The 243,793-nt window shown below is 41.1% G+C and overlaps 3 protein-coding genes and 1 non-coding gene across 11 annotated transcripts; 1 reads left to right on the top strand and 3 right to left on the bottom strand.

Moving 5' to 3' along the window:
• Positions 1–3,440: 3,440 nt before the first annotated feature.
• On the bottom strand, positions 3,441–3,547 carry LOC136171244 (U6 spliceosomal RNA). Its single transcript, XR_010663795.1, has one exon. It is a non-coding gene; the product is annotated as a U6 spliceosomal RNA (small nuclear RNA).
• An 18,556-nt stretch (positions 3,548–22,103) lies between these two features.
• BLVRA (biliverdin reductase A) lies at positions 22,104–71,652 on the bottom strand. Of its 2 annotated transcripts, none has more exons than XM_065938745.1 (8): positions 71,539–71,652; positions 56,420–56,452; positions 42,119–42,240; positions 39,031–39,150; positions 35,676–35,773; positions 30,339–30,446; positions 27,793–27,964; positions 22,104–22,469 (listed from the first exon to the last, which is right to left on the bottom strand). In XM_065938745.1, exons 2-8 carry the CDS (start codon positions 56,429–56,431, stop codon positions 22,211–22,213), a joined length of 891 nt encoding a protein of 296 aa, XP_065794817.1. In that variant the 5' UTR covers positions 56,432–56,452; positions 71,539–71,652; the 3' UTR covers positions 22,104–22,210. The 2 variants fall into 2 exon arrangements, with proteins under 2 accessions (XP_065794817.1, XP_065794818.1); XM_065938746.1 differs by lacking the exon at positions 71,539–71,652 and adding an exon at positions 71,107–71,204.
• Positions 71,653–105,447: 33,795 nt separating this feature from the next.
• Positions 105,448–195,149, top strand: COA1 (cytochrome c oxidase assembly factor 1). Of its 7 annotated transcripts, XM_065938801.1 has the most exons (8): positions 105,463–105,524; positions 150,286–150,338; positions 188,409–188,460; positions 189,341–189,469; positions 190,032–190,131; positions 192,162–192,310; positions 193,974–194,050; positions 194,839–195,149. In XM_065938801.1, exons 5-8 carry the CDS (start codon positions 190,047–190,049, stop codon positions 194,933–194,935), a joined length of 408 nt encoding a protein of 135 aa, XP_065794873.1. In that variant the 5' UTR covers positions 105,463–105,524; positions 150,286–150,338; positions 188,409–188,460; positions 189,341–189,469; positions 190,032–190,046; the 3' UTR covers positions 194,936–195,149. The 7 variants fall into 7 exon arrangements, with proteins under 7 accessions (XP_065794872.1, XP_065794871.1, XP_065794876.1 ...); XM_065938799.1 differs by lacking the exon at positions 189,341–189,469 and having other exon boundaries at positions 105,462–105,554; XM_065938798.1 differs by lacking the exon at positions 189,341–189,469.
• Positions 195,150–207,958: 12,809 nt separating this feature from the next.
• Positions 207,959–243,416, bottom strand: STK17A (serine/threonine kinase 17a). The gene is made up of 7 exons (XM_065939092.1): positions 243,074–243,416; positions 232,903–233,115; positions 222,381–222,525; positions 212,457–212,583; positions 209,347–209,395; positions 209,080–209,259; positions 207,959–208,625 (listed from the first exon to the last, which is right to left on the bottom strand). The coding sequence occupies exons 1-7, from the start codon at positions 243,277–243,279 to the stop codon at positions 208,301–208,303; spliced, it is 1,245 nt and encodes a 414-aa protein (XP_065795164.1). The 5' UTR covers positions 243,280–243,416; the 3' UTR covers positions 207,959–208,300.
• Between the last annotated feature and the right edge of the window lie 377 nt (positions 243,417–243,793).

The raw sequence follows: 243,793 nt of genomic DNA on the forward strand, positions 1-243,793 counted from the left end.
GGAAACAGCAACCCACTCCAGTATTCTTGCCTAGAGAATCCTGTGGACAGAGGAGCCTGGTGGGCTACATCTATGGGGTCGCACAGAGTCTGACACGACTGAAGCAACTTAGCATGCATGCATGCATTGGAGAAGGAAATGGCAGCCCACTCCAGTATTCTTGCTTGGAGAATCCCAGGGACAGGGGAGCCTGGTGGGCTGCCATCTATGGGGTCGCACAGAGTCGGACACAACTGAAGTGACTTAGCAGCAGCAGCCAGGTAACTCTTGACTTCCTACTTTTGCTTTCCAGTCCCCTATAATGAAAAGGGCATCTTTTTTGAGTGTTAGTTCTAAAAGGTCTTGTAGGTCTACATAGAACCATTCAACTTCAGCTTCTTCAGCATTACTGGTCAGGGCATAGACTTGGATTACCATGATATTGAATGGTTTCCCTTGGAAATGAACAGAGATCATTCTCTCACTTTTGAGATTGCATCTAAGTACTGCATTTCAGACTCTTGTTGACTATGATGGCTCCTCCATTTCTTCAAAGGAATTCTTGATCACAGTAGTAGAGATAATGGTCATCTGAGTTAAATTCACCCATTCCAGTCCATTTTAGTTTGCTGATTCCCATCTGGTCCCATCACCTCATGGGAAGTAGATGGGGAGACAGTTGAAACAGTGTCAGACTTTATTTTTTTGGGCTCCAAAATCTCTGTGGATGGTGGCTGCAGCCATGAAATTAAAAGACACTTACTCCTTGGAAGGAAAGTTATGACCAACCTAGACAGCATATTAAAAAGCAGAGATATTACTTTGCCAACAAAGCTCCATCTAGTCAAGGCTATGGTTTTTCCAGTGGTCATGTATGGATGTGAGAGTTGGACTGTGAAGAAAGCTGAGTGCCAAAGAATTGATGCTTTTGAACTGTGTTGTTGGAGAAGACTCTTGAGAGTCCCTTGGACTGCAAGGAGATCCAACCAGTCCATCCTAAGGGAGATCAGTCCTGGGTGTTCATTGGAAGGACTGATGATGAAGGTGAAACTCCAATACTTTGGCCACCTGATGTGAAGAGTTGACTCATTGGAAAAGATCCTGATGCTGGGAGGGATTGGGGGCAGGAGGAGAAGGAGACGACAGAGGATGAGATGGCTGGATGGCATCACTGACTCGATGCGCATGAGTTTGAGTAAACTCCGGGAGTTGCTAATGGACAGGGAGGCCTGGTGTGCTGCAATTCATGGGGTCACAAAGAGTCAGACACGACTGAGCAACTGAACTGAACTGAATTGAAAATGTCAATGTTCACTCTTGCCATTTCCTGTTTGACCACTTCCAATTTGCCTTGATTCATGGACCTAACATTCCAGGTTCCTATGCAGTATGGTTCTTTTACAGCATCGGACCTTGCTTCCATCACCAGTCACATCCACTACTGGGTATTGTTTTTTCTTTGGCTTCATCTCTTCATTCTTTCTGGAGTTATTTCTCCACTGATCTCCATTAGCATATTGGTCACCTACCGACCTGGAGAGTTCATCTTTCAGTGTTCTATCTTTTTGCCTTTTCATACTGTTCATGGGGGTCTCAAGGCAAGAATACTGAAGTGGTTTGTCATTGCCTTCTCCAGTGGACCACATTTTGTCAGAATTCTCCACCATGACCTGTCCATCTTGGGTGGCCCTACAGGGCATGGCTCATAGTTTCATTGAGTTAGACAAGACTGTGTTCCATGTGATTTAGATTGGTTAATTTTCTGTGATTGTAGTTTTCAGTTTGTCTGCCCTCTGATGGAGAAGGATAAGAGGCTTATGGAAGCTTCCTGATGGGAGAGACTGACTGAGGGGGAAATTGGGTCTTGTTCTGATGGGCAGGGCCATGCTCAGTAAATCTTTAATACAATTTTCTGTCGATGGTTGGAGCTGTGTTCCCTCCCTGCTATTTAGTAGTAGTAGTTTAGTCGCTCAGTTGTGTCCTACTCTTTATGACCCCATTAACTGCAGCACGCCGGGCTTCTGTCAATCACCAACTGCCAGAGTTTACCCAAACCCATGTCCATTGAGTCAGCGTTGCCATCCAACCATCTCATCCTCTGTTGTCCCCTTCTCCTCCTGCCTGCAATCTTTCCCAGCATCAGGGTCTTTTCCAATGAGTCAGCTCTTCGCATCAGGTGGTCAAAGTATTGGAGTTTCAGCTTCAACGTCAGTCCTACCAATGAACACCCAGGACTGATCTCATTTAGGATGGACTGGTTGGATCTCCTTGCAGTCCAAGGGACTCTCAAGAGTCTTCTCCAACAACACAGTTCAAAAGCATCAATTCTTCAGTGCTCAGCTTTCTTTATAGTCCAACTCTCACATCCATACATGACCACTGGAAAAACCATAGCCTTGACTAGATGGAGCTTTGTTGACAAAGTAATATCTCTGCTTTTTAATATGCTGTCTAGGTTGGTCATAACTTTCCTTCCAAGGAGTAAGTGTCTTTTAATTTCATGGCTGCAATCACCATCTGCAGTGATTTTGGAGCCCAGAAAAATAAGGCCAGCCACTTTTTCCACTATTTACCTGGGGCCAAACTATGGTGAAGGCAATGAAGATAATGATGACCTCCTTCAAAAGATCCCATGCATGTACTGGTACACTCAGGGCCCCCAACCCTGCAGCAGGCCACCACCGACCCACACCTCCGCTGGAGACTCCTGGACACTCACGGGCAAGTCTAGGTCAGTGTCTTTTGGGGTCCCTGCTTCTTTCTCCTGGGTCCTGATGCACAAGGTCCTGTTGTGCCCTCCACGAGTCTATTTGCCAGTCCTGTGTAAGTTCTGGTAGCTCTATGGTGGGGTTAATCGTGACCTCCCCCAAGAGGGCTTATGCCATACCCAGGTCTACTGCACCCAGAGCCCTTGTCCGTGTGGCAGTCCTCTGCTGACCCGTACCTCCACAGGGGATGCTCAAATACAGTTCTGTCTCAGTCTGTGTGGGGTCCCTGAGTCCTGGTGCACACAGGTTTGTTTGAGCCCTCTGAGTGTCTCTGGCGGGAATGGGGTTTGATTCTAAACACAAATTTGCCCCTCCTACCGTCTTGCTGGGGTTTCTCTGACCTTGGTCATGCGGTATCTCCTCACAGCTGCTCCAGCAAAGCGCAGCCACCGCTCCTGACTTTGAACGTGGGTTATCTCCTCACAGCTGCTTGCTCCAGCAAAGCGCAGTCACTGCTTCTGACCTTGGACGTAGGGTATCTCCTCATGGCTGCTTGCTCCAGCGCCGTGCAGCTGCCATGTTCTAGCTATTGTAAATAGTGCTGCAATGAACAATGGGATACATGTGTCTTTTTCAGTTTTGGTTTCCTCAGGGTATATGCCTAGGAGTGGGATTGCTGGGTCATATGGTAGTTTTATTCCTGGTTTTTAAAGGAATCTCCATACCATCTTTCAGAGTGGCTCTATCAACTTTAAAAATATGGAATGCTTCACGAATTTACGTATCATCCTTGCACAGGGGCCATGCTAATCTTCTCTGTATCATTCCAGTTTTAGTATATGTGTTGCTGAAGCGAGCACTAGAAACATGTTTATTATGTGTTCTTAATTGGGAAAGATTAAAGGCAGGAGGAGAAGGGGACGACAGAGGATGAGATGGTTAGATGGCATCACCAACTCAATGGGCATGAGTTTGGGTAAACTCTGGGAGTTGGTGATGGGCAGGGAGGCCTGGCATACTGCAGTTCATGGGGTTGCAAAGAGTTGGACACGATTGAGCAACTGAACTGAACTGAACTGAAACAGGTCTGTACATTCTTTGCAGAATGAGTATAACTTTCATTAAATGACTATCACTTTTCTCATTGCAGCAGTAAGTAGCATTCTTAGAAACAGCTAGATTACAAGTTTTCTTAAACACTTCTCTACATGAATTACAGATGGTTATAACTTTCAGTCAATGATATAACACTGTTCTTAATGCAGGAAATAAGTAGTTCTCTGAAGCATCTTTATAACAAGTGTTTTTTAAACATTTCTCTAAATGCATTGCAGATGGGTGCCACTTCCATTCACTTGGAAAATCAGAGTGTTTTCACTAACCACTAAATTCGATTAGGATTAATTATAACTGGCTGCAGTTGCTGACTGACAGTGCACTCTGGGAGAAAATTAAGACCATCACAAGCTTCTCTGTGCTTTGGGCAAGCAGCTCTCCTAGATAGTTAGATCTCAGGAAGAATTTGAAGGAACCCAGATTTTTGCATCTGTCCATACATAGAAAAGCACTAAAGTCATTCACTTGAGATGTCTGTTCTTTGTGACTAGCAGTAATCTTTTAGCAAGATGTGTGCTAGACTCTGGGCTTCCCAGGCGGCACTAGTGGTAGAACCCGCCTGCCAATGCAGGAGACGTAAGAGATGGGGGTTCAATCCCTGGGTCAGGAAGATCCCCTAGAAGAGGGCATGGGAACCCACTCCAGTATTCTTCCCTGGAAAATCCCATGGACGGAAGAGCCTGGTGGGCTAAAATCCATAGGGTCACAAAGAGTCAGACACGACTGAAGCGTCTTAACATGCACATGCATGCTAGACTCTAAGTGTCCCATCGCCAAAAATCACATATAAGCTAGTTTCCCTCCATAGCTCTTCAGAGCAGTTCCCCCAGAACTGCTGGGAGGCTGTCTCCTGGGCTATCATCCCCAGTAAGTTCCCTGAATAAAACTTAAAATCACAACTCTTTTCTTTTTCTTGGCAGCCCAGCATGTGGGATCTTACTTCTCTGACCAGGGATCGAACTTGTACCCTTTGAACTGCAAGTGCAGAGTTTTAACCACTGGACTGCCAGGGGATTCCCTTAAACTCACAACTCTTATGTTGTGCATTTTTTCTTTAAGTTGATGTACTGATAAAACAGTGTTGTAAGGCAGCATGCAAGTAGGATTCTTAGAAACATCTTTTTAACTCGTGTTCAGAAAGACTCCTGGACTGCGTTTGAGAATGCGTATGTCTTTTCATCGGCAGTGCGCTGTTTTCAATACAGCATGCAGTAGTGTTGCTGGAAACATCTTTATGACAAGTGTCCCTAAAAAGTTCTATTCATACAGTGTGGAATGTGTATAACATTTGTTTTCTGTTTTTAGTTGTAATTAATTATTTTATTAAAAAAATTGAAGTATAGTTGACTTACAGTGTTGTACTAATTTCTGCTGTATAGAAGTGATTCACTTATATACATATATACATTCTTTTTTATAACATTCACTTCCTGATATGACTTTTGCCAATGCAGAAAGCAAATTGTGTGCTTAGAACAATCTTTCCAAAATTGTTCTTAATTCCATCCATGCCTTAATGAATGGGCATAATGTCAATCACTGATGTAGTATTGCTCTCAAGTCACCTACCAAGCATTGTTTTTAGGCATATCTTTATTTCATGTAGTTTTAAACACTTCTGGACATGCATTGCAGAATAGTGCCGTCCATTCACCCAGGAAACACTGTTAACTTGGCAAGCAAGTAGCATCCTTATAAGCACCTTTATTACAAGGGTTCTCAAAACCTCTCTACATGCCTTGCAAAAGGAGTGCCCCTCCTTCCGTGGATATATTACTTTTCTCCACACAGAATGTGTTAATAAGTGGTGTTTCAGAAATGATCTTATTACAGTGTTTAAAACACTTTTGTGCATGCTTTATAGAACTGGTATAACCTTCTTTGACTGATATAAAACTGTTCTACACACAGCAAACAAGTGTTTCTAGAAATCGTTTTTATTACAATTGGCCTTAAACACTTCTCTACATGAATTGCAGAATGGGCGACAGGTCCTTTCTTTCATATAAACAATGTTTTCAATACAGCATCAGGTAGCATTATTAGAAATGTCTTCTCATTAGTGTTCTTTCACTTGTCAACATGTACTGCGGAGTGGGTGCGTCTTCCATTCACTGATACATAATACAGGTCTCTCTGCAGCCAGCAAACAGCATTCACAGTAACACCTACTTACTTTATTATAGCTATTAAACATTTTTTACATGATTTGCTGAATAGGTATAAATTCCATTAAATGATATAATACTGTTCTCAACACAGCAAATAAGGATTGTTACTAGACACAGCTTTATTACAAACATGCTTTTAAATTTCTCTACTTGCATTGCCACATGGGTATGACTACCATTCACTGTTTTAACACTGTCCTCAATGTAGCCGCAAGTAGCACTCTTAGACACATCTTTATTACAAGTGTTCTTTTTTTTTTTTGGATAGCTATTATTGCCTTAGATGCTTCTTTAAAAATTGAAGTATAGTTGATTTATAATGTTGTATGTTTCAGGTGTACAACAAAGTGATTCACTCATACATACACATACATCTATTTTTTCCGACTTGTTTTCCCTTATAGGTTATTACAAAATGCTGAGTGTAGTTCCCTGTGCTCTACAGCAAGCCCTTGTTGTTTATCCATTAAATGTTAAATGTTTATCCACATTATGCAGTGTGTGTGTGAATGTTAACCCTCAGCTCCCCCTACTTTGGTCATCACAAGTTTGTTTTCCGTGACTATGAGTGGATCTATTTCTGTTTTATATGTAAGTTTCACTTGCATAATTTTTTTAGATTCTACATGTGTGTTATCCTATGATATTTGTTTTTGTCTGGCTTACTTCACTTAGTATGATCATCTCTAGGTCCATCCATGTGGTTGCAAATGGCATTATTTCATTCTTCCTTATGGCTGAGTAATGCTCCATTGTATATAGGTACCACATCTTTATCCATCTGTTGATGGATACGTAGGTTACTTCCATGTTTTGGCTGTTGTAAATAGTGCTGCTATGAACAAATAGGGCACATATATATTTTCGAATTATGGTTTTCTCTGGATACATGCCCAGGAGTGGGATTGCTGGTTCATATAATAGTTCTGTTTTTAGTTTTTAAAGGAACCTCCATACTGTTCTCCATAGTGGTATCAATGTTCTTAAACACACCTCTTCATGCCTTGTAGATGGTGCCCACTCCCATTCACCAGTGTACACTGTTCTCAATAAAGAAAGCAAGTACCGTTCTTGAGAAACATCTTTTTTTTTTTTCAAATGTTCTCAAATACTTCTCTCAATGCATTGAGAAATGTGCGCCACTTCCATTTACTGTTACAACTCTGTGGTCAAAGCAGCCAGAAAAAAATGTACTTAGGAACATCTGTGTTACAGGTATTCTTAGCACTTCACATGCATCGCAAAACCTGTTCCATTCTCACATATAACTCTGTACTCAATGCAGCAGCAAGTAGTTTCTTAGAAAAATCTTTATTATAAGCATTCCCAAACATTTCTGTACATGCAGTGCAGAATGGGCATAACCTCCATTCACTGATTTAACACTGTTCTCAATGCAGCAAGTGTTAGTGTTCTGAAAAACTGGTTTAAGACAAGTGTATTTAAACACTTCTGTATATGCACTGTTGATGCCTAGAACTGCCACTCACTGATAGAAACTGTTCTCAACTCAGCAAGTAAATTGCAGTTTTAGAAACATCTGTATTATTATAATTGTTCTTAATCTCATCTCTCTATGCATTGGAGAAAGGTTATAAGCTTCATTCACTCATATAACACTGTTCTCAATGCTGCAAGCAAGCAGTTCTCATAGAGGTTTTTATTACAAGTGTTTTAGGTGGTGTGGAGCTTTTTCTCTCCCTTTTAATTAACAACTATTTGGATACCCTTAACCAAACAGAAGTGCCTCTGCACATCACATTGTACCTGGACATCTAGGAAGTTCTTACATATCAGATCTCAGTCATGGAATCCAAGGAGTTGGCAAGCCACCCCTACCCCTATGCCCTGGGATTGGGTAAGAGGGGAGCTGGTTAGTACAGAACTAGGTGGTTACTCATGGGCAATAAAGAATTTGAGGAGGGCCAGGGTGGCTCAGTCAGTAAAGAATCCGCCTGCAAGGCAGGAGACCCAGGTTTGATCCCTGCGTTGGGAAGATCCCTGGAGAAAGGAATGGCAACCCACTCCAGTATTCTTGCCTGGAGAATTCCATGGACAGAGGAGCCTGGTGGGCTTCAGTCCATGGGGTTGCAAAAAGTCAGACATGACTGAGCAACTAAAAAAAGTCTGTGTAAGGGGAGAACTGTGTCATGCCATCAGCGTGAGGTAGAGTTTGGATGCAGAGGAAAGGATAGCACTTGCCAAGGGAGCCTCCTTCCCTGCGGCAAAGATGTAACAGGCTGGGCTTCCCGCAGCAGAAGTAGTTTGTCTCAGGCAGAGTAGTTTGAAAGCAGTCTCTTGATGGAGGACAGGTAAAGTGGAACCAGTGAGTGACTGCCTGGCTCCTCCTGCTGGGCAGGTTCTGCTTGGAGGACCTTATTTCTCTCCAGCAGCACTGGCTTTTCTGAGGTGGGACCTCCATGATGGGGAAGGAAGAAGAAAGGAAGCACGTGATAACATCTGTGGGTCCTGTGCTGGCTGCTTCAGGACTCCAGCAGGACCACCCACAAGCCTCTGGGGAGTATCCACTGGAAGATCTCCCCCGGCCCCACTGGCGTCTCAAAGCTCCAAGTGCTAAACCCACACGTCTCTCCCCCTAGTCCCTGCCCTCAACCCTGCAGCCAGCTCCTCCCGTGTGCTCCCAAGTGTGGCAGTGAGAATAGGTTAGGTAATCTGAATACTCAGAAAGATGGACCAGGGTCCACGGACAAGTGAGAATCAACAAACTGAGGCTACAGTGCCACCTTCTGGAAGACAAAAGAGAGGTTTCCTGCAGCCAGCATGCTGAGTTATGAGAACAAGAGGAAACAGAACTAAGAATTCTACCCCAGGAGAGGACGAGAGTGGAGCAAGTCTACCCCTTAGAAACCTGGGATCCCTGGAGAAGCAACACAGAAGAACAGTACCTCATCAAAGATAACCAGTAAAGAGACTTCAAACACTAACGCGGCAATACAGAAACACAAAGAATTTTAAAAGTCGAGGAAATACGCCATCACCAAAAGGTATCAACAATTCTCCAAAAGCTAAGCCCAAAGTCCCAGCACACTGCAATCTATCTGATACAGAATTCAAAATAGTGGTACTGAAGAAATTCAATAAGCTACAAAAAGAATTAAAACAGCTCAGTAGGACTTCCCTGGTGGTACAGTGGATGGGAACCTGCCAATGCAGGGAACATGAGTTTGATCCCTGGTCCAGGAAGATTCTACATGCTGCGGAGTAACTAAGCCTATATGCCACAACTACTGAGCTTGCACTCTAGAGCCCACAAGCCGCAACTACTGAAGCCCATGTGCCTAAAGTCTGTGCTCCACAGGAGAAGCCACCACAATGAGAAGTCCACACACTGCAATGAAGAGTAGCCCTTGCTCGCTAAAACAGAGAAAGCCTGTGCAAAAGCAACAGACCCAGCACAGCCAAAAAAAAAAGCTCAATGATATTAGGGAAAAGATACGTGAACAAAATGAGTTACTTATGAAAGACATTGAAAATATAAAAAAGGCCAAACAAAAATTCTGGAGTTGAAGAATTCAGTGAATGAGTTGAAGAATGAAATAGCATCTGTAGTAAAGCAGAGGGAAGATAGAATAATTAGAAGAAAGGAATTTTGAAATAAAGAGTTATACCAGAACAAAGATAAAGAATAAAAATGAGGGGAGGGGGCTTCCCTGGTGGATCGGTGGTTAAGAATCCATCTGCCAGTGCAGGAGACACAGGTTCAATCCCTGGACCAGGAAGATCCCACATGCCTCGGAGCCACTAAGCCCATGCACGACGACTATTGAGACGGTGCCCCAGATCCTAGGATCTGCAGCTACTGAGCCCATGTACTGCAACTACTGAAGCCCTCACAGCCTGGAGCTTGTGCTCCACAATTAGAGAAAGCCCATGCAGCAACAAAGACCCAGCACAGTCAAAATTAAATAATTTTTTTTATATGAGGGGAGAGAACCTATATGTTCTATGGGATTCAATCAATAGGGAATACATTTGAATAATCGTGAATCTAGAAATTTGTAGTTTGTGGGTTCTTTTATTGTTTTAAATAAATATTCACTTACACACCTAATTTCTATATTCCTTTCTTTAAAGGACCACCTTCCACAAAATGGATAAATTGGAGGTCCCTGCAAATGCTAGATTCAAATCTTGGGCTTCAAAGTTAACCACCCTTTATAAATACAACCCTTCCTCAGTTTAAATACAACCCTTCCTCTGACACTCCTACAAAAACATCTTGGCAATACCAATCAATCATCATTGAGAAAATACAATCTTATATTATTTTTATTTATGCTCTGTGTTTTCCATCTTGCTAGCTAGTCTGCACACCCCATTATGAACCTGTTCATCCAGTCACTTGTGCATTGAAGAAACAAGCCTTGGATTTGTCACTCCTTCACTGTTCTTCCATAGACCCAGATTTCCTAAGCCCAAGGTTACCAGTTGCCTAGGAGATGCCTGCTATTTGATAATGATTGTGACGATACTCATCCTGGGCTATAAAAAAGCCCCCCTCCCAAATTCACTTCTGATGTCTCAAACCCCTCCTCTCTCGGGCCTCTATCCAGAACTAGGAGTGACTGTCTCTCCCCACACCTGCTGGGTGTTTTAAAGATCAGTGAAATTGGTCTGTCAAACATGTTGGAATCCAGAAACTGTAGCCAAGGAAATGTGAGTCAGAGCCCCCCAAACTGTTTTTTCACTTGGAATTTCCTACCACTCTAAAGTAACCATTCTTTCAACAAAGGAACCAATCCAAGTGTTTTCCCACTATTGTTTGAGTCTTGGGAGGTCAGGCCAGGTGTGTAGGAGCCTCTATGACACACCTTGAGGTAGGGGGCGGGCTTGGGCTGCAGTTTTGCTGCCTCATTGGGCAGTGGGACAATCAATCCCAGCAGCCTGACCCAATCAGAGAGCAGGCAGGGTGCTCTGAGCAAGCAGCCAAGGGCTGATTCAACAAAGATGCTTAGAATCTTTAGATGAAAGTCCTTGCCATTCTGAAAACACAAAGCCACCACAGGATTCTGAAGTAGGAGAACCAGCCACTGTCACAAAGAACCCAACAGTAATTTCCCAGTGTAAATAACATGCTACCGTTTCTGTGTATTTTTTTTTAAAGGGACAGAATAACATGTGGCAGAATTCATTTTTGTTTGGCTGTGGTTGGACACAGAAGACACTAATTTAAACATTATGCCAAGTGAAAAAAGCCAGGCACATTGACCACTGTGTGCTGTGCTTAGTCACTCAGTCGTGTCCGACTCTCTGCGACCCCATGGGCCGTAGCCCACCAGGCGGCTCTGTCCATGGGGATTTTCCAGGCAAGAATACAGGAGTGAGTTGCTATGCCCTCCTCCAGGGATTTTCCCAACCCAGGGATCAAACCCAGGTCTCCCGCATTGCAGGCGGATTCTTTACCAGCTGAGCTACCAGGGAAGCCCCACAATAGGCCATACATTGTATGATTCCATTTATATGCAATGTTAAGAGTAGGCAATGTTAACTTATATGCTTACATTGCATGTAAGTTATATGCAATGTTAACTTATATGCTTATAATATGTTAATTTATATGCAATGGTAAGAACCGTGAACTGCCAGATGTTCAAACTGGATGTAGAAAAGGCAGAGGAAGCAGAGGTCAAATTGCCAACATCCATTGGGTCATTGAAAAAGCAAGAGACTTCCAGAAAAACCATCTATTTCTGCTTTATTGATTACACCAAAGACTTTGACTGTATGGATCACAACAAACTGTGGAAAATCCTGAAAGAGATGGGAATGCCAGACCACCTGACCTGCCTCCTGAGAAATCTGTATGCAGGTCAAGAAGCAACAGTTAGAACTGGACATGGAACAACGGACTGATTCCAAATTGGGAAAGGAGTATGTCAAGGTTGTATAATGTCACCCTGCTTATTTAACTTCTATGCAGAGTACATCATGCGAAATGCTGAGCTGGATGAAGCACAAGCTGGAATCAAGATTACCGGTATGGAGAAGGAAATGGCAACCCACTCCAGTATTCTTGCCTGGAAAAGTCCATGGACAGAGGAGTCTGGCAGGCTGAAGTCCATGGGATTACATGACTGAGCATGTGTGCACGAGGGTGGAGGGAAATGGGTTGGTAGCAATAAAGTGGTAGAACTAAAAAAAAAAAAAAAGATTACCGGGAGAAACATCAATAACCTCAGATATGCAGATAACACCACCCTTATTGCAGAAAGTGCAGAACTAAAGAGCCTCTTGATGAAGGTGAAAGAGGAGAGTGAAAAAGTTGGCTTAAAACTCAACATTCACAAAACTAAGATCATGGCATCTGGTCCCATCACTTCATGGCAAATAGATGGGGAAACAGTGAAAACAGTGGCTGACTATTTTGGGGGACTCCAAAATCACTGCAGATGGTGACTGCAGCCATGAAATTAAAAGACACTTACTCCTTGGAAGGAAAGTTATGACCAACCTAGATAGCATATTAAAAAGCAGAGACATTACTTTGCCAAAAAAGCTCCATCTAGTCAAGGCTATGGTTTTTCCAGTGGTCATGTATGGATATGAGAGTTGGACTATAAAGAAAGCTGAGTGCTGAAGAATTGATGCTTTTGAACTGTGTTGTTGGAGAAGACTCTTGAGAGTCCCTTGGACTGCAAGGAGATCCAACCAGTCCATCCTAAAGGAGATCAATCCTGAGTGTTCACTGGAAGTTGAAGCTGAAACTCCAATACTTTGGCCATCTGATGTGAAGATCTGACTCATTGGAAAAGACCCCAATGCTGGGAAAGATTGAGGGCAGGAGGAGAAGGGGACGACAGAGGATGAGATGGTTGGATGGCATTATTGACTCAATGGACATGGGTTTGGGTGGACTCCGGAAGTTGGTGATGCACAGGGAGGCCTGGCGTGCTGTGGTTCATGGGGTGGCAAAGAGTCAGACACGACTGAGCAGCTGAACTGACTGATGCGAAGAACTGACCTGTTGGAAAAGACCCTGATGCTGGGAAAGATTGAAGGTGGGAGGAAAGGGGGACGACAGAGGATGAGATGGTTGGATAGCATCACTGACTGGATGAACATGAGTTTGAGTAAGCTCCATGAGTCAGTAATGGACAGGGAGGCCTGGCGTGCTGCATTCTTTGGGGTTGCAAAGAGTCAGACACGACTGAGCAACTGAACTGAACTGAACTGAAGAGTATGCAAATCTATAGAGAAAGAAAGGAGGTTAGTGGTTGCCAGTATAACGTTCAGGCCACTGAAAATGGCTATTTTCTTGCTCCCTGTACATCCCCTGCTTGACTGGGCCCTGCTGCACTCACAGGACTATACAATCCTCTTAATTATAGGGCTTAATTAGTAACTGCCTATGTGCTTGCCCCCTGCCTGGCCCTGGTTTCCCTGGTAACTGATAAGCCACCCTGACGTCAATTCCCCTATAAATGGCAGCCTCTTCCGAGTAGCGAAGATGGCTGCCGTGTCCTTCCTGTCGTCTGCTGCACATGGTCGGATATCGCTCCAGGACACTTTGATTTGGTCATGTAAGACCCCTGTACAGTAGGCTGTTGATGTCTCTGTCACTTGTTCCTGGGCTCTTGCTATGGTCTTGAGGTTAGGCCAATACAAGACTTGGAGGCCTGCAGGGTGCCACCAGCCAGGAAGCTAAGGAAACCCCCGTGAGTGCCAAGATGTCAGTAAATAAGGATGGGAAACAGGGGACTGTGGGGGAAATCCTGAGGTGACCATCCACTAACATGTGAGACCTGTAAGTCCAAGTCTCTTTCCAGCCTAAAAGTAACAGCCCTCAGCTCACGGATCCTCTGACTGCCTGGGATGGCTGGTGGATATAGACAAAACATGAGGACCTGGATTATCTATCAGCTACTTGGGTGTTATCTGTTTGGGTAAGACAAGCCTACCCACGACCCACCACCCCTAAGCAATTACAGACACATGGTTTAGGCATATTAACTCAGGGACAGGCTTGTGAACTGGACATGGCCAGTCACCCAGAAGTGTTTGGTTGGGGCCTGAGGCAACGGCAAAATAATAAGAGTATTGTTTGACTTCTGGTCCCAGGTATGGAAGGGGGCAGGGCAATGATATGGCAGGATGGGCCAGCTATATGCGTCTACTGTGCCTTACGACAGGTGCAAGACATTACAGAAGGTCTACACAAGACTGCACAATGCAAAAAGCCACTGTTCGGGGCCTAGAACAGCTGTGCATGATGTACAGGACCCCTGTGGACATCCATAGTGACCACGGAACCCAGTTTTCTGACCACGAAGCTCAGGAATGTGTTGATAAAAATAATATACGCTGGTATTTCCACCTGCCTTATGACCCCACTGCTGCCAGACTAATGAAAGGATGAATAGACTATTTAATAGAGAACAAAACCCTCTTTCAATGTGTGGCCGAGGAGGTTAACTCAAGGCTGGCTCAGACACTAAAGACTCTGCCTGTAATGCAGGAGACCCAGGTTTGACCCTGGGTTGGGAATATCCCCTGGAGAGGAGAATGGCTGCCTACCTCTCAGTATTCTTGCCTGGTGAATTCCATGGACAGAGGAGCCTGGTGAGCTACAGTCCATGGGGTCACAAAGAGTTGGACATGACTGAGTGGCTAACACTACGATCTCGAACACTCCAGGAACAGTTGTCCCTGTGGCTCGGCCATGTTAACCCAGAGGCAACTAGTCAACACCATCCAAGTTCAACTGTTGCCCACAGAAGGACCATTGCCAATCATGGATCAGGAGAGTACCTTGCTTTTGCCTTGGCCACAGGACCTACCCCCAGGGGAACACCTTGTGAAATGGCCTGGAACTGACAGGTAAGTCCCCCGCGATTTGGGTTTGCTGCCTGGTAGGGAATAGGGCTCACAAGGGGCTTACAGATCTCACCTGTCTTCTACCCGGCCCTACCTGAACACTCTTACATCACCCTTGTGATCTGTGGTTATACCAGCTGTCCTGCATTAAGCACTAGCTATAGGGACTGGGGGTGGGTGGGCAGTGTGGTACTGCAGGCTGAGACAAAAGCCACAGGCAGGGTGGTGTTATCTCAGGATGCTGTCACTGCTTGTATTTTGCTCAATGGTCGTGATCGCCCCTGTACTGTGCCTATTAAATGTCTTACATCTCATCCCTAGTCTGAGCAGAGGGATCTGTTTGCAGACTGGGTGAGAGGGGTGACCTTGCTGTGAACTAGGTCTCATTGCTGGGTCAATAGTGAGATGCTGTTGTCATCCTCCTCTGGACTTCCGTGCAAAATTGACCCGATAAGCGCCTGCTTCCAAAGTTTGCTCACATCTTCGCGAATCACTATTAATATTTTTAGTATACTAGGTCTCTTTCTCTTGATACTCTCTAGCTGCTGTTGTCTGTATTGCATTTTGGTATTTGGGTGCAGTGACCCTCTGCCTACCTGACCTCAGAGATATTACGGGAGAGGGATGGGCCAAGACTGTAAGGGTCAGGCAAAGGGTATAGTGGTGGAGTGTGTGGTCAAGTCACTCAGGATGGCTGTTCCCTTGCTCCCTGTGCACTCCCTGATTGACCAGGCCCACCTTCACTCACAGGACTATCCAATCCTCCTAATTATAGGGCGTAATCAGTAACTTTTATGTGCTTGCCCCTTGCCCCAGCCGATGGTTTCCATGGTAACTGATGAGCCAACCTGATGTCCATTCCCCCTATAAATGGCAGCCTCCTCTAAGTAGTGAAAATTATTGCCATGTCTGACCCGCCACTGGCTGTGCATGATGGGGAGTTCCTTTAGGACCCTTTGCTTCAGATGAGTGAGGTCCCCTGTCCCATAAGGCACTGAGGTCTGTTGCTGTCTCTGGGCTCTTTTTTCAGTCTTGTGGTTGGGCAATTATGAGGCTTGCAGGCCTCTGGAGTGCAGCCCAACACCCGGAAACAGGGAAGGGAGGACTGGAGCATGACTCCTTAATGGGTACAGAGTCACTTTTTCAGATGGTTTGGAACTGGATACAGGTGATGGTTGCACAACAATGCAAATGTACTTCATCCCATGGAACCATACACTTTTAGGTGGTCAAAATGATAGTGGCTAATTTCAACATCTGTCACCTTCATGACGGCAGACGGGAGAAAATGGGTAGATGCAGACAGGAATGAAGGGAAGTTTTCATCAGGTAACTGCTTATACTTTTGATTTCTGGAACTTAAAAACCAATTCATCCTTCTCAGCCTGCACGGATGTCACATCGATTTCAATATTTTGACAAGCTATTCAAATATGAGCACCACTTCCCACTCCAGTATTCTTGCCTGGAGAATTCCATGGTCAGAGGAACCTGGCGGGCTACAGTCCATGAGGTTGCAAAGAGTTGGACATGACCGAGCACACGTGCACAAGGCAGAAGAAGGCCTGCCAAGCGGGACTGCCCTGCAGTGTTCCTTCCCCGCCTCTCTCCCTGGGACACAGAAAAACAGAGAGTGGGTTCAGCACTCTCTTTCTGTAAATGCAGATTTCGCCATTGGAGTCCCATGGCTTTCTCTTTTTTTCCCCAACTGTCAAACTGAAGCGAGGCCAGCCTTCCCTGCCTCATTCTTCCTGGGCATCATTCTCTCACCAGGCCACCTACCCATCCCCACTCCTTGCCAAGCATTTTGTTAATTACTTGTGATGGATTCCAGCTTCTCCCACATCCAAAGTAGCTAGCCCAAGAAGTCTGCTCTTGAGTGGCTGACAAACCCGTCCCCTCCCTCCAACCCTGATAGCCTCCTTCTGAAGGCACTTTTATGGTGGGGGCAGCACATGTATACAGCTGGTCCTTTGCTCCCCCTGGGCTTTCAGCTCAGCTCAGCCTGGTCCTTCTTTTGAAACTATAGCTTCTTCATAGAACTGTTTTGTACTCCCTTTTTTCAAGGATGAGGTTACCCACTCTGTAATCCAGGCAAGCTCTCAGTTGTAAGTTTTAGTTTCTCCTGGAAATCTGAGTCGAGTTCCCTGATGTGAACAGGAGTCCAAGGTCCCTGGAGATCTTCAACACCTGTAACATCCTGCCTTGCTCTGTGAGCTGCTGAAAACATGTCCTCCACCCTAGGGCAGCATAGTAACAAGGCTAGCTAGGCAGGCTGCAGACTAGAGGTGGGTTAGCGTTGGTTGGATAAGTCTCTCACGCCCCCAAGTGGAAAGAATGAGATATGAACTGACCACCTCGCAAAAGAAAGTAACAGTAAGAGGGTTCTTGATTGGCTGCAGTTCCCATACAGGGTACAGGTGACCACTGCCATGGGAGCTTTTTATCCACGTGAAGAAATCTGCCACAGGTTCAGGAAGGAGGTACAAGGATTAGGCAGTGAACACACTTCCTGACATACTTTTCTGTAGCTGTGCCCTCTTCTCAGCGACTCTGCCTTCTTGCCCGTTTCTCTCCTACCTCATGCTGAGCCTAAACTTTCTAGATCCTAAGATAAAGAAAAAAGGCCTTTAATTCCTGGGCCCAAGTTGCAGCCTCTGACATCTGATCTCCAGTTTCTTGTTCAGTTCAGTCACTCAGTCGTGTCTGACTCTTTGTGACCCCATGGACTGCAACACACCAGGCTTCCTTATCCATCACCAACTCCTGGAGCTTGCTCAAACTCATGTCCATCGAGTCGGTGATGTTCTCATTCTTTCAGAGGCCCCTCTAATCTCCATAGAAATGTCCCAAATTACCTTTCTGTGAAGGTTAGTTCTGTTGATCAAGATTCAGCAAAGAGTTTTTGGGGTTTACTTCTTTTTTATGGAAGATACTTCAGTTATGGTTCAGTGTATTGCTTCTGTTTCTTTACTATAACTCAGCTGTCATCATGTAGAAGCTTCTTTCTCTCCCAGGCGAGAGACCCTCTTTCAGTCCCCTGCCTGGGGAGAACACATGGGTCCCAACCCCCTTCTCAGGTTTCATCAGCCTGAGATGCAGCTTGACTCATGTTACTTTCTTGCTCATAGTCCTCCTGCAAGGAATGAAGATGATCTGGTTTCCTATCCCTTCTCTTAAGATGTGGAAACAGAACCCCAGAGACGTTGACTTTTTTTTAAACCAAGGTTTCAGCTCCCTTTAGTGAAGTACCTGGGGCTGCAGCCAGCCTTCTGCCACTCTCCTGAGCGTCTACCTTCTCTCACCCTGGAGTCTTCCAGGTTCAGCCCCTTCCTGCCTCTTGGCCTGGTCTCCCATCATGCTCTTCTGCGCTATCAAATTGCATGGCTAACTTTCCCCTAACATTCCTTGTTCTCCTACTTTGTTATTGGGCTCAACCCCAATGCTGCTTCCTCCCAGAATTCTCACACACAAGTGCTCCCTCCTCTGTGGTCCCTTGGCTTCAGGCTGCCTGTCCTAGGACATGAAACTCTCAAGTTGACGTGATCCCTTCCTTTGTAAGCTGTCAGCATCCAGAGGCCGAGTCTTCATCACTGCAGTCTTCCTGGAGCCCGGAACCAGCAGTGTTCACACAGTGCAGATCTCTCAAACATTGCTGTTGTTCGGTCACCAGGTTGTGTCCAACTCTTCATGACCCCATGGAGTTCAGCAGGCTTCCCTGTCCCTCACCATCCCCCGGAGTCTGCCCAAGTTCATGTCCATTGAGTCAATAATGCCATCTCAAATGCAGCTAAGTACAAATGAATGCATCTTGGATGCATACTGGAACCAGGAATAGTTACAGTGAACTTTGGGAAGTGTATTCTAATTGCCCACTGTGATTTCCAGACTGTAGTTTGGACTTTATGACAGTGGCTTCACCTTCTACCTTGACATGATGGGGTATGTGGGGACTGATCAGAAAAGTGCAGCCAGAGGAACCTAGAGCTCAACACTGGCTCTCTTACCCAGAACAGGGGTCGGCAAACCTTTGCCATAAAGGGTCAGATGGCAAATCTTTTCAACTTCATGGGTCACACAACTACTGTCACAATGACTCAACTCCGTTGTTGCAGCATGAAAGCAGCTGTGCCCACTACCAATGTGACTGTATTCTAATCAGTCTTTACACAGTCAGTGAGCCCCAGATGTGGCTTGCAGGCTGTACATTGCTGACTTAGATGAGGGAACCTGGCCATGTGGCTTAAATTCTGAGTCTGTTTCATCATTTGTTTAAAAAAAAAAAAAAGTTGAATGAAAAGTCCTTGTGTGGAAATGACAAGAGTAAGTGAACTGGGGAGGTAAAACTCTGAGCACCAGGCCTGCAGCATCTTGCTTGCTTAGTCAATAATAGTTCATATTGTTAGATGTCAGCCAAAGAGACTTTCCAATGTTAGTAGATCATTCTCATCCCACAACTTAAAAAAAAAAAAAAAAAAAAAAAAAGCTAGGGTTAAAGACACTTGGAATTCACAAAAAGAACTTCAGATACCTGAATCTATTCCATCCAGGGCAGGGCGGGCCTCAGGCCTGGCTGGACACAGGTTTTGTACATGTTTTTCCTTCTGCCTGGAATGCCCTGCCCTCCCTCGGTTCCCTGCGCCTGCGGCGAATCCTTCTCAACCTCCATAGGCTTCAGCATATTCATTTGGGAAGCCTTCCCTGACTTCTCACTTAGAAAATCTTCTCCCTACACAAGCTTTTATTATATATTTTTAAATATTTATTTGGCTGTGCCAGATCCTACTTGTGGCACGCAAGACCTTTCAGTTATGGCATGTGGGATCTAGTTCCCTGATCAGGGATCGAACCCAGGCCCCCTGCCTTGGAAGCATGAAGTCCTAGCCACTGGGCCACCAAGGAAGTCCCTGTCCTATTTTTCAGATTCTACTTGTGGCTTCTTCTGTGAGGAGCTGTGATTGGAGGGTGGAGTGCAGCCTTCGGAGAAAATATTTGGGAAAGGCGTCAGTGGGGAGCAGCCGTGGTGGGGTGGGAAACCAGGATGGTTCCAGATGCCCCAGAAGGCAAGGGCAGCTGTAAACAGAAGAGTGAGACCGCTGCTCTCTCTTCTCTCTTGCCTCTTTCTTCTCCTCTCTTCTTCCTTCTCCCTCTGCAGTTCCTTCCAGTTAGTACAATTAATGAATATTTTCATTTCGAATCTCTTGACCAAACACAAAACAAGCTGGAGTTGAGTGGTTATCAATATCAATTAATAATCACATAGCCCACGACAAAGACTGTTTCCTGGACCAGGTTTAGTCAGGCTGCTCTGAACCCTCTGCTCAACTAGACCTCAACCCTCTGGCTTCCCATCTGTCTTTCCATTGCCCGGTTTTAGCAAGAATCCTAATAAATTCCTCAACAGCTGATCAGATTCCTCATCCCTCACCCTTCATATCTGATCTTGCCAGCCTGCCTTTGGCAAGAATCATCTCAAGTCAGTGTAGTCGAAAACCCCCTCACACCTGATGTTTCCTCTCGGTGATTTTTCATCCACTGACCTGCTCATGGCTATAAATCCCCACTTGCCCATGGTCTGTGCAGAATCGAGTCCTGTTCTGTACTGAGGTCTCTCTTCCCCTTTTGCAACTGTCCTGAAAAAAATCTGCTTATACCACTTTACTGTCCAGCTCTGGTTTTCTTTGATACCCACCCTACTTCCAATATCAAACAGGGCCAATATTTTGAAACAGTCGAGTTAAGAAGCCCAAATGGGAGAGACCACAGCACTGTATTTGTCATCGAATCTGTAACACTTACCTCATGCTAGATGCAGCTGAGCATACAAAAACAGATACCATATTTCCTGGCCTTGAGCAACATTTGATGTGGATAATAAAACAAGAGAACCAGTGGGCTAATGTTTATTACAAATTATTTCATGTGGCAAATGAAAGAATAAGGATTTTTTTTTTCAGATTTAATGTATTTGCCTGCTTTACCAACTAAGGAGATGGAGTGATAGAAACAGAGGTAGAAAATGGAGTTTGCCTCCATCTCACAGATTCCAAAACAGTTAAATCTCACAAAGGCAAGTAGGGAGCAGGAACAAACCGAGAGAGACATTGACAGAAGCAAGACGCTAACATCAGCTTAGAAGATGCAACAGGGCCACCAGTGAAACCAAAGAGCAGTTTCCTGGGACTCCACTCTGCCTCAAGGTCAGCAGACGGAACTGGACGTGAGTCCAGAGGAGCCAAGGGCTGCAGCTACAAACAGGTGGCTCCCCTGGCCACCTCCTCCTGGGTCTCCATTCTCCTCTCCAGGCAGCCTTCCTAATTCTCTACCTAAACCAGAAACCTAACCATGCACACCCTCGCCCCCCTGCTTTAAGTAACACCTTTTGGTGCCTCTGCACAGCCCAATAACCCCCCAGCCCTTCACCTGGTCTACAGGGCCCCACCATCAGATCTGCCTCCCTGGGACTCCCACTTTCAGACCCAGTACCCCAGGGCTGGCCAGGCTGCTCCTCACTCCCTTCTGTTCACCCTGCTCCCAGCCAGCATTGCCCTCCTCTGACCTTCACACGGTTGACCTCTTCATCATCAGGACCTGGTATGCACATCTTCCCCGAACCCTTCTCCAGATGGCCAGGAGCACTCTGGACCACCTGCAATGACCAGTTTATGTGACCTATTTCCCTCTGGACATTGAGTTTTTGAAGGCAATGGCTACATCTTACTCATTTTTAGGATCCCCAGCACTAGGCATGACCATCCAGTTTGGCAGGGCAGGGGTGGGGGGTGCGTGGGTAGAAAGAAGGCTTTCCTGGTGGCCCAGATGGTAAAGAATCTGCCTGCAATGAGGGAGACCTGGGTTCAATCCCTGGGTCAGGAAGATCCCCTGGAGGATGGCAACCCACTCCAGTTATCTTGCCTGGAAAATTCCATGAATAGAGGAGCCTGGTGGGCTACAGTCTATGGGGTCTCAAAGAGTCAGACACGACTGAGTGACTAAGACTTTTCCAAGGCAGGGAAGAGGGTTCAAGGCACTGTTTCTTGGTGATTTAGTGTGTGAGTGGGGTTTAAAGGCTGGTTCTGCTGTTTACTATCTGGGTGACTTCAAATAAGGTTTTCAAAGATACTAAGGAAAACATATCTGGTAACACTCATCTGGCAGGGCCATTGGGAAGCGTGAGTGAAACCAGGCATCTTAAAGCATTTAGCGCCGCTCAACCAAAGTTGGCTGTTTGTTTCTTTCACTCCCACAGGGGCCCCCACTGGAGGTCCCAACATAGCTGGTGACAATAAGCAAATCCTGTTTACCCAAGACACATTTAATGGTAAGAATAGAGATAAAGGCCAACTCTCGATAAAGATCAGGCTCCGGTTTTGCTGAGCAGAGCAGCACTGCCCCTTCACCTCACTGCTTTGAGCAGCAGTGTTTCTGGATCTCTCCTGCAAGCCACAGACAGTGCAGAATGCGTTTCTTCTCAGCAGCCAGCTCCTCTTCCGAGAACTGGCCCAGGAGTTTCTGGACAAATATATTCTGATCTTTCAGGAAGATATTCTTATTGATGCCTACATTGGGCATATTCTCCAGGGACCCAGACCTGAAATGGAAGCTTAAACGTCTGTTTCGCTTTAGGCCGGGTGCTTTCTCTTCAATCCAGGTCAGCGGGCTGTGGAGGTAAGAGGCACAGTGTTAATTTCACTGAGGGGACCTGAGCACCCCCTGCTAGATCCTCATCGTGAGCCCATCTCTCCTGCAGCTGCTGCATCCCGACCTCCACCAGCTTCCCAGAGGTGACTGCTGGCAACTGACCGATGGTCCTTTTATTCAGTTTTGCCACCAGGCAGGGGAATCTGTGCAATGATTTTGGTGTGAATATCAGTTCATTATTTAGGACTTTCTACCCTGAGCCCTGGAGGGATTGGGGGCAGGAGGAGAAGGGGATGACAGAGGATGAGATGGCTGGATGGCCATCACCGACTCGATGGGCATGAGTTTGAGTAAACTCTGGGAGTTGGTGATGGACAGGGAGGCCTGGCGTGCTGCGATTCATGGGGTCGCAAAGAGTCGGACACGACTGAGCAACTGGACTGAACTGAACTGAATGAACCCTGAGTCCTGAGGATGCAGACCTGAGATTCTGGAGCAAACTGTTGTTTCCAAGTATATGTGCATTTTTATGGGTAAGAATTCTTAGAGTGCTCTCATCCCATTTTCAAAGAGATCTGTGATCCCCGCACATGCCAGAAAAGACTAGACACTCCCTGCCTGCTCTCAAAGCATCTGCTTCCATTTCACTTGTTCCCCCCAGGTCAAGGCCAAGGTCAGCACTCACAAAAATCTCTAGTCCTAATGGGACAGACCCCCACTTCCCTAAAGTTTCCCCTTTCTCTAGGTTTATCTTTTCTGTCTTTAAAGTAGATAATAACTGTTTTACCTTCTTAATCAGAAACAGAGAAGCCTAATTAGGCCTTTGATCTAAAGAAGCTTCACTGAATAATATGACAGCAAAAATACAAAATCTGCTTTAAAAAGTATTCTAAAAGCAATACAGCATTGACTTAAAGACTTTTACAATGGAAAAAGAAAAAAATCCATAATTCTTTCACCTAAATAAAAACCTCTTCAGTTTGAGACAGTCCTTTCAAGTATTTGTCTATATGTATGTGGCATATTAACCCTAAGGTATAACTAATTTTTGACTATGTTTATTTAAAAATATCATCCTACAGATACTGCTTATGATGATTACTTTTGTCTGCACATCATGGACAACTGATTATACAATTCATTTACTATTATTGCCAAATATTCAAGCTCTTTCCAATTTTAATTTAATATGGATAGCCTGCATTCAAACTCTTCACACATATATGCATAATACAGTTTTCCTTCCTTCTTCTGGGAACAAAGTTTCAGGAAGTCGGAAGAGGACTTGCTCTGGCTACTTCTCTTTGCCTCCCCGTCCTTACTTCTCCTACAGGGCTGAGTCAGGGCCAAGGACAAGGCAATCTGGTTGGACGGCTGTGATATGAACTGGGGAAGGCTTTAATCCTGAGCAGGCACCAGGGTCTTGTCTCCCATTACCATTCCTCGGATTCTTTCCCCCTTCCCCCCAGGCTGCAGTCAGGCAGGCCCAGGATGGGCAGTTTAGACCAGTGTTGCTAATGGACAAAGCGGAACTACCTTTTGTTTGTTCTCTGCCTCTAGAGGGATGGCACATAATAAAGCTAAATATATAGGTATGGGGGGACTTCCCTGGTGGCCCAGCTTGGTTAAGACTCTGTACTTCCAATGCAGGGCGCACGGGTTCGACCCCTGGTTGGGAAATTCAGGGAACTAAAATTCTACATGCTGTGTGGCATGGCCAAAAAACAAAACAAAACCAAAAAAAATATATAAGGTGTAAGGTTGCAAGAAAGGGGCCCAAACTGATCATTTAAGATTGTTTTGAGGGCTGCAGGAAGCTCAGGGGTAAGGAACCCTCCCTCAGCTTACCGAGACCTACACTAGAGAGTGGGTAAAATGTTTAAGAGAAAAAGATGTGAAGTACATAAAGGGGGAAGCATGCCAACACCCACACACGCAGGGAAACATCGAGAGAGATGTGGACAGAGAAACTTCCTCCTTTTGTGGTCCCATCTGCTCAAAACTTGGTATGGTGTGTGTGTGTGTGTGTGTGTGTGTGTGTGTGTGTGTGTGTGTGTGTGTGTGTGTGTGTGTGTGTGTGTGTGTGTGTGTGTGTGTGTGTGTGTGTGTGTGTGTGTGTGTGTGTGTGTGTGTGTGTGAAACTTCCTCCTTTTGTGGTCCCATCTGCTCAAAACTTGGTATGGTGTGTGTGTGTGTGTGTGTGTGTGTGTGTGTGTGTGTGTGTGTGTGTGTGTGTGTGTGTGTGTGTGTGTGTGTGTGTGTGTGTGTGTGTGTGTGTGAAACTTCCTCCTTTTGTGGTCCCATCTGCTCAAAACTTGGTATGGTGTGTGTGTGTGTGTGTGTGTGTGTGTGTGTGTGTGTGTGTGTGTGTGTGTGTGTGTGTGTGTGTGTGTGTGTGTGTGTGTGTGTGTGTGTGTGTGTGTTATTTTTGGCTGCACCATGCAGCATATGGATCTTAGTTCCCTGACCAGGGCTTGAACCTCTGCCCCCTGCATTGGAAGTGGGGAGTCTTAACCACGGACGATCAGGGGAGTCTCCCTGTTCACATATTTAAGTGAGGACATCAGTTGTTAGGACTTTACTGTCAGAGTGAAGCTAAAGGTGGCCCCGGTTCCACCCATGTTCTAGGCTTGGACAGCTCTTAGCTCCAGGCATCCCAACCCAAACCACAAGCTTGGACTCAGACAGCTCCTCTGGTCCTCTCTGGAAAACTCCACTTACAAATATCTGCATTCACCAGCCTAAGCTCTGACTACCTGCAAAAATGCTTCTTACTTCTCACCTTCCATAGGAAGGTATACACCCAAAGCCACATTCCTCTAGTTAGCACGTGTCTCAAGCACAGCAGAGGTGGCAATTTCTAACACTGTTCTTCTAACTTCTGATAAGACGAGAGGGTGGGGGATGCCCCTGGCTCTGGTCCCAGTCCTACCAGCCAGCTTCAACAAGAGGACGGAAATGTGCACCTCTTGTATATACGACTGGGTTGAAAAAGTGTCTGAATGCTTATTTTTACAAAGTTTGAAAACTGCTAGTAAAATGGAAAGAACACAGGTTAGGAAGTGAGCTGCACTGGGTTTTCCTGGATGATCTGGGGCCTGAGGCGAACGATACCTACCTCACTGATAGGTAAGGATGAGGGAAAGACAAGGCCTGAATGGTATTGCTTTCTCGTGCCCTTCCTCTGCATTGTGGAGGAGAAGGCGTGATCATTGGGGGACTGCAGACAGGCTGCTTGAGCATGATTCTCACATAACCATTTATTAGCTGTGTGCCCTTGGTGAGTTTCTTAACCTCTCTGAGCCTCGGGTGATCATAATTCCCAGGTGATCATAATAGTGCCCATTCCAACAGCTGGTATAAAGATTATATGAGAAAATTCTTGTAAAAGCGCTAGGCCCTGGCACATTGGCGAGAACTCAGTGAACATCAGCAAATACTAGCACTTTGTACAACAAGGCTTCAGGCAACGATCCTGGTCTCACTGGTCCTTTCACTGTGACCTTTTGAGGCCATGCCTCCCCACCTCCTCATCCCCTGCTGCGGTTCTGCTCTGTCCCACTATGTTGTTGGAAGGCGGCTCTAACTTAAGGAATTGTGTCTGCAAACAACTCGCAGAGACTCCTAATGTTTTAAAAAGACTTGTTATGAAGCTTTTTATCTTGAAGGGCGTTTGCTGGCGAAAGAGTTGCATTTCAAACCAGATGGGACCCATCATGATGTTGGTTTCCCAAATGGACCAAGAGGACTTGGTTTCGAAAAACAACACATCAAGGATATTCAAGTAAAATATGCAAACATTTAGTGATTATTTCTGGCATTGTGTTTTCTGTCATTTATGGACTGACGGCTGTTTATGGAAGATGCTGGGAATCAAAGAGTATCACTACTACCCAACTGGAAGAATTATCAGGGTGTGTAATAAACCAGGATCAAATGGAAGCTTTAGCAATGGAGCAACCAACAGACACCACCTCAGTATGACCTTATATTCAACCTGAACATCTTTGTACTATTTTAGTCTCTTAAACATTTTTAAATGAAAAAAAAAAAAAAAGACAGTAAAGAATCAGTATTTGGGGAACATTACAACAGTATGATGTGATAAAGCTGATAAAGAGCTGGGCATGATACAGGCAAGCTGAGTACAATGTTAATGGCAAGATCTAGGTGGTAGCTGTACAGATGCTCACAGCAGAGTTCTTTCAACTTCACCAGTGCTACTCAGCCATTAAAAAGAATTCATTTGAATCAGTTCTAATGAGATGGATGAAACTGGAGCCCATTATACAGAGTGAAGAAAGCCAGAAAGATAAACACCAATACAGTATACTAACACATATATATGGAATTTTAAAAAATGGTAACGATAACCCTATATGCAAAACAGAGAAAGAGACACAGATGTACAGAACAGACTTTTAGACTCTGTGGGAGAAGGCAAGGATGGGATGTTCTGAGAGAACAGCATTGAAACAAGTATACTATCAAGGGTGAAACAGCCCAGGCTGGATGCATGAGACAAGTGCTCAGGGCTGGTGCACTGGGAAGACCCAGAGGGATGGGATGGATAGGGAGGCGGGAGGGGGGATCGGGATGGGGAACACATGTAAATCCATGGCTGATTCATGTCAATGTAAGGCAAAAACTACTACAATATTGTAAAGTAATTAGCCTCCAACTAATAAAAATAAATGGAAAAAAAAAAAAAACTTCACCAATGCCTGCAACTTTCACAATAAAATGTTGGAATGAATGCAGGCCACAGATGTAACTGGACTTTTGCTCCTGTATCTGATACTGCTTACTGTGTGGCTTAGATATTGCTATCTGTGTGTTGTGTCTGAGTTGCTCAGTCATGTCTGACTCTTTGCAACCCCAGGGACTGTAGCCCACCAGGCTCCTCTGTCCATGAAATTCTCCAGGCGAGAATACTGGAGTAGGTTACCATTTCCTTCTCCAGGGCTCCCATAGGGAAAATTAGAATTGGATGCCGCAATTCCAAGGGAGCTCCCTGGGGCATCTTCATTATTAGAGTGTTCCTCCTTTGTAAAGCGCTTCTGACTGCCAGATTGTTGAATTGTGAGCCATTTGGGGGCTCTTCTGATCTAAATATATCTAACATATCAGATCTGTATGCTTCTCTTAACCTTATGGGACAACTAGGAGGATGGTGTGAAGCAGCGTAAGTGAAATTTCAGCACCTGTCCCACTGCAGAAGCAGATGGCTCTTCTGGAGTCGGGGGTGGAGGTCCAGGTCCCTGGGTGTCCCCAAATTCTCCCTCATGAACCCACAAGGATGTCCTTATATTGCCCCCTCCTCACAGCTCTTCCCGACCTACCTTTTGTTCTCTGTCTCCAGGCACACAGTCATCTTCATGTATTGGTCTTCCTTTCGCTCTTCCAAAGTGGCAGACACGAGAGAAAGCTCCCCGAAGAGGGAGACCAGCCAGGTCAGGCGAGAGATGCCGCTGAATGCAGGGAAGCCAAACCGCTCTTCTTCCAACGGGGCAGCTGTGGGGAATCACAGACAAGGCGGAGATTGGAGGGGAAAGGCTGACAACTAGGGGGTGACAGGGAGCCAGCAGACGTGGCTGGGGATCAGGACACACACCTGGCCTCATAGCGGGGTACCTGAGATGATTCTCATGGAGACTTTCAGAAAAATGTCTCCCTCTGCTCCTGCTTTTGAAATTCAGTTTGTTGGCAAAATAACATATTTCATTGGAAACTGCAGGTTATCTGGTCCACAGGGAAAGAAAAATGTTTCAGGCTTCTAACGTGTATATGTTGTGTGTGTATGTGTGTGTGTGTATATATATACACAAATATATATATGGTACACACATATACATATATATTCCCTTAGTAACTTGAAGTAAAAGAAGAATTAACATATTTTAGTCCTGCAAGCCTATATTCCTATAAATATATAACTGTGTAAATTATAGGAGGGCAAAGGAATCATGATAGCTGTGAAGAAAACAGTAATACCTATAGACTACACCAATATCAAGAAAATTGATACAGTGGTGTTTTCTTAGACTTCAATATCTATCATCTCAGGTACAACAGTACATTCCGAAGAGGATCTGGGTGAGAAACCTGGTCAAGATGCTGCTCCCCTCTGTTCCCAGTCTAAATTTTAAACATAACTTGAATTTATAAGATTTTATATCTGTTTCACTGATCTTTAAACCACATGCTGCTCCCCTCTGTTCCCAGCCTAAATTTTAAACATAACTTGAATTTATAAGATTTCATATCTGTTTCACTGATCTTTAAACCACAGATTTTTTTGTAACTTGATACTGACTTAAAACAACTCAAAATTATGAGTATGTTCTAAAGAAAATCACAAGCAAATTAAAAAAAAGGTAAATAATAGCAAACCAAGACTGTAAGTTTCATAGACAACGTGGTTTGAAATCACTAGGACCTAAGTGTCAAACTTACACAGGAAACGCAGCTCCCTCTGGGCTGGTTACCGTCTGCTCCTGCTGTTGGCAGAGGACTGAGCAGCCGTCACAAATCTGAGCCCCAGAGTCATAAATGTTGAGTCAACTTTGTGAAGCTACCCACCTCTGAGCTTCATTAAAAAAAAATCTGTAAGACAGGGGTAATGAATACCCACTTTATGGGATTATCCTATGACTTAACATGAAATAATGCGTGTCACATACTTAGCACAATTCCTTGTGCACATTAATGGTTATTATTATTTGATGCCACAACGCTCATTAGGTGGTCATTTTAAAGGATGAAGATGGATCACAGCCTTAGAGAATGAACTTCTACAGTGGGGAAGAGAGCAGGGATGAGACAGTTAGGGAGTTTGGGATCGACATGTACACTCTGCTATATTTAAAATGAATAACCAACAAAGTCCTACTGTAAGCGCAGGGAACTCTGCTGAATGTTATGGCAGCCTGGATGGGAGGGGAGTTTGGGTGAGAATGGATACATGTATCTGTATGACTAAGTCCCTTTGCTGTCCACCTGAAACTATCACACATTGTTTAATGGCTATAATCTGATATAAAATAAAGAGTTTAAAACATACAAAAAGGAATACAATAAAGGATGAAGATGGATTCTGAAATGAGATTCCACTGTATTTTCTGGAAATTCGTGAAGAGATGAATGATTTTCCGACTTGACAATGTCCGACTTTCCTTCCTGTGATACAAGTCCTCGGGAAAAGGTAGCCCAGATGCTTTAGGGTGCAGAGCTGGAGGCTCCAGCTTGTTTATTTCCTACTGCTAACGCCTTAGGGTACAGACAAATCTAAGGAGTCCGCCCAAAGGAGATTGCAGAGCTGGAAGCTCCAGGTTGTTCATTTCCTACTGCTAATGGAGGTGCTCCCAGAAAGACCAAATAAATGGCTGAATATATAGTAGATCGGATATTTTGGCTGCAGCTAATGTTCTGATAACTTGTTGGAGGAAGGAAGGGGCTATGCATATTCTATTTGCTGCATAGAGAAGTATAAAAATATTCTCTTCTCCAAAGGAACCTTTTTCTCAGTCCTTTTTAAAAGAGAGCTTTCATTTTTAACCTGTGGAATATAATCTCCAATTTGTCAGGATTTCACGAGAGAAGCTTCTGCCTAATCAACTGGGCCAAAAGTATAAATGCACTTCAGATTTCTAACACATATTTTACCCAAGGCCTACCAAGGAATCAAATCTCATTTGAGGAAAGAAGCAAAATAGATACTTTTATTGTCTGTGGCAATTTGGGAAAATTAAATCGGCCCGCAGAGACTCTTTGGTAGAAATGAATCCAAGCTCACATCCTAGAGAGCTAGGAAAGAACTCAGCCTCCCCACCTCACCCCAGCCCGCCTTACCAGTTACACATGACCTGTGATCCCACCAAGGACTGACCTGTGAAGAGGAGAGACCCTTTCAGCAGGTCCTTCCCCACCACTTCTTTCTTCAGGAATGCAAACTCCTCCATCAAGAGTTCAACATGCTCCTCATGCAAGACTTTCCCTGTCATGACAAGGATGGAGTGAAAAAGGCAGTTATCATCAACTGTGTTATTTGCAGGATACACACATGAAATTATTAGGGAATCAGTTGGGCAACTTACTCTTATATGATTCAAGAAAAAATAGTTCTCTGTACTGTATTATATTTACTACTCTTCTGTAAGTCTGTTATTATTTCAAATAAATAATCTTCAACAAAACAAATAGTTATAGCAACAAAAATATGAGAGCAAGCCAGAAACAATCATGGATTATGAAATAAGAACTTCTTAGGAGAAAATGAAAGGGCAGCTTGCAATTAATGGACCTGAAGTCTCAACTCATTCATTTTCTCACACATATTTCAGCAGCTTTCTAAAATAACTAGTAATTTATGAAATTCTCAAGAACCATTTTGGCCTCATCTTCCAAAATAGGGTGTTTTGTCTATCTTAGAAATAATAAGTGTTTTTAAATTCAGGAGGAAAACGAGAAGTAAAAATACCATGATCATATTTACCAGAAAGAACCACTACTAAGATATTGGTTTATTTCCCTTTTGTCATTCTGCTGTGAATTATTTTTCATGATTGTGATCATACGGTAGAAACAAAATTATTTTTAGTTTTAAAGTATAAATGTAAATTCACATCATTGTAGAAAATTGAGAAAATGTGAAAGAGCATAAAGAAAAAAATGAAACCACTCAGAATGCTACCAGTTCACTGTTGCCATTTTGTTTCCTTTGCTTTTTTTTTCCCTCCGGTATATGTGACATGATGTTGACACTGATGTTTAAGCAATACAGGAAAGGTCTCAGATCCCAGCTGAGGGATAATCGGAAAGGAAGTTTGGTAGTAGACAATCAATGTCACCGTGGGTATAAATGACTGACAGGACATGGGCACTGGGGAACTTTCTGGAATAATAAAAATGTTATGTATCTTGACTGGAGTAATCATTACATGGGTATATACTCTGTCCAAACTCATTTAACTCTGCACCTAAAATCTCTGAATTTATCACAAGGAAATTCTATCTCAAATTACAAAAACTCAGATAATCAGATGAACACCAGAATTATTATTCAATTTCTTCAGTGGCTTTGGTGTTAGCCTGTTCAGAGCTATTTTTGTAGAAGAAATAAAACGTACTTCTCAGAAATTCTTCTGTCATAGGGTTCGTGATTTGTAACTAGTTTAACCACGGACACAAGTGCTAGAAAAGCTTATCTCACTTGTTACTTAAATAAGTCAGACTTGGCAAGCTATCCCATCTGATTGGTGGGGTAACAGAAGGGGCTAGAGATTCATTTTATGTGTGCCCATGAAAACAAAAATATGATTTTTCATTCTATTTGTGATATTTAAAATGCAAAGAGTACCCTTAACCAAGTAGTAGTCAGCTATATGATACCCAATACTGAAACTATTTCCTATGGCGTCCTGGGTAAATATGTTGGAACAGTTATGATTCTTAGAAAACTCTTTCTTGTATGAAGATAAGTTCTCCATCTCTATAATTCTACCCCCTACCAGCAGAAGCAATATGACATAAATTTATTTTCTCTTTCTATGGAGAGCTTTTAATATATCTTAATTTTTCTCTCCTTTACATTAAATATTTAAATTTCTCTAGTGATTTGTCCAAATTATGTGTAACTTTTTAAAATTTGTTTTTGTTTTGGGGGGCTACACTGTATATACGATTTAGTACCTTCTTAACAATTTTTAAAAATGTGTTATTTCATATTATTAAAGCAAATTATGTTCATTATAGGAAACATGAAAAATAAAGAAAAATAGAAAGTAAATAAAATAATCCAAAATACCACTACCAAGAAATAACCACTATTAAAACAAATTGTCCACACATCTATATTTGTTTTAAAAGTGAAACTACATGTAGTTCTGTAACCTGTTTTGTATTTAGTCATGTATCATGTACCTTTTTTATGACAGTAAGAATCTATGACTTTTAGAGCCTGAATAGTATTCATCAGATGAAAATACCATAATTAACCATTAACCATTCTCTTTTGAATACTGAATTTGTGTGCCAATTTTTGCTCTTAAAATGTTGGCATGAACACTTCTGTACAAAATAATTTTTTAATGTATTTCTGTAAAATTAGGTTTACAAAAGATCTGAGCTTTTTACTATTCTTTGATACGTATTTTGACTTGCCCAAATTGTTAAATTAATGATGTTGCATTTGGAGCTTTCAATTATTGTGCATCAACATTCCACTTGAGGTTAAATCCTCTCTTCAATTTTGATTGATCTGATTCTTCTAAATTTATTTAGCTTTTTAAAAAATTATAGTAAAACACATAATATAAAATTTACCATATTAACCATTTTTCAGTATACAGTCCAGTAGTATTAACTATAAGGACACTGTTGTACAAAAGATCTTTAGAACTTGTTCACTTTGCAAAACTGAAATTTTATACCTAACTAAAATAACTCCCTCTATTCCTCCACACCAAGCAGTCATTCTTCTATTTTCTGACTCTACGAATTTCACTATTCTAGATGTTCATATAATCTCTTTGTGACTAGCTTATGTTACTAACCATAATATTCTTAAGATTCTTCCATGTTGTAGCTTGTGACAAGATTCACTTCTTTCTTTTTTTTTTTCCACTTTTTTTTCTTTTTTTTCACTTCTTTCTTAAGGCTGAATAATATTCCACTGTATATATTCACCACATTTTTTTTATTCATTCATTCATCAATGGACATCTGAGTTGTTTCCACTTCTTGGTTACTGTGAATAATGTGCTATGAACCAGAGTGTGCAAATATCTCTTCCAAATCCTTTAAAGTCTTTTCAGTATATACCCAGAACTGGGATTGCTGGATTATATGGTAATTCTATTTATAAATTTTTCAGAAACCTCCATACAGTTTTCCAGAGTGGCTGAACCATATTATATTCCCACCAATAGGGCACAAGGCTCTAATTAATTTCTCCACACTCTAACCAGCATTTGTTGTTTTGTTCTGTTTTTTGGTTTTGTTTTGGCCATACTGTATGGCATATGGGATCTTAGTTCCCTTGCCAGGGACCAAACCTGTGCCCCTTGCATAGAAGCTTGGAGTCTTAACTACTGGACCAAAAGGGAAGTCCTAGTTGCGTTTTGTGTTTTTTTTAATAGTGGCTATCTTCATGGGTTTGAGGAGATATTTCAATGCACTTTTGATTTGCACTCCTTTAATCATTAGTGATGTGTGCTCAGTTGCTCAGTCGTGTCTGACTCTCTGTGGCCCCATGGACTGTAGCCCACCAGGCTCCTCTGTCCATGGAATTTTCCAGGCAAGAATACTGGAGCGAGTTGCCATTTCCTTCTCCAGGAGATCTTCCCAACCCAGGGATCAAACTCGCATCTTGCGTCTCCTGCACTGGCAGGTGGATTCTTTACCAGCTGCCATGCAAGTTTCTGTACCAATTATGGTTTCCCTGGACCCAACGGTCTTACAAACAGCAACCTTAGCTCAAAGAACTGTGGACATCACGAAATATGGTTCTTTTAGACTTGAGAAGAACACGCCCTTCAATAGTGCCTCAATACCCTATAATCTCTAATTTGAGTAAGGGAAAAATTCAGGCTGCTCTCAGAGGCACTTGGAAATGAGATCCAATTCAGACTGATGGCCGCTCAGTTTCCTCCAGTGACCCTATACTGAACAAGGAAATTGAAAATCCCCTGTACATCTATGCCTTTCTCTAGTGTGAATTCTCCAGTGTTCAAACAGATTTGCTCGTAAAATATTTCCCACATGTAGTGGACTCTTGAGGCCTTTCTCCAGTGTGATAATCATTAGTGACAATGAGCATCTTTTTGTATGCTTGTTTTGACCATTTGTAAATCTTCTTTGGAGAAGTACCTATTCAGGTTCTTTGTGCATTTTAAAATCAGGTTTTTTATTGTTGTTGTTGAGTGTTAAAAGCTCTTTATATAATCTGGATATTAACCCCTATCAGGTACCTGATTTGCAAATACATTCTCCCATTCTGCAGGTTGCCTTGCCACTCTGTTGACTGTCTCCTTTGTTGTGCAGAAGCTTTTTTTAGTTTAGTGCAAAATCCCATGTCTACTTTTGCTTTTGTACTTTGGGTGTCACATCCAGAAAAAAATCACTGCCATGGCCAAAGTCCAAAAGCTTTTCCCTACATTTTCTTCCAGGAGTTTTATAGTTTTACATCTTAAATTTAGGGCTGTATGAGTTAAAAAGGTAAAGGTACAACTTCATTCTTTTGCGTGTGGCTATCCATCTCTCCCAACACTTTCTGTTAAAGAGACTGTCCATTCCCCCATTGTGTGATCTCAAGACCCTTGTCAAAGATCACTTGACCATCTGTATACACAAGGGTTTGCTTCTGGACTCTCTATTCTATTCCATTGGACTATATGTCTTCTAAAAAATATTTCTTTATATTTGACTGCATCAGGTCTTAGTGGTGGCGTGTGGGTTTCTCTCTAGTTGTGGTGTTCAGCAAGGCTCAGAGGGAAAAATGTGGACTTCAGAGCCCAAAAGGATTGAAATAAAATCTCCACCTCTCATTTAGTGGTCATATTACTAGCTTTGTGACCTGGTATAAAACTTTTTTAAAAAGTATAGTAGGTGTACAATATTATATAAGTTACAGGCATACAATTTTTGAAGGTTATGCTCCATTTCTGGTAGAAAAATTTTTGACTTCTCTGAGCCATGGATTCCTATACATAAGCTAGAGAAAATACCTACCTCCAAGGATTTCTAAGAGAACTAAGCAAAATAACATATGCTTAGAAGAGTTTCCAAGTTCCCAGTATTAATAAATGGTGCTCCTCTTGAGAAACAACAAAAACTATAAACTGTGCACATCAGACAATCAATTACCCTACTAGGCATTTTTCCATTAGCAATACAAGTATCACATGAATAAAAGCAAGATAATATAATATTAGTATAAGTGGAAGCTAATTAATATTTTTCATTAGAGTAAAAGAAGCTGGTAAGTCTTGAACAAAAGTCTGCAAATTCTCACCCATCCCTCTGCCCTGTTGTTCCTCCACAAACACACCCCCACCCCGGCTCTTTATATGCCTACAGTATGGGGGCTGGGCTGGGGGCCCAAAGGACCAGCAACATATCTGACACAGGGTTGTTTATAAGGCATAAAGATGGTACCACAGAAGTCTTAGAGGCAGGAATTCTTAGTAAGAGGGTGTGTGCTCCAGATGCACAGAGCATACATCACCTTTCTGCTCAGCCAACTCCCACAGGTCCTTAGCTGCCACCCAAGACAGTGTCATGGGGTATTCCACAAGGACATGTTTTCCAGCATTCAGGAATTGCCTTTGGAAAAGAGGAATAAATACAGATAAAATGCACCTCAATTAAGTTTTGCTTAAGTACCCTGCATGACAGACTGTGAAAAATGCACACAAGTATTCGTGTAAATGTCATGACAGAATGCAGATGAGAGTCAGGGCCAGGGGATGGGGAGGACAAACTGCATCTCATGCTATTTTCTACTAAGCAGTAAGAGAAAGGTTTTCTAGTTATGTGCTCACTTGAACACTCACCCATTCATCCACTGACATATCCAACCAGGTACTATTTACCAGTTATTCTGGAGGAGAAATACAGCCATGTCAACAGGTAAATTGTCTATTACCACAGTCAGTTCCCAACTCTGGGAGTTGGTGATGGACAGGGAGGCCTGGTGTGCTGCAGTCCTTGGGCAGTGACTGAAAGTCACTCAGTCATGTCTGACTCTTTGCAACCCCATGGACTGTAGCACGCCAGGCCTCCCTGTCCATCACCAACTCCTGGAGCTTACTCAAACTCAAGTCCATCAAGTTGGTGATGCCATCCAACCATCTCATCCTCTGTCGTCCCCTTCTCCTCCTGCCTTCAATCTTTCCCAGCATCAGGGTTTTTTCCAATAAGTCAGTTCTTTGCATCAGGTGGCCAAAGTATTGGAGTTTCAGCTTCAGCATCAGTCCTTCCAATGAACACCCAGGATTGATCTCCTTTAGGATGGACTGGTTGGATCTCCTTGTAGTCCAAGGGACTCTCAAGAGTCTTCTCCAACAACACAGTTCAAAAGCATCAATTCTTCGGCATTCAGCTTTCTTTATAGTCCAACTCTCACATCCATACATGACCACTGGAAAAACCATAGCTTTGACTAGATGGACTTTCGTTGGCACAGTAATGTCTCTGCTTTTTAATATGCTGTCTAGGTCAGTCATAACTTTTCTTCCAAGGAGCATGCGTCTTTTAATTTCATGGCTGCAGTTACTGTCTGCAGTGATTTTGGAGCCCCCCAAAAATAAAGTCTGTTACTGTTTCCACTGTTTCCCCATCTATTTGCTATGAAGTAATGGGACCAGATGCCATGATCTTAGTTTTCTGAATGTTGAGCTTTAAGCCAGCTTCTTCACTCTCCTCTTATATTTTCATCAAGAGGCTCTTTAGTTCTTCTTCGCTTTCTGCCATAATGGTGGTGTCATCTGCATGAGGTTATTGATATTTCTTCTAGCAATCTTGATTCCAGCTTGTGCTTCATCCAGCCCAGCATTTCTCATGATGTACTCTGCATTTAAGTTAAATAAGCAGGGTGATATTATACAGCCTTGATGTACTCCTTCCCCGATTTGGAACCAGTCTGTTGTTCCATGTCCAGTTCTCACTGTTGCTTCTTGACCTGCATATAGATTTCTCAGGAGGTAGATCAGGTGGTCTGGTATTCCCATCTCATTAAGAATTTCCCACAGTTTGCTGTGGATCCACACAGTCAAAGGCTTTGGGGTAGTCAATAATGCAGAAGTAGATGTTCTTCTGGAACTTTCTTGCTTTTTTGATGATCCAACGGATATTGGCAATTTGATCTCTGGTTCCTCTGCCTTTTCTAAATCTAGCTTGAACATCTGGAAGTTCACAGTTCACATACTGTTGAAGCCTGGCTTGGAGAATTTTGAGCACTACTTTACTAGCTTTTGAGATGAGCGCAATTGTGTGGTAGTCTGAACATTCTTCAGCATTGCCTTTCTTTGAGGTTGGAATGAAAACTCACCTTTTCTAGTCCTGTGGCTACTGCTGCGTTTTCCAAATTTGCTGGCATATTGAGTGCAGCACTTTCACGGCATCATGTTTTAGGATTTGAAATAGCTCAACTGGAATCCTATCACCTCTACTAGCTCCATTACCACATGAGAGCTATAAATAAAGACTACAAAACTATGGCAGCCCGCTCTGTCTGAGGCAATTGGAAAACATTTCACTAAGGCTCTGAACTGGGTCTTGAAGTGTAAACAGGCATTTTCCAGGTGCCAGGGGATGAGGGTGTTTCACGATGAGCAGCACAGGCAGGGGCTTGGGCATTTATGGGGCTTTGTCCATTGAGACATGGTGTGAATTTCAGCATTTCTGTGTGGCAGGGGAGGGGAGGGAGAGAGAAACGAGGTCCTAAGAGGAGCTGGGAGTCTGATGTAAAGGAAGGACCCAGAGTGCTATGCTCAGAAGTCTGGCTTTTATGCTCCAGATATTCTAGGGGACAAACATTGATAAGTATGGGAATTATATGATTACTTCGTTCAGGTCTTCTCTGGTGCCAGAAAGGGGATCCACATAAAGGTGCTCTGTCCACATTTAGAGTGAGTGTGATAAAGAGAGAGCAGCTGACTTCTGGGCAACCACACTGTGGAAGTAGCTGTAGTTTAATGTCAGGACCTAAACAGAAAGCTGAGCTCCAGGGGCAGGTGGCAATGCCTTGTCAGCTGCCAGGTCTTCCATGGGGCTCTTCCTTCCAGGCTCCATTCCACCAAATGCCTGGAGAGCTCTAAGTTTTGCATTCAAAGGTGGAGCAGGGGGTAGGGTATGTGTGGGGGAAACATTTCATTTCTCTCTATGAATATAATGCGACCTCCCCAATCTTAGGCCACCACTATTTCCTTAATCATCTCATGGCAAAAAACACTTCCTATTAAAGAAGTCCTAGAGATATTCTCAGAGAGATTTCACGTTGTCTAAAGTGCAAAGGATAAAATGTTGGAAGCTGAAAGAACTATGGCATTTCTCCAAGACACAAAAAAGACACTGGCTGCATATCCTAAGTTATACACTGAGAAGAAGGCAAATGTTGGTCGCTCAGTCATGTCTGACTCTGCGGCTGGTGGACTATAGCCTGCCAGGCTCCTCTGTCCATGGAATTCTCCAGGCCAGAATACTGGAGTGGGTACCCTTTCCCTTCTCCAGATCTTCCCAATCAGGGATCGAACCCAGGTCTCCCACATTGTAGGCAGATTCTAAGAAGGCAGATTCAAAGAAGAGTAGTCAAACTACTCTCAATAAATTTTTTACAATGAAATAAAGCACTTTAATTCTTAATGTGTCTAATGTTTTAAATTATGGTGAATTAAATATTAGTTCTACTATATTTTTCATGTCCTTATACCTTTATAACCCATAGTGAGAGTTAACATTTTGATGACAATTTTTTAAAGTCCTGGATCCATCCCCCTGATTATTAAGATCCCTGTGTAAGATGTCAGCCCAGGTATTTTCACTGTCCTGTACTACTGTGCAAGGTGAGGACTTCAACTCACCTGATGTAGTGTTCGTGGCTGGAGCTCTCACTGCAGATAAAAGCAACCTCGACCTCTTGACTGGAAAGAGCATCTTCCAGAGAAATTTGCGGCACCTCATCAATGCTCCCCAGCTCTCGTCTGTTTGAGAAGGACAGACAAGTGGGACTCAAAGCAGGCAGAACATCGGCTGACAATAAATGAGTGCCATCCTGCTCCCCAGCTCCCAACAATGTCCTGGTGATCAGTTTTTGGAAATGAAGAAAGCAGTTTCTCCCATCTCATTTCCAGGGCACTTCCAGCACAGAGTAAGAAACAGAACCTCCAGCACAGAGTGAGGAATCGGGGAACTGGCATTGAGTCCTGCTACCACTGCTAACAGCCTGTACGACCTGGGAGCCTTTGAATTTATGTCATCTCTAAAATAAAAAGAACAGATCTCCTGTTATCTCATAAGAAGTAATCTCTACAGTCACTGCCAGCTCCAAGCACTTGGCCACACACTAGGACTACCAAACCTAGTAGTAGTAGGTCCAGATCCAAGACTCTAACACCTCTGAGGGGCGCAGTGCTATGGGGCTTTGAGCTCCTCCACGGACATCACGGCCTTGTGTCCGTCAAGCAGAAGGCGGGCGTCACTGCCTCCTTTATAGCAGAGCTGACGAAGCCCAGAGAGGCAGGGCCTCCACAGCTAACTGGTAGTAGGGGAAGGACAGGAGCCTGAACCTTCTGACTCCCACACAGTAAGAAGGACCCCGGCTTTAGAACAGCTGAGAGTCCTGGCTGCCCTGGGGCTGAGGCTGGAGTAGAGGAGCAGTCCTCCAACAAAGGTTGTCACAGAGGAAACGGGGCAGCTGGCAGGAGGCTTGGGGCAGCGCAGAGCCCCCTTAAGTGGCAGCAGCCAGAGGGCAGCTGGGGGAGTTTGGCTGCTGAAGAACATCCTGGTAGGTTCTTTCCTGTGGGGGCCACCCATCTGCACTGCTTGGTCTGACCAATGCCTCCCGCTTGCCTCCCTGTGCCTTTCCAGTAGGGAAGATGTGGTGAAGAGGAAAAGTTAAAATTTTACATAACCTCCGGCTTGTTCTGCCCCTGTAACTCAGCTTGCTCCTTGCAAAGTCTGGATCACGTAGGTCACGTAGTCTCAGAAAGACAACACCAGGACCTGGAGCTTATCTCACTCACCCTTGTCCTGCTCTTTGCAACTGCCCAGCCCTGCCAACCTGCTTAATCATGCCTGTCCATGTAAAGGTCTGGCATCCCCCTCCCCATCTTGACTGCTGTTCCCATGCTAATGAAACCCCTTAAACCAGCCAAGTAGCAGCCAGAATTGCCCACTATAGTCTGTCTATAAAAACTCTGTAACCCCTTTGCTCAGGGCTCAGAGCTTAGAGTGTTAACTCCTCTGGGCCCACCAGCATAATAAACTTGAGTTCTCCAATTCTCCAAGTATGGTGCTGGGTTTCTCGATTACTGGATTCTGCAACAGTGGGGCATGAACTAAAGTCTTCAGCTTCTAGCAAGCTCGGTCTGACAGAGGGAGGAAGAGACTACATAACCACAACACAAGACTAACAGGAGGTGGGGTCTTCCCTGGTGGTTCAGTGGTTAAACCTCCGTGTTTCCAATGCAGGGGGCACGGGTTTGATGCCTGGTTGGGGAACTAAGATCCCACATGCCGTGCAACATGGCCAAATAAAAATAACCGGAGGGATGCTGTGCCAGGGTGCAAGTGGGAGATTCCAGGAAGGCAAGGAACACCCAATTCAGGGTTTCAGAAGAGGGTTCCTGGGGAGGTGACAGGTCTCAGCAGGTAGGTTGTGAGGAACAGAGCATGTGGCAAGGGGACAGTGTGGTAACAGCAGGCGGCTGGTAAAACGAGAGGAAGGGAGGGTGAGCTGGCCATCCTATGGGACCTGGGTAGGTTAGGCATAGCACCAGCTGGCAGAGGAAGGCTGATGGGGAAGCAGAAGCCCCCCCTGCAGCCCGGAGCCCTTGTACATGAGACTCCAGATGCAGGCAGGGGAGCAGGAGAAGGAACAGTACTGCTAATCGTGACATCAAGTCTCCCATCTGTGCTGCTCCCTTAGAATCCTCCTGGGAGGGGAAGACTGACCAAGGGCAGGTGGCCAGCACTTCTGGGTTGCCTCTGTGCCCCCAAATTCACTTTAAGTCCTTAAGGAAGGGCTAGGTTCTGAGACAGGCAAACGAGAAGAAAGCAGGTCCCATAAATTAAAATATGAAAGAACCTCTACATGGACCATCATGATGGTCACTTATGCTCATCTAAGTACTGACATTTAGGTGATTTCTCTAAAACACTAAGAAGCAGAGACCTGCCTGACTTGCTCTCTGCCTCAATGCCTGGGCTGATACAGGGCCCACCTCCGGTTCACAATGACTGCTGATAACTGACGTTACATGGTGTGAGTTTTGTAAGTAGTGTGTGTGGAAGTGGTGGGAGTCAAGGAGGAGCTGAGGGTGAGTAAGGGAAGAAGAAAAGCAGTCAAAGTTAGGTTTTGGCTGAGTTACAGGAGATAAATGATAATCTCTACAAGCAGGGTTCAGAATTATCATAGGGGAAATGAATACATGGTGTTTAAAAGCCGGGCTTTGGAATCAGATAGACGTGCGCTATTGTTCAGTTCTTCAATTTTTCCAGCTGTGTGACATCAGGCAAATTACTTAACCTCTCTGTGGTTCAGCTTCTGTATCTGTCAAGTAGGTTGATATTGGCATTGAGGTCAAATAACTGGTCAGGCTTACAAAGCCCAGGGCCCTGGGAAGGCTGTCATGGTTAACTGATGGAACACACCTCAAGCCTTCTTTCAGGCCAACCCACGTGTGTTCACTGTGCCCCTCCTGTCACCGTCAGGCCCGGTGCTCGCCTCCCCCGCCTCAGCCTTTGCAGTCCCCTATAGGATGACTCACTGCACATCCCGGTTGCAGGGCCAGCACTCTTTAGTTCCCAGACCTGTCTGAGATCTTGTGGGGCTGCCCCTGCACAGTTCCCTGGAATGACCCCTGAGCTGGCTTGCTCTCTCTGGGGTCTGGAGAACCCTAATCCATGCACCCAGCTCCTGGGGAATTACAGGGCATAAAGCAAAGCCACCTGGACACGAAGCCAATCAGGTTCAGGAATGCCGAGGAAGCATGTGGATTCCGCAGGTCCCGGATCCGTACAGAGCCGGCTCTGCCGACGCCGACCACCACCACCCCAAACTTCCTCTCGGGCTGAAACACACAGGATCAAGGTGGGGCTTAAAAATGGTCCAGGGTCATACTTACAATGTTTAACTTGAGTATTTGTGTCCCCCCCCACCCCTGCCGTGTATAGATACTGAGCTTGTTTGGCTTGAGTACAATATCAACTGAAAAGACCAAATATTTTTCATTCTGACAAAATTTAAAATCCAACAAACATTTATCAAAATCTAAAAGAACACCCCCCAAACAAAACAGTCTGCGTAGATAGCATAGAACAGCAAAACAGACACGTGGGCAAGACCAGTGAGGGACCAGACAAGCCAGCCAGGAGCCAACACGGATCACAGAAGCCACAGCAGGGGAAGGAGAATGAGACTCCCTGAAATGCAGGGATGGAGAGAAGTCAGCTCCCCCCAAAATATTTCTATGGCTGCTCTGACCTGTGTTATCCATGGAAAAGGCTCTTTGCACACTTGGCCCTCCACCCACTTCTACTGCCTCCTCCCCGCTAATGAGAGATCTTCATCTTGAAGCTGCACCCAGCCCTAGTCTGGTACCTCTGTCCTCCCTCTCTCTCTCCTCCAGTGGACGTGCAAATCTGATGCAGCGGAGAGTCATACAGAAGTGACAGTGCTCAGTGAGATTCAGGGGAGAGGGCACATGGACACATGGTGACCTTATTCAGACCCCTCACCACCCTGGCTTTCTGGGTTCCAACTAATGTCACTCTCACCCTACTGTAAGAGCTTACTCATTATTTGGGTACAATGCATATAGTATTAGAATAAAAAATCAACTCAAGTTTTCCAAGTTATATAACAACTTACTATAATCTAAACTGATAAAAATTCTCTCTATATATAAACCTCAAACCCAGTTCTTCTTGGATGCCTCCATGCACAGAAATTCGAATGTCCCCCTTAGATTCCCCTCTCCTTCACCTTTGTCATCTGGTGTCACCATTTCCTACAGTTTGCCCCCCTTCCTGCATCCACTGCTCTAGTCTTAGCTCAGGACTTCTTTGCCTCCTGCCTAATGATCTGATAAATCCCTCCCCCCCTCCCCGGTCTCACCCTTCCCATGGGTGTTACCCCAGCCTGCCAGAGCAGATGCTTCAGATGAAAACTAAGTCCTTCCCCTGATGAAAGCTCTTCATTTTCCCAACTGTTACAGACTGAATGACTGCTTCCCTCAAAAGGCATATTGGGATCCCTGTCCCCCAATATGATGGCAGTAGGGGGTGGAGCCTCTGGGTAATCAGGGTGAGATGAAGTCATGAGGGAAGAGCCCCCATGAATGGGGTTGGTACTTTTCTAAGAGTCACAAGACAGCTTGACTCCTCTCCCTGCTCTCTGCCCACGTGAGGACACGATGAGGAGTCAGCAGTCTGCAGCCCATAAAGGGGGCCCCCCCATATCTCAGCCGATCTCAGACTTCTAGACTCCGAACTTCATGAGAATTTCTGTGGCACTGTTCAGCAGCCCAAACCGTGAGACAGTTTGTAAGAAAACAGTTGAAGGGGAAAAAAAATCCAAGTCCATGTTTTCTACCAAACACGAGTCCTTCCACAACCCAGCACCGGCCTGCTTCTCCAGCACCGCCTTTCAGTCACCTCCTCCACGTGTAACTTTAGGTTTCCGACCTTCCAACACAGGACTCTTTCTTCCCTCTGAGTCTTTGCAAATTCTGTTCTCTTTGCCTGGAAGGAGCTTCTCCCTACCGTCCACAGGGGGATGCCTTCAAAGCTTTTAAGACTTGGGCATCTTAAACCTTATGAAGCCTTTCCTGATGCTATCAGCTAGATTTTTTTTTTTTTTGCATATAATAAAGATCACCCATTTTGTGTACAGTTCTATGGGTTCTGACCAACATACACTTACATTACCACAATCAAGATAGAGAATAGTTCTATCACCTCCTCCAAAATTACCTGTACCCCTTTGCAGTCAACTGTTTCCCCTGCCAGGCAACCATCAATCAACTTGTCTACCATCCCAGTAGTTTTGCCTTTTCTAGAATATCATAAAAATGAAATCACAATATGCAGTCTTTTGGGTCTGGTTTTCACTTAAAACAATGTGTTCTTTATCTATTTTGTTACATGTATCAATCATTTCTTTTTATTACTGAGTACTAGTCATAATAGCTTGTTTATCCATTTGGTACCTGAAGAATATGCTGCTGCTGGTTCAGATGAATTCATAATTTATTCAATTATGAATAAAGCTGCTATAGACAGTCATGTCCTGCTTTGAGTTCTCATTTAGCTTGGGTAAATACCTGGGTATGAGTCTGCTGTGTCATAGGGCAAGTATAGGCTTAACTTTATGAGAAACTGCCAAACTGTTTTTTTCCAAAGTGTACCTTTATACCTATACTGTTTTGCATTCTTGTCACTGATGTCTGAAAGGTCCAGTGGTTCTGCATTCTCGCCAGCACCTGGTATCATCAGGTCTTCTCCTTTTTTTATTTTAGCCATTATAATAGGTGTGTTGTGGTCTCTCACTGAGGTTTCTATTTGCAGTTCAATAATGACTAATGATGTTGAGCACTGTTTCACGTGTTTATTTGCCGTCTATAAATCTTCACTGGTAAGGTGTCTGATCATTTCACAGGCTGTATCAACTATGTACAACTAGGCAGGGGTATGCCAGGCCTGTCTTTAAATATACTGGGTCCTTAAACCCAGCTCACGGGTCATCTTCTCTGGAAGCCATCAAGCTTTTTTGTTTTGTTTTATTTGCATACAATATCCAATTGTCCTAATATCATTTATTGAGAAAGACCAACCTTTTTTTATTGAAATGCCTTTGTACCTTGGTGGAAGCTGTCTTGATTACTATAGTTTTTTTTTTTTTTTTTCATTTATTTTTATTAGTTGGAGGCTAATTACTTTACAATATTGTAGTGGTTTTTGTCATGAATTGACATGAATCAGCCATAGTTTTATGGTAAGTATGGAAGTCCATCACTGTGAATTGTCTTTTTCAAAATTCTAGTTCTCCTGCCTTTACATATAAATTTTAGAATCAATTACTAGATAAACAAAACGAAATAAAATAAAAATTCCTGCCAGAATTTTGAGTGGGATTATATTGAATTTATGGATAAGTTTGAGGAAAAAACCCAACATCTTCAGTAAAATGAATCTTCTAATCCATGAATATGGCATAAATATACATTTATTTAGGTCCTTGATTTCTTTCATTCTGTCATTTTCAGTGGATAGATTCTGCACCCATTTTGTTAAGTTTATATTTAAATTTTTATGATTTTTAGTGCTGTTATAAATTTTATTTATAAATGAAAATACTCTTTACCTTCCATTTCCAATTTCATTGTGAGAATATAGACATACAACTGATTTCTGTATGCTGACTTGGCATCTTGCAATCTTGCTGAACTCACTTATTACTTCTAGCAGTTTTTTTGTAATTCTACTAGATTTTCCACATAGATCATAGAGTCAGATGTAACTAGAGATGATTTTACTTCCAATCTGTATGTGCTTTGCTCATTTTTCTTGCCTGACTGCACTGGGTGGGTATGATTTTGAACAGGAGCAGTAAGAGAGGACAATCTTGCTTACCTTTTAATCTTCAGGGACATAATTTGTTCTTTCACCATGGGGAATGATCTTGGCTATAGATTTTTATGTAGATATCCTTTTTCAGGATGTGGATATTTCCATTTATTCATATTTTGCTTACATTTTAAAACCATAAATGGTCTAACTTTGTCAAGTGTTTTTTCTGTGTCTGTTGAGATGATCATGTGATATTTTTCTTCTTAAGGTCTGTTGATACAATGACACCTTTCATTCCTAGGATAAACCTCACTTGGTCATAATGTATTATCCTTTACATATACTGTTGATTCTATTTGCTAAAATCTTATTTTAAATGTTTGCATCTGTGTTCATGAGAGTTGTTGTTCAGTCGCTGAGTCATGACTGAGATAACATTATGCCATTTCAAACTAAGAACCTTACAACAGTATACTTCCACTTCCTCTCTCCTTGACTTTGTACTACTGTTGTTACATAACTTATAAACTGCTCAAGGTACCAGTCAGGATTCAGTAATGTGTTCTAAGCACAGAGTTTTAACATGGGGAATCAGAGGTTTACATCACCATTTCAACCACTGGGGAGCTAAATCCAGAGAAGCCATCACTGACCATCTCCTACTGCAATCAACCAAGTGATTCTCAAGAGTTTGCCTGGAAGCCAAGACCTCAGGAGAGCATCTGCAGCCTAAAGCTTGGAAGAGCAACTGTGCCCTCTGAATAAATTTCTTTCTTCAGCCTCCAAATCTCCCGAGAGCGCCTCTTACTGGCCAAATTCACACATGAAATGGAACTTTGGGAAATGTAGTTCTAAGCTTGTGGCCACAATGCCCAACTGACAACAGGCCGTTTAGCCCAGTTAGTGCCTTCTGGGTTACAAGTCTAGCTTTTAATTTTTATTTTTGATAGTCTCATACACAAAAAGCAGAAGGGCAGTCTTTAGAGAAATCTGTACTGAGTAGCCAAAATACACATCTGATCAAATATTTGCTTTTTCTTTTACTCAGAAAAGGAAACAAGCAATTTCCTTATGAGGCTGATCAAATATTTGTTTCTTCTTTCACTCAGAAAAGGAAACAAGCAATCTCCTTATGAGGCTGAATATTTATGGCATTCCTAAGATTAACTACTAAATTACTACATTACAGAAAATAATGAGGATCATAGGTTTCTATTAGCTTTAAGAGAGGAATGAGGATAAGAAACAGCTTCCTTATTTTAAGAAGCCAAGTCACTTTTTCCATTTTAATAATTAATGATATGTACACACTTGTAAACCTGGCTTGCATAGTGTCTGGCTGAAAGTGCTTTCAAATTTGGTTTAGACAACATTCCCTTGCAAAACTGATAACAAGGGACAAGATACGTGTGAAAATGCTGACATATTAACAACTGAGTTCCTCGTTGGGAAAGAACTTCATTTTTGAGAAAAATGACTTTGCTAGACCATTTCACCTATGTCTGTTCATTTTACATGAGGCATCAAGGCATATTCTGAAAGGAAACTGCAAATTAAACAGATGAAGGCTTCTGGTTTCCCACTTCACACGTAAGGAGCTTGAAAGTTGCCGCTCTACCCTGACAAATAAACAGCTAAACAGCCTGAAAAACGGACTAAAACTAACTCCTCTAGAATCCTTAAGAGAGGTGAGAACATGAGGCAAACTGCTGCCCCCACGACTGGAGAAACAGAGGGACTAATGCAGAGAATAACTTGGCGGAGAAGAGACTCAAGAGTGGAAACCACAGCAGGAACCAGTAGGAAAGCCTGAACGGTGACAGATGAGTGACCGGGGGCTCAGTGTGGACAACTCTGAGACCTAAAAACTCCAGAGGAACCCAGTCACAGGACGACCCTCTCAATTTCGTGACATTTACCTCCAGGAGCTTGACCAGGTTCTCACAGTAAATACTGGAGACATTTCCTCTCAGGTTTCCAACAAGACTGGGTAAAAGCATCACTCTTGAAATATACCAGGGCTTAGTACTTCCTAAGGAGACTGTCCTCACAGGAAACTAGTTAACCAGACCCTAACCTGCTGGGGTATTATTAGACCCTAACTGACTGGAGGGTAGGGAAAAACAGCTGACCCTTGAACAACATGGGTTTGAACAGTGCTTGTATGTAGACTTTTTTCAATACTAAATTATCACTGTACTAGATCATCTGGTTGAATCTGTGGATGCAGAATTCTGGATATGGAGGAATTGTGTGTATGGAGGGTGGACTATGAGTTATAGGCAGATTTTCAACTATACAGATAGTCAGCATCTCTAACCCTGCTACTGTTCAAGGGTCAACCGTACAAAACTCCAGGCTACTCTAGAATTCCATGTGGGAGAAGGGAGACCCCCAACTCTAGCCCACTCTAGCCATATTCCCCTACCTAAGAGGGGAAGAAAAATAAACTGAAAAATACGTCTATGGTTCACAGTACAGAGCCACAGGCTCACCAGAAGACTGAGACTCCATCATGGGACTGTAGAATGTGTCCCCTCCCCCTACACCTCCCCACCATGTGAGGCCCATTTAAAGCAGTTCCTTTCATATGATACATCATGTCTGGAGATCAAGAAAAAACGACAAGCCATAACAAGACAAAAAACACAATCTGAACAAAGACAGAAGCATCAAAACCAGACATAACAGGAGTGTTGAAATTACTGAGACTGGGAATTTAAAACAACTGTGATTACTATGATAAGGATCTAATGGATAAAATAGAAAACATCTAAGAACAGATGAGCAATGTAAGAAATTGAGAGGAATCCTGAGAAAGAATGAAAAAGAAATGCTAGAGATCAAACACAATGTAACAGAAATGAAGAATGCCTTTTATGGGCTTATTAGTAGACTAGACACGGCACCAGAAAGAATCCCTAAAACTGAGGATATCTCAATAGTAAGCCCCCAAAACTTGAAAAGCAAAGAGAACAGAGACTTAAAAAAGAAGAGAATGTCCAAGGACTGTGGGTCAACTACAAATGGTGTAACACACATGCCATGAGAACACCAGAAAGAGAGAAAAGGACACAGGATATATTTGAAATAATAATGACTAAGAATTTCCTTAAACTAATGTCAGATACCAAACCACAGATCTAGGAAGTTCAGAGAACACCAAACAGGATAAATGCCCTGTCCCCAAAAAATGATGTTTAGGCATATCATTTTCAAATTACAGAAGAGCAAAGATAAAGAAAAAAAAATCCTGAAAGAAGCCAGAGGGGGTAATAAAAAAACCTTGCCTACAGAACAAAGATAAAAATTATATCCAACTTCTCCTCAACAACCATACAAGCAAGGAGAGTGGACTGAAAGATTTCATGCATCAAGAAGAAAAAACTTACCAACCTAGAAATCTGTACCCTGTGAAGTTACCCTTCCAAAGTGAAGAAGAAATAAAGACTTTCTCAGACAAATGAAAATTTGAGGGAATTTGTTGTAGTAGACCTACCTTGCAGGAAATATTAAAAGAATTTCTTTAGAGAGAAGAAAAATATTACAGGTGAGAAACTCAGATCTACCTAAAGAAAGGAAGATGGACTAAGTGAAGGTAAAATACAAACTTTACTTTTCTTATTCTTAATTGATCTAGATAAAATAATAACAGCAACAAAGTACTGAATTATTTATGCTTATGTATATATTTATGTTTATGTAAATGCATATACATAAGTGAAATAAAAGACAACACTGATCCACAGGACAAGAAGAAGGGACGGGATTATTGTTATTTTACAGTACTCACACTACCTGTGAAGTGGTACAGTTATTATTGGAAAGTGGATTTGAATTAGTTGTAAATGTATATCGCACGCTCTGGTACAACCAACAAAAAAAGTTTAAAAAGTGAAGTATAACCAATATGCTAAGAAAAAAGAGAATATGGAGCCATATAAAATACTCAGTTTAAATCACAAGAGGCAGAAGAAGAGTGGAAGGCAAAAATAGGACCAAAGAACAAAGTCAATGAATAGAACACAATAACAAATATTAATCCACCTGTATCAGCAATCACTTTGAATGTTAATGGTCTAAATGCATCAGTTAAAAGATAAAGACTGTTGGAGGGGACCAAAAATCAAGACTCAACTTTATGTTGCCTATAAGAATCCACTTTAAATATAAAGACACATATGGATTAAAAGTAAATGGATGGAGACAAATATACCATGCTAACATTATAAACAAAAGAAAGCAGAAGTATCTATGTTAACTGCAAGGGCATTCCATAACAAGGTCCAACATGTGTGCACCTAACAACAGGGTTCCAAACTACATTAGATAAAATCTGAACGAACTGTGAAGAGAAATAGATGAATCCAAAATCACAGCTGCATCACACTCCAACACCCCTCTAACATAAACGGACAGACTGAACAGGCAGAAAAATCAGGAAGGACACGTTCGCACTCAACACTACCCATCAACTGGACAGAACTGACATCGGCAGTCCGCTTTGCCCAGCAGCAGCAGGATGCACATTCTTCTCAGGCATACACGAAACATTCACCAAGACAGGCCACATTCTGGGTTATAAAATACACCTCCGCAAGTTTAAAAAAACATAAATCATACAGTGTCCGATCTGAGACCACAAAGGAATTAAAACTAGAAATCAGTAACAGAACGATAACTGGAAAATCTCCAAATATAAGGAGACTAAACCTTGTGGCTCAGCTGGTAAAGAATCCACCTGCAATGCGGGAGACCTGGGTTCAATCCCTGGGTTGGGAAGATCCCCTGGAGAAGGGAAAGGCTACCCACTCCAGTATTCTGGTGTGGAGAATTCCATGGACTGTAGAGTCCATGGGGTCACAAAGAGTGGGACAATGCTAAAAAAAAAACAAAAAAACAAGTCAAAGAGATGGCTAAACTCTTCTGCAATTTAGTAGCTAAAACTTTCAGGGTGAGAACCTGCAGAAAGCAGAGAAAATGGGAGGAAAGAGTAGAAAGGGGAATGTGTATGTAGATTATGAGGAGGCTGAAGTATGGAGAGAAAGGAAATGGTGAGATATGCCCAGCGGAGGGGTGGGCAACAGGTTTCTAGAATGTCTAAAATTCCATTTCAGTTGTCTCACTGTGCCCGGCTGTCTTGAACTTCTGATAAAATGCACTATATATCCAGCCCTGTAGAGGTGCCATTTTAACGAACAAAGGAACAGGAATAGCTTCAAGACAGCAGAACAGGGACAGACAGAACAGCAAAGTGACTCAAAAACTTAATTGGGGACCAACTTATCGTCACAAAGTGAGCCTGCTCTCCCTGTCTTGGATGCAGAGAAGCTAAGTGTTTGGAGCTAGAGATCAGATGATGGGATTCTGAGATTAAGAACATATGCTCTGCCAACTCAGAAAAAAAAATTTTTGTTTTGAGATAAGGAGGGTAGAAGAAAATGTAAAATCACCATGGAACTTCAAGGTGGGAGGTATGAGGGCAAGTGCTGGGTTCCCACTCGAGGAACGGGCATGATGATTGCAAACCAATCAGGAAGGACAATCTAATGTTTTTCACTCATTTACAAGAATCAGTAAGTTTGACCTCACATTGGCTGGCATGGGAAAACAGGCATATTCATATGTTGCGGGAGGATGAGGAGAACAGGCAACCTTTATGGAGAGCAGCTTGGAAATATTTAACATGCAAATATTCTTTGTTGGGGATGGGGGGGAATTCATTTTCAAAGCACATAAATAAGTGAAATGACTCAGGTTTATTGCAGCCTTGCTTGTAACAGAAAAAGACTGAATATAAAGTACATGTTGTTAATAGCAGGCTGGTTAGATAATTATGGAATACTTTGAAAATGGAATGCTACATAACTGTAAAAAAAAGAACAAGGAAGTTTTTTATGTATTGGAAGGGACTGATCTCCAAGACACAGTGTTGGGTGAGAAAAGAAAAATACAGACCAGTGTAAGATGTGTGCTCTAGTTTATGTTAAAAAACAACAACAAAAAAAGGAGGGTGGGGCAATGGCTGAAGGAAAAAAAATAGTTGTATATGTTTTGACTCTCTCTGGAAGAACAGACAAGAAACCAGCAAGGGTGGCTGCCTTGGGGCATGAGAATAGAGTATCTGGGAGAGAAGAGGACTTCTCAGGATAAAGTGTTTGTATGAAATTCTTTAAAATTTTGAATCATGTGAATGTATGCTATCCAAAATACAAACACTTAAGATAGATGTAAAAATCTGAGGAATGCTCTGAGTAGACGAGAACGCTACAGTTTGTACAGAGTTGGACTTACACCCTGCTCCCTGCTGTGCCCCCACTACAGAGCTGGGTGTCCTCTGCTGTCTGCCCTCCAGGACACTCTGCTCCTGATGGTGCCCACTGCCCCCAAATCAGCCGACACCCCACAACTCCAAGCTGCGTCTGCTCTCCCCACTCACCCTTCCAGCTCAGCTGTAATCTGGGTTTCCCTACCAAACCTCTCTGCCTCATTACAGGTCATCTCAGATCTTCGCCAAATTCAAGGGCTTTCCCTAGGCTGCATTCTCCTGGACCTCACTCCTGTTTGATACTTGAGGGGACCTTCTTAAAATTCACTCCTTCCCTGTCTTCCCTCACCTCCCAGCAAGATTGCCTTTTCACCCTTCACCGCTTTCCCTCTTCATCCTGCACCCTGGCAGTGCACATTCCCCCATGCTCAACCCTGTCCCCCTGGTCTTCTCTCCTCCCTGTATTCCCCGAGTAGGGGAGGGGTGCCTCTCATTCTTAAGGTTTCCAAGACCACCGTTGTGCTGAAGGCTCCAACATCGTGCACGGTGAGCTGTCCTCTCCTCCAAGCTCCAGACCCAGGAAGGAATGCCAACTGGGCACTTCCACCTGGCCATCCCACCCTGACCTGGATCCTCATGTTCTGTGCTAGACTCCAACCACCAGCCTCACTTGACAGACTGTGCTCTGAACTTCCGGGCAAAGGCCAGGGGCTCCGCAAATTCTATCAGGCACCCAGCATGATGTGCTTGAAATCCTGGGAGTCTTTGCTGCCTCGGACAAATCCTCCGAGACCAAAGGGCTGACTGCAGCTGAGAACCTGCTCCTCCCTCCCCGCTCCAGCCAGCCTCAAGTCACTGCAGGTTTCTCTTCCTCTGCATTTTCACTGATCCACCCAAGCTCTGGATTGCTGTACACGATGACCAGACAGTCTCTGAATCATCCCATCATTGAGTCAACTGCCACTCAGCGAGAACACATGGTGCATGGTGTTTAAGGCACCAGGTCAGATGCTGTGGGGATGCTAAGATGAAGGAGGCACGCGGACAGCTCTACCCAAGTCAGAGAATGGAAGGTCACAAAAAAAATGATCATTAAAGGGCTATGGAAATTCACACAAGGGAGGTATCACTTCCAGAGAGAGAGAGAGAGAGAGAGCTCTGAGACGTTTTACCGGAGCAGTGAGGGCCATGTCAGGCTGCCCAGGGATTAGACAGGAAATGGAAGTGAGAAGGGGGTCACAGGGTCATAGTAAAGGCAGAAGAGAAGGCAGGCTAGTTAAAGGGGGTCCCATGGTCTGGGAATATTTTTAAAAGGTTGAGAGAGAAAAGCCACCAAAGAAGGAAAGTCAAAATTATAGAACAGAAGGGGTGGTTGATGATTGACAGAGCTATTACTGAGCCAGGCTCTATGAGCTTAATATGAGTGCAAAGTTTCTACTCTTTCTGCACAATTTCCAAGACCATGAGCATTAGAGCAAGTCATGGGGCCTTCGGATAAGAGGGCAGAGGCACCAGAAAATGGTTAACAGAGGTCAACCCTGGGGTAGGGGAGGCTGGGGTGATGAGGTAGTGAGGAGACTCACTTTTTGACTATTTAACATTTTGTAGCTTTTGAGTTTTGTTCTAGGTCTGTGTATTGACACTACTACCAAAATAAATTTTTTTGAAAAAACTTGTTTTTTGTTTTACACGTATATACATTCTTTTTTTATATTCTTTTCTATTATGGTTTACCACAGGAGATTGGATGTAGTTCCCTGTGCTATACATTAGGACCTTGTTGTTTATCCATTCTAAATGTAATAGTTTGCCTCTACCAACCCCAAACTCCCAGTCCCTCTCTCCCTCCCCACTGCCCCCTTGGCAACCAGAAGTATGTTCTCCATGTCAGTGAGTCTCTTTTTGTTTTGTAGATAGGCTCATTTCTGCCATATTTTAGATTTCACATACAAGTGATATCATATGTGTCTTTCTCTTTCTGATTTACTTCACTTTAGTATGACAATCTCTAGTTGTGTCTATGTTGCGGCAATGGCGTTATTTCCTCCTCCTTCTGGCTGAGTAGTATTCCACTGTATGCATGTACCACGTCTTCTTTATCCATTCATCTGTCAATGGACATTTAGGCTGCTTCCATGTTGTGGCTATTGTGAACAGTGCTGCTATGATCATAGAGGTACCTGTTTCTTTTAGAATTATATTTGAAAACTACTTTTTAAAGATGAATTTCAGTATAATGCTAGGAAGACTACAGCAGTTCAACAACCCCCCCCTCTGAAGGGGATGAGAAAATAGGATTACAGTAGCTTGAGAAGACCTCAGGCGTTGTTTCGTTCTGAAAAAGTAAAAACTAAAGCAGTTGGAAATGCTGATGGGAAAGAACTAGTAGAAACAAGCTGAACAATGCAGCTGGTCAAAGAGGAATTCAGACAGGTGGTACGGAACCTGCACAGGCAGCAGAGTCTTCAGTTCTGAGTGTGGACAAACAGTGTTCCTTGTCATGCCAGTAGACAAAGGATGTTGAGGCCACCAAGCCAGCAGCCTCTGAAGCTACCCACAATGGTGCCCCCGCAGGACGGGAAGGAGTAGGATACTGGTCTGGGATAGCTAAGGTGCATATCAAAAGAATGATTTCAATAATCCTAGACTCTTGCATCATCTCATACACACAAAAGTGATAAATTCATTAATTTGAGATAATTGTTTTCCTTTAATTAATAGTAATCTTTTGATTACTTTCCAACTACCTGTTTTTTTGTTTTTTGTGTTTGTTTGCAAAAACTTCTATATATCCTTGGCACATCCCTTACCTCTTTAGAGCAGTCCCTCAGAGCTATAACAGAAGCTGTAGCCCAGGCTTAAGTTCTCAGTAAGTTTTCCCATAAAACATAATTCTCGACTTTGCATTTTTTTCAATTGACCCACATTCACAAGAAATATCTGGGATGCGATGTAGTAGGTCCTTTCCTGAAGTTTCATCCCCCTTTCTTCTTCCCAGATCCAGCTCTGGGATAGAGGAGAAGATGCTCTAGCTGAGCCTGATTAGTCTAAGCTAGGTGGCAAAATCCTGGCTCCTCTGACACAGTAATTGGTCCAGGAATGGGCATGTGACCCAGATCTGGCCAATGAGGCCTAAAAAGGCACTTGGTGGAACTTCAAGAAAGGAGGCTCCCACTCTTCTGGGAGAGCTGCAGGAATCCATCTTTCTCCCACTCAGAGTGAATGAGGATGCATGTAGCCCCAACCGCTGCTGGCAGCCATCCTATAACCATGAGGGCCACTATCTCCCAGATGAAGCCAACACCTGGATGAGAGCAAAGAGATGAAAAGATCTTGGATCTTTGTTGAGATGGCTGAGCCACTGGATCAACCTGCTCTGGAGCCTGCCCTCCATCTGGACTTCCAGCACAGAAACCACATTGAATTGGGATTTTCTTTACTCGCAGTCTGGAACTCTCTCACTGATAAACAAACCTTCCTCTAGGAAGAAAAACAAGACAGATGGGGAGGCAGAAATTGACAGAGATGATGTCTGATGGTTCCAATTTTTCTCCACAAAGTAAAAGGTGATCAGAAGCTAAGAGTAAAGTAAAAGGTGATCAGAAACTAAGAGTAAAGTAAAAGGTGATCAGAAGCTAAGAGTGAAGAAGGAGCTGGGAGGAGTGAGGAAGCCCAGACCTGGCTATTCAGGGCAGAGGGAAAGAGAGCTGTCTGGGGGCCAAGGAGGGGGCCTGGTGGGCATGCTGAGTACCCAGATGAGGGTTTTGAGAAGTTTGTCAGCTGCAAACTGTGCATGAAACTGTGCCACTCACCCAAGACCACCATCCTCTGGGCATGGCCTCTAGGCTGGCCATGCAGGATCAGGAGGACAAGCGGAAAGGAGCTGGGAGCATGAGCACAGTCACAGTGGAAGAGAGGACTCCAGGGCCTAGGCTGGACCTGAAGGAAGTGAAAGCAGAAGGCGCTGATTGGCCAGGAAAAAAACAAAGGTACAAAGAAACAAGGCAGCTCGCTGGATTGCAGAACAGGTTCAGTGGAAGTGAGAATCCAAGGAGCTGATGCAGAGGAAGATCCTCATAAGCAGAGTTAATTGTCCCCAGAATGACATTAGGGCCCAGCAGCTGCCACGCTCCATTGTAGCCCGCTCCACCCCAGCCCACGAGTGTTGTTTCAGGATTAACTGAGGTAGATAAATTCTAATCTAACTGAAGCTGGACAGGCACAGATAAGAGCTCAGAGGGGCCGAATTCTTCCCGTATCACCGGAGCCGTGTGCGTGGCAGGATGCAGGGGACATGTTTTCAAGTTTGTGCTGATGTTTCCAAAGCTCTGGAGGGGAAGACGCTCTGTGAAGGAGAAGTGAAGCATTCTGCAAGAAAAGCACCCTTAAATCGGTCCTCTTAGAGAACTCACCTCTGTGTTCATCTTGGTCTCTTTCTGTAGAAGCTGTGAAAACAAAAGCAGAGTTTCAGGACCTTGGTGGCACTCGCCCCCAGCTCTGTGCAGACACCCTCCTTGATCACCTCCCTTCTCCCCCACTTCCAGTCCAATTGGCTCCATCTCCCTCAATGCCTTCGTCACCTGTGCCATCCAGTGAGGGGACCCAGGTGTCTGATCTGAGGCAGGTACTCACTGGCTCCCCTGGGACATCACACCAGTACTGTTTCTCTAAAGGATACTGCCAACCTCTAAGGTTTTCTCCTATACTGCAAGGGATGCCTCTGTGTACTTTAAAGAATGATGCATTTCCCAAAGGTGGGGCTTGGAGAAGGTAGCTTCATGTCTACCCTTCTTTTATGAGGACAAACAAGGCAGTAAGGAATATATACCTTCTTTTTTCCCTCCTCGCTGAGTTTCTCAGGGACTTGAATATGTTAAAGAATCAGGACTGATGCATACACACTACTATGTATAAGACAGATAACTACTAAGGACCTATTGTATAGCCCAGGAAACTCTACTCAACATTCTGTAGTGACTTATATGAGAAAAGAATCTAAAAAAGAGTGGATATATGTGTACATATATTAATAGATTCACTTTGCTGTACACTTGAAACTAATACAATATTGTAAATGAACTATACTCCAATAAAAGTTAAAAAAAAATAGTTTAGTGGGCTACTCTGAAGCCTTGACATTAAGGAGGAGGAAGAAGGGAGGAGACAGGTGAGCAAGAGTCACAGGGAATAAGGAAAGAAAAAGAGAAGATGAGGGGAAACAAGAGAGAGAAGGGAAAGAAATAAGGAACTTGTGCAGAATAACGGGGTTCCAAAGTTTGGGGGTTCGAAACTTTGTTGCGTGTTTAATGGACTCCTGGGGCTGCCTGTTGGAAATGTGCTTTTCTGGGTTGCACCCCCAGAGTTTCTACAGGGGAGGGAGGCTAAGAGTGCATTTTCGATAGGCATCTAGGAGACTATGCTCAGATGGTCAGAGAACCACTCTTGGAGAATCACTAGAATTGAGAGTAGAACAGATGGGTCCCAAAGAGTGAACTTTCTCATTCATTTTCAGAGCAGTTAGAATTTTCACTTTTAACTAAGATGGTGAGTGAGGGTGGGGGGACAGAAGTGATGGAGAAGGGACTTAGGAAGCTTCTCTAGCCCTTCCACCTGGGGTGAGGGGTTGTCCGGGATGCCAACAAAAAGGATGCTCCTGAGGAGCTGAGAAGGGGAAGGGGAAGGAGAGCCCTCCAGGGCCTCCAGAAAGGAAAGCTGAGGTAGCCACTGTCCTTGGACCAGTCCTGCATTTGATTTTATTCTCTTTCAGAATATAAGAAGGGTTATGCATAGTGAAATGAACTGACTAGCAACAGCAAAAATAATACCCGTCTTTAAAGCCTTGACTCCTGGCAATCCTCAGATCACCTAGGCTGTGTGTTGAAAATAACTGGTTTTCAGTAATTCCCTTCTGAAAATAACAAGTTTTCAGTAATTCCCTTCCCTCCTCCCTTCCTCTTCCTCCTTCCTGCTTTGACAGTGGGTCTCAAGCTAGTCAGCACACATGTTGTCTCTCCTTTGGCCATACGGAAGCTTTTCAAGTTTCCTGGAAAATTTGAACAGAGGAACTTCTTAGAAATCAGACCCTAAAAAGCAGAGAGTGAGTGATAAAGAGGGTGAGCTTTCTTCTCAGGTCCTCGGGATTCAGTATGGGTGTGATGTCTTCTTGTTCATAAAATACCTCCAAAGAATAACCAAGACACTGATGGCAAAGCCAGAAAAAGCCATAACTAACTCAAGGACGTGTGCAGGGCAATGGTCTAGACTACAGGGGCTCCCGGAGGAGCCCGCCCCACACAGAGCCCTCTCCATCACGCTATGGCAAGTTACTTATACTGTTGAGAATGTTAGTGTGAGTGTCCCTTGGGGCTTACATGTGGGTGGGGAAGTCAGATAACAAAACACGAGGAGGTGGATAACAGTTGTGAGACGACTGGGTCAGCTACTTTATCTACATGAACCTAATCTTTGAAAACTGACAAAAAGACCAATAATATTAACTCCATTTTACATATGAGGGACCTGAAGTTCAGGGTAGGTTAAAGCACTTGGCCTCACGGTCATCGTGTTGTGATTCTGAGCTGTAACTTTCAGCTTCCTGGCTCTGGAGCCAAACACAGAATGCTCCAGAGACCTTTCCAGGGCTGTCTGACACTCAGCCAGAGAGCTGTTATGATAAACAAGAGATATAGGGTTTGACCTGGCTTCAGTCATGGACTACTCAAGTGACCGGGGTCAAACAGGTTCCCCATATGTAGGCTGAATGGCTGGACTTCATCTCTAAGGTCTCTTCTAGCTCTGCGATGCTCTGATTCCCCAAAAAGGAAAATCTGGTGACTCCTGAAACAGTGCTCAACCTCAGTTGTGAAATGACTTTACCCAGATGTTTTATCAGACTGACAAAGATCAGAATGTTTGCCACAGAGGGTTAGTCAAATATCTTTGATTTTTTTTTTTTTTTGCCATGCCTTGCAGCTTGCAGGATCTTAGTTCCCCAACCAGAGATTGAACCCAGGGCCCCAGCAGTGAAAGTGCGGAGTCCTAACCACTAGATCACCAGCAAATTCCTTAACATCACTAGGGAACTATAGATAGGTATCTCCACAGACAGCAGTTTAGCAACATCTATTAACATTCCAAATGTGAGCAAATGAACTCTGACCTAGCAATTCTACTGCTCCCTCCTTTTTTTTAATTACAATTTTTTTTTCAAGATTTAATAGTTAACTTACAATGTTGTGTTAGTTTAAGATGCACAGCAAAGTGATTCATTATATATATATATCACACACACACATACATAATTTATATGTAATAGCCAAAACATGAAGGAACCTAAATGTTCATCAACAGAGGAATGGATAAAGAAGATGAGGACATATACAATGGAATAGTACTCAGCCATAACAAGAATTGAAATAATGCCATTTGCAGCAACATGAATGGACCCAGAGATTTTCATATTAAGTGAAGTAAGTCAAACAGAGAAAAATAAATACCATATAATATCATTTATATGTGGAATCTAAAAAATGATATGTGAACTTATTTACAAAACAGAAAAAAAAAACCTCAGAAATAGATTCACAGACACAGGAAACAAGCTTACAGTTACCAAAGGGGAAAGAGGGTGAGGGATAAATCGGCAGTTTGGGATTAACACATACACACTCCTATATATGAAACAGATAAATAAAGACTTACCGTATAGCATGGAGAACTATATTCCATATTTTGTAATAACTATTGCTTTCTATTTCTGTCTCTTGACCCCAAACCACCATTTCAGGAGAAATCATTAAATTGCCCCGAGTCCTTTGTCCTTTTTTTTCTTGAACTCTTTATTTTATATTGAAATATAGCTGATTAACAATGTTGTGATGGTTTCAGGTGGACACCAAAGGGTGAATCCTTTGTTCTTGTAGAAATACTACTATTGCTTGCCTTCCCTTTCTAGTAAGAACTTCCAGAAAAGCTTTCCTACAAAAAGCCTATTTTCCTATTAAAAGTCTAAAACATTACTTACGAACTTTACTGCCTTCCCACAGGATCTGGGCAAAGCAAAACAAAATAGAAACAATTTGCAGAGCTACACATGCATGAGAAAGAACCCCCCCTGGAAATCCCACCACCCTAGGCACCAGGGGTCTACTACCAAGGATGAATTGTATTATCAATTACAAAGCACAGGCAGCAGGAGTATCCTGGACAGATTCTTTCCATTCTCCTCCTCCAAGTCTCAACTTCCTTTGTAATAAGATGGCACAGTTGGGGGAAGCGCAGCCCCAGGCCACTTTTTAACATCTGCCCTGCCCATTTTCCCCACTGTCCTGCCAAGACCATTACAGTCTGAACAGAACCCAAGGAGGACTTTATCCTATATTTTAACATATTCTAAAAGTTCTAAGACCTAACCCTATAACAAGCAGATTTACTTTTTTTTGTACTCTTTTATTTTTATTGGAGTGTAGTTGATCTACACTGTTGTGTTAGTTTCAGGGGTACAGTAAAGTGTATCAGTTATAGACATACAGATATGCATTCTTTTTCAGATTCTTTACCTGTGTACATTATTACAGAATATTATTACTCTACAGAGTAGAGTTCCCTGTGCTATACAGTAGGTCCTTGTTGGTTAGCTATCTTATAGTAGTAGTGTGTGTATTTCATGTATGTTAATCCCAGGCTCCTAATTTATCCCTTCCCCCCAACATTTTCCCTTTGGTAACTCTAAGTTTGTTCTAGAAATTTGTGAGTCTGTTTCTGTTTTATAAATAAGTTTATTTGTATCCTTTTTAATATGAGAGATGAGATGGTTCTATGGTATCACTGACTCAAGTCAACATAAGTTTTGAGCAAACTCCAGGAGATGGTGAAAAACAGGTAAGCCTGGTGTGCTGCAGTCCATGGGGTCGCAGAGTCAGACCACTTAGTGACTGAACAGCAACATCCTTTTTAAAATTAGATTACACATGAGTGATACCATATTATATTTGTCTTTCTCTGACTTACTTCACTTAGTATCATAATCTCTAGGGCCACTCATGTTGCTGCAAATGGCACTATTTTATTCTTTTTTATGGTTGAATAATATTACATTGGCTATATGTACCACATCTTTTTTATCCTTTCCCCTGTTTAGATTGCTTCTATGTCTTAGCTATTGTAAATAGTGCTGCAAAAATCATTGGGGTGCAAGATTTACTTTTGTTTGATTTGTATTTCAAGGGTTTAATATTTTAAGAATATTTAAAACATTTTAATATTTAAAAACTTAAAGGTTTTAAGTTTCTGACTTTTAGCATTATGTTTAGAAAGACTTACATATACATTTTTTCTTTTGGATTTTTAACTTCCCCCCCTTTATTTACATGTTTCGTTTTAATCAATCTAAGTAGTTTGGTATATGGCATAAGAGAACACTACTGTAATCTCCCCAGATAGGTAAATTGTTCTCATATCATTTATTCTCATAAGTTTATTTATTCTCATAGAGATTCATTCTTTCCCCAGTGGCTTATATTTAAATTCTTATGGATATGGTTATTCTTTCTTTCATATTATTGACCCCGATTTCCATACCTAATAATATATTATTTACAGGACTGTGGCTTTACAACATATTCTGCTTTCTGGTAGCTCAAGTTCTCCCATTAAATTGTTCCATATTCTTATCTATTCTTGCTCACTCAGACTTCTAGATTAAATTTAGAACAGCTTTGTCAAGTTAAGAAAAAAAATTCCACAGGAACTGTGCTTGTGATTGCATCAAATTGATAAATTAGCGTTAATCATTCAGCCTTCCCACCCAGAAATATATGGTATGCCTCTGTAGGAGAAGCCACTTAAAGAAAACAGAAAAAGAATCTCAAGTTAGTTTTGAATTACTGCATAACTACAAATGACAGTTCAGGCTGCAGTCGCTCACTAGAAAGTTAATGGAAAAAAGTCAACACTTTGGCATAAATAACCTGCTTAAAGCATTTTCAGGTAGGTAAGCCTCTCCTCAGATGTCCTGCAGCAGACAAGCTATCCTCTGGGAAATGGGGTTACAGATCTTCATACTAAGTGAAGTGAGTCAGAAAGAGAAAGACAAATACCATATGACATCACTTATATGTGGAGCCTAAAATATGACACAACATATGAACTTATCAATTAAACAGAAACAGACTCACAGACACAGAAAACAGACTTATGGTTGCCATGAGGGAGAGGGGGCAGGGAGAGATGGATTCGGAGTTTGGAATGAGCAGATGCAAGGTATTATATATAATGGATAAACAACAAGGTCCTACTGTATAGCACAGGGAACTATATTCAACATCCTGTGATAAACCATAAAGGAAAAGAATATGAAATAGAATGTATATGTATGTATAACTAAATTACTTTGCCATAGAGTAGAAATTAGCAAAATATTGTAAATCAACTATATTTCAAAAAAATAGATTTTTTAAAACAAAGGCCAGTTCGAGACCTGGCTTGGGTATCCACTAGTTGTGTGACTAAGGCCAGGGCACATGGTCTCTGAGCACCTTGAAAAAGGGGGGCAGATGAGTGTAAATGAACTTAGATGACCCCTAACACACTCTTTCAGTGCTGACATGCCATAAATTCTAACTCACTTCTATTTTTTGTTTCTTCTTTGGTTTAGCTTTCTTCATGTTTGGCTTGGTTACCTGGAGGTTATTAGCTTCTCTTGGGTTCACTTAGGGCTTCCCTTGTGGCTCAGCTGGTAAAGAATCCACTTGCAATGCAGGAGACCTGGGTTTGATCCCTGAGTTGGGAAGATCCCCTGGAGAAGGGGAAGGCTACTCCAGTATTCTGGCCTGGAGAATTCCATGGACTGTATAGTCCATGGGATCGCAAAGAGTCGGACACGACTCAGTAGGTTCACTTAGGGGCAGACAGACACAAGTAATGGAGGACAAGGCTCAGGTTATCAGATCTAGGGAAGCTGCTGCCCAGCTGTCCCGAGTCCCCGTCACCCAGCAGGTAAAGCATTCCTCAGCACTCTGTCTGAACATATGTCACTGTCCTTCCCCTCCCACTTGCTCCATGACCCTCCTATTACTCCTAGTGGCCATTTCAAAACCTTCTGCCTTTCACCGAGAGTGATCTTGATATTCAGTTCAGTTCAGTTCAGTCACTCAGTCAAGTCTGACTCTTTGCGACCCCATGGACTGCAGTACGCCAGGCCTCCTTGTCCATCGCCAACTCCCGGCGTTTACTCAAACTCATGTCCATTGAGTCAGTGATGCCATCCAGCCATCCCATCCTCTGTTGCCCCCTTCTCCTCCTGCCTTCAATCTTTCCCAGCATCAGTGTCTTTTCAAATGAGTCAGCTCTTCGCATCAGGTGGCCAAAGTATTGGAGTTTCAGCTTCAGCATCAGTCCTTCCAATAAATACTCAGGACTGATTTCCTTTAGGATGGACTGGTTGGATCTCCTTGCAGTCCAAGGGACTCTCAAGAGTCTTCTCCAAAACCACAGTTCAAAAGCGTCAATTCTTCGGCACTCAGCTTTCTTTATATTTATAGTCCAACTCTCACATCCATACATGACCACTGGAAAAACCATAGCTTTGACTAGACGGACCTTGATATAATAGGAAAGAAATGTTGTATCAGGAGTCAAAGCACTCTTACTAAGAATGAACAGCTGGTATCCTGTATTTAAACTTACAAGGGTGTGTCCATCCTTTAAAAGAGCAGCTTATTCACTCAAATAATTGCAAACAATACAATCTGAATGTAACTCAATTTTAAAGGTGGGTTGAGAGCAGGGTATTCCGGGGCCCATACATGCTGTTAGGCACTGATACCCAAGAAAAGTCCAGGTCAAAACCTTGGTCCCCTATTGCTGAGATTCTCAGATTTCAGATGAGAGAATTTAAGGCCCCCTTTCAAACTCTAAAGTATTAGGATGTGGTTTCTATGATGATAAAGAAGTAAACAGTTAAGCTATAAGAACAATCATTCTGTACAAGACATATAGAAAATATCAAACTGTTCAGGAACAAGCAAAGATATGTTTTAGTATACCAAACAACACAACTGAGTTGGAATATGGAAGATTAAAAAGCTTAAAGAAATCCTGCAATAAAGTTGACCAAGATGACGACATAGAAGGCTCCTGGCTCCCCTCCTGCTATGGATACACTGAGTATACAGCTGCAGTGGGAGCAGTCCCCTCTGAAAGAGACCCAGAAACTAGCTCAGTGACTCCTACACATCTGGTGAATAAGCAAATATTCACATCAAAACAGGTGAGAAAGGCAGAGTCAAATGACAAGGTCCTACTGTATAGCACAGGGAATTATATTCAATATCCTGTGATAAACCATAATGGAAAAGAACATATAAAAAAGGAATGTATATATATGCATGATTGAGTCACTTTGCTGTATAGCAGAAATGAACACAATTAACACAATATTGTAAACCAACAAAATTTCAATTTAAAAAAAGATCTTTACAATGAACACTACAAGATTCCCTGGCGGTCCAATGGTTAGGACTCTATGCTTTCACTGCCAATGGCCCAGATTTAATTCCTAGTCAGGGAACTAAGATCCCACAAGTCACATGGCATGGCCAGAAAAAAAAAGAAAAAAAAACTATAAGATATTAATGAAAAGAATGGAAAAAGACACCAAAAAATGAAAAAAGATATTCTGTGCTCATGGATTGAAAGAATTAAAATTATTTATGTCCATACTACCCAAAGTGATCTACAGATTCAATGCAATCCTTATTAAAACTCCAATGGTATTCTTCACAGAAATAGAAAAGCAACCCTAAATATAGTATGGAACCACCTAAGATCGGAAACTGTAAATCTCCTGGAAGAATACATAAGGGGTAAGTAAACTCCTTAACTTTGGTCTTGGCAATGATTTTTTGGATTTGATACCAAAAACAAAGACAACAAAAGCAAAAATAAACAAGTCAGACTACAGGAAACTAAACACCTTCTGCAGGGCAAAGGAGGCCATGGAATGGGAGAATATCTGCAAATCACATTATCTAATAAGGGGTCAATAACCAAAATATATGAGGAACTCCTACAACTCAATGGCAAAAAACCCCAAATGGGCCAATTTAAAATTGGGCAGAGAAACTTAATAAGCATTCTTCAAAAGACATACAAATGGTCAACAGGTGCACAAAAGGCTTTCAGCATTCAACATCATTGATCATCAGGGAAATCAAAAAGAGAAATTATCTTACTAGTTAGTTTGGCCATCATCAGAAAAGAGAGAATGAATACTGGTTAGGATGTAGAAAAAAGTGAAAGTCTATGTACTGTTAATGAGAATGTAAACTGGTACAGCCACTATGGAAAACAATATGGAGATTCCTCAAGAAATTAAGAATAGAACCACTGTATGATCCAGCAATCCCACTTCTGGGTATACATCTAAAGGAAACAAAATAACCAAATAATTATCTCAAAGAGATATATATGTACTCCCATGTTCACTGCAGCATTATTTACAATAGCTAAGACCCAGAAACAACCTAAGTGTAGACAGATGAAAGGATAAAATGTGATTCATATAGTCAGCCCTGCATACCTAAGGATGTGTAATGCACAGATAAGGAAACTGACTATCTTCATTGTATTGCACCATTTTATACAAGGGACTTGAGGACCCAAAGATTTTGGTATCCATAGGCGCTCCTGGAGCCAATGCCCTACAGATAGTGAGGGACAACTCTATATGGAATATTATTCAGCCTTAAAAAGGAAAGAAAATATTGTCATTTGTGACAACATAGGTGACTTCAGACAGCATTATGTTAAGTGAAATAAGCCAGGCAGAGAAAGACAACTAATGCATGGTATCACTTATATGTGGAATCTAAAAGAAATAACTCACAGAAAAATGGATTAGAAAACTGGTACCCAGTGTAGGGGAAATAGGGAGAGATAGGTTAAAAGGTACAAATTTTTAGGTACAACATGAATAAAGTCTGAGGATCTAATGTAAAACATAGTAACTACAGTTGATAGCGGTCATGTATGATTGAAATTTGCTAAGAGCAGAACCTAAATGTTCTCATCAAAACCAGTAAACGTGTACTAGTTTACTCTATGGAGAGAATACTTTCATAATGTTATCTGTATATCAAATCATCATCCTATATACACTTTAAGTATCTTAGAATGTTTTTGTCAATTAAACCTCAATAAAGCTGGAAAAAAAAATCCTGCCTTAGCTAAAACAACATGACTTGACATTACCACTTAAAAAAGCCAGAGGTCAAAAGCAGCAGTGGCTACAAGTGTATGTGTTTTCTTTTTCAAAAACATTTTTGCCTATCGCCATTTACTCCCACAGCAACCCTTAAGAAGTTACAGCCCTCAAACTTTCATTCTGCAGAGACAGGAAAACTTTAAATCACTTGCTGCTGGTGATTCTCCATCTGCCCTCCTCCTCCCCACTCAGGAACTGCTGACCTCCCTGTGTAGCGTCTCCTGGCCTGCTTCACCCTCCAGCTTCCACTTGACACTGGCCAGAGAAGGAGATCAGAGGAGCGGAAAGGTGTAACACAGAACAAACCTGACTCCCTGCTCAGTCACTCTGGATCTTACCTCTTTGCCAAACAATGTTGCCTCTAGCCTGAAATATGCAAGGCAGCACATTCTCAAGGCTCTGCCTCCCAGGCTTGTTCTTTCAAGACCTAACAGTTTTCATTTACATAAAGATAAAAAGTTGCACAACAGAGGACCACAATGGTCCTGTTGGAGGTGGACAGCAGACCTACAAGGACAGCTGCAAGAGCAAACATTTAACACATTCCCCTCCCTGGTCTGGTCCACACCAAGATTTCTGCAACAACCAGCTACAACCCTGCCCCCTTTGAAGCCTGAATTCTAACTCAGGGGTAAGATGGTTCCTTGGGACACTAGATTACCATCTTCTCTGTCTGCTGGGTTTCCAAAAAACGTCACTGTATTTTGCCCCAACACCTCGTCTCTCGATTGAGTAGCCAGTCATGCAGCTGAGCAGTACAGGGTTTGGATAAAAGGAGAGGCTGGTGAACTTATCCCCAGCATGTCCTGTCCCACCAGGCTGCTAATCTGGCAGTGGCTGACTTCTGCCAAGGCCCCCTGCGGCCCTGGAGGGCGAGCCCTCCTTGGGAGCTCCATCCCCACTCTCACCTCCAAGCTCTGGAACCACAGTCCCTTCCCTGCCCCTTCAGACCAGGGTGGGGATGGCACCCCACCAACCCTCTTACCTGGGTGCCTCATTGTCATTTGTTGGTTCTGCAAAACCTACCCCCTCTTCTATACCGGCCCTTCAAAAATGTCTTGCATTTTTGTGTTTTTTTCTTTTTTCCATTCTAACCAATATACTTGCCCACCAAAATCTCACTGTAAATGAATGGTACAGCCAGGACTAAACAGCTTCCTTGGCTTAAACTGCCTCTCTTTCTATCTTAGTCTTTCTCCTAAGCGCAAACTGGAATATGAACCTCTCTAGAGCATACCACAGAGAAGGCAATGGCACCCCACTCCAGTACTCTTGCCTGGAAAATCCCATGGACGGAGGAGCCTGGTAGGCTGCAGTCCATGGGGTCGCGAAGAGTCGGACACAACTGAGCGACTTCCCTTTCACTTTTCACTTTCATGCATTGGAGAAGGAAATGGCAACCCACTCCAGTGTTCTTGCCTGGAGAATCCCAGGGACAGGGGAGCCTGGTGGGCTTCTGTCTATGGGGTCGCACAGAGTCGGACGCGACTGCAGTGACTTAGCAGCAGCAGCAGCAGCAGAGCATACCATGAATAATATGGCAATTTCCATTAACCCAATGGTCTCAATCAACATTTCTGATTGTTAGAATTAGAAGGGAGGAGTGAGCCAGCATGCTGCTAACCACATTCTAACGCATGGACAGCCTCGCACAACAAAGAGTTCAGTTCAGTTGCTCAGTCCTGTCCGACTCTTTGCGACCCCATGAATCACAGCACACCAGGCCTCCCTGTCCATCACCGACTCCCGGAGTTTACTCAAACTCATGCCTATCGAGTCGGTGATGCCACCCAGCCATCTCATCCTGTCATCCCTTTCTCCTCCTGCCCTCAATCCCTCCCAGCATCAGGGTCTTTTCCAGTGAGTCAACTCTTCTCATGAGGTGGCCAAAGTATTGAAGTTTCAGCTTCAGCATCAGTCCTTCCAATGAACACCCAGGACTTATCTCCTTCAGGATTGTTATCCAGCCCCAAACATCAACAGTTCCGAGACTGATTACTCCTCCTGCAGAATGACCTGACCCACAGCTGTGACTTTCCTCCTCTCTGAAATGCTCTCTGATGCCTATACCCACTGCTCTTAAGCCAGGCCACTGGCAGAATTATGTTGAGTCCTGCCCCAGGCCACAGGTGTCTTGCACCAAGGCCTCAGAAGTGGAGCCCAGAACCCAGGTCACCTGCAAAGCTGATTGAGCCCCTTTGTAACTGTTGCCCAAAGCCCCTGATATCACTGACAAGCTTCCTGACTCCCAATTAGGCAAAGATGCCCACTCCTGTAAACACACTATAGTGCCCCAACCAATTACCTACTGCCAACCTTTCAGCAGGAATTTTCTTTTGTCTTGAGGTTAGAAAAATTGGCTATTAACTCATGAAAACTGTTCGCTTTCCCTGGTCTGTCAGGAGGTTGGCCCACTGTGCTCACATTATCTCTGCCCACATTATCTCTGCTCTTTGTTCTTAATAAACTTATTCCCTTCTGAAACGCTCTATGTCTGGAAATTCTTTTCCAACCTGTGCTCAGACTGACTCAACAAAGAATGGGGGAAGGATTAGCGAGATGGTGACCTTCTCAGACAGGGCCTGGTGCCCTGTCTTGGACCTCAGAGAGGTCCAAGAGTTAAGGTAAAAGTGACCTTTCCCCCTAGGCTAAATTTTCCTTTCTTGAAGGGAGCTGATACTTTGGGGCCTACCAAGGAAAATAAAATGACTACATGGGGCAAGTCTGGAAAAATACACATCAAAATATTAGTTGTTAATATGTCTCTGAGTGGTAGAATTTTTAATGATTTCTTTGTGGTTATGTATATATTTTAAATTTTGTGGGACTTCCCTGATGGTCCAGTGGTTAAGAATCCACCTTTCAATGCATGGGATGTAGGTTCGATCCCTGGTCAGGAAACAAGATTCCACATGCCACGTGGCAACTAAGCAATGAAGACCCAGTGCAGCCCAAAAAAGTTAATAAAATTTGCTATAAAGGTTAACATTTATATAATTATTTAAAACTCTAAAAAGAAGGTATTATGCCATATTCACTGACTCCATCCCTCCCAGTCCCAGTTCCTCAAGTGCACAGACTTTCACATGGCAATATATCAGGGTGCTTTAATAATGAAACCCAGAAAATTGTCTTTACAGTCAATTATAAGGAATGACTCTACCTCCTTCAAGGTCATTCATATTTGAGGAATAAATGAATGAATGAAGTATTCTTTACTTTCAAATGACATGTATTTATGCAACTGACCAAGGTTACTTCCCTAGAGGCAAATTTGAGACTCGGCACAAAGGCAATATAGACGTGCACTGTCCTATATGGTAGCCACTGTAGGCTAATTTGTTTCCGACGTGTCTCTCTGCAACCCCATGGACTAAAGCCCACCAAGTTCCTCTGTCCATAAGATTCCCCAGGCAAGAATACTGGAGTGGGTTGCCATTTCCTTCTCCAGGGGATCTTCCTGACTCAGGGATCAAACATGCATCTCCTGAGGCTCCTGCATTGCAGGCAGATTCTTTACTGCTTGAGCCATCAAGGAAGCCCCAAGGTAGCCATTCAGTTCAGTTCAGTTCAGTTCAGTCGCTCAGTCGTGTCCAACTCTTTGTGACCCCATAAATTGCAGGCCAGACCTCCCTGTCCATTACCAACTCCTGGAGTTTACTCAAACTCATGTCCATCGAGTCGGTGACGCCATCCAGCCATCTCATCCTCTGCCGTCCCCTTCTCCTCCTGCCCCCAACCCCTCCCAGCATCAGGGTCTTTTTCAATGAGTCAACTCTTCGCTAGACACACACTATTTTTTTAATTGAAGTATAGTAGATTTACAATGTGCCAATCTCTGCTATATAGCAAAGTGACTCAGTTACACACATATTAAATATTCTTTTTAAAACATTCTTTTCCATTACAGCTTATCCAGGAGATTGGATATAGTTACCTGTGCTATACATTAGGACCTTGCTGTTTATCCATTCTAAATGTACTATTTTGCATCTACCAACCCCAAACTCCCAGTCCATCCCTATCCCTTCCCTCTCTCCCCCCTGGCCACCACAAGACTGTCCTCTACATCTGTGAGTCTATTTCTGTTTTGTAGATAGGTTCATTTGTGCTATATTTTAGATTCCACATATTAGTCATATCATATGGTATTTCTCATCCTGACTTACTTAGTATGATAATCTCTAGTTGCATCTGTGTTTCCTTTTTTGTGGCTGAGTTAATACTCCACTGTTTATAAGTATCTCATCTTATTTATCCATCTGTCACTGGACATTTATGTTGTTTCCATGTTTGGCTGTTGTGAATAGTGCTGTTATGAACAGCCGGGTGCATGTTTCTTTTAGAATTATAGTTTTCTCGGGGTATAGGTCCAGGAGTGGGATGGCTGGATCCTTTGGTAATTTTTAGTTTTCTGAGGAACCTCCATACTGTTTAACAAACAGACATACACTATTTAAATGTAAATTAATTAAATATAGAACATATCCATTTTCACAGCAAGTTCACACTTTATTTTTTCCCCCTGGACTTAACTTTCTTATATTATCTTTGCTCCCATATCTGGTTACTTTTATTTTCCGCTGACTTGCTTCGTCTCTACATGATTTTGTTGCAAACCATCCTAGCCCCTTTGTGGGACAATTCAGGATATCAGTACTTTTAAATATTTGTGTCGAGAGAACCTTGTTGTTGCTGGGAGCTCAGCCTTAGTTTTTCTAGCGTGCACTTAAATCATGTAACTCTCAGAACAACGTCTGAAATGCTAAGAGTTTCCAGTTTCCAAAGAGGAAAGCGCAGTCAGGAGAGGCTAAGTGACCTGCGGAGGATACATACCAAGGAGCAGAAGCCCAGGCCGGCGGGTCCCTGCAGTCCCAGCCGGCCGAGTTCTCACCCCCGCTGGAGATGCCGAGCAGAGCCGCTCGCTCACCCTGCCGCCCCACTACGCCGCATCGCCCGAAACACTAGCTGAATACCTCTACATAAAAACCGAAACCATCACCATTTTACCAATGAAATAGGGATGAAATGTTCTTAATACTCGGCCTTTGTTTATTTGACTCGGGCCCTCCCCAAGGAGCCCGTAGCGATCGCCCGCCAGCCGAGTCTCGCTTGCGCCGGTTCCCCGCCGGTCGGGGCGAGGTGGGCGGCGCCGAGAGCTCGGGGCCGGAGGCCGGTCAGGCGCTGGGTCTCCCGCGCGCCTCGGTTTTCAAGCTCCTTCTGGAGGGTTTCAGAAAAGCTTGATCCCGATCCCCCCGCGCGCCTTACCTGCCGCTGGGCACAAAGCTGAAGCTCTCGGAGCCACCTCCCAGCTCCGAGCCACCACCCGCCCTACGAACCCCAGGAGCGCGGCTGGGATTGGCTGCCGAGTCGGAGGGAGGGGAGAGGCCCGCGGAGGAAGGAGGAGGAGAGCCCGGGCGGGGTGGGCAGTGTGTGGGGAAGGGGTCCCGCTTACGCCTCCTCCCGCGAGGGCGCAGCCCCAGCACTCTGCTAGATTAGCCGAGCCGCGGGACTGGCTGTGAACTTGTCCAGGCGGCAGTCTTCAGCCCAGCTCCTGCCCTGTCCCTTGCGCCTTGCTTGGCGGCGCCAGTGGGCCGAGGGCGTGCGTCCGCAGGGGAGCGGGGAGCCCTAGGCTCATGCTCCGGGCCCGCAGTGTCTGGGGCTGTGCACCGTGTACCCCATCTCTAGTGGGGGGCATCGGAGCCCCTTCCTCTGCCCCACTCCCTCCACGGGAACCCTCTGGATCCTTTTTGGGTTAGTAGCTCCGGCCCTGGTGGAACAACCAGGGGAGGCATTTTTTTTTTTTCCTCCTCTGCGTGTATGTTGAAATACCTGTAACATAAAATTTCCATCTTAACCATTTTTAAGTGTATACAGTTCAGTGGTATCAAATACATTTACTTAGTTGTGCAAAAACACCACTATCCATATCTATAACTGTTTTCATCTTGTGAAACTGACGCTCTAGACCCATAAAACAATGACTCCTTGGTTATTTCTTTCCCCCAAACCCTGGTAAACACCATTCTACTTTCTTTGTTTATGATTTTGACTGCTGTATCTCGTATGAAGAAAGCTGAGCCCGGAAGAATTGATGCTTTTGAACTGTGGTGTTGGAGAAGACTCTTGAGAGTTCCTTGGACTGCAAGGAGATCCAACCAGTCCATCCTAAAGGAGATCAGTCCTGGGTATTCATTGGTAGGACTGAATTTGAAGTTGAATACTTCAAATATTCTTTTGAATATTTTGGCCACAGGTGCCAATACTGAGGCCACCTGATGCGAAGAGTTGACTCGTTTGAAAAGACCCTGATGATGGGAAAGATCAAGGGCAGGAGGAGAAGGGGACGACAGAGGATGAGATGGTTGGATGGCACCACCGACTCAATGGACATGGGTTTGGGTGGACTCCGGGAGCTGGTGATGGACAGGGAGGCCTGGCGTGCTGCGGTTCATGGGGTCTCAAAAAGTCTGACACGACTGAGCGACTGAATTGAACTGAACTGATCCCGAATTTGTGGAATCATAAATTATGTATCTTTTTCTGACTGGCTTATTTCATTTAGCGTAATGACCCCAAGTCATCCATGTTGTAACATATTGCACAATGTGCTTCCTTTTTAAGACTGAACAATATTCCATTGAATGTATAATATATTTACATTTTGCTTATCTGTTCATCCACTGATGCACACGACTTACTTTGTTGGGTTAGTTATTACAAATAATGCTGCTATGAACATGGGTGTACAAATATCTTTTGAGACCCTGCTTTCAATTCTTTGGGGTATATGCCCAGAAATGGAATTGCTGGATCATATAGTAATTCTATCTTTAAATACTTGAGGAAACACCAGTTTTCCATAGTGACTATACCATTTGACATTTTCACCAATAGTGCACAAAGTCCTAATTTCTCCGTGTTGTTGCAAACACTCATATTCTGTTTGTTTGTTTGTTTGAGTAGTAGCTAGCCTAATGGATGTGAGGTGTTATCTCAGTTCAGTTTTGATTTGCATTTCCCTAATGATTGGTGATGTTTGACATCTTTTCACGTGCTTTTTGGCCATTTGGATCTCTTCTTTGGAGAAAAATCTATTTTGTTCATTTTGAATCAGGTTGTTTGGTTTTTGTTGTTGAGTTTTAGGAGTTCTCCATATATTCTGGGTATTAATGTTTTATCAGATATATGATTTGCAAATATTTTCTCCCATTCTGTAGTTGCCTTTTTACTTTTTACTTTTGATGCAGAATTTTTCTTAATTTAATGAAGTCCAATTTGTCTATTTTCCTTTTGTTACTTGTGCCTTTGGTGTCATATCCAAGAAATCACTGCTAAATCCAATGTCATGAAATGTTTTCTCCTGGGAATTTTATATCTTACATTTAGGTCCTTCATCCATTTTTGAGTTAATTTTGTATATGGTCAGATAGGGGTTCAACTTTATTCTTTTTCATTGTGGATATCCAGGTTTCCAGCAACATTTACTGAACAGATTGTACTTTCCCCCATTGAATGATGTTGGCTTCCTTGTCAGAAATAATTTGATCACATTTGGGGTTTATTTTTGGATGCCCTATCCTATTCCATTGGTCAATTTCTCTGTGTTTATGCTAACACCACACTTTTTTGATTAGTGCAGTTTTATGATAAGTTTTAAAATCAGTAAGTCAGTGGTGAAGTACTCCACTTTAGCTCTTTTTCAAGACTGTTTTGGCAATTTGGGGTCCTTTGAAATTCCACATGAATTTCAGGGTGGTTTTTTCTATTTCTGCAAAAAAAAAAATTGTTGAAATGTTCATATAGATTGCTTTGAATCTAGATTAGTTGAATTTTATTGACATTTTGACAATGTTGTCTTTTACTTCATGAACATGGAATGTTAATCCATTTATTTATGTCTTCTTTAATTTCTTTCAGCATTGTTTTATAATTTTCATTGTACGAGTCTTTCACCTCCTTAGTTAATTCCTAAGTATTTTATTATGTTTGATGCTTTTTGTTTGTTTGTTTGTTTGATGCTGTTATATATAGAATTGTTTTTGTAATTTCTTTTCAGGTAGTTCATTGTCAGTGTACAAAAATGCAACTAATTTTTGTGTGTTGGCTTTATAACTTGCTACCTTGATGAAAATTTATTAGTTCTAGTGGTTTTTTTCCCTTGATGAATTGGGGTTTTCTATATATTAGATCATATCATCCATGAACAGATGCACTTCTTTTTTTCCAATTTGAATGACTTTTTTTTTTTCTTACTTAATTACACTGGCTAGAATTTTAGTATAGTATCCAATAAAAGTGGCAAAAGTGGGTATTCTTGCCTTGTTCCTTGTCTTATGGGAAAACCTTTTAGTCTTTCACCATTGACTATGACGTTCACTGAGAGTTTTTCATAAACGGCTTTTACTATGGTGAGGTAGTTTCATTTTACTCTAGTGTATTGAGTGTTTTTTTTTCATGAAAAGGTGTTGAATTTTGTCAAATGCTTTTTCTGCATCAACTGGAGCGATCATGTGTTTTTTCCACTTGATTCTATTGGTATGACTCATTATATTGATTGATTTTCATATGTTGAACTGTCCTTAGTTATGGTGAATAATTCTAATATGCTGCTGAATTATATTTCCTAGTATTTTGGTGAGCATTCCTCATCAATGTTTATAAGGGATATTGATCTGTAGTTTTCCTTTTTTAGGATGTTTTTGTCTATCTTTGGTGTCAGGGTAATGCTGGCCTCATAGAATGAGTTAGGGAGTATTTCCTCCTCTTCATTTCTTTTTTTTTTTTTCCTGGAAAGTTTGAGAAGGATTAGTAGTGTTCTTTAAATGATAGCTTCACTGTGAAGCCATCAGGTCCAGGACTTTTATTTGTGGAAAGTTTTTATTACTGATTCAATCTCCTTACCTGTTGTAGCTATATTTCAAAATTTCTATTTCTTCTTGAGTTAGTCGTGGTAGGTTCTGTGTGTCTAGAATTGATCATTTCATGTAGGTTCTCCAGTTTACTGTTGTGCAGTTGTTTATGCTATTCTCCTATAATCCTTTTTATTTCTGTAGCGTCACTAGTGTTGTCTCTACTTTCTTTTCTGATTTTAGTCATTTTAGTCTTCTTTGAGTCTTCTTCTTTGAGTCTCTGCTTTGAGTCCATGTAGCTAAAGGTTTGTCAGTTTTGCTGATCTCAAAGAACCAACTTTTGGTATTACTGATTTTCTCTATTGTTTTTATATTCTCATTTTCATTTATCTGTGTTCTAATCTTCATTGTCTCCTCTCTTCCAGCTTTGAGTTTGTTCTTCTTTTTCAAGTCCCTTAGGTTGTTGATTTGAAATCTTTCTTATTTTTTAATGTAAGCATTTATAGCTATAAATTTTCCCCTTAGCACTGCTTTTGATAAGTCCCATAAATTACGGTATGCCATGTTTTCATTTTTATTTGTCTCTGAGTATTTGCTAATTTCTCTTATATTTTCTTCTTTGATCCATTGGGTGTTTGTATGTATATTGTTTCATTTCTACAACTTTGTGAATTTTCCAGTTTTCTTTTTGTTACTGATTTCTAATTCCATCAGTTGTGATCAGAGAAGATACTTTGTATGATATCTATGTTTTCAAACCTATTGAGACTTAATTTGCAGCCTAACATGTGATCTATCCTGAAAAATGTCGAATGTGCACTTGAAAAGAAGGTGTAGTCTGTTGTAGAGTGCTCTGTGTATGTCTGCTAGATCATTTGGTTTACTGTATTAAGTCCTCTATTTCCTTTCTTATGTTCTTTTTCTTTTAAAGCCATTATTATGAGTGGGGCATTGAAGTCTTCAACTATTATTGTAGAACTGTCTGTTTCTCCTTTCAATTTTGTCAGTTTTTGCCTCATATATTTTGATGTCCTATATTAAAGTGTGTATATATCTATAACTGTTAAATTTTCTTTCTTGATTAAATCTTTTATGAATATAGAATGTGCTTGTCACATAAACTTTTTGGATTTAAAGTTGATTTTGTCTGGTATTACTATAGCCATATCTGTCTCTTTTGGTTACTGTTTTCATGGATTATCTTTTCCCATCCTGTCTCTTTCAACATGTTTGTGTCTTTGGATCTCAAGTGCATCTCTTATAGACAGAATAGAGTTGCATCATGTTTTTTATTTATTCTGCCAATATGAGTCTTTTGATTGGAGAGTTTAATCTATTTACATTTAAAGTAATTACTGATAACAAAGCTCCTCTGTCACATGCTAATTGTTTTCTATATACCTTTTTTGTCTCTCATTTCCTGCATTACTATCTTCTTATGTGTTTAGATGATAGTAAAATGTTTAAATTTCTCTCATTTCCTTTTGTGCATATTCTATAACTATTTTCTTTGTGGCCACCAAAGAAGATTATATTTAACATCCTAAAGTTATAACATAATAATTTTAATTTACTCTAGCTTCACTTCAATAACCTGCAAAAACTCTGTTCCTTTATAGCTCTTTCCCCACCTCCTTTAGCTGTTGATGTTGCACATTTACATCTTACACATTGTGTGCCCCAAAACATAGACGAATAATTATTTTAAATCATGTAGAAAACAAAAAGTGCAGTTACAAACCATTGTTGCAATAATATAGCTTTTATAATTGCCCATGCACCTTTACTGAAACCATTATTTCTCCATACAGTTTTGAGTTACTATTGAGTGACTTCATTTCACTTTGCAGCATTTCTTGCAGGGCAGATCTAATGGTTACAAACTCCCTCAATTTTTGTTTATCTGGGATTATCTTAATTTTCCCCTCAACTTTGAAGGACAGTTTTGCCACATTTAGGATTCTTATTGATATGTTTTCCTTTTAGCACTTTCGATATATCAGTCCACTTCTGGCTTCCAAGTTTTCTGAAGAGAAATTTGCTGATAATCTTTTTGAGTATACTTTTTTTTTCATTTATTTTTATTAGTTGGAGGCTAATTACTTTACAATATTGTAGTGGTTTTGCCATACATTGACATGAATCAGCCATGGATTTACATGTGTTCCCCATCCCGATCCCCCCTCCCACCTCCCTCTCCACTTGATTCCTCTGGGTCTTCCCAGTGCACCAGGCCCGAGCACTTGTCTCATGCATCCAACCTGGGCTGGTGATCTGTTTCACCCTAGATAGTATACTTGTTTCAATGCTATTCTCTCAGAACATCCCACCCTTGCCTTCTCCCATAGAGTCCAAAAGTCTGTTCTGTACATCTGTGTCTCTTTTTCTGTTTTGCATATAGGGTTATCATTACCATTTTTTAAAATTCCATATATATGCGTTATTGAGTATACTTGTATGTGATGATTTTCTTCTCTCTTTGCTTCTTTTAAGATAATTTCTTTGGCTTTTTAAAGTTTGATTATATGTATCTTGGTATGGATATCTGAGTTCATCTTATTCGGAGTTGGTCAAATTTATTGGATGTTTATGTTCATGTGTTTGACCACGTTTGAGCGTTTTTCAGTCACTGTTTCTGCAAATATTCTCTTTGCCCCCTTCTGTTCTTCTTGGTCTCTCACATGCACATATTGTTCTGCCTGATGTCCTGTAGGTCCCTTAGGCTGTGTTCATTTTTCATTTATTTTCTTTCTGTTCCTCATAGTTGATAACTTTAATTGTCCTATTAAGTTACTGATTGTTTCTTCAGTCTGCTCAAATCTGCCTTTGAATCCGTCTTGTTAACTTTTCATTTCAGTTACTGTACTTCTCAATTCCAAAATTTCTTTTTTATTTCATCTTAGGCTTTCCATGTATTGGTATTTCCATTTTGCTTGCACATTGTTTTCTTGACATTTCCCACATGTCTCTCTAGTTCTTTGAGCATCTGTCAGACAGTTGTTTTAAAGATTTGTCTAGTATATCAGCCATTAGATCTTTCTCAGGGACAATTTCTGTTAATTTTTTTCCTTTGAATGGGCTATACTTTCTCTGTAGGCCTTGTGATTTTGTGTGTGTGTGTGTGTGTGTGTGTGTGTGTGTGTGTGTGTGTGTAAAACACTGATCATTTGAATCTAATAATGTGGTAATGCTGGAAATCAGATCTTTCCCTTTCCCCAGGGTTTACTGATTTCTGTTGTTTTTGTTTTTATTGATTGTTGTAAGTTACTTGTGTGATGAGGATCAGCCTGATGTGTAAATTTAAGATTTTTCTCTGGTCTTTTGTGAAAACTTTCCTGGGTATGTGTGGTCACTTTCCAATTCCCCCTTTATATACAGTTGTTTTTTATATCCTAGTCTTTAATGTCTGGCCCCCAAAGGGGGAAAAAGCAAAAGAGGAAGGGGAGGTGGGAAAGGAAGGGCCCTTTTAGTCCTCTGTAGTTCATTTCAGTTGGGGAGGAAGGACTTGCACCAATGAAGGGAGGTGCAACTGTGGCTGCCCCCCTCTTTCATTGCACCTCTGTGATCATAAGTAGTAATCTGTGCTCAGAGACAGATATTCAGAGGACAGGCTCCTGCCTCCTGCAAGCTCTGTATAAGCCATTCCAGGAACATGTACACAGCTGTCTGCCATACAGCTGGGGATGGAGGATGGGTAGCTGCTACTGTGCTAACAGTTGAAATTGACTGAAATTAACCACGATTTACTGTCCAAATCTTCCCCTGGAAGTTGAAAGCCTTCAGCAGACTCCAGAGTTCCAAAATAATTACCTCTGACAGATTCTGACAGTGCAGTTGTTGTCTAGATAGGGAGACAGATTCTTGATGTGTCCTGTTCTATCCATAATCAGGACTGTGACCTGTTAGGTTGACTGGCATTTCCCTCAACAAAGAGTTTTCACACTTTATCCTGTGTTGTGTCCGACTCTTTGCAACCCTATGACCTGTAGCCCACCAGGCTTCTCTGTCCATGGGATTATCGAGGCAAGAATACTGGAGTGGGTTGCCATGCCCTCCTCCAGGGCATCTTCCAGACCCAGAGATCAAAGTTGCCCATGCTTTATCCTTTGACCTGACAAACCTGCTTAACCAAGTGAGAAGAGAGAAAACAAGTCTTTGTCTTGCCTTTAAATTCCCCTGTCTCCTAAGCACCATACTCTTCTCTTTCACAGTCTACTTAATATTTCTCCTTGGATGTCTGAAATACATTTCCATCTTTTTTTTTTTTTTTTAATATTATTTTATTAGTTGGAGGCCAATCACTTCACAACATTTCAGTGGGTTTTGTCATACATTGACATGAATCAGCCATATAGTTACACGTATTCCCCATCCCGATCCCCCCTCCCACCTCCCTCTCCACCCAACTCCTCAGGGTCCTCCCAGTGCACCAGGCCCGAGCACTTGACTCATGCATCCCACCTGGGCTGGTGGTCTGTTTCACCATAGATAATATACATGCTGTTCTTTCAAAACATCCCACCCTCACGTTCTCCCCCAAAGAACTAAACAGACATTTCTCCAAAGAAGACATACAGATGGCTAACATTTCCATCTTAACATGCACAGATCTGTGCCCCTGATTTTTCCTCACAAATTTCCTCTTCCCATACTTTACAGCTCCATCCTTCCAGCTGTTCGGGCCAAAAACTTAATGTTACCTTTGACTTATCTTTCTCTCACATCCCACATCTGTGGGCCAGGAAATTCTGTTGGGTGGACCCTCCTAGCATATACAGTCTGACTACTTCTTACCATACCTCCTTCAGCTCCCACCTGAGTCATTGAAGTCTTCTTCCTGTCCTTCCTGCAGTTTATCCTCACACGGTAGCCAGAGTGACCTTGAAAAAAATAAAAGATTACTTACCTCCTCTTCCCAAACCTTCCAGTGGTTTCTCATTTAATTTCAGAGTAAAAGTCAAACCCCTCAAGGCCCTAGATGATCTTTTCCTGGTACTTCAGTGACCTCAAACACTACAACCCTCTTTGGCTAATTCAGTTACTCTGGTCTTCTTTCCACTTTTTGAAAAGGCAGGCAGGCTTCTGCCATAGGGCCTTTACATTGGGTTGTCCCTCTCTGGAATGCATGACTAATTCCCATTTCCTGATCTTTGCTTAAATTCTATCTCAGTGAGAACTATCCCTACCACCTTACTCAAAATTATCATCTCCCTGCTCCTAATTCCTTCATTTGCTTATTTCTTCTCATAGCATTTATCACCTTCTAATATACTCTATTATTTATTTATTTACTCTGCTTATTGTTTATTATCTGTCTCTTCCATTCACCTACTCCTACTCTTGCTTCTTGGGCCATGATATGCCCTTTCTTGAAAAAAAAAAAAAATTAACTGCCATGAGAAGGACGCTGTCATTTCACAGGCAAGGCCTAGATCATAAGCCAAAACTCTGGGGTCTGAATGTGAGATAATTTTAAACAAACTGCATGGAGAAGAGGTAGTTCCCCATAAGGAAATGCTGTGTTCTGCTATCAGGAGAAGAGATGCTGGCTAGGCTAAAGCCACAAGATGTTCACTTGCTGAGTCAGACTAGCTCACCCGGAGAAACTGTGGGAAAGTCTGTGAAAGGGGCCACGCATGTCCTCAAGTGTAGGGTGTAAGGATGAGGCTGCTGCCGACTAAAAAAATGCAAAATGTGCGAGTTGCAAGTCAAATTTTATTTGAGGCAATATGAGGACTGCCGCCTGGGAGACAGTACCTCAGATAGCTCTGGGCAGGGAGGACAGTGTATATGTGATTTTGGTAAAGGGGGAGTACATTTGCAATCAAGCACATATTTTTTTGTAGACAATTTCTGCTGATCTCGTGAAATTTCTTCTAGTCACAAGAAACAATTGTTACACATGAAGGATTTTAGTGCTTTTCTAGATATGAGGAGATATAAGAATTGGGCTCATAAAATCAGCTCCCACGAATATCTAACTATATTAGGACCTGCCCTGCCAGTTTTCCCAGAACACAGAGGCCTCATTTCTGCTCTCCATTCTGGACTCCTTCAGGGGTTGTTGGAGGTTAGCAGCTACAGCAGTACATGATTTAATCCTTGTAGAGGTAGATGGCAATTGCCTGAGGCAAGTGCCAATTTGTAGTTGACACTGCCAAAGCCCTTTCTTGTAGTAATGTGTCATGAATCTGTTGTTCGTCTTAATCCTTGTGTAGTTTGATATTATGTCCATTTTCTACTCTTTTTATGAGTAAGAACTTCCCCATTATGAAAAGTAACCTTCTCCAACCTGAAGGAGTTTGTGGAGGTTGGGGGTGGGGAACAGTAACAGGCTGCCTTGAGCTACAAGTGGCAGGAAGCCCCCATTCAGCCAGCATTAAACAAGGGGCTGTGTTAGGGCCCCAACTCCATTTCCCTGTCCTTCTGTTTGCTCTTTCCCCCTCCCCCCATGAGTGACAGATTTTGTATAGATTTTGATTTAGAAATCAAGATACACTAGATGTGAAACTCTAGGACCAGATCTCCAAGGATATAAGAAAGAATCAAAGGGGAGGGATGGTTTGGTAATGAAATTTCTGATAGGTTCTTGCTGTGCTGTGAATTCCCCTTCTCCCCATTTGAGGGAAACTGTAGCCAGCATCATTCCTCCAGGCTTCCAGAAAGCCACTTCGAGAACTTGATAAGTGTGTCAGTATACTTGAAGAACCCTCTGGACTGTCATCTACTCTCAGCTGGGAAAGACAGGCTGCAGCCAGCTGGGGAAGCAGAGCCAGCAGCGTGCTGCTTGGCTGGCACTGGTCAGCATGCACAGAGGGTCCATTTATAGGATGCATTCATGTTTCCCATGGTCAGGTGGAAGTCATGCAGAAGAGACAGTCCTTTTGGGTCCAGTCCAGTAAAGTCACCTAGAGGGACAGAGGGATCCTCTGAAGAAGGATCCTATCCCACTAGGGAAAGACAGAGACTTCAGGAGAATACCATCAGCTAGACACCAACCAGAAAATGTCCAGAATATCTGGCAGCTAAGCAACAAACAACATTTTGAAACTAAACAGACTTACTTAGGTCACTGCCACAGAAAAATGGATACAAGACCTGCATTTGACCTTGTGAGGCCTATAAGAAAGATACTGGGCCCTGAGAAAAACTGCATTCCTATATGTGGCCAAGCCAAGAATGTAGATGAAAGGGGAAAGAAACTAAGCAAAAGGGGCATTACACCAAAACCTGAGATGAATTACCATATTTTAATATATGTTACCACTCTTGCTAATAAATACATGATTTAAATAGCACCATGACAGTTCTGTTTAGACCATATAGGGTTAAAGGAGGAACTAATGATGTAAGCCTTGACATCTACCCAGGAATGAAAAAGAAGGTGGTTTTTCTTCCCTCCCCACTTTTTCCTTGATTATAAAAATGTAGCCCTAGTTGTTCTCAGGGCTGTTGGTCCTTTAATGGACCGGAACCTGGTGGTCTGGAGTCGACGATGAGAGAGTGAAAGAAGGAAAGAGGCTAACATTCCCTGGGTTATGCAGCCGGCTTCCGCGCTCCAGGGAATCAGCCAGAAATAGAGAGAGAGAGAGAGAGAAAAAAAAAGAAAGACCCGGGGACCCAAGCTCTGATGGAGCAAAGATGTTTTAATCAACAGGGCGTGGGCATATATACTGTTTTACAAGGTAGTTGTTCTCAGCAAAGATAGAGATTAAAATTCCAAACTTACAAAACACAAGGCAATCCCTATTAAAGAGAGAAGAGGGTACTTATCACCATAATGAGAAACTAACAAAGGAAATGCCTGGATTCCTCAGCCCCGGGAAAGGCGTGCCTCTCCTCTTAATTCCTGAATATTCAGGAATTAATAAGGGCCAGAGGATTCCTGACACAGGATTGAGCTCCCTTGCCTGCTTATTGTATCTCTCACAAACGTCCTATGCTAATGAACTCACTCTTTCCTGTCACTTAGCCCCACATTGAATTCTTTTTGGTCTCAGGTTCGAGACCAAAGGACCTGACTATCAGCAAGTCCTTACACCAGGTGAGCAGTTTTAATTAAAAGACAGTGTGTTCAAGTCCCCTTCTAAGTCAGGGATTGTGGATTCAAGTCCCAATCTGCAGTGCAGCTGTGTCTGAGTCCCATCCTGTGGGTTCAAATCCCAGCCTGAGGTTTGGCTGGGTTCAAGTACCATCTGAGGAGGAGTATGGTTTCAACAGTACATCTGCTTAGGGCAGGAGAATTGCTGGAGAGAAGTCCTTGGTGACAGTCACCTCCAAAGAGTTTGTAAAAATCCCAGTCCAAAATTAAGATCACATATGTATTTCTCAGGGCTTCCCAGGAGGCACTAGTGGTAAAGAACCCATCTACAATGCAGGAGACTTATATAAGAGATGCACGTTTGATCCTTGATTCAGGAAGATCCCCTGGAGGAGGGCATGGCAACCCACTCTAGTATTCTTGCCTGGAGAATTCCATGGATGGAGGAACCTGGTAGGCTATAGTCCATAGGGTCGCACAGAGTCAGACTCGACTGAAGCAACTTAGCATGCACACGTGCATGTTTATCTCAAAATCTTATAATAGGAACTGTTCACCTAGGTTCTACTTATTATTCCTTGCTTGTCAGAACCATTTCAGGATCTCCCTCACAGAATCAGCGAGTTGCTTATAAATTCATTTGGCTTTTATTGCAGAAAGTCTGCAAGTGAGAGGTATCTTTCTCACTGTGTTTTGTTCCATCCAAATCTCAAGCCCTATTTGATCTTAAGACCCAAGAGGTTCTGATTTCTACTTATGGTCTCTTAACAGAAATGCAGAATCAAGCTCCAGTTCCCTTGCCCCAAGCCATCTGAATGCAATTTTAAGACTTTATATCGCTCCTTGGTTAGAATTAGTCCAATGGCTCCATCTAACTCCATAACTGGCTTGAATCTATGGGGCACTAAATGGAATGGCTGGAGGGTCTCACTGTCTCTGCCACTTAAGGGCTTAGAGGGGTTCATCATTCTGTAATTATTTATTGAGCACATGCTATATGAGCACTGGTATAAGGTACTGGGGAAACACGTTAAAGAAACATTACTTGGAGGACATTGTACTTTTAGAAGAATCTCAGGCAGAAACAGGAGAGTGCAGTGTCCCGCATGCCTTGGCCTCTTTTTGAAATCCTCTGAGATACCACCTGAAGACGGGGTCTTGCGTGTGTAGATAAGAATGGTCAACTAGAAAAAAATGGAGAGTAAATGCAAATGTGGCCTTATTTATACACAGGCAGGGGAAGTTTCAGAACACCAGAAATATATCTACATATTCTAAAATTTTGAATGTAAAATTTGAATATGTAGAAATATATCTATATATTCTAAATTTTTGAAGGGATTACTGTATTTTCTACTATACCAGAAAAAATCCTCATGTCCATCTGGATTGCCTTTAAGATCTAGAGGGACTCCTCCCTTCCCAGGAGATATTGCTTAGGAAAACCTACCTCCAGTTTATAAAAGGAAGCAGTGGCTAAAGTGGCCTACCCAGAAAAATGGTTCAACTTCTGCCCTATCAATTTACCTCTCCATCCCCCGCATCTTCCTCCATAACCTACACTGGGATTTCTTTATTGACTCCTTTTGCCAACCCACATTTTCTTTTCTCCCTGCAAAATGTACTCACCAATACTAAATACTCACAGTTGTGGTATGGCACCCCCACTTTTGTTCCCCCTAGTGGAACAGTAAATTTACCAAGCATCAGTGTAATGGGTGGACTTTTAAGGGTTGAATTGTGTCCCCCTAAAAATGATCTGCTGATGTCCTAACTCCTAGTACCTCAGGATGTGACCTTATTTGGAGATAGAGTCTCGACCACAGAGTCCTCAGAGTAGACTCTAAGTCAATATCATTGATGTTCTTATGAAAGGGGGAAATTTGGACAAACATACACGGAAAAAAGATGGCCATGTAAAGACAGAGAACTGGAGTATTATATCTACAAGTCGGGAACACCAAAGATTTCCAGAAAATTATTTGAAAGTAGAGATAGGCAAGGAACAATATTTCCTCTTCAAGTTTCATAGGAAATGTGGGCCTGCTGATACCTTGATTTCAGACTCTAGCTTCCATATCTGTGAGACAACAAATCTGTGTGGTTCTCAACCACTCAGTTTGTGATACTTAGTTATGGCAGCCACACAAAGCTACCACAGTGTGTATATACCAATGCCAGTTATATTAGTCATTGTAATTTAAGTAAATATGTCAACCAAGGAATTAATGCAAAAAGGAGCTGTTAAGAGAGACTGAAGACTTAGAGAATGAACTTATGGTTGCCAGGGTGAAGGATAGGGGAAGGAAGAGTAAGGGAGTTTGGGATGGACACATACACACTGCTATACTAAAAATGGATAACCAGTGAGGACATAGTATATAGCATATGGGGCTCTGCTCATTGTTCCACGGCAGCCTGGATGGGAGGGGAGTTGGGGAGAGAATGGATACATGTATATATGTATGGTTGAATCTCTTCACTGTTCACCTGAAGTTATCACACTATTGTTATATTGGCTATACTCCAATAGAATATTGGAGAAGGAAATGGCAACCCACTCCAGTATTCTTGCTTGGGAAATCACATGGAAAGGGGAGCCTGGCAGGCTACAGTCCATGGAGTCACAAAGAGTTGGACATGATTGAGCATGCATGCATATACACATAATAGAAAATAAAAAGTTTAAAAAAATTTTAAAAAGGGAGCTGTTATTTCTTAGATTTAAGTTGAATGCTTTGAAAGACATGATAGAAGTGAGTCTTTGAAATACCTGCTGTTGAATTACACATAGGCAAGCAATTGTAGTCTATTGGAAGGAAAAAAGGTAGGGTTCTGCACTCAAATTGCTAAAAGCAAATTTTTCACAATGCCTAGTGTGGTTCATGTAAGAAAGATGTTACAAAACTCTAGTCATCAGCCATACACTCAAACAAATGTCTTGAACCTATAGAAAAAATTGGCAAACAAATATACACTTATGTGTCTTAAAATATATGAGATATGTGCATGCTATCCATGCTAAATTACTTCAGTCGTGTCTGACTCTGTGCAACCCCATAGACAGCAGCCCATCAGGCTCCTCCGTCCACAGGATTCTCCAGGCAAGAATACTGGAGTGGGTTGCCATTTCCTTCTCCAAATCTTGATATGAAAACCATACAAATATGAGAAAGAAAAATTGTAAGCCCATTTCTTAAATATAGATGCAGAAATCCAACTAAAATACCAGCAAACTGAATTATGCAGTGAATTAAGATAGTGAAATAAGATCAAGAACGTAAAGGTGATTTAACACTAGAAAGTCATAACTAAACTAAAGCAAGATCTCTGAAGTCTTCCAGAAATTGGTCACCGAGTATGTCCATGTTACTTAAAGCTAATTCTCTGCCTTTACTCTTTTGGTTAATTCATCATTTATGTGCTGATCACATGAGTAAGAGGGACTCTACTGTATTGTTATGGAAAGTTTAGAACTAGATATGAGTTTGAAACTTGGTTCAATGAACTATGCATCTTGTGCAAGTTTCCAAATTTTTCTAAGTTTTAGTTACCTCATTTGTATAGAATGGGAATAATAACACCTGCAAACCACATTGTGAAATTAAATGAAACAATGTATTTAAATTATCTAGTAGTATTAGATGTGCTTCTGTTGAAAGTGGGAGAAAACTGAATCTACTGTGACTTAAACAAAAAGAGCATGTACTGGCTCATGACAGTAACAAAATTCTGAGGCTAGCATTGGCTCCAGGCACAGATGGACTCAATTCTGTAAGTAACATTCCAGAACCTGGTTTCTCTGTCTACATCAGTCAACTACTCCTTGTTCGCTCAGATGTTAGACAGAATCTCCCTGAGGGCCACAGAAGGCATTTTTTCCATATCCTCCCAAGTTCAAGATTGGGGCAAAGAGTCCCTGCTTTACTTTCAGAGCCCCATCAGGTCCTTGGCTGGGAGACGACTCCATGCCTATCTCTGTATCAGTCACTATCCCAGAGGAAAACAGTGATTTGATTTGGGAGGATGAGGTCCTATGTTCTACACAAAGAATGTGGTTTGAGTAAGGGCAGGGGGCTCTATCAAAAAACAGCAACAGTATCAAAAGTACGGGGGATGAGTTTGGGGCAGGTAGAAACACTAAATGTACATACACTAGCTTTGAGATGATGCCTCTTAGACAAATCAGCATTAGCTATCTCTGTTGTGTCTCACACATCCAGCCCCTAACTCTGACTCCCCCTTTGGGTCTAGCGAGGGTGCTGACTTCATTAGAGGAGATGCCCTGATCTTCCCTCTGCTTTCAAATCCTTGACTGTGTACCCCAAATCTGCCAGACCAGATTTGGCAAATCTGGCAAATTTGACCAGATGTGGCAAATCTCCTCTGGTCCTGTTCTTCCTGCTGCCTTACCCTTCACCCTCACTCACTACTCTTAATTCCAACCTCCTTTAAGTTTCAAGGTTGCTCTTCAATTCTAGGCTATCAGGATGCAGTAAAGTATTAAATTCTTCACAAGTTTCATGACTTTGTTTACTTCTTATCTTTACTCTTTACTTTAGTCTTTCCAAACTCAGATTTTGATTTAAGCCACACATAGAAACGCATCTATCTCCTATCACTTGCACTGGGAAACTGGACTTCTCTACCACTTTTTCTTTAATTGTTTGGAGTAGATGTCCACCCAGTAATCATAATTGGCTGTAAATTGAATACTGTGGTACAAACTACTCATCAACCTCAATATCCATTCTCCTGCTTTTGGTGCCCCAGATTTTAGCTGGGCACACTCTGCCCAGAACAGACCATGTTACCTAGTCTTCTTGGCAGCCAGATGTAGTCATGAGATTAAGTTTTAGTTGGGTATAGGTGACTCATACAATTTTCAAATCATTTCCTTAAAAGGAAAGGGTTTTTCCTTCCCACTTGACTTTCATATCACTAGTTTGTTCTTTCGTGTTTCTCTTCATACATCCTTGACTAATTCAACTCGGTTATTCTCACTAGTTATTCTTCCTCCAGAGGATTCTTCCACCCATTCCTTCATACAGGTAATTACACTCTTGGTTCTCTTTCAGTCTATCCTGGAGTCCCATAGATTCCCAAGGGTTTTGTCATACATCATATCCTAATGACTTCCAAGGGTGTACCTCCAGGGATCATTGCTCTCTTGAGCTCTGACCCTGTATGCCCAACTGCTTATCTTGTTCCAGGTGATTTTATAAACCTATCATTCTCCTTGTGTTCATTAGTTGGAATTCTACTCAGAAGTTCTTCTCTTCAGCTGAAATATATGTCGAGAAAATGCAGGTGAATGCTTATTTGTTACTAATCTATTTTCTGAATACTATATTGGTGCCCTAACAGCCACCAAAAGGATCAGCGAATTTGTTTTCTTAAGTACCACTTGCGCAGCAAAAGAAACAATCAACTAATGAAAAGGCAACTTCAGAATGGGAGAAAAGAAAAAAAAAAAGAAAAGAAAAAAAGAATGGGAGAAAATATTTAAAAACAGTATATCTGATAAGAAGTTAATATCCAAAATATATAAGAAACTATACAATGCAATAGCAAAATAATAATAATAATAATAATAATAATAATAATAATAATAATCCAATCCAAAAATGGGCAAAGGACTTGAATAGACATGTTTCTGGAGAAGACACAGAAATGGCCAGAAAGTACACAAAAAGCTATTCAGGGTCACTAATCATCAGGAAATGGAAATTGAAACCACAGTGAGAAATCAGTCACTCCTGCTAAACTGCTGTTATCAAAAAGAGATAACAAGTGGACTTCCCCCGTGGTACAGTGGATAAGAATCCGCCTGTAATGCAGGGGACACGGGTTCACGGGTCTGAGAAGATTCCACACGCCTCAGAGAAACGAGGCCCATGTGCCACAACTACTGAATCCACGCTCTAGAGCCCGCAAGCCGCAGCTACTGAAGCCTGTGTGCCTTGGATCTGTTCTCCGCAATGAGAGAGGCCGCTGCAACGAGAAGCCGGTGCTACAGCGAAGGAGCCCCTGCTCGCCGCAACTAGGGAAAGACGGTGCAGAACAAGGAAGACCCAGTGCGGTAAAAACAAAAGTAAGGTTAGAAAAAGAGAGAGGTAACAGGTGTTGGTGAACATGTGGAGAAAAGAGAGCCCTTGTGAATTGTTGATAGAAATGTAAATTGGTGCGGTATTATGGAAAATAGTATGGAAGTTCCTCAAAAAAGTAAACATGGGCCTATCATATAATTCATTGTAGCCAAGACATGGAAACAGTCCAAGTGTCCATTGATGGATAAAAGAATAAAGAAAAAACACGTACATAGTTATTATATATACAAAATTTGTTCAGTCACAAAAAATAAGTGTATCTTGCCATTTGCAACTAAATAGGTAGATCTTAGAGGCATCATGATAAGTGAAACAGGTCAGTCACAGAAAGACAAATACTGCCTAGTATCACTTTATGGAATCTAAGAAAAGCTGAACTCATAGAAACAGAGTGGAATGGTGGTCGCCAGGGCCTGGAGTTGAGGAAATGAGGTGATGCTGGTCAAAGGGAACAAATTTCTAGTTGTGAGTTCAAGTTCTAACAGGACTCCAGTAGTTTCTGATAGCTCCCCTGCTTTCATACATCATGAAACAGCCCAAGGACAGTTTTCATATTTTCTGTTCCATAGCTGGTGTCAGGTGTTTCTTCAAAATGTCTGGTTTCTTTTAAGATGGAATAATATTATACAGCCCCAATGCAAGCACTGAAGGGGTTCGTTGCTAGTGGATTGTCGTTATTTCTAGGACTTTTTAGCGGTCAGGGTTAGGGAATACGCATTTGTTTAGGAAAAGGAAAATGAATAAATCCTGCACTTACAGCAGTATTTTTAATTCAAATAAAGGGTATCAAATTTTTCATTCTTTGATTTTGTTTTTGCATCTCATTTTCTTATTGTGAAAAAATTGGTTTCCAACAACACGAATGTCATTACATACTTGATTTTTTACGCAACAAACACAGACATTAAATATTATATAGAAACCATTGTAATAGCTTCAAAGTAATAATATTAGTACAAAAACAAACCAATTGAATTCAATTTAAGATATCTTTTCAGGTTTTTTTGTGGTTTTTTTTAGGTGTACAGTCAAAACTGTTATTGTTGTTTAGTCACTAAGTCATGTTCGACTCTTTTGGGATCTCATGGTCTATATCCCATGAGGCTCCTCTGTCCATAGGATTTCCCAGCAAGAATACTAGAGTGGGTTGCTATTTGCTTCTCCAGGGGATCTTCCTGATCCAGGGATTGAGCCCAAGTCTCCTGCACTGGCAGGCCGATTCTCTACTACTGAGTCCATACAGGGCTTTAAAGTCATAATAATTTTTCTAAAAGTGGTTATACCAATAACTTTATCCACAGTTAAGTTCCTTTGTTTAATTTCTGCTTTGAACAGGCTTTATAAATATAATTAAAAACCAAAATTAAATTTTAAAATATTTATAAAACCTGTTCAAAGCAAAAATAAAAATTATAAAATCTAATGTGGTCTGGCTCCCATCCCTGTTTCCTTTCCTCCATTCCTCACTCACTTCCTATAAAATGATTAGATTTTATTTATCTATTTTTTTCTAAAACATTACCAAAAGCATATTAATCTTTCTCCCCTCCCCTATTTTCTATACAAAATACAGCATATTATCCATATCCTTCTAACTCATAGATTTTTTTTTTTTTTGACACTATATACTGGAAATCACTCCATGGCCCTGTGAAGAGATATTCATTATTTCTTTTTAGAGATTCACAGAACTCCATTGAATATCAAAATTTGTCTGACTATTCTCCAATTAATAGGATATTCAGTAAAACTCAGCCTTTACTAATACACATAGTGCCAAAATAAGTGGCTTTGTGCATTTTTCATTTCATATTTATAACATTTTTAAATGGCAGTGTAAATATTCTATCTTAAGGGTTTGCTAGGTCAACTTAATTATTTTCTTACTGTTAGACATTTTGGCAATTTTCTAATTTTTATTATAAAGAATGTAATTAATGCAGTTAACATCCATATACATAATTTTATTTCTGCCTCTGAGTATTTCTCTTTTAATCTATAGAGCATATAAACCATTTTATTTTAACAATGAACACTGAAAATATTCTGCTAAGTGAAAGAAGCCAGTCACCAAGGCAGCATTTTGTATGATTCTATTATGACATGGCACAAATAGGCATATCTACAGATACAGCTGCTGAAGCTTCAGCTTCAATACTTTGGCTACCTGATGTGAAGAGCTGACTGATTGGAAAAAATCCTAATGCTGTGAAAGATTGAAGGCAAAAGAAGAAGGAGGTGGCAGAGGATGAGATGTTTAGGTAGCATCACCAACTCAACAGGTATGAATTGGAGCAAACTTCAGGAGATAGTGAAGGACAGGGAAGCCTGGCGTGCTGCAGTCCGGGGGAGCACAGAGTTGGATAGGACTCAGGGACTGAACAGAAACAGCAGTAGAGACAGAAGTTGATTGCTGGTTGCCTGGGGCTGTGAGGGGACATTGGGGAAATGACAGTTAAGGGATGTGAGGTTTCTTTTTGAGGTGATGAAATGTTCTAAAACTGATTGTGGTCATGGTTGCACAACTCTGTGAGTATTCAAAAGCCGTTGAAGAGTACACTTTAAATGAGTGAATTATAGTTAATACATTTCAATAAAGCTATTAAAAATAGGATTTAGATTTATGCCTGCTGCTTTACTATTTTCTTCTCACTCATTTCTGCTTTTATCTTCATTATTCCTCCTGTTGCTTTTTTTTGTTTATTATATTTTCCTTGTTTTTGACCTGGAAGTTTAATTAAAATGTTTGATTAACAGTGTTTAGTACAAAGAATTTTTCTCTGATCACTGCTTTACATGCATCTCATAGATTTCAATATGTAGTGATTTCATTGTCATTCTTTTTAATTTTATAAATTCAGTTTGTATTTCCTTTCACCAAGAGTGTAGGAAGTTTTAAAATACAAATCGAGAATTCTAGGTTGACAATTTCTCCCCTTTCACCACACTAGGACTATTTCATTTCCTTCTTGCCTCCATTGTTTCTGAAGAGAAACCAGCCATATTTCTTATGCATGTGTCCTTTTTCTGCTCTCCTTGTTTTTGAGATTTTCTCTTCTCTTCTGGTTTTTAGTAATTTAGTAATATGGCATGTCTAGATGTGGTTTCCTGAAAGTCTTGGGAGACTGGTTGAGGTTCCTGAATCTCAGCTTATTGCTGTTGCCACTGTTTTAAATCAGATCCAGAAAACTTTGGTGAATATTTCATTTTTTGGCTTACTGTGGAATATAAGATTAGTTGTCATCTGTTTGTGGGCATTTTTTTAGTGTGCCTTATTGTCTGTAGGGATGTTATTCTGCTTATTCCTTTTTTTCTCATAGTAACTTTTATGAGTTTCAGTTATGTGGTCTGCTTTGCTCATGTTTAGGTGAAATGAACACTTGGCTTCCCTAGTGGCTTAGACGGTAAGGAATCTGCCTGCATTGTGGGAGACCTCGGTTCGATCCCTGGGTTGGGAAGATCCTCGGGAGAAGGAACCAGCTACCCACTCCAGTATTCTGGCCTGGAGAATTCCATGGACTGTATATAGTCCATCGGGTTGCAAAGAGTAGGACACGACTGAGCGACTTTCGGTGAAGGTTAAAAGCTTTTTATAAACCTCTCAGTTCTAGAGCGCCCTCTTCTGTTGTTGTTGTAAAGTACTCCTCCGTCTGCTTCCTTTTCTCTTTCTGTTTCTGACCCGATCAATTTGCGTGCCAAGTCGCTTCAGTGGCGTTTGACTCTCTCTGACCCCATGGAATGTAGCCTGCCAGCCTCCCCTGTCCATGGGATTTTCCACGCAAGGATACTGGAGTGGGTTGCCGCGACCTCCGCCCGGGGATCTTCCCCACGCAGGGATCGAACCTTCATCTCTTACGTCTCATTCATTGTGGCAGGCGGGTTCACTAGCGCCATCTGAGAAGCCAACCTGATGGGTTTGCTCTGCTCAATTCCACTTCCGCAGTCTCTCCTTAAGGTGGGCTTTGCCCTGGAAGAAAGCTTTGGTCACTTAGAGTTGAGGGTTCATGGGGCTCAAGCTACTCCAGCCCTCCTGCTCTTACTTGGGGCTTGGAGTCTGCAAAGCTCCGCTGAGTTTTGGCAGTTCTCAGACTGGCCCTGTGAGCATTTCTAAGAATTTCTGTGGTCATTTGGGGGCTCTCCAGCTCTCAGAAGACCTCCCTGCGTTGCTGCTGACACCATTGTGAGCTTTGCCTCCATTGGAGTTTGACTCCTACCTACTCAAATTTGAGAGTTTGTGAGAATACCCAGCCACCTGGTTCGTTGTTGAGTTTTGGCTTTCCTGCCCTATTTTTTCTGTTTTTATGGGAAGCTTTAGGGAGATTAAAAACATATAGCATCACTGTCATTTTCCCAGAAGATACAAAGAAAGGAAACATATTATTGGGTTGGGCCAAAAGTTCTTTCAAGTTTTATTGTACCCATAGGGAAAACCTGAACGAATTTTTGGACCAACCCAAGTTTTTATTATGTTTATGTTATAAAGTATATTATATTAATATATGTTATATCAATTTATTAAGCATATTATTATACTATGAATGTTTTTTAAAAGCTGTATTCATGAACTTAGAGTTCCTCAGTCTTGGATTGAAACTCCAGTTCTGCTAATTATTATGTAATCTTGTGCAGCTGGTTTATCCTCAGGGTCAATTTTCTTATTTGTAGGGGTGATATTCAAAAATCTTAGTAACTGATAGAGTCCAAGTGCTGACAGATCACAACAAACACTGTGACCCATCAAAACAGGTGCCTTTGAATGACTGGTTCAGCTGTATCACTGTGAACTGACTGAAGATCAATACTGCTCATCTGTCAAGTGGAACTGTAATTTTATATGTCCTATGGTTGTATGAGGAATAAATGAAGTAAATATTTGTTAAAGGTATTTGGCACTGGGCCTATTTTATAGTAAACACTTAATAAATGGTATTTATTATTACTATATTTTAAATGAATGAATGAATGAATTTTTTTTTTTTTAGTTTTTGGCTGTGATGCAAAGCATGAGGGATCTTGTTCCCCAACCAGGGATTCAACCCGAATACCTTGCAGTGGAAGCACAGAGTCTTAACCACTGGATTGCCAGGGAAGTTCATGTTATTATTACTATTAATTGAGAGTTTGGAAGTCTGTAAACTTTTCCTGGATGCTCTCTTGTCTTTCTTAGTCCCATCCCAATATGTACTCCATTCTCTGAGGTTTTTTTTTAAACACTTCACTTAAATCATCAAATATAATAGCATTTTATCATACTTTATTGTATTTAGTGGTAGAGGGCGGAGCAATATTCAAAATATCATTGCAGAGCTGTCTAAAATGTCAGATCTTTGCCTGCTGGATCATAGGGGTATCTGGTGGGTCTCAGAGGTAGGACCTGGTTGTGCCAAAGGTTGTTGTTTTGGGGTGACAAGGCATGGGGTCTATAGCATCAGCTTTTCAGCGATTAGAACAGAAGTATTTTAATATCTGGCAATGAGTAGGGTTGCACTGGTGTGCGCTGGCTGAATTCCAGCTCTTAGCATAGGTTGTCTCTCCCTTGCTAGGCTGCAATTCCTTTGTGGCTGGGAACTTATTCTGACTTGGATACTCAATCTTGATTTGTAATAGGATTAAAAACATTCATGCACATAAAAGAAGCAGTTAGAGAGGGCAAGGTGTGTGTGGATAACTATCTTAGAGAAGGAGGAAATACTTTCAGAGAAAGTCTCCACAATGGACAGAGATGAGTAAAAACACCTGCTCTATAGAAGGAAAGAAAGGCTCAATGAAGATGTACTGAAGAAAGTTTTTAAAATAAAGCTGGAAACCATTCACAGCTAATGAGTAAAGTCATTCACACCTGATGGTCACAGGTATTTTTGTAGAGTATTTGATAAAACCATCTTTCAGAGTAAAAGGGAAGAAGAACTGAAGGATAGAAATTTAAAGACAGCTCATTTGCAATAACCTTAGTATAAATTGACTGGCTATAAACTGACTGACTTAGTATAAAATCTGACTCCTAAATGAAAAGATTACTGATGAAGTTTTAAGTTCAAGGTGAAGATGCTACTAAGTTTGTTGCAAAATAACATCGGGTGTGATTAAAGCTATATTTTGGGCTTCCCAGGTGGCTCCGTGGTAAAGACTCCACCTGCCAAACAGGAGACGCGAGTTCAGTCCCTGGTTTGGGAAGAACTTCTCCAATCCCTAGATAATGAAATGGCAACCCACTCCAGTATCCTTTCCTGGAAAATCCCAGGGACAGAGAAGCCTGGTGGGCTACAGTCTATGGGGTAGTAAAAAGTCAGACATCACTTAGCTACTAAACAGCAGCAACAGCAAAGCTATATTTTAATGGAAAAGACAGCATGCTTGCCACAAAGTTATAGAGATAGAGAACAGGTTAGTGATTGCTAGAGGTTACAGAGTGTGGAGCAGGAAAAACAGGAATTGACTGTGGGTATGAAAAGCAGGAAAGCTATTCTTGGCAAGAAAGCGATGACAAACCTAGACAGTGTGTTGAAAGGCAGAGACATTACTCTGCTAACAAAGGTTCATATAGTCAAGGCTATGGTCTTCCCAGTGGTCATGTACAGTTGTGAGAGCTGGACTGTAAAGGAGGCAGAATGCCAAAGGATTGATGCCTTCAAACTGCGGTGCTGGAGAAGACTCCTGAAAGTCCCTTGGACAGCAAGGAGATCAACGTAGTCAATCTTAGGGAGATCAACCCTGAATATTTACTGGAAGGACTGATGCTGAAGCTGAAGCTCCAGTATTTTGGTAACCTGATGTGAACAGACAACTAATTGGAAAGGTCCCCGGTGCTGGGAAAGGTTTACCTGGTGTCTCAGATGGTAAAGCATCTGCCCGCAATGCGGGAGACCTGGGTTTGATCCCTGGCTTCAGAAGATCCCCTGGAGAAGGAAACGGCAACCCACTCCAGTACTCTTGCCTGGAAAATCCCATGGACAGAGGAGCCTGGTGGGCTACAGTCCAAAGGGTCACAAAGAATCAGACATGACTGAATGACTTCACTTTCTTTTTTTTTCTGATGCTGGGAAAGATTGAGGGCAGACGTAGAAGAGAGCGTCAGAGGATGAGATGGCTTGATGACATCACCAATGCAATGGACATAAACTTGGGCAAACCCTGGGAGATGGTGAGGGACAGGGAGGCCTGGTATGCTGCAGTCCATGGGGTTGCAAAGAGTGTGACACGACTGGGCGACTGAACAAAAACACCCTGAAAAAGTAGCACCAGGAACCGTTGTCATGCAACTGTTCTGTGTCTTGACTGGGGTAGTGGTAACATCAGTCTAAATATGTGATAAAATTGCTGCAAAGTACAAACATGCACACACAGCTACACACACAAACGAGTGTGTATAAGGCTGCTATAATCTGAATAAACTGTGGATCACGACAATGTCAGTTTCCTGGATTTGCTATTGCACAACAGCAGATGTTACCGCCGGCGAAAATTGGGTGAAGGGTGCATAGGCCCTCCCTTTACATTTGTTTTCAAACTTTCTGTGAATCTATAGTTGTTGCAAAATAAAAGTTTGTAAAACTTCAGCATGCATTATTTGCCAATCCATATAATGTTTATATAGTTTCAGAAATTAGGTGTTCCTTTTCTTATCTCTGTGCTTTGTCTCACAATATTTCCTGTTCAGGTAGAAACATTCTACCCTTCCTTTGCCTAAATTCTACCTTCCTTTTTTGGCCATGCTGTGTGCTAGGTGGGATCTTAGTTCCTCCACCAGGAATTGAACCCTCCTATTGAGCAACTGAACTGAACTGAACCCTGTAATTGGGTATTAACCCCTTATCAGATACATGATTTGCAAATAGCTTCTTCCATTGGTTGTTTCTTCCTCTTGTTCATGGTTTCCTTTGCTGTACAAAAGCTTTTTAGTTTGATGTAGTCCCATTTGTTTATTTTTGCTATTATTTCCCTTGCCTGAGGGGACATACCTAGAAAAATATTCCTAAGACCTAAGTCAAAGTGTTTACTGCCTATGTTTTCATCTAGGAGTTTTATGGTTTTCGTTCTTACACTCAAGTCTTTTTTCCATTTTGAGTTGATTTTTTGTATGGTATGAGATAGTGGTCTAGTTTCATTCTTCTCCCATCTTCCCAGCACCATTTATGAAAGAGACTATTCTTTCTCCCTTGTATGTTCTTTGCTCCTTTCTTACAAATGAATTGACCAAATACATGTGGGTTTATTTCTGGGCTCTCAATTCTGTTCCACTGATCTGTGTTTTTCTGATAATACGGTACTGTTTTGATTATTATAGATTCGTTGTTGTTCAGTTGCTCAGTCGTGTCCAGCTCTTTGCAACCCCATGGACTGCAGCATGCCAGCCTTCCCTGTCCTTCACCATCTCCCGGAGCTAGCTAAAACTCAAGTCGATTGAGTTGGTGATGCCATCTAACCATCTAGTCCTCTGTCGTCCCCTTCTCCTCCTGCCTTCAATCTTTCAAGCATCGGGGTCTTTTCTAATGAGTCAGCTCTTCTCATCAGGTGGTCAAAGTATTGGGGCTTTGACTTCAGCACCGGTCCTTCTAATGGATATTCACGATTGATCTCCTTTAAGACTGACTGGTTGGATCTCCTTGCAGTCCAAGGGACTCTCAAGAGTCTTCTCCAACACCACAGTTCAAAAGCATCAATTCTTCGGCTCTCAGCTTTCTTTATGATCCAACTCTTATATCCATACATGGAAAAAGCACAGCTTTGACGAGACAGACCTTTGGTGGCAAAGTAGTGTCTCTGCTTTTTAATATGCTGTGTAGATTTGTCATAGCTTGTCTTCTAAGGAGAAAGCATCTTTTAGTTTCATGGCGGCAGTCACCATCTGCAGTGATTTTGGAGCCCAAGAAAATAAAGTCTGTCACTGTTTCCATTGTTTCCCCATCTATTTGCCATGAAGTGATGGGACCGTATGCCATGATCTTAGTCTTCTGAATGTTAAGTTTTAAGCCAGCTTTTTCACTCTCCTCTTTCACCTTCATCAAGAGGATCTTTAGCTCTTCACTTTCTGCCATAAGAATAGTGTCATCTGCATATCTGAGGTTATTGATATTTCTCCTGGCAATCTTGATTCCAGCTTGTGCTTCATCCAGCTTGGCATTTCACATGACGTACCCTGCATAGAAATTCAATAAGCAGGGTGACAGTATACAGCATTGACATACTCCTTTCCCAATCTTCAACCAGTCTGTTGTTCCATGTCTGGTTCTAACTGTTGCTTCTTGATCTGCATACAGGTTTCTCAGGAGGCAGGTAAGGTACTGTTTTGATTACTATAGCTTTGTAGCAAAATTCAAAAGCAGAGAGCATGATACCTCCAGCTTTGTTCTTTTTCATCAGTATTGCTTTAGCTATTCAGGGTCTTTCATGGTTCCATATACCTTTTAGGATATTTTGGTTCTATTTCTGTGAAAAATGTCTTTGGGATTTTGATAGTGATTACACTTAAGTAGATTGCTTTAGGTAATGTGGATATTTTTTTTTTTTTTTTTTTAATGTGGATATTTTAACAATGTTAATTCTTTCAATCCATGAACACAGAATATATTTCCGTTTCTTTGTATCTTTTTCAATTTCTTTCAGCAATAACTGATATTTTCAGTGTATAGGTCCTTCACCTCCTTAGCTAAATGTATTCCTAGATATTTTATTCTTTTTGTTGAGATTGTAAATGGGATTGTTTTCTTTATTTCCCTTTCTGCTAGCTTGTTGTAGTGTATATAAATACAAAAGATTTTTGTATATTCATTCTGTACTCTGTAAATATACTATTTATGATTTCTTTAAGAGAGTTCCATGTGCACCTGAGGAGTGTGTATTCTGTTACAATCAGATAAAAGGTTCTAAATAAATCTGTCAAGCTTATTTGGCCTATTATTTAATTAAAGTTGGTATTTCCTTACTGATTTTCTGTCTGGATGACCCATCCACTGGTGTAAGGGGGACATTAAAGTTCCCTACTATTACTGTGTTACTATCAATTTCTCCCTTTTGATGTATATATTGGTACTCTTATGATTGTTGTTGTTGTTTAGTTGCTGAGTCATGTCTGACTCTTTTGTGACCCCACAGACTGTAGCCCGCCAGGCTCCTCTGTCCCTGGGATTTCCCAGGCAAGAATACTGGAGGGGGTTGCCATTTCTTTCTCCAGGGGATCTTCCCGATCCAAGGATTGAACCTGTGCCTCCTGCACTGGCAGGTGGAGTCTTTACCATTGATCCACCTGCGAAGCCTATACTTTTATGTTAGGTGCATATACATTAATAACTGCTATGTCTTCCTGAGGAATTGTTCTGTTTGTTGTTATAAAGTGCCCATCTCTGTCTCTTGTTACCTGTTCTAGCTTGAAGTCTACTTTGTTTGCTATAAGTATGGCTATACCAGTTTTCTTTTGACTGCTCTTTACTTGGAGTATCATCTTTCATTTCTTCACTTTGAGCTTATGTTTGTCTTTAGAACTAGGATGAGCCTCCTGGAGGCAGCACATCACTTGGTTTCATTTTTTAATCCATCTGTTTCTTTTGCTTGGTATATTCAACCATTTGCATTTAGGTGATCATAGATACATGAGGATTTAGGACAGTCAGTTTATCTTTGCTCGCTTTTTGCTCTGTATATCTCCAGTGTTTCTTTTTCCTTGTGTTTCTGTCTTTCATTTTAGTTGGTGGTTCTTCTGTGATGCTTTTCCCAATTTTCTATTTTTTAAAAAAAAATTAATTTTCCCATCCTGATCGGGATGGGGAATACATGTAAATCCATGGCTGATTCATGTCAATGTATGACAAAAGCCACTATCATATTGTAAAGTAATTAGCCTCCAACTAATAAAAATAAATGAAAAAAAGTTAATTTTATGTATTTTTGGCTGTGGTGGGTCTTCATTGCTGTGTGGGCTTTTCTTACTGGGGCAGGCGGGGCCTAGGCTCTGGCTGCAGTGCCTGGGGCTCTTGCTGCAGTGGCTTCTCTCTTTATGGAGCATGGGCTCTAGGGTGCACAGGCATCAGTAGTCTCAGTTCCCAGGCTCCAGAGCACAGGCTCAATAGCTGTGGTGTATGGGCTTGATTGTCCCGCGGACGTGGGATCCTCCCAGATCAGGGATCAAACCCATGTCTACTGCATTGGCAGGAGGATTCCTTACCACCGAGCCATCAGTTGTTGTATTGTTCAGTTGCTAAGTCATGTCTGACTCTTTGTGACCCCATGAACCGCAGCACTCCAGGCTTCTCTGTCCTTCACCATCTCCCTGAGTTTGTCCATTGCATCAGTGATGTCATCCAGCCATCTCATCCTCTATCGCCCCCTTCTCTGCTGGCTCTCAATCTTTCCCAGCATCACAGTCTTTCCCAGTAAGTCAGTTCTTCACATCAGGTAGCCAAAGTATTGGAGCTTCAGCATCAGTCCTTCCAAAGAATATTAAGGGTTGATTTCCTTTAGGATTGACTGGTTCAATCTCTGTGCTGTCCACGGGACTCTCAAAAGTCTTCTCCAGCACCACAGTTTGAAAGCATCAATTCTTCGGTGCTCGGACTTCTTTATGGTCCAACTCTCACATCTGTATGTGAGAAAAACTGGAAAAACCATAGCTTTGACTATATGGACCTTTGTTAGCAAAATGATGTCTCTGCTTTTTAATATGTTGTCTAGGTTTGTCATAGCTTTTCTTCCAAGAATCAAGTGTCTTTTATTTCATGGTTGTAGTCACTGTCTGCAGTGATTTTGGAGCCCAAGAATATAAAATCTGTCACTGTTTCCACTTTTCCCCCATCTCTTTGCCATGAAGTGATGGGACTGGATGCTATGATCTTAGTTTTTTGAATACTGAGTTTTAAGCCAGATTTTCCAGTCTCGTTTTTCACTCTCATCATAAGTCTCCTTAGTTCCTCTTCCCTTTCTGCCATTAGTCGTATCATCTGCATAAATGAGGCTGTTGATATTTCTCCTGGGAAGCCCTTCATTTTCTCTTTATTTAGTGCATCATGCCTCTGCTCCAGATTTATGTTTTGTGGTTGTCATGAAGTTTATATGAAACGTCTTACAAATAAAACAGCTTTTTTTTTCTGTTGATGGTACCTTATCTTCACTTTCCTATATGACTTCCGTCCATTTTCTCTTCCCCTTTTATGTTTTTGTTGTCTCATTTTTTCCTTTTCTAAAGTGTGAGTTCATTACCAAGATGAAGTAACTATAGATTTTTTACTCCTTTTTCTCTTTTAACCTTTGTGCTATAACTGTTTAACAAACTATTCTGAAATAGAGCTGCAATTTTCTGATTCTTTCTGTGTGTTTTCCACCTTACTCAAAATTTTGTGTATTTTTGCCTTTTTGTTTCAGGTGGAAGAGCTCCTTTCAACATTTCTTTTAAGGCAAATTTAGTGTTGATAAATTTAGTGTTCCCTTGGCCTTTGTTGGGCGGGGAAAGCCTTTATCCTTCATATCTTTAATGATAACTTTGCTGGATAGAATATTTTGGGCTGAAAGTTTTATTTTTTGATATTTTCAGCGTGTTATTCCACTCTCTTCTGTCCTGTAGAATTTCTGCTGAGAAATCTGCTGATAGCCTAATGGGACTCATTTGTAGGTTGTCATCCTTTTTCTCTGGGTGCCTTTAAAATTCTTTATTTATCATTAACTTTTAGCAGTTTTAATATAATGTATATTGGAGAAGTTCTTTTTGCACTGGAGATAATTATATGTTCTATTAGTTTCATAGATTGGTATATCCAGTTCCTCCCCTATGTTTGAGATGTTGTCAGCTGTTATTTCTTTAAACTCTCTATTCTCTTCTCCCTCTCTTCTCCTTCTGGGATGCCCATTACCTAATATTTCCATTCCTAATAGAGTTGGATAGTTCCATAGAATTTCTCTTTTTTATCTTAATTTTCTCTTCCCTTCTACCTGCATCATTTCTAGGTTTCTATCTTTGAGCTGGCTAATTCTCTTTTCCATATGTTCTGTTCTATTTCCAGTGCTTTCTACTGTGTTCTTAATCTTACTTATTCAATTATTTGGCTCCAGAATTATTTCTGTTTGGTGCATTTTAGAGTTTCAAGTTATCGGTAAAGCATGCCTTATGAGCATTGATTGTTTCATGAGTTCACTGAACTGCATTTCTAAGTTTTCTTACAGCTTGGATTTCTACATAACAACTATTTTGAATTCTCTATGAGGTAGTTCACAATATCCCATGTTAGCGCGGTTTTTCATGGTGCTTGATGAGTTGTTCCTCAGCCAGTTTATTTTTACATGATCCTAATGTGTTAAAGAATCCAAGAGCTAATGCAGGAGACGCAGGTTCCATCCCTGGGTCAGAAAGATTCCCTGGAGAAGGATATGGCAACCCACTCCAGTATTCTTGCCTGGAAAATCCCAGGGACAGAGGAGCGTGGTGGACTACAGTCCATGGGGTTGCAAAAGAGTGGAACATGATCTAAGGACTGAAACAGATTAATAATTAGGGGCTATTCTCTTGGTTCCCAGTAGGTGGCGCTATAGCACAAGTTTTTGGTTTCTCTTACCTAAGCTGCATTATTTGACAATCCGCACTTTTTCCTCCTTTACCCAATCTGTCCCGCTTCCCAGGTGGTTCAGTGGTAAAGAAACCATCTGCCTATGCAGGAGACATCGGTTTGATCCCTGAGTTGGGAAGATCTCTGGAGAAGGAAGTGGCAACCCACTCCAGAATTCTTGCCTTTTTGTTTCCCCGGTTCCACCTCTTCCATGTGTTCCATCCACCCACCTTTAAGTGTACAAGTGTGTGGCATTCTCTGGCCAGCCTGATGTGTTGGGCAGAGGCACCTTTTTGAGTTATGGCTGTCTTCTGGTTGTAGATCAAAGGAGAGGCATCTCATAATGCCATGATGCTGACCACTTTTTCTAGCTTAAGGTGGAAACTCAAGACTTTCACCTTTCTTTGAAAACAAGTATTTAAAGTTCTAAATTGTCCCGTAAATATCTCCAACTCTTTTGGGATTTTTCAAATATTTTCCTGTTATTTATTTCTAACTTAATTTATTATTAGAAAGTATAAAGCCTGATTTCAGTCTTTTAAAATTTATTGAGATTCGTTTCAAAAACTAGCATATGGTTTATCTTGGTGAACAAAGCATAGACATTTAAAAAACTATGTATTCTATAGTTATTGAGTGCAGTGTTCTAGGAGATATTAGGTCAAGGTGGTTGATAAATAGGTCAAGTGTTCTATAAATTGGGCAAGTTGGTTGATAATCTTTTTCTAGTCTTCTGTATACTTTTTTTAAATGGGAAATTGCATGGATCTATTATCAAGGTTTTTATATAATTCTGATTACTGAGAGATGAATGTTATAATCACTCACCATAGTTGTTGATTTTTCTAATTCTTCTTGGAGTTTTTATTTCACATATATCAAACCTCTGATATACGTTGCATACACGTTTCAGTTCAGTTCAGTTCAGTTGCTCAGTCGTGTCTGACTCTTTGCGACCCCATGGACTGCAGCACTCCAGGCCTCACTGTCCATCACCAACTCCCGGAGCCTACTCAAACTCATGTCCATTGAGTCAGTGATGCCATCCTGCCATTTCATCCTCTGTCATCCCCTTCTCCTCCTGCCTTCAATCTTTCCCAGCATAAGGGTCTTTTCCAATGAGTCAGCTCTTCGCATCAGGTGGCCAAAGTATTGGAGTTTCAGCTTCAGCATCAGTCCTTCCAATGAATATTCAGGACTGATTTCCTTCAGGATGGACTGGTTAAATCTCCTTGCAGTCCAAGGGACTCTCGAGAGTCTTCTCCAACACCACAGTTCAAAAGCATACAAGTTTAGAATTGTTAAATTTTCTTGATGATCTAACCTCATTATCATTATAAAATATCCCCATTTTCAACAACCAATATATTTGAGCAGGTACAATTTAAAAAAAAATTTTTTTTTGAGCAGGTACGATTTTTTTATAACGGATACAAGTTTTATATGAAAAATTATAGTAGATCCATGCACTTTCCCATTAAAAAACATATAGAGGAAGCATAGACTTTGGATTAAAGATAACATTTTGGTAAAGATTATAAAGAACTTTTCCAGGTTAAAACTGAAAGTTTTACTGTAAAATTTCTTGTAAACAAACTAGTTAGGACTCAATTTCATGATGACAGTATGTAAGATAAGTAAGAAAAGACATTCATTCCAACCTACCTAATGCAAATTTTATTAGTCTTTGAGGTAAATATTGTCTAGTTTACACTTAACTTTTATGATAAGATCTAATGACCTACTCAGTTGTTTTCTCAAAGTAGCTGTGTCAAAATGTCCCCATTTTCTTTTTTTCCTTCCTTCTTTTTAATATTAATTTTCTTTTCTACTTGTATCATTCCTAGGTTTCTTTTCCGTATGGTCTGCTCTGTTTCTCTCTGGCCTCTATCAGTTTCTTTTGATTAAAGAATCCAAGGGCCTGGGTGGTAGGTAACTCTCGAACTTCTAACTTGTCATTAAAGCAAAGGGTGACGTTATAGCGATGATGACAATGGAATAATCAAGATGAAAACAATAACTAGCGCTTATTGAACACTTAAGTACTGCCAGACGAATCTGATCGCTTTACATCCTCATGACAAATCTATTAAGCAACCACTACTACTAATGCATTTTGCTACTAAACGCCATAAGAACCGAGACTGTTACATTTTTCTTAACAATCCATTCCATGGAGCACAGTAAGAATTTAATAAATATTTAATGAATAAAAAGAGTTAGCGTTGTTAAGTTTCTCAGTCGAACTGGCAAGATGGACTTCAGTGCCAGAGCGGGGCTCAGATGGCCCGTGGTTTCGCATCCTTGGAGGTGAATCGAAGCGCCAGATCCCTGCGAGGAGCAACAGGAACCAGTGGTTTTAAATTTCCTAGGCAACCGCTGATGGACTGACAGTATGTTGGGGGCTAGTGGGGGGCACAAGACAAAAAGCCGAGATTTGGGAAGACAAATGCCTTTCTCGCGCTCGACAAGCTTCTGAGAAGCCAGGCAGCAGAACCAATTTCAGCCTCAGAAGCCGCCGCTCTGGCGCCGGGATTTTGCAATCATTCAACTGCTCTAGTGCGTCCTGACTGCTCTAGCCCCGAGAGGAGGTGACGTCGGAAGTCTCGACTGCTCTTCGCGGGGCGTGTCCACCCGCCGGCGTTTGCCCCACCCACTCCCACACGCTCCACTTCCGGAAGGGGCCGTCACGCTCTCTGTGGCGTGGTGTTTCTACGCCTGACAGGTTAGCGTCCACGCGGGAGAAAAGAGTCGGGTCAGTCCTACTCCAAAAGCATTTGTTCTCGCCGTTCTGGAGACGGCTTTTGCGCGAGGGGCGGACTGTTGCTAGGGCAGCACGTCAGGGGCCACCTCCTTGTTGCTGGGTCGTGACCTCCTGGAGCTGCGTGACTGGGGGGACCCGTGGTGGGCTAATCGTGACCTTGTCCCGTGGTCCTTGGTGAGCGTTTCCAGGAGCACATTTGTGAAGAGGTGGAACTGTGCACTCTGTCGGTGGTCCCAGGTTACAACAGTCTGAGAGAGGCCCTGCCTAGATGATTGTATAAAAGAATACTCTGGCTCGGTGGTCATGATCGTTCATCTCCATCACAGCTGAGCTGGTGCTGACCATGGAAATGATTTTCAGCGTTTAAGTGATTTTTCGGGTGTTTGTATAAGCGTGCGTATGCATGTTTGTCAGTCTGTGCGTGTGTGGAAAGGGCTGTAATTTAAAAATCCACAAGTAGTATATTTTGCTACTTTCCTGGTCTCTTCCCCTCATTCCTCTTTATTCTCACCTGAGGGGCATTGCTGTCCTTCACCTTTGGATATAAGCAGCAACTCTCTACTTGAACTTACACATTTAAAACACAGATCTGACTGTTAATCCTCTACTTAAAACCTTACTGACTTTCCCATTGATTCAGGATAGTACAAATTCCTTTGGCTGGATTGAAGACACTTCAGAGTCTTGTTTCTGCTGAATTTTTCAGTCTCATCTCCTTTCATGGGAAACACACGTACACATACATGCTGTATGCCCCTGTCATGCCATCCTGCAGTAATTTCATCTCTTTGACTGTGATAATGTTTCATAATGGTTTACCCACGTTTGGAAATTTACTTTTCCATTCAGTCAGAATTTTGTGAATTCGTGGTATTGCCAGACACTGTTTTAGGAGCTGGGGGAAAATGGAGTTAAAACTGGGGAGAAAAAGTCCAACCTGCAGTCCTTTTGAAAAATAGCAGCTTGATTGAGATATAGTTCACACACCATGGAATTTTAAAATACACACTGCTTTTTAGTACATTCACAAAGTTGTACAACCGACAACCATGATTTTAAAACATTTTCATCACCTCTGAAAGAATCCCTGTACCCACTAGCAATCTCCCTTGAGTTCCTCTTTACCCTACCCCACTTTTATCTCTAAGGAACTACTATATCTGCTGAATATATAAATATATTTGTCTATTCTGGACAATTCTAGAATAGGCTGATAAATAAAATTATAAACCATGTGGTCTTCTTTCGCTTAACATGTTGAAGTGTATCAGCATGTCATTTCTTTTTATTGCTAAATATTATTTCACTGTGTGGATATACCACCAGTTATTTATCCATCGGTCCTGTTGATGGGTATTTCAGTTGTTTTGGTTACCCTAAATAGTGCTGATATGAACATTGGTGTACACCTTTTTTGTGTGTGAGCATAATGATTTCTCTTGGCTATGTGCATAAGAGTAAGATTCCTGGGTCATATGGTAATTCTACATTTAACATTTTTTTTTTTCTTTTTACTTTTTTTTTTGCATTTAACATTTTGAAGAACTACCAGACTTTTTTTTTTTTTTTTTTAAAGCAGCTGCACCATTTTATATTCCTATAAGCAGTGTATAAAGGTTCACATCCTTGCCAACGCTTATTATCTTTTTTTTTTTTTTTTTTAAATTCTAGCTGTCCTAGTGGGTGTGAAGCATTGTCTCATTGTGGTTTTGATTTGTATTTCCCTGATGGCTAATGTTGAGCATCTTTTCATGTGCTATTGGCCACTGTGTGTGTCGTCTTTGGAGAAATGTCTATTCATTCCTTTGCCCATTTAAAAACTAAGCTGTTGTTTACCATTGAGTTGTAAGAGTGCTTTATATATTCTAGGTCAAGTCTTTCATCAGGTGTATGACAGTCTTCGGAATTATGCAGTAGTTCCTTTAAATGGGAAGCACATGAGCTTAATTTTGACTTTTCCTGGAGACCATGTTATACAGATATGTGGGAGTAATTCAGAGTGAATTACTAAGTGTGAAAGACCAGGCTCAGGAAAATTGATGCGAAGAACCTGTGAGCAGCATTTTAAGATTTGAGAAATGAAGCAGTGGAAAACAGTTTATATAATTTTTCCGGTTCTTACTGGTTTTGCCTTTTCCTTGTTGATTTGTAGGAGTTCTTTCTGTGAAGATATTAGCCCCTTAGCTGTTAGATATGGGACAGATATTTTCAGATTATTTGTTAACTTTCCTACGTTTTACTATGCTGATGCTTTACGTTTTTATGTGGTCAGTACTGTGAATGTTTTCCTTAAAAGGCTTCTGGGTGGTCCTTTGGGATACTGTTCTTAAATGATAGGAATTACAGAAACTGACATGGCAGTTCCCTGGTTAGTCTGAGCTCTGGTACTATGTTTAGCTTTGCTGGCAAGGCTTATTTTATTATGCTTTGATTATTGTGTTTTTTACAAATTGAAGGGCTCTGATGCAAACCTGCATCAAACAACTCTGTTGGCGCCATTTTCTCACAACATTTGCTCACTTTGTGTCTCTGTGTTACATTGTGGTAATTCTCACAATATTTCAAACTTTGTCATTATTTTTAATTTGTTATGATGATCTGTCAACCGTGATCCTTGATGTTGCCATCGTAATTGTTTTTGGGTGCCATGAACTGTGCCCATATAAGACAGTGAAATTAATTGAGAAACGTATGTGTTCTGACTGCTCCACCAACTCACTGTTACCCCATTTCTCCCCCTCTCCTTGGGGTTCCATAGTCCCTGAAATGTAATATTGAAATTAGACTAATTGATAACCCTGCACAGGCCTTTAAGTGTTCAAGTGAAAGCAGGTATTACCTTGTTAGGCTTCCTGAGTAGCTCAGCTGGTAAAGAATCTGCCTGCAATGTGGGAGACCTGGGTTCGATCCCTGGGTTGAGAAGACCCCCTGGAGGAGGGCATGGCAACCCACTACAGTATTCTTGCCTGGAGACTCCCCAGGGACAGAGGAGCCTGGCGGGCTACAGTCCATGGGGTCACAAAGAGTTGGACACGACCGAGCGACTTTCACTTTCACTTTGGAAAAAGTTGATTCCAACCCTCATGGAGGGTTTGAGGAGTTCAAGACTTGGTGGAGGACATAATTGCAGATGTGGTAGGAACAGCAAGAGAGCCAGAATTAGTAGTGGTCTAAAGATGTGACTGAATTGCTGTGATCTCATGATATAACTTTCATGGATGAGGAATTGCTTCTTATGGATGAGCAAAGAAAGTGGTTTCTTGAGATGATACCTTCTCCCAGTGAAGATGCTGTGAAGATTGTTGAAATGACAACAAAGTATTTAGAATATTACATCAACTTGTTTGATACAATGGCAACAGTGTTTGAGAGGTTAACTCCAATTTTGAAAGAAGTTCTCCTGTGGGTAACATGCTGTGTAACAGCATTACTTGCTACAGAGAAACCATTTGGGAAAGGAAAAGTCAGTTGATGCAGCAAACTTCACTGTTGTCTTACTTTAAGAAATTGCTGCATCCACCTCAACCTTCAGCAGTCATACCCTGATCAGTCAGAGTGTGTGTGTCGCTTCAGTCATGTCCAGCTCTTTGTGATCTATGAACTGTAGCCTGCCAGGCTCCTCTGTCCGTGGGATTCTCCCGGCAAAATACTGGAGTGGGTTGCCACACCCTCCTCCCGGGAATCTTCTTGACCCAGGGATCGAACCTATGCCTCTTACATGTCTGCTGCATTGACAGGCAGGCTGTTTACCACTAGCACCATCTGATCAGTCAGTAGCCACCAACATCAGCGAAAGACCCTCCACCAGCATAAAGATATGACTCTGAAAGCCCACATGATGGTTAGCTTATTTTTAGCAGTAAACTATTTTTAAATTATATATTATTGGTTTTAGATATAATGCGTTGCACACTTAATAGACTGTGGTATAGTGTAAACATAACTATCACATGCCCTGGGAAAAACAGAAAATTCATGTGACTCGCTTTATTGCAATATTCACTTAATTGTGACGGTCTGAAGCTGAACCCACAGTATCTCAGAAGTGTGCCTGTAGTGTGTTAATTGTTTCAGACTCTTGTGCCTCCCTGTCTTTCTGTCTTGAAAAACATGCTAAAATCTGCTTCAGCTTTGTTCTCTAAACTTTCTATAACACTTAGAAGTTATTGTCTTATTCTCATCTTCATGTTTAGTATAGTGCATTAGATTTGTGAGAGCTGTGCTGGACAGTTGTTTATCAAATAGAAGTACTTAATACATGCCTGTAGAAGTTTACTTGAAGATTTTATGTGTGCAGAGCTTGAGTGTAACTATGCTGGTTCTGGACTGTGACATGCTGGGAATAGTAGTTTTATAAAATTCTATTAACATTATTTGGTGTTTGTTTTTCTCATTTCATGGGTAGTGGTAATTCAGATATTTTTAGGGTCTCTGAACATTTTGAGTAATTGAGGAAAACTATCCACCATAGCTCCCTAGAGAAATAGCTCCCATGTAAAATTCTATTTTACATGCAATACCTGAGGCTTGATTATTTCCATATGGCCTGATTTGTCGGGAGGACTGTGTGTTTCTTGCTCTAGTATTTGCTTTTTCTTTAAATTGTGGTAAAATGTCCATAACATGAAATTTCACATTCTGACCATTTAAGTGTACTATTCAGTGACATTAAGTGCACTCATTTTGTTGTGCAACTGTCACCACCATCCTCTCCAGAACCTTTATCTTCTTGAAGTTCTGTATAACCTGTTACATAATGACTCCCCAGTTCCCCCTCTCCAGCCCCTGGTAGCCACCTTTCCACTTTGTCTCTGGAATATAGTATTTCTCTTTGTGTCTGATTTTTTTTTGCTTTGTATCATGTCTTTCAGGTTCATCCTTGTGGCATATTGCAGAATTGTCTTCCTCTTTAAGGCTAAATAATATTCCGTTATATGCATATATCACATTTTGTTTATCCATTCATTAGTTCATAGATATGTGGGTTGTTTCCATCTTTTGGCTGTTATGAAGAGTGTTTCTATGAACATTGGTACACAGTTACTGTTTGAGTTCTTTTGAGTGTATACCGTAAGTGGAATTGCTGGGTCATAGGATAATTTGCGGGCTTCCCCAACAGCGTAGCTGGTAAGTAATCCACCTGCAATGGAGGAGACCCTGGTTTGATTCTTGGGTCAGGAAGACCCCCTGGAAAAGGGATTGGCTACCTACTCTAGTATTCTTGGGCTTCCCTGGTGGCTCAGATGGTAAAGAATCCACCTGCAATGCAGAAGAGTTCAATCCCTGGGTTGGGAAGACCCCCTGGAGGAGGGCATGGCAACCCACTCTAGTATTCTTGCCTGGAGAATCCCTATGGACAGAGGAGCCTGGTGGGCTACAGTCCATAGGGTCGCAGAGTTGGACATGACCAAATGACTAAGCACAGCACAGGGTAATTCTTGGTTTGATTTTTTGAGGAACCATCAGTTTCCTTCAGTATTTTTGTCATTCACATAAAATATGAGGCTTAAAAGAATTGTGTAATTTAGGCATATATTAATGATCACATTTACCTTTCTAAAAATATGAATTCAAAGAGCCATCTACTGGTTGAAGGTATGTGGGAGTTTTTGTCTTAGGTTTTGGAAATCTTGGAGTTTTAAAATTATCTGCTAGAATTCAGATTAAAGAAGTTTACCTGGATAGGTTCCCAGATCCCAAACTTGTTTATGATCTAATCTCCTGCTTTATTTTCTTTTTGCTGTTATTTGGTTTCAGTGTTTGTTTTCTGTGTTTTCAATCTTTGGGGGGAAATTACTTGTCATGGCAGATGGCAAGATGGGGGTGATTTTGCAGACTTGCATCATTGCAGAGGTCTGGATTGTTCTGTTATTCTGCTGAGTATCTTGTTGGATACTTTGGCAATTACTCTGGTATGCTGTGAATACTGCTGCTTCTGACAAGCAAGTTTAGTGCAAAGATATCCATGTCATTAATTAGTGAAGAGTGGGAAATGACTAATAGTATTCTCTTATTACTGTACCATTATTTTTTCAACTACTCCCCTGAAGTTGGAAGTGTTATGTTGTGGGTACTGGGATCCCTCTCAGTAACTGGCCTCTCTGCGATTACTGGGGAAGTGTAGACATACGGAAAGCAGTATGACTCAACCAAATCTTAGAAAACTAAGATCTCATGCTTGTCAGACTCTCTCTCTTCCCCTTCCCCTCCAATTCTAACATCTTTCGTAAACTCCCTGCTTAATATTTCCTCGTCAGTGTTACAGCCCATACCCCATGGTAAACAGCAAGCATATTATCAGGAGAGATGGAAGGAACAAAGGTGTTAATTGGCTTTTGCTCTCAGTTTGGGTCAGTTGGTCATCTGGGTTCTCTCACCTGGTCATCCATTGTGTGGGTTCTTGGTACCTTATTTCATTTGGCAACTACAGATGCACTTGAATGGTCCCCAGATGGGTTTGGGTGCACCAGACTCTTGGAACTTGAATATAACTTAAATTTGTATGGGATTTCCCTGGCATCCAAAATACCAAGATTACATAGATGCTGAGTATCCAGCTTGGACTATTTATGCTCCAGTGTCGGGAAGATCCCCTGGAGAAGGAAGTGGCAACCCACTCCAGTACTCTTGCCTAGAAAATTCCATAAACTGAGAAGCCTGGTAGGCTACATACAGTTCATGGGGTCGCAAAGAGTCAGACGCGACTGAGCGACTTCACTCACTCTGAGTAAGACTAAACACACTCATAAAATGCTTTTTATAATTCTTCTTTTGAGGTTACCAGAGAAAGGTGAATATTAACTCCTAGTTTTTGGTAATAGATTGTTACCTTTCATCAGACTTGTCTCTGCTAGGGACAACGTGATTTTACTGCTGGTGTACATCATTAACCTTTAGAAATGCTTCCAAGTCCATATTAAATATTTCAACATGCTTGTGTCAGATCAGGACCTTTCTATAGCTCAAATTGAGGTATAAACAGCAAAACTTGAATTTTATGTGAATGTTTCTGCATTCTAACTTTAGGATTTTTCTTCCTTTCTATAAACATGTGGCACTGAGTTTTTTTATCCTCTTATTCTGTATCTGTCTTTTAAAAAATTATCATGCAGTACAATTGACTATTTTACCTTTTGGTTTAGTTCTGTAAATTGTGATACACATATAGATTTGTGTGACTGCTACTATACAGTCAGGGTCCACCTCACTTCAAAAACTCCCTCCTGCTCTCTTCAGGGTCACCTTTCCATTACCCAGGTAACCAAAAAGTAAATGTCATTTTGTGCTTTTTACTGTGGGAAGCGGTAAGGTGGTTTTCCTTCCTTTTCTCTTTACCAGTGATTTTTACTCAAATGCGATGGACTAAGAAGGATAAAATAAACATAATCCCTTTTCATTTTCTTTCAGAAACTCAAAACTTTTTCACAAACTTGATTAGGAATAAGATCATTTTGCCTGTGATGCCTTCCAACAGGGGGCAGTGTTGGGCCATAACAGGACACAGATTGTTGCAAAATAACTAACGAAGTTTTTACTTCAGGAAAACAGGAAAAAATTAAGAATTGACATTTAACTCTAGAATCTACTTTCTTTGGATCTATTTCAAAAGCTATCTTACTCCTAGCAAAGCAGTCTATGGATGAAAGTCTATGGATTAATTCTTTTGTATTTGTTTTCAGATGGTTTTAAATGTTTGTAGAATTAGAAGTTAACTCTTTAAGGTTAACTTTTGTGGAAGGAATACCTGGAGTATTATGGGTGAATCTGTGAATCCTCCCTTCCAGCCCCTTCCTGTGATCTGGTAGAATTTTATCAGAGGCATATGTCAAGTGTTTTATATTCCAGTATTCTTTATTGCGGGCAGGAGCCCCATCTATAGCATCCCTCACAATTGATAGCATTAATTAGGTCAGCATATGGAGCAGATGCAGAAGAAAGATGCAGATTTTGATCGCTAGGATCCTGAGTTTGAAGCTTTAATGGAGATGTGTAGTGAGAAATCATGAAGTGGAGCCTGTGAGACACTCACAGTTAGGTGATTCAGGTTTTCAAACCTAACTCACTCAAAAAGGGATTCCTAACTTTTATCTGGTAGTGTATACTTCCCTGGGAATTGGCACCACCATTTATCCGGATGCTCATGTAGGATACTGGGGATCATCTTTAAGACCTCTCAATATTCTTTCTTTTTTAAAAATTTTTTTATTTTATTTTTTAATTTTTTTCATTTATTTTTATTAACTAGAGGCTAATTACTTTACAGTATTGTAGTGGTTTTTGTCATACATTGACATGAATCAGCCATGGATTTACATGTATTCCCCATCCCGATCCCCCCTCCCACCTGATTCCTCTGGGTCTTCCCAGTGCACCAGGCCTGAGCACTTGTCTCATGCATCCAGCCTGGGCTGGCGATCTGTTTCACTCTCAATATTCTCTTAATTCTACCTTTTAGGTAGACTTTGTCAAACCTGGTTACTTCATCTCTCCTTCTGTCATCCAAGTCCAAACTACCTTTATCTTTCACCTGGATTTCACTTCCTAACTGGTCTGCCTAAATGTGATAAAGAATCCGCCTGCCAATGCAGGAGATGCAAAAAGTTTGATTCCTGGGTTGGAAAAATCCTCTGGAAAAGGAAGTGGCAATCCACTCCAGTATTCTTGCCTGGGAAATCACATGGATAGAGGAGCCTGGTGGGCTACAGTCCATGGGGTTGTAAAGAGTCAGACATGACTTAGTAACTAAACAACAGCAAAATGTGATATTTCTACTTTATTTTTCACACAAAAACTATTTTAAAAAATATAAAATGTGACCATGTCAAACTCCTACTTGAAACTTTTCTATTATTTACCATTATGCTTAGGATAAGCCAGAAATATTTAGTTTGACTAACAGTCCACCCTTCCAGCCCTTCCCTGTGATCTGGCTTCTCTGCTTACTGTTGCAGCCTCACATTATGCCACTTTTCCCTTGGTCACTATGCTCCATCTTCTCTGGTGTCCTCTTTGTTCATTGTTTGGACTAGGGGAGCAGAATGGAAGCAGGGTGACTTGTTTTAAGCCAACATGCATTTTAGGTAAAGAAGTGATGGCTTAGGAATATATTAAGGTTTGTGGCTCATGGGGACTCATCACTTTGTCACTTTTCCACTCAAATCTTAGGATAAAAGCACATCTGAGTTCAGATTCTGTGTAGAAAAAAATTATATTCTGATTGAAAAAAGGAAGTTTAGGACCAGGCCGTCATTACCTGGTATATTCGAAGTGTAGACAGCGCTTTGTATTTGAGAACTCTGTGTGCCTAAAATGATTCTCTTTGTAAAATCATTCTTCTTGCTTTTATCCATTAACTTTGTGTTTCATGTGTATGAGTCTTGCCTTAGCCACTGGTTGGACCATACAACCATCTGGGGCTTAGATGCTGTTGGTGGTACCCCGAATAAGTGGTAGTAGTGCAGCCTGTTGTTGCATTTCTGGCTTCTCGGGGCAGTTCATTCCTTTTTGGGAGAGTTTAAGTTCTCTGTCTTGTACGAGATCTATGGCCTACAGTTTTCCCACACTGGTTCTAGCTTTTCTTGGAGGCAAAGAGAACAAGCCTCACTTCTCTTCCCCCATTAGCTCTTTAGTTATTGCAGTAGCTGTTGTGGCTCCTAGCATATTCTCCTTTGTAGATCTCCTTCAGTTCAGTTGAGTCGCTCAGTTGTGTCCGACTCTTGCGACCCCATGAACCGCAGCACACCAAACCTCCCTGTCCGTCACCAACTCCCGGAGTCCACCCAAACCCATGTCCATTGAATCAATGATGCCATCCAACCATCTCATCCTCTGTCGTCCCCTTCTCCTCCTGCCCTCGATCTTTCCCAGCATCAGGGTCTTTTTCAAATGAGTCAGCTCTTTGAATCAAGTGGCCGAAGTGTTGGAGTTTCGGCTTCAACATCCGTCCCTCCAGTAAACACCCAGGACTGATCTCCTTCAGGATGGACTGGTTGGATCTCCTTGCAGTCCAAGGGACTCTCAAGAGTCTTCTCCAACACCACAGTTCAAAAGCATCAATTCTTCGGCGCTCAGTTTTCTTTACAGTCCAACTCTCACATCCATACTAGACAGCTTAGCTCAAGTATTTCTCATTGTGTTCACTATTCTGGGTACTTTCTACTGACTGTCCTCCAGTTTAGTGTTTGAAAGTGTGTTTTGAGACTACATGCAACACAGTCACTTAAGACACTAGTTAAAAGTGAAGATTCTTATTGGATTAAGATGGTAAATTAATTAACTTCTGGTCTAGCTCCCTTTTGAAACTCTACTGAAACTATAGTAAAGGTCCAAAGGACAGAACATCAGGAAAGGAGATGAGCAGTACAGTTTGAAAAACTGAAAAGCCTAAACAAGAATGAGTGGCAATTTATCTAGACATCCAAAACTGAAAAGCCTAAACAAGAACGGCAATTTATCTAGACACGCAAGACTTGTGAACCCTAAATTGGCAGATCAGATTTACCTTGTTAATCCTCAACAAGCTCAAAAACTAGGTAATACCAGATATCTCTGCAAATTGGGATACAAGGGAGATGAAATAGGAAGATTGGGTGAATACTGCTCATTAGTAACTCTCAATGAATGCTGTTCACTTTGGGACAGTTTCTGGAGACTCACAGCAATGATCTCTGGATAAAATAGGATTTCCATGTGGGAAGGCATTCCTAGCACTTCTCAGGAAATTTTACGTTTATTCGAATTCCAAAAGCTGAGGAAAATAATTTAAATAGTCAGGGAAACAGGAAAAAGGAATTTAAAATTTCCTGAGAATTAAAGCTTAACAATCAATACTCTTGGTTACCATTTAAGAGTTCCTCTGGCATCAAGGGGAAAGCAAGAATGGGGCATGGTGACATACCGAGTAGAAAGTAAAGGTCTGGGAACTGAGACAGAAGCATCTGGGAGAAAAGCTGAATCATGATTAATAAGCTGGTCTTGCTCATAGTTTTTGCCATCTTATAAATATGCTTTCATCCTCTATCTGCTGCTAACAGGTATTCTTAGGAGTAAAATAAGTTAATATTAATTATAAATCTTGTGGGTGGTGTTCCAAGAAATAACAAGTTTGGGAGCAAAATAAATGGGTAAATTGGCAATTACAATTTAGTATTTTGTGTAGTACTGTTAACCTTGCTATGAGATCTCAGTGTTGTATATATAAATATTACCCAGTAATGTTTGATGGCGTTTTCAAGTTCAGAATATTCACTGACAGGCTGTAGGGTTTTTTTTTTTTTTTTTTTTTTTTCTGAATACTAAGGAGTTGAAGGTATGAATGTTTTTATGGAATACTCCAGTATGAAATAAGAACTTAATATAAAATCTGAATACTAAAAGCAGTATTTCAAAGCAAAACCAAAACCAGAGTAAGCAAAATAGTTTATCATTAAAAAAATTATAGGCGCTTATAGAGGTGACATGTGCCCCAATACTTCACCTGAGGGATTCTTTTTTGATACACTTTGTATTTGACCAATGTCAATGCAAAATGAGTGGAATTTATCTACATCTGGAATATTTGTTATGAAAGACTTTTGAACAGGACAGATAATACATGGTGTATTTTAAAATTTCATTTGTATTTCAACTTTTACAAAGATGTTAATTTGTCATTTTATATTGTTTCTTTTTAAAGATCTTGCTCTTTTATCAGATTTCTTGAGAATAATGATGTGTAACATTATGTAAGTTGAAGATGTGCAAAGTGATTATTTGGTACATGTATGTATTTTGAAATGATTGCTATAGTACAGTTAGTTAATACCTCTGTCACCTCACATAATTACCACTTGTGTGTGGGTGTGTGGTGAGAAATTAAGATTTACTCCCATGGCAACTTTCAACTATATAATAGTATTAACTGTAGTCACTACGCTGTACATTAGATCCCCAGAATTAATTCATCTCATAATTGGAGATTTTTACTTCTTGACCAGCCTCTTCCCGTTTCCTCAGTCCCAAGCCCTTGGCAAACGCCATTCTCTATTTCAATGAGTTTGCGCTATGCACTTCATATATAAGTGATAGCGTAGAGTAGATATTTTTCTCTAACTTATTTCAGCTCTCAGGTTTCATTGATGTTGTCCTAAATAGCAGAATTTCCTTCATGTTTTAAAAATGACTGAATAATATTCTAGTGTATGTGTATATATCCATTTTTGTCCATTTATCAATGGACACTTTGGTTATTTCCATGTCTTCATTACTGTGAATAATGCTGTAATGAACACAGGGAGTATGGAAGTCTCTTTGACATAGTGATTTCATTTCCTTTGGATGTATACCCAGAAGTGGGATCATATGGCAGTTTTATTTTTAAGTTTTTGAAGAATATCAATACTGTTTTCCATAGTGCTATACTGATTTATATTCCTGCCAAAAATACAGAGGGGTTTTCCTTTCTCATGTTCTTCTCAACACTTATCTCTTGCTTTTTTGAGGTGTGAGGTGGTATCTCATTGAGGTTTTGATTTGCATTTTTCTGATAATTAGTGATATTGAGTATCTTTTCATGTGCTTGTTGGCCACTCGTATGTCTTCTCTGGAAAAATGTCTGTTCAGGTCCTTTGTTCATTTTTAATCAGATTATTTGCTTTTTGTTATTGAATTTTATGAGTTTCTTATATATTTTGGATATTAGCCCTTATGAAATACATTATTTGCAAATATTTTCTCCTACTCTGTAGATTGCCTTTTCATTTTATTAATTCTTTTGCTGTACAAAAGCTTTTTAGTTTGATGTAGTCTCATTTGTTGATTTTTTCTTTTGGTGCCATGTCTGAAAAAGTCATTGCCAAGAAAATGTCAAGGATCTTTTAATCTTACTTTCTTCTAGGAGTTTTATGTTTAAGGTCTTACATTTAAGTCTTTAATAATCCATTTCTGAGTTCATTTTTGTGAATGCTGTAAGAGGGTTTCAGTTCATTCTTTTGCATGTAAATATCCAATTTTCCCAGCAATATTTATTGTAGAGACTGGCTTTTCTCAATTGAGTATTTTTGACTACCCTGTCAAATATTGGTTGATCACATATACATGGGTTTATTTCTGGGCTCTCAATTCTGTTTCATTGATCTATATGTCAGTTTTTAATGCCAGTATCATACTGTTTTGATTGTTACAGCTTTGTAAAAATCAGAACGTGTGATTTTTTTTTCTTTCTCAGGATTTTTTTGGCTATTTGAGTTTTTCATGGTTCCATACAAATTTTACAATTATTTTCTATTTCTGTAAAAAAATGCAGTTGGGATTTTCATAGGGATTGCATTAGATCTATAGATGGCTTTGGGTAGTATGGCCATTTTTTAAGCAATATTGTCTTCCAGTTTATGAATATGAGCTATAATCCCATTTATTTGTGTCTTCAACTTCTTAGTGTCTTATGGTTTTTAGAATACAGATTTTTAACCTTCTTGGTTAATATATTTGTAAGCATTTTATTGTTTTCAGTGTTATTATAAAGGGGTTTGTTTTCATTATTTCTTTTTCAGATATTTCATAGGGAATGAATAGAAATGCTTTGGTTTCTGTATGTTGGTTTTGTTTCCTGTGGTTTTACTGAATTTATTGATTAGTTTTTTGGTATAGTCTTTAGGATTTTTTACATCGCAGATCATGTCATCTGCAGACAGACACTTTCTTTCTTTCTTTCTGATTTGAATGCCTTTTCTTTTCTCTTCTTGCCTAATTACTTCGGTTGACACTTCCAATATTATTTTGAATAGGAATGGTAAGAATGGGCATCCTTGACTTATTCCTGATCTTAGAGGAAAGACTTCAAAGCATTTCACCATTGAGTGTGATATTAACTGTTTTCTGACTTTTTTTACGTTGATGTACATTTCTTTTCTGCTCTCTTTGTTGAAAGTTTTTATCATGAAAGCATGTGAAATTTTTGTTAAATCATTTTTCTGCATCTGTCGAAATAATATGATTTTAAACTTTCATTGTGTTAAATCACATTTGTTGATTTGTGGATATTGAACCATTCTTATATCCTGGGGATAAATTTCAGTTGATCATGGTGACTTTTTAATGTGCTGTTGAATTTGCTTGTACTTTGCCGAATATTTTTATATCTGTATTCATCAGATATGTTGGCCTGTAGTTTTCTTTTGTTGTTTTGTCTGTGTCTGTATGTAGCTTTGGTATCAGGGTGATGCTAGTCTGGTAAAATGAGTTTCTCCTCTTTGGTTGTTTGCAAGAGTTTAAGAAGGATTGTTGTAAACTTATTTTCAGATGTTTGTAGACTTTACTAGAGAATTGCTAAGTTGAGAAGATCCCCTGGAAAAGGGAATGGCTACCCACTCCAGTATTCTTGCCTGGAAAATTCCAGGGACAGGGGAGCTCCACATGGACTCGTCAGTCCATGGGGTCACAAAGAGTTAGACACGATTGAGCGGCTGAACACATACTAGTGAAACCAACTGTTTCTGTTTTTGTTGTTGTTAGGAGTTTTTTGATTACTGAATCAGTCTCCTTACTCCTTAATAGGTCTGTTCAGATGTTCTGTTTCTTCATGTTTCCTTCTTGATAGGGTTTGTGTTTCTAGGAATTCATCCATTTCATCTAGGTTATCCCAGTTTGTTGGCAATATTGTTTATAGTAATCTCTTCTGATTCTTTGTGTTTATGTGGTATCAGATGTAATGTCTTCTCTTTCACTTCTGATTTTGTTTGTTTGAGTCTTCTCTTTTTTAGTTTGTCTGGCTAAAGGATTTTGAATTTTGTTTATTTTATCAAAACCAGCTCTTAGTTTTGTTGATTTTTCTATTGCTTTTCTGGTCCCAATTTTATTTATTTCTGCTGTCATCATTGTTATTTCTTTCAGCTAACTTTGGACTTAGTTGATCTTCTCTTTCTAGTTTGCTGAAGTTTAAGTTTAGGTTGTTTATTTGATATTTTTCTTAATATAGGCATTTAGAGCTATAAAATTCCGTCTTAAGACTGCATTTGTTGCATCCCACGAATTTTGGTGTGTTGTGTTTTCTTTTTCATTTGTTTCAAGATTTTTAAAATTACCTTTTTAACTCTTCCATTAACTTATTGGTTGTTCAGGGATATGTTGTTTGATTTTCACATTTTTGGATTTTCCAATTTTCCTTCTGTCAGTGGTATCATCTAGGTCAGAAAAGATACTTGGTGTGATTTCACTTTCTTAAGCTTGCTAAGCCTTGTTTTGTGACTGCATATATGATCTGTGTTGGAGTATGTTTTGTATATGCTTCTGCTTTAGGGTAGGATGTTCTATATTTGTCTGTTAGACCCATTTGGTTTAACATATAGTTCAAGAACAAGGTTTCCTTATTGATTTCTGAGTGAGCTATCCATTGTTGAAAGTGGGGCTTTGGGAGTCCCCTACTATTATTGCATTGTTGTCTGTTTCTTCCCTTGTATCTGCTTAAGATATGTATGTGGTACATTGTTAAGTGTGTGTGTATATATGTTTATGTGGGATCAATATATCCTTTTGATGAATTTGACCCCTTTATCATTATATGATAACCTTCTTTGTCTCTCTTTTCAACTTTCGAGTTAAAGGCTATCTCCTCTGAAATAAATATAGCTTCTTGCTGCTGCTGCTGCTGCTAAGTCGCTTCAGTCGTGTCAACTCTGTGCGACCCCATAGACGGCAGCCTTCCAGGCTCCCCCGTCCCGGGGATTCTCCAGGCAAGAATACTGGGGTGGGTTGTCATTTCCTTTTCCAATGCATGAAAGTGAAAAGTGAAAGTGAAGTCGCTCAGTCGTTTCTGACTCTTTGAGACCCCATGGACTGCAGCCTACCAAGCTTTTCCGGGATTTTCCAGGCAAGAGTACTGGAGTGGGTTGCCAGTGCCTTTTTCCATATAGCTTCCTAAGCTCGCTTTTGGTTTCCATTTGCATGGAATATCCCTTCATTTTGAGCCTGTGTGTATAACTAAAGCTGAAGTTTGTCTCTCACATGCATCACATAATTGGGTCTTGTATTTTTATTTATATAGCCACTTTATCCCTTTTGATTGGAGAATATAGTCCGTTTCATTTAAAGTAATATTGATAAGCATGTGCTTATTGCCATTTTGTTGTTTTCTGCCTGTTTTATGGAAACTTTAAAAAAAAAAGTCAGATTTCTAGGCCCCATCTTCAGACTCAGTGAAATAGAGACTATTTTTATAAGTAATTTCCAGGACTCTACGTTATATATCTTACTGTTAGGTAAAAATTGTTACTCTGGTTGATACGTTGTCCTCTTAAGGGCATTGCCCAGTATTACTGATGTGGTCTGGAGAGTAGAGAATAAAACAGGTTCATGTCTGCCCTACTTGTATTTCCCATGCTTGTGTTTATAAGGAAATTATTCTCTTCTGCCCAGTTTATTGAGATGTATCATAGTGATCTCTTATCCTTTCATGAGTCTGTAATACTAGTTTTGTTTCCAAGTAATTAAAAAAAATTGAGTTATTTTTATTGAAGTATAGTTTATTTATGATATATCAGTTTCAGATGTACAACATAGTGATTCAAAATTTTTAAAGATTATATTTCATTTGTAGTTATCATAATGCATTAACTATATTCCCTGTGTTGTGCAGTTTATCATTGTAGCTTATTTTATACTTGGTAGTTTTGTACCTCTTTTTAAAAAACATTTATTTGGTTGTGCCGGCTCTTAGTTGCAGCACATGAGATCGCTGATCTTCGTTGCAGCATGCAGGATCTTTTTGGTTGCAGAATGAAAACTCTTAGTTGTGGCATGTGGGATCTAGTTTCCTGACCAGGGATTGAAGCCGCACACCCTGCACTGGGAGCATGGAGCCTTAGCTGTTAGACCACCAGAAAAGTCCCAGTTTGTACCTCTTAATTCTCTACTTCTATCTTGCCCTTTCCACCTTTCCTGTCCCCACTGGTAACCACTAGTCTTTTCTCTACTTTTGTGAGTCTGTTTCTTCTTTAGCTATATTCACATCTGTTGTATTTTTTAGATTCCACATACAAGTGATATTATACAGTATTTGTATTTCTCTGTCTGACTTATTTCACTAAGCGTAATACCCTCTGGGTCCATCCATATTGTTGCAAATGGCAAAATTTCATTTTTTTATGGCTGCTGTTGCTAAGTCACTTTAGTCGTGTCCGACTCTGTGTGACCCCATAGACGGCAGCCCACCAGGCTCCGCTGTCCCTGGGATTCTCCAGGCAAGAACACTGGAGTGGGTTGCCATTTCCTTCTCCAATGCATGCATGCATGCTAAGTCGCTTCAGTTGTGTCCGACTCTGTGTGACCCTATGGACAGCAGCCCACCAGGCTCCTCTGTCCATGGGATTCTCTAGGCAAGAATATTATGGCTATGTATTATTCTATTGTATACACACATGCACGCGCGCACACACACACACACACACACCCTTTGTTGTTATTCAGTCGCTAAGTTGTATCTAACTCTCTGTGACTCTAGGCAAGAATATTATGGCTATGTATTATTCTATTGTATACACACATGCACGCACGCACACACACACACACACACACACACACACACACACACACACATTTTGTTGTTATTCAGTCGCTAAGTTGTATCTAACTCTGTGACTCTATGGACTGCAGCCCACTAGGCTCCTTTGTCCTCTGTTATCTCCTGGAGTTTGCTCAGATTCATGCGCATTGACCTGGTAATGCTACCTAACCATCTTACCCTCTGCTCCTAGTTTTTTTTAGATTTTATTCAAGTATAGTTGATTTACAGTGCTGTGTTTGATTTCTGCTGTACAGGAAAGTAACTCAGTTATATGTGTGTATATATATATATAGACATATTTTTTTTTTCATATTCTTTTCCATAGTGGTTTATCACAGGATATTGAATATAATTCCCTATGCTAAACAGTTGGAACTTGTTGTTTATCCATGTTATACTAGTTTTAATTTACTAGTCACTGTAGTGGGATTGTAAAAAGTGTAGGGTGAGCTATTGTTTCATTTCTAACATATATTAAAGATCTAAACTTTTTTTTTTTAAGTTTACAGTGCCAATCTTTAAGGGGAAAAAAAGGTAGAAAAACCCAGGCAAACAAATGTAGTATTGTTTTCAAAGGTGACTTTGCTAGGGGCAATAATGTCAAAAGGCTCCCTTGTGACTTGCTACATTGAATTACAGTGAAATCCTGACAGCTGCCAGGCTGTTGTTTTAGGGTCACTTGTATATTCCCCAGTGGAAAATCTAGTTTTTCAGCTCAGTTGTGAAATAAATATCACATAGATATTAGCAGTTTGTTGTGGTAGAAAGAGCTTAGCAACTGGAATGTTCAGTTAAGATCTGATACTCAGTACTTTCTTTCCCATTCCTACTTTTTTCATTTGTAGTTCGGGGCAGCAGTAATGCCTGCTGGAGTTGGTAGGACGAGATGAGATAATTTATGTCAAGCACTTACTACAATGCGTAGTTGCTAAAGAGGTATTAGTTCATAGACTGTTAATTCTTTGAGTACCTTTTGCTCAAGCCAGATATTTGGGAATTGTCCATGAATCTTTTCTTTCCTTTACCTACCGAAGATCTGTTCATTTCATCTCCTTAATGCACTGGAATGGGAGTAAGGTGTGACCCACATTTTAAAACAGGGCTTTAAGCAGGAAGTAACTAAATCAATGCGTCAGGATATCAACTTCTCTTGTACCTTTATTTGCAGTAACCACATTTAGTTTCTTAGAACTCTAAAAGGATTGTATCAATAGTCGTTTTTACTTCTGTTGGCAAAATTGGTACTATTGTACCAATTTCATAATAAATTTATTTGCCAGCATTGGTAGAATTAGTTATCTTAACATTACTTGTAGGAAATCCAGTAGGTAGTAAAATAATAATTTGTTGTTATCTTTACTTGTGTCTGTTTTTAGGCTTAACATTTTCACGTGTGTAAGTTTATAGACATGCAGGATATTGTAGGTGTGGACTTGGCACAAGCACATTCCTGGGCTCAAATCTAGGCTGTGCAGTTTTATGACCTCAGTCAAGTTCTGTCAGTTTTCCAGGTTTGCTTTGCCATGTTTTAAAGTGGGTTGATAAGCTTTAGTTACCTAAAGGGTTGTGACAGTCATTAAAAGAGATACATTTATATGAAAATGCAAAAAGCTGAGAAAAACCAAGACACTCTGCAAGAATAAAAGTGGAACAATTTGATAGATCTCAAGATTTTTAATTAAAATTAAGCTAGATTAATAAAGATTGTTCTGTTGGTACAAGGATATACTCTTGTATACTCTTGTTTCACTAGATCAGTGGAATAGAATAAAGAATCTAGAAACAAGCGTACACATATAGACACTTGATTTGTGGGAAAGGTGGCACACAGAACAGTGTGAATGTGGTGTTTTAGCAAATGGTGCTCGAGCATCACACAATTCACATGGAACAAAGTGAACCGAGACCCCTGTCTCAGACTACACTCAAATTCCCAGTGGACCATAGATCTATTTGTGAAAGGCAAAACAGTAAATATGTTAGGAGACAGTACAGGAAAATATGTGGCCTTAGAGTATGCAAAGCTTTCTTAAATAGGACACAAAAATGATTAAGTACAAAAAGAAAATTATAAATTGGATTTTACTAAAATCAAGAATTTCTGCTAATCAAAAATCACCTTTAAGACAGTAAGAAGGCAAGCCACAGAGTGGGAGAAGTTATTGGCAGCACTCTGACAGAGTTTTACCATCTGTGTTGAGATGTGAAGTTTCACTTCCTCAGTGGCCTCTTGGATCCAGTTTAGAGAGCTCTCTTATCAACATTGACTTCATTTTGCTTTTCCTTTCACAGAGTTTGTGGAATGAATAAAGGCATAGTAGGATTTATAATACCGAGGGAATAGGCCTGGGAATGTGCTCAGCAGCTAGGAGGCTTCCTGGGTGAGCAGTGAGCCCATGTGAGCACGTGGCAAGGGCAGCCAGAGAGCAGTGAGGGGTGCCTGGTTTGGGAGAGCAGACTTGGGCTTGAACCCTGGCTCGCTCACGTGCGCACGCACTCTCTCTCTCATTTCTTGGTTGTGTATTTTTGCCTCATCTCTAAAATAGGGATAGTTACAGAATCCACCATACACGGTTAGGGTTAGCGAGATGACATAGACTAGTGTTTGCATGCAGGAGAGCTTAAGGCTGGTAGTATCATCACTGTTGGAGTTGTTATTCCTTGGAGGTGAGGGGTGGCTGTGCCAGCAGAGTGGCAGTGGGGTTGCTGCAGATCCGTGAGAAAAAGACAACCCAATAGAAAAATGAGAGAAAAAGACTAACAATAGAGAGTTTGTAGGAATATGGGCAAGGAAATTCTCATACACTCTTGGTGTATATAAATTAGTTCAACCACTTTGGTAAACTGGTTGGCAGTATTGAAGCTGAATGTGTGCATACTTTATGACCCCGCTGTTTCACTTGCCACAGAAATGGTTTGCATGTGTGCAACCAAGTTGTGTGTACCTTAATGTTTATAGCAGCCCTGTTTGGTCTAGCTTCATATTGTGGAGGTGTGAAAAATGTACATCATAGTATAGTAGGTAAGTACTTTATTATATGTTCCTGCCTAGGAATATAATACTGTAAACGAAAATGAACAAACTCAGGTCACACAACAAAATGGATGTATCTGAAAAACAAAATGGTAACCCAAAGAACCCACATGCTAAAGAGTACTTACTGTGTGATACCAGTGTTTCAAAGCCATGATAGTTTCGCTTGGAGAGGAAAAGGGGTTTATGATTGGGAGGCAGTCTCTTCCTCACTGCCCAGAGACTAGCAGTGCTCTGTTTCTAGACCTGCATGGCGATTGCATGGATGTTTGTTTTGTTCTAATTTACTGAGCTGAACGTTTATGTTTTGTGTGCTTTTCTTGTGTTCAACCTCAGTAAGAAAAGAACCACCCAGCTTAATAAAGCCCAGTAAATATTCAATATGAGATTGTCCTTCTTACTTCTCCATTTCATTTGTATTTGCATGTCCATTGATTATTGATTAATTTTGGGCTTGAGGATATACTTATAAATTTGTGAACTCTTTAAAGATTAGAGTTTAATCTTTAGGGGCTGTTTTAGCCAGCACATAATAAAAGTGACTTTGGCCTTGAAAATTCAGATGCTCCAAGTTTTTGTGTGACCCAGTAGCAGTATAATATTTTTTTAAAGATGACAGAAGTATAATGTTTTAATTTTCATTGTAGAAAGTCTTAATTGTAAATAGTTGAAGCTATCACTTTTTTTGGGTACTTTTTCTATTGTTTCAAACCTTGTTTTTAACCCAAGAGGTTTGTGGTTTTGTAAAACTTATGTACATTCCTGGTTAAATTTTGAAAGTTTCAATATATTTATTTTTCTAATTGCAAATGGAATATTGTTTTGAAAATTTTTTTGTAATTGAGTATTTATAAGAGTTGATTTTTATGATTATCATTTACATCACACTTGATTAAACTCATTGATTTTCTGGTAATGGTTTTAAGTAATTCTTTGTATTATCTTTTCATATAGTCATATCAGTTATATCAACTGGTATTAATAACAGTGATAACTTTTTAGCTTCTGAATCAAAATATGCTAAGCATTTGTGTAAAAGAGGTTTTCTTTTCAGTAATATATAAAATGAAATTTTTTTCTCTAGTACTTTTATTTGTTAGTTACTAAAAGAGTTTTCACAGTTTATTATTTAAAAATAATTTAGTGGTAAAGACATATTTTAATTCTCTCTGAAAAGGATTCCTCAAATTCATGTATTGCTCTAAGTCTACATAAGTTTTTGATTTTGTTTGTAGCTTTCTCTTTTAGAAATGAAAACTGGTAAAATAGGCAGGATATATTGGCATAATCTCATTACTGCTGTTGACAAAATGATATGTTAGTCCATATTATAATTTCTTTGAGGCAAGGGACCCCGATAGCATGAGAAGAATTAACACTTCCTTACAGAGCACCCAGTGGAGAGGTATGTGTTCTGGGTGCTGAGGCTAGTGTTGCTATAGCTTCATTTTCTTAACTTGGTCATTTGCAAACTGTAAAGAACATTGCCATCCCATTTAAAAAATGAAACTTTTGTAATAAAAGATCACTATGATCTTGAGTATTAAACTATAAATATAAGTCCCCCCTGCCCCATTTATGTACAGGAATCATCCTGCATTTTTGGAAAGTTTATCAGGGCTTCTCTGCTAGTTTTTTTCTCTGTTACTAGAAATTATATTTGCCATCTGAGGCCAGAATTAGTTAGACTGTGAGTCTAAAGAATTTGTCCGTGAGACAAATAAGGCTAGCAGCAGCAGCAGAGGCTTTTTTTTTTAAATGGAAAATTTCACATATACACAAAATTAACATTTTCTAGCAATTCCCAAAGCTTTAATTCACACTAATGTTGGAATATTATTACTGATCTGAGGTTTTATATTACTTGTTGTGATCCATACTTTCTTCAGTTTAAAGAATAAATTTAACACCAGGTGATGCTAAATATTTAAAGTTTAATTTGGATAAGATCCATCAAAATCATAGAGCATCCTGGATTTGCTGGCATAGTCTTGGTTTTTGTTTAGTGGGGGACGCTAACGAGGTAGAAGTTAAGTTTCCCTTGCCCTTAAGGTGTTTCAAACCAGGGTTCTGTAACAGCCTAGGGAGGTGGGAAAGAGTGGAGGTGGGAGGGAGGTTTCAATAGGGAAGGGACATGTATGTGTACACCTGTGGCTAATTCATGTTGATGTAGGGCAAAAATAAAATCAATATTGTAAAGCAATTATCCTTCAGTTAAAAATAAATTTTTAAAAATGAAGGAGAAATTAAAAAAACCCTGCATATTTCAGAGCACCTCTTACACCAATGAGCATTAGTAAAATAAATTGACAAATTGTTTTTTAAATAAAAACAGTTATGTTAAATATATAAATATATACTTAATATAGATCTTCGAGATGACGAATCAAAAGGGCATACCAAAAATGTACTTAAAATAGTCCCATGCCCTGGTATTTGTATATTTGAAAAGGTAGGCTGACTCTAATCATGCCCTAGGAATATCCCATCTCCTGCCTAATTTCTCTTTCAACTTATTTCTCAAATGCCTTTGGCCAAGACTTCTAAGACAGCTCTCATTCTGAAGTGATAGTGTCTATGATATGCTAATTAGGTGTTGGGATGTTAACAGCATTCTACATAGCTGTGGTATTACTTGTTCAGTTCAGTTCAGTTGCTCAGTCGTGTCTGACTCTTTGTGACCCCATGGACTGCAGCACGCTAGGCTTCCCTGTCCATCACCAACTCTCGGAGCTTACTCAAACTCATGTCTGTCCAGTCGATGATGCCATTCAACCATCTCATCCTCTGTCATCCCCTTTTCCTCCCGCCTTCAGTCTTTCCCAGCATCAGGGTCTTTTCAAATGAGTCAGCTTTTTGCATTGGGTGGCCAAAGTATTGGAGTTTCAGCTTCAGCATCAGTCCTTCCAGTGAATATTCAGGACTGATTTCCTTTAGGATGGACTGGGTCTCCTTGCAGTTCAAGGGACTCTCAAGAGTCTTTTCCAACACCCCAGTTCAAAAGCATCAGTTCTTCGGTGCTCAGCTTTCTTTGTAGTCCAACTCTCACATCCATACACAACTACTGGAAAAACCATACCTTTGACTATACAGACCTTTGTTGGCAAAGTAATGTCTCTGCTTTTTAATACGCTGTCTAGGTTGGTCACAACTTTTCTTCTGAGGACCAAGCATCTTTTAATTTCCTGGCTGCAGTCACCATCTGCAGTGATTTTGGAGCCCTCCCAAAATAAAGTCTGTCATTGTTTCCACTGTTTCCCCATCTATTTGCCATGAAGTGATGGGACTGGATGCCATGATCTTAGTTTTCTGAATGTTGAATTTTAAGCCAGCTTTTCACTCTGTTCTTTTACTTTCATCAAGAGGGTCTTTAGTTCTTCTTCACTTTCTGCTATAAGGGTGCTCATCTGCGTATCTGAGGTTTATTGATATTTCTCCCGGCAATCTTGATTCCAGCTTGTGAGTCATCCAGCCTGGCATTACGCATGATGTAAAAAGTTTTAATTAAATTGTAATAAGTACCTTGGTTGTATGCAGAAAGGTGCACTGAATGTCTCTTCTCATGTATGCACTTCCCGTTGTTTTTGTTTCCTGGAAAATTCACCAAATGATAAGAGTGTGACTTCTGCATCTGATCCTAGTGTATCGGAGTGCAGGATTCACCTTTAAGGGTGTGTTCTTTTATGAGTGTCTCAATTAATGTCTTTACCTCCTACTCCTATAATTTGATGAAGGCAGTCAAGATATAATTGTAGCTTTCCTAACCCACCCTGTTGTGAGTTTTCCCAAGCTCTAGATGGTAAAGCCCTGGGAATTTGAAATTTTCTGGTGGAGAGTTGCAAAAACGTTTGTGTTAATATAAGCTGGTGGTGAGGGCTTGTGACTTTCAAATGTTCAGATGCTTTTCAGAATGGATGTATTAGCCCTTATACGCGTGGAACATTTGTGTGCTTGATGTGCCCTCCAAGCAATATCTGCTTGTGAAGATTACTTATTTAATCAGTAATCACTGATAATGGGCTTTTAAAAGCACATTCTAGTTTAGATTAGTGTCCTTGGAAACTAAGTACCCAACCAAGTACAAATCACAAGTATGGCGAGCTATTGATGATTCACATCACATAGCCACTGACACATTTTATACAAATAATTAGAATAATAGAGTTGTTCTTGTGCTAGTTGACTCATCATTTTTGGCTCATGGCTGCCTAGTGAATCAACTCTGTGTCTTGACTCTGGTTAATAAAGCACGTTTTGCATTGTCTTTTGTCTTGTGATTCTCAAAGTTTCTGTATAAATGATAGTGGGTGGCAGGTGTTTATTACCTTTCCTGGATATTATATCAAGGAAACCATAGCATCGAGAGTTTTGTCATTTATACTAGCCAGCTGGATTTATGCCTCTGTATCTGCATATTGTGTATCAGTTTTTGTGTTTGAGATATTTTAAAACAATCTTGCTTATAAGAGCAAGTTGGTTGTGTTAATGTCAGTGAAATTAACCTGATTTATCTAAGGGCTAAACATTCATTTTCATATTATATGTGATCCCCCAAATTTTGTTTTTATCTTGCAGACATTAATTTTCCTAAAGATTATGTTTTAATGTTCCTGGATTTTTATCCTGTATTATTCTAAGTGTTAGTCACTCAGTTGTGCCTGACTGTTTGCGACCTCATGGACTATAGCCCGCCAGGCTCCTCTGTCCTTGGAGTTCTCTGGGCAAGAATACTGGAGTGGGTAGCCTCTCTCATCTCCAGGAGATTTTCCCAACCCAGGGATGAAACCTGGGTCTCCTGCGTTGCAGGTGGATTCTGTACGATCTGAGCCACCAGGGAAGCCTCAATAAGCAATCTTAAGGAGAATTTTTCTTCTGAGTTCAAGTTAGATAGGTCCTTTCTAGTTTTGGTAAAAGGTCTGAGAAAACAGCGGAGATCTCACTGGTCCAGCTGTGATTCAGAAAGCTAAGGCCCTAAGCATAGAGCAGTTACCTGCCTTTACGGCAGTCATTTGCACCAACTGGTGATTTTAGAAGCTCACAGGAGTCCTGGTGCCTATTGCTGTATCTGCTTCAAATTGTCTTTCCACTTCACAGCTCTCCCCAGGGGTATATTTATGTGGCAGTGTTTACAGATGATTAATATTTAAATAGAAATATGCCACTCGAAGTTCTTTGTAAGAAAAGGAAGCTGAGGTGGAGTACTGGGTGTGCTGGCAGTCAGCTCTCTTCTCATGGAATTCCAGAATTTTCAAAAAGCCCTGGCAGCCTTAACATTCATTTCACTTAGAAGAAGCTGGCTGTTGGTATTTACAAAGTTGGGAAAATGTAAAATTTTAATCATATTAAGCTTTCTTAGAATGTAATATGTTCCATTAAAATTATGAATTAAGGTTGCAGAAGAATTTAGAGAATGACATAACAAATATTTATATGGCTATTATTTACTCCTGTCAAATTCTGCTATTTTCCCATATGGAATAGGCTTTTATTTTTTAAGAAACAAAATGGATACAGTTGAAGTACCCTGTATATTCCTCCCCGAATCTGTTTTTCTCTCTTCTTCCCTTCCTCCTCAGACGTAACCACAGTCCTGATGTGCATTATTATGTATAAATACAGTGACATGGACTTCCCAGGTGGCATGGTGATAAAGAATCCACCTGCCAGTGCAGGAGACGTGGGTTGGATCCCTGGGTCAGGAAGATCCCCTGGAGTAGGAAATGACAACCCACTTCACTGTTCTTGCTTGGAAAATCCCACCAACAGAGGAACCAGGTGGGTTACAGTCCATGGGGCCGCAGAGTCAGACACGACTGAGCACGTACACATGCACTCACTCATAGTCATGTACAAGATAGCTTCGTTTCCATGTTTTCAGTTATTGAAACCCAAAGAAAGAAATGAAGAAGGAAGGAGAAGAAAGGAGGAGGACCAAGCCACCCTGGTGGAACATGTTAAAAAGAGTCAAAGAAATGGAAGTTATTGAAAGTGATTCTTAAAGCAAATATTCAGATCAAGTAAAGAAGTCAAAAAGTCAGTGGAACCTAGTGAGGAAAAGCATTCTGCTGCAGCCTCAGGACAGCATCAGTGGTGGCTGATCCACTGAGTAATGAGAAATAAATAGACCGTAGCAGCATCCCTACGCTATCAAGAACCAGGACAATTCTCTGGCTCATCCAAATTTATTTACTGAGAAAGCTGATGCTGAGGAAAAGTTCAAGAGGTTAATTGCTCTCTGACAAGAAAGGCTAATGGGTAGTCCTGTGGCCTAAAGTAATATACGTATGGTTGAATTAACAGTAACATTGGAAATTTAGGTTTTTAAATACTAGTATTAACTTTTTACTCTTGAAAATAATGTAGCTAATTATATAAAAAAGGTAATCTCGTTTCATTCTGTTTTCATGTAGGCTCTAATATTTGTTGATTTGAACTTAAACATTGTGAATATTAAAACTAAAGTTTAAGAATGCTTGAAAATGTCATTCTGTTAAAAAAAGCTAATCCTAAAAATGTTAGTATTAAAGGTACATACCCCCTCCCAAAAAATAAACAGCTTCATACTATAAAACATATCATTCTGCATGTTGTTTTTTATTTGTTCAGCATTGCATTTTAGCATGTTGATATTTGTAGGTCATTCATATTTGGTCATTCATTTTAGTTGTGAGATTGTACTCCATTATATGTATTTATTATAATTTATACATTTCTGTTGGTAGGCATTTAGGTTTCTCGTTTGCATTTACAAACAATGTGGAACTGAGTATTCTTGCAGGGGTCTCCTTGTGTACTTGTGAGAGAGTTGCTCTGGGCCCTAGAGTCTAAGAGATACATATGTAGAAGTGGAGTTCTTGGGTTGAAGAGTATATGCATATTTAGATTTACTAGATATTGCCAAATTGTTCTCTAAAGTACTTGCATTAATTTATACTCCTGCCACTGGTATATAATAGTTTCTGTTCCATATTCTGACCATTCTCTTGGTTTTATCAAACTTAAATTCTTGTCATATGATTGGTGTGTTATGGTTTTTCATACTGTTCTAATTTTCACTTTACTAATTATTAATGAGCATAAACACCATTCATTCACCCAACTGATGAACCGAGTACTGGCTAAGTTCTGTGTGCTTATATTCTAGTGAGGGGAGGTATAAATGAATAGATGAGAAAGTGCATAGAATCTTAGATGGTGCTATGCTGTGGAGAGAAAGAAGAGAGTAAGTACCTTGTGGATAACCAGAGGAACATTCCAGGCAGAGGGGATAACCAATGAGAAGACCCTTGGGTGTGACCTGTTCACAGACCCACAGGGAAGCCAGGGCAGCTGGAATAGAGTAAGTAAGGGACTAGCAGGACGTGAGGTGAGAGAATGAATAGTGACATAGACAAATATAGAGACTTTGTCTTTTACCTTGAGTGTGATTGCCATCTGAAATGTGAGGGTTTTGAACAGAGGATGACATCATCTCATTTAGGCCTTAAAAGGATCATAGAGTGTTGTTTGAGAAAAGATTGTAAAAGAGGCTAAAGGAGGAAGCAGGGAGAATAATTAGGACATCATTGTTATAATTCAAGTTAGATAATGGTGAATTGATGAAGGTTGTGAAAAGTGTTCACAGTCTGGATGTATTATTTATACAGACTTATGCATGTGTTATTTATGATATTTATAAGCAGAGTCAGTGAGGTATGCTGATATATTAGACGTGGGGTGTGAGTGGAAAAGTATCAATGCAGAGCTTTTGGCTGTGAAAACTGAAAGGCTAGAGTTGCCATTCGTTGAAAAGAACCAGTGGGAGAAGTAGGTTTGGGGAGGAGCGAGAATTCAGGAGTTTGATTTTTGAACCGGCAAGTTCTAGATGCTTCCTCAGCATTTTGGTTAAGATGTTGATGAGGCACTTAGATACATGAGTCTGCAATAGAAGTCTGAGCTAGAAGCAAGGATGTCAGCGTTGAGGAGAGGATTAAGCCATGAGGTTGGAGGGATGAATGTGGAGATGCGAAGAGCCCTGGGCCAGATCGGTGTTCAGAGGTCAGAAAGATGAAGCTTACAAACAAGAGAGACTGAAAATGAGTGCCCAGTTAGGAGGAGGAGAACCAGAGCAGTAGTGTCTTCGAAGCCTAGTGTGAAGTGTGTTAAAAAAGGACTGGTTGGTGATATCAGATATGCTCCGATAGATCAAGTAAGGTGAGTGCTGAGACCTGGCCTTTGGTTTTAGCAACATGGAGGTCAGTGAAGACTTCCACGGGAGCTTTTTCTGTGGAGCAGTGAGGCGATCAAGACTAGGTTGGTATCCTCCCAGAGGATACCAATGGGAAGACAGGATCTGGAGATAGCAAAAATAGACATCTCCTTTGAAGAATTTCTCTCCAAAAGCAGAGTAGAGAAATGGGACTATTGCTGGAAGAAATGGGGTTAAGAAAGTTTTTTCAGAGATAGGAGATATTTCAGCATGCTTCATGCTGATATGAGTGATATGTAAAATGGGGGAAACTGATCATGCATAAGAGAGAAGGGAGAATTGCTGGAATGAGTTGAGTAGATGAAAGGAGAGGGATCTAGCATACCATGGAGGGACTGGTTTTATTAATAGTGGGAGCACAGACCATTCATCCCAGTGGCAAAGGGAAGGTAAAGAGTACTTTGGCACAAATATGGGTAAACTAATAAATTCGATTGCTTTTTATTTTCTCATTGAATGTGGTGTAGGACTGAAATGGAGAGTGAGAAGAGAGGAAAAGGTGTGACCTAATTATTCAGCCGACTCATTGGAAAAGACCCTGATGCTGGGAAAGATTTAAGGCAAAAGGAGAAGAGGGTTGAAGAGGATGAAATGGTTGGATAGCATCACCAATTCAATGGACATGAACTTGGGTAAACTCTGTGGGATAGTGAGGGACAGGAAGGCCTGTATACTGCAGTCCATGGGGTTGCAAAGAGTTCCACATGGCTCAGTGACTGAACAACAGTAGCAGTCATTCAGGAGAGTAGAGAAATGGCCTGTGATTACAAGGCCACGCCTTGGCCTACTTGTCTCTGATCATAGGTATATAGTGAGGTCAGTCAGCAGAGTTAAAAAACTCACCTGTGTGGATAATGTGGAGGTAGGATTTATCTAGGTTTGGGGTTTGCCTGGTGATGATGATAGGGGAAGAGGGGACAAGGTAGTTGAGGGTGTGTTCAAAAGAGTGGGGTATAGTGATGGGCCATGGACTCTAGGTTGGTGAAGAACAGGGAAAAGGTGGTAGGATCAATGGATTGTGGAACTGGAGTTTTAAAAAAGATTTTTGAGGAGGTGAATTGAAAAAAATAAGGGGTGGCTGAAGAGTAGGATGCTAGAAATTGAGATGGTGGAGGGGGTCAAGTTATTGGTAATGACAGGTTCTAGGGTATGACTATGGGAATGAGTTGCTATGGTCAAGTGAGGACCAGATTCTGAGAGGAGAGGAGACCGTTAGGGATCATCTGTGTGGATATTTGAATTATCATGCATTTTATTTCTAGGAATTTATCCATTTCTTCTAGGTTGTCAGATTTGTTGGCATATAAATTGTTCATAATAGTCTCTTATGATCCTTTGTATTTCTGTGGTATCAATCATAATGTTTCATCTTTCATTTTGGACTTTGAGTCCTTTTTTTGTCTTGATAAGTCTAGCTAAAGGTTTGTCCATTTTGTTTATCTTTTCAGAGAACCAGCTCTTAGTTAATTGATCTTTTCCTAGTCTTTTTAGTCTTTATTTCATTTATTTTATTTTACTCTGATCTTTCTTTCTTTTTTTCTATAAGCTTTGGGTTTCATTTGTTCTTCTCTTTTTAGTTCCTTGAGGTGTAAATAAACTTGTTTATTTGAGATTTATCTTGTTTCTTCATGTAGGCATTTATCCTTATGATGAACTTCGCTGTTAAAATTGCTTTTGCTGTATCCTGTAAGTTTTAATATGTTATTTTTCCATTGTCCAGGTATTTGTTGATTTTTCTTTTTCATGCAGTTTGATAACAACAGTGTTGGAGAGAGTATCATAGTCACGAGTTAAAATTGTTCAGGAGTGAGGTTGGGGGTGTCATGTTGATGACCACAACAGAATTAGGAATGATGTGGTCTGATAATGTGAGGTTGAAAGCTGGAAACTTAGAGAGCAATGAGACAGGAATTTGGAAGTGGCAATGAGAAATAAGAGCATCGACCCTGTCTCCATCCTAATGGGAAGAGGATTATGAGCATTTAGGCAGCCAGACTGCAGAAGGCTGCAGGGAGAGCCAGGTTTCAGTTGGCAGCGACTTTCAGCCCTGGCTGCACACTTAAATCACCAGGGAGGGCTTGTAAACATACCATTTCCTGGGTCCCAGCCCCCGGAGATTCTGACTCAAATAGTCTGAGGTGGAGCTCAGGCTTGGGTAATTTTTTGAAACTCCCAGGTGATTGTATGTGCAGCCAGGGTTGTGTCCCAAGCAGGAACGTCTGAGAAAAGGTTGAGTAATTGAGGCTGCTAGAGGCGTGTCTGAGGGCAGTAGGGGAAGGGTTCTGAAGTTCAAGGGGGTGGGACATCTTTTCAGAGTTTATTGCGCTTTTGAGTTTTTGTGAACTGCCTGTTTCATGCCCATTATTCTAGTTTTCTATTGGTGAATGTTTGATCTTGGTTTGAGCTTGTTTATTGAAGTATTTCATTAATACTGAAAATAATACGCACCTGTACACATTGTGTAATGCGCACCCAAATCAGGAACTAGAACATTACTAGCATCCGGAAGCCGCGTTTGAGCCCCCACTCTTTCTAGTCACTATCTCATTTGCTAGGTTCGATTTTTAAAAGGATCTTATGTTGCCTACCTTGAACAAAATTTCATATTAAAGTGTACTGGGTTTAGGTAATACGGGAAGCCAAAATGATCCTAGCCATGGTACATGATACATAGAAAATGGCTTGAAAATCCACGATAACATTTTTTCATCTGAAAACTGGCCTCTTGGCAGTGCACTGTTGTGGGAAACACATAAGAGACCATGATCTTTTCAGCCTTCTCTCTCATCAGCTCTACTCCTGTCTGACTGGAAACAAGCTGTTTTGGCAAGTGAAAACGTGCTCTAGGTGACAAGGGGCCTCACCCAGTTAGCCAGGACGGTTTGGGTCTCACATACCTGCCTGACTGTGGTTCGGAGTCTAGGGTTAGGGCTTGCCAAACAGCTGTAAACCAGGCTTGAGTCAGGGAAGAGCCCTGAGGAATGGCCACCATGGTTTTTCTTAACTGTAAAGTATGTCTCATAAATGTACATTGCCAGATTCTGCTTTTTGATAGCTGTTAATTTCCAGTATTTTGACCACTGCTATTAAAAAAAATGTAAAAGCTGGAGTTTTGGTCTATGAATTTCTTGACAAAAAGCAGGGAAGCAAAAGCTCATAGGGCATTATGATGAAGGCTTTTTATTACTATCAGGAACAGGAAGTACCAGTTTCTTTTATTTTAGCTCTACCTATAGCATGTTGAAAAATCTAGTAAAAAATGGCATAAATATTAAAAATTATTAGAAAAAAATGGTAAGGACAAAATACTGCTTGCTTGCTTGCTTTCAGATAGTCACGTTGTACCACATTCTCTCAAATTCTTTGAAGTTTAGATGAGTATAATATCAGAGTTTGTTATAATTAATGTACCAATAACTTACTGATATTACATTTCTTGAGTGAAATATTTTCATTCTCAGGTCAGTTGCTCAGTGTTGTATGAGAATGAGTAAAGATAGGCTAGGATGTTGAATGGCCATGTAAGGAGTTGTTCCTCCTTTAGGTTGCATTGTCCTGCTGTTCAGTTGCTAAGTCACGTCTGACTCTTTGTGACCCCATGGGCTGCAGCACTCCAAACTTCCCTGTCCTTCAGTATCTCCCAGAGTTTGCTCAGACTCATGTCCATTGAGTTGGTGATGCCATCCAATCATCTCTGTTGCCCCCTTCTCCTCATGCCCTCAATCTTTCCCAGCATCAGGGTCTTTTCAGATGAGTCAGTTCTTTGCATCAGGTGGCTAAAGTATTGGAGTTTCAGCTTCAGCATCAGTCCTTCCAATAGGACTGATTTCCTTTAGGATGGACTGGTTGGATCTCCTTGCAGTCCAAGGGACTCTCAAGAGTCTTCCTCAGCACAATTCAAAAAGCATCAGTTCTTCAGCACTCAGCCTTCTTTATGGTCCAACTCTCACATCCATACATGACTACTGGAAAAACCATAGCTTTGACTAGATGGATCGTTGTCAACAAAGTGATGTGTCTGCTTTTTAATACGCTATCTAGGTTTGTCTTACCTTTTCTTCCGAGGAGCAAGCATCTTTTAATTTCATGACTGCAGTCACCATCTACTGTGATTTTTGGAGCCCAAGAAAATAAAATCTGCCACTGTTTCCACTTTTCCCCTATCTATTTGCCATAAAGTGTTGAGACCGGATGCCATGATCTTAGTTTTTTGAATGATGCATTTTAAGCCAGCTTTTTTAGTCTCCTCTTTCACCTTTACCAAGAGGCTCTTTATTTCCTCTTCCTAGGGAAGTTATTGTCCTAGGTAAGCCTTTGACCTTTAAAAAGGGTAATTTGAGTAGAAAGATCAGTGGTTGCCATGCGTCGGTGGCAAGGGAGGGATAAAGGGGCAAAGTCAAGAGGACTTTTAGAGCAGTGACGCTGTTCTATATGATACTATAATTGTGGCTACCTGTGGTTATACATTTGTCAAAACCCACAGAATGTTAACTCCAAGAGTGAACCCTAATGTAAACTATGGACTGTAGGTGATGTGTCACTGTAGGCTTATTGATTGTACTAAATGTGACACTCTGGTTCAGGATATTGATAGTAGGAGAGGCTTTGTGTATAGGACTAGGGATAGATGGGAGCTCTCTTCTGCTCAGTTTTCCTGTGAACCTAAAACTGTTCTAAAATCCAAGCTTGCTACTGAACTAAAAAGTAATTTACAGGCTTTTTTTGATAGCAAGTTGTAATATTTAACAATGCTTTCTAATGTAAAGTTATTCCCTTATCTATCATAAGGCTTTCATTTGACATTATACACCTGCTTCTTAATATTTGTCATCAGTAAATATGAAAAATAGCTAGCTGTTATCCTCTCAAATACTAGAATTTTTTTATTTTACAAGTGAGCAAACCTGGGCTTTTAGAGATATGGAGACTAGGGCTTAGGCTTCCAGATGTTTACTTCATTATCCCCAGAACCACAGCTTTCTGTCCATGAATGTAAATATTCTTCCTGATTTCAGCTGTGATGTCCTTAAAATGTTGGTTCCATATATATATATATATATATTTTTTTTTTAACATAGTCACCATTTAGAATAGGGAATCATTTACAAAACCTGTAGCTCTCTTCTTACTGTGTAAATTGCCCAGATTTATTTCTGAATTCCCAAAGCCTACCTTTCTAATATTTATGTAAGTGTTAATTGAGACCAAAAAGTATATATCTGGATTATTATTTTGGAGGAGATACTACTTAACTTTTAGGTTGACTATAATTCTTTTTACTTTCTGTGTTCCTCTGGTACATTTGTGTAAAATGTTAATGATTATAATCAGTTCTTTCTGGTAAGAAGCCTAGGTACTGTTTCTGGAGATTGAGTTACATTGAGTAGCTGAGAATTGCTACAATCAATAAATACTCAAATACCATGAACAATATTCTTGTGTATTAAGGGTTAACTACATAGTATATTTCATACTTTATCTTTTTAAAATTAGTATTCTGAAATCGTGGACATTTAATTCATTTTTTTTACATTTAAGTGTTTGTTCTTGGTATTTATTAATCTGTTGGTTACCAGTTTCATAACTCATGATTTGTCCTGAATGACACTTTCTACTTCCTGGGAACTGGCTCCTACATGGTTCCCAATCCTTCCTCCCCGAAACTGAAGATTGGTTAACCTTCTAAAATTTTCTTTCTTTTCCTAAGGGTATAATAATGTTATTTTATGTATTTTAATTATTGCTGTTGCTCAGCTGCTCAGTCGTGTCTGACTCTTTGCAACCCCCTGGACTGCAGCGTGCCAGTCTTCACGGTCCTTCACCATCTCCTGGAGCTTTGCTCAAGCTCATGTCCATTGAGTCGGTGATGCCATCCAGCCATCTTGTCCTCTGTCATCCCCTTCTCCTCCTGCCTTCAGTCTTTCTTAGCATTAGGGTCTTTTCTAATGAGTCAGCTCTTCCCATCAGGTGGCCAAAGGATTGGAGGCTCAGCTTTAGCATCAATCCTTCCAGTGAATATTCAGGGTTTATTTCCTTTAGGATTGACTGGTTTGATCTCCTTGCTCTCCAAGGGACTCTCAAGAGTCTTCTCCAACACCACAGTTTGAAAGTGTCAATTCTTCAGCGCTTAGCCTTTATGGTTCAACTCTCACATCTCTGCATGACTACTGGGAAAACTGTAGCTTTGACTAGATGAGCCTTTGTTGGCAAAGTAATTAGGATCATCAGAATATGACATCTGTTGACTTTTTAAATTTACATGGATTAGTCAAAAGTTTAATAAATAATAGTTTAGAGAGTCAGATTTTCCCACATACTTAGTGTTTTCAAGATGTTATTTATTTGTCCTCAAAATAAAAAAGTCTACTTTTCTACTCTCCATTTCCATGGGAAGATGAAATACTAAGCCCTGGTTTTAAATTTAAAGAGAGTAAACTTTTGGTCTTTTTCCCTTTCTCCCCTGTTACATTACATCATAGCACTTTGAAAAGACTTTAGAGGATTATTTATTTAGATCAACTTTTTCATTGTATGGATGAGGAAAGTAGGACACTGAAGTTAAGTGACTTGTCCAAGTAAGATCTTACAGCTGGTGCCACGTCTTTGGCTCAAACCCTGATCCTTCTCCCACTTCCACCCCCTATTTTTTGCGTCTTTGTGCTTCTTAGTGGCACTGAGTTTCCCAGCTACTCTATTCTGGTCCAGTCCAGTCTGCAGTACTATTGATGCTTTCTTGTCCACCTTGTCCACACCTTCCTGAAGATCTACAGTAGTGTAGACTTGCTTTATTCATAGAAATCAGTGGAGAAATCACTATGGAAAGCTGTTAGCAGCACTGTGGTAGGCAGAATAATGTCGTCGATGTCCCCTCTGTTACCCGCATCCTAGTGTGTTCACATTCAAACCTTGGAACTGTTGATTATATTACATTATGCGGTAAAGCGAAGTGAAAGTGTTAGTTGCTCAATCGTGTCCACTCTTTGTGACCCCACGGACTGTAGCCCACCAGCCTCCTCCGTTCATGGGATTTCTCAGGCAAGAATACTGGAGTGGGTTGCCATTTTCTTCTCCAGGGGATCTTCCCGACCCAGGGATCAAACCCCAGTTTCCTGCACTGCAGGCAGACTCTTTACCATCTGAGTTAGATGGTAAGGGGAGTTAAAATTGCTATTCAGCTGACCTCAAAACATGGAGATTATCCTGGATTAATTTGGTGATCCCAGTGTAATCATGGGTCCCTAAAAGCAGAAGAGGGGAATCGAAAGAAAGAACCAGAGAGAGAGCTACGTGAGAGGGACCAGGCCTCCTTTGAAGATGGAGGAAGGGACCATGAGTCAAGGAAGGTGGATGACATCTACAAGATGGAAAGGCAAAGAAACAAATTCTTCTGTAAAGCCCCCAGAAAAGGTGCATCCTACTGACACCCTGATCTTCGCCCTGTGAGGTCTATGTTAGACTTCTGATGAGCTGAACTGTAAGATAATAAATCTGTGTTTTATTTTTTAAAATGTTTATGTATTTAATTTTCTGGCTGCGCTGGGTCTTCATTGCTGCACACAGGTGCTCTCCCGTTACAGGCAGTGGGGGCTACTCTTGGTTGTGGTGCTCGGGCTTCTTGTTGCAGTGGTTTCTCTTGTTGAGGAGCACAGGCTCTGGACTCCTGGGCTTCAGTAGTTGTGGTGCATGGTTCTGGCTGCCCTGAGGCATGTGAGATCTTCCCAGACCAGGGATCGAACCCATGTTCCCTGTATTGGCAGGCAAATTTTTAACCACTGGACCACCAGTGAAGTCCAAATCTGTGTTGTTTTAAGCCACTGAGTTTGTGGTAATTTGTTACAATAGCCATGGAAAACTAGTACAAACATTTGTACTGCTCCTCAGAAAAAATCATCCACTTGGCTTTCCCACTTTCCTCATGACCTTATTATTTCATTGGCTGCCTTGATTTCCCTAATGAATCCTGGCTCCATGTTTCTTATCTAGATCCTTGGATAAAACAACCCACTATAAGACTGTCTACTCCCACTCAGCTCTGCCTGTCCCTCATACACACCTTCCCAATATTTGCTCGTTGGCTTTACAAACCACAATCTGTACTAAGGGGCTACATAACTGTCCTGCTATTGTTTCCTACTTTCCAGGAATTGCAATGCTTATCGGGGAAATTATGTGTATGGCTGCACATGTAGTTGCTTATAGCTTCCTATTTATGAAAGAGACAGTGAAATCTATATCTTGCTTCTTGACAGAGGAGGAAAATTCTGGGTTATTGCCTGGCTACCTGTTTTATTGGGCTGACTTGCGCAGCAGGCTAAAGTGCGTGTTTGTTAGCCTAACATATCAAGATGTTGGCTAATAGATGCCAACACATTTACTAGCTCCTACAAATGATTTAATCCTTGACTTGATAACAGCACAACGTTCTTATTGTCCGGTGACTGTTGTAGAGTTAATTGGTGTTGGGGGCTTAATTTTGCAGGAGTCTTAGTGGATCAGTGTGATATGAGTTAGTTAGGACAACTAACTTTCCTGGCCGCTGGGAGGCTTGAATTCACCCAAAATGTCTGTCTTCTCATCACATTCCATTGTGTGTTAGGGAAAGGCAGAATGCATAATTCTGACACTTGTATTTGTTCATTGCCTGGCTGGGAAATTTGTTCAGTTCAGTTGCTCAGTCATGTCTGACTCTCTGTGACCTCATGGACTGCAGCATGCCGGGCCTCCCTGTCCATCACGAACTCCCAGAGCTTGCTCAAACTCATGTCCATCTAGTCGATGATGCCATCCAACCATCTCATCCTCTGTCGTCCCCTTCTCCCCCTGCCTTCAATCTTTCCCAGCATCAGGGTCTTTTCCAGTGAGTCAGTTCTTCTCATCAAGTGGCTAAAGTATTGGAGTTTCAGCTTCAGCATCAGTCCTTCCAATGAATATTCAGGACTGACTTCCTTTAGGATGAACTGGTTGGGTCTCCTTGCAGTCCGAGGGACTCTCAAGAGTCTTCTCCAACACCACAGTTCAAAAACATCAGTTCTTCGGCACTCAGCTTTCTTTATAGTCCAACTCTCACATCCATATGTGACTACTGGAAAAACCATAACTCTGACTAGATGGACCTTTGGTGGCAAAGTAATGTCTCTGCTTTTTAATATGCTGTCTAGGTTGGTCATAACTTTTCTTCCAAGGAGTAAGCGTCTTTTAATTTCATGGCTGCAGTCACCAACTGCAGTGATTTTGGAGCCCAAGGAAAGAAAGTCTCTATCTGTTTCCATTGTTTCCCTATTTATTTGCCATGAAGTGATGGGACTGGATGCCATGATCTTAGTTTTTTGAATGTTGAGTTTTAAGTCAACTTTTTCACTGTCCTGTTTCACTTTCATCAAGAGACTGTTTAGTTCTTCTGTGCTTTCTGCCATAAGGGTGGTGTCATCTGCATATCTGAGGTTATTGATATTTCTTCTGGCAATCTCGATTCCAGCTTATCCTTTATCTAGGCCGGCATTTCTCATGATGTACTCTGCATAGGAAAGTCTGGGTCAGTCTTTTGTGGGGTCACTGATCCTTTCTCTTGGGTCCTGGTGCGCACAGTGTTCGTGCCCTCCACGAGTCTATTTCCCAGTCCTGTGTAAGTTCTGGTAGCTCTATGGTGGGGTTAATGGCAACCCCCTCCAAGAGGCCTTATGCCATACCCAAGTCTGCTGCACCCAGAGCCCATCCCTGTGGCAGTTCACTGCTGACCCGTACCTCCACAGGAGACTCTCAAACACAGTTCTGTCTCAGTCTCTGTGGGGTCCCTGGGTCCTGGTGCACACAAGGTTTCTTTGAGCCCTCTGAGCATCTCTGGCGGGAATGGGGTTTGATTCTGAACGCGAGTTCACCCCTCCTCCCCTCTTGCTGGGGCTTCTCTGCGCTTGGACATGGGGCTTCACCTCACAGCCACTCCAGTGCTGCGCAGCTGCTGCTCCAGCCAATGCAAGAGAAGACTCTACACATGGACATCACCAGGTGGTCAACACCGAAATCAGATTGATTCTATTCTTTGCAGCCAAAGATGGAGATGCTCTATACAGTCAGCAAAAACAAGACCAGGAGCTGACTGTGGCTCAGATCATGAACTCCTTATTGCCAAATTCAGACTTAAATTGAAGAAAGTAGGGAAAATCATTAGACCATTCAGGTATGATCTAAATCAAATCCCTTATGATTGTACAGTGGAAGTGGGAAATAGATTCAAAGGATTAGATCTGATAGACAGAGTACCTGAAAAACTATGGATGGAGGTTCGTGACATTGTATAGGAGATAGGGATCAAGAAAAAGAAATGCAAAATAGCAAAATGGCTGTCTGAGGAGGCCTTACAAATAGCTGTGAAAAGAAGAGAAGCTAAAAGCAAAGGAGAAAAGGAAAGATATACCCATTTGAATGCAGAGTTCCAAAGAATAGCAAGGAGAGATAAGAACACCTTCCTTAGTGATCAGTGCAAAGAAATAGAGGGAAATGATATAATGGGAAAGACTAGAGATCTCTTCAGGAAAATTAGAGATACCAAGGGAACATTTCTTGCAAAAATGGGCACAATAAAGGACAGAAATGGTATGGACCTAACAGAAGCAGAAGATATTAAGAAGAGGTGGCAAGAATACACAGAAGAACTGTACAAAAAGGATCTTAATGACCCAGGTAATCATGATGGTATGATCACTCATCTAGAGCCAGACATCCTGGAATGTGAAGTCAAGTGGGCCTTAGGAAGCATCACTACGAACAAAGCTCGTAGAGGTGATGGAATTCCAGTTGAGCTATTTCAAATCCTAAAAGATTTTCCTGTGAAAGTGCTGCACTTAATATGCCAGCAAATTTGGAAAACTCAGCAGTGGCCACAGGACTGGAAAAGGTCAGTTTTCATTCCAATCCCAATGAAAGGCAATGCCAAAGACTGTTCAAACTATCACACAATTTCACTCATCTCACATGCTAGTTGAGTAATGCTCAAAATTTACCAAGCCAGGCTTCAACAGTACGTGCACTGCGAACTTCCAGATGTTCAAGCTGGATTTAGAAAAGGCAGAGGAACCAGGGACCAAATTCCCAACATCTGGTGGATCATTGAAAAAGCAAGAGAGTTCCAGAAAAACATCTATTTCTGCTTTATTGACTATGCCAAAGCCTTTGACTGTGTGGATCACCACAAACTGTGGAAAATTCTGAATGAGATGGGAGTACCAGACCACCTGACCTACCTCTTGAGAAATCTGTATGCAGGTCAGGAAGCAACAGTTAGAACTGGACATGGAACAATAGACTGGTTCCAAATAAGAAAAGGAGTACATCAAGGCTGTGGCAACCCACTCCAGTACTCTTGCCTAGAAAGTCCCATGGATGGAGGAGCCTGGTAGGCTACAGTCCTTAAGGTCGCAAAGAGTTGGACACGACCGAGTGAGTTCACTTTTACATTTCACTTTCATGCGTTGGAGAAGGAAATGGCAACCCACTCCAGTGTTCTTGCCTGGAGAATCCCAGGGACAGGGGAGCCTGGTGGGCTGCCATCTGTGGGGTTACACAGAGTTGGACACAACTGAAGTGACTTAGCAGCAGCAGTAGCAAGGCTGTATATTGTCACCCTGCTTATTTAACTTATATGCAGAGTACATCATGAGAAATGCTGGGCTGGATGAAGCAGAAGCTGGAATCAAGATTGCTGGGTGAAATATCAAGAACCTCAGATATGCAGATGATACCACCCTTATGGCAGAAAGCACAGAAGAACTAAACAGTCTCTTGGTGAAAGTGAAACAGGACAGTGAAAAAGTTGGGTTAAAACTCAACATTCAGAAAACTAAGATCATGGCATCTGATTCCATCATTTCATGGCAAATAAATGGGGAAACAGTGGAAACAGAGACTTTCTTTTCTTGGGCTCTAAAATCACTGCAGTTGGTGACTGCAGCCATGAAATTAAAAGACGCTTGCTCCTTGGAAGAAAAGTTATGACCAACCTAGACAGCATATTAAAAAGCAGAGACATTACTTTACCACCAAAGATTCATCTAGTCAGAGCTATGGTTTTTCCAGTAGTCACGTATGGATGTGAGAATTGGACTATAAAGAAAGCTGAGTGGAGAAGAATTGATGCTTTTGAACTGTAGTGGTTGGAGAAGACTCTTGAGAGTCCCTCGGACTGCAAGGAGACCCAACCAGTTCATCCTAAAGGAAGTCAGTCCTGAATATTCATTGGAAGGACTGATGCTGAAGCTGAAACTCCAATACTTTAGCCACTTGATGAGAAGAACTGACTCACTGGAAAAGACCCTGATGCTGGGAAAGATTGAAGGCAGGGGGAGAAGGGGATGACAGAGGATGAGATGGTTGGATGGCATCATCGACTAGATGGACATGAGTTTGAGCAAGCTCTGGGAGTTCGTGATGGACAGGGAGGCCTGGAGTTCTGCAGTCCATGGTCTGCAGACGAAAAGGTCTGACGTGACTGGACTGACTGACTGACTCTGCATAGAAGTTAAATAAGCAGGGTGACAGTATACAGCCTTGACATACTCCTTTCCCGATTTGGAACCAGTCCATTGTTCCTTGTCCAGTTTTAACTGTTGCTTCTTGACCTGCACACAGATTTCTCAGGAGGCAGGTAAGGTGGTCTGTTATTCCTATCTCTTGAAGAATTTTCCAGTTTGTTGTTATCCACACAATTAAAGGCTTTGGCCTAGTCAATGAAGCAGAAATAGATGTTTTTCTGGAACTCTCTTGCTTTTTCAATGATCCACCAGATGTTGGGAATTTGGTCCCTGGTTCCTCTGCCTTTTCTAAATCCAGCTTGAACATCTGGAAGTTCACAGTGCACGTACTGTTGAAGCCTGGCTTGGTAAATTTTGAGCATTACTCAACTAGCATGTGAGATGAGTGAAATTGTGTGGTAGTTTGAACAGTCTTTGGCATTGCCTTTCATTGGGATTGGAATGAAAACTGACCTTTTCCAGTCCTGTGGCCACTGCTGAGTTTTCCAAATTTGCTGGCATATTGAGTGCAGCACTTTCACAGGATCATCTTTTAGGATTTGAAATAGCTCCACTGGAATTCCATCACCTCTATGAGCTTTGTTCGTAGTGATGCTTCCTAAGGCCCACTTGACTTCACATTCCAGGATGTCTGGCTCTAGATGAGTGATCACAGCATCGTGGTTATTTGGGTCATTAAGATCCTTTTTTGTACAGTTCTTCTGTGTATTCTTGCCACCTCTTCTTAATATCTTCTGCTTCTGTTAGGTCCATACCATTTCTGTCCTTTATTGTGCCCATCTATGCATGAAATGTTCCCTTGGTATCTCTAATTTTCTTGAAGAGATCTCTAGGCTTTTCCATTTTATTGTTTTCCTCTATTTCTTTGCATTGATCACTGAGGAGGGCTTTCTTATCTCTCGTTTCTATTCCTTTGGAACTCTGCATTCAAATGGGTATATCTTTCCTTTTCTCATTTGTCTTTTGCTTCTCTTCTTTTCTCAGGTATTTGTAAGGGCTCCTCAGGCAACCATTTTGCCTTTTTGCATTACTTTTTTTTGGGGGTGGTCTTGATCACTGCCTCCTGCACAATGTCACGAACCCTCATCCACAGTTCTTCAGGCACTCTATCAGAGCTAATCCCTTGAATCTATTTGTGACTTCCACTGTATAATGGTAAGGGATTTGATTTAGGTCAAATCTGAATGGTCTTGTTCTTTGCCTGGAAGGGAAATTTTTTACTGATGCAAAATTTCTTGACTCACTGTGATGATTTCTTAGCCCCTTCTGGGCCCTCCTCCCTTATCCATCAAGTAATTTCCCAGGTATAAGGAAGAAGATATTTTATATTTTTGTAGGCCTTAGAGACTTTGGTGAGTGTTATTGATCAGCTAATTCTGCAGATGTCATTTGGTTGATTCTTGCTTTTTTCTTTTTTCTATTATGATGATCTCTGCCATTTAAGCATAATGTTTAGACAATTTGCATTCATTATCAACATGATCAATTTAAAATTTCCCATCTTGTTCTCTGTTTTCTATGTGTCTCATCTTTATTCCTCTTTCATGTTTTCCTGGTTTCTTTTCGATTAACAGTATTTTTTTGTGATTCCGTTTTATCTCCATTATTGGCTTATTAGCTGTACCTTTTGTTTTATTTTTTAGTAGTTACTCTATAGAGTCTATATATCTAACTATTAATTTGTGTTTAATATACCATTTCACACAAGAATCTTACAAAGTATACTTCCCTTCTACATCCTCATCTTTTGTTGTTTTTATCACATTTTACTTCTACCTGTTATAAACCACATAGTTAATGAACTTTCTTTAAAGAGCCAAGTTAGTTTTTTCCAGCTTTTGAGGTATAATTGACAAAACTATATTTAAAGTGTGCAACATGATGATTTGATATAGGTATAGATTGTAAACCATTACCTTAGTGAATTTGTGTGTGTATGTGTGACAACCTTGAATATCTGCTCTTTTAGCAAATTTCAGTTGTATAATACAGAATATAATCACATTCTGTACTTTCATTGTGCTGTTTTTGCTGTAGTCATGCTGTACTTAGATTCTCAGGACTTTTTCATCTAATAGCTGAGGGTTTGTACCCGTTAAGTAACCTCTCTCCATTTCCCCAGTCTCCGGCAACCACCCTCCTACTCTGTTTCTGTGAGTTCATCTTTCTCTCAAGATTCTCCATATTTTGAGATTATGCAGTGTTTCTTTTTATTTCTCTGAGTTATCTCACTTAGCATAATGTCCTTCAGTTTCATTTAGGTTGTTGCAAATGATAGGATTTCCTTGTGGGGTTTTTTTTTGATGGCTCAGTATTATTCCATTGTATTTACATCTTTTTATACACAGTGTTACTTGCATGCAGAGTGTTGAACACATCGCTCATGAAAGTATGGAGCAGGGGGGAGCCTGCCACTGGGTGGGAGAGTGTGTGTGAGTGAGGTGCGCAGATCGTTGAGGTTATTGAAGGTGAGGCCTCCCCAGCAGCTCAGGTGTGGACTTGATGCTGTCCTTGAAATGGTTGGTAGGATCCATGTTTCTTTGACACATCTCCGGCTCTGGCTGCCCCTCCCTGCCTCTCAGTTGTACATTTGTCTCAGTACCCCTAGATGGGGCAGGAAAGAAGTGGGTCCTTCATGGAAGCAACCTAGATGCCCATCAGCAGACGAATGGATAAGGAAGCTATGGTACATATACACCATGGAATATTACTCAGCCATTAAAAAGAATTCATTTGAATCAGTTCTAATGAGATGGATGAAACTGGAGCCCATTATACAGAGTGAAGTAAGCCAGAAAGATAAAGACCAATACAGTATACTAACACATATATATGGAATTTAGAAAGATGGTAACGATAACCCTATATGCAAAACAGAAAAAGAGACACAGATGTACAGAACAGAATTTTGGACTCTGTGGGAGAAGGCGAGAGTGGGATGTTTCAAGAGAACAGCATTGGAACATGTATATTATCTAGGGTGAAACAGATCACCAGCCCAGGTTGGATGCATGAGACAAGTGCTCAGGTGCACTGAGAAGACCCAGAGGAATCAGGTGGAGAGGGAGGTGGGAGGGGGGATCGGGATGGGGAATACTTGTAAATCCATGGCTGATTCATGTCAATGTATGACAAAAACCACTACAATATTGTAAAGTAATTAGCCTCCAACAAATAAAAATAAATGAAAAAAAAAAAAAGAAAGAAGTGGGTCCTTTTGGCAGTATAATGTCCAGCTGAGTACTCACTCACATGCACTCAAACATTCCATGGTGGGAGAAATTGCTGTCAAGAGATCCTAAGCTTTGCCACCTTGGGGGAGTGGGTAATGTGGTCCTGTTACTTCTACATCTAATCCCTGTTTTATTTTGCTCCCATAGTGTACTGGAACTTCTCTGCTGGACTCCGGAGTTCTATAAAAGCCCTATTCTTGGTAGGTGATTGTCCTAGTCAGTTGGTCTTTGGGGAAATGGCAGTAGAAAACTCCTCTTCTGCCATTTGCTGATGTCATTTCAGTTAACCTTTAAAAAGATTAAAATTGAGAGAAAAATGTCCTTAGTATTTAGCCATGTGTTTTACATTGTAGGCCTCTATGGCATTTTTGTAGTTACAGATTTCCATTTGATATTTTTCTTCTGCTGGAAGAACTTTAATATTTCTCATGAGATAAGTCAGAGAAAGACAAATACTGTACGATATCGCTTATATGAAGAAACAGAAAAAACCAAACTCATAGAAACACAGTAAAATGTTGGCTACCAGAGGATCCTAGGTGGACGGAAAGGAAAGATGTTTAAGAGGACAGACTTGCTACCAAGTAGTTAAATAAGTTGTAGAGAATTAATGCATAGTACAGAGACTATAGATAATATTGTATTACAATTGTCAAACCTGCTAAGAAACAAACTCAATTATTCCAACCACTAAAAAGAAAATAGTTATATAATGTGATAAAGGTGATTATTGCTACAAAGGCAATTGTATTACAAAATAAATTGTATACCTTAAATTTACACGATGTTATATGTCAAATACATTTTTGCTGAAGTATAGTTGCTTTATAATGTCATTAGTTTCTGCTGTACAGCGGACTGAATCAGGCACATGTATTCACATATCCTGTGTTCCTTGGATTTCCTTCCCTTTTAGGTCACCACGGAGCTTGGAGTAGAGGTCTCTGTGCTGTAGAGTTCGTCCTTATTAGTTATTTCATTATTAGTGTATATATCCCAATCTCCCAATCCTTACCAGCTCCCCCTTCCCCTCTTGGTACTCATACATTTGTTCTCTGTGTCTCTATTTCTGCTTTGCAAAGAAGTTCATCTATGCCATTTTTCTAGATTCCACATGTATGCATTAATATACAATATTTGTTTTTCTCTTTCTGACTTACTTCATTCTGTATGACTGTTTCTAGGTCCATCTACATCTGATGGCATCATTTTGTTCCTTTTTGTGACTGAGTAATATTCCCCTGTATAAATGTACCACATTTTCTTTATCCATTCCTCTGTTGATGGACATTTAGATTTCTTCCATGTCTTGGCTATTGTAAATAGTACTGCAGTGAACACTGAGGGTGGGGAGTACATCATGTATCTTTTTTAATTATATTTTTCTCCAGGAGTATGCCCAGAAGTGGGATTGCTGGGTCATATGGTAGTTCTGTGTTTAGTTTTTTGAGGACCCTCCATACTGTTCTCCATAGTGGTTGTACCAGTTTACATTCCCAGCAATAGTGTAGGAGAGTTGCATTTTCTCGACACCCTCTCCAGTATTTATTGTTTATGAAATTTTTGATGATGACCATTCTCACCTGTGTGAAGTGATACCTCATTGTAGTTTTCATTTGCATTTCTCTAATAGTGATGTTGGGCTTCCCTGGTAGCTCAGCTGGTGAAGAATCTGCCTGCAATGCAGGAGACCCTGGTTCGATTCTTGAGTCAGAAAGATCCGCTGGAGAAGGGATAGGCTACCCACTTCAGCATTCCTGGGCTTCTCTGGTGGCTCAGCTGGTAAAGAATCTGCCTGCAATGCAGGAGACCTGGGTTCTATCCCTGGGTTGGGAAGATCCCCTGGAGAAGGGAAAGGCTACCCACTCCAGTATTATGGGCTGGAGAATTCCATGAACTGTGTAATCCATGGTGTCTCAAAGAGTCAGACACGACAGTGACTTTCACTTTCAACAGTGATGTTGAGCAGCATTTCATGTGCTTGTTTGCTGTATATAAGTCTTCTTTGGAAAAATGTCAATTTAGTCTTCTGCCCATTTTTTTGATTGGGTTGTTTGTTTCTTTTGATATTGATCTATATGAGCTGTTTGTATATTTTGGAGATTAATTCCTTGTCAGTTGTTTTATTTGCAAATATTTTCTCGCATTCTGAGGGTTGTCTTTTTGTTTTATTTATGGTTTCCTTTGGGCTTCCCTGGTGGCTCAGTGGTAAAGAACTTGCCTCCTAATGCAGGAGATGGCAGGTTTAAGTGTTAGTTACTTAGTCATGTCTGACTCTCTGCGACCCCATGGATTGTAGCCCACCAGGCTCTTCTGTCCATGGAATTCTCCAGGGAAGAATACTGGAGTGTGTATGGTTTTAGGGAGTTTTCTAATTTCATTCTTTTTACATGTAGCTGTGCTGTATTCCTGTCTCCACTACTGAAGAGACTGTCTTTTCTCCATTGTATATTCTTGTCTCTTTTGTCAAAGATTAGGTGACCATAGATATGTGGGTTTATCTGTAGGCTTTCTATCCTATTCCATTTATCTATATATCTGTTTTTGTGCCAGTACCATACTATCTTGATTACTGTAACTTTGTAGTACAGTCTGAAGTCTGGGAGCCTGATTCTTTCAGCTCTAGTTTTCTTTCTCAATATTGCTTTGACTCTTGAGGGTCTTTTGTGTTTCCATACAAATTGTAAAATTTTTTGTTCAAATTCTGTGGAGAGTGCCATTAGTAGTTTGATAGAGATTGCACTGAATCTGTAAAATGCTTTGGGTAGTATGGTCATTTTCACAATATTGATTCTTCTAGTCCAAGTACATGTTATATATTTCCATCTGTTATCTTTGATTACTTTCATTAGTATGTTATATTCCAAATGTTTCAATTAAAAAATTTCTCATAGTGCATATCTGTTTTCAGTGAATTCTATCAGTTTTTATTTATCTGCAAAAGTATTTATTTTGCTTTCATTTGTGAAAAATATTTGTGTTGAGTATAGAATGTTGTTAATATTTTTCTATGTTGATTTTTTTTTATTCTTTCCACTGAGAAGTGTTTTCTGACATATGGACAAATTTCCTTCTCTGGACCCTCATCTCCTCATCTCTGACCACTAAACCTCAGCAAGACTATCCACAAATGCACAGACACCAGATTGCAGCCAATCTCTCTGTTTTTCCCTTATTTTCATTTGGCTCAAGGAACTCAGTCAGGATATTATCATTCAGGCAGAGGTGATGATGCAGTGAATTACAAGCATGCTGACAGGATTGACTTAGCTAAATAGTGATGATGACCTGAGAGGACTGGATGTGTAAAGTAAGAAATATCCGGAAGACTGTACTCATCCTGGAAAACATTTTCTTTGTAAAATAGAACCCATATTTTTGGCTGGACATACTGTTGTTGCCCAATGAAAAGGTTGAAAATCAAGTTCTTTTTGTAGCTATATGTGACCATATCACTAAATTCAGTTTAGTGAGATGAAAGAAGTGCTGTGTGCAACTTCTAGAAAGTGTTATTAGAAGGATTGAGCCCTGCTTCCGCTCTTTCCTGTTGGCTGTTACAGGCATGTGGATAGCAGGCGCCCAAGCAGCCTTGAAGGTGGGGACACGACAGCATCAAGAGGGAAGAAGCCTGGCACTGTGAGCCTGTACTCACTGGTCCAGCTGCATCTGGGCTGCTTTTTTCGTGGTAATACAATTACCTTTTATCTCGTGTAAGCCATTGGCTTTATCTGTTGTCTGTTTTTGCTCCTGTTGTGTGTGGTCGAACTTAATCCTGACTAGTGAAAGCCAGGTGACAGAGGAGGCCCAGGTCTGAATCCTGGATGACCGAACAAATAGTAATGCATTTGGTAGAGAGCAAACAGGTTAGGGGCTTGTAAAGGTAGATAATCCTGTAAAGCAATTAAGCACCGACATGAATAAATCTCAGCAGTTAAATTATTTTTTAAAACATGAAAAGACTAAAGCTTGTTTTTTATTTGAATCTTTTTTCCTTTTGCTTTCTTAGATATGAACACTTATCTCATATGTTAATCATGGTAGGAATTTGATGACTTAGTCTTACATCATAATGGAGTTCTAAAATATTAAGTCTCCCTCTGCCTCATTTTCCTGTTAATGGAGTTACAGGTCTTAATCACATTCTTGAATTAGAGACTTTTCGGTTTGGGTATCCTCAAAAGATTAATTGAAATAAAACATGGAAGAATGCATGATATATTGAAACTATTTATGAAGGGGTTTTTTCTCTTTGGATTAGGTCTTTGCCCTGTCACTTACTGTTAACCTTTATCACATGTTTGAACTTTCATGTCAAAATTGTTGTTGATCTCACCTAGGGAAAAATAAATTGAGTTTACCTTTTTGGCTTTATTATCATGAAACTTTGAAATGACAATAATTTGGTGGAGATTTCAGTTCGCTTTTTTATCCTCTAAGCCAATCACAGAATTTTTAGGATGCAGGTATATTTGTAATCTATTTTCTCCCTCTGACCTTTCTTCTCCAGGACAAAGGTGACGGATTTGTGGTGGTAGTTTTAAGCTTGACACCACCAGGGAAACATTTAAAATGTCTTTAGGCAAGCTTGTTTTCCCTGTCTTCTTGCCTGGTAGTTAGTGTTGAAAGCTGAGTGTCTCTTTGCTTTTCTAAAAGTATGTCTTCTCTAGGTGCTGGCAAACAAGTTGAAATTTAAATGACCTGTGGAATTCTTCAAGGCAGTGATTGTATGTGGGAAAAGGAAACTTTGAGGCAGATTCTGAACTAGAATGATGTAATGCATCCCAGGAAAGCAGTGGTTGGAATTCAGGTAGCTTTGAGCAGGTAACTTAATAGCAGAGGATACTATACCTCTGCCATACTAGAAACAAGCAGGTATAAAAGAAGAAAAGAAACGGGAACAGTAAGACCATTGAGAACAAAATAGAGGAGGGAATAGGGTTTAGGGCCTGTCTGAAGTAATCCTTAGAAGCCAAAGGCTTTAAAAGCCAAGACTACTTCATGTTTCTTTTGATAAAACAGTTATTACAAAATAATAATAAGGCTCAGGCCAATATCAACACTGAAATTTCACCTATATTATATCAATTTTTTAATACTTGTTTTATGGCCTAGGGCAGTGTCATATACAAAAGACCTTCCACCCAAACTGCATTTCGTTGAAAACAAAGGCAGGCATACTTGGAACTGAATTGACAGCTTTGTGGCTGTAAAGATAAATATAGCACTTTTCAGGTAGTGAATTCATGAATAATCAATGAACCAGCAAAGGAGGAAAAGTGACATATGGCAGCCTGGTGTGGATTAAGTGTGATTGTCACTTTCCCCTCCCCACCTTTTTCCCTTCTCTGATTTATTGAAAGAAACAAAGGCAGCCTCATGTAGCCGGAACACAGTACCTCTGGAAAAATCCATGTAGACAAACTGTTTACTGGTAAGTTTATTCATTAAATGTCTCCTCTGCTCTTTGGTTGTTTTAATAGGCCAGCTCAAGTTGTTTGTGTTAATTTAAATTTAATTCAAAATGAAAGTTTAAATGAGTAAACCAGTTTTTGTTTTTTTAAAAATTACTACTATACAGTCTTTTCAAATCAGTAACACTTAACTAGTTATGCTAATTTTGCCACAGTGTTTTCATGCTTTTACCTAGTGTGTAAACCGGAAGAGGTAGAAGGCATTCTTGGTTTTTCCCTTTGTAGCAACCAGCAGTTTACTGGAGACAATGATTTTATTATTTTTAACAACAAAAAAAAGAAACCCCAACAGATTTCACAAAATTCCTTGGTAACACCAAGGTTTTGCAGAATAATATTCTGAGGGACTGTTAATGGGGAAGTATTTGTTCACAGCCCAAATAATAACCATACCATTTTAAAACAATATTCTTCCTTGGCAGCTATTGAAGGGTGGGATTTTAGTCCAGTGAGTCAGTTTGCACCTTTTATTCGCCTGGCTTTGTGCCAGGGATCTGATCCTGAAAGATTTAATATTGGAGAGTCTCTAAATAGTCTGATTCTCCAGTTTCGCATTCTGCTCTGGTTTTTCCAAATCCCTTGAAATTGTCAGAGGAATCAGTGGTAAGATTAAAAAAAAGATTATTTGCTTTGAATGGCTCCTCCAATTCCTCTACTCCCCGAAAAATGTTCTGGAAACTTACTCTTAGACATGCAGATTCCCATCTGAATATGAAATATTTGTTGATTTATTTGTAAATAATGTGGATCTTGTGGAAGTTTTACTGTGACCTCAGAAATCAAGGTGTGATTTGGGTTAGGTTTGTAATATTCAACACCAGAGATGGTGCGCAAACTAAAAGTCGAGTCTGTGACAGTAGGATGTCCATGGGGCATCCCTTTCCATCTTTCAGAAACAGTTAAGTTGATTTTTATGATGGAATTGAGTACCACAAGATACTATCATGGTGGAGAGATTGTAAGAGACACTATTTTCTTGGTGGTGTAGAGGATCCTGTCTTCACTGATGGCTTCCAGAGGAGGATGGACTTGAAGGGAATGTAGCCTAAAGAACCTTCTTCAGAACTCGTTCTCCTCTTGGTCCCTTTGCCCATTCCAAATTGTGAATGGCATTGTTGTTGTTGTTCAGTCACTAAGTCATGTCCACCTCTTTGCAGTCCCATGAACAGCAGCACACCAGGCTTCCCTGTCTTTCATTATCTCCCGGACTTTGCTCAAACTCATGTCCATTGTGTTGATGATGCCATCCAACCATCTCATCCTCCTCTTTCAGCCTCTTCTCCTTCTGCTCTCCATCTTTCCTAGTATCAAAATCTTTTCAAATGTGTGGTCTTTTAGCATCAGGTAGCCAAAGTATTGAAACTTTAGCATCAGTCCTTCCAGTGAATATTCAGGATTGATTTCATTTAAGATTGACTGGTTTGTTCTCTTTGGAGTTCAAGGGACTCTCAAGAGTCTTCTCCAGTACCACAGTTCGAAAGCATCAATTCTTTGGTGCTCAGCCTTCTTTATGGTCCATCTCTCACATCCGTGGATGATGTGATATGGTTTACTGGAAAGACCATAGCTTTGATTTTATGGACCTTTGTCGGCAAAGTAATGTCTCTGCTTTGTAATATGCTGTCTAGGTTTGTCATAGCTCTCCTTCCAAGGAGCAAGCATCTTCTAATTTCATGGCTGCAGTCACCATCCACAGTGATTTTGGAGCCCAAGAAAATAAAATCTGCTATTGTTAACCAGTTTTTCCCCATCTGTTTGCTATGAAGTGATGGGACCGGATGCCATGGTCTTAGTTTTTTGAATGTTGAGTTTTAAGCCAGCTTTTCTACTCTCTTTTTTCACCCTCATCAAGAAGCTCTTTAGTTCCTCTTTGCTTTTTGCCATTAGAAGGGTATCATCTGCAAGTTTTAGGTTCTTGATGTTTCTCCCTGCATTGTTGATTCCAGCTTGTGAGTCATCCAGCTTGGCATTTCTCATGACATACCCTGCATGTAAGTTAAATAAGCAGAGTGACAATATACAGCCTTGATAAACTCCTTTTTCAATTTTGAACCAGTCTGTTGTTCCATGTCCGGTTCTAACTGTTGCTCCTTGACCTGCATACAGATTTCTCAGGAGGTAGGTAAGGTGGTCTGGTATGCCCATCTCTTTTAAGAATTCTCCACAATTTGTAGTTATCCACACAGTAAAGGCCTTAACGTAGTCAGTGAAGCTGAAGTAGATGTTTTTCTGGATTCTGGCATTGCATATACACAATCTTTTGGACTGTGTGATTGTTAGTGCCATAAAGAGTGGCAGCTTGTAATCTTGCAGTCGAGTATGGTCATTAAGAACATACACTTGGAATCTCTGCTCTTAAGATGGTGGTATATTGTATTTTCCACAGATGGCTGCACTTCCAGCCCCCTGCTCTTTCTAGTCTGTGACCCTGATACTTCTCCCTTGAGAGGAAGGGTCTCTATCCTCTCCTCTTGAATCTGCGCAGGCTTGAGATTTGCCTGTGACTAATGGAATGTCGCAAAAGTGCTGAGTGATGTCAGAAGCTTGGTCAGAAAAGAGTTTACTCTCTGCCTTGTTTTCCAGGACACTTGCACTTGGGTCCCAGTGCTGCCGTGTCCTATTATGCTGGAGCTGCCATGCTGTAAAGAACGCACAGGACACCAGAGAGGCCGTATGTACGTTCTTTAGGTGACAGCTCCAGCTAAGGTTCTAGACCATAGTAGCATCAACACTCATATACACAAGTGAAAATTCCCCACATGACTCCCACCCCCAGCCATTGAAGCATCCCTAGTTGTTGAGTCTTCTTAGTTATAGCCTCAGACATTGTACATTACTTTTGTGCTTTGTCCAAACCTCTGATCTACAGACTTAATTTGTGATAAAATTGTTTTTCAAGCCACTGCATTTGGTGTAATTGTGTGATGTAGCAGTAGTGAGTGAAATGAAAATCTTGGCAAATTATTTGACTTTTGTGTCCCTTTTGTGTTTCCTATCTTTAAAATGTTCATAATAATAATAGTATTCCTAGAGAAAAATGAGTTAATTATGTAAAGCATTTAGTGAAGTATCTGGCACATAGGAAGGGTTCATTAAATGTTAGCTGTTAACTAGGGGAAATCCATTAGATACTAAGTGTTTGGGGGAGCACTCTCATGTAAGAAATAGCTCAGCTGGACTTCATTAGTGAAGTGTTCATCATGATATGTAAAAAGGGACAAAAAGAAGATTGGCACACTTTTAAGTGATATGGAGAAGACGTTAGTGTTTACATCACTGTGTATAAAATCATGGATCATTAAAAATGTACACAGTCCTTTTACGTCTTGATCCTCATCTTGTTGTGAAAGAGTTCTAGTTATTTTGCTTCTTTTCTATTAGTCAGTACCTGTCACCATGATATTTTAGTTGACTGTATGTTGAAACACAGAGATTACCAGTTTCTTTTTGTTTTTAAAAATGTACTTATTTAAAATACTGACTTTAGGCTAGCTATGTGTAATATGTTTTCTTCCAGCTTCTCATTAAAATACTCAGATAGTTCCAGAACAGCACCAGAGAGTTAAGTAGCAGTAAACCACTTAGTTTTAGAGGCATTGCCCTTAACTACTTACTACATTGAAGCTGAAGTAGACTGAGAAAGCCTGCGTGGTATATTTATGCTTTGACTTCTAAACCTGGAGAATAAGATTAGATGAGGGGAGAAGTTAGACAAGGGCTTTAATCTATTCCCATTGTTTATTCACCCTTCTGAGACCATGAATGACTGAAGCCTATACTGTTTTCTTCACATTTTGTATTTCACGATATATTACAAGTCAGTTAACTTGACTAGAGATTTGCTCTGTTTCCACTGACTCTTAACTCCTCCACACCTACCTTTAACACTGTTCTCTGTGCATCTATTCATAGGCTAAAAATTCCAGTATGCAATGTGGAAGAGAATGAAAGGAAACTGTTAGGATATTGCATTCCAGGAACGCAGTGCAGCTGTAGAGGTGGTGTTAAGAGGAACCCTGCAACAGTTGTGCTCTTAGGATTTCAGATTAGCATTTATTTTTTTCTGTTAAAAGACGAACTACAGCACATTCCAGATGTAATAGTAATAAATTTTCATGAGAAGAGAGAATGATAGAAGATTTAAGTCAGTTGAGCACAGTTGCACTGCTTGCTGAGTATTATGAACTGAACCATGGCCTGTGTCCTTCAGCCTGTATATACACAACGTGACCAAGTTAAGACGTGAGCAGTTTCACCATCCAGTGGATAGTGGCAAGAATGGAGAGACTCAAGGATGATCTACACACTCTGCCATTTTAAAAATTGTGTATATTCTTTTTGCAAAGATAATCTTTATGGAAATTATGAAAGAAATATATAGCATCAGAGAAGGGAACCATTGCCCAAAGATGATGAGGAAAGACTTAATAATTATGAATATGATTTATTATGATATACAGAAGATATTCATGGAAATGTAAGATTTTTTTCTCAGCAAGGAAGCAAAAATATGACCTCTATAAAATCAGAACAAAAAGTTATAAGAAAAAATAAGAATAAGATTTTAGGAGGAACTGGAATGAAGAAGATTAAAAATAAACCAAAAAGCCTGAAAATGCAGTAGCAGGATAAAAATCTGCAATGGCAGTTGTAAATAGCAGAGCTGATCCTGCAGAAAACAGAATCAATCCTATAGTGAGTATTTGAGATTGTCTAGAATAAGGAGAAAATGGTGACAGGAAGTGAGGTGATGAGGGTAAAGATGATAAATACTGAGGGCAGAGAGAGGAGAAATAACTGATGAATGTGGTATTTCTAAGGGAGAAATCAGAATAAATGTAACAACAACAACAAAAAATAAAAGTAGAAGAAAACTTCCGTGGACTGACAGGTTTCTGAATCTGCAGGTCCAAAGTGTAGGTTTCATTGTGTTCTAGGTAAAATTAATGAAAATAAATCCCCACCTATTTGAATTCTGATGGCATTTATAATTTTTAAAGAAAAGAACTCATAGATTCAAAAGTAAATGGTTATAGTGGTCATCTTCACTGCAGATTTCTTTTTATTTATCCTGTAGTGGATTCACTCGGAGAAGGCAGTGGCAACCCATTCCAGTACTCTTGCCTGGAAACTCCCATGGACGGAGGAGCCTAGTAGGCTACAGTCCGTGGGGTCGCACAGAGTCGGACACGACTGAGGCGAGTAAGCAGCAGCAGCAGCAGTGGGTTCACCGGGCTTCTTTCAAGCTATGAGTTCATTAGTTCTGGAAAAATCGTACCCATTTTCTCATCAGGTGTTACTTTTGCCATTCTCTTGTTCTTTAATTTCTTCAGTTTCTTTTGAAACTCCAGTTAAATATACTTTAGACGTTCTCATATATTCTTCACATATCTCAACCTCTCTCATGCATTTGTGATCTTTTTGTCTCTCTGTGTTGAATCTTGTATGGTTGCTTCCAGTGATGTGCTGGTGAACTGGTTCTCCAGGGGAAAATAAAGCCCTGATTTGTAGCATTTGTTGATTTTTGTAGTATAAACATGGAAGTTTCAGGCAACCAACATGACTTCACTGATGCAGAAGGACCTGCATGTAATTGGCTTTCACAAACTGGTTCAGGCCAGGTCTTGCGTACCTCTAGGCTTTTGTCCTATCTTTCCATTTATTAAATATCTTTTAAGTTGCATCTAATCTGCTTTTGGTTTCCCCAGTGGCTCAGCAGTAAAGAATCCGCCTGCAATGTAGGAGACACAGGAAATGTGGGATAGATCTCTTGGTTGGGAAGATCCCCTGGCGGAGGAAATGGCAATCCTCTTTGGTCTTCTTGCCTGACAAATCTTATGAAAGAGAGGCCTGGCAGGCTATAGTCCAAAGGGTTGTAAAGAGTCGGACATGACTGAGCATACAGCAATATGCTTTTAAACCTCTCCATTCAGTTCTTAATTGGGGTTATTTGATTTTTGATTCCTGAGTTTTTGTTTTTTCAAATCTATGTCACCATTTATGGTTTTCACTTCTCTGCTGGGCTTCCCTGGTGGCTCAGATGGTAAAGAATCCACTGCAGTGTGGGAGACCTGGGTTCGATCCCTGTGTTGGGAAGATTCTCTGGAGAAGGGAAGAGCTACCCACTCCAGTATTCTGACCTGGAGAATTCCATGGACAGAGGAGCCTGGCAGGCTGCAGTCCCTGGGGTTGCAAAGAGTCTGACACGACTGAGCAACTTTCACTGTTACTTTTCAGTTTTTTGCTAAAAGTTCAGAGTTGTCTTTTATTTATCTTGTCACAGAAAGCAAAATTGTTTTTGGTCTACATCTGATAATTCCAATTTCTTAAGTTGTTTCCTGACCCCCTTTTCCTTTTTGTTGTTTCAGATAATTCTTATTCCTCTTTAGTTTCCTGTGTATTCCATTATCCTTATCTGGGCCTTGGATACTACATTTGAAAAGTTACTTAAAAATATTTTTAGGGCCATAGAATGTATACTTAGAAAATTTACATTTGCTTTTGACAGACACTTTGGGAGTATTGCAATCCAGGATACATTATAACCCAGGTTTACAGTTTGAGAAAAGCAGTTTGATCTGAAGTGGTAATCTGCTTCGGGTTATTCTCACTTAAGGTTGTATCTCTTTGGAATTCCAGCTTCTTATGAGAGGGGCTTAGGCCCTCAGTTTTATTTCTGTATCAGTCACCCTGAGAATCAATAAAAACAAAGGTTCTAACTTTTCAAGATCAGCAAGGACCCTTTAGAGGAAATGTGACTTTAGATTTTGGTTTCCATGCTGAATTTTCATTCCCATTTCACTTAAAAGAAAATTGTGGTAAAATATACATAACGTAAATTATATAACATAAAATTGACCTTTTTAAGTGTATAGTTCAGTGGCATTAAATATAATATATTCCCATTGTTGTACAAACATCAGCACTATCCGTCTGTTGAACTTTCTCGTCATCTCGTACTGAACCCGTTACACAATATTCTCCTCATCTCACTCACCCCAGCCCCTGGTAACTGCTGTTCTACTTTGTATGAGTTTGATTAGTCTAAGTACCTCATATTAGTAGAATCATGTAGTAGTTGTCTTTTTGTGTCTGGCTTGTTTCACTTAGCATAATGTCATTAAGGTTCATGTTATAACATGTACCAGAATTTCACTCCTTTTTAAGGCTGAATAATATTCCTCTGTGTGTGTGTGTGTGTAATCATACCACATTTTGATTATCAACTCATGTACTGATTGGAAACTTTACTTGTTTCTACTTTTTGACTGTTGTTTATAATGCTGCTGTGAACATGGGTGTACAGGTATCTGTTTGAATCATTGCTCTCATTTCTTTTGGGTATATACCCATGGGTGGAATTGCTGGACCATATAGTAATTCTATTTTTAATTTTTTGAGGAATCGTTGTACTATTTTCCACAACAGCTGCACCATTTAATATTTTCATTAGCAGCACACAAGGGTTCCAGTTTCTGCACACCCTCATCAATACTTGTTTCCTGTTTTGTTTTTTTTTAAATAACTTTTAATGGATGTGAAGTGGTATCTTATTGTGATTTTAATTTGCATTTCCCCAGCGATTGGTGATGTTGAGCATCTTCTCTTGCGCTTATTGGCTAGTTGTGTATCTTCTTTGGAGAAGTGTCTATTCAAGTTCTTAGCCCATTAAAATTGTTGTTGTTGTTGTTTATTTTGGGGCTGTGCTGGGCCTTCGTTGCTGCATGGGCTTTCTCTGCTTGTGGTGAGCAGGGGTTCTCTCTAGTTGCAGTGCACGGGCTGCTGCTTGCAGTGGCTTTTCTTACTGCAGAGCACGGTCTCTCGGGTGCATGGGCTTCAGTAGCGACAGACTCCATGCTCCATGGCGTGTGAGATCTTCCTGGACCAGGGATTGAGCTCATGTCCCCTGCATTGATAGGACCACTGGACCACCAGGGAAGTCCCTTAGCACATTTTTAAATTTGCCCAATTTTAATTTAGTATTAGGAGTTGCTTCCAGATGTGAATTCTTTATCAGGTATGTCATTTGCAAATACTTTCTCAGTTCTGTGGGTTGCCTTTTTATTCTTTTCGTAGTATTCTTTTATCCACAAAAGTTTAAAATTTTGAGTTAGTCTAGTTTATCTATTTTTTTTTTTCTTTTGTTGCCTATGTTTTTAGTGTCATATCCAAGAAATCATTGTCAAATTCAGTGTCATGGAGCTTTCTCCCTGTGTTGTCTATGAAGAGTTTTGTACTTTTAGCTCTAACATTTAGGCCTTTGATCCATCTTGAGTTAGTTTTTGTAAGCTAAGTACCCTGGTAACTACCAATTTCCTCTCTATTGTTTAGAGTTATAATTTCTTTTTTTTCTTCGAATGTAAATATTTAGTTTTTCCAGCACTATTTTTTGTAATCTCCTCTTACTTTTCTGACTTGATAATTTTTATACTGTCTTATTATTTTTCAGTGCTTTCAAAAAAATGTTTTAAAATACTATTACAGGTCATTAAGTTGTTTGTAACAGGAAGATTGATGTGCAAAACCTAGTTTACCATTGTACTGAACAGGAAAATTCATTAATGTTTTAAATCAGTTTGAATGAGAGTACAAGTGATAACCTAAATCCTGTGAAACATATGGAGGGGTATAGATAGCGCCTATCCTTAGCTTTTAGTACTATTCGGTTGCATTTTTTCACTTTTCATGGGAAAAAGGTACAGCTTATCACCATATGTGTTTTTTTAATAACCAAATAATTCTTTAGTCTAAATCTCATTTTCCTAGGTTATAAATCTTATTTAGAATTGAATTACTAGTGAAAGAAACAAAGACATAATTTGCTACCAAGAATTTGATAATCGTGAAAGTATTCACATCTCTTTTTAATGGTTTTAAGTTTTCCCCACAGTAGTGAATGAGTAAGGATTAGATCCAAAATTTTAATGCCATTTAAATAATTGTGTTTAATTAGGTAGATGGAGGAGCAACCTTTCTGTTTAAAAAATTTCAGCAACAAAGTAAATGTTAATCATACCATCTTCAAATGATACACTGCTAATGTTTTTTTATAGTTTGTTTTTTGTTGAAGGGTAATTGCTTTACAGAATTTTGTTGTTTTCTGTCAAACCTTAACATGAATCAGCCATAGGTATACATATATCCCCTACTTTTTGAACCTCCCTCCCATCTCCCTCCCCATCCGGCCCCTCTAGGTTGATACAGAGCCCCTGTTTGAGTTTTCTGAGCCATGCAGCAAATTTTCCTGGCTATCTATTTTACATGTGGTAATGCAAGCTTCCGTGTTACTCTTTCCATACATCTCACCCTCTCCTCCCCTCTCCCCATGTTCATAAGTCTGTTCTCTATGTCTATTTCTCCATTGCTGCCCTGTAAATAAGTTCTTCAGTACCATTCTTCTAGATTCTGTATATATGTGTTAGAATATGATATTTATCTTTCTTTTTGTTGCTGAAATTACCATAAGATATTTATCTTTCTCTTTCTGACTTACTTCACTCTCTATAATAGGTTCTAGGTTCATCCACCTCATCAGAACTGACTCAAATGCGTTGCTTTTTATGGCAGAGTAATACTCCATTATGTATATGTACCACAACTTTATCCGTTTATCTGTCAATGGACATCTAGGTTGCTTCCATGTTCTAGCTATTGTAAATAGTGCTGCAGTGAACAGTGGGACACCTGTGTCTTTTTCAGTTTTGGTTTCCTCAGGGTACATGCCTAGGAGTGGGGTTGCTGGTCATATGGTGGTTTGGGGCCTTCCCTGATGGCTCAGACAGTAAAGCGTCTGCCTGCAATGGGGGGACTCGGGTTTGATCTCTGGGTCGGGAAGATCCCCTGGAGAATGAAATGGCAACCCACTCCAGTACTCTTGCCTGGAAAATTCCATGGATGGAGGAGCCTGGTTGGCTACAGTCCATGGGGTCGCAAAGTGTCGAACACGACTGAGCAACTTCACTTCATGGTGGTTTTATTCCTAGTTTTTTCAGGAATCTCCATACTGTCTTCCATAGTGGCTGTATCATTTTACCTTCCCACCAACAGTGCAAGAGCATTCCCTTTACTGCTCATGTTTTTATTTCTTTTAAAAATTTCTGCTTTGCACATGAATAGGCAAGTACAGGGTTCCCAGAAGTGGGAGCTAGAATCAGTCAGTATTCATGGGTAGTAATTTTCAGAGATCTGTTGAGTGGGGCAGTAATGATTTTATTCAGATGTTTATAACATTTGACTTTGTTCAAATCCATTATAGGATTCCTTGATGCAAATTTTTTTCCTGTGAATCCTCTTGAACTATATACCAGTGGTACTTTTCACCCCCAAAGTGTAGCCCTTCTGTGTGACATTGCATGTGTGTGTGCTTCGCTGCTCAGTCATGTCTGACTCTTTGTGTCCCCATGGACTGCAGCCCGCAGGCCTGTCCATGGGGATTCTCCAGGCAAGAATACTGGAGTGGGTTGTCATACTCTCCTCCATGGGATCTTCCCAACCCAGGAATCCAACTGGGGTCTCCTGCATTGCAGGTGAATTTTTCACCACTTGGGCTACCAGGGAATCCCATTATCCCCTTTAATTCACAGTAGTAGTTGGTCGTCAGGCATTTAGCAGGTAATTTGTTACATCTAAGAATTGAATTAAAATTTGTAATTACTTTTACAATACGAATTTGGGTGGATTTACATGTAATTTTATTGTTTCTTGCTTCCTTGAGAGAGGAGGAAGAGATGGTGTTAAAATATAGTGAATGTACTTATTTATTCTGTAGCCTGGTATGGTATTTGCACTTGTAAATGTCATATATTATGTGTGTTGGAGAAGAAAAAAACATGAAGGGCTATTCTAGTAGGAGGGTATCTGTGAAAAAATATCTGTGTAATATTTGTTGGAAAAAAAAATTAACTAATGAACTTTAGCTTTTAAAATTGCTTTCAACCAAGACATTTTATCAGTTTGTCAACAGTTTTAACATACCTGATAGTTGTGGCATGGTTCAGCTATGGGGAGAGCGCAGAGTGGGCTGAAGAGCAGAGTGTTAGAATGGTCACGGGAAGTCTGCCCTTATAAGTCCTGCAGATAAGCCCTGATACTGGGCTGTGCATATTTACTCCCTCAATGACTAATTCAGTAAAGCCTATTCATTAAGGAAAACTTGTCCTTGACTCAGGTCCATGTGTCACAAATCACACTCTCCAATTTTAGGATTACGTCAGGCTGAAATCATGGACAAAGCATGTTGCTATGTTCATTCTTTCTTTTATAACACAAGGAGTGGCTTATTATCAAATTGCCCACAGCAATTTGATCATCAGCAATTTTATATATTTAGGGTGATTACTCCAACATTTCCTTAAAGCTATCCAGCTTTATAAAGCCCTTTCCCTTTTTGGAACAAGACAGAAAGAATTTTGGTTATATATTAAATGCTTACCACTTGCCACACATTGTATTCAGTTGAATCCAAGACAAGTAACACAGTTTCTCCTTGCAGGTTCACAGTTTTTTAGGAAGTACAACACATAAAGCAGAAGGAAGGTTCACTCAGCTGAGTAAGAATAGTTTTGGTTTTTATCAAAGACCATCTTAATCATTGAAGATTTATAATCTATAAAACAGAAGTGTCAGAACTATTACAGGGTGGAGGAAGAGGAAGACATTTAAAAATTCTATTTAAGAAGCCATTATTGATCCTCTTTTTTATTTCAGAAACTCTTGATAGTTACTGGGATTACAAAGACCTGATTATGCCCCCAAGATATTTAAAATATAGGAGGATAAGAATTAACTCAAAGCTGTCTTTACATAGTGCACATTACTTTTATGGTATAAGCTCCATTATTCTTCATAACAGTACTGTTTGGGCTTACAACTGGGGTAATAAAGGCTCACAAAGACCAAATGAAGAATGGAGTGGGTATTTAGCCCTGCTTCTGTGTTTCTGCCATGTCTTTTTGAGATGCTGAGTGAGGATTAGATAAGCTTTGTAGAGTAGCACATGGGACTGTGTAGGACCTTTAGAATATATCCTATGTTGGTGTTTAGTCACGTTGCTAGAATAAAATGGCAAAGCAAAACCATTTAGTATTTGGATAATACTGAAGACATGAGATATTTAAATTTATTATTGTGACAGATTAATTGCGTAATATGTATCAGATATTGTATTCATTGACTTTTGTATTTGGTTCTGCTGTCACTCTTAGTAATTTAAGCATGCTTAATGCAGAAGATTTGTAAATACAATTAAGCATAAAGATCCAGAAAGAAGTAATTTATTTACTCTGCCTCACATTTTCCAGAAGGAATCATTGTGAGCATTTTGATTTATTTCCTCAAGTTATTCTTTATCCATAAAAATAAGTCCTGTTTTATTGAGACCATTCAGCATATATATGATTGAATTCTATTATACTTTTATGTAAATACTTTCCCCTCATGATAAAAATAGTTAATATTTCTTGGGGATTTACTATATTTTTGGCATAGAGGTAATATATAATTATTTTGTATTAAAATTTTTTATATTTTAAAAATATGTATCATTCAAGACATGGCAAAGAATCTACATGTCACATATATAAGTTATGGATTTTTGTGAGCTGATCACCCAGAGTAAGAACAATGTGAGAATACTGTTGGAGGAATGGCAAAATATACCACTTTGGCATAAGGATTATTTTGAGCTAAATGCACTTAAAAAAATGACAGGTGCAAGAAGAATGTTCTGACCACTGCCCCCTTCCCCTGTCCCACCCCGCCCCATTCTTCCTGAAAGCAGAAGATAAAACTCCTCTGCAAGTGAAAGATGCCTTCCATACCATACCAAGAGGAAACATTTTTATCACTGGAGCCAGAGGTTGAGACTGAGTATTCTGTACAAACAAACCTTGTAAAAGTAACTCCTGTCTCTACTCTTTTCTCACAGTTGCTTCTGTTTGTTCACCTAGTATGTAAGCACTTAGGTTTTGCCAATTTGAGGGATCTTCATTTTCTTGTGGACACTTACATGTACATGAAAAAATAATGTGTTTTCTTCTTTCATAGTGTCATAGTTCTAATATAATTTTTTCTTCTTTTAACCTGTGTGGAGTCAGTTTAATTCTCAGGTCCAGCTAGAGGTCTTAAGATAGTCGAGGTCCAGTTTTACAAAACTCCACTACCCTTCTACCCTCTAACCTTCCCACCAGAAATATTACTATCTTTGATTTTGTTTATCATTTCTTTGCCTTTTTAAAGTAAGTTTTAAAAATTACAAATTTGTAAGTTATATCTTATATATTTTACAAATACATAGTTTGGCTTCCCAGGTGGCACCAGTGGTAAAGAATCCACCTGCCAATGTAGGAGACACAAGAGGTGCGGGTTTGATCCCTGGGTCAGGAAGATCCCTGGAGGAGGAAGTGGCAGCCCACTTCAGTATCTTGCCTGGGAAATCCCATGGACAGAGCAGCCTGGAGGCCACAGTCCATGAGGTTGCAAAGAATTGGACACGACTGAGTGCACATGCATGCATGCACGTAGTCTAGTTTTGCTTATTTTTGAGACCTTACAAAAATGTTATGTATTTTTGCTTTTTTTTTTGAATACTCATGTTTCTAATGTTGCCTTTAATGGTAAGTCATTCATTTTTATTATTGTCTAATATGCGTTTCTGCTAATATACCATATGTTTGTTTGTCTTTCTATGAGCGTTTGAATTGTTTCCAGTTTTTTGCCCTTTTGAGCAATGCTACTATTATTGAGTTTTAGAATATGTGCATGCTGAATTTTATATGATATCCAAAGTTGTGATTCAAAGTGGTTGTACCTCCTTTACATTCCATCAGCAGTATATGAGTGTTCCCATAATCTGAATCCTTGCCAGCACTTAACATTTCTTGTTTCTTGATTTTTGCATTTCTAATGGATATGCAGTATTAGTCTGTGGTCTTAAAACTAATGAGAAAAACTAATGAATAATGAAAATGAATAATGAAAACTAATGAGATTAAACACTTTCGAGTGTTAACTGTCATAAGTCCTCTGTGAAATGTCTGTTTATGTTTCTTGCTCATTTTTTCTTTTGGGTTGTTTGCTTTTTTTTAAATTGGTTTGTAAGATTTATTTTCTGGATACTATTTCTTGAGTAGTTAGGATATAGGAATTATTTTGTCCCAGTTTAAACTTGTGTAAGTTTTGTTTGAATGCCTGTTTTCAGTTCTTTTGGGTATACACCTAGGAGAGTAGTTGCTGAGTTATTTGGTAATTCTATGTTTAACATTTGGAGGAACTTCCAAACTGTTTTCCACAACAACTTTACTTTTTATATTTTCATAAGCAGTATATAAAAGTTTCAGTTTTTCTACACCCTTACCAACAGTTGTTATTTTTTAAAAGTATACTTGACGTACAACATGCTGTAAATTTAAAGTATACAACATATTGATTGGATTTATTTTTATACTATAACGATTGTCTTTGTAGCAGTGTTTAGCACCTTTGTTACATCACATAATTATAATTTCTTTAAGTAGTTAGATAATTAAGATCTAGCCTCTTAGCAAGTTTGATTATGATACAATAATGTTAACTATATTTACTATACTATTCATTAGATATCTAGGACTTTTTGCTACTTGTTGTATGTTTGTGCCCTTAAGCAATGTAGTCTGTCCTATTCTGCAATCCTAAATTCCCTGGTAACTACCAATTTCCTCTCTTTTGTTTAGTTTGGCTTTTTTAGATTCCAGATATAAGTGATGACATATTGTATTTGCCTTTGTCTTTGGTTTATCTCACTTAGCATAATGTCCTCAAGGTCCATCCATGTTGTCACAAATGGTCGGGTTTCCTTTCTCGTGGCTAAATATATTCCATTGTGTGTTTATGGTATATATACGTACATGCCTACCATATCTTCTTTATCCATTCATCTGTTGACAAGTACTTAGGTTGTTTTCCTATAGTGATAAGGATGCATTAAACATGGGTGTATATATATCTCTTAAATAACCTATTTTCATTTCTTTGGATATATACCCAGAAATGGAGTTACTGGATATTTTGGTAATTCTATTTTTAACTTTTTGACTGCTTTAGTATAATGTATCATGGAGAAGGTATCTTTTGATTGAATTGTTTGGAGACCTATGAGCTTCAAGAACTCAGATGTCCAAATTTGGAAAGTTCTCTGCCATTTTATCTTTATACAAGCTTTCAGCTCTTTCTCTGTCTCTTCTCTTGGGGCTCCCATAATACATTATTTCTTCTCATGGTGTCCCATAAGTTCTGTAGGCTTTCTTCATTCCTTTTCATTCTTTTTTATTTTCAAAAATGACCTGTCTTTGAGTTCATTGATTGTTTTTTCTGTTTGATCTAGTCTGCTGTTAAAGCTCTTGTTGAATTCTTTAGTTCAGTGATTGTATTCATCAGCTCCAAAATTTGTTTGGTACTTTTTTAGGTTTTCTGTCTCTTTGTTATACATCTCATTTTGTTCTTGTATGATTTTCCTGATTGCATTAAATTGTTTATGTGTCATCTCTTGTAGTTCTCCGACCATCTTTATAATAGTTCTCTGAATTCTTTGTCAGGTAGTTTATCTGTCTCCATTTTGAAGGGAGGTCAGGTACTGAAATTTTACTGTTTGTGTGTGTGTGTGTGTTTGGTTAATTTTTCCTTGTTTCTTTCTGACAGTTGTAGCCTTGAATAGGTATCTCTGTATTCAAAGTCTATGAATCTCTGTATTCACAGATTTTATGGACTGATTTCACTAAGGAAAGACCTTCACCTCCAGGTAGGGGCCCACTGGACTGCACTATAAACTTGGGTCCAGTGGTGCAAGGTGCCAAATGTATGGCATCTCTAGGCCCCGTGGTATGTGGTATCTTGTGAGTTCAAGCAGTCATGACAACTGTGTGACCCTTGCTGAGAGCCAGAGGCAGTCCACTGTGGTTGCAAAGGCTCCTGAGGTCCTCAGCAGTGCCTGTAGGTCCAGCAGTTAGGTACCAGGACAGGCGGTGGTGGTGGCGGCCTGGCGTGGCCAGAGTTGGTGGGATGTGCATGCTTGAGTGTGAGGGCTGCTGCAGGTGCCTGTGTGGGCAGGATTGGCTGGAGATACATGTGCAGTGCAAGGCCAGAGTAGCAGGGTCTGGGACCAGCTCTAGGAGACCTGGCTGTTAGAAGAGTTTACTTGTAAATCTGTAGGACCTAGCCACGGGAGCATGCATAACTTTGGGAGCTAGTATCTGGAATCTTGGCTTCCCTGGTGGCTCAGTGGTAAAGAATCTTCCTGCCAATGCAGGGGATATGGATTTGATCCCAGAGTTAGGAAGATCCCTGAGAAGGAAATGGCAACCCACTCTTGTACTCTTGCCTGGGAAATCCTGTGGACAACGGAGCCTGGCAGGCTACAGTTCATGTGGTGGCAGAGAGTTGGACCTGACTTTGCGACTGAACGACAACATCTGGAATCAAGGTGGTTGAGTATTAGGGGTGTGGCTTCTCGGACAATCTTGGGCACATGTAAGTGCAGGCCAGTGACTGGAGTTGCGTCTGCTCTGGGTGCCTGAGCAGCTGTGGGGACCTGGGCTGTCAGCATAAACTTGTGTGGCTTTAGGGCCTTGCCACAGGCATGTACATGACATTGGAGGCTTGTGACAGGAACTGGGGCTAGTGGCCTACAGGGGCTAGCTGCCAGCATGTGAAGCTGTTCTGACCAGTGACAGGAGTCAGAGTCTTATGTGGGCCTTGCCTGTTGATGTGCATGCGTGTGGCTGCCAGGACTAGCCGCGGGGCAGGCTGGTGCCTTGCTTGCCTGTAGCAGTAGCAGCCAGAGTTGGCTGCTGGGGAGGATTCTGGGCTCAAGCAGGAGGTTGGGGGAAGGAATGGGGAGGGACATGGGCCCTGTTGACTGTGAACATGAAAAAACCTATGGGTGAGAATCTCAGTGGTGAAGCTGGCAGGGGGTCCACAGTGGCTGTACTGGCTATTGGTTTTGTCAGCTGTGAAAGCTACTGGGGTCCTGCCTGGAGCCATCTGCTGGGGTCCACAGTGAGGTCATCAGGGATGAGGATGCCAGATCTGCAGCGTCCACAAGCCTGTTGTTGTCCTCAGAAGTGAAGGCTGCTGGGATGCTCTGCAGATCAGGCCGCTGGGAACTGTGTTACTCCTGCCACATGGCCCTTCCTCCCTTTCTGAGCCCTCTCTGTACAGGTCAGCTTAGCTAGTCTCTGCTGGGGTGAAACTGCAGCAGGTCCTATGTGCAGTGCCCTGGAAGGCTGGGAAAGCTGGTTGCTCACCTGCTTCCCTTTTCCTGGTAAGGAGAACTCTCTCCCATGGGGAAGTTCCCTCTTGGCACTGAGCAGGGCAGGCCTGGGGATGGGCTGGTAAAGGCGAATCAATCTTTTTACCTTTTATGTGCAGTTTTTCTCAGACTTTTTCTTCTACTATGTTGCTGACACTTCTTAGGTGAATCCATGAACTCTCCAGAAGGTATTTTCTTTCCTTTTTTTTTTTAGTTCTACCACATTATTGCTACCAACCCATCTCCCTCCACCCTCGTGCACACATGCTCAGTCATGTAATCCCATGGACTTCAGCCTGCCAGACTCCTCTGTCCATGGACTTTTCCAGGCAAGAATACTGGAGTGGGTTGCCATTTCCTTCTCCAGGAGGTATTTTCTTTTATGGATAGCTGGCTAATTGTTCTTTGTTGGGAGATGGAGGCTGGGGTCTGTTACTGTGCCTTATTGCTGATGTCATCGTATGTTGTATGTATTTTTTACCATGTGTGCATGTGTACACACACACACACACACACGCACGCACCGTTTGGGGAGGAAAGACATTTTATGTGCAGAGAATTATTCAGTGTGCAATGTTTAGGATCCAGATTTCTTTTGCTTGATATGGTGTTTCTAAGGTTTATTCTCATTCATTTTCATTGCTGTTTTATTCTCCATTCCATCATTGCGGACATTCTTATTTGGGGCCTATTATAAATAATATGGCTATGAACATTCTTGTATGTGCTTTTTGATGTATGTGTGTGTGTTTTTCTGTGTATCTTGGAGTGGGATTTCTGAGTTATTGGGTATGTACCTGTACACTTTAATAGATACTGTCAAATAGTTGTCCATGGTGGTTATACCCTAGCATCAGTGTATGAATGTTCTGATTTCTTTGAGGAGATGTGTGTAAAGCTCTCACATGTTTAGTAAATATGTGGTAGCTATTTTCGTTTCTATGAAGATGACTTCTGGATACCTTACTTATCTGCAGGAACTACCTATGTTGGTTCCATCCACTGCAGTAGGGAATTCAGATAAGGGAGAGCTGGCATGGGGAGGAGCAGTAGGGAAAGGAGCTCACTTGGGGATATGGGTAAGTGTTTAAGAGAGATTTAGTTTAAGCCCACAGGGATGCCTGGCCTAGAGATAGAAATTTAGGAATCTTAGTAGACCCAGACTCAAGTCACTGAGTAACATCTTAGGTGAAGATTTTGATGGGAATGGAATTTGGTGGAAGAGGGGAAATGTTAGTTTGCTGTGACCGTCATGACAAAACACAGCAGCCTGGGTGGCTTAAACAATAGAAATGGATTTCCTTACAGTTCTAGAGGTATAACCAATTTTAGTTTCTTCCGAGGCCTCTCTCCTTTGGTTGTAGATGGCCACCTTCTCCATTTGCCTTCACTCAGTCCTTCGTCTGTTTGCCTACGTGTCCCTGTACAAATTTCGTCTTATGAGGACACCAGTCATTATTGGATTACGGCTTACCCTAAAGACCTCATTTTAACTTAATTACCTCTTTGAAGTGAAAAAGAAAGTGAAAGTCACTCAGTTGTGTCTGACTCTTTGCGACCCCATGGACTATACAGTCCATGGAATTCTCCAGGCCAGAATACTGGAGTGGATAGCCTTTCCCTTCTCCAGGGGATCTTCCCAACCCAGCGATCAAACCCAGGTCTCCTGCATTGCAGGCAGATTCTTTACCAGCTGAGCCACAAGAGAAGCCTCAAAGTACTGGAGTGTGTAGCCTATCCCTTCTCCAGTCGATCTTCCTGACCCAGGAATCGAACCAGGGTCTCCTGCATTGCAAGCGGATTCTTTACCAACTGAGCTATCAGGGAAGCCCTAATTACCTCTTTAAAGACCTTACTTTCAAATATAATTGCATTCTGAGTATTAAGGCTTCAACATATGAATGTGGTGAGTGGGGCGTGGGAGGGCATGTTCTGTCCATAACATAGAATAAAGGAGAATATAGGATGGCTAGAGGACTACAGATTGACATAAGAAACTAAAGGGACTGGCCAGAGAGGTAAAAGGAAAACAGGTAGAGAATTGAGTTTGTGCAAATAAGGGGAGGATTTCAGGAAAGGTAGAGTAGACCACAGGCCTCCCAGATTCTAAATCATCTAATCCCCCATAACAAATTATTTTACTTTCTTTTCATAAAATGGGAGCTCTTAATAGAAATGGTGAAGTAACTGTTTTATAGGGTTTGCCTTACTCAGACTTGCAAAATAGTTATGAATCAGTCTATTATTTGAAGTTTTGGATGCTGGAAAATACTCAGTTATCTTCTTGCTGTGTTTTCAAATCTTTGGTATAATGGTCTTGAAATGTATTTTGTTCAAACAGATGAGACATCACAAGCAGTCAGATTTAGGAATCCTTGTGGTTCAGTTGCTAAGTTGTGTGCGACTCTGCGACCCCATGAACTGCAGCACGCCAGGCTTCTCTGTACTTCACCATCTCCCTGAGTTTGTTCAAACACATGTCCATTGAGTCAGTAATGCCATCCAACCATCTCATCCTCTGTCGCCCCCTTCTCCTCTTGCCCTCTATCTTTCTCAGCATCAGGGCTTTTCCAGTGAGTTGGCTCTTCACATCAGGTGGCCAAAGTATTGGAGCTTCAGCTCAGCATCAGTCCTTCCAATGAATACTCAGGGTTGATTTCCTTTAGGATTAACCAGTTTGATCTCCTTGCTGTCCAAGGAACTCTTAGAAGAGTCTTCTCCAGCACCACAGATTGAAAGTGTCAGATCTTTGGCAATCAGCCTTCTTTGTGGCCCAACTGTCATATTCATACATGACCATATGGACCTTTGTTTGGCAAAGTGATGTGTCTGGTTTTTAATGCACTGTCTAGGCTTTTCATAACTGTTCTTCCAAGGAGCAAGCGTCTTTTAATTTTGTGGCTGCAATTACCATCACAGTGATCTTGGAGCCCAAGAAAATGAAATCTGACATTTTCCCCATCTATTTACCATGAAGTGATAGTACCAGATACCATGATCTTAGTTTTTTGAATGTTGAGTTTTAAGCCAGCTTTTTCACGCTCCTTTTTCACCTTCATGACAAGGTTCTTTTGTTCCTCTTCACTTTCTATCTTAAAGTGGTATCTGAGGCATATCTGAGGTTGTTGATATTTCTCCCTGCAGTCTTGATTCCAGCTTGTGATTCATCCAGCCCAACATTTCATGTGGTGTACTCTACATATAAGTTAAATAAGCAGGGTGACAATATACATCCTTGATGAACTCCTTTCTCAATTTTGAAGCAGTCCATTGTTCCATATCTGGTTCTAACTCTTGCTTCTTGTCCTGCATACAGGTTTCTCTGGAGGCAGGAAAGGTGGTCTGGTATTTCCATCTCATTAAAAATATTCCAGTTTGTTGTGATCCACACCATCAAAGTTTTCAGCATAGTCAATGAAGCAGAAGTAGATGTTTTTTTTTTAATTCCCTTGCTTTTTCTATGATCCAGCATATGTTGGCAATTTCATCTCTGGTTCCTCTGCCTTTTCTAAATCCAGCTTGTACATCTGAAAGTTCTTGGCTCATGTACTGTTGAAGCCTAGCTTGGAGAATTTTGAGCATAATCATGCTAGCATGTGAAATGAGTGTAATTGTACAGTAATTTGAACATTCTTTGGCATTGCCTTTATTTGGGATTGGAATGAAAACTGACCTTTTCCAGTCCTGTGGGCACCACTGAGTTTTCCAAATTTGCTGGCATAATGAGTGCAGCATCATCTTTTAAGATTTGAAATAGCTCAGCTGGAATTCCATCACCTCCATTAGCTTCATTCGTAGTAATGCTTTTTAAGGTGCACTTGACTTCACACTCCAGGATGTCTGGCTCTAGGTGAGTGGCGACACCATCATAGTTATCTAGGTCATTAGGAGCTTTTTTGTACAGTTCTTTTGTGTATTCTTACCACCTCTTTTTAATATCCTCTGCTTCTGTTAGGTTCTTGCCGTTTTCGTCCTTTATTGTGCCCATCTTTGCTTGAAATGTTCCCTTGGTATCTCCAGTTTTCTTGAAGAGATCTCTAGTCTTTCCCATTCTGTTGTTTTCCTCTCTCTCTTTGCATTGGTCACTTAAGGCTTTCTTATCTCTCCTTGCTATTTTTTGTAAATCTGCATTCAGTTGAGTATATCTTTCCCTTCCTCCTTTGCTTTTTGCTTCTCTTTTCTTAGCTATTTGTAAGGCCTCCTCAGACAACCACCTTGCCTTCTTGCATTTCCTTTTTTTGGGTATGGTTTTGGCCATCACCTCCTGTACAATGTTGCAAACCTCTGTCCTTAGTTCTGCAGGGACTCTGTGTACCAGATCTAGTCCCTTGAATCTATTCCTCACCTCCACTGTATAATTGTAAAGTAAGTGTTAGTTGCTCAGTCGTGCCCAGCTCTTTGCGACCCCATGGACTGCAGCCCACCAGGCTCCTGTGTCCATGAGATTTTCCAGGCAAGGATACTGGAGTGGGTTGCCATTTCCTTCTCCAGGGGATCTTCCCAACCCATGGATCGAATCTGGGTCTCCTGCACTGCAGGCACATTCTTTATACTGAGCTACAAGGGAAGTCCTTGTATAATCATAAGGGATTTAATTTAGGTCATACATGAAAGGCCTAGTGGTTTTCCATACTTTCTTCATTTTGAGCCTGAATTTTTCAGCAAGGAGCTAGTGATCTGAGCCACAGTCAGCTCCAGGTCTTTTTTTTTTTTTTTCTGACTGTACAGAGCTTCTCCATCTTTGGTTGCAAAGAATATAATCAGTCTGATTTTGGTACTGACCGTCTGGTGATGTCCATGTGTAGAGTTGTCTCTTGTCTTGTTGGAAGAGGGTGTTTGCTCTGACCAGTGTGTTCTCTTGACAAAACTCTGTTAACCTCTGTACTGCTTCATTTTGTACTCCAAGGCCGAACTTAGCTATTATTTCAGGTATCTCTTGACTTCCTACTTTTGCATTCCAGTCCCCTATGATGAAATGGACATTTTTTTTTTTTTTTTTGGTGTTAGTTCTAGGAGGTCTTGTAGGTCTTCATAGAATTGTTCAGCTTCAGCTTCTTCAGCATTAGAGGTTGGGACACAGCCTTGGATTACTGTGATGTTAATGGTTTGCCTTAGAAATGAACCAAGATCATTCTGTCATTTTTGAGATTGCATCCAAGTACTGCATTTCAGACTCTTGTTTTCTGTGAGAGCTATTGCATTCCTTCTAAAGGGATTCTTGTCCACAGTAGTAGATATAATGGTCATCTGAATTAAATTCGCCCATTCCCGTCCATTTTAGTTCACGGATTCCTAAAATGTCAATGTTCACATTTTAGGAATCCTAGTTTACTGTTTAAAGTTTTCTCCCAAGACTCGTTTTTATCATTTCTAAATTCTGACTGCATGGTAGTTTTGAATGCTCAAAGTATTTGCGAAGAGGTTTAAGTGTAATGATAAATTCTGTGAAGTCAGTCTGCTACGTGCTTTGTCCTTCACCCTTGTTATTTTGCTTCCTATCAGACGTCTCTTGCCTTCTTTGCATCTCCAATGCTACCAGCAGTGCCATCATCTTCAGTGTGGACTGCTACAATAGACTTGTAACTAGACTTTCTCCTCCCTTCTTTCCCCTTCTAGAGAAGTCTAAAAAGTAACCCCCCCCCAACAAAACCTGATAGAAATCTTCAGCAGTTTCTCAATATACTTGGAATAAAATTCAAACTCAATACCATACCCTACAAAGCTTTATGTGGTGAAGACCCTGGCCACCCTCGTTTACCGCACTAGTCTGCTTCCTGCTGCTTTGAACAAACCAAGCTGGTGGGTGCTTTAGGGCATTAGCCCTTCCCGTAGTTTTCAGATTACTCCTTCAGTCTCAGCTCAGAACTTGGCAGAGAGGCCTTCCCTCACTCCACAGCTAAAGTTTCTCTTTCCCATTTTCATACTCTAGCACGTCACGTTTATGTTGCACGTAAGTGAGTGAGTAGCATAGTTTTGTAAGGAACTGTCAAACTGTCCTCCAAAGTGGATGTACACTCCCACCAGCAATGGTTGATCCACATCCAGCATTTCGTGTTGCCAGTGTTTTGGATTTTAGTAGTTCTAATAGATACATAATGGTATCTCATTGTTCTTTTAATTTGTAATTTCCTAGTAACATTTGACATTGAGTGTCTTTTGAATGCTTATGTCATCTGTATTTCTTTTTGTTGAACTGTAAAAAATTTTGCCCATTTTTAATTAATTCATTTTCTTAATGAGTTTTATGAGTTCTTTGTATATTTTAGATAAAAGTCTTTTATCAGATACGTCTTTTGCAAATATTTCCTCCTAGTCTGTGGCTTGTCTTCTCGTTCTCTTGACATACTATTTTTTCCAAAAGTATTTATCACTAACTAAAATTGTCTTATTGTTTATTGTCTATCTCCTCCCACTACAGTGTAAAATCCACAAACAACTGTCTTGCTTTCTACTATATTTCCAGTGCACAATATAGTGCTTGGTATTTTGGATGACAAATATTTGTTGATTGAATGGATAACCACTGTTAACATTTTTAGTTTGTTTTATTCTTAATGAAAATGGTATTAAGATGATTTATGTTCTTCCATCTTCTTATTTAAAACTCAGTTTCAAAATTTTACCATTTTATCTTCAAAATTAAGGATACTAGCCACTAGTAATAGTATGAGATGAATTTCCACATCTCATTACATTAGTAAGACATCTAATTACTGATCTATACTTGTTTTGCCCTCTCATGAGCTATACCGATTTATTCTCCAGGAGGTTGTCACAGGGTTGGGCAGTGAGAACAAGAGAATGTTTGCATCAGTCCCACAAAGCCTTATGGAAGGAATGCCGCCTGTTAAGACACCTCAGAGTCTTGATATGTTCAAATATGTATCTACACACACACACATTGAGCCTTGCAAGGTTCAAAAAAATTATTCAAATTCCCTGTTCTCGATTGCTTTTTTGTTAATTGGATTTGTTAAAGATGGGAAATGACACGTTGGTCTCCTGCTATGGTTGTTTTCAGTTTTTTAAATTTTATCTTTAGTTGTTTTTGGCTGTATATTTTAGTGTTGTTTGCCACTAATTTTTATAACTATTATATTTTTATCTATTTTTATCCCAATTAATGCTTTTTGCCTTGAACTGACTCTTTGTTTCCACTCTGCTTTGTCTTTGTATGAATATGCCAAGTCTTCTGTTTTTAACACTTTCATTGCATTTTAGATTGTTGCTCTTAAAAATAAGGTAAATTTGAAAGAGTTGAGTTTTTAAAAATCCTTTTAGAAAAGCTTTTAAAAAATGTTTTGGTTCTCTATTGCTGCATAACAGACCATCTCGAAACTTAGTGGCTTTAAGCTAGAACTATTTTGCTACCTCTCATGATTTATAGTTGGGCTGGATAGTTCTTCTGTTCCATGGTTATTCAGCTGGTACTGCAGTCATCTGGTGGCTCACTAGGACTAGAATGTCCATGAAGGCTCATTCATGTGGTTATTAGTGCCTTGGTGCAGGGATAGTCCTTGGGACGGTGGGGCATACTGTCTGTTTCTCTGTCTGCCTACTATGTAGCCTCAGTCCTCTCCCTTACCAGTGGCGTCTTGACTTATTCTTTTTATGTGATCTCTACAGCAGGGCAGAGTAGCCATACTTTTTATATGATGGCTTAGGACTCCCAACAGTGCTGAAGTGAAAGCTGCCAGGCCTCCTTAAAGCTGAGGCTTAGAACTGCCACAGGGTCCATTCGGCCTCGTTCTGTTGGCTGAAGGAGTCCTAGAGCCAGCCCAGGTTCCTATCAAGGTGTGAATACCAGGAGGTGTGGTTCACTGAGGGCATCCTGGGAGCCTATTTACCACAGTATGAGAGTCTAAACCCTCACATTTATTATTTTACTTGACATGGTATTGTTCTTAGGGCTTAGACTTTTACTTCCTTTAGTGAATTTGCATATGCTTTTAATTCTGTTAACTTCTCTATCAACATCAAGAAAAATAATAGTACTTGTACTCCAATTTAGCTCAGATGATAAAGAATCTGCCTGTAATGCAGGAGACCTGGGTTCGATCTCTGGGTTGGGAAGATCTCCTGGAGAAGGGAAAGGTAACCCACTCTAGTATTTTTGCCTGGAGAATTCTATGGACAGAGGAGCCTTGCAGGCTGCACCATGGAATCAGTTATGATGATTGGGGGCTTCAGCATGATTTTACTTATGTTTTATACATACTATGTGAAATTTTAGGCCATGTTATAAATTTGAATATTGTATATATCTTTTAAAAAGTTGTAGATGTTTTCATTCATTTTGTAACTGTATAAACAATAATTTTTTGGATCTAATTAAATCCAATTAATTGCATGCTGTCTTTCCTAATACACTTTTTTCCTAGATTATGTTTCAGGAAGGCTGTGTAGATTATGTAACATCTGGGTTTTTTCCAAATATATAATGACTTCCTCTGTCTTCACACAGTTTGATTGGCTATAGAGTTTTTGTTTGTTTGTTTTTGGCCATACCACATGACTTGTGGGATCTTAGTTCCTTGACCAGGGCCCCTAGCAGTGAAAGTGCTGAGTCCTAATCACTGAATTGCCAGGGAACTCCTGGTTTTAGAGGTCTTGGATCACACTCAGTGCTTCCCAGGAATTTATTGTTATTATTCTTTTGTCTTAGGAAATTTATTGTCATTTATGGGTATACCGTTTTAGGGTACTGGATTTTTTTTTTCTCTCCCTGTAATATAAAGTTTTTGCCAGTGAGGGTTTGTGAATAGATCTGGAAGATGGTGTACATTTTTGTCTTTCTTCAATTTTGTTTTCTTCTAGTATAATTCTGTTTTGTCTCATCTTCAATTTAACAGCAGTTATGAGTGAAAAAGTTGGCTTAAAGCTCAACATTCAGAAAACTAAGGTCATGGCATCTGGTCCCGTCACTTCATGGGAAATAGACAGGGAGACAGTGGAAACAGTGGCTGACTTTATTTTTTTGGGCTCCAAAATCACTGCAGATGGTGATTGCAGCCATGAAATTAAAAGACGCTTACTCTTTGGAAGGAAAGTTATGACCAACCTAGATAGCATATTAAAAAGCAGAGACATTACTTTGCCAACAAAGGTCTGTCTGGTCAAGGCTATGGTTTTTCCAGTGGTCATGTATGGATGTGAGAGTTGGACTGTGGGGAAAGCTGAGCGCCGAAAAATTGATGCTTCTGAACTGTGGTGTTGGAGAAGACTCTTGAGAGTCCCTTGAACTGCAAGGAGATCCAACCAGTCCATTCTAAAGGAGATCAGTCCTGGGTGTTCATTGGAAGGACTGATGCTGAAGCTGAAACTCCAGTACTTTGGCCACCTGATGGGAAGAGTTGACTTATTGGAAAAGACCCTGATTCTGGGAGGAATTGGGGGCAGGGGAAGGAGACGACAGAGGATGAGATGGCTGGATGTCATCACCTACTTGATGGGCATGAGTTTGAGTAAACTCCGGGAGTTGGTGATGGACAGGGAGGCCTGGCGTGCTGCGATGGGGTCACAAAGAGTCAGACACGACTGAGTGACTGAACTGAACTGAACTGATGATGATCAGGTTTGTTAGGTCTTAGTTCTGAAATTGACATTTGTCATTTACTCTGTTTTTGCTCTTTTATTGTACAACTTTTTTAATTGTAAAAACTTTTCTTTTTTAACTTTTAGCCACACCACATAACATGTGAGATCTCAGTTTCCTGATCAACCAGGGATCAAACATATGCTCCATGCATTGGAAGATGGAGTCTTAACCACTGGGCCATTGGGCCAGTCCCTGGGAAGACATGAATGTAACTTCTTGAATGTTACTTCCTCATTATGAATTCAGCTTTTCTGGTCATGTTAATTCTGCTGTTTTTTTCCAGCGCTAATGTCAGGTGTGCTGTTGCATTTTCAAGTTTCCTTGGAATCTTACCTGAGTGTCTTCTGTTTCCTTCTTAGCATGATGTCTCTTTATTCCCATCTTGTGTGTTCTTAGTCATTCAGTCGTGTCTGACTCTTTGTGACCCCATGAACTGTAGCCTTCCCAGCTCCTCTGCCCCTGGGGATTCTCCAGGCAAGAATTTCGGAATGGGTTGCCTTGCGTTGAACCCAGGTCTGACGTACTGCACGCGGATTCTTTACCGTCTGAGCCACCAGGGAAGCCCATCTTACTTGGTTCTTACAGGCAGTGTCTTTCAATAACTAAAAAATGAGTGAAGTCGCTCAGTCGTGTCTGACTCTTTGTGACCCCATGGACTGTGGCCCACCAGGCTTCTCCGTCCAACAAAGGATGTGTCCAAATCAGTGCTCTTCTTCATATTATTTTATTTCTTGGAGTAAATCGTTGCCAGTGCCAGTCCTGTCTCTACTTACTGTGAAGTTTTACTGACTAGGATTGTAGCCTCTGAATGGATATAGAAGAAGAACTTCTGGATGGGGAAGGGATCGTGGCTGTCAGGGCTCACCCAGCGTGGAGCTGGCTGCCTGTTTCCGGATTGCTGCAAACCCAGGAACCCTGGGCTGGGTTGGAGCGAGGTGAAGGGCTGCACCCTCTTCCCACGCACTTCCTGGCAGCTGCGCTCTCACCCTTCAGAGCTAGATGGGGCTGCGGTTGGCCATTGAACTGTGTCTCTGTCTTCCTTCAGACTAGTTAGTGGAACTTTCTCCCAGATTTTAGTAATATGTTACTGTCTGAAGTAGGCTCTGCTTTCTGTCTTTTCTTGTGTGTCTTTATAGGTGTTTTAAATGGAATTTAAAAATTCATGTCAGGTCGCCAGGTCGCTTGGTGCCCTCTTAAGCTAGATTTTTTTTTTTATCCTATATTTCATTTATTTTTAAAAAATTATTAAGGAGCTTTCTAGGTGAGTCAGTGGTAAAGAATCCGCCTGCCAGTGCAGGAGACGCAGGTTCAATCCCTGGGTCAAGAAGATCCCTTGGAGTAGGAAATGGCAACCCACTCCAGTATCCTTGCCTGGACAGAGGAGCCTGGCGGGCTGTAGTCCATGGTGTCACAGAGTCAGAAACAGCTGAGTGACTGAGCACAGTCCTTTTTATCAGCACCAGGATCTCTTCCAGGTAGTCATTGTTTCCCTGGACTCACTCACAGGAACTTCAATCTGTTATCAACATTGGACAGCCTTTTATCAACATTCCTAACTCACCTTAACCCAGGGGGAAGGTTGCCTCCTGCCAGGTGCATTCCTCATGATTATCCTGAGTTCAGAATAGAAAGTTTTCTTCTAGAAGCACTTGGTTATTCTAAGACCCCAGAGCCAAAACTGCTTAGAAAGCTTAACTTTTAAAATGCTTACCTTCTTAGTCTTTTAATTCAGGGAAGGGGTTTAAACAACAGAAATTTGTGCTGTCAGAGTTCTGGAGGCTGGGGGACCAAGCCCCAGGTGTCGGTGGGTGGTTTCTTCTGAGGCCTGTCTGCTTGGCTTGCAGGTGGTCTCCCTCTTGCTGCCTCTTCACACGATTTTCTTTGTGTACCGGCATCCCTGGTATCTCTTCCTCTTCTTATGAGGACATTAGTCATAATGGGCTAGAACTCCACCTTCCTGGTCTCATTTTAAGTTGATCACCCCCCTTTTTTCCCCCTCATTTTTATTGCAGTATAATTGACAAATAAAATTGTCAGGTATTTAAAATACACAACTGTGATGATCTAATATATATAATGTAAACACTGTGAATGGATACCCTCTAACAAATCCATAACTTAGCTTTCAATTATTTTTGGTGAGAATATTTATTGTCTTTTAATTAAAAAAATCTTTTAATCACATTTATTTGCATGCTGCTGTATTTTTGGTTTTTGTTTTTAGCCTCTTTTGTCTGCCTTATCTCAAATATGCTACATTTCATTCTTTTAAAGTTTAGTCCCTATTTTCTTTTTTGCTAGTCCTGCTTTTATTTTTTGTCTACTTTTGGTCTTTCTTGGTCTAGTCCTTCCTTGTTCTTTCACTTTAATTTTATTTCTTACTGCCTTAATCTTTTCATGTCTATTTTCTTAAGTTGGATTTCCTCCCCTCCTCTGGCCTCTCTTCCCCTCCTGGTTTGATTTTCTAAAGGCTGGAAGGATGTGTAGTCCTCTGAAGTGGCAGTATTGTGAGCAGTGTCATTCAGCAGATGGGAAGACCTGCCCCTCCTCCGTCCAGTATGTTCTGAGTCAGTGTTCTCTGTCTTGACCCCTGAAATGATGACTTGGGGGTATAGTGACACGTGAACTTTAGAGTGACTTTTGGACAGCACATACCACTCGTGTGAGAATCTGACTGTTCTGAAATGTATGATCTGTAACGTGTGTTTGGTCACTCGGTGGAAAGACCGTGGCCTGCAGGGTCAGACAGATGGACGTCATGGCTCTTCTGTGGAAGAGCTACATGACCCTGCGCTGTCCTCGGGGTTCTGATGTGCAGAGGTTGGTATTGCACCGTGGGACGGCTTCCCTCCTTCCGGCGCAGGTTTCTCCTGTGGCTCAAACCCTCAGGGGTTCTTCTGTCCACCCCTCTCGTGAGGCTTCTGCAGACCTCCTTCATCTGCAGGGCTTGAGGGGAGCAGCCAGGAGGTAGTCTCCAACCCTATGCCGGCTCTCGCAGCTGTCTAACAGATAGATCGCCTTTCGATTCTAGAAAGGGGGTCAGCACTTTGAAACGCCTGGGGCCCAAGTCACCCTTTGCGTGTCAGAGCAGAGCTGTTAGGACTGCTTTCTGGAGACATCTTGCCTGTACTTTGTTACACCTTCCCGTGGCTAACCATCCCTTAGTTTTCAAAATGAGTTGTAACCCTTTCCTCTTGGTTAATTGTAAAGCAAAAAAAAAAAGTTCTTCTTGGCTATGTAGTAGGCTAATTGAGGGCTTTCTGGTGGCTTGGTGACAAAGAATTCACCTGCCAATGCAGGAGATGTGGGTTTGATCCCTGTATCAAGAAGATCCCCCAAAGAAGGAAATGGCAACCCACTCCATTATTCTTGCCTAGAGAATTCCCATGGACAGAGGAGCCTGACGGGCTACAGTCCTGCGGTTGCAAAGAGTCAGACATAACTTAGTGACTAACCAATAACGAGTAATTGAATTTGAGTTTCTCGGGAGATTTTCACTTCGTTAAAAAAATCTTCACTTCTTATCAAACACTTAGATATAAAATGTCACCTTCCTGGAGGTAACCTAAAGTCTGTCTCTAGTTTTACAGAACCTTTTTGAATTTTTTTGTGAGATTAGGGGCTGCTGAATACTTTATTCAAAAGTTAGCCGATGGGGCAGGGAAACTGAAGCTGGGTAAAAAGGAGCAGAGACTGAGCCCCCCTTTCTCCCAGTCCTTTCTCCTCGCTTGGACACGCTCAGTGGCTGCCTGGAGACCAGGTGGATCATGACTGCCTTAGTGCTCCACGGAGTCAGAGTAGCCCAGTGGAGCTCCCTACTAAGTCCTCACTATTTGGGTCACTTGTGAGATTCTATTTATGCTTTTTTTTCTTGAACTTCGATTGTGGTTTTGATTATGATATTTTATAAAAAGATCTAGGGGTGCTGTTTGTAACACCACCCACTTGAGAGATTGCCTTTCTGAACACACGTGGGAGAGATAGCATGTATGGTATTAGGAGGGTGGTGTTCCTCCATGGACGCTCTGGACCTTGTAGCTACTTAGGCTCCCTTTTCTGCTGAGTAGATAGGAAGCTCAGTGTCAAGACTGTGGCCACCTTGAGGGAACGGCTAGTACATGACAGTGTGTAGTTTGGGGTACTAACTTTACCCCAGTTTTTTCTTCTTAAAATTGTTTTCCATTTGTCTTCATTTCCTTATCCATCTGTTTACTTCTCTTCTGACATGTAATATCCTTGTTAGCCCCATCATTCTTTTTAGAAGAAGTTGGTGTATCAATTAGGAAATACATAAGAACTGTCCTAAATATTTTAAGAAACCGTCTTCTTGATGGATTCTTACCACTCTGGTCTGAGCTGTAGGCTGGGCTGTTGCAGAAGTCACTGGCTGCTCGTGCCCTATCCCATCCATCTCCTTCCTGCAGCCCTCTCCTGCAGAGTCGACCCGGCCGCTCAGGGTAGACGCCTCTCTGAGCAAATGCCTCCGTTTCTAGACCCTCTAGACCTTTCCCATGGTTCCCCTTCTGCACTTCTGCAGCTCGGGTTCTGCCACTCTGCCCCCCCCCCCCGCCCCTCCCCCGCTTGTCGTTTCCGTGAATCTGAAGCCCTCCTCCCACCCCTTCGTCTCTGTCTTCTCAGTTTCCTCTGTGAAAGCAGGGCGGACCACTTCCTGGGTGCTGCTGCTGCCCCTGCCGCCTGTGTTGGGTCACACTGACTGGGCTGCTCACCCACAGGGGCCTTTGTGCAGCTTAGAGCAAGGTACTGCACAGGACTTCCTACTCCTGGAAACCCGTCTGGTGGATGGATGAGCCAGGCTGTTTACCCTGTGAGGGGCGCCCTGAGTGTGCGGGGGTGGGGGGCCTGCCTGTGCAGCTGTAACCGGTGGGAACTGTCCTCGTCCCCAGCACCGTCAGTCTGGCCAGGGCAGGCCCTCAACACCTGTTTGCTACGCTAAAGGAAGAACAAAGGTGTGAATTCACACCATGCTCTTGTCTGAAAAATAGCAGGGAAAGCACACTTGACAAGGCTTTTGCACTGAATGTTACGAATATATTATAATGCCGAGATGTATTCCCCCCGCCCCATCTCAGTATTTCTGAAATGACAGATACCTTGGTCAGTGGACTGTGGTAGGTGAGGACACAGCCCCTGGAGCTGGGCTACTTGGGCCTGAATCCCAGGGCTACTTACTTATTTGTGAGATTCTGGGCATTTTACTTAACCTTTTTGTGCCTCGGTTTTAACAATAGTTTGTTCCCCTACTTCCTGGGGTTGTAGTGAGAGTGCAATGGATTAATATATGTGCAGTGCTTAGAATATCACCAGGCACATAATAAATAGTAAGAGATATGAGTAGTAGCTGTTAGCAGTACCATTAAAGGCTGCATAGACACTTACTATGTTGCTGTTTCCTTTTAACCCTGAAAAGCTGTTTTCATCCATGGAGCCCAGCTCACATGGATGGATAAGCATCCTGTGCCAGCAGCCGCGGACAGGCCCCATTCTGTGTGCTGAGGTGGAACACCCTCTCTTGCCTGCACCAGTTTTCTGGTTTGCTGCAAGAGAACATGCACAGCACACTGACAGGAAACCAGCAGGGTTTGTTTTTTCTTCTTAATATAGCAAAAGAGAAAGAGGGGAAAACCAGATAAGGCTCATTTTAGAACTTAACTTCTCCAAAGCTTAGATTGGTAATAAATCTTAGCTGTGTAAAACTATCAACCAAAGAAAATTATATTTGAGAAAGTGATTATTTATCCATTAATTCATTCACTGCACTAAGCAGCTTGTTGGATTTTAGTTCCCTGACCAGGGATTGAACTCAGGCTCTTGGCAGTGAGAGCCTGGAGTCTTACCTTGTGGACCACCGGGGAATTCCCTGAAAAAGTTCTTCTAATGTAAAGTTTTTGTCTGATTGCAGGGCAACCTTCCTTAGATGGTTTTCAAGGAAACTGGGCTACGAAGTGGCAAAGGTAATGACTCTTCTGGGGCCTAGCTCCCCATCTGATGCCTCCTGGTATCCTCAAGTTAGACAGTAGATGGATGTCTCTCCTCAAATAGTCGTGGGTTCCCCTGGTCCTCACTGTTCACTTGTGGCTGGCTGCAGGACCATGTCAGGGATGCGGTGGCTCTTCTCTGAATTGCTTAGGACTTTTCCTCCCATCTCATGCTCGCTTGAGAAACAACAGCCGTGTTGGAAGCTGTGCATGACTCCTGCTCACTGCCACACCCTGTTGAGCTCTCCTTCACGTTAAGCAAGATCTGACTAATGCATTCTTTGGAGATGCTCTGCCTGTTTTCATCATGAGACTAAATGGTTTTTCCCCAGATCACACTGCTGTAATTGAGTTTACCCTCCACTTTGAGAAATATCCTTACCTACCAGAGCACAGCAGAGACTCCCACGGCCTTGGAGTACACTGATTTGGGGTGTTGGTACCCTTTCCTTAGTTGAACGAAACAGTATATGAGTAAACAGTTTAGTGAAGTCGCTCAGTCTGTCCGACTCTTTGCGACCCCATAGACTGTAGTCTACCAGGCTCCTCTGTCCATGGGATTTTCCAGGCTATAGTACTGGAGTGGGTTGCCATTTCCTTCTCCAAGGGATCTTCCCGACCCAGGGATCGAACCTGGGTGTCCTGCATTGTAGACAGACGCTTTACCGTCTGAGCCACCAGGGAGGAATCCAAACAATATAGAGATGATCAGAAACTTCATCTTTTTTAATTCAATTTATCTAAACCCTGAGTTTGATATTTCTGTGTAGAACTGGTCAACTTTAGCCCTGTCAAAGGGTGTGTTTAATGATCAGTTCCCAGAAAGAGTATCTACATGAGGAACTTTCTCTAACAGGCCTTCTTCTGAACCTTCAGGATTCATTTACCTTCAGGTTGCGGAAATGATAGGCAGGCAGCTGTTCTTACTCTCCATCCCCTAGAAGGTGGAGAAGCAGACGGTGGGAATGTGTTCATCTTGACTCAGGTTGGTTAGCAGAGACTCTCGCTGATCTGAGTCCAGTGCAATGGGTTTGGCGCACTGAACTTGCTGAGCTGGCTCCTCTCCATGTCTTCATTCAGCCTGAAAGTCATGGCCAGTTTCCTTATCCAGGGGGTGGGGCATTTCTCAGAATATGAAAGAAAGCAGCCAGTGACTACTCTGGCCCGCTTGTAGGCTTACAAGACCAGCTATTGCCACAAAGGGAGAAGCTTCCTGTTTACCAGCCGGCGTGAGACAAAGTGGTGGTGCTTCCTGGCTGTGTGGGACTTGGCACGTGGGCCACATTCTGTCCATCAGGACGGCAGGGCTGAATGCTTGCTCTGTGCTCAGCCCTTGCCCCTGTGGCCCCGGTCCTGGATACAGGCCACCCTCCGGAGGGCACTTTTGCTTGGGCTCCAGAACTGGCCCTGGCCTTCTGAAAGGGAAGGCAGCCTTGCCTCCTTGCTGGCTTCCTCCTGAGCTTTCCCTTCCTCATGGGGCCCAATCCAGGCAGAACCCTTGGCACGAACCTGAATCTCACCATAAATTCACATCTTTTGTTCCTAAGTCTCTAGGAAGCAGGATGTCAATGCCTCTGGGGAAACAGGTCTTTCTCGCCGGAGTGGCAGCTAGTGGGAGCTGTGCCATTCTGTACTACCTGGTCCAGAGTAAGTATCCGATGAAGCGCCCGCGGCAAGGCCGCCTCCTAGTTCTCTGGGCCCCTTCCTCCATCAAAGGAAATACTTCAGATGCTTTCAGCAGATTAGAGAAAGAAGGAAAGGGCTATTTTGAGCAGCCAGTACACCATTCTATTGGCTATAGCTTCCTTCTCATCCTATAATCCCAGTTTTCCCAGGAGCCATGAGAACAAATAAAAGGAACAGGACTCATTTGCATAAGAAGCCTTGAAAAAGCAAGATGGGCTTTCACCCCTGTGCACACGCAGGGGATCCATCAAGACTTCTGAGATTATGTAAAGAACAAAGGAAAGGGGGCCACCAGATGGTTCCCAGGTGTGGAAAAGTGACTTTCTCCAGTGTCCTTAGCCTGTTCACCCTGCCATTTTCTGCTGTTCATTTAGTGGAGGATGGGACACCTTGAGCTGGGGACTGGGGCAGAAGCAGAAGTTAAAAGCAGAGTCCAGGCTGGCAAAATCCTGACAGATGTGGCTTTCAGCCCCACTGCACCTAAATTTGAATTTGTAAAGATTCTTGTGAGCAGCCAAGACATTTAAGGGCATTTCAGTGCTACTGGTTGTGAAGCAGCAGTAGCTTTTTTTCTCGACTGACTTTCCTTGAAGATTTTTTATGCCTGCCCAGCTTGGCTCCTCACCCTGTTACTTCCTGCCCTGACATGAGCGTCACTCACAGCCAGGCAGATAGCCTCAGCCCCCTCCACCCTTTCTTCCCCATCTTCTTTCAGGGCTGACCCAGAGGTCTCTGGGTCTAGAGGTGGCCAGAGATGAGCATTCCCAGTGATAATTCATACTGGAATAGCTCAGCACCACTGCCCCTCTGCCAGAGCAATGGAGGCAGAACATGACAGGAATGAATCCATTTTCAGGTTGAGGGCCTGGCAGCCTTTCCTTCTGAGGGAGGTGGGGTCAGCTAATAGTGATAGTACAGTGGGCTCTGCCACCAACTGCCTGGGTTGAATCCCAACTCCCAACTCTGGCCTAGCTGTGTGACCTTATGGGGGAGTCTGTCTTCTTCCTGGGCCTGAGTTATCTATGTGATGAGGGGTAATATTCAGGGCCTATGTGTGAGATTGTTGTAAAAATTAAATCAATCTTACAACTTGTGGGATACAGAGAAATTGCTCAGGGAAGGTGGTCTGGATGCCACCTCTGCTTATCACGGCTGGGACCCTGCTCGAGCCTGCAGCCCTCTCCTGGGAGGCCATCCTGGAAGGGCATTCTCCTTGACCTCTTCAGGCTCAAGCCGCCTTTCCCGTCCATTACAGTGATCTGGCCCACAAGTCTTTCTTGTTGCCACACTGACAACCATACTTGAGAAGCTTAGCTTCCTTTGGGCTCTCCCTGGGAAGGCTTGTGGTACCTCATGCTTTCAGAGAAGTGCTTCTGGAGTTCCCAGTAGCCTTTGGGCCAAGGATACCTGAGGCTGAGAGCAGTTTATCTACATGAAATGTTGGCATAAATCTGTAAACTTAATAAGTTAGCCTTTTCATATCCTATTACTTGGCCTAAGGGTTTTGTTTTTGGTGGTGCGGTCTCTCTATATTTTGCTGGTTTATCAGGACCTTCCTCTTAGTGGAAGGAGTAATGTTCAGAAATCAAGTTAGATTCTAGCCCTAACTCTGCTTCAGATTTTCCTTGTCACTGAGCAAGTCATGGAATCACAGGACATAGAAATAGAAAGAAAGTTAGAGAAGGTCTGATCAGACGCCTTACGTGAAGAAGAGAGGCAGTGAATGAGGTGAGGAAATAAGAAATGAAGAAATTGACATAGAAAGATCAAATACCTTGCTCAAGGTCACCTGCCACACCCCTACAGATGCTGATTTCCTATGTTTTGGTTTTGGAGTCTCTAAAATGGACAGATTAGGTAGATCTTAATAATAATTCCACCTATTGATTTCATGTTTGTTTCTGTTTTCCATGTTGTACGTGAATTGTGTCATCTAACTTTCTACAAGTTCAATAAAGGAAATAAATGTAACCCCTCTCTTTTACACTTAGAAACTTTTTCCAGAGCTTCCTATTACCAGCTGGCTCTGGAGCAGCTGCACAGCCACCCTGAGGCACTGGAAGCTCTGGGCACTCCCCTTAACGTTCACTACCTGCAGCTCACTGACAAGTACAACTTCGTGGACATCGCCGATGCAAAGGTGACCTGCTCCCCCCGCGAACTGTGGGCAGGGTGCCCACTGGGTTGAGGAGGGCTGCTGTAATCTGGAAAGGGTCTTGGAGCAAGCTGGAGAGAAAGGTGTGAGATGGGAAAATCCACTATGTAAATCTGCCACTGGGTGTCACTTAGCACCTTTTTTTAAAAAAAAGCATTGTGGATTAATTAACTTTCACATAAGTTTTCTTCCTTTCCGGGGAATTGATGTGGCAAGGAAAAGCCCATTTGTGCCCAGGTCACCATCTTGAACTGAAGGTTGTCGAGAAATGATCAGTGGTGGTATGCCAGTATTTCAATTCTGAACTTGAAATATACCTACAGCTAATTGGTGCTCATTCAAATCTAAAAACTCTTTAAACTCTAGTTTTAAATGTAAAAGCTTCCATGCAATACCAGTCCATTTTTTCAGCTATATCTCACTTTTATAGTTCAACTGATAAAACTCAACTGAATATAAAAAGCATTTTTTCCCCTTCTGTCTAATATGTTAGAGGAATGATTCTAAGTTGTGTGGGGAATACAGAGAAGACTTTGAGGGAGCTTATAGTTTATGGCTCTGGTTCCCTCTGCCAGCATGTTCTCAGCAGAGGTGTGGCTGGGAGAATGGGCTGAGTGAGACAATGAAAGGGCTGTGACGTCATCTTGTGAGGTGTGCATTTGATTCTTCGACAAGCAGAAGGCCTGGAGTATTTGGAGGATAAGAGTGAGCTGATCTGACCTAGTTTATTTTTGTTCTTGTTTTATTAACAGAAACAGTTTTATTGGAATTCTCCCCCTAACTACAAAAGCAATTTGTGCTCAGGTATTCTGCTAAAAGTAGTCAGTGGTTTAAAAAAACTTTTAACGTCTAGTTGATTTTATGTTAGGTTAGTTCAGTTTGTTGGCATATAACTGTTCATAGTCTTCTCCTATGATTCTGTATCTGTACTGAGTTGTGGCTCGTCCTCTTTCATTTCTTATTTGGGTCCACTCCTATTTTCTTGAGTCTGGCTAGAGGTTTGTTGATTTTATCTTTTCCCAGCTCTAGATAATATTTATCTTTTCTATTGTTTTTTTTAAATCTATTAATTTCCTCTGATTTTTATTATTTCCTTTCACTGACTTTGGGCTTTGTTCTTTTTCTAACTCCTTTATGGTCCAGATCAGAGTATGGACCAATTTGCTCCTAATAGTTACCCTTTTTAAACAAACAGTGGACTTGTTTTTGTTTTTCTATTATGAAAAGTTTCAAGTACATGGAAACGATGAAAGAATTTATGCTGTGAAACCCATATAGCTGCTACCTGGATTCTGTAATTCTGGATTCTCAGTGTGCTTTATCCCATACCTATTTGCCTACCTCTATTTGTTTATGAACCTATCTTATTATTTTCAAATATCCACACACTTAACCTTTAAATTCATAAGCTGTATATCATTAACTAGAGTTTACAGTTGCTTTTTTTTTGACATAAAATTTACCCTCTGTGATCTATGTCTCCTATCTGGTGAATTTTAACAAATGCATCCCCCTAGGCAACTCAAGCCCTTACCTAGATATTATAGACTGTTCCTATCACCTGAGAGTGGCCTCATGCTCTTCTCACGGTATAGCTATCTCTGAGAGAATAGCGTTGTATCCACTTATGTCTCTTTATATCCCCCAGCTGAAGATCCCTGTCTCTGGACCAAAGTCAGAGGGCCATCTCTATGTCAGCTCATCCAGAGATGCCCCCTTTAAGAGGTATGATGGGAAAGTGGGTGGGGAGCAGGAGGAGAACCTTCTTCTGGAAACAATCTTGATTTCCCTTTTCAACTGCAGTTGTATGAATGTGGCACCAAGAATTAGTTTCACAGCCAGGACGACATGCATGCCAGTGCTTTTGCTCTTAGCTCAGTCCGGACATCTTATCCAGTGCAAACTACTGAATCGTCCTCTCCTCATGCTACTGAATTTGAGGAGCTTTACAGTTGGTGTGGTCTAGGTCTGCCGTGCTGTGTCACAGTTTCCAACACTGCTGCCTCTGTCGTTACAAGTGAATAAAAGACTGGGTTCCTCTTCCAGAGTTATTCATCACATTCTTTATGTAAGCTCTCCCTCCACCCCCATTAATTGGCTTTTCTTGTGTGGTTGCCAGGAGCTAAGTCACTCACTTCCCCCACGGGAAGCCTCTCTCTGAGATGTTTGCTCTTCAGCCAGGATGCGTTTTAATTCCTGGGGACAAAAGGAGCAAGCAGTCCCTGCCTGGCCTCGCTGACCCCTGAGCCTGGGATTAGAGGAGGAGCTGAAGGTCGAGGGGAATTAGGAAACCAGGAATGAGGTGCTCCTTCTCTGATGCCAGCCATTCATTGTGAAACTTGCCTTGATGGCGATTTAAATAACGATAGCCTGGAATAAAAGGTTAAAACATTGCTAACATAATATAGTTTTAAAACTTTAAGACATTCCAAACAACTGTTTATTTCCTTTTAAACCATGTCTTTTGCCTTAGTGTTTTGTTGATGAGAGATTATACTTTTCGTTTTTCTCAGGTGGAACCTTCAGGAGGTCGTCTTAGAGCTCAAGGACGGTCAGCAGATTCCCCTGTTCAAGCCCAGCAGGGACAAGGACGAGGTGAAAAAGGAGTGAAAATGATCAGCTCCCTCTGCTCCTGGCCTCGCTGGTTACCACGCGCCCCCCAGGGCTGCCGGTGCGGCCATATGGTGATCTCTGTATCATTCTAATTTATCCACAGTGAACCCTACTGAAGTTTTTAGTTTAATCAGAAACTTACTAAAATTTATAATAATTTGAAAGTTCTCTGTATAGAAGAAAAGTATAGAATAAAAGGAATCAGTGATAATGTTGATTTCTCATCTCTCACCAACCCACCCCGCCAAAAAAAGAGAGTTTTCAATGAGGTTTTCTAGCACTGACAAGGTTTTTAATTGTTAACATCAGAATGCCAAGGGAGAGAGACAAGCACTTCTGTCTGGTTACTGTACCCTAAATTTATGTTAAGTAGCTTCTTGGTCACTCTCAAGTACTTAGAATTTTTTTTCTTCATTGTTTTATTTTCTTGTTTTAGTCACCGTCTGCCTAATTGAAGATTCACAAAATAACTGCTTTAATCCAAACATTTCAAAAGCTTAAAACAACCACATTTTAGAGAATCTTACCTGTAGGTTTTATTAGTCTTGCAGGGGGACAAGATCTTCTGAGCACCAGAGCACAGAAATCTGCCACTTTTGCTTTGGAAAGGCCAATTTAACCCCCCTCAGTGTTATTAAGCTTAATGCAGTTATAATCAAGGATGTTCATCAGCTCTTTTCCTGCGCTCTTAATATTCATTGAAGGGAAGCTTCAAAAAGTTTATGCTTAAATATGCTGGTAGAGTATGAGGCCTTTCATCATTGTTCTGTAGTTTGTTATTTCTGTTCTACAGTTTGTTTCTTTAAAAAATACTCTTTGAATAGAATATTAAGTGGAGAAGTCTTTCCCTGAGCGCACTTTTTCCAGTGTGTTTGTTGATAAATATTACAATCTGTGGAGTCTTTTTTGCGCTGCTCTATTCTTTTAACAATTATGTGCTGTTCTGTTAATAGCTTTTACTTCCTTTCAGTGTTTGCTGGATTTTTTTCTTTCTGTGGCCAAACCATAGAAAACCCAAGTGGATCATCTGTTCTGAAGGAAAAGCAAGTAACAATTTTTGTTAAAATTTGGATTAAGAGGCTTTCCTCTAGTATTATGTAGTGAAAAGGTCCTTCATTTCTATTTGAAAGTCACCATCTTGGGTACTTTTTTTCCAGTTATGCATATTGAGTGTATTTGCTTCTTAATGCCTTCATGGCTGACTCTGCACAGGCCAGAATGCAGTCACTGTAGTAGGCATTGTCCATTCTTTTCTTGAATTGGTGCTGTGTATGTGCAGCCCACTACTTCTTGTGTATCCAGCAATCATTGTGCCCCAGCCATGGTCTCCCAGGAATGACCTTGAAGAAATCTTGGATAATATACATCATCATCAGAGGCAAAGGTGACTTTTTACCATCTGAGCAAATGCTCCAAGCCACCACTGGAGAAAGGGCTTCACTAGCATTGTAAGAATAATATACTTATGAAAACAGCAGACAAGCAATCACAGCCCACAAATGGCAGGAGGACTCCCAGTCCTGCATTTACTAAATAAGATGTTGCCTGGTCTCCACTCACAGCAGTTTACATAATACTGGACTAGCAGAGTTCCAAGCAGTGGTGTGAAAATAATGTAGTAGGAGAGAGAGACCAGTTAGGAGGAATCCAAGAGGCCAGTTGAGTCACCCCTCTCTCTTGGTGGACTGGTGACTCTATGGGCCTTGAGGTCTAAGATTTCAGATATGATGGAGACTGTCTTATAAACAGAAAGAACATGAAAAAAGGTCTCAGCAGGGAAAGTGTGAGCTATGTGCCAGAAAGATGATCTGCCCTTTGGCCAGTTAGCTGAAGATACAGTAAAAGCAAGCTCTGGACAGGTAAGGTGGGCAGTGTTAGCACTTTACATGCAGCTTATAGCCATCAGATTTTGGAGTAAGTATATGATTCTGCTGTTAAGAGACTGTGCCAAATTATACTGATAAGACCTGTATGACTTTCAGAAGTCAATTTATCCCATTTTTCTAGATTTGGCTTCCCCCTACCTCTCTTCCTTCTAACCATTCACCAATCCAGGGATTTAATAATACCTGCTGAGACAAGGTTCTATCACTTCCAGTTTGGGTAAAGTTGTATTCAGCAAAGATGAAACTAAATTACATCCACATGAAGAAGCTACCAGCACTTGGCAGATAGTGGCCTCTCTCTTCTTCCCAGTGGAAAGGCCAGAGAAATGCTCTCTCAACAGCCCCTTTAGGGCTTTCTGAAGGCAAGCAACCTTAGGCTATGGACTCTGGTGTTTTCAGCTTGTCCATATTAAAGACATGAATAGATATGAATAAATACCTATCGGTTACCAGTCTTACAGGTGAGGCAGTGTTCCTACTGCTTGTTTGGAGGCTTGGCCAAAGGAGCCCTGATGATGGCGGCAGGGTATCAAGGAGGTGGTGAGAGGGTGAGGGAAAACCTCCAGGCTCCACCCACAGGAAGACTCTCGACTCTTCAGGAACCCGTTCGGTTAAAAGTCCTGTCAGGAATGTGTAAAGAGAAGCTGACGTTTTATGATCCAGGGTTCAAAAGTGGGAGATGAAAATGTTAGAAACATGTCTCAGACACGGGTATGTATCATAGACCACATGTGGCACATTGAACACCTTTCGTTATTAAATAACGATCCTCCAAGGCAGAAGTTATTTTTCTGCCACCACATAACCATTATACTTTTAAATTTGGCTACCATGTGTCAGTTACCTTGCAGTCTTAATATGAAGGTAATTTTTTACTTACAAATTTTATAAAATAAGAAACTATAAAACTATGGGCTTCCCTGATAGCTCAGTTGGTAAAGAATCCATCTCCAATTCAGGACACCCAGGTTTGATTCCTGGGTTGGAAAGATCCCCTGGAGAAGGGAAAGGCTACCCACTCCAGTATTCTGGCCTGGAGAATTCCATGGACTTGGGTTTGCAAAGAGTTGGACATGACTGAGTGACTTTCACGAAACTATAGGCCAATCTCTGTGACTGTAGCAAAATTCTAAAGAAAATGTTAGCAAACTGAGTCTAGTGACATACAGTAGTGGTATATTGTATTTCTCACAGTGTTTTGGTGCCTTCCTCGCAGTGCCCTTCTCTATGGGGAGACTATACTTCCCTGCCAGCCCTCGGTTCACCACGTCTTCTTTTTCTATCTTCCTTAAAATCAGTAATGTTCCAGATGACAGCTATTCCCAGGACCTGGGTGCTAGAATATAGATGACCCCAAATGAGACAGGTAGCCTGAATGAGAAATAAACCCTTCTAAGTCCTTACAACTGGGGACATTTTCACTCCAGCTTAACTGGACTTCTAACAGTGACTGAGAGGTCTATTTCAGAAATGGAAGGGTGATTTCATATTAGGAGAACCACTAGTATAGTTCATCACATTAATAAAAAGCTAAGAAGGAAAGTATATATGCTAATTTTAAAAGATATAAAAAGGCATTTGACTAAAATTAAGTATTCATATTAAAAACAAGAATTAATGGGGTGTGTGTGTGTATACATTATATTCTCAAAGCCAACATCTTAATTGGGAAACTGGTAGAGGTTTTTTACAAGATAAGGATGCATTATATTGACTATTATTTAACACTTTATTGTATCCAGTAAAATTAGATATTTTTTAAAAGACCTAAAACATGAGAAAGAGTAATGCAGTTACTGTTTACATAGATGATTTTATATATCTGCAAAACCCAAGGCAATCCATGGATCAGTACTGTGTATTTAGTACATTATAAAACCAATAGTCTTCACATAAATAATGATCAAAAGAAATAATGGAGAGCAATGTTTAGAATCGCAAAAACTACTTAGGAAAAAACTTAGCAAGAAATCTGCAAAACTTAGATGTGCTAAAAGACACTCCCTGAGGTCCAAATGCAGAACTGAACAAAAGAAAAGACGTGGTGTTCTTGGATGGCAAGATTCCTCACCATAAAGATGTCAGTTCTCCCTGACATCTTTATTAATTAAGTAGCTTGTCTAACTTTTAAAAGTCCCTAATATTTTTATTGGTGACTTTTAAAAGTTAGATAAGCTAATTAATTATAAATTCATTTGGAAGTAGAAATAAGCAAAGATGGCCAGGAAATCCCTGCAAAGGAAGAGCAAGGAGGGAAGGTAGTCTCACATTCATTCAAACATATCTGTAAATCCTGATGGTGTGCTGGCACATGAAGAGACAATGCAGTGGAAACCTGGTTATGATAAAGCAGCTCTAAGGCAGAGATGGGGAGGAAGATGTTTGAAAAATGATGTTGGAACAACCTGATAGCCATACACAGAAAAGATGAAATGGAATCCACTGCTCATCATACAAATTCTAATTGGAACAAAGATCTAAATATAAAAAAGAAACCATCTAGGCACTAGCAAAAAAACATGGGTGAATTCTTTTATAACCCACAAGTGGAGAAACTTACCTAACCATGATTTATTGTAAAATAAGGGAAATTGACTATATAAAAACAAATTGTGTGTTTAAAAATACCAAAAGCAAAGCAAAAAGCAAATGATAAATGGGAAAATATTTACAGTTTAAATTACGAAAGTTTAATATCTCTAAGCTCTACAGTGAAAGTTGAGAAAATAGTAACCCACGGGAAAAATAGGCAAAAGATACTACAAATTCGCAGAAAAGAAATTCAGGTGACTCAAACATTAAAAAAAATGGTCAGCCTCACTATTAAAAAGACTACAAATTCAAATTATAGGAAAATACCATTTTTCTTCTAGCAAATGGGCAATAATCCTCAAATCTGAGAAACTGTTTTCTCAAAAGACTGTGGGTAAACAGGCATATTTAAATTGCGGGTTTGAAGACAAAAATGCAGCACCACCTGTAGAACGACATTTGATGCTATCTACAATAATGTCATGTACACTTAGCATTCTATGCAGCAGTCCCACTGCACTAAGATTCTATCCCAAAGATATGCTGGCAAAAAAATACAAAATGCCACCTTTGTACAGATTATTTAATGCAACATTGCTTGTAGTAGGAAAATACTGTAAACAACCTGAATGTAACCCAACTATCCATCAGTAGAGAATGGGTTAAATCAGTTTTGGGATTTCCTTATAACTGAGGAGTCTGTACTTGTGAAAAGGAATTTTACATATGCATATTTATATGTATGTATATATTAGCTTCTACTTTCAAAAAGAAACAATGGAAGAATAAAGTCAGTAGCAGTAGTTACCTTTGGGGAAGTAAACAGCAAGGGGATCTTAGCAGGAAACAGGGATGGAAGCTGTAATTTCCACAACGTACCTTGTCTTACAGTTGAGACTTTGAAACCAGGCTAGTTTGTTTTTACATAATTAAAAAATAAAACTGCAAAGAAAAAAAATCTTTAAAATACTTTTGAAATATTTCTTCTCTATATGACTCATTAGTTAAAATATTTTTAGTGACTTTCTGCCTTAACATCCTTAGTGTGGGATATATTCTCCTGGCAAAAAGAAATCCCAAGAAATTTTAGACTACCACTGGTCTAGTGTTACTCTGTGTGTGTGTGCACACGCTCACACTCATTCACTGGAGACTTCCTCTTTTCCACAAACCTGGCTTTCATAATCTGAGGTGAATTTACTAATTTTCTCAGACCTAAAATACACAGAACCACTGTCAAGTCTAAGAAGCAAAACCCCCCAGGAGGGACAAGATAGAGACCTTTTCCCTGTTCTTCCCATTAAGCATAGCTAAAACCCAGGATATTTATCAAAGCAACAGAAACAACCTGAAAAATGAAAAGGCAGCAGACTGGCTAAGGACTTTGGACCCAAACAGTAACACAGCAATGAGTTCCTGTGTTTTCTTTGACCTCATTTTTCCCAGACTAGGTGCTGGTAAAACCAGCAGCCTCAAAACACTGATGGCAGAGATAACTAAAGCCAAGAAAAGCTGGCTTTCTCAAGCCAAAGAAGTTCCACACGGTAATTGCCAGATACCATGGATAAAAACGGCCCCAGCCTTCTCCTGTCAGCTGAGGCCGGGTGGAGAGCCTAGACTTTCTTCCTTACTCAGCTCTCATGAGGTTGCCCCTGGTCCTCTGCAGGGGTGGTGGCAGGCAGAGAAGGCTCAGTGGGGAGCTAGGCAGTGGCTAGGACTCCATCCCTGCCAAGGATATCCTCTCCCCATCCCTGTGGCATCAGTGGAGGCCACACAGGGAGCCAGCCCACCCTTCTGCACCTACCCACCATTCTCATAGTGTCAATGAGGCCCATGTTCTTCAGACAGTAAGCAGGTGCCCTTAACCCCTGCCAGTGTGTCAAAGGAGGCCAAGTGGTGAACCTGGACCTTCACCCTACAACTGGCAGCAGTGAGGAGGCAGCATACGTACCCCCACTTTGCCCACCAGCATGGTGTCAGAGAAGACGTGCTAAAACAGAAGATGTAAACAACATCCAGTCTTTTAACATAAAACCAAGTGTCCAGTATACAAGAGAAAATTGTATTTTTGTATACCAAGAACCAGGAAAATCTCAACTTAAAAAGAAGGAAAGGATCAGGAAATTAGAAATTACCCAATCTGAACCAAGAGAAAATAGTCCAAAAATAGTACATGTGAGTCTGTAATTAAAAAAATCCAGCATTCATGTCACTGGAATCCCAGGAGAGAAGATAAGGGTGGGGCTAAAAAAGCATTTGAAAGAATTAATGGCTGACAAGTTTCCAAATGTGGCAAAAGACATAAACCTATACCTTTAAGAAACTGGGTGAAACCCAAACAACGTAAACCTAAAGAAATCTATGATAAGACAAACTTCTGAAAAATAAAGGCAAAGAAAAAGTCCTGAGAGCAGCAAGACAGAAATACCACCTTACCTACCCTGGGAAGATAATCCAGGTGAGAGAGGTCTCCTCAGAAACCGTGGAGGACAGAGAAACGGCACAGACTAAAAGAACTGTCAACTCTGAATTCTGTATCTGATACAATTATTCTTCAGAAATGAAGGAAGAATAAAGACATTCCAGATGATGGAAAGCAAAAACAATCTGCTGACTAGACCTACCTTAAAAGAGTGACTAAGGGAAGTTCTTGAAATAGAAAGGAAATGCTTAAAAAAAAAAAAAAAAGTCTTAGAACATCAGGAAGAACGATAGAGCAAAAATATGGGTAAATATGATAAACTGTCCATCTCTTGTGTTTTCTCAATTGTTTGATAGTGGAAACAAAACAGATAACATTGATATAATACTTTACCCAAACTGGTAAAATGTTGATACCAACCCATTTTTGTTGAGATTGAACAGTTATGTATATAAATTGTGGTTATAGGAAACTACATGTGATAAAAGGGCATCTACATGAATGTCAGCCCCCTGGTTTTGTTATTTCACTACAGCTGCATGTGTCTGTACTATCTTGCCAACTCCCTGTTAAGTCTCAAATTATTTCAAAACGCAAAGTTTTTAAAGATGTAGGACGAGGACATAGAATATGTTGCTTTGAAGGGGGCACAGATGATGGATAATCCTTCCCTCCAGAGTGATTTCCACTCTCTGAGGATTAAACATCTCTCTTCCTAAGAATCTTGATTTTTTTTCTTCTAGGTATATTTCTCTCATCATTTATTAGAAAGCTGGTCACTTTATAATATTGGAGTAAACTAACATGACACTAATTTTCATGAAAACATCACAGTATATCAACAGTAAGAGAACATTTTTATGTAAAAAGTCATACTGTTGCTGGTAACATATTTAGTAAAAATAGTTTAGTTTTAGTAGATAAAAATTCACTTACTTTAATAAAAACTGTAAGAAGGAATGCAAAGTACTAAGATTCTTCTGTCATGTAAAATAAACTGCTCCCCAAAGGACTGTGTCAATATTGGTTTGAAATAGGAAAATCTCCTGTTTAAAATATGTTTAGATGACAATAGCCTGGGGGTTGGCAGACTTATTCGGAAAGGGGCCAGACAGTATCTATTTTAGGTTGATTAGGCCTTAGGATGTCTGTTGCAGCGACTCAACCCTGCGAATTTTCCTGTGAAAGCAGCTGCAGACAAATGTAAATGAACGGGCTGTGTTCCAAGAAAGCTTCATTTATCAAACACTCCACAGGGCATAAGGCGCCAACCTCTGTACCAGCCTAGTCTCAGGATACTTATACTCCATTTATTAAAAAATGATCCATCCACAATCTAGCTACACTGAAATAATTTTTAGACATCATTATTTTGTGAACATTATCTAAGATGTAGCCAGAAGTAGACTCCGCTGAATTAAAAGCCCCAGAAAGCACAGTGATCCTATCCTGGTTCTGTCGGCAGCTGTAAGATCTCGGGCAATCACATATTTTGAGATTCTATCACTTCATCTCTACTTTGAGAGAATTAGAGGAGGGAGTGTTATTCATTCCTAATTTTGGTACTATGAATGTCGGCAGAATTCCTTCCAGTCTTACCAACAAAACTTTAAATGAAGACTTTCAGAAGAAAGGTACACTCCTTTTTACTTGAATAATTTATAACGTAGGTCTGATCAAGCACAATGAGCTAAAACTTAGCACTGGAGGATTAGGAGTATCAAAAACCAAAACTGAGAAATTTAACAAGTATCCAAAACAATAGCATCAAATTGCAGCATACGCAGGAATAAAGTTAGCAAAGGGTGTACAGGGTCTCTACACTGAAAAATATTAATGTTGAGAAGAATTTAAGTGAAATAAGTAGGAATACACACTATACTGTTTTTTCTAGGTCCTTTACATTTTTGAACAATCTTAGAAGGAATTGGAAGTCCTGTTGTACTTGACATCAGGACTTAAAAAGTTCTGACAAAAAGATAAGCAAATAGATTAATAAAACAAGAAAGTACATAAGTAGATCCACAGACATATGGTCAGATGGTTTTAGACAGTGATACCAAAACAGTTCAATGAGTAAAGGAAAATTGCTGTGACCAATGGTGCTGGAACAAACTAAATATTTATGTGGAAAACAACAATATTTGACCCCTGTGTGTGTGTGAGTTGCGCAATCATGTCTGACTCTGTGACCCCATGGACTGTAGCCCCGCCAGGCTCCTCTGCCCATGGAATTCTCCAGGCAAGAATATTGGAGTGGGTTGCCATTTCTGACCCCTACCTAATAACAAAGGGGAAACAATTTTAATTCAAAGTGGATCATGGACCTGAACACAAATGGTAAAACTGTAAAGCTTAGAAAAATATTCCTGACTTTGCGGTTGGTAAAGACTTCTTAAAGAGGACACAAAGTATTAACCATAAAACAAAAACTGATGAATTGGACTTCACTGAAGTTAAAAGCACCTTCTCACCACAAGACACATGAGAAAACAGACAACTTATGGCAGGAAAAAATGTCTACCATAAATCTTACAAAGGACTTATATCCAGGACTCCTTTTTTTTTTCCATTTATTTTTATTAGTTGGAGGCTAATTATTTTACAGTATTGTAGTGGGTTTTGTCATACATTGACTCCTATCTTAACAGATTATCACTAGTCACTATCCAATTAAAAAGGACAATAAATTGGTTCAAACACGTGAAATGTTTGTTCATTAGTCATCACAGAAATGCAGATTAGACCACGTTGAGACACCACTACATACCCATGAGAACGGCTAAAATAAAAGATGGCCAACACCAAATGTGAAACAACCAGAACTCTCATATTTTGTTGGCAGGAATGGAAATGAACAGTCACTTTGGAGATGGTCATTTTCTTAAAAAGATGGACACACAGCCATCTATCCTGTGGCCTAGAAATTCTATCTAAAAAGAATGAAAACGTGTCCATAAATAATTCCTAGGCAAGAATATCTATAGCAGTTTTATTCATATTAGACAAAACCTGAAACAGACCTGGGGTCCACAGAGATGGTTTACATGAACCGTGGTGTGTGCACACAGCACCTCATGTGACAAGAACACACTACTGATCGAGCTGCCTGTGAGGACGAGTCTCAAAGCCACCGCACAGAGCCAGCGCCACACCGGGGGACATGCCACATAATTTCCCTCTATACAAATCTATTCATTTGTCAAGCTCAAGAGAGGCTGCTATGGATTTAGAGCTGTACATTTTCATTACCTGTAAATTATATCCCCCTTCCTACAATAAAATAGCTAAGGCTCTTGAGATTAACATTTTTTTTTTTGAATATAAAACTATTTATTGACCACTGTTCACCAGTATTTACAATAAAGTAAACAATTTTACTAGTTCAGCATAAGCCAAGAGATTAACATTTTTAATCCAGCTCTTTTAGTTCTGTAACAAATTGAAGGTCAAGTGCTAAATGATCTTTCACAGTTTCGGCTATCTTATTTTTATCAGTCTAATTCAAAATCCTACAAGTGTGAGCTTAAGATGCATTCGGGCTTGGTTTGTTGGTACCTTGGAATGATCCATGTCGGTCTCCACGGAGCAGTGTTGGCTCAGGCCTCTGTGGACAGAGCCACACAGCATTCACCTCCTGTCCGGCATTCTCGTAGTGACCTCTTCTCTTATATGCTTTCTTCCAAACTGAGGTCCATAGGAGAAGCTTAAGATGTACCCCAATTAGCAGCTGACCTCTCTCTGTAACTACTGGAGAAAGCCACATTCTGCTTTTCTCCATTTCAACAAAACGGAACATTAGGACAATCTCCCGACTGACTGAAACCACTTGTACCTTTGGCATAATTCATAAACAACTCATCAAGCTAAAATACAATGTTGAATTTTATGATAATTAAAACTGGATTTCTAAACTGCATGGATAACTCAATAGTATAGTTTAGTCCTTTGTAAACTAGTGAAAAGAAAAAATTAACATGAACAGCTTTAGGTAAGTGCAGGGCTAGTTGGTAAGTAAAGTAATGGAAAGGTTTGGTCCAGAATTGTGAAGACTCTGAATGCTCTACTTATATTACAGAAACCAAAAAGTGTTGATATATCCCTTTACCAGTGTGCTTCTAAAGAAACTGTACAATTTCTCATTTCAGGACACAAAAGCAAATATTTAAGAAAAATATTAGCAAAATGCCCTATGAATTCAAATGGCTGACTTCACACTATTGCTTCCATCACAGGCAGGCGTGATCTGGGCAGCTGGAGGGGGTTGAGGATGTTCTTGTTGAACTGAATGAAGCTTGACATACATTCAGAGCCATTCCGGTTTCTGCGACCCAGTAAAATAATTAGTACCGGGCTTTAAAAATAATAAAGCATTGTATAAACCTTACCTTTTAAATGCATTTCAGACCTATCAGAAAGATCAAAGAAACTCACCCTTATATGTTAAAGTAAAAATACGAGAATTTTAAAAAAAAAGGCACAAAGGCAGCTAAGGATAGTAGTGTACTACAAGTGACAAAGTGGCCAGCTAAAAGAAAATACATCATTTCTCTTTTACAAATACAGCAATTAAATGTATCCATTATGAATACAATTTTAAAACCGTTTGGAAAAAGTCTATAAACTGTAGCCCACATGATTCTGATTTTAAAACTGAACAAGTCCATCAAGTATAAAACTGCTTCATTCAGATAGTAGGTATTTTTTCTCACCTCCCTATTTTTGTCGGAGATATTTATAAAAATTTGACTAAACTTATTTTTTACCTCTTTTCAAGACTTACCTGAGACTAAGCATTGCGGCCGTGTGTTTTCACTAAAAACTGCCACTGCAGCAGAATTTCCTCTTCCTCTTTCTAGAGCTTGTTTAGAAACGCTTGTTTCTAGGAAACTGTACAAATCAATGTGCCAATTTAGTGAGAAAACAGTGCAACCTGAGGGTTCGAACTACCTAATCAGTTTCATCTGATGGTATTGGGACAACAGAGGCTGCAATGCTCACATGGCAGGACTGGGAGCCCACGCAGACCATGCATGTCCAAGTCCAGCCTGGTACCCTGCACAGACCTAAAAACAGGTGGCTTGGTGCCCCTTCATCCTGATGCTGACAACTGGGCAAGCAGGCTGGGAAGAGAGCCCTGTGTGATACCCTAGCAGACTGTCTGGCCTGAGTAGTTCACAGTACAGCGCACACATGCACACGGCATGCGGGTCTCAGACAGGTTGCATTAACCTGACACTAGGGCCTAACACAAGATAAACAAAGACGCTCATGCTGTTCCATGTAAGAAGGATATTTAGTTGCTTTAAGTTACACAGCATCCACTTTTACATTTGCATTTTTTAAAACAGGAATTTACTGTTCACTGTGGGGCCCAGATACAACTGAAGTATTCAACCCTAAATAAATGCTCCTGAGTATATTCTAAGTCTTTTGGGGACAAGGAAGGTACCCTCCGTAATGACAAAGTCTCCCAAGTCAAATCGCTTATGAACAAAGTAAAGGTTTATAAATATTCTGGCTTTTTGTAAATTTTCTCAATATAACTTGGGGGCTAATATAACTCAGCAGAAGGAGAGGCTCGATGGTCAGCATGAATATGCTTTGTTATTTCTTCTCCCGACACCTAGGGATTATATGAACAAAAACAGCATTATACCATCTTCTCACTGACCAGAGCACCACTGTGTTGATCCGATCATGTAAGAGGTGACTCTCCTAGAGACCAAAGTGACAGACCTGTGCAGGGATGTGGCCTATGAAGGAAGGTGTGACGAAGGAGACGCGGGCTGACACTGGTGGAATATCACAGGATGACTTAACCTTGGCCTTGAAAACCGGAACCATTTCAGAGGTGAAAAATCACACCACTGTTACTAGTGATGTTGAAGAAAAACAAATTAGCCAGGGTTTTTCAATGATGGGGTGACAAGCATTAGAGAAAAAAACAGACAACAGAAGCCAAATTAAGTCAACATAAAGTAGTAATAAAATATAAAAATAAGACATTTTTAAACTAGTGGATTTATTCTAGGTCTCAAAAATTTGGAAAATACTTAAATTAAAATCTTACGCCCTCTAAAAAAACCCAAAGTGAAAAAGTATCAATTTTAGTAAAGGTATCAACATATATATATGCAGATATACATATGAATAATGCAAAACAGATTTACATAGGTGTTAATTTTGGCACTTTTACTTGGATTTTTACAGAAAGTGAATACAGATGTCTTTGCATACAAATTCTCATTCTGGAGAAGCAGGATGCAGAAATAAAAGGTTCAAACATCTCCCTTCTTAAAAAGAACATTGAAAAAGGTAACTTCACTCGTTAAAAGCCTCCTGGTTGGTCACTTGATAAATCTGGCTTGATTTCTCTCACTCCACAAGTTTGACAAAGTTATTTTAAGTTTCTATCACTGATACCTGGTCATCCACTTTCAATCCATGTACCATTTGGCCAGAAGTCCATAAATAATGTTTCCAATGGAGAAATCTTAAAGTTATAAAGGGAAATACTGCTCAGTAGATAAAATCTCCTGGAATGTCTTGTAGCAAAGGTTCCTCAAATTTAAATCGTTTGGAAATGGCCTTTTGCTCCATCTTCTCCTTTTCAGACTGTCTGCACTGTCCTAAAGTATACGAAGTCACTACAATCAGCTCCTCTGTTACGATGGATTCCTCGGTTTCTGGCTTCTGAGTATCTGAATTACTTTCAGACACAGAATCTGCTTCCTGGAGGGCATGTGCTGCTTCTAAGGCCCCTTTGACCTTGAAGGCAGGCTCCTGAACACCGCTCTGAGTCAGCCATGGGTGTTTCAGACACTCCTCTGCAGTGGCGCGATCTCTGGATAGGGGTACACAGTTTACACTTTAGACAAGATGGCTTAAAACTTCAATCATAAGTCAGAGCCTAAGGGATTATATTTTGGGACATATGAAGAGCTGGTAAAAATCTTACCGTAGTTCCTGAATTAAACAAAGTTTTTGTATTTGCTTGTAAAAACCATTCCCCACAATGTTGAAAAATAGTATTTTAAGCAAGTTATCTCCGAAAAGCCCCCTTGAAAGATCAAGAACAGATGGAAAATATCTGTTATACTGAGGTGCAATTCACGTTTTCTGAAAACATTTTCACTTCTGCCACTTTTCCTTTCAACAGACATAAAAAGCCAAAGATTTTAATCTAGTTTTATGTCTACATTTTCATGTCTTCATTTTGGGGTTTCAGTTGTTAATCTGCTTTTGTTCAGAGTAGATGACTCAAAAATGGATAAAGATCAGTATTAACTAATACTTACTCAGGTTTCTTAACTAAAAGTGTCTTGATGAAGTCAACAGCTGACTCAGACACAACGTCAAATTCTTCCTCAGAATAACTTAAATTCATCTGTGAGATGTTGAGGAAAGTTTCCTGTTTATCATCGCCCAGGAAAGGTGATATTCCTGTCAGCATGACATATGCTAACACTCCAATGCTCCTAAATCAGAATGAAAAGGAAAGAAAAATCAGTATCAGATTCACTTCTTAAAACTGATTTGATCAATTTTTCATCAATGATTCTTACCACATATCTGTTGCCATGCTGATAGGATCGTAACTAAGAACTTCAGGAGCTAGTATCAGAAACAAAAGAAAACATTTAGTTTTGTGGAAAAATGTCAAATTTGCTGTTAGAGATAAAAATTTAAATACTCAAACTATATGACATTATCAAGGTTTGGGCTAAAATAAGTTCATATTATAAATCAAATTAATATGAATTAGTGTAAAGTCTAACTAGACATTTGTAATTAACTTAATTCCTTTTTGTACTTCTAGCCTCCAATGCTGGATCCTAGCAATTAAAAAAAAAAATATTTGAATACATAAATACTACAATATAAAGTGATAACTTTTACTTTTATCCCCCCTCTTCCCACATTCTCTGTCTAATCAAGCATCGGCTCTAACTGGTTCCTGCTTTTAAACCTTGCCTTGAGTCTGCAGTACTTCCCCCCAGACCCCTTAGGACCTGCTTCTGATCTACTCTAGGCTGTGGCTGGAGTGAGCTTTTAAAACTTAAAAAACTTAAAAATTAACTCAGAGTCAGTCAACAAGGTTAGAAAACAGCCTGGGCATCTTCGGATGACATGCATCATCAGAGAAATCAAGGACAGCTCCACGGGGTGAGGAAAGCAGTCTGCTTTGCTCGCTCTAACTAGACCGCTGCCGCCGGGACAAGGCAACAGGAGGGCAGTCTCAAGTGTGCGAGGCCGCAGGCGAAATTCAGGAAACTCCTCCTTGGAAACTACTCACTGACACAAGCCAGCCAACCCAAAGATGATTTCTTTTTCAGGATACAGACAGGAAGGCCAGGCTATACAAAGACAGACAGTTAAGTACTGAATCCATTTAAAAACAGATCAAAGACTAAAAAACTGGTAATTACCATAAAAAAGGGAATGAAAATGTTGAAGGGAAAACCAAAACACTCAAAGTCGCAGGTGCATGAGCAGTTGGGGTCAAACCTGCCCCCAAATATGAGGGGAGGAAGAGGGGGGAGGATACAAGGGGGAGAAGTGGGGAGGGTGGATTTCCTCAACTCCTATCTGAAGACGCCAAGCTGAGAAACAGATTATGAATGTTACTTAGAAGTTTCAAAAGAAACTCCTAGGAAGTTTAAAATCAAATGCATGAAATCCAAATTACTGGAGGGGGAAAAGTGAAACAGCCAAGAGAGCAGTAGATGGTGGGTAGAGGTAACATCAGTTACTTTTCTGAGTGTTTATGACGTGCTCAACACCGAGCAGATCCAGTGAGGCAGGACTCCCACAGCCTTGTTTCATGGACAGAGAGGCGTGCGGCACAGACAGGCCTGGGGACCGAGGTCACGCAGCTCGCCAGCGAGGAGCAGAACACAGCCGGGCAAAGGCGGCTAGCGCAGCGGAGGCTTCAACTCCCCTTAAAAGGCAGGCCAGGGGAAGGCAGGCAGGAGAGCCCTCACGTTTTTCTGTATTATATCCTGAATTATTTTCAGGTTTTCCCAATTGGGCTTATACTATTTTTTTATAATAAATAATAAAGTTTTGTTTTTTTGGAGGGAAGAAAGCTCTTGATAGAAAACTGAGAATTTACCATAGAGCAGAAAACACTGGAAAACAAGCAAACAAAGCCCAAAACTCATTCAGGGCAATAATTCCTGCTGGCGGCTCAGCCCATAGCCCTTCAGTCTGCAGTCGTCTGTGTTTCTTCTAGTTTACAAGGCCACCCACTAATCGCTGGCCAACACATCAGGCTACTTGCCCTGAAGCAGCACATTAAGCCACATTCCTAACCCTTACACTGTGGTCAGGAGGCCTTATCAGTCTGCACACAGGAAATTAAGTGTTCGAGTCCACCAAAAAACCCCAAAAATCAATATTTGAAGGGTGTTTTTCTGCCTGGGACATCTTTTATTACCTAATAAAGGGTCTGCGGTTTCAAATCGCAGGACTTTAGAAAACAGTTTAAAATTTCAAATTATTTTTTGTGCTATCTATAAAAAAAAAAGAAAGCCCTATAGCTTTGTTTTTCTCAACCCCAACCGTGCCCTGGGGCTTGCTGTATGCCCTGGAATCCTTTTTCCTTTCTACATACCACTCTCCCTTCTCATTCTATTTTTTGCCAAGCCTCCAGGCCGTCTAAGAGGAGACTGCCTGTCCATCCTCTTCACACCTCTGCCCGCAGGCAAACCTTTCCCCCCAGACAGGGCCACGGTGTTCTCTCATCTTCAGCTCTCACCTGCAGCCACAAAAGCCATCCTCCTTCTCCCAGCGCCGACATCATCCCAGGCAGCTTCCACACTGACCTGCGACACCTGACCCCTGGTCTAAAGAAGCTGAACTTCCAGAGCTACATCCAAGGTCTTGTCATCACAAAGAGCCGTTTCTACTCAGATTTTAAATAAAACTGTAATCCCCAGTCACAACCTTTAAATTATTTCACTGCTTCGCTCTTCTATAAAAATCTTTTTTTTAACCTCATTCAAACCACTAATCCTTCTGTGCTCCACCTTTCTTCTTGTCTATCAAAAAAATCTTAGTTTACTTTATCTACCAACCTAGAAGCCATGGTTCATGACCTGAACGGCTCTCTCCTTTTTCTCTCTGCCAGGAGCTTTCAGCTCTGTATCAACCTAGCAGAATACCCAGTATTTCCCACACATGTGCAATCACAGACCTTGCAATGACTTTCACGATGTTTATTATCAACTTGAAGTTTTTAACAGGTCCTTTACTTGTTCAATATCCTTCCACCCTCAGATAACCTGATAGCCTATGCTGCTAAGTGAAGTGAAAGTCGTTCAGTCGTGTCTGACTCTCTCAGACCCCATGAACTATACATTCCACGGAATTCTCCAGGCCAGGATACTGGAGTGGATTGCTGTTCCCTTCTCCAGGGGATCTTCCCAACCCAGGGATTGAACCCAGGTCTCCTTCATTGCAGGCAGATTCTTTACCAGCTGAGCCACAAGGGAAGCCCACTCAATTCTTTAAAGTTTTCTGTTTTTTAACTCAAAGGAAGGGCTCTCTGCCAGCAGAATTTCAACACAGTGGATGGCTAGCCCCACCACTAATCACACCACGTGTGAGCTCCCCAGTGAAGGCAACGCCTGTCCCTAAACAGAAGACACACCCCGCTCTGACAAATACTCACCCACATACTCAGGAGTGCCCATGATCTCTCGGAGTTCTTCGCTCTTCTTCATTATTCTTGAAAGGCCAAAATCCACTATCTTAATGTCACCCAGTGGAGATTCACTTGTCAGCAGAATATTCTGAGGCTAAAAAATGACACCCCCAAATTAATAAGCCATGATTGTGTATGAAAAGCAAAAAGAACAGGTTGCCTGTAAAACATACAAATTTTACTTGTGGAACTTAAGAGCGAGAAATTTACCAGTGGGCAGTCATTCATTAAACAGCTCTGCTTACAGCACACTTCCTATGTGTAAGGCATCTCTTCTCTGATGCTAGCCCCTCCTCAGTACATAAATATGCATCTATTCCTATCTTAAAAACCAAACCACTTATTAAAAAAAAAAAAAACCCTCCCCTATGACCCTGAATCTCTTTCTACCCAATCCACTCCCTCCCTCAAAGCTCAGCTATTGAAAGCAAGGTCACTAGACCTTCGACCACTTCTCAATCCAGCTGAATCAAGGTTTGCCCCTTCGGCTCAATCTGCTCTCACTAAGGTCACAGTATCTTTAACAGTCGAAGGCCCGCCAAGTCCGGGTGTCCTGCAGGCACTGACCACTGGACAATCAGGAACTCCTTCTTGGACATCCTTACAGTCCCTCTTGGATATATCCCTCCCTCTATAGATCCCTCTCCCTTTTCTCGGGATTTCTTTGTCCTCCTTTTAAGTACTGGTGTTGCTCAAGATCTCTTGCTGACTGACCTTTTCCCAACACTCTGCATTCTATTTCTGAGCAGTTTTATCTACCAGCAAATTTTGGTCCTCTCCAGACTCACAGCACCAATTAAAATCAGATCTTTTCATCTGGCTGAAATGTGCCACACCATTGGCTTCCACCTCGGGGCAAGGCCTTCAATGCAGTCAACACTTTGGGCACAGATTCCCATCTCATGCCCAAGTCAAACACTGGGAATCATCATACAATTCTGTCTCCATTTTCTACCACTGTCAGATCAAGTGAAGTCACCGGTCATGCTCATTCTAGTTCCTAGACCTCAGTATCTCCTCTGCTTAAAGTTTGGGGTTTCATTTTTTCCTACTTGGACCACGACCCTGCGTCTCTAGTTTTCCCTACCTTCAGCCCATCCTTCTCACACAATAATCTTCCCATAATGGAAGTCTGATCACGATATTCTGCCTATGTTGTCCAGCTGCCATTCTTCAGCAGCACAGAGCACTCCAATGGAGTGGGGGTAGAGGGTGGATGCACATGGTGATGGTGAGCACTACCCAAAGCCACAGAGTCAATAAGCTTCATGTCCCTGGAGCCATTTTCACTCATTTGAAGGAGACACTTTGGCATAAAAAGTCAAGCAGATATATATGGACTAGAATGTAAGATTCATTAGAATTTTTAAAATAAAGTACAAAATGTGAGTTTATATTTGCTTCATAAAGGGTCTGCACTTACTGTCTTCCGTTATTAAGATAAACTGAGAAGCCTGCATACTTAGTTGTGTCTGACTCTTGGCGACCCCGTGGGCTGTACCCACCAGGCTCCTCTGTCCACGGGATTCTCCAGGCAAGAATACTGGAGTGAGTTGCCACGTCCCCCTCCAGGGGATTCTGTGGGGAATCTGTTCCCAATCGATCAGGCTGTCGCTAAACAACACACATGGTACACACCTCTCGCCGTGCCTCTGCTTGGGAAGCTCCCTTCCGCACTGCCTGACAAATTTATCCTTGCCTCTCACTCCAGCCATGGTGGGTGGGTCTCCTCTGCAAAGGCTTATACAAGACAAACTGCTCTAACAGTAATTTCCTATTTCCCCCGTCACACCCGTGCCCTCGAGGGTGGTACTGATGGCCTTTCCTTCCACTCACACCCAGCTGCTCCATCCGACTTCCATCTTCTCATCTGCGGCCCAGGTCACTAGAGGTCAGCGGCACGTCTGGGCTCTCTGAGCACCATCCCAGTGGCACTTGACACTACCGCTCCTTCCCTGTTTATGAACTCCTTTTCTCTTGGCTTCCAGAAAAAGAACACTCCTGGCTCTCCTCCTAACTCTCGGCTGCTGCTATCTCCTCTGTGGTCGGTCTACCATTACCCGCCTGCTAATCGCTGGGTCCCCACAGCCTGACCTGGAGGCTCCTTCGTCTCGTCACCCCACTCCCACCACAGCACCCACCCGCCTCACAGGCGGAACTGTCACCCGCACCTCAGGGGTCACCATCCTCATCTCTGGCTCAGATCTCTTCAGCCAACTCCTACCTAATCTCTCCCCTCTGATGTCTCAACCTCAGATTCTACAAGCTCCAATCAGACTCACTCCTACTTTCCTCCCAAGTCAGACTCTCCCACCCTCTGTGGGCATCTCAGCTGATGCTCTTTGCAGCCGCCAGGACACAACACAGAAGCATCTCCATCTTTCTCCCCCCCTCCCCGCTGTGCCATCTAGCTAGTCTGTCACCATATCACACTGACTTTAAATCCCAGACGCAGGCATTTCCAGACTGGGTCTTCTCCTCTCCCACCACAGGCTAACTCCAGCTACCATCACTGTTTGCTCAGTTGCAGCAGAAAACTGCCCCAACTGCAGCCAGCAGGGTCTTTTGTCCTCCGTGCCACGCCCACACCCTTTCAGTAGCTGTCCCCAGCTCCTACAATAACCTCGCCACTGCTCACCGGGGTCCAGAAGCCCCCGGCAGGGCGCGCTCCAGCCCGGCTCCCCAGACTCCTCAGGGAGTCAGGCTCTGGGGCGCCAGCCACTCGCACGTGCGCTGCTCTCTCACAACGGCATCTCTGTGCGCCGCCCGCCCCCCACCCAGAACACTCTGCTCTGTCCTGCTCTGCCTCCTGTCATCTTGGTGAGGGCATGTGGCGCGGGAGGGAAGCAGCGTCGTGGAGGGCTGTGCTCCGACACAGGAAGCTGAGGTGCAGACGGGCTCTCTCTCTAAAAAGGGGCCGCGGGGCTCCCCTGGCAGGCCAGCGGTTAAGCTCCGTGTTTCCAATGCAAGCGGTGCGGGTCTGATCACTGGTCAGGGAACTAAGATTCCAGGTGCCTCATGGCCAATAAAAAAAAGTCTTAAAAAGCAAATAACAACAAAAAAAATACAAGGAAAAGGGGTCTTACTGTTGACCCAACCATCCTGCCTATCCTTCTCTACTATGAAAGTGCTTTAGGTCTATCACAGTCTGGATTCAGAAGCGGAGAGTGGGAAAAGCCTCCAGTTCGGTGGGAACCAGAGCCACAGCCCTGGTCACTGAGGCATCTCCAGGCTCAGGGCTCCGCCCTCGGCAGACAAGCACTGGTATTCACTGAGTAAATGAAAAGAAGAAAGCGGGCTCTACAAAAAAGCCCGTAGAGGGTCTCTACTTCGTGTCAGGACAGGTGGTAACATGACTATGAACAGTAAGCCCTTACTGTCCTGACTTCACAATCAGAAGAGAAACAGATGGGCCTGTCAGGCTCAGCTGACTCTGCTGTGCATCGTTAAGTACTGCTACTCCACAAAGCGTCTGGGCACTAAATGCACTAGAGGAAGGGATTCTACCTTGGAGAGTTCCAGAGGAGGCCAGGGAGCAGACCCTGAAGGGGAAAAAGGACTTCACCATTTACTCAGCAAGATGTGTTCCCTGTCCCAACAGGGTCAAGTAAGTACCAACAGATGGTATAACTCCAGGCAATTTTTAGCTCTACAGAAAACCCAGAGTAGGTAAGGGGTGACAGCACTCCTACCAAGTATGTATGTGTACGGATGCTATTTCTAGGACAGTCAGGGAAGGCTTCCTGGAGGAAGCAGTATTTGAAGGGAGACAAACGTTAAGAAGGAGCCAGTCAAGGTGGAGCATCTAGGGGCTGGGGGAGGCAAAAGGAAGAACTGCAAGCTGGAGACAAACACAGAGGTGGGAGGCAAGTGTGAGGCTGGAAGGAAATGGGGTTGGGGGCAGGACTTGCAGGGCGCAGTGGGCCACTCGGGAGCACCTGGCAGGCAGCAGAGCAAGGGGAGGCACAAGAGGACACCCCAGGGAAACACGGCCACAGGACAACAGGGCCCATCCCACAGCGTGACGTGTGCAAGGGACCGTCAGATACAAGCCTGCGGCTACAAACGGCCTTCTAAAACACGTGCCTTTAGCCTGTCTTTAAAAGCCTCCAGAGGGGGAGAGACTGAGGCAGATGTGATAAAGCACGGAATGAAAGAAAAGAGAAGAAATCTCACACATCAGAGGCAATGTGCACAGGCCATTGTGACTGATGACATGCAGGAACAGAAAGAGGGAGCTCGTGTCATTCGCTGACTGATCCGTCAGGCCCACAGACAGGACCATCACTTCAGTTTTCCCAGGACCACCCCGGACAGTTGGAAATTCAGTCTGGAGAGCAAGGCCGAGGACAGGGCTTTGGGGCCAAGAGCACACAGGAAGATTAAGCGTGACACAAACAAGAGGAGTGTGTGCGAGGCAGAAGAGCAGTGGGCCGGGACGAAGGCTTGCTGGTAACTATGTTCAGGGAACACAACGAGAATCGGGGAGGAGGAGAAGCTGGTCTGAGAGTGAGAACCCAGGTGTAACATCAGTGGAGGGGAGCCATGACGAAGTGCTCCATCAAACAGGACAAGAGGAAGAACGAGGACCATGAAGGAACTCGGAGAAAGTAACTTTCAGTAAAGCTGTGGGAGAAAAAACTAGCTTATAGTAGGCGGAAAAATGAATGGAGAAGCTGAGAGATATAGTACAGGTTGTTTTGGCTTAAACGTCTCCTGATCCCCTTGAAACCAGTGCTATCCTGTTGCAGAGAAGTCATGTGAGTCGCAGAATGCAGCTTAAAATTACCTAGCACCCATATTACAAAAAGTAAAATGAAATGGGTGCAATTAAATATATTCATTTAACTCAATTTATCTAAAAGTTCATACCTTCAACATGTAATTGATATGCAAAATTATTTAAATATTTTATTTTTTTCCCCACACCAAGTCTCGGAGCTCTGGTGTGGACTTCACACTTAGAGCCCATTTCAGTTCAGCACCACTCAGCCAGTGGCAGTGGGCTGATGGTGCAGCCATAAACTCCTTAAGAGGGGGAAAAAGATCCAAATGACACCCCAAGAAATGGTCAGAGAATTCTGTGTGTCTCTTACTCAATGTTCTAATTATTACCACTATGCAATTAATGGAACGAGAGTTTATTCTGAAAACAAATCAATCAGAATAACTAAAGCTTTTCTGCCTATAGTGAAAAAATCATACCATGGCCAGCATTATCTCTAATTTTGTATAAAAACCTGTTTTGTTTTTTAAATTACAAAAAGTTTGGCTACAGTAAACACCTGAAACTGAATAAAAACCAAAACAACAAATTGCTGTCACTACAGAAGGCTCCACTGCAGAGGCGTGCTCAATGATTATAAATACCCCAACCAGATAAGCACTCTCCTGCCCACAAAGATTGAGAAGCTTAACTGATCAGTGTTGGAATCAATTTCTCTTTTCACTGAGGTTCTGGTAACATAAACCTCCTTATAAAGCCACATTCTCTTTCTTACTTAGCTTCTTGCTAATTTTTCAGGGAAAAAAAATTCTATACAGCACTGTGATTGTAAGTCCCTGACTTCTCAAAACACCTGTAATTTTATTACAATAAAGAAATACTACTTACAATCAAATGTCATTTTTCAGGCAAATTAGATGAGAGGCATTTGGCTCTGAATATATGTTCATCACTGCGCATGCTTCACCCCTCCCAGTACACCAAAAACGCCAAGAGAAGTACTGCTAATCACTGGATCTGAAGGGTCATTTGTCATTAATAAGACATGCTCATTCTGGGGATGTCTGTAAATGCTTAAATCTTTTTCCCTTACATTTGGTTTACCCTTTATATTCCCTGGGAAAGGCTTTCTTTCTTTAGTTGTTATTCAAAAGCTTGCTGGTTGAGTGGTAATGCAATAAATTCTTTTTTCTTCCCATTTATTTTTATTAGTTGGAGGCTAATTACAATATTGTAGTGGTTTTTGCTATACATTAACATGAATCAGCCATGGATTTACATGTGTCCCCCACCCCGATCCCCCCTCCTGCCTCCCTCTCCATCCCATCCCTCTGGGTTGCAATAAATTCTGTATTTGTGTGACCAAATTATTAGAATGTTACTGTAGTAGTTGAAATTGAGGCTTAGTCACAAGTGTCCATGATCTGCCAGAGTGAGAGACCTTAAACCCTTGAAAGAGATCACTAGAGAAGACACACGCCTCATAAAATCACAGCCATTTCATGGAATTTCACGGTTTATGTTTTTTGTGTCCCCTTGACCAACTGTGCCCTGGTTTAACCACCAGTGCATTTTTAAAGTAGAACTTACTCCTCTAAATAAAAGACTACAGTCTCCATCAGTCTCTGATGGAGAAATAAATCCACCTCCATAAGTGAAAATAAGTGCTAAAAACAAAGATAAGCTTAAAATTTACAGCTCAGTCAGTCCTCTATTTTGTAGAATCCAGTTTACGATCAAGGCTGTGGCTCACAATACTTAATTCTAATTTAAGATGCACGGTCCACTGAGGGGTAATGAGGGTGGAATACACAGGAAACATACAATCTTCAGACAATGGGAAGAGAGACATCTTCCCAAAATCTTATTTCTCAGCTTCAAGGGAGAATCCTTTTCTTTATCTGGGTATCTTCACCTCTGCACATGGTCTATTTACCATTTACTGAGAGTCATCACTGGATATGATCATTGCAAAGTTGAGGCTAATCTGTTCAATAAAGCTTAAGGTACCATGGACAAAATTTTGAGCAACATTTTATCAGGCAATGAAAGTTTAAGTTAAATTGACTTTTTATGCACTAAAACCCAGGTCAGAATACAAAAATAGGTTAATAACCTGCCTAAATAAATTGGAGGAACTATTTACAAATGTTACATGATACCAATCTTTCAAGTAAAATGCTGATGCCTAAACTTTCAGTGATCAATTTAAATCTCAAATGAAAAAGTTCCAGCTTCTAATGCATAGGCTGCTCCTCTTCTTCCCATCATATACATTGTGGTGGGGGCAGGTTTAATGACTGAACACCTAGTACAGAACAGTGAAATATCTGACCAGTACAAGACCACTGGAACACAAACAGCCTTGGTTATTTTAATTTTTTTTTGACTTTTATTTTTTGGAAACATGTGGGATCTTAGGGCCCTGACCAAGGATGGAGCCTCGAGCCTGCATCCCCTGTATTGGAAGTGCAGAGCCTAGACCACTGGACCACCAGGGAAGCCCCAACCTTGGATTTTAAGACTGGATATATGTGCCCCTTCTGGTCAGTCCTCCTCCTGGCTGATGTAAAAGCAGGCCACTATGCCCAGGACCAGCTCACATTACTGAGATGATTTTGAGACTTGAGCTTTGTTCTGACTCTGAACATTTTGGTGATCCTCAAAATACCTCAAACATTTTCATTATATTTGTCGTGCTGATCTGTGATCAATAACCTTGGCACTGGGAAAGATAGTGACACTTTCTTTATTGAGATATTCACTTTACTGTGGTGTCTGGAAGCAAATCTGCGACTTCTCTGAGGCCTGCCTGCATCTGGCTGAGGGTCTTCAGTGAACCAGTCTTTTGGCAAACTGACTGTCCGGGGTCTTACTTGACTGAAGAGTGTATTTCCCATTCTTGCAATTATCTCTTTTCATAGGGGCAACTCTAAGAGTCGCCTAACTAACTAACTTACTTCTGTCTCTGGGACAAGACTTGCCCATTTTCATCATCATGGGGAATAAAAATGGTCTAATGACTCAAAGTTACCATATATATATATATGTTGGGCTTATCATTTTTTACAGGGCTTCCCAGGTGGCACGAGTGGTAAAGAACCCGCCTGCCAATGCAGGAGACATAAGAGGTGAGGGTTTGATCTCTGTGTCAGGAAGATACCCTGAAGAAGGAAATGGCAACCCATTCCAGTACTCTTGCCTGGAGAATCCCACGGACAGAGGAGCCTGGTGGGCTGCAGTCCATGGGGCTACAAAGAGTCCGACGTGACCTAGCACACACCAAATATACATTTAGCTCTGTAGCTTAGTCTTTCAAGCTCTTATCAAGACTGAGAGTCAACATTATAAATATACTGTCACTGGGCAGATGGCTGCTAAAAGGACAGTAGACACTCCTTGTCCAGACTCACAAGGGTCATGGGAGCCAACCTGGGAATGACCTTTTGGTAGAAATCATTCCCATCTGCATGGTTGCCTTCCCAACCCCACCCCTGACCTTTCCCCCCACAGTTCACTAAGAGCTGAGCTGGACTATGCGTGTGAAGAGTGAGAGGGCAGGAGAGAGGCTGAGAAACCTCCAGGCCACCTTGTCTTCAAGCTCCTCTGGGTCTGGGAAACATGGAAGAGTCCTGTTTCCAACATCAAAGGCCCATCATCAAAGCCTCTATTAAATCTGCAAAGTATTCTACACCGAGTATACTGGGGAGAAAGGAACACAATTTATACTGAGTGTACTGGGGAGAAAGGGATATAATTTCCTTGTGTAAATACACAGTCGAACCTGGCAGTCAAGAACTTAACATTCACCCTTGACTGCTTTCAAGTAACATCAAAGATGCATGACACACGGTGTCGGCAACCTGTCTGACTCGCTACTTAATTAGTTCCTAGTCTGGATAATGTCACAGGTGGAGCTGTCATAAATTGAGAGCTCATTTCCTAAGGGTGTGATATTATTTAAATCGGGGTTCTGTTCATGGAGGTCCTTTCTACAACATAAAACTAGCAAAATGTCATAAAATTAAATGTATGATTTTACAAAAGAGTGTGTAAAACCAAACATGAGAGAAAGCTCAGCACAAACACGACTTTGGGGAATTTTTTTTTTGCACGTCTGATGCTGAGGCTTCTTAAAAGTCTGAGTTCACTGAAGGCTGGACTGCAAAGACCATCCCTTCCTGGCAAGTGTTCCCTTGGGAAGCATGGGTGACTATGTCTTGCAGCAAGGATTTTTTAAAATTTCTAATGCACATGACACATTCAAGGGAAAAAACAAGAGCTCCAGGTACCTGACGCATGCTCTTAGGGTTTCACCAGGTGATCTCTAAGGCCAATGCAGCATCAGCCTCCTGGGACTACACGTGTCCACACCTGCCTTCAAAAAATGTCCCACAAGCACTCCCATGGTCTATTGCGGTGTAACCGCCCACTTTTGACATTCTACTAAGAAATCAGTAACCTGGAAAAAGAGAACTATTTACAGAATGAATCTACCTGATTTCTTTCAGAAGAGAACAAGAAAATTTCCAAATTGTTTCCTTCCCCCTGTATTTTCCTGTAGGAAACTGGTACTCAAAGAAGTATCTATTCCCCTTCCACTTTATTTCAAAGGAAATTTGCCCAAGCTTCCTTGAGGAGTCAACCTCCCTGTTACACACTGCACACCTCTCCTTGAGAGTGTGCCTTCACGCAATGCAGACTGAACACTGCTGCCGATACACAACAGTTTGGATGCAGTACGGTGTGTGGAAGGTGTCAGAGCGTACCATCCAGCAGCAACTGTGGGTGGCACCTGGATCCCCAGGACTGGCATCACCAGGAAGCCCCCAAAGAGTCGGACATGACTGAGCGACTAAACGACCACCACCGCCAGCATTCCAACCCTGTCTCCACCATGAAGCCTGCACGCACCCAGAAAAATTGCTGAAGCTCCATTTCTAGGGCAATGTGTCACTCTTTATCTTTCCAGGTACACACATGTGCATTCTCTCCCTGATAAAACTGGCTAGAGGATAAGAATAAAGATTCAACTCCTACTTCCTTGTAACCCAATGACACACACAGACCTGACAAACATTTGAATAAATCACTGTGAAACATGTCACATCTGGGGTGTGATTCTCCAGCAACTTTAAAACTGGAAAGTGATTCAGTTTTCTTACCTTCAAATCAAGATGAACGACATCATGAGCATGTAGGAAGCAAACACCTTCTAAAATCTGCCTCATGAGTCTCTGAACATCTTTTTCTGTGAAGGCTTCATCTCTGTCTGCAACACACTGGTCAAAGATTTCACCTCCAGCCGCACTAGAAAAGAGGAGAAGCACAATTTAAGAGGAAAAGGACTCATTAAAAATAGCTAAGTCTTTTTGTTTCTAATATTTATACACATTCAGTTCAGTTCAGTTACTCAGTCGTGTCCAACTCTTTACAACCCCATGAATTGCAGCACGCCAGGCCTCCCTGTCCAACACCAACTCCCGGAGTTCACTCAAACTCATGCCCATCGAGTCGGTGATGCCATCCACCCATCTCATCCTCTGTCGTCCCCTTCTCCTCCTGCCCCCAATCCCTCCCAGCATCAGGGTCTTTTCCAATAAGTCAACTCTTCGCATGAGGTGGCCAAAGTATTGGAGTTTCAGCTTCAGCATCAGTCCTTCCAATGAACACTCAGGACTGATCTCCTTGAGGATGGACTGGTTGGATCTCCATGCAGTCCAAGGGACTCTCAAGAGTCTTCTCCAACAAAGGAATTCTTATTTAGATAGACTATTAATTTGAATGTGTGTAAACTTTTGTCTATTTACATGCTGAAATCCACTTTTAAAAATAAAAAGTAAAATCTTTAATATGAGCTCATTTTAGCATTTCCAAAGCTAAATAAAAACAGCTTAACAAACTTTTAAGAACTAAACCTAAGTGGTAAAATATATTAACAGTTTCAAGTAAAAAAATTTTCAAGAATTTTTGGTTACAGAATACATAAAAACATTATTTTTGCAAAAAAATGCAAATAATGAAAATAAAGCAAATACCCTCCACTGATGACCCGTTCCCCAATCCAAGAGCCACACTTAGAGGTAAGCTCTTAGCACTTGGCCATACTCCATCCTTCCAGTTTTGTTTTTAAAAACCACATTTAAAATGCATACAAAAATATCAGTTTCGTGGACTTTTAAAGAACACACAAATGGTAACACAGGACACATTCTACTGATCCTGTACTATTGCCTTTTTAGAGCTAAACATGCCTTATATGTTTTTTCCATGATGGTTTTTTATCTATCTACCTCAAGATTTTTCATTTCTACAGCCTTGTGAATAGATAAACCATAGTTTATATATGAAACGTCCCAAGAGGCAAATTTAGAGAGAAAGAGAGCATAGAAGTAGCTGCCTGGGGCAGGGGGTGGATAATGTGCATAAGGATGTTACTGAAAGCATACAAATGTTTTAAAACAGGTTTATTGTGATGGTTGCACAACTTGGTAAACTTACTAAAATGCACTGAATTACACATTTGAAGCCTGTGAATTATATACTGTGTAAAGTATGCCTCAATAAAATAATTTTTAAAACCTCATAATTTACTTAGCTATTCCCCTTTGAAGGGCATTCAGGTTTTTTTTTTGTCTAATTATTCACGATTATAGACAACGTCGTGATGAGAAGGTGCACAGATGTTCTGGTCTGCTCCTGCGCCTGCAGTCTTCAACTTAGACACTGGGAGAAAAGTGCTGGCGTGAAGGGACTGTGCTTCTGAAACTTCGGTAGCTATGACTCAGACTCACAAAAGAGCAGTTTGGACTTCTAGTTTCTTCTACCCTCTGGCCAATGCAACTCAGTTCCTGTTTTTTCCCTGTGAATAACTTTGCTAATAAAAAAAAAATCATTTATAATTTTTCCTTTCCTTTCAGCAGAAGTTCCATATTTAAACAATTTTTCCTTACCATAAATGACAACTCATGTCATACTTCAAATTTTCTTTTGTGTTTAAAAAAAAAAAAAAAAAGACTGGGTTGCTTTCATGAAGTTGCTACAGAATTAATGTGAAATATATAACACCAGGGAGCCATGCTTCTGTCAAACAAAAGCTACTCATTCATTTCCTTTTCATAAGGTAACTTAGTTCTTTTCTTTCTTTTTTATTAGAGCAATCTATTCTCCAATTGTGTCTAGATAAGGAAACAAAAATTTTCACAAAAATCATATAAGAACCTACTTAAGTTTAGCTAAAGAACTGCAGGTGATAAGAGTGAAAGAAAATAATTCATTGGCTGGTTTAGATTTTCATTTTGGTTAAACCTAAACCTATACAACTGACTCTTTTGTTATTTTTTAATTACCGTATTGAGAAAAGCACATGTGAAAGGATCAAAACGATTTTTATGTAATTAACTGTTAAATGGCCATGACATATTCAGGCAAAGTTAAAAGTACTATTTAATTCGAAAGAAAGGAAATAGTGAGCATTTACAGCAAAAAAAAAAAATCGTAAATTCATGACAGTCTGACGGGCTGTCTGCTGTGAACAGGGAGATAAGGTGAGCTGAGCCCACGCGGCCCGGCAGCTACAGACGCGCCGGGCGCGACGCGCAGGCAGGGCCGAGCCTGCACACAGGCCGCAGCCCGCGGAGCCACTCAGCCGGCCCGCGCCTCAGCCGGGACAGCGGGCTGTCTCTCGGTGGCCGGGAAGTTTCTCAAGCTCAATTTTCTGTCCTCTGGGCCCCTCAGCTCAACACCACCATCCACAATAAAGCCAAATAGAGCTCGATTTACACAAATTCAAGGATCTCTTTACCTCAGATTAAGGACAATTTATTATTAGTCTTTTCCACTAGCTATTCACTCATTCTTGCTTTAACTAAAGGATTTCCTCTGTTTTCCCAAACACAAGATATGAAGGGCAAAGTTAGTTTTCTAAAAATTCTGATGGCTATATTGGGTTGGCCAATGGGTTGTGCCACAAGATCTTATGGGGAAAAAGGAAAAGAAAAAAAAAAAAAAAAAAAGACTTAAAAGAACTTTTTGGCCAATCCAACACTTCAAACAGAGACTACTGTAAAGAAGCTGTATAAGCCAGCCTTCAGTGATCAGTAAGGCTTACGTACCCTCTAGGTACAACGTACAATCACCAAGTCATTTACCCTGTTTACATTTAAGCCTGACCCATTAACCAACTGTCATTTAAACTAATGGAACCAAGTGAAGCTTTACTATGGAACAACCTGAGATGGTAAAAGCATCTGTCGAGTATGGCAACAGAAAATACAATATTAACATCTGCTTTGCACAAAGCACCTTCATTCACACAGAAGCTAGAACAGCAGGAAGAGTTTTGCTAGGCCCATCTTTCACTACAGCAAAATTTTCAGTTTTATTGTAGTACTCTAGTAGTGCTTATTTTCCATGACTTTAAATTATTCAGAAATTAAGTTTAATTCATATAACTTTTTATCCAAGTATTTTTTACAGAATGATTAACTGAAGGATTTTTCAAAAAATTTTACTAAAACTATTTTTATAGAAAATATTAAGAACTATGAGTTTCAACTTTCTATTGGTCCTCAGAAAATTATCTCTTTGTTTACATTATTCAGAGTCAAATAAATGATGTTTAGAAGGTAAGATTAACTGAGTTCCCCTGGCAGCCTGCACCTTAGCGAGCTCATAGCTCCCAACCTGACACCAAACACTCCTTTTTCTATCTAAACTAGCATTTCCATTTCTATCCTGCTTAGAGGCCTAGTATGGATCTTTACTCCCTCACTATTCAAATTTAACAAATATCATTCAAATATATTAGAGGCCCTGTGCTATGTGCTAGGGATAAAGAGATAAATTATGAATAAGTATGTATGAGATTTCTTGTACTAGTGGGGAAGAAAAAAATGAAAGATATTTTTAAGAATATGGAAGATCCCCTGGAGAAGGAAATGACAACCCACTCCAGTATTCTTGCCTGGGAAGTTCCATGAACAAAGGAGCCTGGTGGGCTTCAGTCCATGGGGTTGTAAAGAATTGGACACAACTTATCGACTAAACAACAACAAATGCATAAATATATCTAGGTATGAAATTACACATCAAGTTATTGATAATTTAGCAAGTGAGCAATTAATTGGAAGGAAAAAAATATTAGAAAGATTATACCTATTCTCAGTCTTCAAGAATGGACAGGAACCCACTAGATGAAATGGCCAAGAGTGAGGGGACTTCCCTGGTGATCCAGTGGTTGAGACCTCCCTTTCCAATGCAGGGGATGTGGGTTGGATCCCTGGTTGGGGAGCTAAGATCCCACATGTCTCAAGGCCCAAAACCCAAAACTTAAACAGAAGCAGTACTGCAACAAACTCAATAAAGACTCAAAAAAAAAACAACAAACAAACAAAAAACAAACCCAAAGAGTCCATATTAGGAAGTGTGGACACATATAAGGGTGGTGTGAAAATACAGGATATACTCCAGAAGGATAAGTAGCTATTTCCCCTTGCAGCCAAATGCTATGGAACTTGCCCCCTAGCCATAAACAATGAGCCAAATAAATGAATCAAGTATTTTCAGACATAAGAACAACAGGCAGTTAAGACCATGATCCCTTAGGTGGGGGCACAAACAAGCTGAGCTCCATGCTCAGTTTATAACTCAGTTGGTAAAGAATCCACCTGCACTGTGGGAGACCTGGGTTGGGAAGATCCCCTGGAGAAGGGATAGGCTACCCACTCCAGTATTCTGGCCTAGAGAATTCCATGGACTGTATAGTCCATGGGGTCACAAAAAGTTGGACACGACTGAGCTACTTTTATTTCAATTCCTACTTGGAGGTAATTTATGGAAGGCGGTACAGGGCAGGGGAGGAACCCAAGCAGAATATGGCAGGCAGCCGTGCTAAGCTGAGATGGTAGAGCTTGGGCAAGGCTAAGGCAGCTGGATCTCATAAGCAGAGCACCAGGGAGGAGGGTCCTACACAGAGAGAGATCTGTAGACATCTGTTCAGTCATATCCCAGAGTCTTAGACAAGATACTTATATGCACATTCACTGGGTAAAACTGTGAGGTCAGGCAAAAAACTGCCAGGAAATCATAAGCTGAACAATTCTTAGCATTCAGAGAGAACAGAGGATATTTGAATGGTGCCCATTTTGAGTAGAAAAACCATGCCAAGCACCTGGGGCATTCTGCAGACCTCCCAGGATGCCATACTATAGTCTTATTAAAGGCTAAAGTACTCCTAGACCTGCACTAATAAGGCTGATCCACAAGTAATTTAACTGCCTGCCAAAATAAACACCACCATTCTTTTAGTGGAAGATCATAAAATCCACCCAAGCACTATGCCATTCTAAACATCTGGCATCCTTCCAAAAATTACTAGACATCTGAAAATGCCATAATTTACAACTGACAGGAAAATAAAAACAGACCCAGAGATGATGGAATTGCTAGGTAAGGACTTTAAAACAGGTATTATAAATACACCCAGGGATTTAAAGTAAAATATGAACATAACAAGGAGATAGAAAGTATGAAAAGAACCAAATGGAACTTCTAGAGATAAAAAAACAAAAACATTTATAGTGAAGATTTCACTAGGCTTTAGAGCATATCAGACCCTACAGAACAACCAGCAAATCTGGAGACAGAAATGGAAGCCATCCATCTAAAGTATGGGTGGTGGGGTGGAGAAATAATAAACAAGACCTAGGGACCTGAGTTATGAGAAACCTAGACAGAATATTAAAGAGCATTACTTTGCAGACAAAGGTCTATATAGTCAAAGCTATGGTTTTTCCAGCAGTCATGTACAGATGAGAGAGTTAGACCACAAAGAATGCTGAGCACCAAAGAATTGACGCTTTCCAATTGTGGTGCTGGAGAAGACAATTGAGAGTCCTTTGGACTGCAAGGAGATCAAACCAGTCAATCCTAAAGGAGATCAACAACAAAGGGATTTGAGCGACAATATGGAACAGTTCGTGCTTAGTCGCTCAGTCATGTCCAACTCTGCAACCCCCCATGGACTGTAGCCTGCCAGGTACCTCTGTCCACGGGGCTTCTCCAGGCAAGAATACTGGAGTGGGCTGCCAGGCCCTCCTCCCATGCCTTATTCACAACAGCCAAGATACAGAAACAACCTAAAGTGTCTGTCAAAACATAAATGGATAAAGAAGATGCAGGATATATATACAATGGACTATTATTCAGCCGTGAGAAGGATAGACATTCTACATTCACAACAATGTGGATGGGACTTGGGGCATTGTACTAAGTGAAACAAGTCACACAGAGAAGGACAGATACTGTATATCACACACGTGGAATTTAATAAAGCCAAACTGACAGAAACAGAGATTAGAATGGTGGTTACCAGGGACTAGCGGGTGGGGAATAGGGGAGCTATTAGTCAGAGTATAAACTTCTAGTTAGAAGGTAAGTTCTGGGGATCTATTGTAACTATAATTATTATAGTTAATAATACTGTATTATATACTTAAAAGTTGCTAAGAGAGTAGATCTTAAATGTTCTCACCACAAAAAAGAAATAGTAATTATGTGATGCAGGTGTTAGCTAATGCTCTAACATTGCAAGATATAAGTATATCAAAACATTGCAGACCTCAAACCTGTAACATGTTTTATCTAAATTATATCTTGTAAAGCTGGAGAAAATTAAAAAAACTATCTCTTTCACTAAACATTTTTTGGAGTGAAGGGATTATGCTGTTTCCACTTTCCTATTACCAGCGCCCATTAGTATCCAGTGACATGGCAGGTGGATTGAGTAATACAGTAATCATAAATCTGTCTGTTTCCATAACAACAATCTGCTGATAGGGCCAAGAATTTTAATACCTCAATGTTGAAAGTCTAATTCGAAGACTTCCTCTTCAAGCAAAATGTAAAACAAAAAATTTTGGCCAAACCATATGGTTTTGTGGTTCTAGAATCATGACCATGAAAGCAACAGAAGCCACCAAAAGCTCCTAGGCAAGGGAAGAGCATCACCACATCTGTGTGCCGGTTACCCACCCAAGGGGAGCCTGAGGGATGCCCCAGGATTGAAGCTGGGGGATCAACTGAGCAGTTACAGGGACAGTCCACAGGAGAGGCAGTGAGGACCCAACACGGGGAAAACACAAGCACAAAGGGAAAGGCACCAGCATGGGAGCGAGTTAAGTGGAAGACTTGGTAATTCATCATACAAGAGCATTAAAGGAGACAAAGCAAGCAAGGACAGAGCCAAGGTTTATATTTGAGCGATGAAATAAATAGGGACACCAGTGGAAACGGGGAACAAAACACAGGTATTAGAAGCCCAGCAATGCAGGGGTGCACACACATTGACCCTGCACTGGTCACAATGCGCAGGTGGATTAAGGGATATGCACTAGAAGCTGGAGCTTAGGTAAAGGTCTAATGTTGGAGACAAAGATTTGGAAACATCCAGCATGTACATAAAAGCTGAAGCCACAAAGATGGAGAGTTATCATCCAGGGTAAATGTGCAGATCATAAATGCATGACAAGAGTAATACTAATGAACTATGGGGAGCACTTATATAGTAGAAGAAGGGGGAAAGGATCTAAGATTTAAAAAAAAAAACAAGAGAGAGCCATGAAAGCTAAGGAAGAACATAATTTCAAGTGAAGATGGTGTAACATCCAGTGTTTAAAGAGCGTAAGAAGCAGAATGAACACTAAAATGAGAGATCGATTCTGGCAAACAGGGCTGATGACCTCATGAAAGTTTTAGAGGAGCAGATGGCATCAGATTGAAAAGTGATGGGAGTATTGGCAGCTAAACAAATGGATGGTTCAATGAAGTAGAACAAAATTGACTAGAAGGTGAGGAAAGCTGTAAATTCAGAAGAAAAGGGAAAGACAATAGTTCAAGAGTCCAAGCTGAGGGCCAGGAATTTTAGGAGAGAAGTGACTGAATTATTGGAAGATGGATGGAAAAAAATCACTCGAGGTGAGAGGGACTCTCGGAGTAAAAAAAAAAAAAGTGAGTAAAACACACAACACAGGTCCTAGAAAAGGCAGGAAGAGAATTAAAGAACAGAAGTCAAAGTTTTAGCCTTGGAGTTAAGGAATGGAATCTCTTCCTGGGAACAGAGCAAAGGCAGTGAGAGTGTAAAGAGTGGGTGATGCTGAGCAGTGTGCATCTGATGGCCTTCATCTTCTCAGGAAAGGAAGAGAAGGCTTGGTATCTAACAAGTGGGAAGTGGGTGACAGTACGTGTGATCAAAGATTTCATAAGCTCCTGCCCTCCTGCTGGGGATGGTAAAAGAAGAGGATGAGAGATCAGGTAAAGAATTACAAAACTACACCAAGAGTCCAGCTGAGGATGGAACTCTTCCTCGTGTAATAAGCAAATGGAAGACTATGCAAATCCTCCCAAGAATGGGCAGGAGAAGAGACAACAGCTTAGGTCCCGCGTTTTAAACTGGCAGAATGGATTGCAGAGGAACAGCAAGAAGAAGAAAGGCATCATGTGAGGCACTGGAGAGGGACTAGCTGCAGTAACTACCCCAGAAGCGAAGGTAATGCAAGGAAGTGAAGGCGGGAGATGATGGAGGACTAAGGGGAGACCAGAGGGAAGGTTCAGAGCAGGTTCTGTGAGAAAGGGAGAGAGAAAAGATGATGATCAGAGTATCACATTTCAGACAGTTCCTTTTGGACCAATTTCCAATTCTAACCAATCCTCTCCAGAACAAACTGAAGACCAGAAACCTCTAAACCAAGGTTTTTTGAAAATGAAATATAACTTCATTGAGATATAATCCACATAGACTACATTTCTTAACCATTCAATCATTTGTGGCTATTTCTATTACAATGAAAAATTTACAGTGGAAAACATGTTCACGCTTTTTGTTGTTCACATTTTAATTTTTTTTTCTTTGAAAGGATTCCTACAAGGGAAATTATTGAATTAAAGAAATATATAAACACAATGCTCTTGAATTATATTATCAAGAGGAAGACATTATTTTAGACTTCTTTAGAAGCCATTTAGACTTCTTCCTCTATAAACTTTTAAACATAAATAAGGTAATAGTACACATTATTTTGTAACATTTTTCTAACTTAAAATTTTAAAACATCTTTCCATGTTAGTGCATTTGTATCTACCATATCTTTTAAAGTGACTGCATAGCAACCCATCTTATGACATGATCACTTATTTAACCAACCTCTTTCTATTAAACATCTAGAGTATTTCTCTTCTGTTATATAGATATTACTGAGCTAAATGTTTTTGTAATATGTCTTGGCATAATTGCCTGATTATCTCCTTGTGAAAAAATTTACGTATAGGAAACTCCCGGGTTAAAGGGTATGTACATATTTTAAGGCTTTTGATACACACTTCCACACTATCCTCTGGGAGCGTTATAACAGGTAATATTCTCACTGTAGTATAAATGAGATGATCCAATCCATGAATATCGTTTTTCTTTATGATGCTTGCCAATCTTATACAGGGCGAAACTGGCAACTTATTTTACATTATAAAAACAAGAATTAATATTTCTCATGTATGTATAGGCTATTTACATATATGCTTCTGTGTGGAATTTCTCTTTATATCCTTTGTCCATTTTTTTAAACTAAGAGGTCCATGCTTGTGTGTATACTGGTAAGATCTAGCTATATATTTATAGAAATCATTTAGAGAAATCATTTTGGGTGAACAGATATCAAAACTATTTTCCCCTGAGTTTGTGTTTTCATTTTGTGTTTTACTAATAATGCTCTTGAATGTATTCAAATCTATCGATCTTCTCCTCTGGCAGGAGAAACAACTTCTTTTTTTAACTGGAGTTCAGTTGTTTATAATGTTGTTAGTTTCTGTTGTACAGCAAAGTGAATCAGTTCTACAGATGCACATGTTTCCTCTACGTCAACACAGAGTATTGAGTAGAGTTTCCTGTGCTATACAGTAGGCTCTCATTAGATATCTTTTTTAAAATTATTTTTTTAATTGAAGGATAATTGCTTTACAGAATTTTTGCTGCTGTTTTCTGTCAAACCTCAACATGAATCAGCCATGCGTATACATGTATCCCCTCCCTTTTGAAACTCCCTCCCACCTTCCTCCCACCCCACCCCTCTAGGTTGATACAGATATCTATTTTACACATAGATACTGTATTATGTCAACCCCAATCTCCCGGTTCAGACCACTCCACTCTTTTCCCCTTGGAGTCCATCTGTTTGTCCTCTTTGTCTGACAGGATTTCTTAAGAAGAAAAAACTGTCCTTCATGTTCCAAAGCTGTTTTCTCTGCTGTCCCTACCTACTTACCCAAATTGAAAGCACGGTATGAATCCCAACAATTATTTCTGAAAGAAGGATTATTAATTTAGACCATATGAACATATAAGAAGTTATATTAAATGCCTTTTGTTTTATTATTGTACCAGTTACCTCCTTAAGAAGGCCTCTAATAAGAACGTAAGAGAACTTTATTTTCAAAAGAATTTCACTAAAGAATGAAGATGAAAAACACAACATATACATATCCTTGCAATTCTGGGATATGTCGATAAATACAAACAAGTTTTGGAAAATCTTCCGATTTCCAGAGAACCAGAGCTTGCCAGGTTATCACAGATGAGTGGCATGTATAAAGGAGTGTGGACTAGCAAACAAACTCAGTGAGGAGGACAATACTTACTATTCCAGAACTAAGATCATTTCCGATGGTGTCTCGTAGACTTCATGTAAATTAATGACCCATGGATTGTCCTGGGCTAGCTCGAGTACAGCGATTTCATGAACTATTTCCATCCGACAATCTTGGCCTTTTCTTCTTTTTCTCATGAACTTGGCGGCAAATTCTTTTCCAGAATCTTTCTTTATGCATTTCCTCACCACTGCAAATTTCCCTCTAGAATTAAGCAAAACACAGTCACTGTTAAAGCTGACTTTTCAGAGGTGATAAATTTTAATGAAATTTCCAAACAGTCATCGGTGGGTATTTAAATTTAGGTCATATGCAAACACTCAAGTAGCAATATAACTTGGGAAACACCTCTCTATAAATAAAATGTAATGGGCAAATCTGCAAGATTCATTCTTCTAAATAGAGGATAACCAAATATTTAAGCCAATATTTCTTTGTAGCATTATATAAATAACTTAATTTTTACACATTTATACATAAAATAATTTGAATCTTAAAAAAGCCATCTGACTTTTTAAGAGAAACTGGTTATCAAAATTCCTAAAATAATGGATTTCACTGTCACTAACTGACTCTAAAAAGACCCGATCACCTTTCAAAGTTATTTAAAGGTAGGGATCTCATTTGTATGACATCATTTCAACTGCAGCATCAGCTGGAAATGTCTAGCTTTTCTATAAGGACAGATATAACAAGCCTTCTTTGACACACTCTACTGCCATGTTATTACACTAATAAGTCACACAGGGGATCAGCACAGCATGTTGATTATGGAATAAGGTCTGGAATTAGATTTGGGCATGAATCCCAAAGAACGGCTCCATCCACTCACTTGATGTATAACCTTGGGCAATTTAAGCCCTAACTTAAGAAAAAAATCTCATTTTCTTAATCTATAAAGGAGAACACAAACAGAATCTATTTCACAGGTTGTTGTGAGAATTAAAGAATACATGTCAGCTGCTTAGCATGGTACTTGCCACATACTCAATAAAGTATTATGAAGCAAACACATCACTGAGCCGTAATAATTATCACCCATAAACACCCAATACTCAAGCTGGAAGGCAACTTAGAAATCAGATTATTTTAGTAAGGTTTTTAGTAAGGTTTTCATTACAAGCCTAAACCTGGCTTCAAGAGAAGAGCTGTTGTCCATATCTTTTGCCAAGCGATACAGAAGGATCAACCTGACAGTCTATCAGGTATTGGACACAGCTGATGTGATCTGTTAATTGCTACTCCCCTTTCCAATTTTCAATCATTCCTCATCCCCTTAGGGTCTTTGCTGGTAAAATGCGTCAACCAAATCTGAAGCACCTGCTCCAAGTATAAGCTCAAAGTGCTTCATGATTATTATTTTGCTGAGGCTGGCCCAATACAAATTAATATGCCTTTTGAAAAAAACTTGACAAGTTTTTCGTATTTCACAAACAAAACCTTTTCCTCTTGGATTCTTTCAAGCCAGTGTCTTGACACTATGTTTTAGAAATATACTTAAAGCCTTGCATTGAAATTTTTTAATTTGCTGTTAAATTCTACTTTCTAGGTCTGGGTCCAGCATTCTAGACTACCAATATAATTTTGAGGACTGATCCTTCCCTCTTTGCTGCTGTTAACCACAAATATGACATTCAGCCCTTCTGAATTTTTGTTACCATCAGCAATAAAAATGTTACATGAAAAATTCTTAGGCACAGCCCTACAGCTGATCAATTAGGTGGCAATCTACCTAACAGCACCCTAATTCAGAACAAGGCTCTCTGTGCCCAACGGGAATGTGAGATGAAACACTTCTTCAGGTCACTAGAGAGATTCAACAATAAGCTATGCATCACAGGCTAATGCCTCTTTTTATTTAGCCCCACAAAATCATTAGGCTAATAACATCTCCATTGAGTTTTAAAAGGTTCCTAATGATCTTTGGATTTCTTTAAGGAGAGAAAAAAAATCATTAATCATTTTTTTTTTTTAATACCTATATTTCTGAAGTTTCAAAAGAGGAAAAAGAGAAAGTCTAATTTGTAAAAAACTGACCAACATATAATTGACAACAAGCATATTGCTATTAAATTAGAAATGCCTGAGTTGAACTGCCCTCAAAGAATTCCCACAGCAAACACATAGGTATTTACTATTACCACACCCAACACTCTAGGCAATATCGTCCTGTGTAAAATTATAGTAAAATACTGTGGCTTACATACCTGTCCTGAATGTATTGCTATAGTTCTGAAGACCAGAGACGCAACAGCTGAATGCATCCCTAACCTATAAACTCTGGGAACCCTTGTTATAAAAGGGCCACTGCTTAATTCAGAGGCCAGAAGTAACCAGAGGAGAGACCTATACTTACCCTCGGTCTCCCGCTAGGCATCCATCTCTTTGGGTCACCACAGTCGTTCGCACACCAATCACTAATCTTGACACCACCCTTGTTTTTGAGGAAGCATTCAGCTATAGGTTTACCCTTTCTCTCCCCCATATCATGCACTATCCTGGGAGTCAGCCAACCCTTCTGTAAAGGGCCAGATAGCAAATACTTTCGGTTTTGCTGGCCAGCTGATTTGATCACTACCATTCAAGTCTGCTGCTGTAAGTGAAAGCAGCTGCAGACAACAGGTCAGTGAATAGGGGAGGCAGGGTTTAAAAAAACAAAACACAGAACACAGCTTCACCGGCACTGAGATGTGAATGGCACACAGTTTCCATGTCATTAAATATGACTCTTCTTTTGACTTTTCGATCATTTAAAAGTGTACAGATCATTCTATATAGCTAGTGAGCCTCCTCAAAACAGGCAGCCAGCAGTGGGTGGCCAGCTTGTGGCCTATTCCACGCTGATGAGAACTCCTCCACTGTTCTGATACTGCGCACCACGGAAGCAGAGAGCAGGACAGCAGATCACAGGAGGCAGGCACCGCCTTCATCTCGGGATGACTGGGGTGACGGGAGGGGAACCCTGAACACTGCTCAGGGGGTCAGAAGACGAAGCCAGTTTCCAGGAACGGTTCTTTCTCCAGAGCCACAGGCAAGCAGAAATGTGGGACTCGGTCTTCAGGGTGCGGCGGTTGAGTGGACACACTAAGAAGCAGACAGTCACGGTTTCCCTCAACCCCACACCCTGCAGCGCTCTGGTATGCCTGCTTTGCCACAACTTCACGGTAAAACCGTGATTGTACCTCAACTCTTTAAGTTATTGAGGCCTCTCCAAAGCACGAAATAAAGGATGTTTCTCTGACTCTCGGGGCCGTAGTTATACGCAGGGACTTGAGACTGATGAGGTTCAGAGGACATAAGACGTCTGTTTCACGTTTACTTCCTTAGCTGACTTAGCCAAAATTCTTCCTAGATTATCAGGATGTTTCAGTTTCCGGAGCTCTTCACCCATTTCACAAACATCTATAGTTCACTATTACACACTAAACTGAAAACTCTGATTTTCATTAATCATTTGGCAGGGGGTGGGGGGGATATTAGGAATGAGTACATTTCAGAATAACAATGATAACACACTCCAGGATAGTAAGACAGGAAGGATAAACAAAGACACAACAGGAAGAGACATTTGAGTCAGACCCACCACTCTAAGCTTCCTCAGAACAAGGGCTGGGTTTTTACTGATCTCTGTATTACCAGTGCGCAACTGGAAAAGCTTAGGAAGGCTCAGTGAACATCGGTAGGTATGACAGGCTAAGTAGCTGGTGCTTTATTTCTCAAGGGAAGAACGGGCACCTATGAGACTTTTACCCTAGTAAAAGCTTTAAAAAGCTAAGATATATGCTTTAAAAAGCTAATTCTGAGTGTATTGCTAGAAGTGTTAACTAGAAACTAGGGAAGCTAAGAAAATAGCTCAAGGGAAGGGGTCTGAACTAAAGTAGCAGCAGCAGCAAAGGCTGGGAAGAGAGGAAGTAATTTACAAGGCACTCAAGGTCAAGACAGACTGAGCTTCCGGCAGAGATGAGGGCGGAAGAGGACTGGAGATCTTTATCCTGGGTCCTGGGTGATGTGGTACCATCCACTGAGAGGAAAAATCAGAAGAATGGTAACAGATTTGCAGATGGTGGAGGGAGGGGAGTATGTGTTAGGCTTCAAAAGGGAAATGTTTGATGTGCCTTTCTCTGTAGAGAGAATTTTATTTACTAATAGACGGATTCCAAAATATAACCAGTGTTGGGTTACCACACAAAGGTGAACACACATTAGAATACATAAGGCTCAGGCAAAGATAAAAAACTGGAGGTGATTTGAGTGTATATAGAGGAAGCAAAATAAGAGTGAGTTCCAAGGTTCTAGGTTTGATTCTAGATTACAGTAAAGGGCTTTGTTTCCACCTGTATTCTATTATTTAAGTTCTTCTGACACGTTACAATTTTTCGGCTACGACTGTCTCCCTGGCCCTACTATGAGTTTCAGGGACCTGGCCTCTTCATCTTTGCATCTCCTTGTGCAGTGCCTGGCACATGGCAGGTGCTCAGATACAACATCAGATAACACCCTAGATACATACACTGTTTTTGTTATTTTGCTAAATAGAAGTTCTATAGCAACTCAGCCTCATAACGTTTAATATTTTAGCCACATAGGGCTACTTGCTGTTCTCTTTTTCACTGAATTTTCTGCACTGTGCTTGTTTTATTGCCAATGGCTGGAGCGTCTTGCATTGCTACTGCTACTGAAATTCCATCCATTCTTTCAGGCTCAGCTCAAATGTTGTTTTCCCCACAAGATTTTCCCATGTGGCATGTCACTTTGCCCATAAAAGGAGTAGTGACTGATTTGTTAGATTTGGGAACAATTTCCAGAGCCTACCAAAGAGCCTTATGTGCTCAACATGCCAAGTCCAATATTTGCTTAATAGCACTGGGGTACAGCCTTAGGTGCAAAGAAGTTCTGTTCAAGAACGACCTAGATCAGATCTGTCTTCCTTACCCCTGAAAGAACAAAAACCAAACCATCTGCTGACCCTAAGTGTAAAAATCAGTGAGTCCATCAGATCAGTCAGCATGAGTGACAAGAACAGGTAAAACCAAAAGCCAGACTTGGTTTGAAGTTTGGGCAATTTGTTCAACTTTTCTGAAACTTAAAAGATTTCTCACCCACAAAATGAGGTTGATGGCACTTACCCTGTAGGGTAGTGAAGACAAAAGAAAAAGACATTTCCAAAGTGTGTAGCCTCCAGGAAATGCTCTGCAATTAGTAACAGCAGCTATTTTTATTGTCTGGGGCATTAATTTCAGATCTATGATAATTTATAAAAAAAAACCATACAGAACTGAAGAGTTTTGGAGGTGATTTAATTTGAACTCTCTACTTGATGCATATAATTTCTATATAAATTGAGTTCTTCCTTCCTTTTCTGAATAGGCGAACCAATGATTATAACTACCTTTCTAATGCATTTGGTTCAATAATCAGATTTTATAAAATTTTGTTAGGTTTGTAAAGTGGTGGAAATTCATTAAATCCTTAAGTTTATATCTTTTTAAACTTTTATTTTATATTGGAAGGTTTATATATTTAAATTAAGTTTTTACTTTTAACATAGGCTACAACTTTTCAAAATTAAAACAGTTGACCTAATCTAATGAAGCACGTGCCTTAGAGAGGGAGCCATACTTTCTAGCAAAGTCTGATGCTGAACCATAAACAAAAAGCTAGTTGTTTTTACCCATCCAAAAATATCAGATTACCCAAAACTGTAAATATCTTTCAAACTGATGATAAACCGCCAAGAAATCTTAATAATTTTCCTAAAACAAGGCACAGTTTTTACATGGATGGTATTATTTAACAAGGGTCTTTATTTCTAAAGAAATTACGACCTACAATTTATGATATATGCTCAAGTAGTTATAAGGTCCTCAACCTGAAGCCATTACCTACAGACATGAATTTAGGTAAAGGACATCCACTTTCTAAAACACCTCCACCTGTGCATCCTCTTCAGCTTGTACATCCTCTTATTTTCTGATAAAAATCCTTCCTTGTTCCCAATACTCCCAACCGCTTTGAGGAGAATGAGATAGGGTGTCCCTACCCATCATGAGGCCCAGCTGAGACAGGCTGGGATCTGGGACCCTTCACCTGAGTGCCTGCACCTGTACAAACATCTCCTCCAGCAACAGAACACAAAGGAACTATAAGGGACTCAAAAATAACCTCATGCATGCGCAGATGGGGTCAATTATGAACAATAAGCTAGAAAAAAGGCCACAAACCGACAGCCATTTCTGAGGTGCTGGGAGAAAAAGCAGGGGCCTGCACACCAAGGGGGTAGACGAACCACTGAAGCCCCCCTCCAGCCAAACCCACCCATCGGCCCCCAACCTTACCCCATCCAAGGGACCAGCTTGCCCCCTTCTCCTCCCACCCAGGGGCATGAGCAAGGGCATCTGGTTTTTGTTTTCACTCCCGAGAGCTACAGCCCAAGTCCCAGAAAAGGCTCTCCCGGAATTCTCATCTGGCCTCTTATCAATTTCTATTGATTAGAGTCCAGGGACCCAGGTGGGTAACACAACCAGGGAGGGAACCCCATGACACTGAAGCTTGCCAATGCGTGCTCCAATTTGGAACCATTAACATGTCCTCTTACAAAAACGATGGCAAACTGCTTTAGCCACAAGATAGACTACAGCTTTTTTTTTTGAGAAACATCTGCGGCATAATGGAAGTGACTGCAAGGAGTCCCAGCTCAGCTGTCTCTCATATGAGTCAATCTACTGGTATCTTGATTTTCTCATCTGAAAAACGGGACTTCCCAAATCTGCCTGGGATACAAAGTAAATGAGATAATGTATGTGACAGTCCCTATAAAACGGTAAAGCCCCCACATATGAAGTACCTATTTCAACAGAGAACTTGGATTTATTTATACCTTTTCTCCTCACAGGGAAATTCAACTGTCAGTATGTAATAGTATAAAGAACAAGATATTCTTTTGGCTTTAAAATATCTGTTTTCTTAGGATAAAATTTATGCATATATCAAAAAATGTTAAAAGTTGAAGACTAGGCAAATCACTTGATATGAAATTAGTATAATTTTAAATTTCTAGAAACATTTTTTTGTTCCTACACTATCAATAAAAGCTCCAGGGAAGTCAACTCTTTGAAAAAAAATTCTTGGAACCCAAGGTCATGTCTCCTGCACCTCGAATCGTTACTGTGGTTTACATTGGCACATGTCCTGACTCAAAAGAAAGGTAACAAGCCTCAGGAATAACAAGTCAAGTTTCAAGCAATAAAAGAAAATTTTACATCATATATTTACCCATATTTAGGCTGCTATGGATTCTGCTGGAGACATGAAAGAATGTGGCATTTCTTAAAATAATTAACATTACATCCTTTCATTACTAGGGAATCAATACTGATTATTTAAAATGTCTTCTCCAAACAAGCATTTCACTGAAAGCTTTACATTTCTATAAAATAATGGGAATGCCTGCAAAAACTTGATTTCTTTGAACAGTCAGCTCTTCACACCTCTTCAACATTTTCACTAAATGAAAGGCCAGAGAACAAAATGAATAGACCTTTGTTTTTCATACCACATCATTAAAGTATAACATGAGTAATTTTAAAGTTCCCTATCAGCATGAGATCAATTCCTTATATCAGAAATGCAACCAGAGTCAACACCTAGGAAAAGAGGCTACTTTTCTTACTACTGAAAGAATTACACAAAAACACACTTCATTCTGTCAAAACTACAACATTCAGGCAAAACTCATAAACCTTAAACATAAACTGCTTCTAATACAAAACAGAACTTTCACTTCCTGAGACTTTTAAACAGTTCCCTGGTCTTTTGCAATGAGGTTTTCTACTTCTGCAACAGACAGAAGCACATTTTGAGGTCCTGCAGGTTCGCCTGTTTTTGCATTTTGGTTACATGTAAAATACCATTCACTGAGCTACTCAACGCATTACAGTTTTGGAGTGCATGCCCTAAGTGAAGCACAACCTTTATGCTACAGATGTGCTGTTAATTTATTTCTCTCAACAACTCTGTGAGGTAATCAGAGATTAGGTAACTCACTCAAGTACACATAGCCAGTAAGTAAAGAGCCAAGACTTGATCACAGACTGACACCTAAGTCCATGTTCTTAACCACTGCGTTACACTTCTCCATGAGAAAAAGGGAACCAAAAAGAAACAAACACATTCATTTTCTTTTTCAGTTTTAGGCTCTTACATCAAGTATCTAACTGTATTGTTCTGTGCTTCAGGAGTTATGGTTTACGTAAAGAAATTCATATAAGATATGTGAAAGATGTCATAACCTTCAAGCAAAGGAACACAACTTTATAGACAAACTAATTCTATAATAGAGGTTAAAATGAAAGTTGATTTAACCTCCTTGGTTCCTGGAGGGATTGTCACAACACCTGGTAGGGAGCAAACCAATTGTTTTCCGATTAAATCATCTATTACAAGACTACAAGAGAGTGCTTGCCACCTGAAGACATTTTTCAGTTGTGTAATCTGTTTTCCCTTCTGTGGAATGAAGCCAGACAACCAAACAATGGAAGTCCTAGTTTTCCTTCTTCAAGAAATCAGTTACTTCAGAATGTCTGGAATTTTCACCAATTAGAATACCTAGATGAGTCAGTAGCTGTCTTCTTTTGTCATGAAGTGCACACAGATCCAGTTAATTAGTGCCTAGCAGAGTGAAGTAAAGCTTGGCCCTGGAAGACGTCTTTCCTTTTCCCATGTGGAATAAATAAGACCACTTTTAAGGTCGGTTTCTTTGCCAAAAAACCATTTCTAAAGGTTACCTCAATATTTGTAAGGCGGCTTGTTTTTAACGTTGTAATCACTGTTACAAGACCTTTTTCCAAGACCCTCAAATGAAGGCTGTTATAACTGTCAGGCCCACTCCCCATTACAACATGGTGAGATTTTGCAACCTTGATAAATGTCTGCAACAGCTGCTAACACTTATCAAACGCTGCGTGCCAGGGCCAGTGGTTTGAGCAGTAGAGCCCCTGCACCTTCTCTGCACCCCCATGAGGGAGGTACTGTCCCTATGCTGATTTTATGGGTGGGAAACGTGAGGCCGGGGAGACTAGGTCACCGTCCAAAGGCGCATCGAGTGGGGATCTGAGCTCGGGTCTGACCCCAAAGCCAGAGCTTCTGACAATTTCCTCAAAGGTTTTCAGAGAAAAAGTCAGTCCCCAAACCTCTACTGTTCCCTGTGGGTCAGCAGTTAAAAAAAAAGAAGAAAGAAAGAAAGAAAAAAAATCCGCTTGCACGGAGATGCGGGTTCAATCCCTGGTCGGGAAGATCCCCTGCAGAAGGAAATGGCAATACCCACTCCAGTTTTCTCGCCTGGGAAACCTCCCGGACTGAGGAGCCTGGTGGGCTACAGTCCATGGGGTCGCAACAGTGAGACATGACTTACGACTAAACAACAAACCTATCACTCTGTGACCCCTCTTCAACGTACAAGACGTAAAGTATCCAAACAGCCTTCACCTTCTGCGATTTTAAAAACAGACCAAATTCTAAGCTCTCCCTACCCCTACAAAACAACAACGGGATGAGGAAGAAAAGGCAAGGGCCGTATCACGGCGTAGAAAGAGTCAGACAAGGGCCCAGAGTCCACAAGTGAAACCGATCTGAACTTAAAAGGCACACGGACCTAAATATTTCAGAACGCAAACAGCACAAACCCAAGAACCCGCAACTGAAGTCAGCAGAACGCGGCTGACGGAAACTGGCCCAGCGCTGGTGCGAAGGAAGCTGTCAGGCTCGGGGTTCTGCGCTCCTCTATCACAGCCACAGAGCGAGAGGCAGGAACCCACAAGTTCGTAGGCAAAACCAAAGCTGACTCCACACCTGTGCTGACTTCAGACTCGCTGCCGCGGGGAAACGTTCGCAGCGTGGTTCCCACGCCGCCTCGTTAAGTTACCGCACAAGGGACCACAGAGGCTGAAACGCCCGCAGCAAAGGCAGGAAGGGGTCAAGGTGCTGGGGGGAGCCTTTCTCATGGCCGCTACCACGGCTCTGGGGGACGCCGCGCGTGGACTGGAGGCTGGGGGGCCCGCCGCCCTAATCGCCGCCCGCACCCACGTCTGTACCCGGTCCCGGCGCGCTATCTGCGCCCGCGCCGGCCGGCCTCCCGCACTTATCTGCGCGCGCCCGCCGGCCTCACCTGCCCAACTCCCGGCCGGGGGTCAGGGTGTAGGCGTCCTGAAAGGGCTCAGTCCGCACGGCGGTGCGGATCTCCGTCAGCAGTCCGCGGGCCTGGGTCGGGGGCGGCGGCCGGCGCGGCGTGCTCAGACCCCGGCCAGCCCGACCCGAGGCGGAGGCGGCGGCCGGGGAAGAGCCGCCGCTGCCCGGCTTCTCGAGAGGAATCATGGCGCTCGGGCGTGCTTTCCTTGCCTGCCGCCCGGCTCGCTCGGAGCTCCCGGCGGGTAACGGCCCCGCCTCCAGCTGCCTTCGAGCCGGCGCGAGGATGCCAACCGCTCTGCCCGGAGCTGCGCACTGACTGCGGCCGGCTGCCTCCAGGCCGCCCGGCCCCGCCCCACGTCCGGCCCCGCCTCTCCCCTGCCCCCCGCTGAGCTCCCCGCTCCCGAGCGCCGCGTGCCTCACGCGCGCCCTCTGCAGCTGAGGGGGAGAAGGTGCAGCCTGGCGGGCGGCCGCGCGGCTGGCCCAGGCAATCTGCAGGCGACCGACAGCACCACCCTTCTGGCTGGAGGACCCGCTGCGTCAGCCAGTTACGCACCTGCTGAGCATCTGAGTGTTGCAAATCTGAGCCCTGCATTAATGAAAATGCGTAGGAGCTACCAGCCAGAGCTTCACGATCCCTTCCCTTGGGCGGGTCAGGAGAGGTGATGCTACTCAGATCAGGGCTGCTCTACAGCACGTGGAA

This window comes from Muntiacus reevesi, chromosome 6 (genome assembly GCF_963930625.1).
Source record: "Muntiacus reevesi chromosome 6, mMunRee1.1, whole genome shotgun sequence".
NCBI classification, from domain to species: Eukaryota; Metazoa; Chordata; class Mammalia; order Artiodactyla; family Cervidae; genus Muntiacus; species Muntiacus reevesi.

Bases quoted from the DNA above. Each gene is read 5' to 3' on its own strand.
- COA1 (XM_065938800.1), top strand. From the start codon at position 190,047: ATGTCAATGCCTCTGGGGAAACAGGTCTTTCTCGCCGGAGTGGCAGCT. The intron at 190,132-192,161 runs GTAAGTATCCGA...TTTTACACTTAG, and splicing joins TCTGTACTACCTGGTCCAGA to AAACTTTTTCCAGAGCTTCC. The intron at 192,311-193,973 runs GTGACCTGCTCC...TATATCCCCCAG, and splicing joins TGGACATCGCCGATGCAAAG to CTGAAGATCCCTGTCTCTGG.
- BLVRA (XM_065938745.1), bottom strand. The intron at 35,774-39,030 runs GTGAGTTGAAGT...TCTTTTCCAAAG, and splicing joins AGCCACGAACACTACATCAG to GCAATTCCTGAATGCTGGAA. The intron at 27,965-30,338 runs GTCAGTCCTTGG...GATTCCCCACAG, and splicing joins AGGGTCTCTCCTCTTCACAG to CTGCCCCGTTGGAAGAAGAG.
- STK17A (XM_065939092.1), bottom strand. From the start codon at position 243,279: ATGATTCCTCTCGAGAAGCCGGGCAGCGGCGGCTCTTCCCCGGCCGCC. The intron at 209,260-209,346 runs GTAAGAATCATT...ATTCTGATTTAG, and splicing joins AGCATGGCAACAGATATGTG to GAGCATTGGAGTGTTAGCAT. The intron at 208,626-209,079 runs GTAAGTATTAGT...ACCCCTATCCAG, and splicing joins CTTTTAGTTAAGAAACCTGA to AGATCGCGCCACTGCAGAGG.